Genomic DNA, 232,301 nt, shown 5'->3' with positions numbered 1-232,301 from the left:
TGGGATTTGTTTAGATGCAAGTGAACTGACCTTGAGTCCACTGTGAAGGCAGAGATAAATGAGGAGAAACTGTTAAATGAAAGGGGTGTAATTGTTTTTGTTTTTAATATTTTATTATTAATAAAGTTTTAGTGAAGGATGACCCCTTCTTTTGTTCTGTGATCCTGCTGATGCAACTGGATAATGTGTAAATTAAAGTTAAAAAACAAAAAAACAGTGTTGGCTTGTTCTTGCTTTGTGTAATCTGAGCAAAATTACCTCTGATTAAGGTAAAAAAAAAAAACTTTTTTTTTTTCTCTGTGCTTTCTCTGTGTCTTTGTATTAGTTGTTTTTCTCCACAGCCTGCACAATTCAAAGGAAACTCCTTTGTGTGATCTGAGAAAACTTTGTGGGAAAAAGTTTTGCCTGGATAAAACTTTTGAGGAGTTTGTTTTACTCTGAAATGGAGATGAGTCATTTTTTTATATTACACAAAAATTCTGCTTCATCACCTGGTTGGGAAAAAAAATCTAATTTCTTTGTTGCGCGTTCATTACATATTATAGGGTTGGTATAACATTTACTTTTCTGATTACAGGGGATCCAAACACCCGTGTATCGGACTGATCCTCTGGTTGGTCTTTTCATTTACTTTTATAAGCCTGCTGCCCTCGATGGTTTGTCCTTTGCACATTTTGGGAGATAATGGAGTCCTTAAAAGATTATAATCGAGATCTCCCTTCTCTGTCCTGTTATTCCTCCTCACTGTGGATCGATGCCTGTTTATAACACTTCCTATCACTGGATGGATATTTATTTTTAAGACTAGACAAGTGACATGTAAGATAAATACAAATGTGCTTTTAGGTGATCTCTGTGAAAATGGGACTTCTTTTTTGAAATCTTTATTTCGGCCAAAAAAAATAAGGTAAATAAGAAGACAGGATAAATATTTGCATGTTTTCAACGTCTCTGCAGTCAAAGTTTTGCTTCTTTTCTCAACTATTCGCAAATACAGTGTCTTAAACATGAAATGGGACAAATCATGAATGTGCAGCTGACAAATCTGTGTGATGCTATCATGTCGATATGGACCAAGATCTCTCAGGAATGTTTCCAGCACCTCCAATTTCACATGAATACAGTGTCTTAAACATGGGACTATAGAGAATTTATATTTATGTTATCATAATGTTTGTTTGTTTGTTTGTTTTTTCACTTAAATTTGAGTTAATTCGCAGAAGTATGATAGTGACTCTGACCACCAGCTTTCTTCAGTGAGTGAATGAGTGTGTGGTGCTGATGATCCACAGCCACACTCCAGGATGGGGGCCTCTCAGGAAACCTGGGAAAGACTCAAAGAGGCTCCAGCTCCAGCAACACTTGTAGTGTAAAGAACAGCTTTATCACTTGACCAAGTAATAATTAATACTTGGCACGACAAGTGTTGCTGGAGCTGGGCCTTTTCAGATTCTCCATTCACACTGGAAGCAGGTGAAGTGCTAAAAGCATCTTTAGTGACTCCACACAGACCATATATAAATATATTTGTTTGTTTGAATATTTGTGGGAATAACTAAGGGGGGTTATTATATCCCGTTCTGTATAAAACAAACGCTAGATTGTTTGGTTATAACAATAAGAACCCTTAGTTGTCGCCCTTATTTGAATCAGTGAAGTCACTTCATTGCTTTTGTGCACATTTACACAGTTGTGTCCATGTTTTCTGTATGTGTGACAGCTTTTTTCCAGTCTGTAAAGTGGGGCAAACATGCCCAGACAAGAAAAAACGCACCACATGAAATACACAACTCTGCGTGTTTTTCCTGCAAATGTTCGGAGGAACATCTCCTTTAGAGGCGCTGCCTCTTCTGTTATTTTTATGATGTCATATCTTACTGCCTGCAGATATGTTGTTACGAGGGGAAGAAAAGTACTTAGTTCTTCTATGTTTTCCCCTCTGCCTCTCTTCGTATATTGCTGCCCTCTGCCTCTCGCACTCCTTATATGGGAAAGGAATTAGTTGCGCGAACAAGGGCGGAAACGTGGCGCGGTGAGCGCTGGGTAAATTCAGCGACATACAGGAAGAAAGAGACGAAGCCCAGTCTGCTTACTGCACACTCCCACAGCAGCGACAACATAAAGGACCGAATCACTGCTCGACCAGTTTAGCAGGTAAGCAGCCGGTGTGCTGTCCTTTTTGGTATTTGCACTGCGGGGTTTGTGACTCGATTTACGGCTTTCTGCAGAAGCGGAAAATCAAATCTGAGACGAGAGAGAGAGCGCACAGCCGCTTCCTCCTTCACCGAGAATCATTCAGAAATTACATCTTGAGTTCGGTGTGATGCTAACGCAGCCGGCTAGCCGAGGTTAGCCGCAAAAGCTGACGGTGGTCTGACTTAAATCGTTAACATGTCTGCAGCCCTGTAGTCAGCCTTTACTTCGTCTTGCTGTGCTCTCTTATTAAAAGTGGAAACTTCTCTTTTTAGTTTTTTTTTCTCCCCTTTCCTCCTCTGCAGAGTAGTGCAGCATTAGCTGACACAGGGAGGGGTGTGTGTGTGTGTCTCAGAGGAGAGAGAGAGAGGAAAAAAATCCAGGAAATAGTCAAACTGACAGCAGACGCTCAACGGCAGGGAGGGGACGTATAAAAACACCACCCCAGCTTTTTTAAATATGTGTCGACTTTGAATAAGGTGGTGTAATAAAAAAAAAAAAGAGGTTTATCTGGGGTTACGTTAGCTAGCTCTGGTTGTCGGCGTTGGTGTTGTGGCACATTTTGTACCCCCTTTAAATAATTTCTAAGCGGTGTAACGGCTCTTCAGGACGGCTTAACGCTATTTCCTAATCTGTAACTCTTCAGGACACTATAACGTTACTTGAGAAAGGTGTTTCTTAACCTCAAGAGCCACGAGTACACAATAAAACTGTTTAACTGAGGTTTGAGTGGTGGGGCTAAAGTTGTAACGGCTAGCTTTAGCCGGTGATCGCATTATCAGCAGCGGCTTGAGCGCGATTTGTTTGAGCTTTGAGCCCACCGAAGTAGGTCTGGAAGGGCGCCCTGCTTTCCATGTCTGCCACGGTTACAAACAGTGTTTCCCTATGCAAATAGATTTGGAAGAAAAGCTAAGGTTGCAAATGCAGGAGTGGACGCTCGCTCCTTTATGTCTGGACGTCTTGCCCCCAGGCAGACACACAAACCCTCACACAGGCCTAACTAACCTACTTCACTGCCCCTGCGTGCTGATGGGAGCTCTGTGCACAACATTTCTTCCATATAGACAACAAATGAGGTCGATGAGATCAGTTTGATAGGGTTATAGGCAGATTTCAGATTTTTAGTTACAAAGGTATTATTCATTAGTACAATACACTAGAGGACTAATGAGAGACTGCCACTCCTCATCTAAAGACTACTTGGAATTTGTAGTCAGACGTTAAGATTTTGCATAGACTGGGGTCACTATTTGCAAGGAGACAGGTAGATTCATTTAATCTAATTTCCCATAGTGCACTGCGTGGAAATGTACAAAAAGCTAAAGTTGCTTAAGGCAGGCTTTTGGCCACACCTGCTCTTGTTTGTGCAGTGGTTTGTTCTGAAAAACCAGCCCAAAAGGGAATAAAAAGGGGAGTAAATGCACCTGTTGGTTGTTGATAGTACTAATGTGTTTGAGTTTTAATATTTGCATAAGTTGAGACAACAAAAAAAGAAATGCAATATGTAAACTACGTGAGGAAGACCATGCTGATTGAGCTTTATGATCACTTTACACCAAATGATTGAGATAAGAGCATGCAACAACTTTACAAAACTCCCAGTTTTATTGCAGCATCAGTCATTTGTTTGCACTGTTTGAAAGTGTGCCTTCATACTCCTGGTATGAACTACAAGCTTCTATAATTGTACATGCTACAGATTTAGCTTTAATCTAAGGAAAACAGAACTGAAGGAATGACTCCCTGGCTGCCGTCACATCTCTGGTTTTGTCTTCGTCTGTAGCGTTTCCTTGGTGGTCAGCACTTGGCCCGAGCCTACGCCGCCACTTTGCTTTGGTGCACATAAAAATAAGCATTTGAAGTGAAGTAACTGGGCATAAAGTAAACTCAAATGTGCTTTGCTCTGGGATTTGCAATTTGCTAGATATGGATAAAGTTTGTTAGTGTTGGTGTAAACAACAGTTAGCCATCTACAGGGCTGGGTTTGTGTTGTTGTTGTTTTTTTCCAGCTGTTACACCATTTAGGGGCCGCTCCCTCCCTGTGCTGCAGGTGAGTCATGTCTCATGAGACCAGGAAGTGCTGGACTCTGGTATATGCAGGTATAAATGCTCACTGCCGTGGTGCTAAACAGAATGTGGGTCAAGGGTAGAGAGGGCTTTTGTTTCCTTCTGTGATCTAATTCATCTCAGAGTCTGCTGCACAAATTAATGCGTAACTCTCTGTGAAAGACAGAGGAAAAGGGGAAGTTTAGGTATTGTGTGCTTCTTATTCAGTCTGCTGTAAAAGGAAGAAATAGTGCAGTCTTTTAAAAATAACTTCATGTAATGTCTTGCCACCTCACCTGCTGATAACTCTATTGAATGGATTCACCTAACAGCCTCAGGGTTGATATAATGCATAACTGCCTCTCCTATTTAATGATCAGAAATCAAGTCGAAAGGCTGATTTTTAGTGATGCAGTATTTTACCTTTATTTAACCAGGAAGTCTGACTGAGGTAGGAGTCATGCAGACTCAAAGCATTATTAAAACTGCAACAAATGCAACATAAAATATCAGATCCACACATGATACACACCCACATACACAATAAGTTGGTTCTTAAGGAAAAAGATCCATGCATCTTGTTCACCATGTTCCTTATGATGGTTTTAAACTTAAACAAGCTTTTGCATTTTTTTTTTTTTTTTAAGTTTAAGATGTGGGGTAAGAAAATGCTGTTGTCATCAGATCTGTCTAAAACCTCAGCAGATGAACAATCAGCTGTTTGGAAGGGAAAAAAGAAGTATACAAAGTTAAACTAAATGGCTGCTTGAGTGACCATAACTCAAATCTCAAAATAGTTACTGATTATTTTGCTGCTGATAAACCGATGAGTGACTGTGGCTAATTGGAACAGTATTGAACACCCATTGATATGACTTCAGAGCATCTTCAGAGTGCCGCTTCTCAACATGAAGGATTTTATAAGCTGGTCACAGCCAAAAATTTAACATCTCGGTCATTTGATATGTAAAGATTTCACTGAGGAGTGAAAGTGAGATGTTGGCTGCAGCATTATCTTGCTCATTAGTGAGAGTGGTCTGTGTGGATCCATTCAGCGACAGCCAGGTATAAGGACCCGAGACTGGAGGGGCTCTCAGTGGCCCAGGTAAGGGCAGTGTCAGCTTTCAGCTGCCTCATGTAATGTTAGCCTTTCTCTTCAGGTGTGCGTCTGGATCTGTGAGTACTCCTTTATGTGTTAGACTTGGATTGGAGTCAGTTACGGTAATCATGTCTTTTGAATAGTTAAATCAGGAGTGTGCATGTTTTTTTGCTTCAAAGGTGCTGCTGACCTTAAGTTGTTTTCTTGTGCGATGTACCTGGATGTTTAAAACTCATAGCTGGGATCTCTCTGTAGTAACTCGCAACGATCTACATAGCTTTACGCAGCAAGTTCTGGCCTGCTCTTCCTCTTTTGTTACTCAACCTCAACACTAATAGGTGGATTTTTCTGTGACTTCCTTAAAGCTTGCAAATGAGCATATTTACATCTTTTGGCTCAATTTATTCAAACAGTCGAGGGTTCTGTCCTTGTGGCCGATTCAGCACAAAACCTTCATTATGTCTGTGCAGACGGTTTGATTCCCAGCTGAAATTCACTCTGTGCTGTTTCTTAATGGGAGGATTTTATCATCTCATGACATCATTGTTAGTAAAGTAGTCATTACTGTTATACTCCAAAGGTGGAAATGTGGGTGTAGGGTTGTCCAGAAAAAATGTGCCAAAATCACATTTGATTGTGTGATGCCTAAGCATCAGGCAGTGTTTTGTTTTTTTTAATTAAATATTTAAATAGCGCTCCGTTTCGGAGGAAGTAAGACAAATTAAAACAGACAAAACTTAAGAGTTTACCTGAAGTTGTTGAGCTACATGTCATCACTAATGAAAGCGCCTAACCTTTCAGAGTCCTTTCTCGTTGCCAAAGAAAGAGGCGACAATGTAACCCTTGTCATAAAAATGCTGGACAATCGGAAGCTATCTGGTGGTTGCCAGGTAGTGACTGACTGGTCTTCAGACCTGACTGAAGCTTCAGTATATGTGCAGGTGATCTATGTGAGCCAAAAAAATTCAGGCTTTAGAGTACTCTAAATACTCAGTTTTTCCTAATATTGGCTCTTGGTGACATCATTGGCTTCATAGTGTAGTTAACACATTCACCTTACGCACAAATGGTCCTGGGTTTGACATCCAGATTTTAAAATCACAAATGGTTGTGATTTTAAAGTCACAACCATAAAAAAAGGAGAGGAATAAAATGTTAAAAGTTTAACAGTGTATAGGTGTTGCTTTAGCAGCTGGTGCATTTTGGAGCAGTGACTCCGTGGATGTCCCCACAGAGCCTTGGGCTCAGGACTGATGGAATTTACACCACATGAACGCAAGCAGACAGTCGTGTACTCATGGAAACTTTAACCTGTGGTTAAAGTAACCTAGGGGTTAAGAGTAGAGGCTAATCTCTTTATCTAGTACTCCTGTGAAGCTAGTACTGTCTGGTTTGTAGCAAGACAGAAAATTCATGATTACAATTTAAATCTGTTGTTGTGGTCATTGATTAATAGTGGTGTGGAGGGTACATTATATTGAGGATGAGGTCTAATTAACTTGAGGGATTTATTTATCAAATGAATAAATAAATGTCAGCACTATGTCAGATGGGGGAAGGATCCAACTGTTTGCCGTATGTGGTTGAAATGTTAGTTGTGACCTGTAGGAGGTTGTTATGCACACAAAATGTTGTTAAAGCTTTTAAAGTTTCTGCAAAAGCACCTGTTGGAGACCTGTTGGATTAAGCAATAAATGCTTTGTTTAGTTTTAGGAGAAAAAGAAAAGCTTCAAATGATCCGCCACTGATTTTATCCTATATTATAATTATTAATATTGATAATCAGAAACATCAGTTTTTTTGGACTGTTTTCCCCACACAGTTTCTGGACAATATTGCTATGAAGGAGTTTAAGAGCAGCAATAGAAGAGCCCTTCTATTCTATTGCTGATATTCTATTGCAACATGATCTAAACCTGAAATATGGGACTTGTTGAAGTAAATGCACACATGTAAACTTGTTTCTGGTACAAAAGACAAATATGGGCAGCATTCAGAGCACTGTTGCTGTTTTTAATTTTTTTTTAAAATTGCATTGTAGTTTTAACACAACAAAAACAGGTTCTGGGATCGCAATACTGAATAAAGTTGTTTTTTCGAATCGAAACTGATGAAGGATAAACTGAATGGCAGTTAGTGATTCAGTTTAATGTAGTTCTGCACTACAGAATTTCCCAGAGGAACCCACCCGAGGGATTAATAAAGTTCCATCTAATCTACTTCTCTAATGTAGGTTCAGATTGATGCAAGCACTTCTAAAGAAATGCATCCTCCTGTCTATGTTACTGTTGACTGTATATAAATAGGACGGATCAATGATCATTTTCTATCATGATTTCTTTCTTCTTGTGTTTTAGTCCCTGGGACTTCTCTCCCAATAGTGGTAGCCAGCGTGACACAGCTAACCTTTTTATCAAACACAAAAATGTCCTCTCTTTCTGACAGGTATGGCAGAGTTGGCGAGTCTGGTGCAGCGGTTGGAGGTGGCGGTGGGCCGCCTGGAGGCCATGTCAGGCCCTGGAGGCAGCGCTGGAGGTTCAGATGGAGGAGGTATTACTGTTAAAGAATACACTGAATAATATGTGTAGAGATCAGTGAGTGAAGTTTGCATTAATACATGAAAATGTATCACTGCGCTGAAGTCAGCTTCTGGCAGTGTGGACAGCGAAACCGGAGCCTTTTTGAAAACGATGACAGATTTTAGTCATGTGATGCAGTCATGTGACCAATTAAACTAAGATAGCGGAGGGCATTATATAGCTGTTGTTTTGTTTGCGCTCAATTTTGACAGCCCTATTAAAGATTAATATCAGTTTGTAAATGCTCCAGATAGCTTTTCTTCAAATTCTTTAATTCTCACTCACTTTTGCAACTTTGTACTTTTGTGTTACTCACAGCAACAACTCCACCTCATTGTTAGTCCATTTAAAAAACTGTGCTGAAGTCAGCTTCTGAGCTCACAAAAGCCACTAGATTATTTGACTGAGTGGGGTCATTTATCACTAAAATGTTCTGATGTTGATAATTATGGCTTTCAGTCAGTTACTGTTGGCGTTTGCAGCTAGGCTTCTGCAGCGGTAGATTTAGCTGCTCTTGGTGTGTTAGCCATGGTTCACTGCAATGTGTTGCTGTGCTGAGCGTTACTTGGGGAATTTCATGCAGATTAGACCCAAGTAGTTGTTAGTAAAGATATCAGTTCCACATTAATGTAATGTAAATGGTAAATGCACTATAGCGCTTTACTTAGTCCCTAAGGACCCCAAAGCTTTATACTACATTCATCCACCCATTCACACTGGGGATGGCAAGCTACATTGTAGCCACAGCTGCCCTGGGGCGCACTGACAGAGGCGAGGCTGCCGGACACTGGCGGCACCGGGCCCTCTGACCACCACCAGTAGGCAACGGGTGAAGTGTCTTGCCCAAGGACACAACAACCGAAACTGTCCAAGCCGGGGCTTTAATCTTTACATGTATTTCTTTTTAATCCCCGTGGTCTTCTTTATCTTTGCAGCTGTATCTGCGCACGTCGAGGGCTTCGATGAGATCATCAAGGGTCCTCTGGCGGAGTACCTCTCCCTCAGCCAGAAGATAGGGGGCGACGTCCAGAAACATGTAGGTCACAAGTTCAGACATTACACATTTACATGAGGCATTGGTCACCAGTCCTACTGGAGCTGAGTTTAATTCTTTCCTAGGAAAGATGATTCCTGAAAGGTTACTTTAACTGCAGCAGCCATTGTAGAAATATTTACTGTCTACAAGTAAACGTTTCTTCTTTCCTGATGAGCACATTGCAGTGTATCTTGGTTTTTTGCCTCCACCTGCAGATCAGAAGAGCAGGTGCAGCCTGTGGAAGGACTAACGCAGCCTTTTGTTTGTGCTTCATGCAAAACTCTGCAGGGAATCTCGTAATTGCAGTTGATGCTGCTGATTTAATCGCTTCTTTTATACAGCATTGTTTTACATTTACAGTGATATTCCTCATTTTCCAAGTCCATGATTTATTTTTTTTTTCCCCTGCTGGCAAGACTTGAATATTTCTAAATATGAAGCCCCTTGAAAGCAGTTTCTGTTAAGTGTTCGTGAAAGATGATTAAAAAATGGCACAATGATAAATTAATGTAACATTTCTTTCCCTCTTTTAGGCAGAAATGATGAAGCAGGGGTTCACCACTGAGAGACAGCTTCTCATCACAGCCTCCACTTCCCAGAAGCCCTCTGATGTGAGTTAAACACACTCCGTAAAACTTTAAGTTGAGCAAGCACCGCATTGATTGATCAATTTCAACTTTGTGCATTATTTATTGTGTTCGTCTGCAGTTTAAATGGACGAACCCTTCTTTCTTTTTCCCTCTCTGTACAGGTTCTGTGTTGTGATATTTCTGCCTCATTTTATTTCGATTTAAAAATCTGCTGTAAAGATTAAATATTCAAGCTCGGCTTAGTTGTGATGGAGAAAGCTTAGTGGGATTATTGGCCTTGTTAATTTGCTTCAGAAGTTGGAGAATTTGAAGAGGGTTTTTTTTCTTTCTTCTTCTTCCTTTTTCTTTTTTCCTCGAGTTGTGACTCAATTCTATACAAATTCTTAAGTTTCAGGTATCTGCTGATATCGAGTGCTAAACTTTTGTCCTTTTTCGACTCTTCAGGCAGTTTTGACGACTCTCCTGCAGCCCGTGTCCAGCGTGATCCAGCAGGTGCAGGCGTTTCGGGAGCAGAACCGCAGCTCGCCGTTGTTCAACCACCTCTCCGCTGTCAGCGAGAGTGTGCCTGCCCTTGGATGGGTTGCCATGGTGAGTCCAGGGGCTGAGAGAGGTTAACGGGTAGGAAAAGAGCCGTTTTGGCACCACTCTGTGTATGTGGATAAATGAGTGTATAATGGGCGGAAACAGGCCTCTCTTTGATTCTGTCAACAGTCTCTGATGAGCGACGGTTTCTTGGCTGATGTTAAAGCACCAACAACAGAGCTTTGCTGTTACAGTAAATGATTCATTCATTGTTTGCTGTTGTGTTTTTTGAGACTTATGAATAATGGATCAGATTTTCAGATACACATGATGAATGTCTTCATTCTCTGTCCGCCTACCTCTGTATCCTTAAACTTCTCATTTGCTTTGCAAAACATTTGTGACAGCAGTACATATTTCAGAAGAACAGTCATTCTTTTTTCTTTATTGCTAATGAGAGCTAGACAAGGAAGCTGATTAACTGATTAATACGTCTTTATCTTAGTTATTTATTTTTTTAGTCATGTTGAGACTGATTTTTTTTGACCTTTGGACAAAGCCTCTTTTTGCAAAGATTGTGGGTGTAGCTTTATAGCAGTAGGATGGATTAGTCTTTAATTAAAGGCTTCACTTGTGGGGAAGCAAAGATTTTAAGTTCTCAAAATGTTGAGCTTTAGTTTTATACTTCCCCTTTCTTTAAACATACCTGACTCCTCTGCATCCATTTAATCCGACTCTAAAAGACAGACAGGAAAAACCTGGCCCACAGAGTCCTAAAGGAAAACAAAACATTAAGGGGCAGGAGGCATGTCAAAGCAAATGACTGCAGTGATTCTCCACTGCTGTTTAAGTTGATTTTAATACTGTTTATTTCATCAAGTGACCTCTTTAGTGGTACATGTCAGGTAGGGATCTACCAGCAATCTAAATGCTGACATGGTGCTTGTGCTTTTAAATTGTTAGCTACAGGTTACAATTAAAATCTTACTAAGTTCAAACTTAGTTATCCAGTGTTTGGGGTTTTTGTTTGTTTGTTTTTTGTTTTAACGTTCTCTGTGGACATTTGGACTAAGTGGTTTCCCACCCATGATATACGAGATAAGACTGGCTCTATTTATCCCAAAATTTGGGGAAGTTCCTGTGTTACCGCAGCCAAGAACACTAAGTACAACCTAGATCAAAATGCTTAAACAAAGTGGACTGGACTGCTCAATATAATAAAAGCAATATGACAAAACAAACTGGCTCAGTTAGGCAAAAACTACACACAGGGTATGTTTTACGAAATGAATCTAAACCTTTTTACTTCGTGTCAGGCTCCCAAACCAGGCCCGTACGTTAAGGAGATGCAGGACGCCGCCACGTTCTACACCAACCGTGTGCTGAAGGACTACAAGGACAAGTCAGTAAAACCTCCACTATTAAAGCCTGTTTCCCTCATTGTCCGCAGCAGATGGGCCGTCCAAATTTAATTTGTATACAAAGCTGCTGGGATTTCTTCCAGTTTGTTCTTATCATTTTAAACTGTATCATATGTTTTTATTTTTTATGTTGAATCTAATAAACAAAAGGGTCAAAAGAACTTTTAAATGCAGCCAAACAGTTTGCTCGACCCATCTGTCTTCCATCCTTTCTTTTCCTTTTTCAAGTTATGGTGCCCCATGGTTTTACTGAGTCAGCACTGCCACATGATACACTGAAGCATGTCGGTGGCAGACTTCCTGGGTTTAAACTTGTAATAAAAGCCTGAAAGTGAGGCAGACTGTTTGTGCTCTCAGCTCGTGTTCACATGTCATACAGCAGGCAGGCAAATTGCACAATGAGAAAATCTGAAATAAAAAATAAAGTTGTGTTGAGTTCTAAGTAAAGGAAGAAAAACTGCTAGAGCTAAAAAACGATGCCATAAAATCATATGTCGTCTTCACAGGGACAAGGTGCATGTGGACTGGGTGAAAGCCTACATCTCCATCTGGACTGCGTTGCAGCATTACATCAAAGAGCAACACACCACCGGACTGACCTGGAGCAAGACTGTGAGTTTCCAAAGGAAGGAGGAGGAGGAGGAGGAGAGAAAAAAAATAAAAAAAGGAAATTACTGCAACTTGAAACATAAAAAGCAGCTCTCAAATGATCAAATGCAACCTGACTCATGAATTAACACATTTACCTTAGGGCCAGTTTTACTAATACTTTGTGCCAGAGCAAACTGGTCTTTGGCATTAGAGAAAATTGTACTGTCTGTACTTAGAGTTATAAGGTTGCATGATTTCTGCAGCTTGCCCTGTTGCATATGTATTTCTGGGACTTCCTTTCTTGTGGTGCACAATGAAGGAAAAGCAGGAGCTTTTAGGGTACAAAACAATCCTGAAACTGAACTTGAGCTCTGTTTTTGCTAAACTAAATTTAGCCCTTCAGAATAAACTTTATTTTTGTTTACACACAAAGTTGAGGCAAACACAGGGAGAAGTGGTGTAACTGCCCCTGATATGCAAACAGTCCTGTTTTAAATTATAGAGGGGAGAATTACTCCAGAGTTTGTCTCGTGAGTGTGCTCTCCTTTGTCTGCTTTAAAGGCTAAAAGTGTGTCCTTCATGACCTCATTCACCCTGTTAACCGTTTTCTTCTCTTCTTCCTCAGGGTGCAGTAGCTTCAGCCGGTGCTGCTCCACGCAGCGCTCCTGCTGGCGGTCCTCCCCCACCTCCCCCTGGACCCCCTCCTCCCGCTGACCTGAGCGGACCCACTGGCGGCGCTGGGGACGCCGGTGCTGATAATCGGAACGCCCTGTTCGCCTCCATCAACAAGGGGTCTGACATCACCCGGGGTGGGTAGCTACAGCTCCAACCAACAGTGATGAGAGGAGCTGATACATTTTTTTTTTTTTTTTTCTGGCCTCAATTTTGAGGATTTGAGTGCAGCAGTAGTCATGTAGCAGAGCTACATGAATCAATACAAAAAGGCTTTGTTGATGTAAATCATATAAAGGAGTCTCTGGTCCTTCGTTCCTTTTGTTAATCATTACTCTATGTGAGGAGTAGTAATCAGTATTGATGAACCTCTCTGGACAAATAAGTTGATGGGAGACAGTGTATTAAGACGGACCTTTTTATTTCAGTTATAATCTTTTATGCTCATTTACACTTACTAATATATGGGTTCCATTCCTTTTATTTATTTATTTTTGTTATCACATAAATTAGATGTGCTTTGGATTAAGTAACGCTCCCTCTCTCTCAGACTAACAGTGCATGTTTCATCTCTCCCTGACCCCTGCAGGACTAAAACATGTGTCCGATAACCAGAAGACCCACAAGAACCCCAACCTGAGGAGTCAGGGCGCTCCAGTGCGCTCTGGACCAAAACCCTTCGCTTCAAGCGCCGCCAGACCTGCTGCATCCGCCACACCAACCCGTACGCTCCCCCCTGTGCTGGAGCTGGAAGGAAAGAAGTGGAAAGTGGTACGTTGAAGGGGCCAAAATGACCAGAATAGATTTTTAAACTTGCTTCTGGCTCAGACAAACAGACCTTCTTTTTTTTTTTTCTTTCTTAATTCTTTTTCTCTGTTTTCTTAACTTGCTTTCTGCAGGAGAACCAGGAGGATGCTCAGAACCTGGTGATCAGCGACACTGAGCTGAAGCAAGTGGTTTATGCTTTCAAGTGTAACAAGAGCACCCTGCAGGTCAAGGGCAAAATCAACTCCATCACTTTAGGTAAGAAAGGAAACTCACTCCTCAGAAACACACACGTCGAGGGCTCTCGTATTGCCCCTGATATAATGCCCAAACATTTATTTATATTTGCCGACACAGCCGCCATAAGTGAATAAAAGGCAGAAGAATGAGCTCGGTGCTTAGAGTCTCTTAAATATACTTATTTATTTTTCTCTGACAGACAACTGTAAGAAAATGGGCCTGGTGTTTGATGATGTTGTGGGCATCGTGGAGATGATTAACTGCAAGGATGTCAAGATCCAGGTGTGATTATTTTATTTTATTTTATTTTTTTTTGTTCACTGTTTGTTGCATTTCATGAGATCACTGAATGATTTTTGCTGCCCCGTCATTCTTCGGCTCTTTGTAGTTTCTCTGCTGAGGATTTATACATTTTTCATGAGCTCTGTTTATTATTCATGTAGTTAAATATTGGAAACTACAAGCTGCTCAGTTTTTGGCAGCTTCACTGTCAGCTGGGTGCAGTGTTGGGCTTGAGGAGATTTGTAGAAGCTGATTGTAGATCGGCATTGTGTATCATCTACCTCATAAAGTTACTGGCTTTTAGCCAAAGGGTCTACTGTTTATTTTTTCCTTTTGTTTCCAGGTTATGGGGAAGGTCCCAACTATATCCATCAACAAGACAGATGGCTGCCACATTTATCTGAGCAAGGACTCTCTGAAGTGTGAGATCATCAGCGCCAAGAGCTCAGAGATGAACGTGCTGGTACCCAACAAAGATGGAGAGTTTGTGAGTATCTCTGATTTCATTTGTTTAGCAGAGGAAGTTTAACGTGACACAAACAGGACCTCACCTGACTGTGATAAGAAACCTTACTGCTTCTGTAAACCTTATGGGGTATTTTTGGCTTTGTAAATGCTGTCATCACTAAGTTTTCAGTGCTGCTGCTTTTATTTAATCCTTATTTCAACCAGAAAGTCAATTGAGATTAACATCTGTTTCTCAGGGAAGACCTGGACAAGTAGGCACATACCTCAAGTTAAAAATCAAATATACTATGAAAATAAAGTGAAAGAAGTCAATCGAATAATACAAATAGAAGGAGCAGTAAGTCTTTATGAGAGCTTTGAGCTCTCCTGGGTAGACAAACACGTTCAGCCTCGTTAGGTACTTGTTAGTGTCTGTGAGGCAAGCGTCACATCAATTATGATTTTCTCTATAAAAGGTCTTGGATAAAAGTCCAGCCTTGCAGAAGTTTGAAGTCAAAGTCGTTAACATGCAAACGGTCACATTGGTCCAGCGAGTAGTGTGCATTTGATCTTTTGAGCTGCTTTCAGCTTCGCATGCGCGGCATGTTTAATTAGACCATGAAGTGTTCCTTGAACTGTGCATCTTTGAGCAGGTTTGTGGTGTAGTTGTTTTTAGGATTTTTGTTAAATAATGAGAACATGAGGTTAAGAGCAAGGGGGCAAAGCTCTCCCATCCTCGTTTTAGTGCTGCTAGGAACCTTTGACCAGAACAGCCCGTTTATCGAGTCTTCATCCTGAGCCGAGCTGATCAGCTGCTGACTATAAACGACAAGAATTCAAAGCTGGTCTGAAAAAGCTTGTTGATCTGACAAAAAACCCCTGTGTGTCTCTCCCTTTCAGACGGAGATCCCTGTACCCGAGCAGTTCAAGACAGTCTGGGACGGCAGTAAGCTCGTCACCACAGCAACAGAGATCGCCGGATAAACTGGGGCAGCATATTAAAACGGCCGCCCCTCCTCAACGCCATCTCCACTCGTCTATTTTATTTTTTATTTTTTGCAGAGTCCTGTCTGACTGATCGACAACCCCACCAGCTAACTCTCACACTGTACACTGAGATTCAGACCTTTCCCCTTCTTCCTTATCAGCCAATCACAGTTTAAACTGTTCCTTCTGTAAGCCAATTAGAGGGCTGCTTGCCTTATCTGGAGCAGATCCTCCAGCCAATCAGCAGGGAGCAGCTTGTCATTCAAATTAGGGTTTCCCTGCAAGCACTTGAAAAGAGTTTTGCCAACAGCTGGGAAGCTCTGTATGCTTTTTTTTTTTTTTTAATTTATCTGGATGATGCTGAGCAAATTTTAGAATAGGCAATGTTGAGTCCTCTGCAGCCAATCAGGCTCATTTCTTTCCCTTCTTCCTGGTCAGCTGGGGGGCTGGCGTATTTAAGTTGTGGCCTCAAGGTTTCTCTTCCATTATATGCAATTCACTGGTGAAGCACTCGTCAAAAAGAGCCCTCTTTAAAGAGGATAAAGGCATCCATATCATCTCCACTGATGACTGCAACCATGAGACTCATAGTGGATAATGGTGTAAAACAAGTTCTCTGAGCACATAAAACCAGAGTAAAAGCAAGCTGTGCAAAAACATTCTCTCTTAAATCATTTTTAAAGCATAAATCCATCTAGGTGATGATGTTTGAACGGTTTAAAGTACGTTTTCACTTAAATCTACACAGGACATTCCTGAATGAAAGGAAAAAAAAAAACATTCCATGTTAGGAGGCATTTAAGAAAAGTGTGATAAAGAGCAAAGATGTTGGAAGTCGGTGGAAGTGAATTTTAAAAAGTAAAGGAAAGCAGACTGGAGTAAGTGATTGGAAACACCTGCTGTAATCACCTGTACAGCTATGAATAGTCTTTGACCATCAGCATCCTGCTCCTTCTCATGTCTGCAGCTCGCGTAGCTGTGGAGCTCTTCGCTGAATTTTCTTTTGTCTCTTGTTTTTGTTTACCACTTTAATTTCTCTTTTTTGGGGGGGTCCAAACTCAAATCTGCTCATTAGTACTGGAGACATCATTAAAAATGTTGCAATAAATCCAAGTATATGGGTGTCTTTATTTTGATGTTTTATTTGTACAGAAGCATTATTTCACAGTTAAAAGATCCAAATGAGGCAAAACGAAAGTGGCTTAAACCCCCCCCCCCGTAAAACCTGCCAACAATGATGAATAGTGTTTGACCTCATCAGTAGACTGCACCTGTGACTGCTAAAATTATGATGGCATCACAAGACACAGATTAAAAGCCAACACGCTGGAAATGATCAGTGCAAAAAGAGTAAATGATGCTTTCTGCTAAGCTTGAGCGTCCTGTTAAACTGGCGTTATATTGCTCTTGATTTCAACTGCAGCTACAGCAATCTGAGACTATCAGTATGGAGCTGCTTTAGTGTAAATAAGGCAGCAGGTTGGCTTTGAACCACTCTTCTTTGAACTGGAGGTGGTCGCCTTCGGTGGCCAGAAAAACCAGCTTCCCTGCTTTGTCCATCGCCGCCAGACCCAAACGATCCTACACACACACACACACACACACACACACACACACACACACACACACACACACACACACACACACACACACACACACACACGGGGTCTGTTTTACAACCGGCATGTGCAACAAAGTTTGATTAATAAACATTTGCTGATGGAAAACCGAACTAAGATATGTCCTACTACATGCAGAACCATCGTAAGGTGGTTAAGGCAAAAAAAAAAAAAGAAAGAAAAAAAAAAAGAATAGCTTCTGAATTTTTGGAAAGGCGAAATAAAAGCAGAGATCTATACTTATCAAGGTAATCCTAAGTGTTACAAAGGTGGTTCTTTTCCATTGCCATGGTAACTTGTGCTGCAGCTAACCTGCTCCAGGCCTTCCGTGTACTACAAACCAAGTTCACCAAACCCAGTTAGGCTCAGTGCTCACCTCAACTCGATAAGTCAACCCAAGGTCCATAATCTAGCTATAAGTACGTTCATAAAAAACATTTAGCTTTAGTTGTTGTTCTTGAGTTAATTGTAATTTTGCAGCATTTTAGTCACTATCTGTTGAGTTTCTACGAGTCATAAATAAATTGACTTGACAAACAGTCTGATACCAAATAATGAATAAAAACAGGGTTAGTCTGTGCGCAAACTTGCAGTATAAATATGTCCTGTTCTGGATTCTCACATTAATGCCTACAGGACAAAAGTGTAAAATTGCAACCAACGAGGGAAAAAAAAAATAAATAAAAAAAATAAAGTTGCTCCTTTAAAAAAAAAGAAAAAGAAAAAAAGTCTATATTGTTGTAAATGCACACATATCTTCCGTGTGTCTAATTGGCAGATGCTGCACACCAGCAAACAAATATACTCAAATACAGACTGAGACCACGTTTTGACAAATAAATCTGATTACCACCTTCTTGTGACTGCTTAGCCTTCACATTCACAGGAAACACTGGATAATAAAGTGTGTACTGCTCACACCGTCAGCTCTCTTCCCTCATCAGAGGACCTGCAGTGATTACCTCCTTGTAGAGAACGCTCTCCTGTAGAGTCTCGGTCTCTTTGGCTTGGCCAGTTTTCAGGAAGCCGAACCACTGCGAGAAGAATCGGGACAAGACTGTGACTGGTCTTTAATCAGCACCTTTTTTTTAATAAAAGTATTTTTTGAAACTGACTTGTGCAGAATTTTGCTAAAACTTTGGCCATCAGGGGACAGAATTTTACCAGTGTGTATGCTGGGATGATTTCAGTTAAGTGCTACTGCTCTTTCCTTACAAGGTGTTTCACCAGACCACTGGTATTGTACTTAATGGTAAAATAAAGGTTGCACTGACTCACTGCACCATCTTGTGGTGTAAACTGGTATTACATGAATGTACAGGCTGGCTCCAGTTCATTCAACTTAAACTTACATCTCTTCAACACATTACACAGACACTTTCAATAAGAAGTCGCTGAAGTTTTTTCTTCACATTGTGTTTTTAGTTCTGTTCATTTTTAAAATAACTACGTGCATTATGTTTGGTACCTCAGTATCGACAGGATCCACCACAGAGTCCTGCAGGAACTTGACCATGACGAACTTCTCTAGCTGCTGAAGATTCTTCTTGTAAGTCTCGTTCACCGCCTTTAGTAGAAAACAAAAACATTTTTCAACAAACAGAAAAAGAACTTTGCAGATGTGCACGAAGAGTTAAAAAAAAAAAAAAAAAAAAAATCAGATTCAGGAATTATATAAATACAATTAAATGTCTCCATGTGTCTTGTGTGGCTTTCTCTACCTCAAACAATCCCAGGCTGCTTCTTTAAAATGAATTAGCACCCTGCTCTAATAAAGAACCCTTAAAGAGTTTAAAGGACATAATTAATGTGAACAAATCATTCTCTTCTGCGTCGTAGCTCAGTATGAAGAGAACCAAATTGTGAAATAGCTCTTTGACTGGTTTTTATTAAGCGATTATTCAGAAGTTGATTGATTTATGGATCGGCAGAGATAACCCTGCAGGTCAGTTTGTAGCCACACAGTCTAATCCGATCCTGTCTATTAATGAAAGGTTAAGCTCTCGATCTAAACAGCAGTTTACGTCAGTGGGCAAACTTCAGTTTGATGGCACGACACAGACTTTCTTCTTTCTGGAAATGTTGACCCTGGAGCAGACTGTTAAGCACTAATAGGGTGTAATCTCATTGTCTTTTAATTAATACCTTTCACTGGACTTAAGTATCTTATACAGTAGCAGCAGCCATCTTCCTTCTGTGTTGCCTTCTGTTTTTTCACTTGTTTATAGTTTTAATGGAGAATAAAGAAATCTAAACGTGTATAAAGGTGTGTTGTACACCGAGAACATTGCATGGTTATAACTCATCTTTGAGACGACAATAAATCATTTATTAACGATTAACTAAACTCCTTAGGCACCAAAGTCCACTTCTATAGTTATTCATAGCTGCATCTCTTTGTCTCCGTCAGCAGATGGCAGAGACAGAGTAGATTCAGTCCTCCAGCTGCCGATAAACACCGAAATGCTGAAAAAAAACCCACAATCTCCCTTTTGTTTTCCTAACGCAGTCACTGTTTACACTTCTGCGACCTCGTTGTACTGACTACAGGGCTGTTCTGGCTCTACCGACCCGCTCTTGATTGATGTCGGCCAGGAAGCGGCTGTACTTCTTGTAGAGATCATCGTTCAAAGGGTCATGCCAGTACTGGGCCTGCACCAGGCTGATAACCACAAACACAGAAACGATTCGTCACAAGATGCTTGACATGACTTAACAGGAACAACAGGCTGATGCAAGACGGAAAACTTACTGCTTTTGAAACCAGCCCAAGTAAGCTTCCTTATTCAGAGCTTCACGAATCATGTCACAGATTTTAGAGCTCTCCCCAGGACACCTGGGCAGCCCGTACACACCTGAGGATTCGAAAAACACACGGGGTTAGGTGCCAGCTTGTTTGGAAGCTGTCAGGAATTAGTAGGCAGCATAGAAAACTGTCAGGAAATAACCTGGACCATTCACTCCCATAGCTCCCTGGTCTGGCTCACAGAGCACTTGAGGCTCTTAATAAGTCTCCAGTGGGAGACTGAGCTGTTTACATCTTTACATAGAGGCTTGAATGTGTTTAATCTGAGGAGAGGAGTTCTGTTTTCAAAGATCACCTGTGATGTGTAAATAGAGCAGAACAGAATAACAAGTCTGACGTCAAAGAGAAGGACCTACAGAGTCAGGTTAAACTTTTATGTGCAGCTGATTTAATGACAATAGACTGAGTTTTATTTTACAAGTTAACTACATCATAAAAGAGCTTTTAGTTTTGTTTTCAGTTTAACTTTCTTTGCAACTACTGAGTTCAGCTCTGAAAGCGAGGCCCTTCAGCCTCCTGGTAGATGCACTTATCGAATAAGTTTGAACATAGTAGGTAAGTTCCTTCGTTAGTTGATGTCCGACCTTGACATTTATATTAGGGTCACTGAGATTTAAAGCTGATACACCTGTGGTATCAATTTGAAAATCCTACGTCAACCTGTTCTCTAGTTATCATGTTCACGGCGCCAGCCCGCTTGGCAGGGTGATGGCAAAACCCCAGCCTTTTTTGGCTGAAGGGTAAAAAAAAAAAAAAAAAAAAAAAAAAAAAACCCTAAACACTACTTTTACATCAGAATATATCTGGTCAGCTCTGCTCACAGGGAAGTGAGCTAAAGTTATCATTATAGTATCACCTTGGTGCTGACCGCCAACAGAGATCAGGTTTTTCATTGGTGGAGAGGCACAGCGCTGAGCCACAGCCCTCCTGCGAACAGAGGAACCGGGTCAAAGAGTCAGAGCAAGCTTCCTCATTTCAGTCAGGAGACAAAAACTACGAGCGGGAAACATGCCGAGGCCCGAGAGTTGGTTTTTTTTCAAACACACAAAGCTTCCAATTTCTCTTGCATAACAAGTAAGAAAACCAGAGTCCAGAACAGGAGTTACATACAGAAATTGCGCCCCCTGGGAGAAGCCCATCGCATTGTATCCTCCCTTCAACTTGGGGTCCAGAGCCAGCTGATTGCACACCATGGACACCTGCTCATTCACATCTGAGAAAAACCCATTTTCTGTGTCCTGCAGGAGGAAAAACATGAAAAGTTCAAATCACAAGTGACAGATTAAAAGAAGAAAATGAGCAGAGAGATAACGTTACGGCGTCACCATGGATCAAAGCCGTACCCGTGCAGGTTTGGTATAAATATTAACACAGAGGAGTCACACAGTGAAGCTGCAAAGGAGCCATTTTTCTGATGTAACTTATGTCACTACTACTGCAAATACCACAGAATAGGAGCCATCACACATGTGGAAAGCTGCTGTGGGACTGTTAAAGAAAAAAAAAAGGCGTTCTTTATTAAACATGTCATATTCACTTTTACTGTGTGTTTCTGTGAGAAGACGAGTGGCCATGAGTCATCTTCTGAAGGTAGTGAAGCAATGCTACGTCTTAATAGGATGACAGCGATTTTTTTTAGCTGCGAAATAGCATTACAGGAAGTTTTATCTATGCGTCCAGTCTGTACAACAGCTTCAGCGTCTTAAAAAGGTACAGGAAGTATGTAATCTTTTGAAGTTTTTTAATTTAAAAAAAATAAAATAAAATAAAAATAAAAAATATAATAATAATAATAATAATAATAATAATAATAATAATAATAATAATAATAATAATCCATTATCATTCATTTAGAATGAATATCAAAAATACACAGGAGTGGGCGCTTGTTTGTGGAAGCTGCCGTGTTGCCTCACCTTGTAGAGACTGACATATAATACAGAGGGCGAGATGAACATCCGCCAATATTTCACAATTACTTATCGTCACCAGATTAAACATGTAACCCTCCCATTGCTGGACAAATGAGCCAGCTAAACAACAAGAGCTGGTTTTAAGCTAACGTTACGCCAGCTAACGTTAAGCTAGAATGTCCTTAAAAAATTTAATTGTTTTTTTAAAGTTATCGCATTTTCCCTCTGATAAAAAAAACTTGACATTGTCACATCATACGAGTGTCTGACACAATAAAAACATTAGATACATTTCAAAGAGTTTAACTAATGCCAGCTAATGGCAGCAAATGCCAGGTAACAGCACTTAACAAAGGCTAACAGCAGCTAATAGCAGCAAAAACAGCAGCACTTACTGACAGAAAAGTTCAGCATATCCTCAACAACTCATCTCGGTATCGCTGTCAGTGGACAGAAGTGGGCTTCACTGACTCGTTTCGGACTCCTTTTACTAATTTTTACAGAATCATCCAATAGTAAATCGTAAATACATATGGACATCCAGTATATTTCTAAGGTAAAGTAAAGACTAACAGCCTGCAGTCACTGTGAATCATGCACTTTAATAGGGAAGGTTAAGAAAGCTGAATTCTACAGTCTGCAATCTATTAAATCTAGTGGTGAGATTTCACACACTCTACCTTTAATGCCATTTAAATTTTTACTTTCATACTATTAATATTCCACTAATTACAGAGATGAGGGGAAAATTTTGCTTTTTAAAAATTGCACTTTTCAAAAAAGTGTGAGTCTTCATAACTTCTTAAGTACAGAGCAGAAAAACAGAAAACACATTCAAGCTCTGTTAAAATCTCTCTACCACTGCCACAATCTAAAGCTAAGTTATTGTTTGTTGTTTTTTTTCAATCAAAAAGAAATATTCTTTAATGAGCTCTGAGCATTAATATAATGAGAAATATCATTTTTTCAGGCACAAAGCTGCAAAATTTAATGTTTATGATGTAGAATTAAAAAAGCAACGATCGGTATTTCGTCTGTTTCCTGATGATTCACAGGAGAAAACTTCATGGGGTGTTTTTGGGTTGCATGCTCATATTAAATTAAAGCTTCCAACAATGAAATCAGATATTTCATTGTTTCTCTTCGTGACTCTGTAATACGGTCATCTCTGTCCAGAAACCTTCTGTTTATGAGGGGCAGCCAATCAGAAGAAAGTTGTCCTTATATAGGGAGGAGCTAAACTATCTTATTTCAAAGAGATGCATCGAGGTAAAAATAAGGATTATTTTGAACAGCGCAAACGTAGAGCCCAAAAATACAAATTCATACCTGAAAATTCCTTGAACTGTTCTAACATTACCATGTGACTAATGCAAAGACCATTTTATTCACAGAAAATATTTTCACTTTCATAAATGTCTTTACAGCGTGAGGTTACCTCCACTATGTTTTTCCCAATCATCACTGAGAACACGTAAACTCCTGGGATCTCCTGCTCAATCATTTTCTTTATATAGCCCATGCTCAAAGGGTTGCAACACGAGTCACCTGATGAAGAAAATACAAATAAACACAAGCCTTATCGTCCAACTTTATTGAAGGGAATCAGGCATATCCACAGTATTTTTATGGCTTATTTTAAATACATATAAATCAGGTAGAGGCTCAGTGCAGAGCACAGTCCTCTTTGGTTTAAGCTCTAAAATCTTCTGCACTCTGAGTTAGAGGTAGTGTCTTTTTTTGCCTGAGGAAGAAGAGAAAGTGTTTTTCTTTTCACTTCCTCAGGTGGGATTTCTCCATCTAGTATAGGATTTAATGAGCAGCCTATCAGTTTTAAGCACAATCCTCATCTCTCACATTACAGCTCAGGTTTTTATCTCACTGCAGTGTTGCTGTAAACATGTGGCTTTCACTTTCGTCAGCAGGAAGTGACGTGAATCGATGAATCACATGTTACCAAGGTAAGTTATTCAAATGTGTACTGAACAGTGGGGACAAAGGCATCACAGTTAACTTTTTTTGTACTATTCTAGATTATTTTGTGTAAAACACAACACAATCCCAATAACTACACATCTGTGGATGCATCTTTTAAAACAAACAAACAAACAAACAAACCAAAAAACAGGATTAATTACCACACATGAGATTTTAAAGATCCTTTTCATGGCAGGTTTACATAAAAACATGCAAATTATTCAGTTCTATTTACATATTGTGGAAAAATGACCTGAAGATTAAATGTGCATCTCAGTTTAAACATAATAGAGAAACTATGTACAGTTGGGTGAGTTTTTTCAATCTTAAAGCTTCTTAAGCCAAAATAAAAGAGGAACACCGGATGTTTCATGGTTTCATAAATCAATCTGGTTGTGATTTTGTCCACAATAAAATTAATTTTCGTTCATAGTTTTGATTAAACAACTTGCAGTACTTGAATTGAAAAACTGAATTAGAAAACAAATGACACAATTGCATGGGCCTCTACATATCAGACCTTTAACAGTCAGCAACCCCTTATATATGTCTCTGGAACTTAAAACACTCTGCATCAGCTCATAAGCTGGTGTACTGTGTTTTTATGGTTATTATGAATACTGGTTTGTAGTGTGGTTTCAGAAAGGTGGCTTATGCTTAATTTTTTTTTCTGTGAAGACTATAAAGGTGCCATTTTTAAGATTTTTTCCAATATATCCCTACAGTAACGGAGAACAGAGTCACTTACCCATCCCATGCCAGAGCACTAGTGGTACAGTCCCATTGTCGGAGTCATGAATTGGGCTGGAGGTAACAAGCAGCACTGGCGCAGCCAGGAGAAAACACAAAAGGACAGCTGCCATTCTGAGTCCTGACACATGGAAACAAAATGAACTAGTTTTTCCTATTTTATCAACATCCAAGAAATAACAGACCCCTGGAATCTCTCGGCAATATGAATTTATTAATGCTATCTCTATATAAGCAATATTTGCTGTTATTCAGTTAAATGCTGTATGCTTTTATTTATTACAAATCCCCTTTGTCATTTAACCTTTTTTCTAAACCCCTGTATGTCATGGTTGCTAATTGCACTGGTCCATGTTTGTCAAAAGATATCTGCTGTATGTTTGTATACAGTCAGTGGTCCTTGCATGTGAATGAATATCAAATAAATGGGAAAGTACAATAAAATGTTCGACAGGAAATCATCCCTGTGCTTCCTAGTATCCCCAGAGCTTCCAGTTTATTAGAGCTGGTCATCCCGGGTATATTTATATCTGCATTAGAAACTCAGCTCACTATAAGTGCGTCTATGAATTATCCTCATGTCACTTCGAACAAGCTAACTACAAACGAAAGAGCACATGATTTACATCAAACGCATACTTATTACGTACATTTTGGAATATGCAGTAGCGCATTGGTGCTGTACCAAAGGTTTAAATCTACGCAACGTATTCTTTAAAATATGTATGTAAATATAGTTAGATTAAATTAAATAAAAGATGTCCAAAATTCCCCCAAAACACTACTCACCGCTTCCGTATCCTTACTGTTTGTCTGTTGGACTGCTTGTCACATGATAATGTTTGGAGCGTGTAACCAATCACGTGAAAGGGGAGGGGTTAAAAGCTAAAGGGGGCGGAATCTCCAAGTTACGTTAAAGTTAGCCTTTTTTTTTGTCATTTCTTATCCATTTAGTTTGATTTAACCAACTTTACGCCTGTATTAGGATTGCTGAAGATTATGTCCACTTGTGTAGCAAGCTTCACATGGATACTCTAACATCTGGCCTCTTATTTTGAGACCTAAATACCGCACTCCAGCTACCTGCTAACGCTTAGCTTGCCATGCTAGCTCGTTGTGAAATTCCTGGACAACAGCATTCCTGCTCGGATTATTCAGCGAGTTTTCTGGAGGCTTGAGGCGGAATTGAAGAAGAACGAGCAAGTGAGATAATAAAGGACAGGATGAATATTCAGTACGAGGATACGACATTACCGGGGAGCTACGGCGTCGTGGGGTCGTTCCCCAAAAGTTTTGGTTATGGAGTGGAAGTGTCAGACCTTGAGGAGAGCCCGACATCAGCTGATAAACCCAGGATCCTGCTGATGGGGCTGCGGCGCAGCGGCAAGTCCTCTATACAGAAGGTATGGTCATTTATCTGTCCCCGAACACCATCCAGATCACCACAGGACAAGAAAATTCTGAGTTCATAGTAAACAAAAAGCGAACAAAGGAAACAGTTTGGTTACATGTACACCTAAAGGAGATATCACCGTGGGTCAACACACCTGAATGAAATGATTAGTTCATTACCAGGCTTCTGGAGAGCTTCAAGACATGTTGAGGAGGTAATTTAGCCATTTAAATCAGCTGTGCTGGATCAAGGACACATCTAAAACCTGCAGGATACCGGCCCTCGAGGCCCGGAGTTCGACACCTGTGATTTAAAAGATGGAGAATGAGACCTGCAATGCTGTATGATTTAGAGTGGCAGGCATGTGCAGAGGAGGGCTGGAAAAGGGTGTTGAAGGTGGAGCTGCCAGGCAGGAGGAAAGCTTCATGGATGTAGTGGAGGAGGACGCGTTGGTGTGACAGACGAGAAGGTTAGGGATAGGCTGAGATGGAGGCCGATGATCCACGGTGGCGACCCCAAAGTTAGCTTTGAGAGGTGGATAAACCTTTAGATCCAGGGTAGTGGTGAGAAATGACTCTTAATAAGTCACATGAAAATTTTGATTGTCAGCTTCATTTGTTATGGATTTAGTCAACTCAATTCAACAAGACATATGCAGAAGTTTAATGTTTTAAGTATTTCAGCTTCTTTCTGATCTCTAGGCAGTGTAAAGCTGCAACAAAAAAGGGAGCCTTTAACTCATGAAACTAAAGAGCATAATCAGCTGAGCCTTGTTGCCTTTGATCAAGAACAACACAGCCTGCTCTGGATCAGTCTAACAGAATCCATTATGTAATGGATTTGTATTATTATAGCGCTTTTCCAGTATTAGTGACCACTCAAAGTGCTTTAGACTACAAGTCACATTTTAACCATAGATACATATATCTGTTATAAGTCCAAACAGGCAAACTCGACACAGAAAGGCCCGAGCTGGGGTTCCAACCAACAACTTTATTGCTGTGAGGGGTCAGTGCTGACCACTCATAATAAGGATGTTGATAACTGATAATTCAGGATGTTGGAATGCTGTTCCACGTCATTCTTCCCACTTTAACCTTTCTCTGAACTCCATCTTCCTCCAGTTTCACAGTCATTAAAAGTTTCAGTCTTTGTTGTTGCTGCATTTCCGTTTATTTGTGAAAGATTTCATCACAGGCCTCAAAAATCAGCATAGCATGTGACTTTGTGGTGACTTGGAGTTTTTCACCCAGGATTTAGCGGACGACATGTTAGAAAAGTTTGTGACTTCTGAGAACTAAAGCCAGTCGAAATGTGGGAGTTTGTTTCAATATGACATATATATATATATATTTACAGTGAATAAAACAAGTATTGAACACATCATCAATTTTCTAAATATATAGATATTTCTAAATGCCATTATGTCAGTAACAACCCATCCAATTCAGACATGTAAAGACATGAAACCATAGATGTTCATCAATTATGTGTAATAATGAGAAATGACCCCAGAAAAGATTATTGAACACGCTTACTGAAAATGATTTAGTGTTTCGTACAAAAGCCTTTATCTGTGACAGTTTAGGCGCCTCCTGTGTGGAGAAACCAGTCACATGAATGAGCCAGAATCACGCCTGAGCAAACAGTCTTCAAATCCCGTGGGCCCCTTCTATGACCTCTGACCTTTAGTTTTTTCCATAGATTTTCACTTGGATTCAGGTCAGGTGTTAGGCTGGGCCATTCTAGCAGCTTTATTTTCTTTCTCTGAAACCACCTGAGAGTTTCCTTGCTGTGTGTTTGGGATCATCGCCTTGCTGAAACGTCCACCCTTGTTTCTTTTTTATCAAGAATGTCTCAGTACATTTTTCCAACTTTGATTATATGAAGCATGCCAGAACACCATGGTGTTTCCACCACCAAACTTTACTGTTGATATGGTGTATTTGGGGTGATATGCAGTGGCGTTTGACAAACATGGTGTGTATTATGGCATCCAGAGAGTTCAGTTTGCCTCTCATCTGAGCGGACTATATTCTCCCAGTATTTCATAGGCTTGTCTAAACGTTGTTCAGCAAACTTCAAACGCGCTTCAGCATGCTTTTTCTTCAGCTGTGTGGTGAGTGTGCGTACAGTTCATGGTGGTTGAGTGCATTACTTGTCGTTTCCCAAAAAGTTGAATCTGTTCATCTGAATGTAGCAAATTGGTGATGTTTAAATTTCTGAGAGTAACTGTAATCTTTGTGCATCACTACTCAGGTTGTTTTCCACAAGATGTCACCCAACGAGACTTTATTCCTCGAAAGCACCAACAAAATCTACAAAGATGACATCTCCGGCAGTTCCTTTGTCAACTTCCAGATCTGGGACTTCCCCGGCCAGGTGGATTTCTTCGACCCCACATTTGACAGTGAGATGATCTTCAAGGGAGCTGGTGCTTTGATCTTTGTCATCGACGCTCAGGTACGGTGACTTAAGTGTGACTTGGTGCTTTGGGTGGTGAATTAAATCATGTGTTAACTAAATCAGCACATCCTGTCTTCTGTTACCAGGATGACTACATGGAGGCTCTCAGCCGGTTACATCTAACTGTATCCAGAGCCTACAAAGTGAATCCAGACATCAACTTTGAGGTGTTCATCCACAAAGTAGACGGTCTGTCAGACGACCACAAAATCGAAACGCAGAGAGATATTCACCAGAGGGCCAACGATGACCTGACAGATGCCAGCCTGGAGAAGGTTCACCTCAGGTGAGAGTCTGACGTGTCTACACAGGTGAAATACTACAGAGCTTCTTGTCATGGTTAAGGTGTAGTTTAGCATTCATACTAGTAAGTCAGACACAGTCATTCCTAAAGTGTGGGTCCCCCTGGTGGATTGTAAAAGGTACTGCAGGTGGGCTGAAGTAATAACAGAAATTCAGTTTTAAAGTGCTCACATGTATGAACAGTTACATGTTTATATAAATGTGTTTATTTATATAAAAAATGAATTAAAAGTGGTAACAGGAGGTGGTTAGTTTGTAATATTATTCACTACTCTGACCTAAATTTACTGCTTTTGTATTTTATTAAAGTTTGTGTCCCAGTGACAGGTCGGTCACACATTGGCTGTAACACTTTACATATGACTGGGTAGCATTAGCTGTTTATGGCCAAAAGCTGGTGATCATGTTTCTGTTTTCTGTTTGTTGTTGTTGTTGTTGTTGTTTAAATAAAATTTTCAACTAAATGAATCACTTTCAGTTGTATTTTCAATAGAGTGAACATTTAAGATTGGACAAGTACAAATACAGATACAGTATTTGAGATTTCTCAAGTTATTAGTCAGAGCCATCGTGCAAATATTCAACTATTTTAGGGGTAGGTATTCAGTTTTCAATTTTGGGATTCTCTGTTGTTGAAAGTACAGCACAGCCAATCTTTTAACTGTGAGGTCTACCAAACCTGACCCTCATCTCAAACCTGACCCTAGTCCTTTCTTTCTAAATAGTTCTTTTGTAACCTGATTGCCCAGTCCTGGGAGAACATTTTAAAAAGAACAGATGTTATATATTCTGATGCTTAGAGTTAGAGTTACAGTCATCTGTGGTGATAATTAGGCCTCAAAGGTTTTAAGACACCCTTGGAAAGCAGACGTGCTCAGAAGCTAAAATTAAAGCTTCTATCTCAGTTTTGGTAACTGTCTCGTCGTCTTTATTTTGTGTCCTCAGCTTCTACCTGACCAGCATCTACGACCACTCCATATTCGAGGCCTTCAGTAAAGTCGTCCAGAAGCTTATTCCTCAGTTGCCAACACTGGAGAACCTTTTGAACATTTTCATATCTGTATGTTTCATTTATGTTATTTGAACCACAATAAGAAGCCTCATTGTATTTTCTTTTTCGTATAATAAACATCCCTCCTGCTTTGCAGCACTCCGGGATTGAAAAGGCCTTCCTATTCGATGTCAGTAGCAAGATTTACATAGCCACAGACAGCGCCCCCGTGGACATGCAGTCCTACGAACTCTGCTGCGACATGATCGACGTGGTCCTCGACATCTCCAGCATTTACGGGTGAGAAAAGCTATCAGATTTGTTTTGAGCTTTGGCGAAGAGCAGCGTTTAGAGGTGCTTTTGTCTTTGCCTGCCAGGCTGGAGGACGGCAGCGGCTCTGCCTATGATGAAGAGTCTTTGGCGATCATCAAGCTCAATAACACCACAGTGCTTTATTTGAAAGAGGTCACGAAGTTCCTCGCGCTCGTCTGCATCCTCAGAGAGGAGAGCTTTGAGAGGAAAGGTGTGTACTTTTATTTTTTGTAATTGCTAGTGTTGGCTTTATCAGGAAAATCTTCCTACGTAAATGTGTAAAAACCTGAAGAAATTCACATAATAAACACACAAACACTATACACAATTGTAAACATGCTCACTAATTTTCTTTGCAGGTTTGATAGAGTACAATTTTCACTGTTTCCGAAAAGCCATTCACGAAGTGTTTGAAGTCGGCAGTTCGAACGACGGTGCCGCCTGGAGACCAGCGAGCTCGTCCAGCAACAGCCAACCAAGCCTTAAATATGCTTCTCTGAATGGAAGTGATGTTTAGAGGGGCTGTAACTCTGCGGTTTACATGAAGTCCAGTGAGGCTGATGAACGATGACTCTTACGTTTCACAGAGTCTTATCTATACGTGGTTCCTCCATCAAACGCGAGAGTTTTTCTGTTGTACCAGCAAGATTGTGAAAAAACTACTCGGCTGAATGTCACGAAATTTGGTGGAGAGGCCGAACGTAGAGGATGTAGAGGATTTACTTTGAATCTGAATAATTTTCTGGAAAACTGTGAGAGAACGCATTGGCCATGATTGAGAATGCGCTCTGCCCAGTGCGGGAAATACTGTCGCGTACGAATCGTATTTTTTCTCTGCCATCCTGCAGAAATGTTCAAATTTTCAGTCAACTGTGTTTACCTTCTCGGCCAGTACTCTGGAACGTAGAAACACTTGTGGCCCAGTTTAAGTAGAAATGCTCTAAAGCCATCTGAATGTGTATTTCCTCCACATCCCGCAGGAGCACACACTCCTTCCTTGTTCCTCCTCGCTTTGCTGTGAAATCTTGAATTCTTTAAGTAATCCTTAAGTTTAGGGGGGGGGGATACTCCTGTGCCTGTGGAGCACCATGTTCATTCTTCTGTGTGTTTCCTTGATAATGACATGTAATGGATCTCCTCCAATCAAAACTGTGCCAGTTACACCATCGCAGCCTTGGGTGATTAACAGAGAGGGTGATGGTGTTTTGGTCTTAATGGAGTCTGGGACTAACTTACGATGGTTTCACTCGGACAGCCTGCCAAACCTTTGGACTTTTGTAGCTTGATGAGTGTGTAGGCCAAACTGTTTGTAGCAGATGTTGAGGTTTTCTGTGTGAGCGCTGAGTGGGACCTGAATGATGTTTCAGAAGCCATGCAGATGTGTTTTCATTACTGTACATAAATCTTTAATAAAATATGTTTTCATACTTTGCTCAGTCACTGTTATCTTTGTGTAAGAGATGCCACTTCACACAAGACATTTAATTATAATGGGGAAACTTAAGGTTTATTATTATAATGTAAACAGACTCATAACCTACTGGGCTGCACTTGTGTTTAATCCTCTACTAGCAGCTGCTTCCTTTAATGTCGCCACCACAGATCATCTCACTCTATCCCTACATCCTATTGCATGACCTCCTTCACTGTGTATCTCCTATACCTCCTCATCATGCATGTCCAAATCATCTCAGCCATGCCTCTCTGACATGCTACTCTGAGCACTCTCCACACTCCTCAGCCTAAGCTGCAGTTTTCCACCTCCTGTGTGCTAACATGCCTCACTGAGTGAGCCTTCCACTTAACTCTTGCTGTCTCCACCCAGCCTGCACTTTCTTCTTCACCTCTCTTGCTTTGGATGGTTGACTCCAGGTGTTTAAACTCCCCTACCTTCACTATCTCTGCTCTTCATAGCTTCACTTTTCCCACCTGTCTACTGACTGCTCTACAGAGCATACCTCCACCTCTCCAGGCTCTCTTTCACCTACTTTCTACTCTCACGACCGATCGAAATGTTATCTCTAAACATCATAATGCGCAGAGTCTCCTGCCTGACCTCATCTGTCAGCCTGTCGGCCTCCACTGCAGACAAGAAGGGACTCTGACCCGATCTGCATGAACCTGTCTGTCTGTCGGTCCTTTTGCATATCCTGCACAACCCTCACATACTTCTCTGCCACTCCTAATTTCCTCTCTTGGCACGCTGTCACGTGCCTTCCCTAGATCGACAAAGACTCGGGCAGCTCTTTCTGACTTTCGTTATACTTTTCCATCAACTCTCTCAAAGCAAACATCACATCTGTATTGCTCTTTTTTACCACAAACAATTCATCGTCACACTATAACATGACGTCCTATTCTTATGATGGCACATGTGGATGAAGGAGCTGGACTACAGGTACCATGTTGTGATACCAGTAGCAGCAGAAATAGGAAAAAAATCAAGCAGGAGCGGCAAGGAGAGAGCAATGGTCTGTGGACACCACCTGCAAAATCTACTTGGGGGCTTGTCTTGTTGCCTCTCTGGTATACCAAAGCAGGTGGTGGGGAAAAAAAACACACGAATTTAATTTATTTCTCATGTGTTTTTAATTTAAATGGCAGTATTACGCTTCCAGAGACTTGAAGTTAAGAAATATTAGGTGAAGACAGGTTTACAGGTATATTTTCCAGGCTTTTAACTTAATTTATTTTAAATTTAATGTCACTTCTCCTGAAATGCTGTAACTATGAAGCCTGAACAGCAGATGGCATCATATTTGCATCTAAGAGTTTCATCCTAATTTAGCTCGGTCAGTTCAAATTAAATGAATGATAAAAAGCCAAAATGTCTGAGGCACAGAAATCTATCAACAGGTCCAGTAAATAAGTAAAAGCTTTCATCATACCATGCTGTGTACATCCTGATGTAATGGGTAATGGCAGGATGGAGCCACAGCTGAACCCTCTAATCGTCCCCAGACCTCCTGCTCACCACTGTGGAAAGTGAAGGTCAATGAGAGGGAAAATGATATCATGCTGTCCAGGATTTTCCTCTGTCTTTTATTCCAGGACCCTGCAGTTTGCTTCTAACCACAAATTAAAAAAAATGCATCAAACCGAGAAAACTCAGAAGAAACCGAATACTGTAAGATAGCGCAGAGAGAAAGTGTGTGTGTGTGTGTGTGTGTGTGTGTGTGTGTGTGTGTGTGTGTGTGCAGGCTTTAAAGCTGATCTCAGCTCCTCATTTGTGTTTGATGGATGAAAAGTGTGCAGAGAGAGGACAGCTGTGGGGGTGATGCTCAGCTTGTCGGTAAGAGAAAATCACTTCCAGAGTTGAGATTAAGCCCCAACTCTGACTTTTACTGTGGTATTAAATCCAATAAAAGTCACAATAAAGCGTTCCTGCTGGAAAATTTATATTTAGATAGTATTTTATATGATCAGCAGGGCAAGGGAGTGTCCAAAGGCAGGCACAGGGTGGCACTGCCCCTTAGTGTATTATATTGATTTATTGATTTTAGATAGCAGTGTATAAAGAAATAAAACACCCCCAACTACGCTGAAGTGACAAATAAACACTAAGTAATGAATAATTATGATCCAAAGGAGTACTTTTACTTTGGGTCTTGTAATTAAAAGTTAAAGTTTTTTTATTATTAAACAGGACTGTAGTTTTTACGTAAGTCTAAACGCGTTTCGTCACTTTTTTATATACATAACCCTGAAACTCTTGTGCAGTATCACTTTTCATGTAGTAGACCTGTTTGAGGACACATGGGGCTGCTGCACATGAGCCTGAAAATCGTGCCCAGTTTTCTCCACAGTATTTATTTCCCCGCTTTTTGCCATCCCAAACAATCCCGGAAACGCCCCTGCACTAGCCCGAGGATCCCTTAAAGTCTACCATGTATTTAAAATATTCAGTTACGTCCAGAAAACACATGGAGTCTACCGTCTTTCAGCTCCCCGCAAAGTGAAATAAAGAGGGAGTGTAAGGACAGAGAGGTGGGTGGGGGAAAGGGGCGGGGTTTTGGAGGAATCGCTTTGGTTTTACGCACCAGAGACGGCGCAGATGCTTCTGTCAGTGGAAAGCCGTCAGCTTTCAGCTCGCTGGAGTCCACGGTGGATTTAACTATCTGTCATCTCAGCAGAGCAGAGCAGAGCGGCTGGCTGAGGCTGCAGGTCCTGTAGAGGCTGTAGAGTCTCCTGTGAGCATCTCCAAAAACTGCTGGTGCGCCGAGAGCGGTACGTGTACATTTACTGACAGCTTCACAGCATAAGGAGGGGGGTAAAGGAGCAGCTTTAGGTAGCTTTACTGTGTGAAAAATGAATGTTTTTGTGAGGTCTAGTTTTATCCGCGGAGGCATAAACACCTGTCTTCGCCTGCTGCAAAACTAGTTACTGACATGTTTTAGTCATCGTTAAATATCTGCGTGGATTGAGGCTTTAAAATGAAAGGTTCCACTCTTTATGAAGACTCTCTTCATGACCCACTCATGGCTTTACTAATAGTTAGTAATTGATCAATTAAATGAGAAGCTTGCAGGTTGCCAGGTTGTAATAACTCACTCTAGTAATTAGGTTTAAAAGTGAATAACTGCTTAGTTGAATTAAAATGTGATAATTCAATGTACTCTAAAGCTGCACTGTTATCTTTAAAATGTGCCTTATTAGAAAGTGGACTCTAAAGTTATGTGGGACCGATATAAACCAAATCTTTGAAGCCAAAGGAAGTTCTTTTAGTGTGAGGAAATAATGATGCTATTTGGGGGTTTGGGAGCCTGAACATGGTCCAAATGAGTAACTGATACTGTGAATAAGTGCTTTTGAAGTCAGATTTATGAGAAAAAGAACAAGGAGACCCTTGAGGAAACACTTCCCCCCTCAAGAGCTGAACTGGCTCAGATGCCGGAGGCACACAAAGTAATATCTGGCCAATAAAATCCCACACAAACAAACATGTTTTGCACTCTAGTCTGTTTCGTGTTAACGAGGCCCTTCGGTCCTGTTCTGTTGGAGTGATGTCATGTCTCCATCAGATTACAGATTTTGTTCTGGAGACTCAGCAAACAGCTGCCCCCCCTGCCTCCGGCACTCATAGTTTCCATCACCGCACACCATCCCCATGTTCCAATCCATTAGGTCAAATTAATACATTCATTGAAACAATCATCTCCGATTGCGCTCTCACCCTGAAGAAAAGTGTTTTTGTTTCCTGCTGAATGGAATTCCTGACCTTTGTCTTTTTTTTAGAAAACAGAGGGCAGAAGAAGAAAAATGCCTTTTTGTTTTCTTTTCTTTCCCCTTCCCTTCATGGTGGAACCACACAGTGTTGCCACGTTTTGACCACAGTCACATTCCTCTGAAATTCTTGTGTTGGGTGAAGGTTGGTTGGCTCCAGCTCAGTGGAGATAAACCCCAGACTTAGAAAATAAAGGGAAAACTGTCAGAGAGGAGATGATTTTTACGACTGTCTGCCACACGTTCAGACCGTCAGTGTCATCGTGAGTCAGTCTCACACACATGCCTGTCTTTTCCATTTCCTAGTCCTGTTGTGCAGCTTGTGATGAGTTTGTTGGAATTTCAGGAAATTCTTCTTGCATAGCTCTCCTAAAAAAAAGGTTAAGCCAAGAGGCAGCTATCACTGTCATAATAATAAAAAACATTTAAAGTGTTTCACATAGATACATTAAAGAAGTGGACAAATCTCTCCATAAAAAAACACATTTAAGTACATGTTCATACATAAATTCATAGAAACAAGAAAGTGTGTGAAGAAGAGCCAAAAGTAAATGGTCTGGTTCTTATATAGCGCTTTTCTACTCTATTTGAGAACTCAAAGCACTTTATATAACTAACTCATTCACACAAGCACTTTTTCTAATCTGTTAGTGCGTATCTAACATTCATACACATTCACACTCCGATTGATGCATCAGAGAGCAACATGGCCAAGGATAGTTGACATGCAGACTGGGGGGAAGCCAGAAATTGAACCACCAACCTTCCGATCAGTGGATGACCGCCTGAGCTCCAGCCACCCCAAGTAAAGCGTGAATTATTTGGAAAATATTTGGTTCACCTGGACGCAGCGTTTTCAGCAGGAGGAACATTTCCTCACCCATCCACGTGACTTTTTCAGTCTCATCTAACTGCAGGCTTCACCAAACATAACTAGATCAAAACCAGCACCGTCACATACAACGTGAGCGATGAGATCAGTTTCACATTTGCTGATCAATGGCCAAGAACTGGAGGATGGATTAGCTCAATCGTTCTAAGATGGTGAAAGATACACTTTCCCTTGGTTCACTCCCATTTCTATGGCTTCACTCACTGCTGAAACCAGTGTTTGTCCACGATGTGTACAACCCCATCACTGACAGAGTGGCCCCTTGGCTGTAGGTGTAAATAGATATCTGGGGAGTCCTGACACAATCAGGCATCTTTTCAGTGTTGTCCCATTTGTTTAGCACAGAGGTGTCAAACTCATACAGCCCACTTTCACCAGACCAGTGAAGCTCCCTTGACTGTCAATGTAAAAGAGTTTTTAACTTTTTCGTTAAGTTGCTGAAGAAGAGAAAGAAGTCCAGTTTTAACATTACGTCTCAATGTTGCTGTATTAAAGAAAGAAATCTGTGAGCACATCTCTTTTGGGCTTAAATTATAAGAAACCGTTGTGTACAGAGAAGGAGCCACAAAACCTGTGAGAAAGGAACTGGTGACAGTGAGAAGGAAGAACTGGCTTTTAACAGGAAGAGGCTTCAACCAGAACCAGGCTCAGAGAGGGGCTGCTGTCTGCTGCGACCTGTTGGGCAGTGAGAGGAGAGAGAAAAGAAGAAAGGAGGGTGGCAGCATTTCAATCAGGTTCAGGACTTTGACTGGAGCTTTGTAACTTCCTAATTCTTTTCATTTTCAGCCTTTCTGTTTTGTTCCTGCTTAGGATCATTGTGCAGTAGGACGATCAAATATGAGCCAAGCTTCAGCTGTCAGACAGATGACCTCACTGTTTGTTCAGTCTTTTTCTAATTGTTCTGTAACTTTAACCTTTAACATGCTAACTGAGGCCTGCAGAGTCTGAGATGTAGATCTGACCGGCTGCTACTTATCTTCTTAATTCCTGTGGAAACAGTGAAAGTATACTGAGTTTATACTGTCCTGGCTGTATTTAGTTAAGTGATGCGTATGACATGCACTTATGCATCAATGCTGCAAACAGCTAGCTTTGAGGCTGTGAGACAGAAAAAATACTTTTGACTATAACTGTCTCTACTTATTTACTCCGCAACACAAAGATGGAGCCCTGAACAAATAAATCCAATCCGTTTTCTTTTAACTGCTCATCCATCTCAGAGTTGCAGGCGTGGCTGGAGCTTATCCCAGCTGTCAGAGGGCACAAGGAAAAGCTAGACCGTGGACCGGCTGCCAGTCCATCGGGACAAATAAATCAAACAGTAAATATGAAATAGAGACAGCAGCTTCGGCACTCTGTCAGAAAACAGTTGTTACATTAACACCCAGGACTTGAACTCGATGTCCTCTGCTCGCTGACAGCTGATGGGAAAGTGTTTACTCGTGTATTTGTGTTGGATTATAGTCTTCTGTAGACTATTTAAGATCAAGCTTACTGTTTATTTTTTTTTCAGTCTTTTTCCAAGTTAAACAACCGCGTTGCCAAAACAAACCTAGTTTTAAGAGACTCCACAGGTCCACTTGATTGTAATCTTTGTTTTGAATCCTTCTTTCTACTTTCTTTCCTTTCATCTTTATTTCAGTGTAATATTTAAATGTTTTAAGTCGATTTTGGGCCGTACTGCTCAGCTCGGGGGGTTGCAGTTTCAGTACAGACACTGATGTTTCCTGAGGGATGAATTATAATGTCTCTTTGATGATCTCCTGACTGCTGTACAGTCAGTTTTAGTTAAATATCTCACAAACTGTTCAATTAATTGTCAAGACATTTGGTACAAACATTCATTTCCTCTCAGGATGAAGATTCCTCAGCTTTCTTCCAACTCATCATTCATTGTTTTAACCGTGTACTGAATATCAGAGGTTCACAGGTACTACATCAGGAACAGGTTTTGATACAGGTGAGACTGCAAGTCCTCAACAAAATGATGCGGCAATGGGAAAGGAATGTAAGCTGCACCTTTAGCAGGTGGTGCGCAGGTGGGTTGATGTAACTGGGATTGGTGAAGCCGTTTGTGGGCATTTGGTGGTGGATGAATGGGGCTGTTGAAACATCCATCCATCCATTCTCTTCTGCTTATCCTTGTCAGGGTCATGGGGAGGCTGGAGCCTATCCTAGACCCTGGACAGCTGCCAGCCTGTCACACGGCTAAACAACCATTTGCACTCAGTTTCACACCTATGGGCAATTTAGAATGACCAGTTAACCTAACCCCACTAACTGCATATCTTTGGACTGTGGGAAGAAGCCAGAGTACCTGGAGAGAATATGAAAACTCCACACAGAAAGGGCCCAGCCAGGTGGTGGAACTCAGGACCTTCTTGCTGTGAGGCAGCAGCGCTAATCACTGCACCACTGTGCTCCCCACACCATAAATGTACAGTTATTTAATCGCAGAGTCATTTAGTCCATGTGGATCCCCAGTGATCTGGAGCCTGTAGCCACTGGGTCATAAAAATAATTTGGAATAACTCATAAAAATTGTTTAATTTTATTAAATAGTGCAAAAGTCTTGCACCATCCCTAATTTCTTTATATTTTTCTTCCAATTACTTTCTTGTATTTTTGAAAGTGTTGTTGAGAAATATGTTTCTTTCTGAAGTCTTTAACACTTTTTCTTTAGACGCTGGCTGTTTTAAGTCCAGGCCGTGTATCTGACCGCTGATCCCTGACAGATGAATTATTCAAACAGAAAAAGGCACCTAACACAAGGGATGAACCAGTGTGTCTGCAGTTTTAAATGATATCTTTAGGCACTTTGTTAATAGCGGCCTGATGCAAAACAACAACAACACATGTTCCCATTTCTTTAGCTTCTGTAAAAACAAAAATGTCAAAGTTAACCCATTTAGACAGGAATGAAAGAGTAATTTTGGACAGCTTGACACGATTGTGACACATCACATCATTCTGTTGTCAAATCCTTCTCAGGGTGGAAAAAAGCTTTCTTGCTGTGTAGCAGTAAAGCTCTGAGTCAATCGACAGAGACGATGATGCTAACACTTAATTGGTGTTAAGCTTTTGAGGGGGACCTTATAAGGGATCCCTGGCCACAAAAACTTTGAGAACCCTTGATTTAGTCTGGCCAGCTGTAAAATCTCCAGAGACACCAGCAGAAGGCTAAAAACAAACTGATGAATTGAACTTAAACTGCATTTTTCCACTGTTCAGCAACATTTCCAGAGTCTTGTCAGTGGTTAAAGTTTGCTTGCGTGAACTTAAAGGAACGGAGTGGAAAATGTGGCTAATTTAATTTTTTGAGTAAAATTTAATCAACAGTGCTCATAAAATAAAGCACTTTAAAGGTTAAACTGGTTAAAATCATGCAATATTTAGCTAAATAATTACAAAAGGTTTGATACAAATATATGTAATATATATAAGTATGTGTATCAAACACCTCTTAAGGAGTGCAATCCCTGGAAGCACTCGTGTGGCCGTCACAGACCAAACAGAGTCACTAAAATCTGAAGAATTAAAGCAAAGAGAGGTAAAGTAATCTTTATGAACAAGTGATTTTATGTGACTGTGAATGGCAGCATAACACTGAGTGGGCTATGACAGAGTGGGAAATATAGAGCCAGAGCCTGCACCGTCCTGCGTACGTGGACAGGACCGCTCCTTTGTGTGTGAGTCCTTCAGGTCCGAGGGTGAAACACGTTTGCAGTAGTGACTCTTTCAATTGTTTGACTGTGAAATGTTTGTCAGCTGAGTCGACAGTAGCAGCTGCGGCCCACATTGTTTCCACAGATAAACAAACAGCCAGCTGGAGACTGAAAACTAAGCTACACACATCTTTAAAAGAACTTTATTTCCTCGTGTTTTTGGATTTAATGACGCAGGCTGGGTGGCATTAATATCCAGAGGTGTGGACTCGAGTCACATGACTTGGACTCGAGTCAGACTCGAGTCATTAATTTTATGACTTTAGACTTGACTTGAAAAAATGTTCTAAGACTTGTGACTTGACTTGGACTTTTACACCAATGACTTGTGACTTGACTTGGACTTTTACACCAATGACTTGGGACTTGAATTGGACTTGAACCGGTTTACTTGAAAAGACTTGATATTTTACCCCAAATACAAAATTTAACATGCATATTATATAGAGATTGAAAATGTGACGTCATTCACGGGTAGAACCGCAAAGGATTCTGGGAACTCGTGGCAAGCGGTACTAGCGCACGCAGGCTTTCAATTAAAATCAGTTATACAGCGATAAAAAGAAACACAAGAAGCCGTTGTATTATTAACTGCAATAGCCGGTCGCATGACAGCCACGGGAAGCCGACGGGTAAAGAGATCGGTTGTTATCGGATTACCTCGTTGAAGAGAAATTGTTCGAGCCATGTTTCCGAAGTAACAAAGAGGCGACGGGTGGCCTGGATTGCAGCCATTCAAAGGTCAAATATAACGTCCCAGAACCCTCCAGCTCACAGGTTAGTCTGCTCCAAGCATTTACACAAAGGTCAGTGTTTTTTAGTAGTTAATACGTCATTTTCATAACATAATTAGTGATATAGGTTACAAGCAAGTCTGGCGCTGAACAGAAATTGTCGCGCTATGCTCCTTTATTTATTGTGCATAAATAGTGAATTGTCCTGACACAATATTGCGTTTCGCCTCTGTTATTATGGTACATTGACAAAAACATATACTTTTATTCACAGGATAAAACAGGTTTTTTGTATCACTAATTGCCCAGTACGATTACAGCATACAGTATTATTGTCACTGCTACATTTCTGTGATGCTACCAGAAATTATTTCCACTACTAATTAATTACCGTTGAGCTCAAAGGTCCTATTAATAAACGGTTAAGGAATGTGTATTTATGACGACAATTTGTGAGACTGGTAAACTTATGATACGTACGATGGTCTTTACTTTCTACACGGTGCATTTCAAGGTCCTGTACCCATCCGTCGGTAAACTGTACCTGGGCTTGTTGCAGTGACCTGAAGTTACTAAACTTCATGAGTGTATGCACTCACTCCAAGAACCGTATGATTATAAATATGCATATAAATATGCTACGATGAGATAGCTGACTTCATCTAACTAGCAAATGTTGTCCAGGCTACGTTGGTGATACAGTTTTTTTTAATGTGTATGATATTTTTGTCATGCGATTTTAAAGCCGGTCCTACAACCGCATCCAAGAATAACATGCAGCTTATCTCAGAAATGTCGGTGAAAATTATTCTTGGAGCTAAGTTTAATTGAGCTGCATTTTAAAGAGGTGCAATTTCACAATTTGTGTATATTTTCTAAGTTCACTATTTTGTCATGTGTTGAGAAAAACACAGATTTTAAAATTACATGGTCTAACATTTACATTTAGCATAACTGCAACATTATTTTTTCGTTGTTTTTTTTTTTTAAAGACTCGAAAGGACTTGAAATTCAAAGTTTCAGACTTGTGACTTGACTCGGACTTTTACACCAGTGACTTGAGACTCGACTCTGACTTGCCTGACATTACTTGAGACTTGACTTGAGACTTGAGGATAAAGACTTGAGACTTACTTGAGACTTGCAAAACAATGACTTGGTCCCACCTCTGTTAATATCTAATGATGCCTAATTAAATCACAGGTTTGAATCAAACGAACCAGACAAAGTTTACCTCACAGGAAATGTAGCTCTTCAGAGTTTAGCTGGAACTAAATGTATGATCTGCAGAAAGACAGACATTTATCATCCATACCAATCGTGTCGTTTTAATGGAGTTTAACCGATTATCAAAGACACAGTCACAGTTTGTTTATAATCCCCTTGAGTCGCTGATATTGAATCTGACCTTTCAAGGATTTCACAACTGAAACTGCAGCTTTTTTCCCTTCTTCTTCTTCTTCTTCATCTTCTTTTTTTTCCATGTGCAAGTAACCAAAATACTGTAACCGATCTGCCAGCTCAGTGTCTCAAAATAACATCAGTGTTTACAGCAGCAAGAAGCAATTCATCCTGATGAGCTCTTTAATCAGAGCCAACACAAACGACAATGTGTGTTCATGTTGATTTGTGTGCCTGCAGCCGAAATTGGCCATGTGATCTGCAGGAAGCCACGCCACATTGAGCGTCTTTGTACTGGAGATGAAAGGAAGCAAAGTCATCTGACGGCCTTGAGAGACCGGCCTTGTTCTTTTTCATTTTACTTTCTATCGGGCTATAGTTGAAACCAAAAGGGTGTCGCTTTGTTTCCGTGCTGCAGGGCTCTATTGTGGGTGCTGTCAATATTCTCATTCACCTCAGACAAATCCAGGTTGTGTAATGCAGCAGTCGCACAATATGAGGACTGTTTGGAGCTTTGCAGGCCGTTAAAGCGCCCTAATCCATTTCGGGGGGGAATAAACACTGAAGTGGGGTGAGGTAATTGAAAACCAACTTTGTCACACACTTTCTTATAGTCTGTGGATTTTTAAAGGGTGTTACTATACAGAAGAAAGAGGCTATTGTATTGTTAAGTTTATAAGAGGAAAAAAGGCAAACCTGATATATTTAGTGAACTTTCTTTAGGATTATGAGACAGGACTATATACACTATATTCACATGGTTAGTTGCTGGTGAGACACAAGTGTTCACAGTTAAACCACTTGTGAAACTGATGAATGTGGGGTAGGAGATCACAAAGGCGGGAAAGAGAGAAAAGCAGGAAGTAAGACCCATGAGAAAACTAAAAGGAAGTAGCCAAAAGAAAAATAAGTAAATAACACCGAGTCATAAAGAGTACAAGTGTACTCACACTTGGGCTACCTGAGCGTGTTTAACCTCTAAAATCTAAATATGGTTAAATTATCTGTTCCGTTAGGATGGCTGTGGCTCAGGAGGTACAACGAATCATCCATATTGGAAGGTTGGTAGATGTATTCCCTGGCTACTACAGTCTGCATGTCAACGTACCCTTAGGCAAGACACTGAACCCCAAGTTCCCCCAGTGCATCCATGTGAGTGTTTCTGCGACTGACAGACAAAATGCTTGGGGATAGAAAAAAGGCTCGCATTAATGTGTGTGTGTGACTGAGTGAATGAGGCTTGTAGCTTTTGAGCGCTATGTAAGAATACCAGCCCATTTACCATTTACCACTCCATTGCCTGCTTCAATAACTGGACACGAGCATTGTTCAGCTGGACTTGGGCACAGTCTGCAGGACGTAGCATGATCGCTCCAACTCTTCCTCAACTCTGGCTGCCTCTAAAAAGTTTGTCCCCACTTATCCAATCAAGTGACAGCGTGCATAAAAGCATCATAGCATAATCTTTTATATTCAGCAAAACGACTTTTCAATGTTAAGATTCTGCGGTGAGCGGAAGTGTTTTTGGGTTGTTGCAGTGCAGCTGGGTGAGGCAGTCGAGTGTGAGTACAGCCTAGCACTAAACATTATAACTCAGATAGGAAAGAAAAGATACACAAATATAACAGGGACCATGGCAGGGTCAGTTTGTTGAATTGTCCAGCAGACAAACACTGTCACCCTAATGTTAAACCAAACTCAAAGGTCAACATTATTTTGGTGCTAGAGGAAAAGGCACCCGGGTCATACTCTTTAGCTTTTTTTAAAGACCTTTTGTCTGTTTGGCACAGCCTAAAGAGGTTTATGTATGAGCCTTGATTTGAAGGGAAATATTCTTCCAGTTTCTGAAACTGTGCTTGTTTAGTGTGCGACTAAAACAGAACCTAAACGCTGGCAAACTGTTGGCTATTAAAAGGTAAAAAATTTTATGCGCATTTTAGTCTGGAACAGTTTCTCGACCATCATCGTCATCTCTGGAGCCACTAATTTAAAAAAAAATTGCCTGTTTTCTTAGCTGCTTACCAGTTTGAACTGTTGAAAGAGGCTCTGTTTTCAAATGTGGAGAAAGCGGCGACTGTAATTTAAAATAAAACACATTAAAAACATCCTTCTTTAGACACACTGGAGGGTGTGCCGGTGAGTTTCAGGTGGCTGAGGGGAAAAATACCCAAAAAAGGCTCTGAGCCTCTTTTATATGGCATGACTTAATATTTTTGTGCCTGTGACAGATTTAACACGTTCCTCATATATGCTTTGCTTGATTTTATTGCATGTGACAGTGGTTTTCATCATGGAATAATCTGGTTTGAGAACCCCAGACATAAGTCTAAATTCCTCCGCAGGGAAAGTAAACACTAACAACCAGACGAGCAGATTTCCTGGCTCCTGTCGCAAGAAACCGTCACATTGCTGAGGAGTAAAACGACAGAAGCAAGCCATGAAGGGACTTTAGACAGGAGGCTGATCCTCTACAAAGTGCCGCGAGCCGCGAGCCCGGTAAATCTCTCTCCAGGGCAGACGGCGTATCAGCGAAAAATTCAACATGTGCAATCACCGAGGTGAATTGTGGGTTTAAATGGTTTAAGCAGATGTGCTACTTGAGTGTGAGTTAGAGTACTCAGACAGAATGGATGACTGTTTGGTTTAATGTGTCATGAAGAGAACAGCGTGACATGAATTCCCGGGTGTGGTTGCAGAGGACACCTGTAAATTGATTACCTCTTAAACAAGGTAATTACTACGAAGTCAGTTGGTGTTTCAGACAGCTGAGTGTGTCAGCCTGTCTGGATGGTATGCAGATAAAGTCATTCTTGTCTGATTGGTTATTGCTACATAAGCATGGCGTTTCTGGAGGCGTTCAGAGGAATCTTGTCTCACACCTCATTCAAAATGGTTTGACATCACTCCTTATGAGATATCTACCTGCTTTCATTTTATATAGTTAATTTGTCATTTTGTGTCAATTTTGTGTCAATTTTGTGTTCAGTAAACGAGGTAAAAAAAAAGAAAGAAAGATAAAGTATGTGTATATCTGTGCAAAGGCAAGAGACAAGTCTCTGCAGTTCACAAAAGAAGGGAAAGGTCTGCGCGCCCACAGCTTCCGTTTGATGACGTTGAATCCCTTTTTAAAAAGCCTTGTGAAGGCGGCATTCCAGTTCATGGGCTCTCCTTCAGGCATGGAAAATGTTATCTGTGTAAATCAAAATCCGCCTCTTAAGAAATCAAAAGTTACACAGAAAAAAAACCTTCCAGGTTTTACTTTGTGGGTTTACTTTTCTTTACTTGGCTTCTCGTTCTATTTATATATGACATATAAGGTGTACTTAATATACACTTATTTGCATTAGACTAGTGATTTGGTCACTTGGTATGTTGGTCAGCTCTGGTGCCTCATAGCAGGAAGGTCCAGGCTGGAGCCTTTCTGTGTGGCGTTATTGGAGACTGAAATTAAAGAAAATTAAACTTGGTGGTGTTGCTTTGCATTTATGCCTGATGCAAAATGCACTCGAACACTGAATTCAGTCTTGGTTTGCAGTTATAATCCTCTGCATTTTTCTTTGCTTTTGCTGAGATGATGGTACCAGCCATCTTTTGCATTTTGTAAAAACTTATTCCCATTATCTGCTGTTTTTATTTCACTGGTTTTTGCTTCTTTTCTGGACACATAAATATAATGGAGTGCATTTATATAGCGCTTTTCGGGGCCCTCATAGCGCTGTACAATTCCACTATTCATTCACTCTCACACACTGGTGGAGGCAGCTACAGTTGTAGCCACAGCTGCCCTGGGGCAGACTGACAGAAGCGAGGCTGCCATATCGCGCCATTGGCCCCTCTGGCCATCACCAGTAGGCGGTAGGTGAAGTGTCTTGCCCAAGGACACAACGACCGAGACTGTCCAAGCCAGGGCTTGAACCGGCAACCTTCCGATTACAAGACAAACTGCCAACTCTTTGAGCCACTATCACCCTAAATATGTATGCAGCCATGATGATGAGCATCTCCTGTAGTTGCTAAAAATCTTGCATTTCTATAGAAGTCTACACCCTCTGCCCCTTTGATCTGTGACCTCAGTGAACACCTTCATAATGACTTTACAGGCTCAGTTTCTAGTTTCAGGACACATTGCAAAATAAATTTTATATCTTATCATCATTAGAGTGGCTAACCATGTGACTGACAAGACTGTGAGTTTCCAGTCAGGTCTGCCTCTGGCTCATCACATCTGGCCTTATGATACCAAGGCGGCGATGGTGATGGTGAAAACATTCAGGTTGAGGCTTCACTGTGGGTCACTCCAGTCACTCCAAATTATTCTGTGCCACTCTCATGTTTGTGTGTGGATCTGGAACAGAAAGATAATACATTCACTAAAGAGACCGGTTGTGATGCCCCGGCAACCACTAGTTGCTAGGGAAAGATGAGTAGTTCCACACTGACCACGTAATGCATGAAAATGTGAATTTGAGTCACTTAGCAGTTACTGGACGTCTCTAAGCCTGTGTGAGTGAGGCTTTAAATATTGTGAAATGGAAGCAAGGCAAAACATGTTTGTCTCATTCTGTATTCATAGCTTGTTTAATCCACGTTTGATGGTGTTTGACATTTCTCTTAGTAAGGAGATATGCCCTAACAGGTTAGCTTTAGGCATGTTCTAAACTTTATTTGCACATGCTCCCACTAAGCTGAACTAATCCTGCTGGTCCCACGTGCATTCACAGCCTGTCTCACCCTGTTTTCTATTGTATAGATGACAATACAGCTTGAGAGTTGTACTGTCCTACAGGAGCCATGAAATCTTGTTTCAGCAGTGATGCATTTGAACACCGGTCCCATTAGAATTCCCGACTGGAAGCCTACAGGAGAATTTGATGAAAGACAACAGCTGGAGACTACAAATGTGTTCACAGATGTTGTGGTCCAGGAAGAGAAACATGAAGCGCTAAAATGCGGAGACTATGTCCGGAAGGAAAGCTATTGTTCTATCACTGCATTCAGCGCAGACACGAACGGACGAGAATAGAAACTAAAGCCTCTTTAGACGATTTAGGAGGGAAGTTGAGCTGATTTCTCCATCCAGACAGAAATGTGACAGAAGCCAGACGTTGGGATGTAATGGTTTTTTTTTTATCAGTTTGCTTTTCCTCCATGTTTTGTTGACCCGGCTTGGTGGCCTTTAAGAGGAAGCGGCGCTGTTATCTGCGAGGAGGGAGGGGGTCCTCCACGTTCCCCTCCTGGAGAAAATGTCCTGGAGGAGCGGGAGTTTCTGCTTCTGGCATCTTTGCCGACCATGACCGAGAGCAGACAGTGTTTATTCTTTTCATGTTTATCTGAAATTACTGCATCGCTGGTTATTTGAAACAAAATGTTTGATAGCGCTGGACACGAGGAATGTAAACTGCACTTCCACCATCACTCCTTAACAGACCAGATGCAAATACTTGGAGGTTACAGAGCGTGAAGCAAAAAGCTTCAGAACAACACTTAGTTCATGCCAGCCGAACACTAAAAACACTTGCGAGCGGCCTTCTTTAGTTCGCGTGAGCTCTGGGTCTTCTCATCGTTACGTCCGAGTCGGTGATGAAGAGAGGAAGAGGGGGGCTTGGCTCATTCCTTGATCCCTCGGGGAGATTTGAAAGTCTCTCAGCTGCACTGTGTTGAACCTTTCCGACTTTACAGAAACATGTCAAAGCCACTCTTCGCCCAAAATAGGTTAGGCCTCTTTAAGTGTTTTTTTTTTTTTACATGCAGTGATCCTGAACACGACCATATCCCCAAACTGGAGACCTTTTCTTATCTGTGATCCTCATTCACACCGCATATATCTTTTCAAGCCCACGTCTGTCCTGTCTTAAATGTTTTCAAGAGGATATTTAAGCCTCCCGCACTTCATTTCCTCACTCATTTCCTTTTGCTGCTGCAGAAAATAAGGGTCACATGCCCTCCTAATGCCTGTCTGTGTGCTCAGTAATGACAGCGGGATGTCTGTGTGCCCGGCCTTATTTCCACCTGTTCTTCCTCTGCACTACGACCTGCCACTCTAGTCATTTGTAGATTCAGCAAACGGTGAATGTAAGTTCATCATTTAGGGACTGATGCAGAGCTCAGAAAAGCCGGCTGAGCACAGCTTTAAAGTTGGAGTTGAAGTTAGAGGCTCATTCCACACAAAATCCATCTAATCTGAACAAAAATCCTGAACTGAGCCCTCCGAATAAGCCAGTTTTTTCAAAATTACAACAATTTTGGTCTATTAGATAAAGCCAGGTAGGACCTTACCTTCATACTGTGAGCATTTATCATGTTACAGACCCTCAAATTTAACTTTGGAAACTTTGAAAGCTTCATGCGGCTCCTGTGCTTATGAAGTTAGGAGGGCTCAAATGTAACACAAACTAAAAACGGTAAAATTTCAACCTCTTCAAAGGCTTGCAACTGAGGAATATTCACGCTGAATGCAAAGTTTTGCACGACTTTATTAAATATACTAAAGTTCTTGCTGATTTATAGAAGTGCCAGGTATATTTTTAACATGAGACGTGTCACATTTTCCAATGATGATTAAAGCTTGTAAAAAGATCAGATTTATTGCAGGAGTGCTGCAAACCCCACAGTTTTCATGGTTCACTAAAGAGCCAAACATAGAGCTTTGCAGTTTGCCAGTGTCTTGTCACTCATTCTTTTCTGCCTTGTGTGTATTTTCCTAGTTTCTTGCGATAGATGTTGCGTGTCCGAGTCTGCAGAAAAACAGTGTTCATGAGGAAGCTGTTGACAGAAGAAACAGACCGGACAAATGAGCTGTGTGGCCCTTGACACACAGTTCAAACGCAGATTAAAAAAAAAAGGGCTTGAGAGCCTTTGAAACTGAGAATGTCGTGTCAGTTCGCCTCCCAACAATTAATATTGTTTAGTCCCTCTTTTGTCAACGCCAAAAACGCCACAGGGGGTTTCATGCAGGAGCGAGTTGGGAGTGAGCTTTTACTCTCTGTGAGTAATGATGAAACGGGAGAAGCTTGTATATCATTACGGCAGTGAGTTACAGTATATCAACATTAACTGTGTGCTTATTCAGCCCATTCTGTGCTTATAGCAGCTGAAGCACGGAGAGGTTCCTGAGTAATGTTTAACCTCAGACTGCAGTCTAACATTTTTCAGTAGATTAGCTCTCTCCTGTTGGCCTTTATTTCCTCACTGTATATAAAAAAATGAAAACCTTCTTCCTGCTTTCTCTCTGTGGCTTCCTAATCTCACTTCTCCTCCTCCTTCCTGTGCTGCATTCTTGCTGATATTGAATCCTAAACTGCGTCTGTGAATCATCTGTTTTTTGTTTCGTTTTTTTGCAGGAGGTCGGCTTAAGGAAGAGGCATCATCATGAGTGATCGGTTCGACTGTAAAAACTGCAACGAGTCCTTGTATGGACGCAAGTACATCCTGGCGGAGGACAATCCCCACTGCATCCCCTGCTACGACCGCCTGTACGCCAACACCTGCCAGGAATGCAAAGAAATAATTGGACACAATGCAAAGGTGAGCTCGCATTATACACTGTTGAAAGATTTAAGTATATCTGCTCAACCTTGTACTGTTATTTTAACTGCAAGTTACCATCAGACATAATTTAGAAGGACTTTTATACTGCCTGACTTTACTTAGATGGAGCATTAGGCTTTTAAATGGAAAATATGAGAGTATTTTAAAAGGCAGAGCTGCAGCTAACTAAATGGATTGGTTATTTAGTCTGTTAAACTCCCATCACAGTTTCTTGGAGTCCTGGAGGAAGACTATCTGAAGAAAAAAGAAACAGGAGTTATAGCTGTGCATCTTTGTCCAAACTTTATTGGATCTATGTCACACGGTGTGGATTGGAAAGAATTTATAAGTCTGCTGAAATTGCAGAGTTTCAGGGTCTATGCACATACTCATAGAACCGAAGTTACATCCAGTAACAACTATGTTTCTTGCTGAGCTTTTGTTAGGTATATTTTCTTTTGTTAGGAATATTTTTTCCCCGTTACACTACTTCAGGTAGGCTGTGACATCATTTAAAGGCCAATGCCCATTCCATCTGATGGTTGCTTCCTGAAGTTCAAATCACCTGAAACTGATTCCATGAACATGAAAATGAATTTACCAGAGTTCACCAGATCTCAATCCAATAGAGCACCTTGGGGATGTGAACAAGAGATTCACATCAAAAGTTAAGAAAAGCAACTCAACCTGCTCTGTATGCTCCCAGTTTGGTCTATCCCTCCATCACTCCCTGCTGTTTCAACCCCCTCACCACCCCCACCATCCACCCCTAGGCTCCATCACTCATCACTCCCCAATTTACAGTGTAACATACTTGTGGGAAATGATAAGCAAACATCTCCCTGGAGCCGGCAGGCAGACGTTTGGGTGGTGGAGGAGTCATAACTCCTCAGTTTACTGTGCATCAGGTTTGTGGGAAGTGATGGAGTCTAGATGGTAAACTATAACGATGTAATGTCGCTCTAATAAATCAAGCATTTGATCTACTATTTTCAATCTGCTCTGTCATAATTAAGATGCACATAAAACCTGAATATGTACGTAAATAAAACAATTTATATATGTGAAAAAACTGTCATACTATCCAGTAAAAGTAGTTTTTACACTGTAGCGTTGCCGCTTTTACTTAAGCAAATGTTTCTTCGTCCAATAAAAATTGTGCAAGTCGGAGTCCTTTACAATAATTTTTCCAGCTGCTGTGCCTGGAAAACATAACTCTAGTTACAGACCACCAAATTGTCAGTAATCCCCTTTAAGTTGTCCAAAAGCTTTAGCTGAGTGAAAATTAAAAACACTGTCCTGAAGGAAACACCCACAGACGCCACCAGGCCACCAGTGTCCTGTGAGTTATGGACTCCCTGTGAGGGAGCGCAGTAAATTACAGTCCTGCTTGCTTTGGCTGCACAACACGTAACAGCACGCATCGCTCATCCCGTTCCCTGCTGTGAAACCCCATGCCTCAAAAATACGTTTTTCACCCACCGTTCAATGGAGCCATTTATCACAGAGCTCGCGTGAACTGCATGTGAACTGGAACACAAGCAGCTGTTACGGAGAGAAAATACAAAGTGAGTTATTCTGATTTTTAAGAAAATAATGATGAAGAAAGGGGGAACGCCTCTGTTAACTCTTCTGTTTGGAGACAGCGGGGCGCTGTGGGCACATGATCTCTTGTCTTTTTATAAGAAACAAAAACAAATCAAGTCTAAACTTGTAGCCTACATTGTTTTAGTTCCCTGCTTTTGAATCAAACAGTGAAGCGGGACTACTGTATGTCCAGACAGGCTCAAGAAGTACAATTATTTTCAACTTAGCTGCTGCTGCACACTTACATCTATAAAAGAGTGCAGAAATACACTGTGTCACTTGCATTAAACGGTAAATAGTTTAGCACAGATAGTTGTAACCAAGACAAAATGACTCATACCTCCATAAAAGTATGTTTTGAGCTCTCTTGGCTATAGTGAGGCATCTTTCATCTGTCCATCCACAGTTTAAAAGAATAATTACTCCTCAGCATTTAATCAAATATGCATGCAATGATAACATAATGCAGAGGTGTCAAACGTAAGGCCTGGGGACCAGAATCGGCTCGGCAAAGGCTCCAATCGGGCCTCACTTCACAGCTGTGGAAAACGTGAAGAAAAGAGCAAATTTGAGACTTTTAACAGTATTTTCATAAGTTTTAGAGCTTTACACATTTATTTCTTACAATTTAAGAGTCAGAGTGACAGATTTCTTTTGATAACTACCACAGCATTTTGTTATGGTGTAGAAACACTGAGATGTACTGTTAAAATTGAACTTCTTTTCCTTATACAGTGGAACCCTGGCTTACGAAGACCCCATTTAACGAAAAATTCAAGTTACGAAGGCACTTAACGGCAATATTTCTGCCCATGGTACGACAAAATGCCCGCGTAACGAAATAGATAAAATAGAAAATTAAAAAAAATTAAATTCCATAATGTTATGTACATATACACATACATATGTATGCATGCATACGTATGCTTTCTTCAACCTCCGCCACCTCCTCCTCCACCAAGAACTTTGTCTTCAGCCAGCATTGCCTCACTCAAAAGGCGATGGAAAAAGGTGCTTCGACTTACGAAAATTTTGACTTACAAATTAATTTCGGAACGAATTAATTTCGTAAGTCGGGGTTCCACTGTATTGACAAATATCAAGGATTAAATGTATAAATAACACTTCTGTACTCTGATAAAAGGGGAGTTTTGTTGGTCTTTCCAATTCAGGATCAAAGTGGGATGCATCTGGCCCATGACGTAAAGTTGTGATCGAGATCAAGTAACATTTTTAAGAATCATCCACCCCTGTCCACACGTACCTCACTGTAGATATCCAGACAAAAGTGTTGTTAAGAATCTCAAGTTGAAAAATCTCTTTTTTTCTTTCAAGACAGACCTGACCAGCAGGGCTGGACAGTAAATATAACACAATATAACACATTTACAGTATCATATGCAGTATTGTGTGCAGTAACAAGAGCAAGATCAAAAGCAGTCACATTAATGAAGAGAAGTGTTTTCTCACTCCTTGAAAATGGGCTCAAACTCCCTCGTCGAGGCCAGTTCTCACAGTTCCAGCTCCTTCTGTAGAATATTCCTGGGAGAAAAAGCGGAATATTTAAAAGTCTTTTTTCCTAATTCTGTTCTGACTCTGCAGACAAACATTTACAACATATTGCAAGACCGTAGGTAGTACTGGATGTGGTTTTTACACTTACAGGCACACAAATAAGCAGGAAACAACCCAAGCAGAGATTTAAATGCAAAAACCAACCAATAGGAAAGAGAGAACAGGGATGTTCATGGTTTTTACAGCCAGTAATAAAAGATAAAGCAACATGGTAAACAATATCCAGCCTCTATAGGGACTGGCCATGTTCATTCACAAAGAGCAGGTCCCTGTAATCCAATAAAGGTAAAAACACTGCAGACATGCTTCTCACAGCACCTAATTTGAGCTTTTGGGACATCCATGTGCCAGGAAATAAAAGTGGAAGCTCATTTCATGCCCAGATGCATTTCTTGCCACAATAAAAGCAACAATTTTCCCTTTGGAAGAATTCATACTGTTTATTGTGTGCAGTTCAACAAGCAAGTGAAGCTTTCTGCAGAAAGCTAAGGGCCATATCATGCATAAGAAATGATCACTGAAACTCTTTTTTTGGTATCCACTTATTTGAACTTTTCACCATCTTGTTTTAAGTAGAAATGTTCATCCATCCACCTCTGTTTATCCAACTCAGCCTATCCCAGCTACCATAGGGTGAGGCGAAGAGCAGGTTTAAACCCAGTTCATCATCTTCATCAGGTTTCATTTTAGCTTCTTATTGTGTGCCTTTTTAAGCAGATAACCAGCAGATGTGTGTGTGCCACAAGAGCAGAACAGAAGAGAACAAAACTGCATTTTCGATACCCCGAGCTTCTTTAACCAATGACACGCTTTAATCTGAAGCTTCACATCTCTCGTCTTCCCTCAGGAGCTCTTCTATGAGAACAGACATTACCACGAGCATTGCTTTCGCTGCTTCCGCTGCGACCGCTCTCTGGCAGACGAGCCCTTCACCAGCCAGGATGACGCTCTGGTGTGCAGCGACTGTTACCGCAATGAATTTTCCTCCAAGTGTGTGGCCTGCGACAAGACAGTCATGCCAGGTAGAGACAATGTAGACAGGCTGTATCACTTTTTTTCCTTTCCACTGAACCATGTTCATAAGCCGCCTCCTCTGCAACAAATCGCTCAAACTCGAACGTTCACTGCCTTTCAGAGCCGATACCGGAAAGTTCACACCCTCTCTTTGCAGTAGTTATCAGGGAGGGTGACAGCTTAGATGTGACAGCGTGATTGTTTCCTCGCTCTGCTGAAATCCTCCCAGCAGAGTTCCTGCCGCTGTGAAGAAAACACGCAAAGTATCGGTGTCAGATGACTGAAAATTACACGGGCTTGTGGGTTGTGGATGTTACACCAGTTCTCTTCTTTAGTTTCTGATCAGACTGGTGTGCCTGCCCTCTTACCCCATTTCTTACATGTGCAGCCAAGTTCATGTTCAAAACACCGTCATGCTTTTGGGCTGCCTTTCAGGTCCCAAAAGTTGTAAAACAAGCTCAGTGATTAAAGGATCTGATGTCCAGTTTCATAAGCATAAGCATGACTGGCTGCCAGCTTCTCTAAACCTCAGTGGTGAGTGATTCTGAACTAAAGGGCGCTTACAAAATGGGTAAAACTGTGCTAGAAGGCCGGGGACATGTACGCAGCGGCTACGTTACTGCTTATCACGCTGTTTTGATGCACTGGAGCTGCAGCAATTTACCAGTGCCAAAAGAGGTTCAGCCATCACACCGAATCACCACTTTTGGTTTTCACAGACTTCGTATGAATGTTATCAGATTTCATTCCAGTTTGTATTTACAGCAGAGATCAAAGAGGAGCCAAGAGTTACACATGGAAAAACAACAACAAACGATCAAAAGTTTTTTGCTTTCGGCGTTGATTTTTTTTTTTCTCTCTTACAGGATCGAGGATGCTGGAGTACGACGGCTCCACGTGGCACGAGGACTGTTTCGCGTGTCACGGCTGTGAGAAGCCCATCGGTACAGAGGCCTTCATCCCAGACAAAAACAACTACTACTGCGTGCCCTGCTACGAGGGCAGGTTTGCTCCTCAGTGCAGCCACTGCAAAAAGGTGCAAAAATAATCTTATCGTTAAAACTTTCCTTTGGAAAATACCAGAATACACCAAAATATATCACTACAGAGTCCAAAATTACATTTTTTTCTCTCTTCCTGACAATTTAAACTCCTAAAATGTATAATCTACCACAAAAAATCTAGATGATCCAGCTTCCTGAGTAATCAACGCTACACAACCACTACACAACGTGTTTACAGAGCACCTGATGTCAAAAGGTTATCTGGAATGAACCCAAAGAAGGTGGATCATACAAAATAAACAACATAAGGGAAAGCACGAGACAGCAGGAAGCACACAGTACAACACAACAAGTAAACACAGGCAGCCTTAAGCTACTTAATCACACACGGTAATGTGGGAAGTGGAGTCAGCTGGGACAAACTAACACAGGCGTAGGTGTTTGCAGAAACGAGATGAAGACGGGTAAAAGTAACACAAGGAAACAAACAAACGACCATCAAAATAAAGCAGGAAGTGAAACATGATAACGGAAACACAGACAGAAATGAACCTAATACAGGGGTACTGACAAATTAGGATGAAACTAAACTCTAAAACAGAGAATGAGACTGAAAAGGAAAAAATACACGAAGAAAACAAAAACTATAACCAGGAACTAAGAAAAAGGGAAAGTAAGACGCATAGTTTAAAAGGCTGTATGTAGCGCTGTACAGCAGATCTATCAATAGAGATCAGAGGTCAAATATATGATAGTTTAAATCTTTATGCAGTCCTTTCTATATTTTCACATTATACAGCACACTCGTAAGAATCACAGTTTCTATGCAATGCTTTTTTTGTTGACCAATAAATCATTAAGTTGACCTTGAAGACCTCAGTGAATGTCTGTCAGATTTTAATGGATTGTTAACAGGATCCCACTCTACACCTCTACAAAGTTTTATGAGAATTCATTCAAAGCTTTTTCTGCTATTGTGCTTATAGACAGAATGCATGCATGCAAACAAGGGAACATAAGAAAATATTCAAATAGACAAAACTAGAAAGTCATAACTCAAAAATACGTTGTCAGCAACACACGACGCAACCATGAAAGCGCAAAGAAGTGATTGCTTATCCTGAAAAATGTATGTAGTGTGAACAAGTTTGTTAAACAAGTTCGCTTAGATTGAATTGAACAGATAAATGCACATATGTGTACACAATACAGCTAATCTAAATCTAGCTTGTTACAGTGAAGTCAGTGGTTTACATCCACCCATCGTGGGCATGAATATCATGGTAATTTTGGGCTTTTGAATTATTTCTTTGAACTGATCTTTTTCCAGGATGGAATGATTGTACAGCTTTAATGACTTTAAAAAACAAGAATCGGTACACAAGTTTGATTTATTTTGGATTTTCTCTAAATGTTTCTCCAGGCCATACAGTTTCTCACAACTGTGTGGCCTGAGGGCCACAATCGGTCTGGCAAAGAGTCCAAACCCGGCCACTGGACGATTTTGCAGAGTATAAAAAGAAGGAAGCCAAAATTTTGGACTTTTTATTGTATTTTGCGTCACACAGCTGGAAGTTAAGAAGGAATAACATCTTGATCTGTTCTTAAGTGGTGGTCCAGACTCATTTGTTCCCAATCAGAGGTCTTAATTACGCTAAATTTTACAGCCCATTTACCGACAAAGACATTACCTCTGACGTGCCATAATACAACAGCACCCAGTGATGCACGCTGATGGGTTTCTTTCATTTACTGTAGAAGCATTTCTTTGTAATAACATTAAATGGGCTGAATGTGGAAAAACTGAGATGTATTGTTGAAATTCCACCTGTATGTAATCTTAAAAGAAGCATAAACCCAATTAAAAACAAAGCCCACAGAAAAAGTCCTGAGCTATGTGCCAAATGTGTGGCAGGATCAGGAGCTTTAGAAGCAGGATTTTAATGTGTTACATGTCTTACTGACCCAGTTTGTGTCTCTCAGGCTCTGACTAAAGGAGGGGTGACCTACAAGGACGAGGTGTGGCATAAAGAGTGCTTTTTGTGCACGGGCTGCAAAACGCCGCTAGCTGGCCAACCCTTCACCTCGCAGGGGGAGAGTCCGTACTGCGTCAAGTGTTTCAGTAACCTGTATGCTAAAAAGTGCGCCGGCTGCAACACGGCCATCACAGGTTAGTAATAAGTGCATTCCCCCAGAGCTTACACAACGAGTTGGGGACTTGCGAAACGATGTGCATGCAGTGCTCCTGGTTTCATTTCTTTCAGGTCGGAGATACCGTGCGCCTCTCCTTTATCTGTTTTTCGTGTGTCTTCATGGTCTTCTGTCAATAAAGGACTAAACAGTTATCTTTAGCAAACAGGTTTCAGCAGGTCTGGTGACTCAGGGCTTAAATTCTGAGCCTCTCTGTGTCCTCTGTGTGGATTCTCCCTGTTATTCAAACAAATTAATTCACAGTGAATGCTTTTAATGTCAGACAGCAGCAGAAAAAAAGTCCAGTTTCCATTAGAAATGATTTAAACACATTGGATATAGCTGTGGATTGGAGAGTGAACCTTCAGCAGAGATGCTGATCTAAGGCTGGATGCTCCACTGGAACGGGAATGCTGCCATTACGGAGTAAACTAAATGCTGTAAACACTTGTGATGGATATAAATGATAAAATTGTACTATAAACACCAGTAAAAACATGATTTTATTTACTTTAATCTTCAGAAACTGATTTTCTTGGCCAGTTCCACCAAGATTTGATCACATAGCATTCTTATGATGCTCATTTTGAGCTCCATGTGTTTATTCTTGGACTCTACTGGAGTAGCTTTGCATGATTGATCTTCTAAAGTAGTCCTCGTTTATTCTGTGCTGAGGCCTTTTGGCCTCTGTCTAGCAAAAGCTTTTTAACTCCTCTCCCTTTCATCCAGTGTGTAACCCGTGTGCCTAAAATCACCACATTAGTAGCATCCTCTCTCTGTGACATCATACAGAGCCAAGAGTAGATAAACTGTGCAAAACTTGGCGCTTAGAGCAGTCTGAAGCCTGAACGTTTGGCTCACAGGGATTACATTCACATAAACTGAGCCATAATCACTCAGGCCTAAAGAGCAGCCCGCTCTCAGCCACAGGTGACCATGGAAAACAGTGATTGGCAAGTAGTTGCTGGAAGTTGCTAGCAGGTGAAAGTGGACATAAAGAGAATGCTGCAACAAAAATTTCTTTGGGATTTCTTTGGTCACTGGAAATATGGAGCAATCATTTTCTTAGTAAAAGCTGCACCTTCTGACATGAATTGGTTTCACTTGTAAATCACACCAGTTAATGTGAAGGTGAAAAGCTTGCATCACACTCAGCGAGTACATGGCACATTCATTTTTCCTCTAGCAACAAGAGGTTGCCAGATGATCCCATTATTTGAAACTTTGACCATCTATAATATGGGCTTCCACCACTGGAACTGTATATAAAGAAGAAATAAAGAAAAGTGTCCAGACAGTTAGCAAACACTAAAGAGCATCACACACACATCTGATTTATTTTGTTTTCTCATGATTAATGTAAACAGTCATTTCCTTTAGCTCTGCTGTTGGCCACTACTAATTCATAAGGGAAATATTTCTCAGTTAATTGCAGCATTATGTTTTCTAGCTAGGCCAGCTCATGCTTTGCTCCATGTGTGCAGGAGTCTGTATATACTAAACACATGAATGCATATTTCTTCAAACACCATCTCCACCAATGATGCCAAAATTTTCCAGAATTCCTGTGCTGTCCGAGCACATTGGTTGAGATCAAAATGCAAAAAATTATGACACAAAATTTAATGAGTCTTTGAGTTGTCTATAAAATTATGGCCAGAAAGCAAAATATTAACTGAAACTTATCATAAAGCTTGGTAAATCTAATTAAAAAGCTGCAGATTTAGGTGCTAGTTCTCTGCAGTATGAGTCAACTCATTGACTGTATTTAAGAGATGTAGCAAAGCTGTTGTGACGTCACCCACTGGTTTGAGATGTGGTATTTTGAAGCCTTACATTAGTAAATGAAGCTGTATTCAAAAGGCCTCACATTGACCTAAAGGCTCGTTTGTGACCCCCTAGCAACCTTGGGTTGTTAGGGAAAATATATATTTCCCAACCTTTTTGTGAGTGGTTGGTTGCTAGGTTAAATCAATGAAAAGAGAGTGATGGAAAAACTGCCATCACCAGTAGCTTGCATGGTAGATGCTGACTTGTCTGCAGATACTTTCAAACTAAAATGGAAATGGAGACTTTCCACCTTCAAACTAAAAGTTGAAGATGAAAAGTCGCTAGGTTGTTGTGGTTGCTAAGGGAGGTCACTGACTGGTCTCTTGGCACAGGGGAGTCTGTGAGGACTGACTCACTTTAGGAGTCAGCCCCAAGTGGCCACTAGGGGAACTGCATGTTTTTTTGGCCTCGGCTTAATTTTTCCAGCTCGGGAGCTTGCCTCTTAATTTAACCTTGGTTATGGATAAAGTACACAAGCAATCCAAAAACAAGCGTGAAATGAAGCGTCTTCATTTTCTCAAAACACACATTTAAAAATAATTTTAGAAACAACCACAAAGCTAAAAAAAACAAAACAAAAGATCTACACATGGTGGAAACAAAGTACAAGAAGACTCATTATGAACTTTATCTTTTTCCATCATTAACTAAGATGCCAGAGATAAATGAGGATTTCAATTAAATGCTCTTGACCGCAGCTATGAGCTGCAATACTTGAGGGCACACAGAGCTGGCAGTGCTTTCCTTGTAGCTGCCAGCTGCTGATGTTATCACGAATTCACGAACGTTATTTCCGCAGTTTTACGAGGCTGTTATGAAAGCCTGCTTTCCACCCCGAATGAAAGAAAAAAAATCCTTTCATTGGTTGCTCATGTGCTGCGTGTTTGTATTTGCAGGGTTTGGAGATGGGAAGTACGTTTCTTTTGAGGAGCGGCAGTGGCACCAGCCGTGCTTCAAGTGCTCGCGTTGCTCCGTGTCGCTGGTGGGCTCTGGCTTTTTCCCAGACCGAGATCTGATTCTGTGCACAGACTGCAACAACGAAGACTGACCCTGCAAGGCCACGGCGAAATATCAAAGTCTGCAGCCGCCAGCAGAAGAAAACTTCTAACCCTCAGCTTTGCACATGCAGTTTCAACCATCACTCAGCCTAAAGCTGGACCAAAGCTCAGTTTTTACAACTGAAACCAGCTCTTAGCACACGGATGTGTATGTTTAGATGCAGAAAGTCTCGTGTATTACTTACTGTTTTTTTCTAAATGTTTCTGTTTTGCACATTAAAGAATTGAAAATATGCAAAAGATCTATGTAAACATCTAAATTAATGTCCCGTGCTTGGCAAAATTGTTCCTACTTTTTTACTGATTCTTTTTTAAGCAGTCAGTCTCTCACTATGTTAACACCTTTTCTTTTCAGCTTATAAAAAAGTTTTACTGCTGTACATGCAATAAGATGTCATTAAATAAACAGTGGATTGTAATTGGTCGAGTCATCTGCATGAATACACAGATAGCTTCAGACTGTATAAATGAAGGGCATCCTCATTCCTGCAGCTGTTTTATTCTGATCTGAACTGGCTAGTGGATAACAGGGGAAATTGTAGTAATATTTGTACTTTTCCAGGCAATTTTATTCATTTTAGGGTCCGTTGTTACAGTTTGTGTATTCTGCACGTCTGTGGTACTCTACTGCATTCCCAGAATATAAAGCATACCTATCTATGGTAAGGCATTTAGCTCTGACATGCAGCTGGTCGGTGGGTCAGACTGTAAATGAACCGTTCTGGAGTTTATTTTGAACCACACTGACACCACCTCCTCTAAAGGGTCTCAGTGCTGCTGTTTTAGACAGGAGGTGGCAGTGGCAGAGCTGAAGATGATGACATTTTCATTGGACGTCAGCAGAATAGTCAGGATGAGAAAAGAGTGTATCAGAGAGATGGGTCAGGCCAAGTTTGGATATCTGCAGAGGAGTAAAAATGGACATATTGGATAAAGGATGCTGAATATGGATCTGCATGGGCAGGAGGAAAAGATGAAGACCACAGAGAAGGTACATGGATGTAGTGACAGAGGACAAGCAGAGGGTTGGTGGTGACAGAGGAAGATGCCAGGGTGGGGTGAGATTGATGACTTGCTGTGGGAGCGGCTAAAAGAAGAACACCTGAGTTCAGTTATTATTCACATCTGCACAAACAAAGCAGTATTTTTCTATTAGTTTCCATGTTACAAGGAAAAGAAAGATTTGTCTTCATACTTAATGAAAACCATTACGTCATCCTAAAATGTCATGGCAACCCGTTTCTTAAAAAAGCACAAAACAATCACAGAATAATTTTCTTTTTGAAAACTCCACCCATTTCCCAAAGAAAGGTTCACGAGGGTCATCCCAGGAAGACTTTCCCTCACTATTACTTACATAATTTGGATAAATATTTACAGTTCTGAGCTCATCTGCTTTGATTGTGTTTATATGAATGCTATGCCAAGCTGGTGTTCATGGCAGGGGAAGCAAACACAAGACCTCCTCACCAAGCTGATTATTTCCTGCAAGGTTTTCTACCTCACCGAAACCCCTTTAACTAGAAATCTTCAGTTTTGACATTGAAAAGATAATGATCCAATTTAAAAACTCCAAAACTTAAAAATAAAAACGCAAAAAGACAAAATAAACATGTGAAGTCTGCCTTAAGAGGCAGTAATGTGAAAATCTGACTGCACTTGCCTCTCCACGCCTCTGATTTTTCTCCATAAACGGAGACATTTTAGCTGTCATCCAATGATAAATGTTCCTATCACTTCCTCCTTTTGATCATCGTTTTGTTGACTTGCTGCGTCAGATCACAAGATCAACTCCAGATGAAAATAAAAGGGCCATGCGTGCTGTTATTTGTTTCAGCTTTTCCCATGACTCTTCCTGAAATATGTTTGACCTTGTTTTCGGGGATGTAGGAGAGTCTTGTTTGGTCCCAGGAGGAGGAGGAAGGAGGCCGAAGGATGGGATTGAAGCTCCTCGGTGAATAGTCAAGATTTCACATCACCCTGCTCAGCCTCTGCTGGGACTCAGGCTCAGCTGGGATCTGCGAGCGGAGGCTGCTAAAGTAATTAAACGACGCTGCGCTGATGGATGGACCACAGAAGAAGAAAGCGGGCTACGCCTTGCGCATGATCCTAAAGTATTTTTACTGCCGACTTTTTCAAGTCATCTGAAGTCCTTGGATGACTGTTTGTGTCTACGGGGATTGATTTTTAAACGTTTGCCAGCTCAATACATTCTCTGTTTCCTCAGAATTTCCCCCGTTTGAATTGTGGGGACAATTTTAACCCTGTTGTGACATATCCAAATTAAAAATGGCTGTGGCGCCTTAACCATAAGGCATCCATAAATCTTTCTCAAAAGGAAACGTCCTCGAGTTTATTGTGAAATTATCTGAAACACAGTGGCTGAGGAATAATGTCAAATAACTATCTGTGGGTTTATAGATGTCATCCACATCAGTGCAGCAGTTGACTGACTGACTGCTGCTCGCTGAGGACGGCTCTCGACTTCACCTGCTGAATAAGCTGAGCTTGGGGGGCATCTTATGCCCTTTCAAGTCATGTGCCGAGGCAATCCTGCTCAGTGGGTCTGACTCATGAACCCTGACCGTATCACAGAGAGGGAAACTGGATGGAAACTACAACTGCATGCTTTGTCCCTTCTTAAATGCTTCCTGGAGGAGCAACACCGCCAGCATGCAGCTCAGCAGCCGCCTACAGAAGATCTCAATCGTCATCTGCGATCACTGTCTTGCTCTTCCTGGTCATGTGATGTGTCAAGAGGACATAGCTCCTGCTGTGGGAGCCAGACGCTAAGAGGAGGTGTGGTGTACCATCCCTGAGCCTCTAAAAAGACATCAAAGAGAGCTTAGGACTGCAGAATGAAGGGCTGCTGTCTGGCATGCTTAACAGAGATGTATGGAAGGATCTCATAGTCTCACCAGCTCTATAATGATTATATAGATATTGACATTTTGTGCCAGAACAATTAAATATATGATTAAACACACGCCTCTGATATGATAACAGTTATACGCAGAGTTTAAAATCATATAATCTGCAAATAATCAGCATCCGTGTAAACGTGAAAATCAGAATAAACAGTCACGGTTAGGTTGCTGTTTGTAAGATGTTTATCTCTCGTTATGCCTCGTTGACTCTAACATGTAGACGACATGACAGCTTCTAAAGAACCAAAGCCAAAATATCTTGAGCAACCCCCTGGTTGCTTCATGGGCCATGGGCTCCACCCTGTCTGTGTTAGGGGTTGGGACACGAGGCGCCTGGGATGGATGAGTGGTTAAGAAAATGGATGGACTGCAGTCTGTACTTTCAGCTATGAGATAACAAGAGTAACAGATGCTATTTTCATTTAACATGTTGAGCAGATTGACTCATGAGATTCATGAGAAGAAATATAATTTCAAAAAGTCTTTATCTTTGTTTTAAATCAAGCATAGTCTGTGAGTAGTTTTTGGTTCTGGCTGATTCATTGTAGTCAAAAACCAGTGCATGCACGTCTTCATCAGGGCCCAACTGACTGAAGCTGATCCAGGCTGGGATACTGACATGCTGGAAGCTGGCATCCATCTCTGAGCTGCTGGTGCTGGAGCCTTGCAACATCTCTGATCCCCATAGTGGAAATCTGTTCTTGTTCTCACACATTCTCCCAGCAGCATCCAACCTTGCTGTGTCAGCAGGACAGAGCCTCCCCAACACTGCCAGATTAGTGTAGACTTTTCGGGATCAGGAGTATAACCAGACACCTTTCTGGATAATATTTAGTCCCAGTATGTCTCATGTTGAACATGTCAGGGTCCTTGCAAGCATCTCCACAGCATGCTAACACAAAGCTAGCCAAGAGCCCAGAGTGATGTGTAAATGGAGTGAATGCCAACCCCAGCCCAGCGGCCAGAGCCTGAACTTCAACAGGAACAAAAGCAGTGATGAGCAGTCAGGCTACCTGTTTATGTTTGTACTCTAGAATCACTGCGGCGATCGCCTTGAAGTCTCTTCAGGCTGTTTTTCTTTCTTGCTTTATGCGTCAGCTTTGTGTTGATGCCTAAAAACTATTTCTGTCCTCATTAGGATAGGAATTTAAACTGTCAGCTGGTAATTATGTGATAATTACCAACTGCAACCGCTTCTTTCTTCTTTCACACTTGCAGGTTTTTTTCATCATTTCCAAGCATGCACTCTTCAGGCCCAGCTGGCATTCACCCAAGCACATACCTTTGTGCAGCTTTTCACATACGTGGTTATACAAAGGTTTAAATGTGATGTGTCGATAAGCCTGTGCAGTTTGAAACCTCCTCGCAATTCAACCTTCAGTTCTCAACAGACTGTATCTGCGATTACCTCATGGTTACATGAGTTTTACTTGGTGTATCAACCTTAAGAGAGCACTATTTTATTCATGGTTCTTTAAGTATGCATTCGTATCATCTAAAACTTTCTGAGTAATCCTGCAAACAAACAGAGATAAAGCAAAAATAAACAGATAAAGCGAACCACTTACATAACCTGGATGTCAGAGATAATTTTACTCCCTGTAATAATAACATACTTTATGTGGCTTTGCCTGTGAGATAACAATTTAACCCCAAAACGCAAGAAGATTTAGATGCATGTGAAGAAATGCCTAAAACTTTTAATTAAGTGTTTCACGAGTAGTTTGAACTAATGCTGTACTTTATCTGTGTCTTAACTGTGTCTGAGGCTAGTTTCCATATGGAGATGCAACCACAAGTCCATTGTTTTCACTAAGCTCTGACAGGCCGCCTTCAGGGAGCAGAAATGGAAAGACAGAAAACAACGCAGCAGATAAGAAAGGCTCGATTTCCAGCAGAGGTCAGCAAGGTTGAAATTAAGCTTCCAGCAATGCTTCACTTTCTGCTAAAGGAGATGTTATTTAACACTTGACACTTTGACAACTTGCTGGTTTATAACAGCACAACGAAATCATTCATTCAGATCTCGGAGCGGCCCAGGCAAGCCACAGTTATCCACATTTGGACACGAATAATCCCGTGTCGATCGTTTTTAGGTTCAGAGTTGTAAACCAAATCCATTTAAGCTCCAAACTGCACTCTCGTTGCTGTAAATCACTAATCTAAAAATCAAAAGTACAAGAGATTGCTGTAGAACAGCCAGGCCTGTTTTGTGTAGTAAGACCGTTATCTCTCACAATAAAAAACACCACACTGCTGAGTTTAACTTCAGGAATCCAGCTCGATCTCCAGCAGCTGAATTAATGCTTCGCCTTGGTCCGTATTTCCAAATCGTTTCCTGAAGTGACAGGAAATGAAGCTCAGATATGCTGTTAAGTGGCACAGCACACATTGCTCATTCATGCTTCATTATTCACACACACCCCAAGGTTGAACATGTGGAATGTATTCTGGTGCGAGCCTGAGTTTCCAGCCAGATCGCATTACGTACTCTGAAGTGTTTCTGGATGTGACTCTGGGCTGAGTCATGGGCTGACATGTAGCCCAGGGCCCAGACGCAGTCACTTTACTATCTATCTGTCAGACAGCTCATGTGGCTCATGAGGGAATAACACTGCTGGGAGAAACCTGCGCGCCATGTCTGCAAACTGGTGCAAAAGCATGTCATTCGTCATAAATCAGCAGCCCAGGTACGGACTGAAAAACAGGAAATGAAACACACGCCTGCAGGTATGAAGCACGGTTTATAGTAGCTGTCTAATGGTAGTGCTAAAAATAAGAGACATTCTCACTGCGTTCACTAAGAAAAGGTGAGTGAACGCAGGCACCACATTGGATGAGTGGGCGACCAATATGCCAAAGGTCAGTGTAGGGGCCACTCCAGACCCCTACCCCCACTCTCTCCCTGCCTTCCTGTACATTCACTTTAATGTTCTATGAAATAAGGGCAGAAATATCAAAAATAAATCTTCATTGTGCTGAAAAAAATGTGACTAAAGGGTTATTATATGGAAATGTCTGTTTTGTTGTCTCAGGCCTTCATAGAAATATTACACTTGAAATAAACTTTGTAGATTATAAGTATATCAGTTGTCGGGAGATTTGGAGTCAACAGTATCCATGACCCACAACGTAACGTTCGATAATGTGTCATGCGCAAAAGTAGCAGTTCTTGGAGACTGTTTGGGATATAATATATCACATGTAACCCTTCTGGAGGATATCCAACAATTTTGAAGCAGAAATATTGTTTCAGTGACAAGATATAGGCGGCAATCACTTTTTGGCAGGCTGAAAATGGCATATTATCAATGTTAATGTTCCTTTAAAAGTTATTCAGCAGTTCTTGGAGAGTGTTTGGGATATAATATGTCACATGTAACCCTTCTGGATAATATCCAAAAATTTTGAAGCAGAAACATTGTTTCAGTGACAAGATATAGGTGGCAATCACTTTTTGGCAGGCTGAAAATGGCATATTATCAATGTTAATGTTCCTTTAAAAGTTATTCAGCATTTCTTAGAGACTGTTTGGGATATGATGTGCCACATATCATCCTTTTGGATGATACCCAACAGGTTTGAAGCAGAAATATTGTTTCAGTGACAAGATATAGGCCACAATCACTTTTTGGCAGGTTGAAAATTGCATATTGTCAGTTTTATTGTTCCCTTAATGGTAATTTAGCAGTTCTGAGGGACTGTTTGAGATGTAATATTTGACATATGACCCTTCTGAATGACATCCACCAAGTTTGAAGCAGAAATAGTATCTCAGTGACAAGTTATAGTCCACAATCACTTTTTGGAAGGTCGAAAATGGCATATTATGGGTATTAATGGTCCTTTAATAGTTATTCAACAGTCCTTAGAGACTGTTTGAGATATAATGTGTCACATGTAACCCTTTTGGATGATATCCAACAATTTTGAAGCAGAAATATTGTTTCAGTGACAAGATATAGGCGGCAATCACTTTTTGGCAGGTTGGAAATTGCATATTATCAGTTTTATCGTTCCCTTAATGGTTATTCAGCAGTTCTAAGGGACTGTTTGGGATATAATGTGTCACATAGGACCCTTCAGAATGACATGCAGCAAGTTTGAAGCAGAAATAGTATTTCATTAACAAGATATAGGCCACAATCACTTTTTGGCAGGCTGAAAATGGCACATTATCAAAGTTAATGTTCCTTTACAGGTTATCCAGCAGTTCTAAGGGACTGTTTGAGATATAATGTGTCACATAGGACCCTTCAGAATGACATGCAGCAAGTTTGAAGCAGAAATATTGTTTCAGTGACAAGATATAGGCCACAATCACTTTTTGGCAGCTTGAAAATGGCATATTATCAGTGTTATTGTTCCTGTACAAGTTATTCAGCAGTTCTTGGAGAGGTTTTGGGATACAATATATCACATGTAACCCTTCTGGAATATATCCAACAAGTTTGAAGCAGAAATATTGTTTCAGTGACAGGTTATAGGCAGAGATGGGCAGTAACGCGTTACTTGTAACGCGTTACTGTAATCTGATTACTTTTTTCAAGTAACGAGTAAAGTAAGGGATTACTATTGCAAAATCGGTAATTAGATTACCGTTACTTTCCCGTAGGAACGCTGCGTTACTGCGTTACTAAAACCGTGATTTTTTTGCGAGAATGTCTCATGACAGTGACGTAAGCAAGTGCGACGTTGGTGACAGCAGCTGTGTGCAGATCAACAATGGATAATATATCGAGTGCGGGAGAGAGTATGAGCGTGCAGCGTTTAAAGTGTGGAAGTACTGACCTTACTTTGAGTTTGATTCCATAAAAAGTGACAAAAACATTAGCGTCCATCGTGCGTGGGAAGAAAACTTCTTTTTACAGCGAAAAAAACCCCTAAACTTCCGAGCAAGCACCCGAGTAGCTACGACGTGATGGGAAACTCACAGAGACACTCGCGCGGATTCTTCAACTGACCGCAGCACACCTGCACCAGGGTAACCCTCCGCCTACCCTGCTCCTGCTTTACAGGTGAAAATAGAGCAAAAGGACCGCTGAGTCTTTGACTTTATTTTCTGCTGTGTTTTACTTGCATCTGTTTGAAAGAGTGAGTGAAAACACAAAAAATATTTTATTTTATGTGCTGGAATGTGTAGAAAATAGGTTTAAATGTTAAACTAATTTATTCAAGTCAGAGAATGTTGCATATAATTAAATGTTTTGCTTGATGCATAAAGTTAAAAGATTAAAACTGATAAAACAAGTTTTAAAAAGAGACTTTTTCATTTGATTACATTTTGTATGATGGATTATGTAGAAAAAGTAGAATTGGGCTGAAAGATCTATCACTTTATCACCTCTTCAGGTTGTAAATCGTGTTTTTAAAAAGTAACTAAGTAACTAAGTAATTAATTACTTTTTAAAATAAGTAATCAGTAAAGTAACGGGATTACTTTTTTGGGGGAGTAATCAGTAATTAGTTACTGATTACTTTTTTCAAGTAACTTGACCAACACTGGTTATAGGCCACAATCATTTTTTGGTAGCGCTAAAATGCCATGTTCTCAGTCGTTATTCTGCACAAACAAGAAAGAGTCATGGTGATACTGGCACAATAGGTCTTTATTATTTTAACTACTATTCGACAGTCTTATAACAAATATGAACAACGAGAGTAGACATACTAAACCTGTAGGCATTAATTATTCCATCGTGATGCGTGTAGTCATTCGTGACTGCGCTACACACTGAAAGCAACCTTCTGATAGCGTCATAATTCGGTTACAAGAAACGTTAAAGCTCCATAAATGCATACCTTTGCCTAATAACAAAGGCATAAATGTGTTTGGGTTTTTCCCCCCACGTTATATCAGTTGCACGGAAGTAGCTGGCAACGCAAGTAATCCGGGCGCTGCAGCTTTAAGCAGCTGCGCGCGCTCCCGCGGACAGCAATCAGTTTCTGGCAGACAATCACTTTTTGGCACAACACCGGCTCCTCACTTAATTTCCTTTCGCTGCTCAGCTCTCACACAGTGGCACAGCTATGCTCCAGTTCCTCCATATTGTGGCCAATCACATGCGAGGATATATATCATTATGTGAAAAACAGAGAGGGTGAGAGACGCGACAGTCAAGTGGAGCGTGCGTCTGTCCTCTCAGTAAGTGAGACAGTAGACAGCAGTGAGGAGGGCTGTGCGAGTGCATCGCAAAAACACATAAATATGCCTGACACCTGTAAATGAAGCAGCATCTGGCTGCAGTTTAAAGACTTTTTTGTCTCGGTCTCGTCTCGACTTTGTTTTGGTCTTGACTCGGTCTGTCTTGGTCTGGTCTTGGTCTCGATACCCTCTGGTCTTGGTATTGTCTTGGTCTTGGTTTAGGCGGCCTTGACTACAAGTCTACATATACGTTCCAAGATGGTGAAGATTTTTGCTGGTGTTGCTCTGTGTGTGTGGAATTTTTTTTTTGACAAGATAACAATTCAAATAATACATAATGAGTTCAATAATTTGCGTTCAGTAATTTTTTTATATGTAAGAGTTAAGATATAAAGAATTACATAATTTTTACATTGCCAAATGTTCAGGTAGTGAGATTAGGGAGGAGATTCTTAGTGGGACTGAACAGGACTGACAAGATTAGAAATGAACAGATCAGAAGGACAGCTCAGGTTGAGTGGTTTGGAGACAAAGTTAAAGAGGCGAGGTTGAGATGGTTTGGAAGGATAGTGGATATATCAGACAAGGGATGTTGAATATAGAGCTCCCGGCCAGAGAGAAAAAGGAGAAGACCACAGAAACCTCTGAAAATGTGGGATTGTGCATAAAAATGGTTCTACTTCTTAAATAGTTCATGCAGGATTTTTGTAAACCTCCCTGAATCATACCGAAGGTCAATCAAGTCTTCAATCACATTTCGATTGTTCGATTTCTAATCCACTGTGGTGGTGTACAATGTTTGGACAAAAATTATGTCTTTGTGTCAAACATAATAGAGTTTCAGCATTTTCAGTCTGAAAACCCTAAATGTCCTTTATCGAAGTGGGACTTCCTTAAATAACAAGTCGTGGGTCATCATGACTTTTCCAGGATTTATCCTCTGAGAACAGAAAGGAGTAAAAAATAATGCCAATCCATCTGGTAGATGTTGAAGTATTTAAGTCATGAACTAAAACATTGGCTTGGCACAGACCCTGGTAAACACATTCATTTTCCATCTAGTTTTTGTTGACCAGAAAAGAAGTGTCAGCTTCACAACAGCACTGAAGAAAAAAGTCAGCCGCATAGTTTTCAGACTATACGAATGTCTCTGCAAAAAATATTGATATTCACCTAGCAGATGTTGAAATATTTCAATCTGGACCAAAATGGTGGAACGACTGGCCATCGATAGCCGGCATCCAGAGTCCAGCTAAAAAACTGCCCGTTACAGGAACGGAGCAGTAAAAACAGTCAGTGTGTCATTTCTACCAGATGAAATGTGACTGTGGGATGGAGCTGTGGTGGAAACCGAGGAATGTATTCCAGGAATCTTCCCAGTCGGTCTCTCCATCATATGTGTTTGTCAGCAGCTCTGTTTCCTCAGAACGCCGGACTCCATCTCTCCCGTGATGTTTCAGTAAAGCATGACTAATAACATTGTCACAGCAACACTCAGGTATCCAGCTTTTGAGTTACTCATGAGGTATTTAAATGTGTGTTTTTAATCGAAATATCCATATAGGGAAGAACTGAGTGGAGGCTCGCTAAAAGAGCCTCAAAGGACCAGTTTTGTTTGGTTTCTACAACAACAAAAATCCATGACGCTGAAGGTAAAGGAGCTCAGATTTGTGCAATTCACACAGTAAAATGTAACGAATGTGGTATTAAGCATGGACTAACTCCTTCAGAGGCCCAAAATAGTCTGTTAGGCTAAAATGTTTCAGTTTTTTACTTGGGAGCAAACAAATAACATCTCAGCATTTTTACCAGAAATGCTGAGATGTTATTTAAAAGTCATACGCACCGTTTCCTGTTACATTAAGATTCCCTTTGACTGGAAGTATTTTTATTGCATTCCACATGTTATTATCATGAAATCATAGACCTCAGTATGTCCCTGCAGTTTAATCCAATGATCATGTTCAACCAGAATCATGCTGATCCTGATGTTTTGCCTCGTCCTTAACCAAACACCTGTGAAGCACCCAAGGGGCTAAAAGATGACACCACTTAAGGGTCGTTCTAAAAGACAGTGAATCCCCTATGACTCCCATGATAAAATATATTTTCTGTAAATACCTTAGACGCTGTTAAATTGGCTCATGCCAATGAACTTCTATTTAAGCCTTCAGTCACACAGGCCTAGGACTGGTCAGCGATTCCCAGTTGCTGGGAAAACGTGTGCATTCCATGACCAGTTGCGGAGTGATTACTGAAGGTTGCTGGCAGTCACTAGTATCTAATTAGTCAATAAGAGGTATATGGGGCTGCACCCATACCTTCTTGTGATTGCTTTTGTTGCTTGCACGAAGTCGTGGTTATCAGTAGTTTGCATGGAAGACGCCAGCTTGTCTACAAACCTCTTTCCTGTCTGTAAAGGTGTGTACTTCAAAGGTGAAAATTCTCCATTGACTATTTGCATGCACTTCTTTAAGTTTCATTCCTCTTCAGAGAGTAAGTAGCGAGTGTTTGCAAGCAAGTCGGTATCTTCGATGCACACTGTGGGCGACTGCGACAGTCTGCTAGCAACCAAAGCAATCCCAGTGAGGCTTTTAATGCAGCATCCTCTTCACCTGGTGGTAACCAGGAGCCTGCATGGGAAACGCGCATTTTTCCTTAGCAACCAGAGGTCAGCAGGGAGGTCGGAGAGTAGTCTTTAGGCCTGCATGGCCTTCTGTGCATTTTGAATCTAATTATATTACAAATAATGTGGATGACACAGCCTGTATAAGTTTGTGCTTATGGATGGCCAGAATTCATATTCATAGACATAGACAGAGGAATTTGGGGACATTAACACAAACAAACATAAGAGGACGTGTGTGGAGTCTTCTAAAAAGACAACAGCATGTCGCTTTATAAAATGCTGATTAGTTGAACCGGAAAGAGAAGTGATCAATGTCAGATATTTGCATTCAGCCATCTCCCAGCAATGCATTGCTACAGCTTTAAAATATATAACAAGGTGACTTTACTTTACATTCATAAACTTAATTAGCATAACGTGAACTTGTCTGGTAAAAGTAGCAAGTGAAAGCTAATTAATGTTTAAATCCTGCCCTCAATTTCCAAAACTTTCTGACTGGTTCTGCACTGACCCCTGGATATGGAGTAATTGTACAGCATTTGCTCAGCCTGGTATGTTTATGTATAAAAGCCCAACCTTAACAGGGAAATAACCACGACAATGTCAAGTGTCACCCTCCTCCTGTCTTCTAGCACCACCCAGTGGAAAAAAGGGATGCTAGATGGTTCATCTTTCAAACATTTCACAAAATACCTTAAAAGTATTCAAGTATTTTATCAAGTAAAGCCATTCAAGTTTAGGACTAAGACAATCTGAACGACCATGTGCCCAACAACCACCAGACTGTGCTCTTGTGTACTTAAATAAACATTTTAAAACAAGCTGAGAACTGACAGACGAAAATGTGCCGGCTATTTTATGCACTAGTCACATAAACACTGTTGATATTTGCACTCATGTATGTGCTGTATGTGTGGGAATGTTAGGCTAAACGAAGCTTCCCGTCATGACATTTTAATAACAGTCGCATACCTCGATAGTTTTAAAAACCAAAACATATTCTTGAAGTATTTTATTTTTTTGTCAAACAAACAATGTCATAAAAGAATTTGGGGGATTTGAGGGTAATCCGACCATGTGATGCTTAACAAAAAAAGATTTTCTTACAATGGGAAACAAGAAAATTAGCTACACAATAAATACAGTCATTTTCTTTAAAAAACAAAAAAAGAAAACACTATACAAGATGATGTGTTACTGGCAGAGAGCGCCAGTAGGCGACAAGTAACAAGCAACACCGTATATCTACTGAAGGTAGATCAAAAAGTGAACCCCATCCAGTGGTAGGCGGTGAGGGGAATGTTTCAACTGATGTACACAGTACAGGCTGAAATATGACGACAACAACAACAACAACAACAAAAAGTGATTTAAAAAAAAAAAAAAAAAAGTCCAGAAATCTCATGTATCCTCATGTGTCCAGGTCCTCCAGGTGTTTTAAGTCGAGTAATCCTGCACATAAAAATAGGAGCCGAGTCACACTTAACAGTTATTCATCAATCAGTCGACTAAAGTAATTATTACTTAAATTAAAAGAAATACCTCTTTCAGTTATTTTTAGGGTAAGGAAGACAAAAACGTCATAGATGACAGGAATCTGGATTATTTAAGGTTTCAGGCTGTTGGTCAGATGATCGAAACTTCTGAATTTAAACGATCAGCTGCCATTTTATTAAAAGATAAAATGATTAACATCATTTTTTTTTTAAATACCCAAATTTGGAAAATTCATGTCGCAGCTGCCAAAACGATACAAACACAACCTGTAATGTCTAAAACATATTTTATTGACCTGAACTTTCTTATTTATGTATAAATAAATAAGAAATAAAAATACAGCAAGGCATCTAGCCTCTATAAAATGAAGAGCTCTATCCAAGAGATTCAATAAAGCAAAAGTAAAGCAAAACAGTCACTACAAGTAATAGAAGCAGCAAAGTAAATGTCAAAGACATTAAAGTGTCTCAGTGTAACAGAACAGTGAACTTACAGCTCTGGGTTTCTTGTTAACCTTCATGTCAAACCTGAAACAAGAACAAAGACAGCATTAGTCATCTTACATTAAAATCCTGCTTCTGATGGGAATTATGGAGAAAAGCAGTACCACTATTGTACTATGAAGAAGCCTAAAAATGAATAAATAAATAAATAAGCCTGGTAACAATAAAACTACATGACCGCATGATCGTTCTTGCTCATACAGAACCTCCTAACCAATCCGTCATCTAACGAGCAACCCAGCAAGCGGAGCTGAAGAAGCAAAACTGAAATGAATCTGTGGGAAAACCCATCAAGAAGCAAGAAAATTTACTGACGCTCAGAGTGCTGGATGCTGGCATGCATTTAAGAAAATATGTACATATCAAAGAATGAAGTGTTGGACATGCAGTGTGACTGAGTAATAAAATAACAAGCAGGCTTCAATTCAAACTAACCGTACAGAGGGAGAAGATTAATAATTAAAGTCAAATCATGCATAAAAAAGTGAAAACGTAAAAATAAAAAGTAAAAATTGAAATGAAAAATTAAAATTAAAAAGGTTCGAAGTTAAAATAAAGCTTAATTAAAACATGCAAAAATAAGTAAAAATCAGAAATTAAATTAAAACTTAAAATAAAATAGATGTAAAAATAAAGTAAACATATGCAAAAATTGAAGAATAAAAAATTATTCAAATCAAATAAAAGAAGAAAACTTAAAAAAATAAAATAAAATAAAAAGTTGAAATCAAAATTTAAAAAAGAAAAGCAAAGATTTAGAGAAGAATATACAAATAAAAATAGTAAGAGGACATAGAGGAGAGGAAAACAGTGGATACTTTGATGATGGGCTTAGTAGCAGGCAGGATGTAAACGTGACAGGAGCAGGAAGTAAAATTCAGACTTACTCAAAGTCATAATCAAACATGGCAGAAGGACTGAGGGAGCAGCATTAGGGGAGGGAAGAGAGCAGCAGCTGTTAGTTTACCAACCTGAGCCTAAAGCCCTACGAGTATATAAAACTGCAGTCCAAACTTTAGAGAGTGAGAGCACCACCCCATCACGCTGTGTTAGGAGGAGAACCTGCTGTGTTAATATGTAGGCATGAACAGTGAGGCCCGAGTCAACAAAAAACACGTCGACATGACACGTTAAACCTAATTTGTCTTAACAAACTTATCATTTATTGACCCTCTGATCACCCACTTTGAATAAGTCTAATTTTGGTCAAGCACAGTAAATTTCTTTAAGAAAAATAAACAGACTTTTGAGTAATGTTTACTAGTGAAACCATGTACACTCCCTGTTGGGGAAAGTAACACCAAGAAGCTAAACCCAATCCTTTTTATTTTAGAAGCTCAGAAGTAAAGAAAAAACAATAACCAGGTTATTCTGAGATTGTAAAGCTTGGTGATGTGGACCAGAAATCTCTCAACATATTTTAGGCTGAATACCAAAATAATACCCTCCATTCTCTCTGAAAGCAGAAGCTCAAATGTCACAAACACTTCAATTAACCTGTTGTAAGACATCTGTGCAGTTGTCACACTGCAGACGAAAGAAAAAAAAAAGAAAGAAGAAAAAGCAACTTTATCTCAGAAAACATGTTATTCATCTACTGTTGCCTCAACTGGTTAGTCTGTGCTATATCACGACTTTGGTTTTTTCTTTGCTTTATGATTGCTTTTGTCATGCATGAGAACGTCAGCACATCCAAAATGTCTTTTTTTTGGCTTGTTGTGCACTGACTAATTACGACCAACTCTCGTGTCTCCAGCACAGCTGTGTGTACTTGGGCTGGATACACAAGTGTACAAGCAGATCTGCAAGTGTCAGATAACAGAGGGAGATGCTGAAACAGGAGAAAAAAGTGATACGTTCAGTAAAAAAAAAACAAAAACAAACAAGCATTCATTTCCCTGCTATTACATTTTCCGTTTTTTGATTTTTTTGTTTTCCCCTCAACTGTGACATCTGTAATCGAGGAGAAGACTGGATTGCAAAGTGTGAATATTTCTTCACAGCTAAATCTGTCCAGGAGAATGCTCATTCATTCAACCGTGAGAAAATGTAATAGTCTACTGGAAGAGAAAATACTCCTTTTATACTGGCCTCCCCCCAAAATACCTTTAAATACCCCCCCACTGTGTACACACTCACACACCAAGGCAGCAAAAAAACAACACGGGAGCTTCTGGAATCCAAGTTGCAAACTTATTCTAGCCATACTAGATCACTTTTTGTGATCTCTCTGTGAACAACGCAATTCAATGAGCTCTTGCAGGTACAGGCAGTAAAATGAGAAATAGATTCCCTGGTGTCTCTGATTGAAGCCACAGGGGTTTCCTTACTAGTAGAAACTCTGATGTATACAGAAATTTTGCGCAAACATGTTCTGTAACCTGCTTGTCAAGAGCAGTCTACATGAACAGCTATGGATGTAGCTCTGTAATCCAAAAAACGCAAGGATATTTTAACAACATGCTGATCCCACCGTGTCTCATTCCTTTATTTAATACCTGTGTCTGTTTTTGTTCTTCCTCTTCTTGTGACTCCCGTGGTGGCTGCCTGAGGAGGAGGAGGAGGCAGCCTTCTGAGGCTTCAGGTCCTGCAGTGTTGAGTCCACATCCTCCGTGTCCTCCTGGCTGGGCTCGTTTTCTTGGTTCTGGAGATCTGGAGAGGTATCGCTTTCTGTGCCGCTGCCTGCCTCACCTGAAGAAATCAAAACAACAGCATAAATGACAAAAATTACTACCAGTCCACAAAATACAAACTTTTAATGCTGCTTAGCTCAAAAGCAAAACTCACGCTTTTCATTCATGTGATCTGGTATACCACCGAGTGCACACACGGCCTGTAAAAATGTCACCGATTGAACAGTTTAGTAAATGCTTTTTGTTATTATACAGCATACCTGTTAAATAATAAGCAAAAGACTTACTGCAACCGATGTAACAGATGACTTGCTGAATAAACGCTCTGCTTCTTTGAATTTCCTATTCCGTCTGTCAGTCTTACTATTGGAGTTCCTGTTAAATTAAAACAAGCAAACAGAAATGTAAAAAATTTAAACAATGGTTTGGTCCAAAAGTGGCTCCAAATGCCCACACTGGGCCTCAGAAAAAATGGCATATTTAAAATTATTTTAAGTTTTTCCTTACGAAAAGAGAAGAAAGTTCTTCAGACTTTTTTTTGCTTCAACATCAACTAGATGTAGTTTTTTTTTTCTTCGTAATTTTACTGGAACTTTATTTCAGCCATCGGCTGTACTCTTCCTCCTCCTGCTGGCTTGTATGTAATTAATATTAGTCAATGGCTCACTTTTCATTTAGTGTAAATGAATTTCCACAAAGCTGCTTACTTTTGGTTGGTGAGGTATCTGTCCCATCCTCTGATGATGTTGCCATACATCTGGGTGTCTTCTAGATAGCTGCCTTCAAATGCATATATTTGTCTTTCCAAGTTCACCAATGTCTCCTGTGACAGTGAAGAATGTGGAGGAAAAGAATAAAAGTTAGATATCTGAGTTTTAGTCATTACATTAATCAACCTGGCTGGTAAACTTTTAACAGACATTTATTTATATACACACAAATTAGAAGAATAAAATATGTCTCTTTTGAAGTGTTAATTATTCACTTGCATTTGCAGAAAGGATTCAGAGAGCGCGCAAAAGTGAAGATAGCGTTAGAGAGGTAAAAATATAGGAATCTGGCTGGATGTACACAATACACATGTGACACCAACTTCTCGCGAGAACTTGGCCAAGCAGGGCGGCTGCTAAAATTTAGCTACGCTAAGTTGTTAGAATATTTTGTCAAAAGCGCTGCTGTGAAGTCGGTATACGTAAAAACACTTAAAAGAAATATTCAGAGAGCTCGAACGGAGTCTTGTTACTACTAACACTACTCCTAATCAAACGTTGTCAGCCAAACAACGCTGTCGACCCGCTAACTAAGTTAGCTGCTACCGTTAGCTCTGGCTAACATTAGTTTAGCATGTAGCGAGGCCTCGGCTAGCAACGCGCACGAGAAATTTTCCCGCGGTGAAATATTAAATGCGACTTTTATTTTTAAGGAAACCACCTTAACGTCTACTTACGGCGAGTTCTTGTTTCCTCTTTACGAGCTCAGCGAGCTCCCGGCGAGTGTCCGGGATCTGCGGCGGAGTCGCCTTCGCATGCATCGCCATGACGGATGGCCGATTAATCTGGAAACAAACAGAAGAAACTCGGTACAATAAAGAAGCCCGCCTCCATTTCACCGACAGGTGGCGCTGGAGTCTCGCGATAGATCTGTTTTTACATCACCATAGCAACTGCTTTAAAATTCCAAGGAGCTCGAATAGCGTCAGATGGCTTCGAGTGAGTCCAAAGTGGAAATCCTTATAAATTCTTAAGCTGAAAACGTGACATAATGGTTTCTTTTATCTTGTAGCTAGTAAAGGTTTGTTAAATACAAGCTAAGTACCAAATAGCGATGACAACACATCAGGAAAAGAAGGGCTTTTCCACCCAGGCTAAGAGGTTTGCTTCTCAAATCAGTCTGGTAGGAAGTTTAACTCCATCAAAATTCAAAGCATTTTAAAAGAATAATAATAACAGTACCTCATAAATAACGTGTATGGTGTTTGTGTGTCAGAGTGAAAGTCCAGGACCGGGAACCTACGACTGCTTTACCAGCACTGAAGTCAACTGTCCTTCCTTCTCAAAGAGGGGCACCACCGGCTTTGTCCCATCCAAGGTCAGGAAGTCCACTAGGTATCATCTTGAAACGCCTTTGGGCATTTATTCTGAAGTCTTGTTGATTATTTATACTTTGTTTTGTTTTGTTAAATCATACTTCTTGCCCCAATGGGGCTTTAGAAAATCCTTACTTACCCAGTAAGTTATTTTTCTACAGCATCATTGCTAGTGGATTTTGTCTGTGTGCCTTTTTATGTATTGCCTGATCCAGGATGAATTTCTCCTATGGGAGACAATAAAGTTATCTTATCATTGTTAGATTGGCGTATACACCCTGCCATTCATCCTATGTTAACAGACTTAAGTTTCACTGCAACCCTAATTTGAATAATCTGGCAGGAGTTGGCAACATTTAATGTCAAAGGATCCTTTTCTGAGCAATTTGTGATCCAAAAAAAAGAAAAAAGTATGGAGCCACAAAACATATTTGAGCCTTATAATGAAGATGACACAGAAGAAATCTTAAAATCAGTGTTAGTTATGGCTCCAGTACTTAGTTTAGATTTACCTGATTGTTTTTAGTCTAATAAATTTTAATCCCCTGCTGCTTTTAAATGTCTTCATCACTTCATCCTCTTTCCCAGGTTGACAGAAGGCCACAGAGACCCACTCCAGGCCCAAATGCATACAACCTACAGAGTTCCTTCATAAATAAATATGACTTCAACACTGGAGCCTCCAGGGTCTTCAGGCTGCCCATAGCTGTGCAGATGGATGGTCCTAAACATATAACTCCAGCTCCAAATCAGTATGATGTATGTGTGCTGATTATAAAAGCTGATTCAGGGTGTAATCTCTGAGATCCTGTTGTGTATTTTTTTGTCATTTTTTTTCTTTCTATACAGGTCATTTGTGTGAGGAGAGTAAGCGTCTCCTCAGTGGTCGGTACATCGCCTTTCCTCTCAAGAACCACACGGGATTCATTTTACCCCCCCAAAAATGTGCCATCACCAGGTCTGCATTGAAGTTTTGTCTTTTTTAGCTTCTTATTAAATTTGCACTCAAATTTTTAATATTAAAAACTTCTCAAAGGCCACTACGAGGTGAACAGCAGCTTAATCCAGCATGGTTCAAAGGCGGTCTTGTCACCCTTCAGATCAAAAACTCAAAGAATCCTTCCTCCGGCCGACCACTGTGTGCCAGGCCCGGGGGCCTACAACCCCCATCAGGCACCCACCCCAGTGAAGAAGACAATCCTTCCGTAAGTAACCATACAATGTTTAGGTTTTGCTACTTTTTTTTTATTATTATCTAAAATTTACATCCTTTTATGTGTGTTTGAAGGAGAAGATATTTTTTGGCAATAGCAGCACCTCCTCAGACTGTACCTAAGGATCCTCCTTTGCCGGGTCCTGGGCACTATGACATAGGGCAGTATGACCGGCCATCAAAGCAGTCCATACCCACTGCTGCTTTTGCATCCAGAACTCAAAGAATACCCCAAAAACCGGTGGCTGATAAGATCCCAGGACCAGGTAATAAGATAAATGAGGCAGTTTTCTCACATGCATTTGATCTCTGATTTTCTGGGACTTAAATAACACTGGTGCGCATGACAATATAGATATCCAGTTTCTTCCTGTTAAAAGGAAGCTTTTCCTCTCCACTGTCACCAAATGCTTCCTCATAGGGGGCTTGTGTGATTTTTGGTCTTTCTTTCTAATACTGTAGGGTCTTTATGTTAATATATACGTCTTGAGGCAACTACTGTTGTGATTTGGTGTTGCATAATTAAAATGGAATTGACGGAATCTGATTGAAACAAGGCGTCATTAATAAATTGGTTGCATAGCAGTTTACACATTTGCCTACTAGCACAGATCCCTGCTTTGATCTCAGGAGGAGATACAAAAAAAGATCTGCCAAACCAAACATGTAGAGCAATCCCTTATGAATAAAGGAGCAGCTAAAGTAGTTGTTATTGCATTCATGAAAGCATTAAGTAAAACTTTCTCTCTCCTTCCAGGTTTCTATAACCCACAGCTCTTGTCAAAGCATTCCTTCTTTTACAACGACTCCAGAGTCTGGGTTCCTGTGTGAAGCTTCCAGCTCAGACTGCACTGTAGATACGTACACCTTCACTCAGATGAACTGTGATTGCTGCCATTCTTAGATCGGCACTTTTAGAGTGAATTGGATGAAAATTAAATGTTTGCGGCCTTGAGGCGACTTTTGTTGTGATTTGGCGCTATATAAATAAAATTGAATTGAATTGAATTGCACCAATTTAGTCTCTAGTTCCATGTTTATGTTGGCCAATCAGACCTAGGAATGTTTGGATGTTTTCGGAAATGAATCATAATCAGTATTTATCCACTGTGGTGGTGGTCAAATGCCAGAATTCTTGAAAAGCCATATGTTTTGTCCTTGTGGATTTCCTGATGCTCTAAAGTGATATAGAAGAAAGTGTTGGCACAGTCCCCAGCAGCTGCCGGTCCAGCCAATGGTACGCCACAGTAACAGCTGAGAGCTCGAGATGACACCACTCTGCCAACTGCCAGAGGGCAGGCGAAGGGGTGGAGTGACTGTGTATGTGAGCAATGTGACTGACTGGGCATGAGGCAGGGTGGTGTTTAACCCAAAAGACAAATGGACGCATCACTCAGTTCCTGTATCACGTTGCATTGGAGCTGACTCTCTCACAATGTTTAAAAAAAATCAAATATTATTATTATGTTATTAATGCACATATGATTGTAAATGTTCTTTTTGTAAGGCCTTGTGCAGCTCTGGTCCCAGATTCTCTTGTTACTTCAATTTTTTAATAAAATTTTCCAAAACAGAAAACACAACAAAGTTACACACGCCATCTTTTCCATGTTTTCCGTGGTTATTGTGATAAATGCCATTATAAACTTATGTGTCCACAATAATCATGGAGCGGGTCCTGAGCAGGAACAGCAGCTTTGTGGTTCAGATAAGTCGAGAAAACGAATGTAAAACCTTGTGTTTGATCTCTAAAGCTGCTGTAATCGGTATTTTGATAATAAAACTCTACCTAACAACTACCTGAAGCAATGTGATGCTTTGAAAGAAGGTAATTGTATGACACCAATATAGAAGAATTATCTTAATACCTCATATGTCGAGGTGATTTAAAAACTGTCTGACTAACCATTAATGATCTTGATCTCTGTTTGCTCATATAAGTGTTTAACTGTTGTTTTGTATGATTATGCTCACTTTTTTGTTACGTTGTTTAAAAATACAGTGTTTGTATTTGTTTGTAAACTTATTGGCTTACAAATTCCAAGCAATTTTAGGCTGCAGTCACAAAGCTAACCTAGCAAAGTAAAGACCTTCAAAATACTCCGTGATTTAAATGCCATTAAAACTCAGACTTTACATTAATGACGGTTCCCCTTGAAATAAATATGTGTCGGGCAGTTAAACGTCCAGATATTTCACGAAGCGTGGATTTGAATCAATGCACCAGGATGATTGGCTGGATGTGTTCGACCGCTATGGAGAAGATAATTGGCATTTTGGGTCAGGGGCAGGACATGCGTTGTACAATGGGCATCTTTTGTGTTGTTCAACCCTGACCTAGATTTCCACTCAGGATACTTTAACTGGTGAGTCTTTTCATTATAAACTTTCTGGTATAGCGGTGTTTTTGGAGATGGTAGAGGCTGTCAAATCAACTTATTTACAGACTGGTAAATGAAAAAAGTGTTTAGTACCTCTTTGGACTTTATTAAGGCTTGAAAGCTGGGGAGTGGCTGGTTTAACTGATATGACAAGAAAAAAACCTGCAGATAAACAGAATTAAACCAAAAGCAAAATAGCTGAAATATTTTTGCTTTAAAGTTAAGTCTTTAAAATCTTACAAAAACATGCGCATATTGTTCACAGGTGTTTGGGGGACTGCTGATTAAGTAGTGATAAAATGTTGGTATTTACTTTGACTATTTCAGGGGGTGGTTTCCAAATTGTCACACCCACTCCTACCAGCAACTTTGTCCATCCTCATAGGTGATGCTTCGTCCTTGTTCTGGATCCTTAACTCGGCATAAATATTGGAAACAATTTGAAAAGGCTTTAAAGAAATGAAGTGGCAATCAGAGATGTCTGTTTCCAGGTTTTCTGCTGAGCTAACTACATGTAGCTTCATTTTTGACATAAACATGAAGTGTTATTACTCATCTCATCTAACGCCCTGTGTTTTCCAAAGCATTCAGTCTGAGACATCCTTCCAAACTTTGACGTGGCATTTTGTGTTCAGCAGATGCAGCTGTTAATGTGAAAATTAATTTCATGGAGACAAATCTGCCCCCTGACTGACTTCGACGTGAAAAACATTTTGTCTCAGAGCTGTTATGGAAACCTCATGCTTATTTCCATCTGCACACTCAGAAGACGCGATCCACTTCAGACCTCAGTGTCATCTGCTCGCAAGGAAATCAGTTGGAGATTTTTTCCCCACCAACTGCAGACATGCTTGACACCCACATTGTGGCAGCTGTAGTTATATTCAGACTCTGACTTCAGCAGTGTGCTTTCCAAATATGTGCACTCGCCCTGTAAAACCAAAGCATTGTGTTCTTGTGGTTATACAAAGAGAAAAGCAATTTAAAACTCTGCTTTTGCTGACATGAAGGTTCTCTCCCACTCGGGTAAAATGCACAGGGAGTATCCAGACAAATGCTTAAAGTGTAACTGCAGGCACGAAGCTTGATTTGTAGCACTTTTGTGGTGTTGTCCCGGACGGGTCATTAACAACATGCCTTTGTGGGTGTATGGGACTCTCTTTGAACCTCGCCACTTCCCCATCAGGTGCAGGCGAGTGTGGACATGCATTCCCCCAAAGAAAGGCTCAGTGAGAAGGAGCATTGCTATAGAACAATGCTGCAGGCACACTGAATTTGAATTTGCTCACTGATCTTTTCTTTAGTTCATTAAGTGCACTTACCAGGTGTGTTACCTAGCAAAGCAAGCACATATATAAAGTACATTTCACCCAAAAAGCACGAGCTACCACAGAATGAGCAAAAAATCAGTAACAGACAAATGAAAACCAGTTATTAACTTAAAAAAGCAGCAAAAGAAGCAGAAATGAAATTACACAATGACTAAGATCAACAGGAGACCATTAAAAATGATGAAATCTCAGAATTAAAACCAATAGAAGAAGCAGAAATTGAATAAAATGCTAATGAAGGATCAGGAACTAGGCCACTAAAAGGCTCATCTAAACAGGAGTGTTTTTAGCTCCGTTTTAAATGCTGATTATGACGCAGCACACCTAATATGATTCAGAACAACGCTCCGGTGGCTTCAAATATTAAAGGTAAAGGTTAGATTTGGCTCTAGGAACAACGAGACAGGGTACAGCACTGCTTTCTGCACCAGAGTGAACAGCTAATTGTGTCATGTTGTGCTTATGTCTGCTGCTTGGCAGTACACCAGTGAATTGCAGGCACGTTTTGTTTTGCTGTAATTTCATGGGCCTGCGTAAAATGTTTAAAGGCACATGGTGTATTTATAGAGTTGTTCGGGATCATAACATGAGAAGACGACGGGCCTGTTAGTCCATTTTATTTAGATTTTTAGTCCCACTGGCGAGGCTTTAAGGACGACAGTTTGGGTCATTCACTCAGTCTTGTGCCACAAAATATATATATAGATATGTGTCTTTGTATATCTAAAAAAATATATATATATGAACACACAAATGCCTTAAAACTGCATTCTTCTTAAAATGGCCCCCAGGGGTTGATTCCTGAGGAAGTCTGCGGGACCTCACATGTACCATTTTGACCTTAGTTAAAAACTTTCCTGATGAATTTATAACCTCAGTCACTTATGCTGGGTCATACTGTAAAAAGTATGTACATGTTGGTTATTCCAGGAGTCACAAAAGTGTATTACCCATGGTATGATCCTTGTTTAATGACTTCTGCTGTCAAACCTGCCCCCTCTCTCTACACATCTGGTTTTAAAATGCCAAAATGGCGACAGTCAAAAATGCTCAAAACCCTGCAGCCAATATTTTATGTGTGGTTTTACTGTGACACACATGGAGTACAAACACTGAGCAGGAATGAGTGCCTAGGGTAAAAAAAAAAAGAGCCTTAAACATGAGTATAACTAAACCTTTTCTGTGATGGCCAACTCTGACAAGTTAGCCCCTCCCTGCACGCTGATGGGATTTCTTCCTTAGGTTTGTTATCAGGCTTTAAACACTAAAGTCTGATGTAGCCGTGCAGGAGTGGAGAGCTGACTCATGTCAAAACAACTCCCAAAATTGATTCATACTGCGTTGGATAGGTTGTGAGATCAGCTGACCTGTGTTGTCAGCTTATCACATACATCCAAGTGGAATTTGGAAAGTGATGCAAAAGAGCAACGTCAGCTTATGCATCCAAATTATTGACCAAACCAAACAGTGATCATGGAAACCACAACATGGGCTGAGATAGAGGATTCAGAATGAAAGTGTCAGGATTTTCTTTACGTGTGTGTTTGTCTGTTGATATTACTAAAGACAGACATTTGCAGTAGTTACACAGCGCTTTAGTAATAGTTAGTGTTGCGTTTGCAATGATCAAAGCAAATCTGAGCAGCTACAACACCTCATTAATATGCTTTACTTTGATAATAGGCGAGGTGCGCTGCAGGCTCTCAAACATAGTAAGACTGCACAGATGTTTGCGGTTACCTGCTGTCCACATATAAAATGCTCAAAGTGTCTTAGTTTTAATGTTTTTATGTCCAGTATTCTCACACAGCCTTTAAACAAAAACACAACGAAGATACTTCCAAAGAACATTACATTAACCAGATAACTTAGCACATCATTTACACATCCTATGTCATCTTCCTCTTCTGTCCTCACATTTGTCATATTTTCTAGTTTAACCTGATAACATAAGAAGATAACAAGATATAACAAGGTAACCTGACTAAATACAAAATGCAGTTTTTAAATTGTGTTTTTTAGGGAAAAAAGTTTAAAAAAAACATGTAAGTATGACAAGTATGCAAAAAACTAAGAAAGCACGAAAGAGCCAAATACTTTCCCCCAGACATAAAAAGCTACACAAACTTGAGTGAATGACCTGGATATTGAGTCTGTAGCTACATCAGCAGCATCAGTGTTTAGAGTCCTGAGTGTCTTCACCTAGCTAAGTGGGTCATGCATATTTTATCTCTCCGGTAATGCTCACATACATTTGACCCTTTAGTACGTCAGTATGTGCTCTGTCACCATGTTGGATAATGTGTCCAGCTCTGAAAAGAACCTCAGATGTGCATTAGGAGGATGTTTGTGTGTCTCTGTATTATATTTCCTATCACTTCCATCCATCATGAAGCGACATATAATGATGACCTCAATCTTAATTGTTAAGCAAAAAAAGCAAAAGGCTTTTTCTAATCAGACTTTTTAAAAAGCTCCTCTTTAAAAAATGTATGACGCTTATCTTTAGCCTCACATAAGCCAGACGGGTTCCTCTTCTGAGATGTGTTCATGTGAAAATTCCCCACATTTTCCAAACTTTTTTTTATTATACTGCTACTGCTATAATTTCGGGTTTGTTTTCTTTCTGTTTTCTTTTTTTCAGCCTGGATCACTGGCCTCCTGCAGTGACAGGGAGGTCACATTAATTGTTAATTAGCAGCAGATAAGTCCCTGTCATCTTTTAAACAGGGGAAATATGATTGAAACAGCGGGTGTGCAATATGTAGTGCTCTTCATGTTTGTAATATTTTGTATATTCATGTTTATTGGTAACTTTAAGATTACTTTGGTACTTTTTAAACCTGTTTTTAAGTGTAATCTCTATGGGATACTGTTTTCTTGCAGACATATATGCTTAAATAATACACGCTTATAAAGATATCACGATGTTTAAAGAAAATAAAGCTTTTCACTGTTACAAATGGTTAATTAACATGATGATAATTGCTGTAATTACACCGACAGTGTTGTTATGACAGCCCATCCCACAGCAAGCCGTTTTCAGCTGCTGAGGAGTCATCTGATGGGTCAAACCATTCAGCGGCTCCGACAGTTAAGGGGACACTAATGTCCTGCGTCTGCGGATAAAGCCAAAAACAAATTATTGTAAATGTGAAGTTTGACCTTCAGAAGACTTTCGTGAAGTATTGGCTCTTCTGTGGCGTATTTTTTACACTCGCTGTGTAGATGGTACAGTCCAGTTGTCCGGCATGCGGTTTTTCGCTGCCAACGAGGTTAAGCCAGAGCAATGCGAAGAGGAAATAACAGGAAATGACACAATCCTGCCTTCAAAATAACAATCTTTAAGCTTTTAGAGTTCGAAAGAGGAGATTAAATTAAATTGAAAAAAATAAATTAAACGAATTAGGACATTTTTAAAACGTCTGTTACAAACATAAATAAAAATTTAAGGGCTCAAAAAATAACTGTAGGTTTCAAAGTAATTGAAAGTGTACAACACTAATAACAATAATCGGAAAAAGAGGAATTTTAAAAATGTTTTTTAATCACTAGTTGTAAGATCCTCACTGGATTTGCCTTATTAATCATTACTTATTGTAATAATACCCTGGCTGGAAATTAAATCATAAAAATAACAACAAAAAACCCCAGTAAGAACCAAAAAAACAAAAACAAAAACAAATTAAAAATATGCAAAAGAAGCCCCGCACTAAATAATCAAAAAGTAAATAAACCCAATAACCTTTTACCTGCTGTAAGAAATGTATTTCCTGTGTTTTCATTATTGTATCTATTGTAACTAACTAACTCACTAACTAACTAACTAACTACCAACACATAACAACCCGCAGTTAGAAACACCCTCCAAATGTTTTTCTTACTCTGACTATAAAGAAGTACATAGATATTCTGAAAATGTTCTATGTATACTCATTAGACCAAAAAATAAAACGTGTTTTCTTTTTTCAGTGGCAGAAACAAGCTTCCATGGTCATCACATGTACATTACAGTTTATATAGCACTTCTCTACTTCTCTAACTTAAAGGTAATTTTACTGTAAACCTCATTCATCTACCCAGACAATCACACACATATAAAAGTGCTTGTTTCTATATCTAAGTATCTTGTCAAATATTTCAAATAGTTGCATCTGTATCTAATGTTTGCACACACACTGTAAAGGGGAATCTCGGGGTTCATTGTATAAGGATACTTCAACCTGCAGACTGGATTAGCCGGAGACCTAACCCTCTTTGATTGGTAGATGACTACTCTACCACCTAATGCGCATAATAATTAATTTTGGAAAACTGAAATGCCACTGAAGTAAAGCGTTGATCAAGGATGTTTTATTTTGAAAATCCTGACCGGAAATCTTTCCTTCTTATGTCTAACTTACCTACAGCTTTTTATTCTCACACTGTAGATTTTCCAGCAGAGACCCACAGGCTCTCCGGACGGAACCGAGTCTCTGCTTTTAAAACACACCCGGTAACATTTTATCACTTCAGAGACTCGGCGCTGTTTTTCCAGCCGGATCCGCTTTTATTTCCATAGATTTTTTTGGCCACTTTTCCCTTTTGCTCGGCTTGGATTTTACAAAGGGCGTGTTTGGGAGTTTCATCTCCTGTACTTGTGCGACTCTGAGGAATGACAGCAACTGGAAAGGGTCTGCGATCCGCCTGAATGGAAACAATGGATTATAAGGACCTCGGACATAATTTCGAGGAGAAGCTGACACTAACAGACAAGAGTGAGTATTTTACAGTCAGCATAAGGAAAATGGGGGTTAGAATAACGGGTGGCAGTAGGGTGGAATCTGATTATTCATTACATTAATGTTATGTAAATAAAAAAAATGTTATTATGATTATAATTATAACCCCTGTATATGAAGCGTGGTTTCCCGTCTAAAGACATGGTTGGATAAAATGTAAACTCAACAGCTGAAGCAGTGCAGCCTATCAGATGTCTCCCTCTGACATCTTAAAAGAGGAGATGTGTTTGTCCGGCCACGCCAACAGGCGGGTCCTCACCAGCAAAGATCCGGGAAATGCTGCACTGAGCTGTGGTCTTCATTACCAAACAAGTCAGTGGCGGTGTACTGGGTGAAAAATGCCCCACGCAGATATATAGCAAAAATGTATAGTGTAGACTCACAGGAGAGAGACGGTGCAGGTGAATGCATGCAGCTCAAACAGAAAATAAATAAATAATCGAACGGGAACTCAGTGTCATGCTCAAGAGCACCCCGGATACTGGATGCTGCAGAATTCCTCACACATCTGAGCTTTTTACTGGTATATGTTTATAACAAGCAGTTGGAATTAGTGACCCCAGCTGTGTCGTTTACTGTACATTCATATTGATGCCAGTTATCAATGAATGAATGCTTTTTTTGCTTAAAAATCCAGAAAAAAGGTATTTTAATTAGGCTTATCTCACCATGACTCTTTTGTGCTGTATTAAATGTGTTCTACACATTTTTTCAGTAGACTGAGAAGAGAGATTCAAGTTTTGGTTTTTTTTTTACTAATTTTTAGTGCAGTTTTGATTTATATATGCAACAACCCCACACACTATAAACACATGAATAATTCATCCAGCCTATGTGCTTTTAAGATATAAAAGCACTTAGGATGAGCATCATGCTGCACACCACTATCATACATATTTGCCATTGACCAGTGCTCACTGGCAGTAGGGGACTTTCTGTTCATTGGCAGCCCACCCCCATTTTCCACTCAACGTGGAGAGCTCTAGATGGATGGAGCGAAGGAACGTCTGCCGCAGCAGCTCTTTATCACTGCAAAAGGCATGGTGCTCGCTCCCTGGATGTGTGGGTGTCTGTTTGAAGAGGAATATGAGCGACTTATTGAGCAGACATGAAAGTGGTTGTTGATTTGTTATAGTTACACTCCTGAAATCCTGGGGCCACTGTGTGTGTGCGTGTGTGTGTGTGTTTGCCATGGTTGACAACTTTTAAGTAGCTGTTTGGTGCCTTTTCTTTTGGACAGCATACATGCGTTGTTTTGAACTATTGTTCTGGAGCAAATTCACCCATCAGTGCGTTATCTAAGATGGCAACACTAGATGGAAAACAAAGAGTGTTTTGGTTCCAGGCCCTTTGCAGAGACCGCCGCACGCAGCAGGGTTGACCGGCATGTGACGTTTATCAGGAATGTTAGACACCGAAAAAGGCAGGGGCGTTAGATAAACAGAAACATTCTTTCTCTCTGACTTCTATCTGAGAGATGGGAGTCTCATTCTTGCGCAAAGAAAGAGCCAAAAGAAAGGCCTGCCGGGGATTGTTTGTTTATGGCGGCCTGGTGCGCCTGCAGGGCTGGGAGAGGGGATTGTAATCCCTTATCAAAGTGGTTTATTCAGGTCTGAGGTTGGCAGACCTTTGGTTTAGCCCCTAATGCATGTTGACCATCCAAATCCCTAAAACACACCACCCTGCACAGCCCTCCTTACCCCTCCTGACCTCATCTGCTCGTCATTCCCCATCTACAGTAAAACCAGTCAGCCAGGGACATTACGCCATATATCAGAGCCTTGTTTCTGTGCCTGCTGGTGTTTCAGAGAAAATGCTAGTTTGGGGAAAATGAATCACAGCTACCAGACTCATTCGCTTACCCAGGGAGTGCTGGAATCAAGCTAAGCCTCTCCAAGACATGACATGTTCAAAGACTCTCTGTTTGTGGCTCACAATAGGAGTGGCACCAGTTTCCTGCAACGAGTCAATTCACTTTTTGTGCAATGTCTTTCTAAAGGAGTTCACACTGTACATGCTACAACTCCTTCCTACCTAGTTTTAAACCTCTTCTTTCCTGATATCTGCAGTGCCATCACGTTGACTTTTTCACCCCCTGTTTAACAGTAGTGAGCGTCTCTGTTTGGAGTTAAATGCTCCTCTGTGGAAGTAATCATGAGACGTGGACTCCCTGTGGCACTGTGAGCTTTCCCAGTCATGCTGACGTTATGTTCTTGGAACGCTTTCAAGATCGCAGGCAGCCTGGAAATGTAGATTTCAGCCTAGAAACCTTTCACTGCCGGCTTTAGATTTGCCTCTATCCTCCATAATTTAGCAAAGAAATAACCCCTGTGTTCAATTTCCAGGTTGAAAATAAAGTGTAATTGAATGAAATTTAAATTTAGTTTTATTTATAAAGTAACCATTCTTGTCTGAAAGAGGTTTAAATTGTGAGTAAAGACATTACTTTACTACACAATCAGAAAATGAGCAGGACCTAGGAACTATGGAGGAAGAACTCCCCTTTAACAGGAGAGACCTCTTAAATGAGAGACCTCCAGTCGAGACAGGCTCAGGTAGGGGCAGCCATCTGTCTTTACTGATAGAAAAAAAAACTTAGAGAGATCACAAACAACAATCAGAACAAAACACAAACTGCAAGAGAGAGAAGACAAGCGTTAATGATATGCAGTGGTGAAAAAGACTTTTATTAGTCCAAAAATAATAAAAAATTGTGTTTGTTTTCTCTGAGCAACAAGTCAAAAAACACATTTACTATAACTACAAAATCAATAAGCTACAGAAAATCAAGGTTTTTGCAATAACCCTTTAATCTAATCAAGACCATAAACAGCTGCTGCTGTGTGGAGTGGTAAACCTTTGTCACACAGCTAACATAAGCTACAAACATTAGCCTGTTTGGCTTCCTAGCTTGCTATGATTGCTACAGTGGAACTAGATCCTACAGTATCTGAATTTAGTTTTATATAATTACCAGTGCTGTCAGTGTTAATATCGTTAAAATGACGTTAAGGCCATAACCGCATTGGCGCGGCAAATCTCAGTTAGCGCAGATCGCCCTGTGCGTGGGTCTGCACAGCGCTAACACGTTAACGAGCTAACCATGCTAACACGTTATTGATTAATAATATTTTGGGGGTAAATCTGTTATCACTGTAAAGAGTATATGCTCCATAACAATGAAGGTTTACAGGAGTAGCAGTGCAACTACCCACTCAATTTTTTTATTTGGTCCGTGTCTATTCATTACAGTTTATCTTGTTTAATATCTACATTAATACAGAGCAAAGTTATTTCACCGGGAGTAGAAAAACAACCCCAGAGGACAAAGCTCCTCTCATCTCCGGCATCCAGACGGGGCTCAAGTTCTCACAGCTCTGCCAACTGTGTCTCATTTATGTCCCGGGGGCTTGAACGCTTGTAACTGCAGGTGGGAGGGATGCGTGTGGAGGGCAACGGCTAGGATGACTCTGGGAAACTGGATTGGGAGTGTTGTTGTGGCTTGATCGTCTCCTTGAAGAAGAACGGAAGGAAGGAAGGATGGAAGGAGGAGACTAACAGGAGCGCTAACCTCTGCTGTCCACGTCAGCATCCTAGTGACCAGATGCTATAAATCACAGCCGTCACTCGGGAAAGCAGAGGAAATGCTCCTTTCTGCTGCTGACTATGAAGAAGGAGAGGGAAGCAGGTTCCTGAGAGCTTATGCACAGATTAGTCATGTTTCCATCCATATCCGGCATTCAAAAAAGCCGAATCCATGAATGGATCATTGATATTAATAATCCGTTTTGCAGCATAATCCTTTTAGAGAACGTGTGAGGCAGGGTTAGTCATAAAGGAGGCTGTCATATCACATTTAGATTAGAGTCAACGAGGTAGCAACACCTACACTTCTGTACACATCTGAGACTATTTTAGAGATAATGTGGGAGGAAAAGAAAACATATGCTTAATTTATATGTTCTAACTTAATGTATGAGCAGTCAGATTTCTACCAGTAGTTGTTACAACTAAGAGAAATAACTGCCTAAGGCACAGCTTTGCTAGAGCAATATATAGTTAATGGCTGTGGCCAAAGTTGTATATATCTATGAGTAAACAACTGCTTTCAAACGTTTAACAGCCAACCTACCACCCATGTAGATAAATAAAACGTAAGAACCATCCCTTAGCTATGTTGCCATAGGCTCAGGCTGATGGGGGACTTCCCAAGTCTCTCTTTCCTGTCTCCCCGTGCTCTCTTTTCTCTTTGCCCTTATCCCAAAACTAGCAGCCCCGCCCTGATCCTGGAGGGGCTTGCTGTCTGATTCGAGATTCAGTTTTTTAAATATCATAGCAACAGTTGCTTAGATGAACTTCATATTGTAAGTAAAGACCTTACAATACTACAGAGAAAACCCAGCAATAAAATCAGATATTATGAGTAAGCACTTGGCAACAGTGGGAAGGAAAATCTCCGTTTTACATGAAGAAACCTCTAGCAGAACTAGGCTCAGGGAGGGGCGTCCATCTGCCCAGATACACTATGGAAGATAGTCAGAGTTTATTAATAACTAATGATAAAATGCAGAGTGGTTTATAAAAACATAGTGAGTGAAAAAGGTGAGTGAAGAAGAAATACTCCTGCATCATGGTAAGCCCCAAGCAGCCTAGGCCTATTACAGTGTAACTAAGGGTGGATTCAGGGTCACCTGACACAACCCTAACTATATGCTTTATCAAAAAAAATTAAGCCTAATCTTAAAAGTGTATGCTGCTTTCCAGATACCTCGGAACACAGATGTCAGAACGCCACTCCCCAGTTCAGAGAAAGCTATCAAAATCAGACCTTGTTTTGGTTTTTAGCAAAGTCAGAGCCATTCAGGTATCGCAGTACAGCATAATACTTATTTTTTGCACTTAAAAAGCACATCAATAGATATATACCTGATCAGTGCTATGCATATGGCTTGATTTTTGAGTAAAAAATACACAACAGTGGCAGTACTGATTAAAAGTTTACAGTCTTACTACTGTGTGCGTTCAGTGTCCATCATGGTTTGCTAACTCAGGGTATGTTCGTCTGCTCCAACTTTAGAGTGGGAAATCCAAGTTGAGGGGGCGTTTCACAAATAACTTCCAACTGGGAACTCATGACTTCCAACTTATTCAGGAATGCACCATCAGCATAGAAAACATAACTGCTTCTGTGAATGGGTATCCATCCATCCATCCATCCATCCATCCATCCATCCATCCATCCATCCATCCATCCATCTTCTTACACTTATCTGGGTCTGGGTTATGGTGGCAGCAGTCTAAGGCCAGACCTCCCTCTCCCAAAGTCAGCAGAGAGGTGTGATCTCTCAGCATTCCTGCGTCTCCTCCAGGGTGTTGTCCAGTAGGACATGCCTGAAACGCCTCAACTAGGAGGTGCCATTAGCAATCCTAGCAGACGTCTCAACCATCTCAATTGGCTCCTTGAGACTTTTTTGTCTTGTCAAACAACAAAACAACACAGTGATCTGCTACCCAAGTCCAATGGATTAACCCTATGAGCCCTAAGTTATCACAGTTGGAAATCCTAACACCAACTCCATATTTTGGAAAAGAGCATTCAGAATGATTATTGTTTTGTTCTTGGATTTCAAAGCTACTAAAAAACAGTTAATTAAAATAAAAAATACACATGCTGATTGCTTAGAGGCAGAGCTAGTGCTGGAGTTGGCACAAATCATGACTTAGACCTCAGGGAGTGACACAGGGATATTGTTTTCCAACTTAGCAACATAGGACAAGGCCACAAAGTGGGCTCGTGTGGCTGGATATATGTCTGAAAAGACTTATATTTATTTTTCTGTAGATTATTGATTGTTTGTTAAAAAAATTCATGAATTTTTCTTTACTCTGCAACTCAGAAAACAATCAAAAGAGCTAAGCCAGATAATTTCACTGAACTTTTCTCAGTTTTATCAAAACTATAACTTTTTAGAAACCTCTCTTTGATGAATAACAATTTCACACATTTTTTGCTTTTTTATTTGATTTTAAATGTTGTCCAAAGATACATGGAAAATAAATAACACAGGCAAAAAAAAAAACAGTCAAAATTATCATTAAAACATGGAAATGGCTTTCCAAAGAGTAGTAACTCCTTTTATATTTCTTGTTAATTTTCAAAATAAAACACTAAAGCAGTATTGAGCTTTGATACCTTACCCTAGTTTTAGTTGAAATTAGCCTTTCCTCTCAGCGCTGCTCTGCACTTCAATGTAGCCTAAATACTCTGAAGACTCCCTTTGATGTATGAGAAGGAGCCTACAGTATTGATTGTGTCCTCGGGGCCTTTTCAGTGAACTCAGAGGTTCCCAAGGCAGAAAAAAACTGCCTTGGGCACCGGGACTGTCTATTAACATTTAATAAATCTGTATTAATGGAGCCAGATTCATCTCTGATGCCAAAGAGTAGTTTTTTTTAAGGGGGGGGGAGGGGGGGTTATTTATATTTCGCTTCATGTGCTGCAAAGGAAACCTAATCTGCTCAATCCCTTCCTTCAAATAACATATGTCTTGTTTTTATTTTAGATAAAAATCTCATTCAGCTGTATCCTGTATTTTACCCATGCTGCTTTGCAACATATCCTGGATGCATTTGTGGATGTGCGATTTGGACCTCGGGGAAATCACTAGCAGATGCAGCTCCTCTCTTCTGCTTTGAAGTGTATGTGTGTGAGGAGATAACAGCCCTGTTGTAGCTCCGCTTCATACTCACTTTAGCAAACACGCACACACGCACATATAAACACACACGTGTCCATCACCGTGTAACGTCCCTGTGACAGGACCCACAGGCTCTAATATCAGAGTGCAGATGATGTGATGGCGCATGCTGTAAGACTGCAGATGATGATAATAAAAACACATGTATGTGGGCAGCCATCTTTGCTTTGCGATGGTCACCAGACAAAATCTTTCTTTTTGATTTTGTGAGAAGCCACGATCATGAGGTTTGTCAGATGCTTCCCTCTGTTTCTCGGGTTTTTCTGCTCTCCGCATGGTTATTTTGGAACTGCAGCGTTAAACCAGTCAAACTGCCGCTTTTTCCTGCTGCACCAGTCGATTGATTATCTCCGCAGCCTCCTACAGTTTCGTAACACCGCACCGCTTCTTCCGTTACCCACTGCGAGCCCTGGCACTCCAGCTAGGAGCTCATTGTGTTTTTCTGTTCACTGAAAAGATCCTTGAAAAGCCCTTCAGTTAAGTGGAAAAGGAAGAGCTGCAGAAGGCTGCAGAAAACGAATAGCGGACGGGTTTTCTTCTAACTTTCAACTTTGAGTTTCAGCATTTTGTTTGATGTGCCTGACGCTCAGAGCTGCAGTAAATCACGTAGAGGCTTTGTGGCCTCACTGAGGCATCTTTTGTCCTCAGGCTTGATTTTTCTCAGAAATCACTAAACAGCTGATGCTTTTGAAGCAAAACAGTAAAGCGTTGATGCTGCAGCACCAACTTCCTGATGATTTCATTCACTCATGTTCATGTCATTTATAAGATGAAGGATTCATTCAGTTAAGTATTGTTGGCTCATATATTACAGCAGTTGTTATGGAAGGGATGCAAAAAGTGCATTAAAAATTAAAAGATCCATGAATTATTTTTACAACCACATATGCATCCTGCTGTTTTAACTGGTTTCCATTTTTACTGATTTACAACCGTATATGTGTCAGTTTTTCATCGTTAGCTCGTCTAGCATCTTGTAGTGCAGGATTTTAAATACTCATTCATTCATTTATTATGGATTTAAAAAATGCTGAAATATACCAATTATCTTATCCCTGCAGCTCAAACCCCAAGCGTATGCAGTCTGGTTGTCTTTGAAGACTAAGAAATCCAGCTAATATTTACACTTTACACACCAGAATCACTCACACATCAGTACTCTTGCTCAAAAACTGCTGGAATTGTATTCAAACAGCTGCTTATTTAATTAAAGGGTCAATTTTAACCAATTTTAATACTTAAGGAGAAATGAAGCTCTTGTACAAATAGGTGTCCTTTGTTGACCTGCTTTTACCGGGCCAAACTCACACCAAAAGCGGACCTCAGCTGAGATTAAACTTGGTCTGTCATCACATTCGCTGTGCTGCCAGGCCAACATGAGTCAGCCAGTCAAAGTTATGCCCTACTTTATGAGTCCAAAACAAGAGCGTGGTGGTGGGGCAGCTGGGGTCTATATATGCTTGTGTTGGGTTGATGTTTCCAACAGAGGTTTCCACAACAAAATGATTTTCTCAGCTTTAACTTTAAACTACAAACTGCAAGAAAGTTCCCAGTGAGTAGCTGAAACTCTTAGAAGAGTGCAGAGTAGGAGTGTAGTGACAGGAAAAGCTAAATAAAGAAAACTCTATGTGATATACAGACATGATATCAGTGGCCGTGTGACTCGTCGTTGATCCTGATTTGTTTCCTTCTTACTTCTGCCTTGTTTCACTTGTCTCTGTCAGAAACGACTGATTGTCTGGGATTATCTTCACTTTGATTTGGGTGTATCCCAGATTCCTTTATAACCTGTTTACACTTGCACAAATGGAAGCAGTGTCCGCTTCCATGTAAATAAAACAACACAGTCAACACAAACAGTTCTGTAAAACCGCAAACAATACGACAACAACACGAAAACAACATTAGCAGCTCATAAGTGGTTAACATGCTCATCTTTAGTTGCTTGCTAGTTTTTGCATTAGCAGCGCTGTTTTTGCTTAGAGTTTGGTTTCCTCCAACTCTGGAGGTTAAAAAAAAGCTCTGTTCAGCTGCTAAATGCTCCACTGTGTTCACATCAAAGAACCATTTTATTAACCATTATTTTATTAAAACTAGTTTTAATAAAATAAATCTTTAAAGATGACCTGTTATGCTTCAGTATTTTTTTCTGGACTGCACCAGAGTCACTTTGCACAAGCCTTGAGCCAGCCCCTCAGTTCATCATTTGATTAAAAGCTTCCTGCTTTAAACCAATTTTCTTCTCATTGGCTGCACCTCACAAACAGAAGGTTTAAATAGCATGTGGGTGGGGCTACTCTGCTCCCAGCTAGGGTACAAGCCTGAGATGACCATATTAGGATATCCGCTCTCTTTTATATCATAAAGAGCGAGACTGAAGGCTGAGGTTTTGGCTCACAGGGATTACTTGTACACACACCAACCTCGTCATTTGAAACTTTATCAGTGATTAATACTGAGCATCCATCAGTTTAACAGTATATATATATATATATATATATATATATATATATATATATATATATATATATATATATATATATATACATATATATATATATATATATATATCTATATATTAGGGGTGCAACGATACACAAAATTCACGGTTCGGTTCGGTTCGATACTTTGGTGTCACGGTTCGATATTTTTTCGATACAAAAAAAATGTTCATGCCTTTTTAATTTGTCATTTATTAAAATTATAAATATATATTTTAACTCAAAAGTACAGTTTTTAAATTTAACCCTAACCCTTGTGCGCGTTTTTTATTTTGACAGCGAATACGCACCTGCGGACCACTTATGTGCAGCCCTGGTTATTTAGCTCGTCATATTGCAGCCACAGAAATTCTTTTGTCCATGAAACCATAAAGCTGCACTTTCTTTTTGCCTTATAGTCTGATTTGTCATAACTTCTCCGTTTTGTGGTAAGCTTTTCTTTGGCTGTCACTTCTTCACCCTGACCTGTCTTATTTGGCTCAGCAGAACTGAAATGCTTTTACACGCACTCACATAAGCTCAGCGATTCTCTGCGCGATCAACCTCTCACGTGTTTAAGCTGCGGGAGATTTCACTTGTCATGTTTGCATAGTAAGCTAACGATTAATAAGACGATGTCAGAGGAATTGGTGCACAAATTATCATCACTCACAGATCAGTGCTGTCGCTCTCTATACACAGTTCGCACGATTGCAAAGTGAAAGCAAAAAAACAAGCGCAAATTCAGACGCGACTTCAATATGTCACATATTGACAGTGGCTCACCGATGCCAATGACATAATTACCCAGCTACATTTCTGAAAGAATGCAAAAGCATTGACATATATTTTTCCTACAATAGCCCGACGGGCAGGGAAGAGATAGATTTTGGTAGCTCGACTGAAAAAATCGCTAGCTCCGGGACGTCGGGCTAGCGATATTGCAAGCCCTGTATCTGATTGAGGAATCACTCATCTTTGGAAAAGAGTGTTTATTACAGAGAAATGGCTCTTTCCAAAATAAAAGCTATACTATCCGCTTCTTCTGGGCTATATTCTCAGCAGCATAAGGAGAATCATGTGCTAACAGCTGTCTAAATGACTCGGCTAAAGTTAGTAGCATGCTTGCTTTTTTTTGTCTGCTTCCACTTGTCTTTGCACTAGGATGATGTCGGGGTAAATGTGCAGTCATATTCGTTGTGTTCCCACTAGTGCTTTCAGGTTAATCTCGTTGAAATGACCTTAACGCCACAACACGGCAAATCTCCGTTAACGAGCTACCGCCGATCGCTCCGTGCATGGGGCTAGACGACCAACACGTTAACGAGCTAACTGCGCTAACACACTAGTTCACACCAATGTAATTGAGCATTGCATGGCACATCCAACATACTGTTTTACTTTAGTCCATGACTCGCTTACCTTCAGGGTCATACGTCACATGAAAACCAAAATAATTCCAAACGCCAGATCTGAATGAGAGTGGGGGAGGTCCATGTTAAAAGGAGAGCTTAACTTCTGTCTCGCTAGCTTGCCCTGCGCTCTTCCTTCTGACTATGCTGTCTGTGTTGAGCGCTCAGTGGATCTGCGCTGGACAGTGCAGCCTAGGCGGAGTAGTGGAACGCAGATTCACTGAGCGCTCAACACAGACAGCATCGTCAGAAGGAAAATTGATAAAATAAATTACAAATGTTGTATTGTTCGATACATATGCGTACCGAACCGAAAGCACTGTATCGAACGGTTCAATATCGATACGAATATCGTTGCACCCCTAATATATATATATATATATATATATATATATATATATATATATATATATATATGTATATATATATATATATATATATATATATATATATATATATATATATATATATATATATATATATATATATGTGTGTGTGTGTGTGTGTGTGTGTGTGTATATATACATATATATATGACAGGAAATATGGAAACCTGTACTGTACTTTTTTTGCCTCTTGTCTTATTCCTGTCAAGACTTTTTGAACATGGACACTGTCGTAACACTACGACCGCCCCATGCTGCTCCTGCAGTCATTATTATTGCCTAATCTATATTTTTTACTGTCATTATTATTAAATTTTTGCCTTTTCATTAGCCCAAAAGCAGCCGTCACACTGCTGTTTGACCTTTCATGTCTTGAGTTTCTACATCATCACATGAAAAGTAAAAGAAGCATAGTTCAGCCACTTCAGTACACCATTGCCAAGTCTCAGTTTGACTAAGACAGAGTCTCTTTATTCATTTTCCTTCTGATTCTCTCCCCTGCTGTGTGGCTTAAAACGCTAAAGAAAAACATCTTGTGGTTGTTTACATCGTGAGCATTGCTCATCTTTGCGATGTCGTGGAAGTGATGTAATGATGAGGTCATTGCTGAGGAAGTGAAACTCCCTGACTAGAGCCTCAGGCATATCCTCTGACCGTCTCAAAGAAGAAAAAAAAAAGCTTCTCTCAGCATTAAAGGATTCAAATGTTCCTCTCCCACTTTATCCTTTTTCACTGTCTAACCTTTGACCTTCTTTTTACGTTGAACCTTGTGATGGTGAATAAAAATGCAGGGGAAAACTGAGTAATGGATGATTCATGTATGATTTATTCTTGGCTCTGTTTGAGGCTTTGTGACTGGGTAACGGACTTGTTGTGGTTAAAAGCATCTGGAGTTCGCACTGGTTTGCAGAGGACTGACATCCTGTTGCCTGCTCTCTTTAGCTCTCACACCAAAACATGTAATGGCTCTGTGGTTCTTAGTTTATACTTTTATTAGACAATTTTGCTTTGTTTTTTTCATGCACTGACTGGCAGGTAGGGTCCCAGACACTTACACTTGCTGTTAAAGTCTCTTGCGTCCCAATCAATTGCATTTTTTGTTTCTTTTGACCTACCCAGCAAACATTTCTGTGCTGTCTGGCGTCAGAGATCTAAGTTGACTGTCTGCTGGAAGCACTCAATCAATGCTTTCTGAATTTTTACCAAGAGAAGACTTGTGTTAAAAACAGTTTGCGCTTTTATTGAATAGAGGAAAATGAAACAAAACATTTGCGATTTAGAGATGGGCGAGAATGCCAAGACAAAAAAAAGCATAAACTAAGAGGCACTTGAACTCTAGTGTTGAAGCATCGTTTATATTGACATAAATAAAAAGATCCAGTAATGGTCGCAGAGCGGTGGTTGTGTTTCAGTCTGCTTTTGTTTCTATTGTGTTATTTCTTTCATGTGTTCAGTGTAGAAAAACAGATAAAGTAAAAACTGACACAATCATTTAAATTCTTTCTTGAAAAAATGTGAACAACTTGTCTTGGTTTGTAAGAGGTCCTCTGTCTGTCTGTCTGTCTGCATGTTCTGTTTTACCATCATACTGAGACAAGTTTTGCTAAGCTAACTTTCTAGATATTCGATGTCAGGGGTCAGGGAAAAAATCGCTACGTGATAGGATTGTGTGGTGATATCGTGTCGATACAGAGACACCAAATGCTGATATTTTGTTCAATAAATTAAAATACTCTAGTAGTACTACGATCCTTAGGGGTTATCTCATGCACCACCATCCAGAGATAATGTTAGCTGAACACTGGACACACAGAAATGTGAACAGATGTGCGATTTTTGGCATTTTGGCACAGATAACTGCTGTATTATCAGAAACAGATTGCATGTAATTGCTAACTGGACCCCATTCAGCTGCTGACTGACTCCGTCCCCGTCAACATTTGGCAGGTTTTAGTAACAAATTCATTTTGCAGTAAAGAAATAACTGAGATACATTTCTTCTATCTGTAAAAAAACGATATTGACAATTTGGCAGTTTAACTTTGGGGACATAATTTGGCGATCTTATAAATGACATGAAAAGGCGATAAATCAGAATATACATTACGGCAATACTCTTGCAAAAATCTTAAAAATTGCAATAATATCATGATGTGGGGTATCTGGTGATATTGAATATATTCTGCATAACTAGTATGAAAACAGGTTTAACTTTTTGTAAATATGTTTGTGAAAAAGCAAAATAATGGATTTCAGTTTGGGTGAATTACTGTTTTAATAGGTTAAAGAAGGTTAAACCATTCAAAGAATAGCGTCACCTTTACCAAACCCCAAAACACAAGAGCTCCTTGTGTTTGTAATTGCAGTCTGTAATTGAAGCCTTGCTTTAAGTTAGAGGTTTCTCCTCTTTGATCAGGGGAGGGGGGGAAGTGGCGTTTATCCACGTGTGACAGTGATTCATAGCGCTGCATTTTGTTGTCGCTTGTTGCTGCAACTTTGAACTGATTACAAGCACAGCTGTCGGTCCTCTGACCTCTCACGGCGTCGACGGGATAACCTGACGGGTTCAAAGGTTCGTGCAGTATTTGTTTGTGAGGCCTCAAGTTTTCCTGTGCTGTCAGAGCCAGTGGTACTGCTTTTTTTGTGCCACGAATATTTGATTTTAGGTCCAGTGACCTTTCACCTCACTTGGTCGTGTTGTCGGTTGTCATGAGATGAATCTAGGGAAGTGAATTTTTTAGTTTAGTGCAGTCGTTGAGAAGAAGCTCTCCTAACGCTCAGAGTGGTGATATGTTTGGAATGTGTTTCCTCTGCTTTCCCTGGGGGCACAGACCCTTGTTTTTCAAGAGTATTTCCGTTTTTTCCTTCCACAAAGGAAGAAGAGGTGGAGGCATCCGTCAAGGACTCGTGTTCTCTGTTTTTGGGTGAAATATTGAAAATTCCTAGAGTCAGTCAGTCTTGTCATGGAGGTAAATGCAGTGCGATATTATCATTGTTTCTTTGAATACACAGGGAATATTTAATCGAATCCCTCGTGGGCTTTGCAGATAATTTTATCCAGGTCCCTGCGAGCCCTCGGCACACGCAGGCCATGGAGACACATGCAGAAGACGCGCATCTGCTGTTTGGATACATGCAACGCAAATGTGAATGCCAGAGATTCCTGAGATCGGGCTGACCCAGATCTGACATGTCCCACTCATCACTAAGACACAAACACACACGCATATGTGTGTGTTCACATACTGGCTCTTTAGTTCACGTAACTAACAACAGAGTTGACCTGCTTCACACAACGCAGGGCTTTAACTTTTAAAAGAAATTTCAAATGCTTTATGTACAGTAAATGATTCTGCTATTATATAATAAAGGTTTTGCCAGAATATACACATGCATCAATGAATAATGAAAATAGAACCTTAATTCCATCCATCCATTCGCTTCCGCTTATCCTTTTCAGGGTCGCGGGGGGCGCTGGAGCCTATCCCAGCTGTCATAGGGCGAGAGGCAGGGTACACCCTGGACAGGTCGCCAGTCTGTCGCAGGGCTAACACACAAGGACAGACAACCATTCACACTCACATTCACTCGCACATTCACACCTAGTGGCAATTTGGATTATCCAATTAACCCATCCCCACAAGCTGCATGTCTTTGGACGGTGGGAGGAAGCCGGAGTACCCGGAGAGAACCCACGCAAACACGGGGAGAACATGCAAACTCCACACAGAAAGACCCCGGCCTGATGGTGGAATTGAACTCAGGACCTTCTTGCTGTGCGGCAACAGTGCTAACCACCGTGCCACCGTGCTGCCCTTAGAACCTTAATTATTACAGAAAACTCTATCTTTATACCACATCATGTGCTCTAGAATGAATTTTGGCTGTGCAAACTATTTTAATGTCTACCACATGTGTGGCTTTAGGTCATTAACTAACCTTATCGTTGGTCTTTGGCTGACTTGAGGCATCTGTATTTGCGCTGCAGTCGTGTTAAGCACAAAATTGGAAGCATTTGCTGTGTGAATGGTATTTACAAGTGAGAAACTGGTTATTACCAGGACTTTATTACCAACGCTTCAGAATGTGCAGCTGAACAGCAGCACCTAAAGCAAACAGGTTCACCCAACATCAATGCATCTGTCTGCAGTGCTTTGTTTTTGCTTGCCCAGTTTGCCAGCAGCCTCAGGTAAATAAGTAGGTGCTGCTCAGATTTTCAGCCAAATGCATTGTTTTGTTTCCCTGCTGGAGGCAGGCAGTCTTGCAGTGTGAGCTAATGGCTTTCACCCGAAGACTTTTTTTTCCACCTTTTGGACATTTTTCCAGCTAGGGCTCTCCAGTGTGGGGATATTGAACACAGAATATGTTACACATCTTAAGCCCCTTTGGTTAATCTCAATTACCCAGTAAGTCTTAAAATGCACACAGAGACCATCTTTCTTGATTTGGCCATTTTATTGTTTGTCTTTGTTATGAAAAAAAAGGTAAAATCTCCAAAGTTTATCAAAGCAAGTGTCCATGCTATGTTGGTGATGGCAGACTGAATGCTAACAGACATTAAAAATCTCTTTATTTACCTGTTTAATGCCGCTTTTAATTTCTTGTACTGTAATTCGTTTTTGTGTACAGGCCACCTGGGACCCAATTTAAAGGACATTTCTAAAATAAAATAAACATGGTTACCAAAATTCCCAGTACTCTGTAGCCAGTTGGCACTGGGGGTCATTGGTGTATTTCATTGGGGTTTCCTTATTCTCCCCCCTGTACACACTTCTCTGCTGGTATAAGCAGGTGTCTATGGGGGACATTGCCAGAGATGCTGGCCGCCGCAGTATTACTGGTAAATTTCAGCTGAAATTAAATTCGGCTCCCTGTTTGTCAGGTTACCAGCACTCATTTCCGTCTTCCTTGTTTTATTCTGTTTATTCCGTTTGGGTTTTACCAGCCAGCATGTCCCACACACAAACAGTTTCCTGTTGTGTCTCTGCAGTAAATCTGACATGCCAGTCTGTGGTCACTGTGAGAGAAGCCAGCCCCTTTTATGGGCGACACTCTCAATATGGTGCTTATTGCTATTTATAAACCCAGAGTCTGTCACAGTGGCACAGAAACCTGAGACGGCGGCGGAGGAACGACGAGCCGAGGGGGTAGCGGCGGGTGAACATCATGTTGAATTTGTGTTTCTGTGTTAAATGGAGCTGGTCACATGATCGATGATCACGTGGTTTCTACCAGCCAGCATGGGCTGCACGGCAGCTGTTTCTTCAGGTGAGAGAGGCGGAAAGAGCATGGCTCGTGTGCCAGGAGAGCAAGATATCAATCCACAGCAATTTGATGCTATCCATGGACACCACCCAGCTCTCTGCTCTCTAAAAAATTAATTCTAAAGTGACATGAAAAGTGGGTAAATCTAACCTCAGTATGATGAACTGAAACCAACGATCCCTGCTGAGTGACAAGGATGTAAAGGTTTATATAACCACATGAAAACCCCAATGAACCTATTTGTGTAAAGCCCGGAAGTTTTATTTCTGAATTTCACCTGCAATCACTATTAAATGTAGCAAATGTTTAAAAACCTTAAAAATCCTACAAATTAGAAACATAAGTGTCCATATGCATGGATTTCATCTTTCTCTTATTTACATTTGAAGGATAATCATCCTGCACCAGGCGTGTTTCCTGGAATTTTTCAGTGAGGTGGCACATGGCGGGTCCAAACAAGTTGAAATTTCAATGTGGTATAAGAAGAAGAAGTCATTTTCATGTGCACAGACCCCCATAAACTAGCATTAGGACACATAGCTGTCCCACTGAAACATATAATTTAACTACAAGAGTTAGGGGAGCACCTCGGGCCGTAGTTTTAGCCACACTCCTGTCCAATACCCCATGGAAATAACCTTCACTAAAATCAGTGACCTAGAAGCTTCTACGGCAGTTTTTAGCCTTCTTTTCTCTTTTTCCATGTATGCCAAATGGTCTTTTAGTGGTTACTGTTTGCGGTGTATCCATAGATGTTCAGGCAGCTATTGCAGTAAAATGTAATAATGAAGAAAACAATAAAATGTTATGATTTTTAGGCAACTTCTGAAACATTTAGAAGCATTTTCATTCTCAAACCTTTAAGCACACGTATGGTTGATGATGAGGATGAGGGATGAAGAGATCATTAGAAAGCATAAAGAAATATGATTTCCACCAATCTGCTACCATTGCTGACTACCTGACATTTACTGTATCTTTCCTTCACCCCGGTGTGGGCAGACAGCTCCATTTTATTTACCGTTTATCCAATTAAGGGTCATGGGAGGAGCTGGAGCCTGTCCCAGCTGTCACACGGTGGACACATTAGCTTGCATTTGATAAATGGTGATTCTGCAGAGCACAAAGCCTTTTCAGACACTTTGTTGAAGCTCAAATCATTTAATAATGACAAGTGAGTCATCTCTACTCTCTTTTGTCCACTGATTAAAGTCTTGTACAGATTTAGCTGGTGGCAGCTACACAAACCTTAACACTAATAAACATTGTCTAGTTTTGCAGGATTTATTACAAAAGAGGTATAAAAAAGTTTTAGAGTTAATTCTTCCCTGAGATTTCAGATGGTAGTCCCATCAGAAAGCAAAATCCAGCTCCTCTCCTTTCACTGCTGTCAGAGATATATAGAAACAGCCACACCCATGCTGCACTTAAAGTAATGAGTACTCTCAGTCAGATCTGCAGCAGAAGCCAGTCCTCTGCCATAGCTGCTCTTTGTTTTGCCATTTTTGCTGTGTAGCTTCTCGCCGTGGCACTCTGTGATAATCTACAGATGCAGTAAAATTTATTTAAGACTAGATTTTCCTCCAGAAAAAACTGGAAAATACTTTATCTGAGTTTTCCTGGAACTGTGTGTAAGAGCCCTAAAAGAAAGAGAAACAGGCATTTGATCATGAGATTAGAAAAATTGACACTCAGCTGTTTTTAGTGCTGTCCTGCATGGCTGGATTTAGTTTAGATCCTTTATAGACTTTTTAGGTAACCAGGCAATGAAAAGGATTCATGGTTGGGGTAATCCCTTGGTAACCCTGCACCAGTAGCAGTACACAATACTTTAAATAAAGATATCAGACTAATCTACTATGTGTTCTGTGCTATTTGAGTAATGTGTCCGAATAACACACATTTAGTCAGCCCAAGTTTGCAAGTGGCCCTTGCAGACGCCTCCATGTTTCATGCGTCATATAATAATAATGGATTGGATTTATATAGCGCTTTTCAAGGCACCCAAAGCGCTTTACAATACCACTATTCATTCACTCTCACATTCACACACTGGTGGAGGCAAGCTACGGTTGTAGCCACAGCTGCCCTGGGGCAGACTGACAGAAGCGAGGCTGCCATATCGCGCCATCGGCCCCTCTGGCCAACACCAGTAGGCGGTAGGGTAAAGTGTCTTGCTCAAGGACACAACGACCAGGACAGAGAACCCCGGGATCGAACCGGCGACCTTCCGGTTACAGATACGCTTCCCAACCCCCTGAGCCACGGTTGCCCTATCTTTGTATCTCTGTGCTGTTTTTCACACATCCTTTCACATTGGCGCTCTCTTTTGCCTTTTTCTTTGAGTCAGCGCTTCTTCTTCAGTCAGGAGGTGTTCGTTGATTTTTATGGATTTATTGATGAAAAGCGATTTTGAATTAGCAGTTTTTCACGACCTACCTGCACGTCCAACTCACTTCTGCAGTTATAGGTCCACAGAGCATTGCTCCTTGTTAGTTTGCTTCATAGTAGAGATGGTGACTTCCTTTTTTTTTTTCTTTTTTTTTTCTTCCAAAAAAAAAAAAAAAAAAAAAAAAAAAGAGATGGTGACTTCCTGTTGGCACACATGAATGAGCCTAAATAAAATAATCATTCAGCTTCCCTAGACTTTACAAGTTACTGGGACAGATGGAATAAATTCTGATCATAAAGAAAAGCTTATAACAGAAAGTAAACCATTCTCCTTTTTACAATCCTCTCCAATAACCACGTTAGGTCACACTGATACAGCAGTAGCTTACAAAGGTAACATCTAACTGTATTAAATAAGACTTAAGACTAGCAGTTGAAAAAATAGATTTACCAGGAATGTGTTTACTTGGAGTCATAGAGTGAGGAAGCAGTAGGGTTGTTTTACCCGAGACCTTTAAGTGTCTTAGGCCTCAGTCACACCGACCGGTTGTCAGTACTGAGTGTTTGAGTGGTTGCCGGAGGTAAAAGTCTTCTTGTGATTACTTTGGTGACTAAGAGATGTCTGTAGTTTACGTAGAAAATGCTGACTTCTGCAAAAACTTGCCATTTGCTTCCCTGAGTTCTGGCAAAACTTGAAAATCTGTGATGCAAAGCAGAAGAAGAGAACATTCACCTCAAGAGTAAAAGTTGTGTCTTACTGGGCTTGACGTAGAGCTGGGCGATATGAGATTTTTTTCATATCACGATATGTTTTTTTCATTTCAGGCGATAACGATATCTATCACGATATAAGCCAAATAACTATATTTGTAAGATTTAAATGTGCCGTTGCTCACAAGTAAAATGTGAAATAATTAGCAGCTTGTTTTTATTTAAATATTTATTTCCCATAATAAGTTCAACAGGGTAGATGTACTTAAGGAACATGAGACTTTTTCAGATAAATAAAGGCAAATATTGCAAACTACACAAAAGGCAGCCGCTAAAGCGTTTAAGTTTCAAAATAGAACAAACGAAACAGACTAAATTGTCAATTCCACTTAGAAACAAAATATTAATTCTAAAAATAAATCTTAGTTTGTTTTACAAAAGAACAGACAAAACTGACTAACTTTTGTCAATATCAAATAAACTGAGAACTAAAAGGAAATTCTCAATCTCTCCTTGTTGTATAGCTTAGCTTTTCAAACAGTTTTAACAGTTACTTTAGTCTGACAAAAGCCGAATGACGAATCAGCGCTTCCAGTCAGAGTCTGAGGCTACGTCCACACGTACACGGGTATTTTTGAAAACGGAGATTTTCCGTTTCCGTTTTAAAAAATAATCCCGTCCACACATAAAGGGAGAAATGAAGGAAAACGCTGCTATGAACATGCCAAAGCAGCAGGTGGCGCTAGATTCCTAACCGTGCAGAAATGTTGGCCAATCAGAAGTCTAGAAGCCTCGGTGGGAAAAAGTAAACAAAGCTGGGGCATAGAAGCAGAACAGAGTCGTATGTGTGGAGGGACAGTAACTGTGTGTATATGTAAGCATTTAAACACTGCAGAGAGTAGAATTAACAGTAACAGTATTGTAGAAATTCATTTCACCGAAACAATAACGTGGCGCACAGTGTGATGCATGCTCCAGTTTATTGTATTTCCAGACTTGCTTTCGGCACAATTTACAGTGCACGCTACTCTGTTTTTTGTCAGACTTGAAATAGCCGAAATACCTTCACACTACGGAACTTCTTTGGCTCTTCCGTTCGACAATCTCTCCGGCATTGGAACCATCATCTGTTTTCTCTTCGGTCACGCTCGGTTGATTTTTCTAGTCGGCACACTCATTTCCTCCATTACCCGCTGGCTGCTTCCCAAACAAACACACGTGCGGCTTGGCACTTGTGCTGTACACAAGCCACGCGACATGACGCTGCGGCTGTGATTGGTTCGGCTCTGCGCTACTTAATTTGGATTGGCTGACCTTTTTTTTTTTTTTTTTTTAAGAGGACAAGAGCGGCGAGGTCTATCACGATAGCTTAATTTCTCTATCAGTAAAAGTTATATCGCGATACATATCGTTATCGTTCTATCGCCCAGCTCTATCTTGACGTATATTCCAGTTGTAATATTTGCAGAAGCATCTACTGAAATGAGTCCCCAGCTGTCTGCAGAAACTGTGAATGACCCTAGACTTACAGTGCCGTTAATGCATACAGTTATATATGCAGTATCTTTTGAAGCTCCTAGCACCTGCAGTTTAGTGTTTTTCCCATCAATATTTTAAATTCCAGGAATCCTGGCTTCTTTTTTAGCTATATAAGGCTGTTAAACTCTTTCAGTTCAAGTCAGCCACACTTATAATCTCCTCGTGGAAGGAGGAGCACTGCAATCCTCTTTTTGCCAAATCCTAATCCTTTTTTTCAACATCGAGTAGTAGCATTGCTGCCCTGTTTCAACATGATCCTGCATCCTCTTTCTTACAGTTGCTTCCTTATCTAAACACACAGGGGGCTTAATTCACATCCCATTATTCCCCCATTAGTATTCTGTGCTGTACTGTGCATTAAGGCCTTTGTTGAATACTGTGGGGATAGCTGGAGACGAGCCCAGTGTTAATCTGTGATTTATGTGGTTCGGTGAGCGTTTGGACCGGCCTGATGAGAGCGTCATGCTCCATCTGCCCATTGTTGGCTGACTTGAGTGGAGAGCTGCCCTCAAGCCTCCAGCCTCTCATCTTCCTGCTTCACTCTGTCTCAGCTCCTGTCTCATTATTCCTCTTCTCCTCAAGTCCACCTCCATTGTGACAAAAACAGCCCACTGCACTGTTTCCCATTGTCCTCCAGCTCTCCTTTCTCTATAAATCTTTCTTCTCAATCTCCACATGTCCTTGTAGAAGAGCACAAAATGTACCTTCTTCCTGCACCGCCATGCGTCACTGCCGCTCTGTGCACAGTGTCACCGATTCCTCCAGCGTGACACACAGGGAAGGAGGGACAAGCAGCTACTGAGCAGATCACAGCGACAGCATCAGCAAGCCGCCCAGTGTGGACAGTCAGAGCAGGGATTTCAACAGGATGATGGGTCAGTTATGATCTTCATGACCCGACTGAGAATATTAGTCATTTTTAGAAACAACATAAAACACTGTTTGGTTGGGTTGTAACTAGAAATATTTCTGTTTGTTTTGTTTAAATTATTGATTTTACGGAGGTGTCTATCCAGAGAGGGAGGAACGGGGAGTACAGCAGAGCCTGTAAAGCCAGTGAAAACAGCTGTATAATCACTGAGGCGTCTGACTTTGCAGACATTTAACAGGCTACACTACAAAGTGTGACGTGGAGTTTGAGAGATGTTGGTGTTGAACGGTCTGTGAGGATCTTGTGCTGCTTCTACATGGGATTGATGAGAAAACAACTAAACAAAATACCTCTCTCAGTCCATCACAGAGTCATCCGAAGGATACTTTAAATCCTTTTCATGTTATCTGCATTCCCAACGAGGTGACACTTTACATTGTCAGGTATGGATCTTGCAATTAAGATTGAAACCCAAAGATTTAGTGCTCTGCTATAAGAAGTCACTTGGTGACAGTGGGGAAGAAAAACTCCGTTCTTACAGGAAGAGATCGGCAGAACCAGGCGCAGGGAGGGGAAACCATGAGCTCGGACTGGTGAAGAGACAAAAGAAAAGCCTAGAGAGATGACGAACATCAAACAGGACAAAACTACAGAGGGAGAGGACAGAGCAGTTAATGGCTCACAAATGCATCAGAGCTCAATCTGGGACGAAGATAAAAAGATTTTTTATATTTCAAAATTCTTCAAAACATGTTTGTTTGTTTTTCATTTTTCTTAATTTGACATAACACATTTTAAAAAAGAAAGAAAAACTACTAATTCTGATACTAGCAGCAGAAATAGCAAATGGGCTGGTTATTATACCGCTTTTCTGCTCTGCTCGATATACAACATATACAACATGCCTTATTTACACATTCATACAAACAGTTTTTCTATGTCTAAGTGCTTTCAGTCTTACAGTCACACTCTGATGAAGAGCAACTCAGGTTTCAGTGTGTTGTAGAATGATGCAGCCAGGGATCAAACCTTCCTATTAGTAGAGAGACAAGGATGTTATGGTCTGCGGTGGTTGGCTGGAATTTCCATAAGGCTCCTGAACCTACCTGGGATCCGCCCCTGGGCAGGGCCACCTCCTCCAGCTCCTACACACCTGGAGCCAATGGCAGTCAATCAAGCCAGGGGGATTTAAGCCACATGTTGCTGCGCATTCACCGCCAGTTCGTCATCAACCTATTTGCTGGATTCATCTTGGCTCACGCGCTACCTCCGGACTCAGGATACAAAAGCAATCGTTTTAAAAATCACTCTGTGCCTCAACTGCCTGCCCTCCTGCAATCACACTCCATCTGAAGAACCCGGATCTCAGGTCAGCCTTGCCACGCCACTCAGCTCCCTGGATTCTCGTCACTCCCCTCTCAACACTCTGTGTCCCCTACTGCAATGTGACCGTTGCCTGCTCAGCTCCACTCTGCATCTCAGGCCCCGTTCCCTCGCCCTAGCCACGTTTCCCAGGCCACGCCACGTCAGACTCTACGTCTTATTGTTTTTTGTCGTTGCTATGTTTCTAGCGCTTAAGCCTAGAAACGTAGCCTAATAAAATATTGTTAAACTATCTGCTCTCTCTCCTCTGGGTTTCTCTGGGTTTCTGCGCTCAGTTCAGTTCAGTACAGACCACTCGGTCCCGTGACAAAGGATGTGTTTCCACCTGGTTTCCTAGGTTTCCAGTCTAAATGCAAGTAACATTTAATTTCAGTGAAACAAAACCCAGAGCAGCTGTGGTTCGGGGGTAGAGCGGATCATCTGAAGGTCGGTGGTCTGCATGGTGAAGTATCCTTGCAAGAGATACTGCTACGTAAATCCAAGGACTTTTACTGCTTACTGTTGTGAAAAGCAGGGAAATAAAATGCACCTAAATTATCGCACAAACTCTTTGAACAGTAACATGTTTCTGTGTAAGCCCTGAAAGTGTATAGTTAGAAGTATTAGAGTCTCAGATGAAGTCGAGAAACTTGCCGAGCCCCAAACCGGAGTGAGATCATCGTTTTCTGTGGCTCCGTGGGGATGTTCAGCCTGATTTAGTATTAATTACTCCCGTGATTATAACTGTGCAAACATTTTCTTTATTTTAGGGAAGCAAGTTGAAGCAGACTTACACAACCATCTCTAATGTTTTCCTCTCTGTCTTAGCCTCCAAGCCTCATTATTAATGTGTGTGGTGGTGTCTTTAAAAGCTTTAATCTCCACGCTGTGGCTCACCTGCTGCTCCTGTGTTTATTAGTGTTGACAGGAGACTTTTTACCTCTTTTGCACTGAAGCCATCGGGGACTAAATGCAGGATTTTTTCTAATGAAGCTGAAGTGTTGCGTTAATGAAGCTGTCGAGGGCTTCACGGGTTCTCAGGAGCTAGATGGAAAGCTTTTACTGGAAGTCTCACCTCGGAGATTGCACAGTAATGATGACTGACATGACAGCAGGATATCACGTATTTGACAAAAAGCAGCAGTGACAGCATGAGGAGAATCATGTGCAGAGGTTTTTGGGATAATTACACGCTAATAAGCATCACAACTTTATGTTGTTTTTCTCCTTTGTGTGTTGCAGCTCTGCCCCTGCAGACAGACTCCCAGTCCATCCAGAATGGGGACAAATCTTTGGGGAAAGACCTCCTGACTCCAGAGGACTCAGCCGTCTCAGACCTTTCTCCCAAAACAGACTCCAGCTCCAAAACAGAGACCCCCGTTAAGACAGATGCCTCCTCCAAGACAGACGCTCGGCCATCCACGCCTGGCTCAAGCAGCAGCAGCCCTCAGCCCAAGAAAGGTAGACTGAGCTGTCTGGAGCCTTGTTTGTGGCAGCGAGGACAGAGAGTCAGTCTCAGTTTAGCAACTGAGGGGACTTTTATGTCTCTACACTGAAGATGTAAATGGAAAGGTCAAAGAGAGACGGGAATGATGTACAGCAAGGTGGCGGTTTTGTGGACTGTGTACAGAAAAATTTATTTTATACAAGACGACCTTCTAGTGTTACAGGCCCTGGTTTTAGTGGTTTTGGAGTATTTGAGTTCTTCTTAAGATTTTTGTAGGGGTTTGATTATATCTAGATTGAGGTTTTGTTTCTTCTTTTGATTTCATTTTCATCCTGGTAAGCTTGGCTACTATTACTCGTGCTATTTGACTATTTGAGCTGCAGTCTTTAGGAAGTATTTAGCAAGTTTTGCCTCTTTTTATTTTAATCTCTTCATTATTATAACAGTGAGTCTGATTTCTTGTATTACTGGGTTTTTTTTAAAGTTTTACTTACTTTTGGGTTTTCTGCTAATGAGTTTGTTTTGTGACCTGTGTTTTGGGTCATGTTTTCTTTATTATTTTAGTATCTCGAGTTTAGTTTATGGTTCCTGTCTAGTTTGCATAGTTTTGAAAACCTGTTATGATGGTTTATTGTTCTAGTGCTTGTGTTCTTGGTCTTTATTTAGCCAAAGACAAAGACGACAAGAGATGATAGCGACTTATGAGCCTGTTGTGAGCGGGTCCAGTGGTTTCCAGTGAGTGCTTTTTAGCCTAAAACCAATGATGTACAGATGATGTCTTTAAGTTACTTCAGAGTGGTATGAGCCCTCACAACTAACAAATATAGAAGAGCAGGCTGTAATTCTCCCTTCACAGTACATGGATAACACTTAAACTGTGAATTATCTTTAAAAAGAAGAGAGGAAGTGGTAAAAGCATATCTGTGGGGGTGATGGGATCACCACTGCTGACTACCCACTTCCTTCAAAGGAGTCAACTGAGGTGAAACACCAAAAACCACAGAAACAATTGTTTTTGGTGTGTAAACAGCTAAACAATAGTTCTAGACAGAGTCCAACAAACAAGGTAACAAAAGCCTTTTTGTATTTGTTCCAAAGTTGGATCAGACTGAAAGTTTTTCTCTTGATTAACTGTGACTTCATAAATGATGAGAGGTGGTTAAGGAAAAATTTAAGGAAAAATTGTCACTGCAAATGGGGAGGCTGCAGAGTTTGTCCTTCAGCTTCCTTAAAGTCAGAGTCTCCTGAGCTCCTGCCTCTGTGGACGTATCGTTGCTTGTTTGTTTTAGACATAAAGGGGAATTCCAGTGATTTTACACATCAAAGGCGGTTTTCGGGTCCTCTGAGAGCGCTGCTGCTCATGTGAAAAAAAGTTGTTTAAAGCGTTTTGTGTCTCCTGAGGGAGCTGCATGAAGTCTGCCTCTGAAGCTGGTGTTGTACAGGCACAAAGAAGGGAGACCTCTGTAGTCTGCTGCATTAGCTGCTTGTGGCATAAATCAAAGGCTGCCAGGTCTGTAAAGCTGTTGTCCCACGTGCACTTTGGCTCTTAATTTTTCAAGAACTTACCTGAAAGATGGTGAGAACAGAAATGTCCAATGGACTGAGATCGCACGTTATCTGGTCTTTAATCTGCTCTAACCAGATCCCTCACTCACAGTTAATCTATATGTCAGAATATTACAAAGTAAGAAGTGTTGACTTCTGTTTACTGCAAAACCACGCAGTATTTGAAGTACCGCAACCACCATTGAAGCAGACAGCTTCCTGCTAATTTGAGTTGTGAAAAATATATTTGCCTTTTCAAGAAATTGTGTGCATGTGCACACAATTGTGTGCTAAGGGGCAATCAAAAATAGCCCAGTACTTAGAGGCGATATCAAAAGAGCAACAGAGGACATTTCAGAGTGTTTATGTGTTCATGTAGAGTCAGTTTTGTAGGACTTGGATGTAAATAAATTCTTTCATTTTAAATATATGAGACATATATTATTGGAGATGCATGAATATCTACAATTTAGACTTTAAAATGAAAGTCTCATGCAGTCTGTCCATGCAGTGGACCTGCCAACCCTGCCTGACACATCTGACCCTGTTCATGTCGCATGGTGAGTAATGTACGACGAGATAATGTGTCTCGCTTTGCAGCCCACTGAGAGTCAGATGGTTTTGCGCCTTCTGTTTTTCACATGAAGATCGTTGCTGGAGTATTTTTAGCCCATCCCACACACGTTGAACAGTTAATGCGAGAACTATTGTGCTTCTTTACAAAGTACAACCGAGATCTGGGATTAACGCTCTTTTCTCCAGCCCTTTCCGTGTTTCCTTCTGTCTCGGTATAAAAAATAAGCTGTACCACTCCAGCTGCATATAAACAGTCACAGTAATACTCTGCTTCTGATTGCTGGTGAATTCAGGAGAATCCACAGTCTGTGGGAGAAACTCAGCTCACAGGCTTTCAGGACACAGCATCAAGCAAATAGGACATTATGACCATTTAGTACAGTTTATACTCGCTATGAAGCCTCTGCAGATCCACCTTTACCCCTCAAAGCACACTTGCACATGCTCCTTACACAGTTTCAAGGTGAATGTCATTGATCTGTGGAAAAACAGGCTGCATTTGGGGTGCTTATTATTACAGTCGAACCCCAATTTCAGGCAGTGCCATTTAAGTGCGAGGTCAGAACTGCTTTAATATAGTGTTAAAATGACAAATAAAAATGAGTTAGAGCTTCAGCATTAGCAGAACTGAACCCTTTTCTTCGCCTGCTGTGAGGCTTTTATTAGTTGTTAAAACAGGAGTCAGCATTTTCTCTCTGCGTCGGCTGTGGGGTTCATTTGTTTTCTGATCGAGACCGGCTCTTCGTGTTCATCATTCACTGCAGAGAGTGGACTATTCATGCTATCCGTTTTTCTCATGTGTGGACATTCACATGCTTTCTATTGTAATGGAAGTTTCACTCTGTTAGTGAGCCATTCCCACAGGACAGCTGGTCGTGGATGAAAGCCGAGTTGTTATTTGTTGTGGGGATGTGGAGTACAGTATGGGGTGGAGGTGGCGATGCATTAAGTGACGTCTCGGCGATACGAGACCTGCAGGCTCACTCTGGAGATTCGCTCTTCTCTGTTCTTATTACGCCTGCATACAGCTATGTAGGATGCTCTCTGCAAGGTAGTGTTGGGGGGGGGTTGCCATGGAGATGGGCTGAAGTGGTGCTAGGTCCTCTGTGATTGGTTTAGAAGACGTAGCATACATATTGCATAGCACAGAGAAGAACCACAAAAGGAGACGGGATCGGCGAGCACCCCAGGAGTCCCGTTTTTTTTCCAGCAGCTCTTCAGTCACGGCCTCTCGGAGTCAGAGAGAGCTACGCAAATCCTCACGTTACACCAAAGTGTATCAAGATTCAGGCTAATTACTGCTTCAGATGAGCGTGTCTGAACAGCAAATCACACACGGGAGTTTAAATGTTGACCTTGAAACTGAATCACCTCCTTTTTAGATGTTAAATATTCCCAACATTGTTCAGAATTCATTCTAAAAATCATTATACAGCACAAGATTGAGAGAAACTGCTCTTAAATCTGGTGTTACTGCAGGGGATAGTCATGGATCACTTGGCATACTGCAGCAGGTTGAAGACGCTGTATCTGGGGCAGTTATTGTTTTTGGGCTCTGTACAGAAACCTTATCTCATCTATTTCACTGACCCTCAGTAGATCTGTGTCCGGGATATTCTGGGCATATTCTTTTATAGAGATGCTATAAAAAGAGGAGCTGCGGCAGTCAAAGCATCCTGAGCTTAAATCTGTTCTGAAACAGCAAACTTGGAGGGAAATGCGTAACTTTTAGGGAAAAATAAGATTTTTAAAACCTAATTTCTGTCAGATTTGACTGGTTCAGCAGTTCAACAGGAGTGATTATGTCTGAGTGATCAATGAAATTAAAGTTAAATGAGATAATGCTTCATAAAAGCTTCCTAAATGCTTTTCAAGATCAGTGATGAGACTTGTTTTGGTTTGACTTTCAATTTTTCTGGTTACAATGCTTTCTAGAATAAATTTCAGATTTTCATAGATTTTCATAGTGGAGAAGTATGACACAACAACAATCAAGCTCTTTCCTTCTTTGACAGTAAGGCCTGAATTATGCTTCAGCTTTAAATCTATATTGTAACTAAGGGCAACACTGTAACCTTCCACTTAACCTGACCTGCACCTCCTGAGAAATGTAACCACATGTCAGGTCTGCACGACTTTAATAGCGTGGAAGGTTGTGGTGTAAGGTCAAGAGGGGTTTCCAGTTCTGTCATAAGTTTGGACAGAAAGTCTAAATTAAGCTTTACCGTAGGTTGTTCTCTGCTCTCCACACCAGAGGATTGTTGATTCACTCTCAGTATCAGCTCCTATCATTTGAAACTGGGCCACTGCTTGATTAATTGATCAACTGATTGGTTAATTTTTCTACATGTCTTGGGTGTACTGCGTGAACAGGAGTAGCCTGAGCACAAAATCCTGAGGGACTCCAGTGCTGAACATCGAGTGGAGGAAGCGTGACATCCAAACTATTTCTTTATCTTATAAATCTGTAACATAGTAAGAGAAAGCGCATTAAAATAAGTAAATACATGTTTCTTTTGGTGTTGTTTTAAAAATAAGTTGCGTTTTTTATATCACAATCATCATTACGACTCTCAGGATGGCTTTTTAGAAAACAGGTTTCTCATATACTCAAATAAAGTCCATGAGTTGCAAGAATTGTGCCATTTAGTGTGGGTCTGCTTGGGGTTAATAACTCATGACTTTCTTCACACAGTAGGCCAAATGCTGTTTTCTGGGATTCAGATTTTAGCCATTTCAAAGCTGAGACTCCGTAGCAGTAATCAGCTTTTTTCACTATAGCTCTGCCTCTGAAGCTGATGTATATATAGTACTGTAGTATTATACACACAAAATCATAGTAATACTACAATTTTTAGTATGTAGGAAACCAGAAATGTTTTCCTGCTCTCTTAAGTCTTGAGTCTACTTCTCACATACCAGAAAATGATCAATAACTCTGCAATCTTTTAGCTTATTGTTTATAAGTTTAGTGAAGATGAGATGATAAATACAACTTGATGTGAAAATATGCATGTGTTTGTGAAGTAATTCTTTTCTCCCTTACAGACTCAGTGAGCTCAGAGCAAAGACAGAAGCTTGCAAAGGAGCGGAGGGAGGAAAGAGCCAGATACATCGGTAAGAAATGAGAAAGCGGATATAAAACACGATGGACTCAGCTGTCAGCTCCAGAAACCACTGCTACTGGATGCATGAAGCAGGGATTTCTTGTAACCAACTTAATGTGTCGACATCTTTTATCTTTTGTATCCCTCTTTGTGAATCTGTCACTCTGCTCTGAAGTGACTGACGGTTATTGACGTCTCTTATTGTTTCTTCCTGCATGGCGCTCAGAACAGCAAACTCAGCTGCAAGGTAAGGGGCTTCACTAAAAGCTTTCGCAGCAGTCATGCCATGTGGGAGTAATCAGCATCATTATGTGGATCCTTTTTCCTTTCTGCCGTGCCCGTTCTTCTCCCCCCCATCACCGATCGCTTTGGTTATCTGTCGCCACTCGGTGGAAACTTTTGAACTCCGTGATCGGTCTGCAGCCTCATTTTTGGTTTAAATGTATCTGCTCCTATCATGTTTGAATCTATTTTGGCTTTTGTGTTTTGCATTCCCACCCAGCGTGCATGCTCCACACCTATAATTTGAGTTTTACTTTGTGGCTGCAGAATGAAACTTCTCCTTGTAAAAACACAGAGGCTGGTCCAAACACATGAGAAGCTGAGGACGTCTCCGAAGCGCAGGCGGCCAATCGGACCAGAGCTTAGTGGGCGTTTCCCAGCAGAGACGTCCCATAGAGCCCAAGGCAGTCGGCGTAAAAAATGAGCAGTCATTACCATAAACTGAGACCAGGCCTCGCAGACAGATTAGATTTAATTACTGCTTCCATTAGTATCAGTTATGTGGTCATGCTGCAGCAGTTAAAGTTAAACGTCGCTGCCTTTTTATCGAGAATATCCCAGGTTCAGATACTCGGAGCTAAGTTTCGTTTTCAGCCGTCTGCCCCTGCGCGTAATTATGTGGCAGTGTTAAGCTTTTCTTCAGTGTAGAGCCTGCAGTTTGTTGCACACAGTATGCAGGTGATGCCTTATATATGACAGCTTGTTATGTAACTGCAACTGTGCTCTAGATATTTCGTGCAGAGATGAGCATGTGAAAGCAAGTTCTGAAGCGTTAACCTGACACATATTTTTCAGTCCTGCTATGGATAATTAGATTTTTTCAGGAATGGGATTTAAGGAGGAGTGAAGACGTCTTTCTCGCTGTTGATGAAGTGCAGACGTGTGCGTGTCGTTGGCTCATTAGCGAAGATGAGCCGCAGAAAACCGAACTAAATATAAAACACGTATTTGTGTCAGACCATTGCTGCATCCTTGCATAGCTTAGTGCAGTTTTCCTGTTGCTGGTTAACTCATAAACAAAGACATTTCATGCCGTTCCTTCAGCTGGATCCAGCCTGTAACCCTCCCGCATCTTCACCCATACTTACCCGTCCATCTTTTTTTCATTCTTTTCATATAAAGTATGATATGGAAGCTGATTGAAGACGAGTAAATGCTGCGTAAGATGAAGGCTCTTAAATTGAGAAACGATTGATTGCAGTCTGATCGTTACCCGGAGAAATGAGCCACAGCAGTGTGTGTGTGCACAGAAAAACTGGCATATGCTGGAGGGTGCTGTAAAAGACAGCAGGGAACTTCAGCTTATTTACTGTTATCAGGATTAAAGTGTAATGAACACAGTGTCTTCCGTCTGTTTTACCCGTTTTGTTTGGGTGCTGCTGTTAGAGGCCTTTAAAGATCTTTAGCTGATTATATGCTATTACAAATAAAGAACTGACTTTCAATAACAGGCATAAATTACATTTTCTTTTCCAAAATAACATTTGAAATAATATATTAATGATACGCTGGCGTCTAATGCTTATGCTTTAGCCAGGCATGAGGCACAGCTCCAGGGATTTTGGTCCAGACTGAAATATTATGACAACAGATGGATGGATTGCCATGATATTATCTCCCAGAGAATACCTTTTATAATTGTGGTGATTCCCCTCTTCTCCCTCTTGCACCAAACGCAGACAAATCTTTCAGGTTACTGGTAAAACATCTCCACAGAGTTTGTATACAGAAATCTGTGGCTCCCGAAGGATGAGCTATTCCTCAGGATGAACTTTAATAACTTTATCAAGCTTTTTATCTGGCACCCTCATAGCTTCAGACGCCTGTAGAATTAATCAGTCTTAGCTCTATTTCATGTTAAGCACAAAGCAGTAAAAATTAGCATTCTAACCCACCAAATAACAAACATACGATAATCAATGGTAAAATGCATTATCCATAAATGTTCTGAAAGAGCTAAAATCACTGTAAACCCACAAAGCACCTTTTTAAAGTGGACTTCTTATGCTTTTCCTTATTTTCTGTCATATAAAGTTATACTGATGGAGTGTTGGATGCTCATATTAATCATGGCCGAAGATTCAAATAATGAGGTCAGCATATGTAGAAGGAGCCCAAAGCTCAAGCTTAAGACAGTTTTTCTAGTCTTGGCTGTGTTTGATGTCAGTGAGAGCACTTTTTCTTTAGCCCCACCCACATACTGTCCAAAACGTCAGCTTATGAGGGGCAGCCAATCAGAAGAAAGCTGGCTTAAAACTCGAGGAGCTAGCGCAGTTTGTTTCAGACAGATTATGAACAGAGGGTTTGAACCAAGACTCAAAAAATTATACATTTTGACTATTTTTAAACTGTAATTAATGCAGAACTACTTGAGTCCAAGAGTAAAAAAGATTAAGCCATAAAAGGTCATAGTAGCTCCCCTTTAAGGTGCCAAATAAGGAAAAGGGAGTCATTTGTTTATATAGCAGTAATTCACAGCATTGCAAAAGCAGCTAACACGTGAGACCTAAATAAACTGTTTCAAACTGATATTGTTTTTTGTAAACAATTCTCTTTCTTTCTGTGGTGACCCTGCAGCTGCAAAGAAGGCTCAGTGGCTGCAGAAGGAGGAGAAGGCCCGGCGTCTGAGGGAGAATCAGCTGGAGGAGCGCAGGAGGAAGCTGGAAGAGCAGCGGCTGAAGGCGGAGAAACGTCGAGCGCTGCTGGAGGAGAAACAGAGACAGAAGCTAGAAAAGAACAAGGTGAAAAAGTCAAGCTTCCCATTTATCTGTTTGGTTCTTAAAGTTGACATCTGAATCGTCCAAAACTAGACTCTGTAACAAACACTGCATATTTGAACCCTTTCATGTTATTTTATAGGTTGATTTTGATGATTATCACTCAGCTGTTGGAAGAAGCAACCAATACTCAAAAATAATATTTATGTCCAGTCACAGAATACATTTCTGCTCTGCTTAAATTGAGCGCTAAGTAGGGTAAGGGAGTGTTTATGTAACTAAAACACTCTGCTGTACACAGTTTTTAGTATTCGGTGATTTCCCCTGGGACTTCAGATTGATAAATTTTACTATCTGACTGTGGAAAAACTGCTTTGTTGGATAACAGCATCATACAGCAGTAACTAGTCGTGTTGCCATCACAGAGAGGATGCCAAGCATTCAGCAAACAAGCTGCACATAAGTGTTGGGTGGACAAATTAATTGCTGACATCATAAAAATATTCCCATTATGTAACTAATGAGCTTCAGGGCCTTTTTGCACTCGATCCAGTTAGGTTTGGCTTCACATTGCAATTATGCAAGTGCACTAAGGAACCCTACGTGACATCTAAGCCTCCTGTCTTCCTTGCATATGTTGGCTGCATCTCATTATACTTTTGTGACCTCATTTACCATGCTTTTGCATGCTGTCATTTTGAATAGATTAAAATAAATGAAGAGATTCACTTTTTACAGGTTTACACACTGCTGCTGTGATTTAGCCTCTTTCATTCTACCTGAAAATCCCTGTTAGGGGATCCTACTACACTCATTTAAAGCTCCTTATTACTTTCAGAGTGGCTTTGTGTGACTCAAAATTCAAAATGATCCTTATTTACTTTACACTGGCCCTAGTTGTAACTCCCAATTACATTCACTGTCTAAAACAAGCAGTTTAAGCTATATTTCCCCTGCCTTTAAACCAGGTTTATTTTGATTGGCTGCTGCTGCCAAATGGAAGGTTTTAACATCAGGTGGGTGGGGCTTCTGGGCTCACACTCAAAGTGCAAGAGATTATCATATTAAAGATATCTACTCTAACTGACGTCACATCGGGCCAAGAGTAGAAAGAAACAGTGATTAGCTCGTAGTTTTAACCTTTGGGCATGTTTTAAAAGACTGTGCAGCATTAGTATAGTATACAGACAAGTGACCAATAGCCACGTGACATTAACTTGTCCACTCTTTTGGACATGTGACAATCATGGTGACAATATAGGAGGATCAAGTGAATAAGACCCCAGCCTCACAGACATACAGACCAGTCAGTAACCCCATTGTACCCGCCTGCTGCTAGTGGAAAATTGTTGGCAAAAAACATTGTGATTAGCTTGGTTGTTAGCATTTTGCTGCAATCATAGCTTGAATTGAACTCATGGACTTGCTGAACTGAAAAGTGTGATACAAACTGGAAATGGAGACCGTTTGCCTTCAAAGTAAAAGTTTAAAACATGTTGGCCACAGGGGTGAGGCACAGCTTTTACTTTGAAGGAGAACCTTATCCACTTCCAGTTTCCTTTGCACTTTTCTCAAGTTGTACTTATGCTGGGCTAGTAATTACCTATTAATTCTTACCAGCAGCTGTCAGACTCTATAACACAGTTAAACATCCTTTTGGTTATCGAACACATCAGCTTGTTTGTTCACTGCACATTTTATACATGTCTCCGTACAATATTTCTATACATATTTCTGTACATTGTTACCTGTATATACGAACTTAGGTTGCTTATGTATATAGGACCACCTTGTGTCTTCCTTTTATATTTTATATTCCCCTTGCTATAAGAGCTGTGTAAAACCCAAATTTCTCATCTGTGGCATAATAAAGGTCTATTCTATTCTATTCTATTCTATTCTAATAATTAAGCTGTTAAGCTGTCATTTCCGGTGCATATTTACTATAAAGATGTCATAGTTTAACACTGACTGTGTGTTTCTTCATGTAGGAGAGATATGAGGCAGCTATCAAGAGATCGACCAAGAAGACTTGGGCCGAGATCCGCCAGCAGAGGTGGTCCTGGGCAGGCGGACTAAACCAGACCTCCCGCAGAGAGAGTGAGTTTCAGATGAACCTAAACTATAATTATAATGATAATAATAATAGTAATACAAGCACATATGTATGATTTTCTCTCTGTTAACTCAAGTCTTTGTGCTGCACAGACTTGTGACTCACTGCTTCAGCTGATGCAACTCAAGGAAATAGCTCATGAAGGGTTTGCTGTCACAAGGGTGGGGTACCAGAGGCAGATGACCTACTCAGTAATTTATGATTATACCACTCGTAATTCCTCACTGTTGTTTGGGCAAAAATCAGTCCTGAGCGTCACAGTTGTTCATTTAAACTCAGAAGGACGAGCTTGAAGGTAGCCGTCACGCTCACGTTTCATTAGATCAGAAGTGTGAAGTGTGTTTTTTCAGGGAGCTGTGAACTTATTTCCCCGTTTTCAAACTTCTGTTAATGCTGTGTGACGGGGTGGTGCTGAGGGCAGCACAGTTACCTCTCCTCCAAAGTGTGAAAGGCCCTGATTGTGTGTGGAAACGTGAGTGATATTTTAGTTTTGGTAGCAGGAAGAAAGCTCGAGGTATTTACTCTGAAATGTGACTTCTAACTACACCCCCCCCCCTCCCACGCTTTCCCCCAAATTTCCTCCCCATTTCCCTCCAAATCTGACTCCAGATTAGATGATAGTGAGTCTAATCTCAGAAAACGGTGAGTCCCTGTTCACAGCTGCATGTTCCAACCAAAGCAGCCCCGTCTCTTGTCAGCCCTCAGCTGGGGCCGCCGCCTGCACCCCGGCCGCCTTGTGAACAGTTGTTGTCTGTTGCGTTCTCTCCGGTGCAGGCAGATGCTCGGCCTCCACGGTCAACTTGCCGAGACAGGTGGACCCTGTCATTAACAACAGGCTGTCCAAGTCCTCTGCCACGCTCTGGAACTCCCCCAACAGAAGTAAGGACGACCCGACGTCAGTGTCCACCAGGCTTCCTCTTCCCTCTCCCTTTCCCTTCCAGTTCATCCCCCTCCTTTTCCACCTTCCCCTTCTCCTCTTACCCTAATCTGGTTTTGTTTTATTATAACTGTCGTCTCTGGTGGCCTGCCTGCCTGCCTGTGCTTGGTGACTGGTCATTTACCACCTACTCCCTCCTCTTAATCACGCTCTCGGTCTCGTGTGCATCGTGTTTTTGTTTTTTTTACTTTTTTCTTTAATTTCAGTTGGTGGCTTGTCATTGATTTGAGTCTCCTCTGCATTTTTGATCAGCCTCCCTTTCACCTTGACATCACTGAGCCATATTTTGTGGTATATTTTGGTGTTTCATAGGCTTATAAGTTCACATCTTGTCACCTCCTTTTTGGTTGTCCCCTCCACTGTACTGTTGGTGGTTGGCTGTGCTGGTGGTGGTGGTGATGGTGATGGTATAGGTGGAAGGTATAGTGTGATTGTTGCAAGTGAATCAAGTTTAGCAACTAAATGCAAATATATATTTTTATGCTGCCTTAAACTATACAATATTGGATTGTTTCCTTTGGTTTTACATGTTTATCGATGTAATGGCTCAGTCACACTAGAGTAAAAAAGGACAGAAACTTCATCGCGACTAAGAAACATCAGTAGTGGTCCAGGGAATCTGCAAGTAGTTTTGATCTCAAGGGTTTGACAGTAATAAACACAGACAGATTGCCAAAACATTGCAATCAATCTGTGCTGATGAGTGCTAATTAGCTGGGATGCATCTCTTTGAAATAGAGGGCGTTACTCAACTGGTTGTATTCTGATTATATGAGTGTAAACAAGCAAGGTTGCTGTGCACCCATGTCATTTAAATCGCCATCCAGCAGCAACAACTATTTGTAGAGGAACTTCTGTTTCAAGCCTGTAAGGTTATGGCTGGACTCTCACCATAAGTAGATACTTTGAATTTCTGTGTATGCTGACAGCAACAGCTTTGCAGCTAATGGCAACAGATTTGTTCATAATCACTGAATTGTTACAAATAGATTGCACATAACTGCTAGCTTGACTCTATTCAATCACAAGCTGGTAGGAGACTAATATCAGACTGACGCTGTTTTATTTGTTTTATCGCACCAAAAGCCACTTTAATGATGGCATCTGACTGCAAGACTAAAGCAAATGTTTCAAAGGCAACAAGCTCACAGGGTTAATAGTTTTGGTCATGCCACAGTCTCCGGCCATTATTTTCCCTGCACAATCTGATATCCCTGTGTTGGTGTTATTCTTTTATCATCATAATAATATTGATCCAGGATCAACATTGCCATGACCACTGATGATGTCTGAGCATTTAGTTTAGCATTAGCCAAAATTTTTGAATGACCAAAATGAACTAAAACCAAGCTGAACGTTTGTTTTAGAAGAGTTTTATATAGACAAATGCATTTTTCCCTTTTCCCCACATTGAAAAGCTATGACATCACCAATGTGATTAATCTGTTACAATTTTGATCCTGGACAGACGTTATTATAACGATGCAGCTACAACACCAGCACGCAGATATCAGATACAGTTTTTTGACTGTAGTATAAGACATTTTCTTACTTTTAGGTTTATGTAAAGATACTTTTCAAGTATATATTACATCATTCCTCTTGTTCAAACAGTGCATAAAATTAAGCAACAAGCCCTACAGTTAAAATAAGAAACTCATCATGAAACTGTGCGAGCTAGCTCTGTAAGGTTCAACAACAAGTTGAAAGTTTTTCCTCCAAGATCGTGTTTATGCTTAGAAGTGGATTTTCTAATTTCCTGAATTGTTGGTATAACTTAAATAGGCGTTAGCACGATTATTTCTACACCGTGTGTGGACTGTGCACATAAGTCAAGCTAAACAGCAACATCAGCATGCTAACATGCTCCCAATGCTAACACGCAGACTTTTAGCATATATAAAATTCCCTTAGTTTACTGTGTTAGCATGCTGGCATGTTTTTATTAGTACTTAACACAAGGTTTTGCTTCAGAGGGAAAATGATAAAATGGAGTACTTGGACGCATAGCCATCAACCTGAGTTAGTATGACAGTTTCACTGTAGCTCATCAGTAACATGAAAAAGCTACTCAAATATTTCTGTCATTGCTGTTAATTACATTGTTGTTGTCACGCACAACTTGACAGATCTAGGTTTGCTATATATATATTTATATAAAGCTCTTGCATATTGTCTCAGACTTATATCCGTTATATGTGTACTCAGCTGAGATTTCAGAGACCTTTTACTATAAACAAGCCACATTCACGCCGCCGCCAACCCCTCCAGCATCAAAATGCAAACTTTTTTCACTCTTTAAAAGCAAAAAATAATCATAGACACAAAGTAGTAAATTGAAACAAATTGCCACCAGAATTTGATGAAAATGCACAACAGATTTGGATTTTTCTTTTTTTGCTTTTATCCATTTGTTAAATTTGAAACATTGCTGTAGGTAATATTTTTTCATTCCATTAAAATAATATTTCAAATATCTGAAACTTTTGTTTGAGGTTGTAGAAAAGTATAAGATGATTTTAGCATGCCACGTAACAAATATATAAAAATATTTCACTAAAAATTCTTCTAAAAACTGGATTTTCAGGCCAATTGTAATTGTCTTTCGATTATTTAAGGAGTTAGTTAATAATAACAAGAAATGTTATTTTACAAGAACTGAATAATTTCAGGTAAATGCTGACAATTAGACATTTAATCATAATAATAAATAGAAGTAGTCGCTTTAAGATATTTTTCAGCTTGTAACAAACTGAGCAGTTGTCTTTTTGTCAGCAGTACAATAGTATGTCTAAATTGCTCTATCAGACTTCTTTTATCAATCTCCCAAGTTCCCACATACACACACTTAAGCGACACTGTCTTCATCTCATTTCGTCACGCCTCATGACGTGTTATTATTGATCGTATCACCCACGGTGCAATCACCAGCTCGGTTATCGGCTCGCTCGCGAACACAATACAGATTCAGATTTTGTGCTTGATCATCACTAATACAGACACTCCGATACTGCAGGCACATGAAAGGACGGTCGATAGCAGAGCTGCTGTCTCTGGGCCAGTTTGCAGAGGGTGGCGGGATGGTGACGTTTACAGATGCAGGTACCTCGAGGTGAACGGTCGATCAGCAGGCGGCAGCTCAGCCTCCCTTTGCCGCATTGGAGAAGGAAGAGGAGGAGGGAAAACACTGTTGCTTAGCAACAGGAGGTAGTCGGGTTATCAGTTTGTCATAAAACATGCTGTGAGAAGGATCTGTCCTGTGTGCAGCAGAGGTGACTGCCTTTACGGTGGAGGTTTAAGAGTGGCGGCATCTCGAATGAGTCGTAGCAGCTCTGATCACACTGACCCTTGTGTACATGTGGTGTTTGTCTGTAGGTGAGGTGTCTCACACTCTGGCTGGTGTGTGTCGTTAAAACAGAGGAATGAAAAGAATCTGAACTTCATCGTCACACATGGACGCTTCTATAAAAAGCATGTTGTTGGTTAAAATTACCGGACAACAGACAGGAAGTCGCCAAAAACCCGACCGGCTGTCATAAATTGACAGACGTCACAGTGAGACTCTGTCTGGCTGTGGGGTTTTGGACCAAACAGTGAAAGCAAGACTGTCAAACTCATTTTAGATCCTGGGTGTGATGTGCAGCCTAATTTCATCTCGAGTGGACCAAACCTAAAAGCGTTTGCTTAAATCTTTAATTTTTTCCCAGTTTTTGTAACAGTAGCCAAAAAAGCTTAAATTAAAGTTACCACTTTTTACATTTAAACAATTGACAACAGAAAGTATTTCACCCAGCTTTTCTCATTTAATAATGAACCACAACAACAACTTCTCTATATCTAAAAATACTTTTAACCTTTCAGACATTTCCACTGTTGAGTATTCGGGTTGGCATCACCACAAAAGGCTTACCATGTTTTTGTACTTTTGTTTTTTACCATTATTGAAAAGTAACAGTAACTAAGGGGTTTACTCCAGTTTTCACACTTAAATGATACAGTTTGCTGAGCTGTTTTTGGCCCCCGGTCTGCATGTTTGACACCAGTACGTGATGTTATTGAGACAATAACAATATCGAATTACCAAGTGATGCTGGTAGAAGTGAAAGTACGAGTTCTGCTTTCTTCTGTCATTTGTTAAATGTGGCATCATGTTTTTAAGGCTGTGGTTTTACTTCAGTTTCTTTTAGTTTAATAATACTATTCACAGAAAGTTCTCTGGAAAAACAGCTGAGTTTAAGCCAGGGAAAATACAGAGTATATTCATCTTTTATTTATTGTGGAAAAACTACTTAAAGCTTAGCTCCAGGAAAAACAGATACATTTACCACACTCGTGGCAAACGAGCACAAGCTTCATGCTTCGTCCTGCTTCTTTACATTTCTCACCTGACCCTGACGAGAGTCTAGTTTCCTCTCAGACCTCTTTAATTAGCAGCAGTATGCTGAAAAAATAAATGTTCTAGAGTTCTACATATTGTTACAGTGTAATAATATGTGTTAGTCATTTAGATAAATACTAAAAATACATTGTTTTTCTTACAATATGCTGCATGGATTAGAAAGAAAACCATCTAAGAAGCAAGGAGGGCTAAATGTTAAAATGTTAACATTAATAGTAGAAATTGTCATTATGTAACTGATTAGATATTTAGATTGTTGTTATTGGTGCTTTAACGCCACACTGTTTACTGCTTTAAATATTGTAAATCATCATTATCTATAATCTATAAATCATTAAAAATGTTGTATTCAATGTTTGCTGTTTTAGTTTCAGCATATACATACACCGCCCAGTTTTACTTTGTTCTGTATGTATTAAAATGCACACCCAGTTATCTGTCTTTATCGTCAAACCTTGACTCAAACCACGTGTACGTGCGCTCCTGTGAGTGCCATTTATTCTTTCTTTCTCCCACCCTTTATTACAATCTGTTGGATTATATCCTCCTGTTGTTGCACGCTGACCCTTTATCACATGAGACTCGCTAAAGAAGCACGCAGAGCCATGTTCAGGTCGGAGGAGTGCGTCTGTGCTTGCAGGACAAACAGCACAGAACCCAGAAAACTCTGAGGGCCCTTAGCAGTTAGTGTGGGGTCGTGTAAATGGCCAAAGTGGGTCTTACCTTTGTTTTTGAGTGGTAAGTCGTAAAAATGAACTGGGGACACTCCTCTGTGTGTGTGGGTTTTGTTTTTTTTAATATTTGATGTCTTTGTGCACAACATGTTCAGGCGTTCATCCTGTACGACTTCTCTTCAGTGTTGAGTCTCATCATGTCTGAAAGGCAGGCTGGAGTTTGACCAAACATTTCTCAGCAGCAGTAAGACTCACTGGATGAGTTAAACCTCAGCGGTCAGAGCTAAAGAAGCACTGAGCTCAGGAGTCTGGGGATTTCCTATTTTTCCTATTGTTCACAAATCCCATGAATAAACTGCTTTATGGGGCTCCATTGTTGCTCAAAATCTCCGTGACATGCAGTTTTTTTTTACCGTCAGAGTGCTGCCACAAACTATTCCCTCCAGAACACCAAATGAGTATTAATCCGCTGTTGAAAATAGTTCCTACAGTTGCTCTATTTCTTCCTGTTGAAGTTTTACCTTTAAATCATATATTAATTCTTAGGCCTCCAGTTTATCCATTATTATCTACTCTTTGGAGAACGTTCTCTGATTGGCTGCCTGTTGCAAACCAAAGGTTTGAACAGCAGGTGGGTGGGGCTTCTGCACTCGCTTATAGGTGTGTGTGCAGGTGATCGTGTAAATAATATGCCTGTTTGATATCATACAGAGCTTTTGACTCACAGGATGCTGGGAACCAAACCCCAACAAAAAGAACAGATTTTATTGTACAAAGCGATTTGGAATAAAGTATTTATAAATCAAATAAAAATTGAATTTTAATCATATTTAATTTCTTGGTTCCACCTGCTGATATTCGAATCAACCAGTGAGCGTTGATGCTTCCCAGAAATGTTTCCGTAGCTGAGCTTGCATTCAGGTGCAGGTGGAAACTCGTGTAAAATCCTGTGGACTAATCTGCATTTTATTCCTGTCTGAGAATTCAAACCCTGAAGACACAAACACATTGACGGTCTGAGGGTTTGTCTGGCTAAATAAACACACGATGAAGGTGTTTATTTACAGGTGTTTACATCATAACCAGGTAACATTTCCTCATCCGGCTTCATGTGTGTGTTTTCGTGAGGTTTTCAGCAGCACACGAATGCAGCATAAAAACTCCACTCTGCATCGGATGTAGAGAGGGTGTGTGAGTGTGCGTGAAAGTGTAAAGTGGGAGGTTTTTTAGTGTGTAAGAGGAGTATCTGCTGTAACACTAACTCGACACTGACAGCGCCCTCTTGTGTCAGCCCGCAGCCTGCGCCTCAGCCCGTGGGAGAGCCGGATCGTGGAGCGGCTCATGACGCCGACGCTGTCCTTCCTGGCCCGCAGCCGCAGCGCCGCCACCCTCCTCAACAACAGCGACTCTCGTGAGTGTAAGACACCTGCTATACCTTTCTACCCTTACTCTGCTTAACCTCTGCTCCTGTGCACACACGTCTTATTGTCTGTAGTGATTGTTTTCATTCCTTTCATAAAAGGGAAAGAGTTTGTTTGCTGTGAATCAAACAAAACGGAATAAGATCCTAATCTTCCCCCGTTCTTTTTATCCTTTGTGGAGCATGTGGTATGTTTGTCCTAAACTGTGCCTTGGTTTACTTTGTGGCACATTTATGCCGAGTTCTACACAATATCATCACAAAAACTTCTCAGTCTGAATGATACAGACAGAAAAATGAACGATGATGAGGTCGTAAATCCCTTCATGTCAACCAGTGCCAACAAAACACAAAGCTGTTAGATTGTTTTTAATCCTTGCCATAGCTTGGAGTGTGAGCTGCTCCTGCCGAAACATACAAATCCAAAAGTGGTAACATCTGTTGGAGGCCTTGTACTGTTGTCATGGATGTAAGCAGTCCATGACACATTTGGAATAACGGTGTGCTGGAGTGAACACAGCAAGCAACAAGATCACTGACAGTCTCTGGGACACATCGACAGGCAGAACTATTTTCCAGGCAACAATGTTACTTCAGACTTTTGAATAATATCAGCAGATTTTACAACAGAGATACTAGAGCACTATCTGATGAGCTTGCTCCCATCAGGGATGTATGGGAAAGATGTGTGCAGCTCATTTCACGGAAGGTCAACCCAGAGCCTGAGGTGACAGTGGGTGAAGATTTTGCCCCAAGGAAAATGCTCCTTATGGCGATACATGTCCAGCAATCCAAGCAAATACTACATAATCTGATTTGATATGAATACGAGCTATGCATGGAATTGAAAACATGGGTCAAGATTGACCCGTAACACCACAAATGTAACCATACAGTAGTTCATGATATTAAAGTAAAAAATAAATAGAACAAATTTATTTTAGAGAGCTCTATTCTGATACTTCTCAGTAAAAAGAAGTTAACATAACAACTTTTTATAGATCTTTTAGATAATTCCTGTGAGATTCCAATTACCATTTTGTTAGATTGAGAACGAGAGGTATGCTGTAAAGAAGGCAAAAGAAAAATACTAAAAGCAGCCTTTTCATGGATAAAAGACCCGTTAAAAATCAACCCATTAACATAAGAGATAGTAATAGTTTTGTAAGTAGGTACTTAAACAAAGTGAAGTAAAAAGCAAACTCGCCTCTCTTGCGATATTTTTTTGACTGCCAGTATCTGTCACTTGTTGCATAATTGTTTATTTAGTTTGTTTGTCCCTTTTTTTTCTGCCCAGTAACATGACATGAGAGCCAAGCTACGATTGGTTGGAGATCAACATTAATTTATGATGTAACATTCACCTAATCGGACACAGTGACAGAAAAGATATATTCTGTGATCTGAACCTGACATTTATTGTTTTCTTTCTGGAGCTTTTGGTCACACAGTTTGGTCCACAGGGTTTTGGACAGAGACAGTTTGTAATTTCCCCTCTGTACACCACCGAAGTCAAACAACCAGGATATGATCCTTCTATTTAAACATAAGTGAGTTTTTCTACGTACTTTTGAACCTCTGGAAATGAAGGACTACTTATAAAAATGGCAGTAATTGCTTGACAGTTAGTTTTATTAAATGTCTTTAATTAAAGCTGAAAGTCTGCACTTGGCTCACATCTGGGTTGGTTGATTTAAAGTCCACTGACTTGGTGTACAGATGCAAAACTACCAAACATGTGTCATTGTCCAAAACCTTCTGGAAGACATGAGCTTTAAGACATGGCCTCCATCATCTGTGCATTTCTATTACTTTTTCAGAATTTTGTTCTATTTTTAAGTAAAACTCATATTCAGTGTTGATGAGGCGAAATGTAGCTCGAGCTAGTGTTGTCTCATAAAGTGCAAAGATGCTTTAATTAAATATAAAGCTACAATGGAAAGCAATAAAATTTGATTGTGTTTTGAGTGTGATCAATCCGTCACCTTCAGCTCGGCTTCCGTCACTTTGTCGGTCAGCAGGGTCAGCATGTCGTGTTCGCCGTGTGGCCTCACCGTGGGGTTTTTACCACCCTGCATGGTGTGTGTTTGTATGTGTGTGTGACCTCGGCCCTGCTGCCGCTCTCTGCATGTTTGTTTGTCACTCAGACTCTCACCACTGCTCCCGTTCAGCCTCGGCCAGCCCGCTGAACGCCTGCTCCCATCATCACCCGCACCAGAACACCGCAGAGCGCTGGAGGGTCTCCTCGGCCAGCACGCCGGACATCACCCAGCGCCAACGCCGCAGAAACTCCACCCCGGTAGGAGAGCGTGATTAGGATTAAACAGTTTTTGAGTATATTATCATTTTCACTAAGTAGCCCTGATATCCTGCTATGGTAACAGAAATCTGCATCAGGATTAATCATATTCTAATCAATACTTCATATAAATAATTGTTGTGTGTTGTTCATCGTAACAAAACTGTCATAATGGACCAAAGTTTCAGATCAGGTCAGAGGTCACTAGTCATCATCTTCAGACAGAATTTTCCACTCTAGGATTCGAATGATGAGTGACAGGAGTGACAGCCCTATTATGGTCATCTCAGCCATAGAGGCCACACCCACCATCTGCTTAAACCTACTTGTGAGGGGCAGCCAGTCAGAAGGCAGTTGGCTTAAAGGGGGAGGAGCTAAAATAGCTTGTACAGAGTACACAGAGTAGTAAAAGTTTTAGTTAGTTTTCAGTGGAGTAAAATTAATTTTAACGCTCCAGTTAATGCCATAAAAACAACAGCTAACGAGACATTTTTTGTCCAGGAGGTGATTCGATGAACATGGATGGTAAATGAAGCCCAGAAATAACAAAACTTCCTTTTATAAAAACATCACTGGATGGTGTCAAACATTACATGCAGAGAAAACCTTGAATAACAAATCCAACTTAACAAATAACGAACAAACCCAAACAGGGGAAAGCAAATTGGAAAAAGGTGACTGAGTCTATTGTTGAGTCTTTCTACAGCACACAGCATGAATTACACACAAACCTTATGAAAAGTATTATATCTGATAACATTCAGAAGACTGCAGCTATAATGAACTGGGTTTCATTTTCCAGCTCCAGCAGGATTTAAATTACACGATTATATAATAAGGTAAAAACTGGTTATTTGTCTCATCTCTTCCTTCAAGGTGGATAAAAAGAAGAAAGAGAAGAAGGACAAAGAGCGAGAGAATGAAAAAGAGAAGAGCGCTCTCACAAAAGAGAAAGTGCAGAAGAAAAGACAGACGGCATCGCCTACGACCACGATCCAGAGATCCAGGCCAGAGACCAGGTATCGCAGCAGATTACCTGCTTTACATCAGATAAATATGTCCAAAAACTGTGGTTTATTAAGCAAACGGTTAATTAACTCTGTGTTAATTTAGGCGAGAAGCTGGGAGATAGACTGCTTTAGCCTTGGAGCAGATTAATGTGTGGCAGATGGTCGAAGGTGGAGTAACCTAACGTTTAAAAGAGACGCTGCTGGACTCTAGCAGCAGGTCTGTTAGAGTGAGACTTGCAGTTCTCAGACAGAATCGGGTTTTCCTCCTGAATGATCACAGGAGGAAATGACGGCTCTCTGCAGAGATTCATGACGGCTGAATGTGGGGTTTCACATTGAGTCACTCCCAACTTCCACATGACCTAGTTTTGTTTTTTTATGTAGAGCGCTGGGAACCTTTTTACCTTTTCCTGCACTGATCTGAAATGTCGTTTCTCCCCTCTCTCTCATCTCTGGTACTCGTTCTGCTCATATTTCACCTCCTGTCTGCTCCTCAGCACCCTGAGGCCCAAAAACAGACCTCCGTCACCTGCCGCCCCCAAAAGTCGCCCCCTGTCCCCACTGGTGCCAGCAACAGGTGCCGCGAAGACCGCCTCGGGCAAGAAAACGCCTCCTCCTCCTGGCATCAAGACCCGACCGAAACGGGCCCAGACGCCTGCCAGAGTGCAGCCCCAGGCGGTTTCTGCTGTCACCGTGGAAACGGGCCATGAACCCCAGCAGCCCGACACTTCAGAGGAGAAAAAGAGTGAGTGTGGGTATCACGCTGATGATGTCTGTGGCTTCAAGGTGACCTGGAGGTTTTGGCTGACATTCACCATGCAGTAATCTGTGTGTGTGTGTGTGTGTGTGTGTGTGTGTGTGTGTGTGTGTGTGTGTGTGTGTGTGTGTGTGTGTGTGTGTAAGCTCAGCTTACAGTGACCTGAATGCATCAGGAACTGAACTTGACGATTAATTTAGTGACAGTTTTGTGACTCTTCCGTGAAACGTGCAAAAATAAAACCACAATCCTCACCCTAGAGTGTTCACCGATGTCCTGTCGAAATCAAATGCTCAAGCCTGCATCCAGGAGGATGTTAATAAGAAGTTTTAACGTGCATTTCTGATTGAAGCATCCAAGTCATGCTCAATTTGTAGGCAAATCTATAATTCCTTCATTCCCGATTGCATCTATTCAGTGAAAACGATAAAGAAAACAGAAGCTGAAACATGCAGCCATCTTTAAATTCAGCTTTAGTTTTGTGATAGAACGTGATTCAGCTTTGTGGTGACAAATAAGATGTGTGTAAATCACAGAAACAACCATAGATCTAGAAAATGTCTGGAGAGGACTGTCAGTACGCCGTCATGTTGAAGCTGCTCTTTTGTTTAAAGAGGAGGAAAGTGGTGAGGCGTGATTGACGTACTCGCTCATGGTGTCTGACAAAATGTCTTTTCACGCTGTCGCTGTGATCTGCGCTGTGTGGCTTCCTTTATAACACTGGAAGCTTTAAAATTGATTAAATGCTAAATCAGACCTTACTGTTAAAACGTCTCTTTCTCGCCTCTCTATCAGCCCCGGGTAACGTTCCTGCCATCGTGGTGTCCTCCGCACCGGCCACTCCTCTTTCTCCCAGCCCGCCGGTCGTATCAGCAGCGTCTCCAACTGTACCGAGCGTAGAACCTGCGGCGACCACCGTCAGCAATCCCGCTCCTTCTCCTGCACCTGCTGCCGCCTCCACCCCGGCCGCACCGGCCAGCAGCAGGCCGTCGGCAGGCACTAACGACCCAGAGGAGGCCGCTCGCGTCCTCGCAGAGAAACGCAGACAAGCCCGAGAGCAACGGGAGAGAGAGGAGCAGGAGCGTCTGGAGCAGGAGCAAAAGAAGAAGTGAGACCTGCTGTCCACACAGACTGTGTGCCTCATAAAATATGATAACACAATGCATGACAGACCATGTTTTCCTGAGTTTGTAAGGCAGATTTTGGATAAACACTTAACATTGTGCTGTGATCTAAACCCAAATAGACACTCACTAGTAAACAAAACATTAAAGCAACACAGTTGCTTTAATGTCAGCAAACCTACAACATAATAAAATGCATCATCTCAGGCACACGTTCAAAAAAGATATTATTTAGGAGAGGGCGCCACAGACCGCTGATGCGAATGCAGCTTGTAACGCAGAACCTTCTCCTCAGGATCCTGCAGGAGGAGGCAAGGGCCCGGGAGGCAGAGGAGAGGAAGCGCAGGGAGGAGGAGGCTCGCTTCATGGCCGAGCAGCAGCGCCTGAGAGACGAAGCCAGGAGAGCTCAGGAGGAGAAGGAGGCGCAGGAGCGAGCGAAGGTCGAGCAGGAGGAGAACGAGAGGCTGCAGAGACAGGTGGGTGATGACAGGAGTTATTAAGATGCTGCAGATTATGTCATTCCAACTTGAATAAGACCAGTGCATACGTGAGTCCAGGAGGTAGGAACGCTGGGTTTAATGGTGGTTTAGTCCCGGGCTTTAAGCTAAGTCAGTAAAAAAATTAATAGATTCTGGTATAAATATGCTTCAGTACATTTCATTTAGTCCACACAAAGGCTTCAGGAGGGGAACAATGATTCGAGTTGCCTTCCATCACACCATGATAACCGTAATATGATAAAATGCACACATGGGCCAAAGTTTACCACTTCTCTTGAGGTCTCTTGTCTGCCTTCAGCATTGAGCTGTTTCTTCATACTTTGAAGGGTGCAAAGGATCCACTTGTGCATCCTCGATTATGGCTCCTCCTGCAAGCCTCCTCTCCCCTCTGTCCTCCACATACATTCAAGGATTTCAAGACATCCTTTCTGAGATTGATTTTCAGGTCACAGGCAGTAGGGCAAAGGAAATGAGAAGGTGCGACTTAATGAAAAAGGAAAAAGCCAGAGGACATGAGGAGAGAAGGCAGGGATGTGCGAGTTAGGTGCAGAACAAAGCTTTAACATGATGGGCAAAAAATAAAGTGTTAGGTGGGGTGTTCATGAGGAAATAAGCATCACAGTGCAAAAAGAGAAACTTAGAAGCTGATCAAAAAGCAATAAGGCAATAAATTAAAAAATCTCAGTGCTGTGCTGTCTGATTGAGAGCTCTTCTCTCCCTAAATTTAAATGCTCAGAGGCATAATTACTGAGAAAAGTCAAAGGGGAAAGTATGGAAGTCTACTGGATGTATGGAAGCTTGTTTCCAAAGGTTTCGGAGTAATAACTCAAAATTTCAAGTTATTGTGTCAGTTGAAATTTTGAGATCACTGGTTGAAACGAGCTTCCATGGACTTGGGCCATAATGTTCTGAAACATCAGAACATTTTTATAGTATACATCCAGAGTGACCCACAGAGCTACAATGGACACATTAGTGGGAAATACACTTCGTTGAAATAAACCAGGATTATCCTTTAACCCCTTCGGCGTGTTTGTGGTAATCCAGTGAGAATCAGACACCCGTTCCTGACAGATCATCAACTCCACTGTAAATACCCTTTGCTGTGAAACCCCACTTTAATTTTCCATTAACCACCATGAATCCCAGTGATCCCCACATGCAGTAAGCCCATTTACCATCTGGGCAGATTAATGTGCAGGAAACTGTGCTGCTGTGAGCCCAAACATCAGCCTCTGTGACTGTCTGGCATCTGGGCAGATTAAAGAGTATGAGTATGTGCTGCTGTCACTCATGAGCACTAACAGTCAGAGGGCCCTTGTCTGCTGTGGGCACATTCCAGCTGGTGACCTCCATAATGGCGATGAGGGAGCCATTGTGATGGTGGAGGGTAGCGACGGGCCTGTGCTGCCTCTGTCTCGGTCGCCCGGCTCTGGATAAGCAGCGTCAGTGCGCGCCATGCCTGAAGCACTCAGCTCGTCTCGACTCCCCTGCTCCTCTCAATCAGGCCATTGTTCCACCCTGACAGCGAGCTTGCTTCACAGTGGAGTGGCCTCATATTTTTTTAGAGGTCATTTCGCTCAAGTGTTCAGCTAAATGGTCTGAAAATGCGCAGGGCTTGGGGAAGATGCAGGCAAGATTTAAAAAACAGCTGGCTGCACCTCACGACACCTTGTGTTGTTTTCACTGCTGCATTTTAAACATATGTGTGTTTAAATATCCAGTCAAGTATGTAATGGGGGTTAAATAATATGAGGTCAGACCTGAAGGCTGCAGACCTGCAGACCACGCTGAGCAGGTGCTGCCCCCTGGTGGTCAGTTGGTTTCATTTGCATGTTTTTTAATGGTGTAAGGAGCCCCATCTCACTCAACATATGATTGCTGATTGCAGCACACATGACAAGTGTCAGATGGTTATAAGAAGTCAGTCTCATAAATATTTTTGAAGCAATTATTGACTCAAAACTGAAATATTTTAGCAAAATGTAAAGATGTGTGCAAGAAAGGGCCTCAAGCATTATCTGTCATGCTCGAAGAAGCTTTTTTCTTTCTTTTTTTAATTGTCTACATATGCAACAGGTGGCTGGTTTAATATTATTTGACAGCTCACAGCCTTTGCAGAGGGAGTTTCTTTCTTCTGGATGAAAGCCTCAAAGTGCCGAAGAGTCGGGTTAAAAAACAGCTTTGTTACAGCCACAATCACCCAGATAAACCGCAGCGTTTATAGCACAAATGAGCTTGTTTGTTTATTTAATTTGCTATTTTCATTATGTTGCATGGTGGCACGGTGTTGCCTCACAGCAAAAATGTCTGAGTTCAGGTCCACCATCAGGCTGGCGTGAGTTTTTGTGGAGTTTGTGTGGGTTCTCTCTGGGTACTCTGGCTTTTGCTTTGGCTTTGAAAATGTCCTTTCTCATGGCTGTCTTCAGAAAGTGGGGATCTTACTGGCCCAGTAGGCACTGCCAGTCCTCTCCGAGGCCCTCCCCAAACTGCAGCCGTATTATCACAGCTTATTCCAGCTGTAGTCACATCAAAAAGTCATAGTGCATTGTTTTGTAAATACAAGAAAATATGTTTCATATATAGCCTCTCTTTTATTTCTACCTGTATGTTACTTTATTAGGTACATTTAAACTAAAGTTTTCTTATTAAATCTACCTTTACACTACCTATAATATGTTGTACAGCTGTGTGGACAGTGTTAGGCTAATATCCCGTTCCCTTTTGAACCCTCGGTCACCTTTAACTTTTACTTGGTAAGATTTAGAGCAGGAGGGACGCTTATTCTTCTTTTTCTTTAGTTTTACTGTGAAAAACGTTTAAACTTGCTTCATATTTGTATCTTCTTTATTTCAGAGGGAGGAAGCTGAAGCAAAAGCCCGCGAGGAGGCCGAGCGTCAGCGCATAGAGAGGGAGAAGCACTTCCAGAAAGAAGAGCAGGAGCGCCTGGAGAGGAAGAAGGTGAGGCCAAAGAGAGAAAAATATCATCTGTAGAGAGTTCAGAAAGTCACAGACAGTTCACAGTCGAGCTGAAAAACAAGAGCACTGATCTCTCTGTCTGATCTGCACAGCGCCTCGAGGAGATCATGAAGAGGACTCGGAAGAGCGATGCGGGAGATAAGGTCGGTGTGATTCATTCGAAACAGGCTCCAGACTGAACACTTGCTCGCCTTTGTGGAATAACACGAGTCTTGTTCTGCTCTTTGCAATCACAGAGGGATGTCAAAGCGTCTCCTCAGGTCAACGGAAAGGACGCAGAGCTGAGTAAAGGTAACCGTCACCCCTCGTCAACCTTTAAATCAGTCATAAAAGAACACATGTACTCATTCACACGTTTCTACTTTGGCTTTTTCAAAGATTATATCCACCTTTGTGAGATTGTCACCTGGGGCTTTTCCAACCCAAAGGTCTATTACTAACCCAGGAAATATACTGTATATAATAAATGGGCATTCTTTCTTTGGCTTTGAGGTTCCACCAGACAATGGAGTGCTAATATAATGCTAGTGCATGCCACCACAGTAGGTTAGTGTGGTGAAACCTGAGATGACCTTATAAAAAGGCAGTTTATTCCTTCTGTTGTGACACGGGAGGGTGTGCTGTTGTTTCGGCTTGTCGTGTACCTCCTCTTTGTTGTAACCGGACACAAAACACAGACATTGGCAGATTTCCCTGCAGGAGATTCCTGCAGATATATACTTTGATAAAACCTCCGGTATCTGTTTCCTGCATCAGCTTCTTCCCTTCCTGTTCCAGGACTGGACTTTTGTCTAAGCTGCGACACCTTAGGCATGAGCAGAAATGTTTTGTGGGCGGTATGTCCACCAGTATGTCCAACCTAACTGGATCATTAGGGAAAACTACTTTTACTGACCCAAAGAAATCATAAAGAGCCAAAAGTAGAAAAAAACTCTCTAAACTTGACCTCTTAATGCAAAAGGAAGCATGAAGTTTTGTCTCAAAGCGATTAGCTGCACATACAATAATCTTGTTATTTGAGATTTTGGTAGATCTTGGCTATTTTAACAGTTTACATATGACAGAGACTAAAGAATATTAAAGAAAAGGCTGCATTTAATAAGTAGATGTGTCCAAATGTTAGACTGATTCTGTAAACATCTGAAAAGGTTGTTAATGTCCTTTACTTGTCCACGAATTTCTCTGCAGCTCCTGGAAACCTGCAGGCCCCCAGTGCATCGGTGCTCAACCCAGCACAAAACGTTCCTGTTGTTGTAAACGGCGTCCAGCCCTCCGTGCACCAAAACGGCGTCTCAGCCAACGGCACTGACTTCGAGGAGATCATTCAACTGAACAACAGTGGCGGCAGCGGTAACCCCAGCCAGCAGCAGAGCGGGCTGGTGAGTGAGCCGATCATGGCGTTCGAGGGAGGAGAGCCCTTCTTGATGAAAACAGGCCCCATGAAGCCTCAGCATGTCGCAGGTACAGAAACACAACATCAAACAGGAATGTGAGCAACAGGGTGGCTGCTTATCAGTCCTGCCCATCTACTCTAAGACATATGGTAAACATTAGCATGCTAATGTAACAAGGCTACAATTCTGTATCTGCCCAACAACACTGTGTTATTGTTGCAGGAGTAGGTTTACTTTTACAAATCAGCTGCACAAGAATGTTTCTCATGGTAACAGCAGCTCCATTATTAGCTAAACTTTACAAGAAAACACGCCACCCTCGGATAAGAATCGAGGACCAAACCAAGTGTGGCAGAAGTGAGACATAAAACCACTGCTAGCTTAAGAACATTAGAATATTAGAATATAGAAGGAGTTTAATATGAGGTACGGAATTCTCTGAACGTGATGCACATCATCTGCACAAGCGTCCGGATCTATTTTTGAGGAATTCCTGGATGACAGTCGCCTCTGATGAACATGTTGGGCCAGCATGTGCCAGAGGAAATTAAATTGAGGTTAAGTTAAAGAAGAGTAGAAAAGAAGACTGAGGTTGGGCAAGAGAAACATTCAAATGACATTAATAAATCATATTTACACATAAATCTAAGAAGCAGCTGCACAGAATTGTGTGTGAAGGGTGAGTTCACCTGTCGCAGAAAGAAGAATTATTGTTCAGTTATATGGAGAACAGGAGGAATGATTTCCTGAAGCAGTGTGGAGTGGAGTGGGTGTGTCTTAGTTAGCAGAGGTGTGGACTCGAGTCACATGACTTGGACTCGAGTCAGACTCCAGTCATTAATTTTATGACTTTAGACTTGACTTGAAAAAATGTTCTAAGACTTGTGACTTGACTTGGACTTTTACACCAATGACTTGGGACTTGAATTGGACTTGAACCGGTTTACTTGAAAAGACTTGATATTTTACCCCAAATATAAAATTTAACATGCATATTATATAGAGATTGAAAATGTGACGTCATTCACGGGTAGAACCGCAAAGGATTCTGGGAACTCGTGGCAAGCGGTACTAGCGCACGCAGGCTTTCAATTAAAATCAGTTATACAGCGATAAAAAGAAACACAAAAATGTCAAGAAGCTGTTGTATTATTAACTGCAATAGCCGGTCGCATGACAGCCACGGGAAGCCGACGGGTAAAGAGATCGGTTGTTATCGGATTACGTCGTTGAAGAGAAATTGTTCGAGCCATGTTTCCGAAGTAATAAAGAGGCGACTGGATTGCAGCCATTCAAAGACCAATTATAACGTCCCAGAACACTCCAGCTCACAGGTTAGTCTGCTCCAAGCATTTCCACACAGGTCAGTCTGCTGTTGTAGTTAATACGTCATTTTTCTTAACATAATTGGTGATATAGGTTACAAGCAAGTCTGGCGCTGAACAGAAATTGTCGCGCTATGCTCCTTTACTTATTGTGCATAAATAGTGAATTGTCCTGACACAATATTGCGTTTCGCTTCTGTTATTATGGTACATTGACAAAAACATATACTTTTATTCACAGGATAAAACTGTTGTTTTGTATCACTAATTGCCCAGTACGATTACAGCATACAGTATTATTGTCACTGCTACATTTCTGTGATGCTACCAGAAATTATTTCCACTGCTAATTAATTACCGTTGAGCTCAAAGGTCCTATTAATAAACGGTTAATGAATGTGTATTTATGACGACGATTTGTGAGACTGGTAAACTTATGATACATACGATGGTCTTTCGTTCTACACGGTGCATTTCAAGGTCCTGCACCCATCCGTCGGTAAACTGTACCTGGGCTTGTTGCAGTGACCGGAAGTTACTAAACTTCACGAGTGTATGCACTCACTCCAAGAACCGTATAATTATAAATATGCATATAAATATGCTAAGATGAGATAGCTGACTTCATCTAACTAGCAAATGTTGTCCAGGCTACGTTGGTGATACAGTTTTTTTTAATGTGTATGATATTTTTGTCATGCGATTTTAAAGCCGGTCCTACAACCGCATCCAAGAATAACATGCAGCTTATCTCAGAACTGTCGGTGAAAATTATTCTTGGAGCTAGGTTTAATTGAGCTGCATTTTAAAGAGGTGCAATTTCACAATTTGTGTATATTTTCTAAGTTCACTATTTTGTCATGTGTTGAGAAAAACACAGATTTTAAAATTACATGGTCTAATATTTACATTTAGCATAACTGCAACATTATTTTTTCGGTTTTTTTTTTTAAGACTCGAAAGGACTTGAAATTCAAAGTTTCAGACTTGTGACTTTACTTGGACTTTTACACCAGTGACTTGAGACTCGACTCTGACTTGCCTGACATTACTTGAGACTTGACTTGAGACTTGAGGATAAAGACTTGAGACTTACTTGAGACTTGCAAAGCAATGACTTGGTCCCACCTCTGTTAGTTAGGGTCCTTTAGGCAGCATCGTCCTGCTGAAACCTGCCACAGGGCCAGAGGTGCTGGGATAAGTGCAGGCTGGAGCACGTCATCTCAGCACCTCTGTTCAGCCAGGTTTCCACCAAGAACGATCAAGTCAGAGATGAGCGTGCAAGGCTGCAGCAATAGCTCAGTCTCAGGCGACTTCAGTGGCACTAATGAAGATTTCAATAAGCAGAGATCATTTGGAGGACTGACCATGATTTATTGAGATAGAGAAATTCATTAATTTGACGATTAAGCTCCTGTGATCGATCATGGCAGAACAGAATCCCAGGATTTAAGACCTAAAACCTATTTTTCAATCTTTGAAAACTTGTCCCCTCATCCGAAATCAATCTGGCACCCTTCAACAACGAGTCTCATTTTCATCGAACATATTAAACATAAAACGAACGATACTCACACTCAGGCTTCTGGTTTTGTTCTTTTCCTCCTCCGCAGAGGTCCTGTGAGTCGCCACACATCCACGAAGACGCGCCTTTCGTCTCTGCTTGAGCTATGAGATTCATGCCACACCACAGCGGCTTATAAAACAGCGTGCCAAACAAAACAACCAGCGTTCACCTGCGCTGATTCCACATCCACGGTATCCACAGCGGTGGGACAGCAAGGAGGAGCAGAACTGGCTGGAAAAAAACAAACAAACAAACTCATCTGAAACATTTAAAAAAAAAAACATAAAAAGCTTAAGTATTCTCTGTCTTCACCGCGTGTTCTGGTGCAGCATTTTTGTCAAGTTTTACCGAAACGTCACATGCAGATTTTATGGTGCACCTTAAAGATGACTGACTGTGTAACAAATTTTAGAAAATGCAGTATAAAATCCTGGAAATACATAATATTTGACAATGGTTGTTATTATTACCATCGCTATGATATTGTTATTGTTACCTTAAGTTGAGCATTGTGTGTGTGCGTGTGTGTTTTGCTGTTTTTTGTCTTGAATTACTGAGTTATTTAACACGGGGAGAATCGGTAAGGACTGGCCACAGTGTATGTAAATGAATAATGAGCCCGGCTGCCTCGGCCTCCTGTTACGGGGGATCTGTGAAATAAAGCTTTATGAAAGGGAGCGAGGTCTCCATGTGTTTGTGTGCGTCTGTCGGCGATACACAAACGCTCGTCTAACAGACATTTACAGCCCTCGCCACACTGGACTTGAACTTAACTTTTTTGTCTTTCTTTCTGGAGCAAGTGGAAGGGAAAACCTTTGCAATGACTTTATCATTTGTTTAAAAGTGCTGACTTATGGCAGAAACAACCCTTCATAGGTTTGGGTTTTACTATTTTTATGTTCTTTAAGTGACAGGACTAATACAATTTGTGAGAGCAAGATAGCATCCTTTCTAAGCTGACAACTAGGCAGTTAACACCCAGAGACTTGGACTGCAACTGCTATGGTAAAAGTTTAGAGTTTAGAGCTGAATGAAATTAGATTTGCTTACAGAGAGGCCAAAGAAAAACCTGCAGTGATGAGATGATCCTGGATCCTTTCAGTGAGACCTGTAAATATGGATGAAGAAATCTAAATTGTTCTCCCACAGTCCCACATGCATGTTCAATTAAGTGGTGTGAATGTTTGGCTCTTTTGAAATGTAGCTTTATTAGAAGCTGATAAGCCGGAGTCTGAAAGACCAACATTAACTGAAAGTTAGCAAGGAATCAGACTGCTAAGGAACTCTCCTTCGACCGCTGCTCCATCCTACAAGCACCTCCAGACCCATTTATTTGTTCCTTCAGGAGGTGATGGGAAGACAGGGGGGTGGTGGACACGTAGCTGATTCAGGCAATGAGCACTTTTTCTCCACCAGGCCAGGCTGCAGGGTGGGACTCCAGTGTTCCTGCTCCAGGTGAGATCACTTGGATCCAAGATTTCCTCTTGAACAGGATCATCTGAATCTGGCTCCTCACCCAGGACCTGTGACCAGAGGCAAATTGTCCGAGAAAACATAACTCCTGGGATCGCTAAGGCACAAACCCCCTCCACCATGGAGAGGACTAACATACTAAAAAACATGACACATTTCACTTCAAACTAAAACAGGAAATACTCAAAAGGCAAACAACCAACACAGATATGAAGTCTAAAAATGATAACACAGAAGGCAGGAGAAGAAATTAAAACAAAAGACTGAGTAAGAACTCAAATACAGCGCAGGGGTGATTACACAGCAAACGTCACTGTGACCCCAGTCACTGACTTAAAGGTGAAGAAGGTCTGAGCGAGGAATTTGAACCATCACACATTTGTTTAGTGCATTTTGGTAACATTTTATCCTCCAGTTTTCACCTTTTCAGCATCAGTTACTGGTAGAGATGTCTTCATATGGCACAAGATTCACGAATTTAGATAGAAGACGCAGCAGACTTGTGGTAAATACAGTTTGGTGGTGATTCACATTCAGCTCCAGATGGGGGCAGCATTGAGCCTGAACCACAACTGTGATGATTCTCTTATTATCATCATCATCATCAGAGGCTGATTTTCTGCTAAGTCTAAAATCCATTTCCGGGTTTGGCCTTGCCCTCAAAAGGAAAAAATCACCAGTATCATAGTAAAAAGGTTTGTTTTTTTTAATGTGAGGTGTTAATTATCTATGTTTTTCTCAAATGGCTAGATCTGGCTGCTTTTGTTAGTCAAGGAAAGACATCCGTGGGGACCAATTCTGGTTAAGTGTATTGTCACAGACTAATTCTTCTGAACACAAGCATTGACTCAGATGCACATCTTAAACTTGAGAAACTAGACTTACTGTATGCAGCTTCTCTGATACATCTGAGAAAATCTGAAAACTCACTACAGTAAAACCAGGCTCCAACTATCACTATCCCACTGTTTATTATATTTCTGTCCCAGCTCGGGAATCTGTCTCGATAAGATTAGATAATAATAATTGTCATTTTTCTCTGTATTTGATGCAGGCTGGGATTCAGGAAGTCAGTTAAGCCTTTATGAAACTGAACATAGAAAAATTTTAAAACAATTTCAACTCAAAAAATTTAATAAGCTAGAATATTTTAGTGAACACACGAGGACCCACACCAGATTCAGATTGTATTTTTTGTTGTTTATTATAGTGTATACAGTGGTTTTAATGTTCCTCAGCTCTCCAGCTCACTTCCCCCCATCACTAAAAGAAGGAAAAACCCTCATTAGAGTAAATATCTCCACCTGCTCCATCCACCTCCCGGGCACTGTGCCCCTTGAGTCCTCCGCACCACCCCTCCCCTGCAGTGGAGCCAAAGACAACACCCCTGCCACAATTCTCTTCATTTTTTGCAGGATAGAAAGAGCTAAAAGAGCTTTTGGACATAAAGTATTTCGTGTTTGTTATCTCCTCCTTCAGATAATAAAAACTCTGATATGGGATATGTCACGTGATCAGTCCGCAAAGCGCAATAAAGGTGCTGCACAGCTGGCAACTACAGAGAAACTACAGAGAAATATGTGATTCAGTCCTCTGTGTCAGGTGATGTTAAACCCAAACCAGTTAAAATACTTTTAAAATGATCAGAAAGTCCTTGGAAGATTTCCCCCCTGGCTGTAAAAAGTCAGACAACCCAAATAGAGGTAAAAGATAAAACTATGATGTCTGCGCCTGAAATATTTATCAGTCCTGAATTATTTTAGGATCCAAACAAATCCATGAATTCAAGGCTTTTTTTTTGGAGTAGCGTTTTACCCTTTGTGCTTTAATTTGATAGCCAGCAGACCTTTTTCAGTCAGGTTTCTGGGAAAACTGGATTTTCGAGTGGGTGTTCAGTAGCAGCTCATTTGTTTGGCTGTGGCTTGAGGTTGCACAGAAGGGAGAAGTGGCCGCAGACGTTTCTGAGGTGTAGACCAGCCACAGGATCAAAGCTGTTCACATGAGGCTTGCTGCCCACCTGCTATAATGCACTATAGCAACCAAATATTAGAGACCTTGTGGCTGGAGTTTAGGCAACTTTGTTCTCAAACAGCATCCTTATTCTTGCAGCAGTCGTACAGTTTGATCACAGTGCATCTGTCGATGTATCAAATGTCTAAGTAAACACACTGGACCTTGTTACGCTGTGACCACACTGCCATTTGGCTCAGAGATGTGAATCTGTACAGAGAATCAGGGCGAGGACACTCTGTCTCCTCTGGCCTGGTCATGATTTTATAATTAGAAGGATTACTCACCAGATAACACAGCCCTGCATACAAAAGACTGTGATTAACGGGACTCTGTTTAGTGCAACTCGTAGTTCTTTGTGTTTTACTGTCAGCCTCATTGGTGGATTAAGTTGTTTACTTATTGGTGGTGATGTCTGATGAAGCAGATTGAAGCTAGGATTTCTAAACATCTACTGAATGAATCTACTGCTGTTGAAAGTCTGTAACACAGAGATGATAAGCCTGAGCCACAGGGGAAATTTTAAATGTAATTCATTATATGCAAATGCCAGAAATAAGGTGGAAACAATCTGTGTCCTAATCACAAAACAGGAGATTCAGCATACAGTGTGTTCAGCACCAGGGATTGCTGCGCTACAGACTGGCTCATTCTTACTCCATGTTGTTTCAGAGCCATCATTTTTTGGGGGACAGTGGTGTAAAAAAGCAAAGCATCATCCCGCGATCTGTAGAGACAGCTGAGAAACATCCATCAGTCTGGAAAAGCATTTTCTAAAGCTTTGGGACTCCAGTGAACTATAGCGACAGTAAACTTTTACACAAAAGGAGAGGAGTGGTGAAAACTAACACAGGATTTCAGCAGAAAGACGTTTGCAGAGACAAAACCTACCTGTGTTTAACTTGAACTGTTCCCAGATCAGTGTAAAACCCCTGCCTTTCCTCTTTCCTCCTCTCCACTCCTGTTGTGTTTAAATGCCACCATTACACACCTTACATTTTTTTCTTCTCCTGTCCATGATCTGTTTATCCTCCATGTTCATTTCTCTCTTTTCTTTCCCCTGACCTCCCAACTGGTCATGGCCAATGTCTGCCCCTCCCTGAGCCTGCTTCTGCTGGAGGTCTCTTCCTGTTAAAAGAGAGTTCTTCCTCTCCACTTTCACCAGTATTTTAGGATCTTCCCTAACAATATAAATTACCTTCAGGCCACTGTTGTTGTGAATTGGTGATGTATAAATGAAACTGAACTGGTTTGAACTCAGTCAACACGAAGGTGAGGCGGGGGTATCCTCTTACACTTTGTCAAGGCGAGGACCCAAATAAAATGAAAGGGCATTCAACTAAAGGAGATCGAACTGCTAAGAAGACAAAGCAAAAGTCCAACCAACAGGTTTACTGATAAAACCAGTAGGAAACACGAGAGGCATGAATAGAAGTGGGAGAAAAAACAAAGTGTCAAAAAAGTTGTTTTCACTAATGCACTGCAGAGCCGACAGAGGTCTGTTTGAGAGCGTAAAGACCCAACACAGTCAGACTGGACACGTGTGCTTCCTCCTCTGCTCTCACCTTCTAATTTCTGTATATATAGATTTCCTGTTATTTGCTACATATGAATAAGGGGAACTGAGCAAAAAATACTGATGTATGAGTGAAAATGGCTTCAGACACTAACTGATCAGGGCAAAGCCAGAAAGTAAAATCACAGAAAGCCAGATGAAGATAAATAAACAAAGATAGGAATGAGGGACATAGAATAAAGTCACAAATACCAACATGAAGATAGACCAGTAGGTAAAAGCACAGGAAACTGTGAATACTGAGGGAAAAAAGGGGAGGAGAACAGAGTCAGCGACTTGGATCATCCCCTCACCTCGTAAACCTCCCAGCTACAACCTGGTAACAGGAGTAAGAGTAAAGAAAATGGCACAGTGTTTGACTAGAGTCGCAGATAAGGTGTGTCATCACTGCAGAAGCATGAGGAAGGAGTGATGCAAATGCTGATGTGGATAGTCAAAGCATGGCTAAAAAAAACCTGCCGCACACCCGGCTCTGGAGTTATTAAGAAGATCGACTCTGAGAAAAATGTTGCTTCTATTAAACTAAATAACTTTTTTATGCTAAAGTCTTAAACTAAAACTCCTGGCTTTGATATGGGATAGACTGGCATTTACAGAGCACCTTTTCGGTCTTACTGAACACTCAAAATGCTTCACACTACCAGCCACATTTTCTTTTTTACACATTTCAACTCAGAATTCTATTCTGTGCATTTATGTGCATAATTGATCCACACAGGGAGGCCCAAAGCGAGATATTTGAACCAAGAGACAAACATACTTTTGTCTATTTTAACCCTTTGAGATCACAGTCACAGCTGGTACACTAACATGACCGATACGCTGAAGAATGTAAATAGTTTTTGATCCGTATTAGTTAGAATTATTATTTTATTTGCTCCCTGATTGCCTTGGGATTCTCTGGGGGTCGCTACAGCATGCAGCCCTGCATTGAGAACAAATTAACAAAAGCAGTAAACTGCATATTCTGACTACCCAGGTTCAGCATTCGGCCTTTCTGGTATTTTCCGTATTTGTGAGTCGACTATGATCCGCTTGGTCCTGAGTGATGCAAATGTTGTAATCAGGTGGCGAGTGCGAGGGCCTGAGCAGATGTCTGTGTGTCTGCCGGTTTTTCAATCATCAGTGGAGACTCCATTATGGTCCATTTGTGCTCGCCACATTGGTCATTTTGTGTGTTAGGTGATGTCATCATCACACAGCCACATCAATTTATGCATTTTATGCCACTTTGTGTCCACAGCAGAGTTTCATCAAGGCTTTAGTGTTAGGATTGGGTCATCACTGATAATAATGGGATTTATACTTCTCAGATAAATCTATGTCACAGCTACACTGTAAGCCTTTGGTGCAGCTTGTGCCGTAACCTGATTTCGATGTAACCCCCACAGGTATAAATTCTGCAAACAGTGAACACGCAGCTAGAAATGGCTCACCAACAGGATCCAATCTAGCCTACTGGACGCTTTGGCAGATAGAAAAGGGATTTTTTGTTTTCAAAATAATTTAACAGGAAGTGTTGTGTAGCAATTGCTTATTTCACAACAGGAGATTATCATCTTTAACCTTCTCATTGAGAGAGACTGTTGTAGTCCGCCATAACACAGTGAAGTTCATCTTTGATTAAGGTGAGGATTTTCTCTGATTTATCAGAGTAGCGTTTAAATTTGAATAACAGCAGATTGGCTGGATGTGGAAAAGCTGATTTTCTGAAGAAATTTCAGGCTGTTTATCATAAATTTTGTCGGTGAATCATCTATTAAGTGTGAGTGTTTTCAGGAAGGAAATGGACACTCTTGTCTTAAACTGATAATGCACTTCATAGCTGCTAGACATGAGCATGCTAGCATTTATATCAAAGTGACTCAGTGCCTGAGTGCAGCCTCCCAGAGCTGCTGCCTTTCCGTGAACTCTTTCTCCTGTTAAAGCTCATTTTTGTCAAGATTTCCACCTTTAGGTAAATAAAGCGTCCATCAACGCCCTTCTCAGGAATATTTAAATATAGGATGTAACTCGGAGAATAGAGTCATAATAATAATGTGCAAATGCTTTTCCTCCTAATGCTCCAGGACAGTTTGATTTTTGCATAACCACTTGGCGACTGTGATATGAAAAGCATCACGGTCTGTCCAGGTTTGTGTGCTCGCTGTCAGTTTGTTATCTCCGGTGCCACACAGACCCATGTCTTTACGGCCCAAACACTCTGTGAGCTGAGATAAAAGACGGACGCTTCTATCTAAATACGGGGATAAAATACGACCACTAGCTGCTCCGTCATGAGGCAAAACCTTAAACACAAGTCATCTACTATCTGCAGCTCAGTGACTCACCCAACTTAGCTTTCACATGAAAAATAAAGTGATATCATTATCATGTTTATGTGATGATGACCATTTGATCCATAAGTGTGCTCACTGAAAACAACACATGCAATTACATTTGCCTTTTTTCAAGGTTTTAACACGCCATCAGGCTCCGCAGGAAGATTTAATGTGTGCCGGCAGAGGGTGAAAATCATCATAAGCTGCAGAAAACATTTTTGAAAACTCTTTCAGAGGATGAACTATTTATAATTCAGATGCGATTTCTCCAAGTGGCTGTCAGACGGTCACAGGTTGTTGGAGTCTGTGCACGTTTCACTGAGGTTTCTTCTTCAAGCAAGGATACACAGATGTCTCCCGCTTGTCTGTTTTAAGCAACTTTCACTCTTCGCTGCAAGGTGAGCCCTTTTTCTTTCTCCATCTTTATTTTTTCATGCCTGAATGAATTAAGATGTATTGAAGACCCGCTGCTGTTGTCTCTGGTTGATGCACAAAAACAAACTAACCCTCTTGTGAAGAAAAAGTAAGAAAATTCAAATGAGTGATTTCATGTGTGTTTTTAAGTTTTCCTGCTGCTTGAGTTCCTCTGTTTTGGAAAATGACACAAATGCTCCAGCGGGTAAACAAATCCCTATAATCTCACTGACTTTACATGAATTTCATGAGCTCACTGGTCAAAGGTGTCCTCTGTCCCTTGGAATTTAAACCTCGACCGACACCATAAACAGCTCGTAACAGACGGTGACAGACAAGGAGCGTCGTGTGGTCTCACATTGTGGCCGAAGCAGAGATTTGTCAGGTTTAAATTTAAGTCTGACACATATAAATGTCCAGCACCTGTGCTGCAAAGGAAAATGACAGTGATTAGGACGTGTTTGCATACCTTTGTGGAAGGTCAACGAGGGGTAAAGGGATCTCAGCGTGCCAAACTGAGCTGTAAAAATTCAAACCAGGTTCTTTGTGCATGTCGAAAGACACACAGTTGGCTTTGAGAATCAGAAGTTCATAAGACTTTGATAAGACCGCAGTTAGATCAGCGATATAATCCTTATTTAAATTGTGTTATCTGTGTTTAAACTTTGTTTGTTTACTGAATTGTTATTTTGTTTTTCCTTTTCTCCCCTCTCCGTATTTCCTTTCTTGGACTCTATTAGAGTAGCTTTGCATGATTCACAGTTCAACATAATCCTTGTCTAAAACAAGCTGTATTATTAACTCCTCTTCCTTTAAGTCACCTTTCTTCTCACTGGCTACCCTCACAAATTGATAATGTTGCAGGTGGGTGTGGCTTTTGTGTTCAGAGCCATATTAGTATATCTGCTCTTTTTGACATCATTCAGAGCCAAAAATAGGAAAACTGCCTGGAACTGAGTATTTAGAGCAGTCTGAAGCCTGAGCTCATAGAGATTATTGCCAGATGCACCAATTATGCACCTCATTATGTGAGTTTTTGGCCATATTTAATATGACCAGCCACCATTATAACAGATTATAAATGACAGAAAGGAAGGAAAAGCTTGAAATGGGCCATTTAGAGCCACGTGTTGCTTTTGAGAATGTGTGGAAGAATTCTTAAAGAACAGTTTTAAATAATTTAAATACAATAGATGGTAAACAGCAAGTGTCATCAGATAAAAGTGATGGTTTAACAGTCACAGCATTGACATCCACATCAGAATCAGCTCAAAGACCCAAACTTTGGATCAATACTGTTCATAGTTACAGAATAATTCAGCAAATGCTTTTTTTTATTCTGTTATGATGTACCTAATGTTGATGCAATTCAGTTATCCATTTGCAGAAATGCATTTTTAGGAAAAAGTAACAAAGATACAAAATATGCAAGAAAAAAAAGACAGAAATAAAAAAAATAAATGCAAAAATTCAATTATACACAATGACAAAATGAATACTGTCACAAATGTACAATAACACTGTATTTTGCCAGACCTATTACCATATTATATTCCTGATCCAATTGCTTTTTCAACCCATCCACCCATTCATCCATCAATTTTCTTAACTGATTATCCAGTTCAGAGCTGCACCATCTATCCCTAGTGCCAAAGATGGGCTACACCCTGGATAGGCTGCCAGTCTGTCACAGGGCTAACACAGAAAAACATTCACTCAAATGTTGTCTGAATCACTAATTAACCAAACATCCAGCATAACTTTGGACTGTGGGACCAACCCACGCTGTCTCAGGGAGAACATGCAAACTCCACACAGAAAGGCTGATGGCAGGTTTGAAAATAAGAGCCTTTGTGTTGTGAGGTGACAGTGCTCAGCACTGCCCCACTGTGCCACCTAAACCCATAAATAATAAATTAATGGACTTTTCTTGTTGTCACCACCTGATATTTCAAGTCCAGCAGGTCACAAATGGTCCAACAAGAACATCAGGATCAGCACTGCTCAGTCCACAAAATCAAATATGATTACTTTAGACACAGTTTTAACCAAAGAGCTTAAAACTGACCTCAGAATAGAAAATTGTTGTTCTTTAACAGAAAAGACTTTAAAAATCAGAAGTAAACTGTTATTCAATAAGTGCTAAAAACATCTTATTATCTCAGCAACTTTATATCTTTTTTTCATGGTGCTTTTGATTAGCTGTGACGCCGTGATATTTAACATGCACACTTCAAAGATATAAGAGCCATTTTTATTTGAAAATTATTACTATTATTGTCAATGCTTATATCCCATACAGTGATGTCATGCAGTATTCCTGCACTAGCAATGAGGTTTTGTTGTGTGTTTTCTCATGTTTGGATTTTGGTCTTGAGTTTATTATTCTAGCGTTCCTTCTCCCACTATCTCTCGGATTATTTCCTGTTTCACTGTGATAGTTAGTTGTCTCTGATGTTTTGACTCATTGCTCCAATTACCCCATTGTGTATAAATAGTCCTGTGTTTCCAGAATCTCTCTTGATCTTGTGCTTGCATTTTAAGCTTTGCTTGCACTTTACATCACCCGTGTCCTGTACTTGAGTCCTCCCTCCTGTACTCCACACACACAGGGACGCTGTTAGTGTTGCTTAAATTAAAGTTTCTCCAATTATTATTGATGCATGCAACGGATTCTTAAAGACACCTGAACACACTGCAGTTGTAAACATTACATGAACATTTCAAAATTTGTGAAATTAAGGTCAATAAGGTTCATCCATCCATCCACTTTCAGAAAATGGCAACTCCACTTTCTTCCATACTCCACTATCCCAGCTTGAGCTGACTGCAGTTCCAACTTCAGTACCATCAACCCAGACTTCCTGGTTTGGGACTTTCACATCCTTTCTGTCACTGGAGAAAAGACTTTCAACTAACCACCCCCACGTGGTTAGGTTATGCTCCTGCCTCTCTCCCTTCCTAAACCTTGTGTGCTGAGTCCCTTTTTTTATGTTCTCCATACCTAAAACTGTGTCCCTTCTATGCTATCAGTTACAGCATCGTCTACTGAGAAGAACCTTGGACCGAACGCCACCAAAACAAAATAACTCACAATACATTTATTAAGATCACAACCCAAAACACATCAATGTTTTTGGGCATGTTGCATATTATCAGTCCTGATCCACTAAGCTTACAGTGGTAGTTAAGAGGGCACAACAGAGACTCCACTTCATGAGGTTTCTCCAGAGAAGCTCATGGTGTCTTTATATTGCTGCTCCATTGAGCACGTTGTCAGACTGCATCTCTACGAGGTATGCCAGCAGCTCCGTGGCAGACAGGATAGCCCTTTAGAGGGTCATAAAACTCTGCCCAGAAAATCACTGGCTGCACACTGCTGTGTTTGGAGGAACCTTTCAGTTCTCACTGCCTCAACGGAGCTGCAAGAATCACAAAAGATCGTCCCAAACCCATGGTTCACTACCAACTCTGACATCTCCAGCAGAAAGGACACAAGAGAGAATCTAACTTTACTGAATGTATTTGTGGAAAGAGGCTAATGGTCCACCAGCAGCTGCTAGCTGTCTTTATGTGGCTCACTCTGATAAAAATAGAGCACAATCTGCAACCAGTGTTTACTTCACTGATATAAACATGAACCAGTGGAAATGCAAAACTGATTCATTTTCATCACCTCATTGTTTTTAATTCATCGTTTTGGTCGCTCAGTTGTCATCGTCTGAAATAAAGTTAATCAGATTTTCAGTCTTACTTTTTATTTTCATATTTGATGGTTTGATTATATTTTGTCATCATTTGTTTATTTACAGTCAGGAAGAATAGCTACTCCTACTCAGTATTAATCAGAACTTAGTCAAAGTTGCAAACAATTATTGTATTTTTAACAGCCAATTTCCCATTTTTAATGAAATTAGATTCATTTGTCCTGGATCTAATTATTTGTGAACCTCGATGACTACTTGGTGGATTTAAATGCTAATTTCTTTGTGCAGTGAAGCCAAATAGCGACAACAGAACTTCTCACTTACTGTACTATTACATCAGCGATGTTCGCTTTTTTAATGTTTATTTTCAATCTTGTTGTAAATCATGTTTGATGTTTGTTCTTCAGATCAGCTACAGTTTGTTGTTGCTGTTGCTTCCATGGTAGCACTCGTTTTGTGCAAGACTTCATGCTTCCACCAATTTAAAATGTTTAACCAATGTTTTAGTGCGTGTGAATTTTAACTTTATTGCATGTGGACTGTTAGTGTTAATTTACTTTAGTTTCCCCCGTATCCTCAATGTGCATAGAGTATATTTTATAAATGCAGTTTACAAGTTTAGGTGAGGTAAATGTGTAAAGGATTATGCTGCTAATAAATGTTTAATAAGGTTTTTATCTGAAGCACCAAATAAAATGATGCAGCGAGATCATGACTTTTGATTGAGTCCTTTATAAGGTCTTTATGTAGGGGGTTCATGAGCACTTTGGCCTTTGGTTCTTTGCACTTCTCTCTTGCCTGTCTTCTGGTAAGTGTCAGGCGTTTTGGTTACTGTGAAAGGTTTTACATATTTGAGTTTCATGAGATGCAATTTAAGATAAGATAACCTTTATTTCATGCTACATGTACAGGCAGGTAAACACAGTGGGCTCACACTCTGCTACAGAGAAGCAGACACATGGACTTAAACAGACACACAAATCTAGTAGACATGTTTTCCATCTATTTGTTTTCATTTTCATCTCTTTTTCCTTTGACCAAAGTTTTTTTTAATTAATTAATTCATTCATTCATATTTTTAGTGATTTTGCAACTTTCTGGTGGTTTTATGTGTCTTTGTAGTCCTCTTATGTAATTTTGTGTTAACTTCACATGTCTTTTGTGTTGCTTTGCATCTTAGTCATGTTTGTCTTTGTGTCTTCATGCAGTTGTTTTGCCTTTCATTTGCATGCAACTCACCAAGGCTGGTTTTGCTTTAAAGTTATTATGGATTTATCTCTTTTTCTGTTGTTTTTTCTTATTTTTTGGAAGCTACATTATTACTTTTGAAAGTGCAGCCTATATTTATAGTTTCTTGTTGCTTTCCCCCATCATTTTGTATTTCTTTTTAAACTGGGGACTGGAGACACTCCATTTAACCTGTTTTAAAGCATTATTTGGAACATGGTTATAATAAAAGTGTGTTCGTTAAATTTCCAGTAAAACAAGGAATACGTGCAGAACATGCAAGGAATGCTTTGTGACAAGAAAAAGAAAAACGTGTGAAACGTGAACTTATACAGGAGGTATAATTAACTGAGTGTCCAAATGATGCTTTACGTTTGCAACACATTTGTTTTGTTTTCTCATATTGTAGTTTATTTTATTGAGCTACATGCTATTCACCTTATTTAAGCTGTTATGAATTTTATTTATATATATATATATATATATATATATATATATATATATATATATATATATATATATATATATATATATATATATATATATATGTATGTATTTATTTTTCTTAATTAAATAATCTTATTCAATTTATTTTATTTTTTATTCTTTTGACGATGTCTTAATATATAAACAGACATCTACTGCTTTCCATGCCAAATAGTAGCGTAATACTTTTATAAATATTTTATTAAATTGTGTCTTTAATCTTTCTTCATATATTTGTGCATTTTGTGCACTTATTTAATTTTTATATATTTCATGTATTCACTGTATATATAATTTTTAGATATAGTACATTTGAATTTATTTTTTATATATATTTATATTTTATGTTCTACAGGTTTCTCTGCGTTTATGCATCGTCACAAAAAGTCTCGCGTGATCTGGACTCAGCGTTAGCGTTAGATAGCGTGAGGTCGAGCGTTAACTACCCGTGAATGTCGACAAAGCGCACTATTTAGCACAATTAACAGAGAGAGAGAGATGTCTCCGAGTAAATATGTTATGCAGTGTGAGCGTGTAGTCCGAGCGCCTTGCCTCTCGTAAAGGTACGGTGGGCCTGTTTTGTTCGCTAAGTTGGTTTCGGTGCCGCTGCTAACAGGCTAGGTGGCTAACACTCGGTCAGCGCACTAAACCAGGAAGGAGGGACCCGACGACCAGGCAGCCTGGCCTCAGAGGTTGGTCTACTTCTGCAGACATTTATTCTTAAAAAACGCTTCTCGTCCATTCGTGTGGAAACGCGAACAAGGTAAGCGAGTTTGATTTTGTGGTTGCGCTAATAGGTGGCGAAAAATGAGTAACGTGTTCATTAACGTTGTTGCCTGCAGGGGAAGTATCGATAGCTGCAATCGGTTTTTACTGGACTCCACGGTTGGGGTTGTACATTAAAACAAACCAATCGTTAACACATCGATGTTTAATGTCATTTTGTAAAGATTTTTCTTTCTTTTTTCCATCTCTGTGACACCTGCTCTCCTAACCTCAGGCAGTCTTCTTGCTTAAAAACGCATTCTTAAATGGTAATGGTTAACAAAATTAGTGAACCGATCGAACTCGAGGTTAAAGATGAGTGCTAGTATCCACGCTGACCACGCTTGTTCAAGCGCAAAATGAAATTTGGCTTTTTATGGAGTAGTTATAGGGCTTATTGGTGCATATTGTATAATGCAAAGAGTGACACAAATCCAACACTATTTAAAGGTAACTGAGCATAGACATATAAAATAAATGGCTATAGGCTACGCCTAAGGGTATTTTAGTGCAATCTTACCAACTTGCATTACTCCCACAAATCCAGCCATGTTGTGAAACCCCATTAATTCTCGCCCCTGAACAGCTAACAAGGTGAGGAGTTGACCCACAGTAACATATATTCAGGACTTACCATGAAGTCCTGTAATTTGGCTCATTTTCATGAAAGATGCCTCCCTTTTTTCCTTTCTCTATCTAAAAGCAAAGTTGAGCCACACACTGTAGCTCCTGCAACCTCAATGGTATTAATAAGCTTGTCCTCCATTTCTTACCCCAGCTTGTAGGTTTACACTATACATAATGAAATAGATGTTTTTTTACTGAAGTTCTAATATTTTAACCCACACTAAATGCGTATTCACCTCTATTGGAGTCAGCCGTCATGTGACACCAATACAAATGACTACCAAATTTGCCTCAGTTTACATTACTGCACATACATGCATTGCATGCAACTGCATTGTCTGCTAGTCTTTCAGTTGCTGCCTACATTGGATCTACATTGTTGATTTGACACAAGTTTTTACGCCAGATGTCCTCATTCGTCAGGGCTTGTCGAACCAGGTGTTTCATGTGTAAGTGTTAACTATTATAGGTTAAAAGACAAAAAAAAAACCCCACAGAAAACCGAGAACAGTCAGTTCGACAAAGTTTAAAATAGGGAATGCAAATATTGTACATGTCTTTAGGATGTATGTGAAACCATTAATCACATTTTGCATGTCACTGTGCATGCCAAATATCCTTGCACAACATACTAACTAGAGATGGCACGATACCACTTTTTTATGTCCGATACCGATATCATAAATTTGGATATCTGCCGATACCGATATGAATCCGATATAGTGTTTTTTAATCAACAAAACTGTTTTTTAAAATATCTTGCTGCATTTTGCAAGTCTGCAAGTTCATACTCAAGTTTAAAACAACAACTACACTAAAGCTATTCTGTTATACCTGTATACAAAAAAAATATTTCATAGTTCAGCAATACTGATCAATCTAATAAACTTAAACCTACACCATCCTCACTATTCTGGTATTTTAAAGAGTACTTAGCGTAAATATTAAGCAACCTAACTAATAGGGTTCCAACTCCCAGCAACAACAAAAATAAATAAATAAAAAATAGGGAACCACCCCTCACACTCCACCTCATGATGCTTAATCGACGTAATCAACCTTAATTTGATGAAGTGTGAAAAAAATGCACAGAAATCAATTATTTTTCAAGAAATATTAAATAGATTCAACATCTTTCTTCAACAAAATTGCAGACTGCACAGATGGTACCTTCCCAAAGGAAAAAGTACTATAGCTTACTAGGGTATATATATTAGACTTAATAGTTACTATATACAGTAATGGACTTCTATTCATTTTGCATCAAATTAAAACTTTGGGTGTCAGATAATTATTTATTAAAAGCTAGACATTTTAAATGAGAATAAGAAAGAAAAGTATGTCTTTGTGCCCCCTTTTTCCTGTTAATGCCCTATCGGCCCCCCTGGCTAAACTTTGCTAGATCCGCCCCTGCACAGTTACCAGCGTCAGCTACGTAGAAAAAGATCCTGGTGTAGAAAGTAATATTAAATAAATTCTAACAACAGCTTATCAAGCTTAAACGTGCTGCTGTTGTTCAGCCGCTGGTTTCCTCTTTCTGGTGCAAAGTGGGCCAAAAACAAACAAGAGAGACGGACTCGCGACAGAAAAGCCGATCAGCTGATCGTTAAGCAGTTTCACGATTGAAGTAGCAGCCGGAGAGCGAGAGGCAGTCGCTTGTTAAGCTTAACGCAGGAATGCTTTACAAACATTCAGAGATGGACTTACACACTTGCTTTACTTCTCTCGGGATAACTTTGTCGGAGATGAAATGCCGGGTTGCTAGCGAAACTCCACGTGCTATCCAGACCACCGACAGGTCCCGCATGCCACAGCCGCTCTATCACGTGATGCATACTGCTCCGACGTGCTAACGTTCTGAGGTGAGTTACGGCGTGTTGCAAGTTTTGTGAGGTGCTTTCGTGATATTTAATGGATCGGATTACATTTTTTATTTTTCTCCGATATCCGATCCAGTAATTTAGGTCAGTATCGGACCGATACCGATACGTAATATCGGATCGGTCCATCTCTAATACTAACCCCACGTTGCTTTTCGATGCGTCTGCTGGGGTATGAATGTGTGTGAATGTTAGCTAGAAAGCAGTTGGTAGGAAAAGGCATAGAACAAAGTGCTTCTATGAAGAAGTGAATGAGGCAAGTTGTGTAACACGCTTTGAGTGCTCAGGTAGAGTAGAAAAGCGCTGTGTAAGAACCAGTCTATTTACCATTTACTTTGTATTTAAAATTGCACAAAGTCAGAAAAGTTTACCGAGTGCGGTTAAATGGTTTATTATCCAAGTTTCTGTGCAGATGGTGATTATGCATCCCTTTGGTTGTGCGGTACCGTTGGATCAGTCTGACAGAGCCAAACCTTCTGATCTTTTTCTTTATCATAGTACAGCATAACAGTTGGCATGGCTGCTATCATTGCCAATGAGAGAGGGAGGGGCTTAACCTGTCTGGTGTTGCGTTTGGATTGTAATATGTGTGAACCAAAAGGTAACTGCTGTTTGCGAATTAATAAAATTAGAATCAGTTATTTAACAAGACTAGTGTTTCTTGTGTTGACTAGTAACACACACATCCCTAGTTTAAAGTAATGGTGAATAAAACATGAAGTTTATTTAGTTACTTTTTATTAGAGTCAGAAAATAGGATGGTATAAGATTTTCTCGTTGGTAAATATCCTGTCAATTACAAGTTGTTAGCCAATAGTAATGTCGTGTCTTCAGTTATACAGTCAGAGCAACCCCATGCACGTCCAGTGGCGTTCAACAGCGCCAGGCTTCCTTTGCTTTAGCTTGCTTGACCCCAGTTGGAGAGAAGAGGTATCACAATGGTTGTTATCAGTTTTCTTTCTGCTTCAGGCTCTGTACATGCTCACATAAAAAAGGGTGCTTTGCGGGTCATGTGACCCTTGTTCTGAGCAAAATGATCAATGTGAGTGTCACCGCCACCAGTCAGATATGTTATCAAACGGTTATTACCAATGAAATTCAACTCTGTTGCAAATAAGACAAAATTAATGCTGCTGAAAATTGTTAATCTTGAAATTTATCATATAGAGTGGTAAAATAAAGCTTTTGATTTAAGTATTTTTGTCACTGACTGCTCTCTCTGCTGCTGCTGTTGATTTCTAAGTGGTGGCTGCAACTTAGATCCCTGAAACTTAAAAAGTTGTGTTTTCTATGTTTTTTAGGAGCAGTAGCTGCAGCAGTGTTTAAAAGAAAAAGAAAAAAGACGTAGCAGCAAGTTAGAATCAAGTATAAAGGCATTTATTCATTTGCTCCTTCACCAATTTAACACCTTGTCACAGCAAGACGTCATTCAGTGGTTTTAGTGATGTATTGCTCAACACTGAAGCTCAGTACTGAAATACTTAAGAGTGAAGACGCCATTTTGAAATCACCTAATTTAACATGATTTGTTATTCTGGTTCTTCCAGTTTTCACCCATGGATATTTTCCCCTCGCAGCTTCAGTTAGTTTCATTCTTCGCTCATCGTGCTTATAACCGTCAAGCAGCACTTTTTGCTTTTCAGAGTAACCCCAAACCACTTCTACATTATTTATTGCACATTATCTGATAGTTGAGTCGGGGCACGAGAAACACTTTGACATTCAGAGATGGTGTGCGGTGAAAGAGCTGAAGTTATTTGTGCTTGTTTTCACTTCCTTTTTTTGGTCTGGGCCAGTGTGGGTGACGCTTCAGTAGCATACAGTAGGTAATGTTGTGAGAGTCACCTTGCTTTAATTATCATTCAAAACATACATAAAGTCTGCAAAGGGGGCAGACTCAGGGGTGCTGCTTCTGTGAATATAAACTCTTTATAAACTTGCAGCTTTTATAAGCTTAGATTTGCATAAACAGTTTCTTAATGAGAGACTCACTGCTTACACAGGAACCCTTTCATGCAAGGAGATTGTTTTCTTTCCTTGGTATTAGTCTGATTTTTTATTTTTTTTTTCACTGAAGGAATTTTTTGGCTGACCTGAATATTTATCTTTGTTCGAACCGTGGGGACCTCCCCTGTAGGATTTCCTTCATAGGTTTATTCAGGGGACAAAGAAGTATCTGATAATAGGTAGATTCTTCTGAGCAGCCTTGAAAACAAAGCATGCACCAATATCTGATTTGGATCGGATATTACTCAGATTAGGGCTGGGCGATATGACCCAAAATTCATATCTCAATATTTTTTAACTAGATGGTGATATACGGTATATATCTCGATATTTTTTTTAAAGCCATAAAGTAGGAACAAAAAGAGGGTTCATAGTCAAAGCTGTGTCCCAGATGTCACACAGGCACTTTTATTAACATACAGCATAGAAAAAACTACTCAAAAATAAATTGTGAGCATTTATTAAATAATAATCCTCCATAAATAAAAGAAAACTGCTGTTTTTGTGTATAACAAAGAGCTCACAATTGTGCAGTTAAAATGTAAACTAAAAGACGCTGAGCATAATAACATAGGCAGATTTCACAGCTGCTCTGTTCCCAACTTCTACTGCGTGACTGACAGCCTGGAGTTTGAAATCCGCTTCGTAACCATAACCATATAGTAACATAGACTATATCGATATAAAGGATATTGTCACATCTTATATCTCGTATAAAAATATCGATATTTTTAAAAGAACTCGATATATCGCCCAGCCCTAACTCAGATCCTGACTTGGAAAAGTAGATCAGACATCACTGTCAATATGCTGATCTTTTAATTTCCGTTCTGTGTTTACTGGCCACCAGCAGCAGGACATTGGTTACTTGTAGGAGAGCTCACAGCAGCAGTTTGGAGGTACTTTCTGCCTGCTACATGGACAGCTTTTCACATTTTTCCTAAATATGCTCATCTTTCTCTCCTCCACACTGTTTTCCACCAACAAAAACACTCCATGGGGAACGTTGAGGCGAGCGAGATGAACAAGCATTTGTTCAAGTACAGTAAAATTAAAAGCTCTGAATTAAAAGTCAAAACCAGCAGTCAGTTTTCTCTCACTTGACGATGATGATGATGATGGGTCAATCTAACCACTCCCACACACACAAATAATTTTCAAAGCAAGCAGAGGTCCAGGCATGAACCTGTATTGATTATATGTATTGGGTAGATTCAAATAGGAATTATGTTAAATTTAACACGTTAAAGAGAGGAAGTGACCACCTTGATTGATGAGCGATCTCCAGTCACTTTGATTATTTGGATCATCATACATCGCTGCAAGCTGTTGATTGACTAAACTGCCACAAGCAAAAACCCAGCAACCTCGTGGTAGCCAGGGGTGAAAAACAGGGCAAATGGAAGAGATGAAAAATGAAAGTCAGAAATGACTCATTGACTCAGTAAAGGCTTTATGGGCTTATTGCCATGGTTTAAGCCCTGAGAAATTTAACATGAGAAAAACAATCTATAGAGTGAATGAAGAGAGAAAACAAAGTAGTGAATCAGAGAAATAATGTGCCAATAAACTTCTCCTCCTTACAACCCTGCAGGAAATTGCTGCTTTTAACTGAGAAGCAGGCTTTGTTTCATCTGCTGTCTGTCCCACAGACAGAAAAAAAAGACTGAGACAGGCAGCCTTCAACCTGGTCACTACTTTTTACGATGGCCTGTGTAGATAAACAATAATCTTTGTTTCACAGACAAATGGAAAAATGGAAACGAAACAAATTGCAATTTGAAGGAACCCTGAAAAGGGAAAAGGCATGGGTTCTTTTGAAGTAAAATCAGCCATTGAGCATTCTCAAGTTTGGGGGGAAAAAAACAAGTGAGGACCTTTTGTGCCCTAGATTTGCACAAATGAAGAAAACTCAAGTGGTCTGCAGTGGTGGTCTAAAAACCTGCATGAAAAACCTTTGTTTAGCAGGTAGAAAGTGGCGTCTCTTCAAACCACAACATTCGGTTAACCCCCCCCCCCCCACAGTTGTCATTTCATTGCTGTCTCAAAGTGAGATCTTAAAGGCTTCAGACTTTAGAGATGACAGTTTGACGTCATTATCACCCAGGATGCTGCCTCTTAAACATCCTCCTTAGTTCCTGTTGCTGTAAACGAGTTCTCTGCGCTTTACTGCACAAAAGCAGCTCCGCCCGCTACATGCCTGCTGCTTTCTGAGAGTTTGAAAAACACTTGAAACACCCCTGCACCCAATTTAAAGTTAGTGGAGGGTAAAAATACTTGTTACTTTATCAGAAACTGGCTTGTAGATGAGTTAATTCACAATTCACAAAGTGTGGGCTGAGAGAGGTGGATTACAAAAATCTTTTATGTTGTTGATTAAATATTTACGTCTAAAAAAATACTAATGAAAAGTCATAAAACAAAAGCAAAGCTGTTGATTTTTTTTTTTTTAATTTACCAATAATAATCCTGCTTATTGATAGGAAAATGGAGAGGTGGCTATCAGCAAGCAAAAAGAGCCATAAACGGGGAAAAAAACTGAAAGAAATTCATCATAACATCACAATAAAACTGTGGCTTGTGATTAAAGTAAATTGGGACACGGCGTACTTAAGTTTAGGAATTGTTGCTGTAGATAAAGAAAGTCTCATCGTCTTATCCTGCAGTGTTGGGATAAAACACCATCTGCATCCCCCAAAGGCTTCTTTAATCCCTCACCTCCTCGGAGGTTTCTGTCAGCGTTGATTAATTAGTTATTTTTGGAGTTGAGGTTACTTAACAGGAGACGGCGTCTGTTTACTTCACTGCTGCTCTTTAACTGTCGCACAAAACAATGTTTAGTAGAAGTGGTAAGATTAAAAAAGAAAGAAAGAAGTAATTCAGCGATGAATAGTGTTGGACAAGCTGTCTTAAAGAAAAAATCTACTTGTTGAATTCAGAAGCATTAAAAACCCTTGTTATTATTGCAGTAACTATGGCAACAACCTTTAGGGGTGCATGATTAAACTACCAATCAGTTATTTTGGTGCAGTCTCGATTACTGAACATGATTTTTCATTAACTCAACAAAAGATTAATTTTCAAAGCGGATTTTCTTGAACTTCAGCTCTAACTCGAATAAAGAAGTACTGAAGTCACAGGTTCGCAACGCCACTCCCTCAAGAGCAACCGGTGCTCTCCTGGCCTGCAGCTGCTGCACGAAAATTTTAAGAGCAGGTGGTAATCATGAATTTCCCTCTGGCTTTCGTAACCCTTCTGATAGATCAGTCGTGTTTGAGATTAAAATCACCCAGCCCTATCATCACTGTGTGTTTAACTGTCAGTTAAGACAAACCTTTAAAGGGTTGTTATACATCTAGAAATTTGATCCTTTATTAGAAAAAGGCGATGAAGGAAAAAAAAAAAGAGCTTAAAGTTTGGAAGGTCTTAAAACATTTTAAATGTCACCTGTTATTTTTCAAAATTTGTAATTTGCAGTCTTAAATAGCAGCAATATTTATATTTGTAGCTAGTAATGATTAGCATGTTAGATTTTAAAAAGGACGAGAAACTTAAATAGTGATCAGTTGATGTTGATTTACTTTCTTTGTATAATTATTATTATATCGTTATAAAAAATAATTTTGAGTAATTTTTTAACCCATCCATATGTCCCTTTTCTGCTGCTTATGTGGATCCAGGTGACATGATATAAGAGGAGTACTTTGTTTTGCCCTTGTTGGTTTCCCATCATATTGAAGGTGAAAAGAGAATAAATTACCTTCACTCGATTTTAAAAGCATCTAACAGGTGAAACCCAGCAAGAACTCCTTTTTCTTTTGTGTATCTTAAGACACATGAAGCAAAGTTGTCACAGAAGCACAGTTCACCACAGAGCTGATTCTGTATTTCTCACTGGATTTACTTGATAAATTCGTTTTTAAAGAAACAACAAGCCTCTCACATTTGGACCATGTTGTTTGTATCTTGTTGCCATCTCGGTGGCTCGACTGTGGATGTTGAAGCGTGTCTGATGTTTAGCCAGCTTTCGCTCCTCTTCAGCAACAGCCTGAATATCTTTTGTGCACAGAAGCTCTTCTCCTCCTGTCTCATATTGCTGCCGGCTCTTGTGTATATGTTTACACCTTGATCCAGCTGTCTGCTGCGGTCTTTAAGCTGGCCCATTGGCCTTGGTTTGTTGCCACTGAGTTGGTTGTGATTTATTTTCATGACAGTTCAAGGTCATGGGGGGCCGCAGGGTCTTGGTGATGGGTAAGAAGGTGTTGCGCACATTATTCAGTGTCTATCTGTCAGCAGGTTTTGAAGTGTTTAGCTGTGTAGTCCTGATATATGTTTGTTTCATTTGATGTTTGCCCGACATAACAACCTTTGGTACTTGTTTCATTTGCTTAGTGACGCCTGGAAAGTACATTCTGTGTTCAAGCAGCTGTGTTCTGTGTTTTTGTTTTTTTTTTCCCCCCCAGGAAAGCAATACTTTTACTGGCCTGAGATCAAAGATGTCAAAGCCTCCAAATTCTCCTGCTCGGTCCCGCTCCAGATCCAGGTCTAGGTCCAGATCCAGGTCCTACTCCAGATCCCACTCTAGAAGCCGCTCAAGATCCAGAAAACGTCGTTACAGGTAAACATTTGACTGAACCTTTGGGTCACAAATATCAGTTTTTACATACTTTGACCTCATAATTAAATAAATAATTGATGGATGGATGGATATCAAAAACAAGGAAAGAATATATTAGGTTGAATATAAATAAATATTTCAGTATGGCTCAGCAGGGTGGCGTTTTTCTGATATGTGCTGCTTGTGCTGGATATTGACACTTATATGACTCCAAATTGACACATTAGGAGGTGCATATGCTTGCTGCCAGCTGAGTCAACTAGTAAGAGTATAATATATAAAGAGCATACTGTAAATGTAGGCTTGCCAAGAGGTCACACACATAAATTACGGTATATTAAAAAAAAAAAAAGTTGAAGTGAGATGAAATTAAAACTTATAAGATAAAAATATTAAAAATAAGACCACTCTTTCCATTCCGGCTGCCAGATAAGATCAGTTTTAAGTTATCAGAGGCTAAAGAAAATAAAAGAAGAGAGATCCAACAATGAAGAAGATAATAGAATTATTAAGATGAACAAAAACAAAATGGAGTAATTTTAACCCATGAGAATTTAACAATACCTGTCCACAGGAAATTCATATTTGTGTTAGTTAAAGGTGTCTGATTGTTACTAAGTAGCTTCTAAAGTCACACCAATATTTGTCAAAGAGGTGTGGTTTCGTTTTGATGTTAAACATAACTGATAAGCGTATAAGAGGAGCTTTCTTTCATTTAAAAAAAATTGGCCTGGTGGTGTGAACATTTTACAAGAACTCCTTAAATGGCCATGATTTGTTCAAAATTCAAGTGGTTTCAGAAAGAAGAGAAGATGAGCTTTAGGGGACATCATGGTAGCACGACGCATTCACAAGATACATTGTCATACTCAGACACTTGGTGAATAAACTCTCAAACGATGTGTGAATACGATCACTCGAGTGATCACTTGAGTCTTAAGATAGCTGGTATTCTCTTAACTTACTGGTTGTAAGTTAAGAGCTGGTTTTGTTTAGCTGGCTCTTCTCTGCTGTCGAGTAAGTCAACCAGTAAGATTGCGTGTACAGTAATTATTGTCGACAATATCGGGAATAAATAAATGTATTGTGTTAGAGCTCTGACTTAAAAGAGGAGGAAGAGGAAGAAGTGGAGTTGAGTAAGAAGAGAGCGCAATGAGGAAGAAATACATGATAAAATATACAAACGTTAAATGGTCGAATATAATTTAAAAGGGGTGATCTTTAAATTAAAAACGAACTCATAATTAACACTTTACAGCATTTTTTTAAAACTATATTTCGTGTAAAGTTCATCAGATCTCATTTATCCTTCATAATTCTCGGGTATCTGGACTATCCCATTAGAAATCCATTGTGGTGTAGAGGGTTAGATGATAGAAGGCTTAGAGGGGAGTGTCTGCCCATTTCTAAAGGAGGTCAAAGCATTCATTTCCAGTAATCTTGCCTAGTTTGACAAACTGGACCTTGTTTGTTTTGGAACATATGATGTTTGGCATATGATGCAAGTAATAGTTGCTGTCATAGATTTTGGCATTTACTATCTAAGGAAAATTCAGTCAAAAATGAGTGCAAGTGGAGTGTATTTGTGTACAAAGGTCTTTGTGGCTTTGGTGTTTACTGAGTACGAAGTAACAAGGAAATGCTTGGCTCGTGTTTCACTCACTATCTGATTCGGCTCATCTTTCAGTGAAGCACTCATGCAAAGGGCTGAGCGGTTTCAGTGAAGATCGTTTCTTCCTAAATTATCTCTCACAAATACAGATGTTTTGCAGCTGCATGTATTTGTGTAGTATGCAGCATTTGCTCAGGTTCACTCTGTGGGTCCTTCATCCTTGACTCAACGCAGCTCATTCTAGGTTTGATTTGCATGATTTGTTTTTAAGCAGTTTGCATCAGCGCACCTTCACTCTAAAAATCTACCGGCGTGCCTTTCTATTTCCAGTCTGCCTGTTTTTGGAGCCAATAAACACATTCAGAGACAGTTGTTAGATTGTTTTCTTTTTTCTTCTTGCCGTATTGAATATCAATGATTTTTCAAAGCAGGAAATAGAAGATAAGTCACCACTCTTGGCCTTGTTGTTATCTCCCTCCCTTTCTGATGCCTCCTCCCTCTGGGTCTACTCGTTTTTCCGACACATTCATTAAGGCCCTCGTGTGCGAACAAGTGTTGTTTTTTTTTTCCCGTCTTGTATTTGATGCAGCCGAGTCCACAACAGCTCTGTTTCAATGAAAAGGTCCAAGGGGTAAGCAGAGAAGATTTGTTTTCTTTTTCCAGGAGAGATAATCTGTGTTGCATGAGTAAAAGTTTGACTTTGATTTTATCTGGAATGTGTAGGTGAAGTTCCTTAAGTAATTTTGTTGTTAATGTAACCGTTTGCTGAAATGGAACTCTTTTAATCACGGAGATCTTTAATGTCTGTTTTAGTTTACATGTGAGCAACCTGCTGCTCCTTCCAATCAGGCCACAGTGCTCAGTAACTGAGCTCCTGTTGGAGTGTGCACCTACATTAGGGTCTGTGGACCACTATGGTCCGTTTTGTAGCCTCGGAGATCCACGAGTGAATAAAGGTTTTGTGTGACATCCGAGTCTCAAAGGTTACCAGAGCAAAAAGACCTGTTCTTGATTTGGGCTCCATCTGCTGGTCAGGCTGCTGAGGTGTTACTCCTGTATTATGAATCAGTATAAATTTAAGCATTTAACTTGGAGGGCTTCAACTTATTGCTTTCAATGTCTATTTTCTGAGTTGGTTGTTTTTGGCTTGTAAGATGATGATTGTTGCTTAATTTGTTCAGCAGCAGCCCAAACAAAATATAAAGTTTTAAAGCAGACCAGGAAATAATCACATTAAATAATAATTTGTGCAACGGTGACAGTTTTTCCTGTCTTAGAATGGGACTTTGGGAATGTCTATTTACTGTGTGTGTTGGGATGATTCAGTCCTCCTTTTTTATTCCCTATTTCTCAGACCTTTAGTTTTTATTAACTGGTGAAAGACCTAAACCTCTTTGGTGGATGCCATTTTTTTTTTTTTTTTTTTTTTTTTTTTTTTTTTTTACGTGCAGGAATAGATGTTTGTTTTCAAAGCTTTTTGTAGCACCCACAGACTACTAATGCACTAAGATTATAAACCTTTAGGTTTTCAGAAGTTTTCATTCAAATCTTGTATCCACATGTCAAGTAGACCCGGTTGAAATGTGTGATACTTTCCTAAGAAGACAACAGTTTGACAGTGATCTTTTTGTGTTTGGTGTTGTGTGAATTACCTGTACTGACTTGTTCTTAATGTTATGAACAGCTTTTCACATGTATCTCCTCTTCTCTCTCCCCCCTCCTTTTATTCAGTTCTAGGTCTCGTTCCCGTTCTCGCTCGCACTCTCCGTCCTATAGAAACTATCCTTCTCGGGACTATCAGAACAACAGAGGTGGCTTCAGAGGTTACAACAGAGGCTACCGTAGGCCGTACCACTACCGAGGTAGAGGCCGAGGCTATTACCAACGCGGCCATTACCAAAACAGAGGTGGAGGAGGTTATGGCTATAAGGGTAATTGGCAGGGTGGTGGTGGTGGTGGTGGTGGTGGTGGTGGAGGAGGAGGTGGCGGTGGTGGCGGGGGCGGCTGGCATGATCGGCATCATGACCAGGACCACCATTCTCACAGCCCCAGGAGGGGCCGCTCACGCTCCCGTACACCCAGGAAGCGCTCGGGCAGCCGGAGCCGCTCCCGCTACTCTGATCGTTCGTCTTCTGGACGATCCCGCCATTCTAGGCGCTCCAGCTACTCCTCTCGGTCCCGCTCCTCATCCCCACGCCACCGCAGCAGCAAGGGAAAGCCCAGCAACAAGGATGCTAAAGACAAGCCAGTTGAAAGTCAGGTTGAGAAGTCTACTCCGGAACCAGATGGCAGCGTCATCGAGAAGACTTCTGGAGGCAAATGGATTGACTACGACGCAAGCCCCAAACCAACCAGCCCAGAGACTAAGAAAGAGGACGCGCCTTCTGGTCCTGAGGTCAAAGGGCCCACCAGTGGTGGCACTATGTGGAAAACCATCAGCAGTGCATCACCTCCAGCAAAGAGCCCCACAAAGTCTGGACAAACGGCCTCGTTCAGCGGATTTGGATTCTTCTCAAAGGATGATGTCAAAACTACAGATAAGACTGTGATCTCTGCTGCCTTCAAAAAGTATGTCCAGTACTTTATTTTAGATATTGAAATGTAATTATATTATTTTCTCTTTTTATTTTTCCTAACAAATCATGAACGTTATTTGTCTTTCAAACATGTTTAGCTTTTTTCAAAGATCCTTGGAAGAATACAGTTTAAAAAGGAATGAAACATAAGACTCCTGATTTTAAGTGAATTGAAAATGTAGCCGGCTGTTTTCTGAGAGGAAGTTGTATGAAATCCCACTTACTTAAGACGATGGTGTTGACGTGAGTATATAACCATGAAAATGTGAGTCATGGTCTGTACTGTTTGCATTGGGGATGGGCTTTTTTTTTTTTTCCATAAGGTTGTTTAAGTCAAATGATGACAAGCATCCTGAAATTTGAATTGGCAGGTGATCTCCAAATTTGGTTGTAGTGCTTGTGTTTGTCTGCCTTCAGTCTCTTGAGGAAAGTGAAGGGTAGTTCAAGCTTTTATTTTTAAAAAAAAAAACACACTAACTGGGGAATTAAATTAGTGGTCCTGGTTCTTAAAAGCAAATGTAGAAGTGCCTTAAACCTGTTTTAAGGCACTATTTTTCTAAATGGCCAGCAAAGGGTGATGTTTAAGGTTGCAATAGACTTCTGGTTCTATAGAAATATGTGAGAAAACAGCCTCAGCCTCCGTTATTTTGTGGTGACTTTATGATCAACCCTCAGGCCATGCTGTTTAGAATATGAAGCCAATTTGTAAATTATAATAATTTTTGAGTTAGAAAGGACAATTGTTCAGGATTTGCATGTTGGCTCACGAGTAATTAGCCCCAGGTAATTAGCAAATGAGCATGCTGTCAGATCCACCCCTTCACAAACCAGTGGGAGATGCTGCTGTCTAAAACCCTTTAAGCCATTTTTCTTCAGAAAAAGCAAGGTCTGCTGATGGATATTTGAAAATGAAGTCATGAAATTCAGTAATTATAGAGCTCTGAAGGGGCTTAGTAAACAGCCTAACTGCTAAAGTTGATCTGAAATTAGGTGCTTTAGCTCCTGTCCCTTTAATCGAGGAATTACCTTTTCATATTCTGACCTCAATGACTTTAAACTTTGGCGATGTATATTTGAGCACTGACCATTGTAAAAACAAATGGAGACAAAAATAAGGCCGTACCGTACCAATATGCTTTTATATTGTAAGCTAAAGACCCTACAATAACAGACTCCACTTTGGTCATGTAAATGGAGAGTCTTTTTTTTTTTCACACATTAAGGTTAATTATGGACTTTGACCATTTATATTTACATTATATATTCTATAGATAGATAGATAGATACAGACAGAAAGAAGGCATACATTTTCATTGCTATGCAGATGACACCCAGCTTTATCTTTTCATGAACTCACACAAGTTAGCTGAACTACAGGAATGTATTAAAAACATTAAGTTTCTCTATGACCTCCAATTTCCTGCTTAGAAGCAGTACAATAACCTCTGATAACTGAGGTTTTTGTATGCGACTCTAAAAATCCCTAACCAGATAGTTACTCTGGGTGGCATTAGCTTGGTCCCCAGTAACACTGTGAGGGATGTTGGAGTCGTTTATTAGACAACTAAACAAATGTGTAGGACTATTATATAATTTGGGCAGTGTATCTAAAATGAGCAATATCCTGTCTCAAAGTGATACTGACAAACTAGCTCATACATTTATTACTTCTAGTCTATTTCTGCCTATAAATACACATTCAGATTCATGATTCTGTTTTATTAAGTGTCATTAAGCGATTTTTCTTTCAGAATAAAAGGTAGTTTCAAGATTATTTGTGATACACAAGTTTGACAGAAATGAAAATGAAAACATTAAGGAAGGACAGAAGGTTGGGTAACAGGAAAATGTCTAATGTTTCAGTAAATAATCTTTTTACAACCTGGTTTTAAGCATGCCCATCCCCAGTGTGTATTGTACCTTTCACTTTCAGCTTGTTAGAACATGTTGCACTTGTGTGGTCTTGTTTTCCCTCTTGCATTATTCATCCCAGTCTGAAATTATTAATTTAAATCGTATTATTGGTTCACTTGGAGGTGCGGGTGCTAAAGTTCACTTTGAATTTCTCTGTTTCAGGTTTATGGCTGAGAACAAAAACAAAAAGCAGGCAGCTGAAAAGGAGAACAGTCGTGAAAAGGAGCAGATCACTGTAGATAGAGAACAAGAGAAAAGTGGCAAAACTGGAGAGCTCTTCAACCTCTCGTCCTTTGGTGACATCAAGGGAGACAAGACTATGCCTTTCTTTGAGGCTGGAGAAGAAGAGTTCCTCAAATCACACGGGATGAAAGAGAGGGACATTGAGGAGGATGCTGAGGTAAAACCTGCCCTCGTAGCTCGGGACATGTTCGGGAAATGGGGGGACGAGTCAAGCTATTCAACATCTTACCCGTCCATTAAGGAGAAAGTCCGTGTAGACCCCGAAGACATAGACCCCATTGATGATGTGGAGGAGGAGTTGTACCGAAGCCGCAAACATAAGAAAGAGGAGAAGTCCAAGAAGAAGGAGAAGAAAGAAAAGGAGAAGGCCAGAAGGAGTTTGTCCCCACCAACCACTTCAAGAGAGAAAGACCGGCCACTGTTCCCTGGAGCTTTTCCTCCTCGTGAACAATCGCCCGCACCGCGTCTGTTTGCATCAAAAGAAGACTTTGAGCTCAGAATCGCTTCTTTAGATGAACTTCCCAGGTATGTGCAAATAAACTACAAATAAAATGCGACAGCAAACGCGCTCTAGTGTGAACCCTCATGCGCAAAAGAAGACGTCACACACAACGCGCTCTGTTTAGACGCAGAGCAAACAATATTGTTTGACTGATGGCCCTTAATATAAAGACTTCGGACTTTACGTTTCCCAATTTTTGCTTTAAGTTATTTTGTTATTTACATAATAATGTAAATAACCTAATAATTATCCTTATTGCTGTTTTAGAGGAGCGGCGCTTCAAAGGTTAGCTGCAGATTTCTGTCAGAATCTGCAGATTATACAGTACAAATAAAATGTTCACGTTGTCTTCCCAACAGTTTCACTGACATCTACTCTGGATGGCCAGGAAGCGTTCGCGATGTCTTCTCGGGCGCTTCTCCGGAGCTGATAATTGGCGTCTGTCTTGTGTCAGTGATGTAAAAGACGGATTAATGCGACCTGACTGTTCAAACAGCAGTCGCTTTCTAAAACATCAGATATGTATCGGATTCAGTACCACTTATGAAAGTGACCCAGATCGGATTTGAAAATATCGGATTTGTGCCGTTCACACTGTCACACCATGATCGGATATGGGTTGCATAGGGTCAAAAAAAAAATCAGATTTGATGCGCTTTCGCCTGCAGTGTGAACGTAGCCTAATGCTCACGGGCAGTAAAGGTGGCACCAGTAATCTTAAAGCTTAGCTGGACACTTTTCTATTTTTAAGATTTCAAACTACCAAACTAGCAAATCTCTCAATAAGGAAAGAAAGAGATGATTTTTATCGGTGTGACGTTTGCATTTTAAACTTCACAGCTTCTTTAAAAACAAAAAATAGCGTCTGTATTTAACACTGATCTCGAAATTTGGTGATTTTAAAAACACAATATTCCAATGCCATTTTTCTTTCTTTCAGACACTTGAAACATGAACAGACTTCCCTAACATTTGTTAGATGTAGTTATTTATTTACTGTTCAGGGAAGTAGTAGACTACCATCTGGTGGACACGCTGTGCATCGTAATTACATGGTTGAAGGGTGTTTCTCTCTTTTTTTTACTCTTGAGTTTTCATTTGTCAGCCATTATAAATGCAGATACCAAATAGCAAACATTTCATCATATATTTGTTCAGCATGTTTGCATTAATCTTTGCTCCTTCCTTCCTGTTTGCTCTTAGCTCCTCCCTCTCTAAAGATCGCCACCTGCCCCGGGAGCTGCTGAATACCACTAAGAAGGATCCAGAATTTCGCTCCATTTTCCAGCACATTCAGTCCACACAGCTCCGTCGCAGCCCGTCTGAGCTGTTCGCTCAGCACATAGTCTCTATTGTGCACTACATCAAAGGTACAGTGTGTTTGCAGTGTCACGTCCGCGCAAAGGTTTGGGCAAACTGATGAGCTCCGACGATTCATTACTTGCATATTAGCGAGTTATCAGCGTTAGTCTTGTGTGTATTTGGAATAATACCTTTCTGTGGTTTGTCTGCAGCTCAACACTTCCACTCCTCTGACATGACTCTAAGTGAGCGCTTTGCCATGTACCAAAGAAAAGCTGCAGAGGCAGAAATGATGAAGCCAAGGAAAAGCCCAGAAATCCACAGGTAGCCTCCAGAAACGACTATCTGATCATTTTTGATTAATTCATCCAAGAATCTCTGTTCTGAAAACTTCCTACAATCACTAATGAGGCTTTTCCCTCGTCTTTTAGGAGAATCGATGTTTCCCCCAGTGCTTTTAAGAGGCACTCTCACCTGTTTGAGGATTTGGAGGAGGCAAGCTACAAGGTGACGAGCCCTTTTGAAATTTGACGTATGTGGAACAAGCAAATCTGAGACAATCCAGAGCAGCAGTGGTTCAGCTTTGTGCTTTTCTTTCAAAGGATGCGTATTTCTAAATCAAAAGAGCCCAATTGTGTTTTATAAGTGCCAAGCAAGCCCCCCAGCCTATGAGATATGGTTATTGATTGGGTATGTACGAACCCAAGCAAAGGCTTAAAGGAAGTGAATTAAGATCCCGAGTCCAAGCCTCTCAAGGGACGATTATCAGTGCCTTTACCTTGTAAGTATTTTTCCTAAAAAGAAAAAAAATCAAGCCACAAAACTGTAAAATTCAGTTTATTTAAATAAGCTACATGCATGCTGCTGGTTTCCACAGATACTTCCACAAATAGCTGTAAGATATAAACATTTTGTTATCATAGTTTTTCTACATTTGTAACAGTTGCAGATTACGGTAACATGTTTCTTGACCACCTGAGGGAACGCAGTATTTGTATAAGTTGTATACAGTGTGGTGCTCTGTGCATTCATTCAAAAATTTCCCATCAGCCCTGTGAACGGCTGCTTTAACTGTTTGCTAAAATCGAATCTCTGCAGGACCCAAGTAAAAAGTTCAAAGGCGACGTGATGGACCTTCGCCTGGATATTGAAAGACGTAAGAGGTTTGCTGGGAAGGAGCGCGACTTCAAGCGTGAAGGGGCCAGGAGCCCGGGAGGCTCCCAGGGACTGAGTAGAGAGAGGTCCTCTGAGAAATCTGGGAAGCACCACAAGAAATCCAAGTTTGTTGTTATTTATTTGACACAGATTCATAACAGCAGTATCAGTATATCCACTGATTCATAACTTAGTTTTAATGACGCACGTCCTTTATTTTTTGTCACCTGCCTTACAGGAAGGGTAAGAAGAAGCGGGATCGCTCTCCTTCCTCTTCTTCCTCCTCATCCTCCCAGTCCCCTTATCCTCCGCCATTCCGAGGCAAAGAATACATGGGGGAAGGGATGGAGCACCCTGAGGAGGGCTTCAGCCACACACGCTATCCACCGCGGGACTACGCTGGCCCTGGTGACCGAGGCCCTCGAGATTATGAGGGCCATGGCATGGAGAGAGGCCGAGGCCGTGGATTTGTAAGTTCCCTTCATCTTTGAATGTCTCCTTGGCTGTTTTTGTTATTGACATGTCATCTTCTTGCGATTTCCTATCCTAATGGCAGTAGACAGTAGACTGCGCTTGTCTGCTCTGTTCCTTCCTCCTAATGCTACGGATCATAATGTGGATGATGACAATAAATGATGATGATGACAGTCTATCATACATATTCCATGCACTACATGGTTTTTATAAAGGTAACGTAGCGCCAGTCAGTGGAAAGTCAGCTCATCACTAAACTCTAGTGTGTGTGTGTGTGTGTGTGTGTGTGTGTGTGTGTGTGTGTGTGTTCTTGTCTCATTGTCACAGGACCTAGTTATAATCTTCTCCTCCATCTCGTTAGATATCAAAGAGTTTGTCTCAAGACTGCGAGTTTCAGTCCTGCCTGTTGTTTTTGCTTTCAGTTCCCCAGAGTCAGAGGAAGAGGTTGGAGCAGGGGAAATTACCCCGGCAACAACAGCAATGGAAACCCTGCCAACATAAATCCTCCAGTGCGGCCGCCTGACGAGGAGTGGGACCCTGAATACACCCCCAAGAGCAGGAAGTACTACCTGGTGAGTCTCTGCAGCTGCTAATTGATTTACTGGTGTATTTGAAATGGAGGACATGCAAAGCCGAAAAAGTAGTCCAGTGAACAACAGCTGTTCAGTCAGTGCAAGGCATAATCCAAAATATATACTCACTGCTTTATTAGGTACACCTTTCCAGTATTGAGCTGCACATTCTTTGGCCTTGAGAGCTGCTCTGCTGGATTGTGATTTGGTGACTGGGATCATTTGAGTACTTCTGCCGCTGCAGCCCATCTATGTCACGTGCATTCAGCGATGCTCGTTTGCACGTCTTGTGATTGCTTGAGTTATTGTTTTCTTCCTGTCAACTTAACTCACCAAGACCATTCTACTCTGGCATCAACATGACATTTTCATCCAGAGAACTGCAGCTCGCTGGATGTTTTCTGTTTTTCAGACCGTTCTCTGTAAAGAAAATAGTCTGTAGAGACAGTTGTGTGTAGCTTCTGAAATACTTGAACCACCAATAACCATTTAAATTAAAGTCACCTAAATCACTTTTATTCCTTATTCTGATGCTCAGTTTGACCTTCAACAGGTCGTTTTGACTATGTCTAAATGCCTAAGTGCATCGAGTTGCTGCAATGTGATTGGCTGACTAGATAAGAGGTTTGCCTAACAGAGTGAGTGCTATTCCTACAAAGTTGATTCTGTTGATCTGGATGTCTAATGTTTTTTATTTGTATTTCTTTTTAAGTTTCTGATTTCAGTTCAGTTTGAGTGAGTTTGCTCAATCCTGTTCAGCTTTTATTGTTTTCAGCGGTTCAGTTGGTTTATAAATATGATGTAGGAGTAATTTGCCAGAAATTCACTGGAGTTTGTCTGAAAATGTTTTAGCTCCTTCAGAAAAGATTTCAGGTGCTTTGGACTTCTTTGATGTTTAAGCGTGTGTGAATGTTGTGGGATAAATAAATCACATCTTTACACTTTCAGCACGATGATCGCGATGGAGAGAAAACCTGGGTTGATAACCGGGGCAGAGGCCGCGGCTCCTTCCCCACTCGCCGAGGCCGCTTCGTGTACCGGAAGGGAGGCAGCAGCCCGAAGTGGACCCACGACATGTATCAGGGAGGAGAGGAGGGGGAGCTGGCAGACGACAGCCTGGAAGTCGACCATAAAGAAGCCAAGGGCGCCGGGGATGCGCCGAGCCTGAAGCAGTAAAGCTCTCGCTCCATCACCTACATGTAGAAGTCCTATCAGAGCGGTTAGAGTGGTGATGAAGGGGTTAAATTTCTGTTTTTTCCATCTTGCTTCATCTCATGTTTTAACGGTTAACATGTTCAGTGAGTTCTCTGTGTAGAAGCGAAAAAAGGAGCGCAACTGTTACTGTGATTGTTTTTTTTGTTTTGTTTAGGTGTTAAATGGTGAGTTTTGATTTGTGTTTATCGCATCGGCAAAGATTCGAAAAGGTAAAAAATGTTTCCGCGGACACGGCAAAAAAGAAAAGAGATTGTGCCTTAGGAAATAATACGGTCACGTGTCCGTCTGATATGTTTGAAGGTGAAAGCGTGTAGGAGAAATCTGATTAATCTGTTTTGGGGTTGTTTTTTTTTTTTAAATGCATGAGACATTTGATTCATACGTTGCTCAACGGGACCAATCGGAGGCAGCTGCCCGGCTCGCTGATTCGCAGACGTGGCGGTCTCCCCGGGCGTTCGTCACTTCTGCTTTCTGAGCTTTTACACGCAGCTCATCAGCAGCTGCTGCATATTCTCGTTGGTTTGTGGATGTTTCCATAGTAAGACGGATGTGTTTTAGACAGAAAACGCGTGAACATTTTTCCGGCGCCGTCATATCTGTTTAGATAAGAGGCCATGTTTGTCTAGATTTTTAATTAAAATAAAATCAGTAGTGTTACATGACATAATCCATGTATAGAATTAGATCTGAAGCTTTGTAATCCTGCAGTTTTACTTGTGTAAAAAAAAAAAAAAACTAACTGAAGAGAAATGTGAAGATTTGTGGTGAAAAAAACCAAACATGATGTGATGATTTTAAATGGAATCGACCTGAACTAGCAGAACTAGTTTGGCCACATCTCGCCGCGCCCTTCTCGTCCACGTTCGACTGTACATACTGCATGAATCAAACAGGACTGATTTTGTTCGGTCTGATGCTGAAATCTTTTTTACTGTTCAAGAGCTTTGAACTACCCGTCTTTTAATTTTCAATAAATTTTTCTTTGATTCGGGGCATTTTTGTGAGTGTTTTTTCTTTAGAAAAAGAAATAAATGCAGTTTCAGGGGTATATGTTATTACATGTGGGTTACAGATCACATTGAATATACAAAAACACAAAATCTTCACATAAAGTGTATTATCCTAGAGTTATTTATCGACATCTAAAAACATGTTAAGATTTTTGCATATTTTCATGCCTCTGTGCTAATAAATTCTTGTAATTGCTGTGCATTTAATTTAAAAACTATAAGTATTATTCACACGCAGCTAACTCTAAAAGCAGTACAGTAATCAATCTAAAAGAGACATCAATAATTAAAAACTGCAAAAAGTCTCAAATGACATTATAAAGCTTCTCATTTTTCATGAACACTTTTAACCCGTCCCACCCCCGTCGTTATCGATGGTAACTAACAGCGCTTAAGACTTTAAATCTCATCTGATATATATATTTTTTGCGTAAATATGTTTATTATAATTTTAAAATTAGGATGCAAGATTTCTGAGCTCATTGAGTGCTGTTTATTTTTGCCTGGAAATTAGCACCACAGTATAATTTGCAGAGTAAATTGTTTTCAGCAACTAAACGAGAAGAATGAGGAGATGGAGCCATCTAGTGGTGACAGTGGGTCAGCTCCTGAAGAGTGAGGGTGAAAATACGGAACGCACCAAAGAGCAAATGTATTTTTTTGTGGTGACCCTTGTGACAAGGGAGCTCTCAGTGACAGATCTAGGACAGGACCAGAAGGAAAAGACCTGACAGTAGAAATCTTGTCTTAAAGATGTTTTTCAGTAAATGGAGACGAGGGCACAAAATACATCGATTTATAAGAGAGTTATGTGTACTAAAAAGAAAGTGACGTTTGTGGCTATGATTTGATACAAGTTTTGACAAAAAACAATAGTGTTGTGTTGCAGCTTTAACAGGTACTTTAGTAGGCTGTTTTTATAATATCTAATTAAACGGTTCCACCTTCTCTCTGCGCATCAGCCTCAGAGCAAGAAAATGTCTTTAAACTGCCATTAACACAAACATCCACAAAAAATTGCTTACTGTGTATTAGGATAAAAACCTGAAATGGATGGGAAATGCTCATAAAATCAGTAAAATACAATTACAATACAATACAATTTTATTTATATAGCACATTTAAAAACCCGAAGGCACACCAAAGTGCTTCACAGTAATATGGAGAGTCAACATAGGTCAATAACAGGGTACAAATCGGGCACAAGCACAGACAGGATAGAGGCACTAACAGACCAGGAGAGTTAGATAAATACAAAATATGCTAAGAAGACAAAAACAGCAGTAAAATTAATAAAAAATAATACATTTAATAAAAGATTTAAAAGTTTAAAATTTAAAAGATTTAAAAGGGTATTAACTGGTCGGGAAAGCAAAGTCAAATAGATATGCTTTTAATCTTGATTTAAAGGAGTGGATAGAATCCAAGGCTCGAATAAGGTTGGGTGCAGCTGAAGCAAAGGCACGATCGCCTCTGGTCTTCAGTCTAAACTTAGGTTGGGCCAGGAGTAATTGACCTGATGATCTTAATGCACGACAAGAAATGTACAATTGAGGAGGTCAGTGAGGTAGCTGGGCGCAATGTTATTCAGGATTTTAAAAGTGAGTAGCAAGATTTTAAACTCAATGCGATATTTGATTGGTAACCAGTGCAGATCAACAAGAGCCGGAGTAATAGGGTCAAATTTTCTAGTGCCAGTAAGAAGGCGAGCCGCAGCATTCTGAACGAGTTGCAGCCTTCGAAGAGAGAAGGCTTGGAGACCACAGTAGAGAGAATTACAATAACCTGGAGGTCACAAAAGCATGGATAAGTTTTTCCAGGTCCCTGTGTGCTATATAATGCTTAGCTTTAGAAATCTGGCGCAGTTGAAAAAAACCAGATTTAACTACAGATGATACTTGCTTATCGAGCTTAAAGGAGCTATCCAAATAGACACCCAGGTTACGCATAGAATCGGAGAGAGAGTTAGCAAGGGGCCCCAGCAGAGCAACAAGCTGGTCTCGAGGAATATGGCTGTCGAACACCATAACTTTAGTTTTTTTCTCATTTAAAACGAGATAATTTTCTGCCAGCCAATCTTTAACCTCTCTCAGGCAATCGTACAGGGAGTTCAGTGGTGCTGCCAAATCATCAGTCAGTTGACAATAGATTTGAATGTCATCAACGTAAAAGGATGAAGAAAAGACCTAAATGAGTGCCAGTTGCCAGCTTGTGGAAAGCAGTTTCCCCCCCCATCCTAAAACAATCTCCAGTTCAGGCAGTGCCACTTAAAACATGACAGCTGACAGACACGGGACACAAACTCCCCTGCTGTAGCATAATCGACCTTTTCATGGCGCACGAGAGAAATTCAGCCAGCAAAAAACGAACGGATCTCCTGGGAGTTTACTGGGATCCACTCTGAGACCATCTGCATTGGTAAAACCTACAGTATTTTTGAGCTAAATGGTTTTATTCATACCTCCAAACAGACACGTCTTTACCAGAGAGAAGGTGCTGTTGCTCAAACTGGGAGGCAGGGAAAATGGGCTCGAAAGGTTCCGAATGTCTAAAGACGAGTTCTTTAGAGGTGTGTGAGAAGCTACGTTTTTAGAAGTGACTTTTGGCTGATTTTACTTATAGTTCATTCTCATTAGAATTAACCCAAAAGGATTATCTTCTGATTCATCTTATATATATGTGCATCTTATCCTAAAACACCAGCTATCAGTTCCCTTTAATGCAGTCCCAGGCAGATCAGCCCCCATTTCAACCTTGACCCATCTGATCTCAACAACTCGCATGATGGTGACCCGTAACGACCCATATGATTACTAGTGGGTCAAAAACCCTTGGGACCGTCTCTAAGTCTCCAATAGTCTCAATCAGTTGCTTTACAAGTGAAGAAGCGTCTTAGACTAAACATAAAACATCTTCACAAACCAAGAAGTCCAGATACCTTTAGCTTAAGGATGTAGTCTAACATGACCTGGGATTACTAAGAGTCTGCATAGACTCATCCTATAGTCATGTAAGAATTCAGAAGGTACCACTAAATATATCTATATCTATATATATGTAGTTAATGGGTTCTCAAGACCAACCTGCAGTACCATCATTGCCCACTACAGGGGCCACAGCCTAGCATGAAGCAACCCCAGAGCTGAAAAGCCTGGTAGCCTCTGTGGATTTTCTCCTTTATAATAATCATGAATAGACTGGATTTAATTGTATTTTTCTTACAATCATCTGTCTAGATAACTGAGTTTAAATCAATAAACTATTCGATGTGTGTGTGCTGTTGGAGTGTTTTGGAGCATTTTAACAGCTTACTGTATGTGACTAATAGTGTGGATGCTGTGGGGTACTGACGATCCCAAAACTGATTGAAGCTTCATAATGTGTGGGAAAATCAGAGGCCTTCTTTTATACTGACTATGTTTTTTTAATCTCCCTTATTTCACATCATTGTGATATGGAAGCTTGTTTCTACCACATAAAGAAATGTTTTTTGCCATCATCATTTTGGGTTTTTATATCAGCTTTGACTTATTAACTTGAAATGTGCAGATAGAGCAAGATCAGCATATTCTTAACAATTTTTCTTCATTTATTCTTTCTTTCTTTTTAAAAATTGTTTATTCTTCATTTTGGAAAACAGTGACTATAAGACCATTTGTTTATTAAAAAGTGGTTTAGCTTTAATTATTCACATTCCAAAGATGAATACACATGAAGCCAACCTTCCCCCCAAAACAAACACTTGTGCATAAAATCTGTGATAGTCCACATTTATGGAGGCCCAAAGTGTCCGATTTTCCATAATAATAAATTAAAATAATGAAATAAAAAAATTTATATGAGGAGATACGCAACATGCAACCCCAAACCTCTAAAATAATTTGGTGTGCGTTTGTTTGTTTTTGTAATTTTTCATAATGCCACTACATCTTGACTGAGAAACACTTCAAGCATGAAAAAAAAAGCTGATTAAAAATAACTTTTATGAATTTTTAAATGGTTAGCTTGCATACATATTTTCTCTCTTATTATTCATATTTATTTTTGTAATACTGCAATTTATTTAGGGACTTTAAAAATACTAGTATTTTGTTTTGAGTAGAGTGGATTTTCTTCTAAATTTCATTTTACATGATAAAAGTTAAGTTATTGCAAACTCTTTAATCGGTAAATAATATATATATATTTTAATGTTGCGATTAGTTTGCGTCCATTTTTGTGCCTCCATACAAGGCACGTTTCTCTCCATTGGTTGTCCCTTACAGGTTTTTTAAAAGCTCAGTCCAAGTCTCTCTTAGTGGTAATGAACTCGTCCAATCGTCCCGGTCCCCGTAACCAGGATGTCCGGCTGCCCGTTCCTCCAGATCTCCCTGACGATTCGCTCCCTCTCCTCCAGCCGTCGAGCCTTCTCCAGCTCCTCGGCCGAGGTGAAAACGTTCAGGCTCCTCAGAGTGCCGTTAGACTGGCTGCTGCGGTCACTCAGAGGACCCACTGTCACTTTAGGGATCTCCGTATCCACCGCCCTCTCCTCTCCTACACTCTCCTCCTCTTCTTCCTCATCCTCCTCCTCTTCACTGGACTCCTTGAGCTGTCTCCTCGATGGAGACGGAGGTGGTTTTCTGTGGCGGCGAGCCCTGCAAGTGATGCCGGCCACCAGGAGGCACAGCGCCATGAAAAGCCCGAAGCAGACGCCCATCATGAAGTAGAGGGCAAAGCTCTCTGGATTGGCTGCACAAGAAGAGGGAAGAAAAACTAATTTACTGAAATAAAAGCATTAAAAAGTGGATTTATTAAGCTTTTCTTTATTTTCTGTCATCTCTATACTGTTAGAGTGGTGGATGCTCATATCAAAGACAGCGAAAGTTTCAAATACTCAGATCAGTGTATGTTAAAGTAAACCCTGTGAGCCAAAAACTCAGGTTTCAGACTCTAAACGCTTGATTTTCACCAGATTTTCTACTCTTGGCTCTTTGTGATGTCACTAAGAAGGGATATCCCTAATATGGCCGCCTCAGGCAGAGCGTTATTAAAGCAAACTATTATGGCTCTAGGTGTGAGCACAAAGGCCCCACCCACTGTTGTTAAACCCTTCTGTTTGCACGAGGCAGCCAATCAGAATGAAGTTTAAAGTATAAAGTTAAATAAAGATTTCTTTGAACTGTAACATGCAGAGTTACTCGTGTAGGAGCTTAGAAAGAAATATTCATGTACAACCTACGTAAAGTCATACAGTGTGGTGTAGCAAGCTGCCTGCGGTTTTATAGATTCATCTAATAACCCCTTGAGGTTGTCCCCAACTCCATGGTGGAAGCCACACTTAAAGCCCTGCTACGATTTTACCTTTGATGTGAGCGTAGGTCGCCATGCTGTTACTCAGCAGCTCCATATCTCTCTTAATTGGCTCCATCTTGGTTCACTGTGGGTTCAGACACGCACCATCTCCTTTTACACGTTTACCTCCTGGATAACCCGAGGCAGATCCTGTCAGAAAAACAAGAAAAACAAATGCTTTCAAAGTCATCTCAAAAGAAAAAAAAGTGTTTTAAGCCTAAAAAATGCATTGCTCCAAAGCACCACCCGTCATTCTTCTGATCTAAATGGGTGTCAGAGGTCAGGAGACATTGTCTTCCTCTGACGACACTCAAGCCAGGCAGAGAGGACGGCAGCGAGAGGTCTGCTGAGACCGATGGGGATGTTTATATTTATGAGAGGGGCGCCTTTCCGGCTACGCAGTTTTTATTTTTTTCCCACAGAAGAAGTGGCATGTCAGGTTTCACATGTTCACTCCAAGAAACTCACACTCGTGATGGGAGACCGGCAGGAAGTGAAAAGGTCGGGTTCACAGAAATGTAGCAGTGAATTTCTAATTTCTGCCTCTTCCCCAAAACAATGGAGCTGAGAGGAGTTGTGTTTGTTTTGCACACAAGGTTTCACAGCAAGTTATTTCATTATTTAATTGGTATTTATATAAAGTAGGAGCATTTCTCTATTGTTAGCTTGTGATAATCTTTTGGCAGGTGTTAGATTTTAGTAAGTCATTAAACTGGATGTAATATTCTTTTGTTTATTATCTGTCATATGCACTCACTGGCCACTTCTTTAAGTACACTTGTTCAATGCTCTATAACATAAATATCTATTATATATCTAAATGGTCAAGATGACCTGCTTAAGTTCAAACTGAGCATCAAAATGTGGAATAATGGTGATGTGAGTGACTTGGAATGTGTCATCATTGTTGGTGCCAGACTGGTCTGAGTTTCTCAGAAAGTGAAAAAGAGAAAGTATGCAGTGAGCAGCAGCTCTGTGGGCCAAGATGTCTTGTTGATGTCTGAGGTCAAAGGAGGCCAGATTGTTTTGAGCTGATAGGAAGGCCACAGTAACTCAAATAACCATTTGTTACACCAACGTATGCAGAAGAGCATCTCTGAATGTTAAAGCAGTTGGGCTACAACAGCAGAAGACACAGATCCACCTTGGCTTGTATCATGGTGCAATGGTGGGGTGGATGTTTCCTTGACGCCTTCCCTTAGTGACCACAATGCACTCATCTTCTCATCGCTGCTTCCAGCAAGACAATGCACCATGTCACAAAACTCATGTTCCCTGTACTTGAATGACCTCCACAGTCAGCAGACTGTGATCCAACACAGCACCTCTGAGATGTGGTGGAACAGGAGATTCTCATCGTGGATGTGCAACCAACAAATCTACAGCAGCTGCGTGATGCTGTCATGTCAGTATGGACCAAAATCTCTGAGAATGTTTCCAGCACCTTATTGAATCTGTGCCACAAAGAATTAATTAAAGTGTACCGTGAGAACACAGAGTACAAACGTGGCAAACACGCCGTTGTCCCTCTTTGCAATGCATTGAGGAAGTAAAGAAGCTGCTCACAGCTGCAAAAACTTAAAACTAATTGTTTTAATGGGGGTTAAACAGCCTCAGGGATGCCTACAAAAACATTAAGAAAAATGGCACCTAAATCTCCGGGAGAGACATTCTGTTTTTTGTTAGAGATGTTTAACAAGTATTTCACTGTTAGCAAATTTAATTATCATTCAAGAGAGTAATCACAGTTAAAAAAAAAAAAAAAAAAAAAAAAAAAAAATATATATATATATATATATATATATATATATATATATATATATAGATATATATATATATATATATATATATATAGATATATATATATATATATATATTATCCTGAGGACAGCCACGGATGTCAGCACAAAACGACCTGACATTTCCCATACAAAAAAAAGCTTCTCAGAGCGACTGCATCCTTCTGTTATTTGGGTGAATCGACCCTTTAAGAGAGCGAGGGGCTGCATTAGACCGCGGTAGATGGATTTGCTCCGGACCCGTCTCGCAGACGGTCCCACGGTTACAGTAAGGATTGACGTAAACATGATGACTGATACTTCCCACCCCCTCACATTCCCTGTCACTACAAAAACAATTTCCATGGGAGCCGAATGTTTTTCTTTCTCCTGCTCTCTCTCTGGGGAGGACCAAACCGTGCCCCGTTCCAGTTGCTGCTGCTGGGGGTTTGGGTCGCTCTCCCACCCTGATCTTTATCCCAGCGACTTTTGGCAGCCCCAGTGTGCTCTCAAAGGCTTTCTTTAATTTGCTTTTGGGCAAATTAAAGTTGTAGTTGCTTTGTGGCTGGCTCGGGGTCCATTTACTCATGGGAACTGGTGGTTCCCAACCAACACTGCCTTCTGTTTGGGATTTAATCAAAGAAGAAGCGTGACTACTTCTGCACCCTCAATTTGCTGCCCCCAGACCTTAACAACATAAGTGAGCAATTTAGTTTTCAGCTTAGCTCGATTCAAACGATTAAAGACTGACTTTACACCCTGTACTTTTACACAGTTTATCAAGACTGCAGCATTTATCACAGTGCACATATCACCTCATTCTTTCTAAGTTTTTTTTGTTTCCATCCTATAAGAAATAAGCTGGATGAGAAGATCAACACTCACGTGTCTGTGGGCAAAAATATCAAGCAAATCTTAGTTTAGGTTAACTTGAAGGCTGATTCGCGGGGTTAGTATAACTCCATCTGCACAGAGATTTAACATTGAGGTTACATTTTATTTATTTTTTAACTTAAATTTTAAATAAAAACGAGGAAACAGTTATAAAGTGTTATGCAACAGCAGGGAGCAATTTGTCCAGGGATTGGGGGAGGATTTCCTTCAGTGTCTGCTTAGTTATTTTTATTTTTCCGGTGGGGATAAAAGTTCTTTCCATAATCTGATTTTTATCATTGCATCTTGAAACAGTCCACAGCACAAACAACAATCCCAAACTGACTTTCACTATCAGCGCTGGGAAAGTGAGATGACACTGCAGGAGGCCGGATGATCCAGATCCACGCTGTTCCAACTTTTCATGACGCTGCCAAGCACCGCTTAGAACAACAACTAGAATGAACGTAAATTTTTTAAAAATGATCCTTTATTTTTTATCTATTTAAATTATTATTATTATATTATTTTTTATTTTGTTTACCTATTCTTTTAAACTACCATTAATGGAATAAAAACAGAGAAAATCAAAGACTCACAAAATTAAAAAAAATTTATTAAAAAACATCCCCAGGCCTTCCTGCTCAGTTCATGTTTCTACTTTCAGGTCATACAGAATAAAATAGTTAATTTTGTAAATTTGGGGATTTGTAGGTTCTCAGTTGTCCAGGTTGTGTGAGTCTTGAGCACAGGGAGGAGCGTCCCCATGGGGGTGGTCCTGAGGGTTGTTGATCATGTGAGCAAATTTGTGACAAAAGGCGTGGGTCATTACGATCAGACGTTTCAGCTCTTGAGACTAAATGTCTTCACAAACTTAAAAAAGTCCATCTGGTCATTCTAAGAGTCAGAGAGGAGGATTATCCAGGGTATGTACAACAGGCTGTCGATTACAGCTTGCATTCTATAAGCCAGCGAGCTTGAGGTTTCATAGTCAAATTCACAATATGCGGTCGTTTCACCAGTCTCTATGTTAACGACTGCAAAAACTTATAGGCTTTTTGTTAGGTCTATCTTTTGGAAGTAACCATGAGAAGACTAAAGGAAAGCTGCCAAAACTCACTTAATTATATATTGAATATGACCTGAAGTGAGTGATTGAGGCCATAAACTTAGTGTTTACAAAGGGCTGTTCTCTGATAGAACTAGAAGTCTTTTTCCAACCACACATTTCCCCCCTGGTGGTCATGAAAAAGAATGCAGTTTTAAGGCACTTTAGTGTTAGCATCACCTTTTAAACCTTCATAGTTTCAACTGTCTGTTTGCTAATCAACACACATCGCATTTGTTCACTTGGCTAGGGTTTTGCAATTTATGTATGAGGTTATTTTTAGGGCAGAGACCTTTTATCTAAACTTCACTTTAATTACAATTTTTTCTTTTTTTCAGTGCAGCATTCAGACTTTGTACGTTTTTTGGAAAAAAGTGCCCTCCATGAACTTTCTCATTTGTTTTAAGAAGGCGACGTTTTTAATACTTAATTATAAGGAGAAATGACACAAAGAGGCGCCTCTTTTTCTGTTTTCTCGATTACAGAATGAAATCGTGTATAAATATTTTTTTCTTCATGGCTCCAGGACTGGCAGTTTGTGGTGAGCTCGAAGCACCACACAAATACCAGAGGGAGGGACACATTTTGTGCAGCCGCAGTCTCGGGCAGACAGATTTAACACCTAACATTTCCAGACGAGTCCAACAACCTCCACGCAAGCATAGCCCGGCAGCTGTTTATGTGAAACCCTGTAAATGCACTCCCGCTCGGCCCTTCCTGCTTAGATAATCCTGTTTAAGTCCAATGAGGAAACTTGAAACTGCTGAAAAAAATCACTTTTTAACAGTAGTCAAAAAAATGAGAAATGAGGTGGAGCTGCTGTCAAAAACATTTAAAGAGAGTGAGATTAAGACTGATGGAAAATACATGTGACAGACTGGGTGACAACATACTCACTGTGCTATAATTTTGGGCATGTTGCAGCTCCTCAGCTTGTAAAAACCTTTAATTGTCTGTGGTGTTGTAAAAAAAAACAGGAGGCCATGCTAATAAACTACTGAGTTGCATGACAGTAGAGCTTTATATTTGTTAAGGGGTGTAATAAAATTTAAAAAATCTTTTTTCCCAGCAAAGATAAAGTTAAATAAAAGTCACTCACCTCAGTCATGCACAGGTTGACAGATTTAAAACTTCCGTATGCAAAACAAAGAATTCAGATCCACGTTTGGAGCCGGTCACTTAGATAAGACTCCCATCTTCTCTCGGGCAGAAAAGCAGCAGCGAGAGGTCGTGGGTCACTCGGCATACGTGACAGCTGAGCAGACGCTGCTGGACTGAAGAGCGAGCAGCTCTCCACTGTGATTCACTCCCTCTCATCCCTCAGAGGGAGGAGGACCAGCCAGTAGTGGTCCACACTTGTGTTTTGGAGGAGGTCTTTCCTTTTCCTGAGAGAAGTGAAAGCCATGCATGCTTCACTGCCATCGAACTCCAAAATAAAAATTCCACACTGCTCAAGTCTTTTATTTTAGCTATTCTATCCTCTCCAGGTATGACCCACACACTCCTGACCAGAGGGAGGTGATCTCTCTCCTGCTGGATGCCCAACACTGAGGTCTGTTCACAGTTAAGCCAGGAGGGTGGAACAGGAAATAGCTAGGTGGCAGCTGTGGGCATGGGGCCACGCTGCTGTGGGGGCTCCTGGATTAATTGAGCTCTTTGTGTTTTAATCTGAGCCTGGAGGGGAGTAAAAAGAGCTCAGAGTGAGGTTTGTGGAGCAGGAGAGGAGACCGATGAATAGATTGATACTTCATGGGGAAATCTGACTTGGACTTTACAAAGCTGGAAATTTCCACACGACACCAGGAGATACAAATTTTAAAACCTATCAAACAACCGAAACAGGAGGTGCTCATAGTTGATTTGAGCTACACTGCAGTGTCACACAGCCGACACATTGTTAATATAACTGATCAAAAGAGCAAAATAGTTCTTAAACCAGTCCATTTTGCACCTTTGAACTCAGTCCAGCAGTCTAGAACACCCAATCAACATTACATGCCAGGTTATTGTGCTTTAAGGAAACTATATGGTCACTAAGATTTTTGTAGGGCTGCACTTGAGTAATTGAATAACCATGGGACTGTGGTCGTCAATGTGTGTGTCAAAAATAATCTCCTCTGTCTTTTATTACATTTAAAAACTCATTTCACTTTCGCTGCTTGATTTGAGCAAAACCATACAGGCTTGGAGACCCTTGGAAACCACTGGTTGCTAGGGACAAATAAGGATTCCACAACTGGTTGGCAATTGATTGCCTACAGTTGTTAGGTCAAATGGAAATTCTCCTTGCGTCAGGTTGCTAGCAGTTTCATGGAAGACACCAACTCATCTGTAACCACTCACCAGCTACTTGCAGAGCAGCAGTGAAACTTGAAAAGGTGCGATGCAAACCAGAAATGGAGAACGTTAACCTTCAAAATAAAAGTAAAGCACTATTTTGCTCTGAAGGTCAAGTTTGTGTTGCACTTTTCCAAGTTTCATTACAACTCTGTGAATGTTTGCAGACAAATTGGCATCTTCCATACAAACTACAGGCAACCACAGCAATCTACAAGCAACAAAACGCAATCACAGGCAGGTCTTTGGTTCAGCACCCTGTTGGCAACCATTTTCAAATCAACTAATACTCAACCACTGGTCTGGGGAATACACACATTTCTTCTTAGCGACTGGAGACTGCAAGGGGGTTGCCAACTGGTCTATAGGCCTGTGTGACTGAGAGCTTTGTCAAAAGGCAAGGCAAGGCAAGGCAAGTTTATTTGTATAGCACAATTCAACAACAAGGTGATTCAAAGTGCTTTACAGAGACATTAGAAACAAGAACAAATAAAAAGCATGATTTAAAATTGAATAAAACAAGCAAATAAACTAACTAACTAATTAACAAACAAACAAACAAACAAACAACAGTATATAAAATCAAAACAGATAAATTCAGAACAGTAGATAAAATCAGTAGTTAAATGTAAGTTTTGAAATTTAAGCTTAAAGTGTGGATTTGGTGCTTTATTCAAATGCAGCTGAGAACAGGTGAGTCTTCAACCTGGATTTAAATAAACTGAGTGTTTCAGCTGATCTGAGGCTTTCTGGGAGTTTGTTCCAGATATAAGGAGCATAAAAGCTGAATGCAGCTTCTCCGTGTCTGGTTCTGACTCTGGGAACTGATAAAAGACCGGATCCAGATGACCTGAGGGATCTGGATGGTTCATACTGGGTCAGCAGGTCACTGATGTATTTTGGTCCTAAACCATTCAGAGCTTTATAGGCCAGCATCAGAACTTTAAAGTCTATCCTCTGACGGACAGGCAGCCAGTGTAAGGACCTCAGAGCTGGACTGATGTGGTCCACTTTTTTGGTCTTAGTGAGGACTTGAGCAGCAGAGTTCTGAATGAGCTGTAGTTGTCTGACTGATTTTTTAGGTAGACCTGTAAAGATGCTGTTACAGTAATCAAGCCTACTAAAAATGAATGCATGGACTAATATAGGTAAGTCTATATTTTTCCATTCAATTCAACTGAAGAAACTAAATTCATTTAAGTGAACTGAAGTGAACCTGACTCTGTGGCCTGCTGGGAGTGAATTTAAACCTCAGCCGAAGCCAAAATATGAATAATTCCACAGAACTGGATATGAGCGCATTCATCATTTTAACAGTATGTGCAACAGAAAATAACAAAAACCAACACAGCCCCCCTTTAATTTCTAAAAGTACGAGCATATAATTCTACAGACTGACTACAGCGATGAAAGCAGGGCTTGTCTTTCTTATTTATACTGGTGCTTTTTCCTGTAACACTAACCCAGACTCTTAAGTATTGCAAAAGACCTGTTTATGCGGTTGTAAAGTACTATTCTGAGTCTAGTGAGCGTTGATGTGGCACTCGCTGGTGTTTTTAGCACAGCAATAAGCGGTTATTATGTGGTTGCTGTCATTCAAACACTCAGGGTTGGTCAAGAGAAAAATATGTCCCTAAAATCACTCTGAGGCTAAAGCCCAAAACAATGATCCAACTGCTGAGGGACATTCCTGCGTGCATATTCCTCCTAATTTAATGCACTCAGTAACGGCTGGTGAACCTCCGCCCTTTTTGTCCACAGTGCGGGGTTTATCTGCTCCAGCTGCCTGTGTTATGTCAGGCCTGTCCTCTTCCTGATGCTGTGTAGGAATAACATAGCACTTTGCAAATTCCCCAGATTCCCGATCGCAACTGCGCACGGGTAGAACACCAAGCAAAACACTACCTTCCTTTCACCCGCCACGCTTGTCTCCACTGGCTAAAAAACAAGAGTGGATGTCACTGTTGTGACTGAGAGCGACTTGCTCGCTGATGCAGAGATGTTTGTGGAGCTGTGGAAACAGGTCAGCTTGTTTTTCCCCACCAGTGACTAATGTTTTCCTGCATACAGGCAGTGATTAACTTAGGGCTGTTTTTTTTTAACACACAGAAAGATGGGCTTTGTGATGCTCACCATTTACCAGTAAATACACTGGCCCTCACACCACAACCGCATTCAGTGTCAGCTGCAATATGAGCCATTCAATTCTCATAAAACTGAGCTGGAGCAGAGAGATTAACTTTGGGAATAATTTGGTAAGAAAAGACAAGTCCCTCAAAGTATTTTTACAACTAAATTAAAATGATAACGTACTGAAAGACAGACAAAAGAGATCTTTAATAATGCGATAGCACAAAAGTTAGGATAGTTAATTAAGTTGCTGGCTGGAGGGAGTTATTAGAGAGCAACACATCAAAAGGCCCAGAATGACAGTGAGGAGCTTAATAAGTTGAGTCATTTTGTTGTGGGGAGCAAACCACAACTGTGGGAGAAGTTAACTAATGCTTAAATCCCGCTAAAGGGAAACCTACTTAAAAAAAAGAAACATGGGCCAAAATAAACAAGCTGCAACCTCTGGCGGTGGAAAAATTGAGCCTGTAGTTGCTCCAAAAGCGAGTCAAATCTCATAAGACCCCCAAGTTTAAATTTCGTCCTTTATAACAACAGTGTGGAGGTGACTTTTGTTTTTAGCTGATCCGTCTGGTGAGTAAAAAGCATGGCTGCTTACATTGACAGGTGTACCTCACTGGTGTTATAATAGCAAAAAATGTAGGTGTCCAGATTCTGCAAATGAGGTGTAGAAAATACTATAAAAATTAGGAGAAATGCATGAAAAATGTATTTTTGCTATTTAGTACAAATATGAGGTGCAGCACCTCAAAAGGCACAAAAAGTGACTGCTTTAGGGTATTCTCTATGTTTAAGAGATAAGACTCTTCACTGTTTCTAAGTCAGCAAAATATGAGAGAAGCTGTGGCGTCGTTTAAGTTAAACCCTTTGTGCAAAAGAGGATCTATCATTTAGTTGTTATAATTATATTGAAAAAGATTTCACTTTATTCTCAGATGGATTTTTTTTTTTAGCATTTTCATCATATCTCATTTAAAAATCCCCCTAAATAGTTTGTCTTTTTTTTTTTTTATCTCAACCAAAGAGCTTCTTTGAGTTGATACAAGGAAGATGCATCAATTAATCCAAGAAATAATCCGCAATGTATTAAAAAGAATTGTTACAGTGTTTACATAGGGAAACAAATCAATCTGTGGAGTTTTATTTTTAAACATTTAAACAATTTACTGATATCAGCCTCCAAATACTCCAGCCTTTCGAGTTTGTGATCCTTACAAGAAATCAAACCCAGATTGTGGCCTTTCATCCCAGGTTCCAAGCTGTTCAGTTTTTATAGCACTAAAGACAGTTTCCAGTATTTTACAATGAAAAGGAGAACTGTAACTATATCTTACTGTACCTGAGATCTCTCTCCCTGTTCTTGACCCTGGAGTCACTTTGTGGGCCCTCAGGATGTAAACTACTGGTCTAGACTGGTGTTTGTCCTCTAATCTCTGAACCTTACACAAGCAGCGTCTTTTCCAAATGTAAAAAAAAAAAAAACTCATTTTGTTTTCTTGGCAAACTCTTTCCTGCCTCCGCCTTCACTGCCGAAGTTCCGGACGCGGTGAATCTTGGCCAGCTGGCTCTCTATGGTCTTCATTATGTCCATATGGTCGGGGATGTGGACATAGCGGATGTTCCTGCCAGTGATGAATAGGTCCTGCAGCTGTGTGAGCTGACCCAGCCGGTCCCGGTACAACACGTCCTCTAGCCGTACGTTCATGAAGGCATCTACGTTGACCACGCGTCCACGTGCCGTGCTCTCGTTCCTCAGGTCCACCGTGGTCACCTCTCCCTGAAGGCCCTGCAGGAGGATCACCATGCTGTTCTCTGTGATCGTTCGCTCCCGAATAGAGTTCACCACCTCAACCGGCCCCACGCCGGATGGCTGAGACTCAGCTCCCTTGGGCTCCATAGTAACCTGCAGAAAAGCAGAAGATTGATAACTCTGGATTAGAGTCTGTCATGCAGTGTTGGTACCTGAGACGTGTTTCTGTGGTTTACTGATTCTGACCTTGAAGCAATAAAGCAAAAATTAGCAAAACCTTGCACACTTTGTGGACAGAACATTAGAATCAGAAAATGAGAAAACACAGGAACATGTCAAATAGAAAATGTCCTGCACAGCTTAAATGCGATTGATCTCATCTGTCACAAACCAATCCTGCATTTAATAAACGTCAGACGACTAAGAGGCTGTGGTCAAATCGTTAAAAAAGATTTCCCTCCCTCCATCTTTTCTTAATCACTTTTCTGATTGAAAATAAGGTAAAGGAAGAAGAATTTCTGAGGACTTAGGAAAAGAGCACCATGCCCAGACAATGTGACTGCATCAACGTTAGATCCTCTTAGGCTGTTAATGGGGCTCTACTGAAACTGCAATGTAGGGACCAAAAAGGCTGTCTTAGATACTTTCTTACTGCGTTTTTTTAATGGAGCTCACAAAAAACACACATAAAAAGAATGAAGTGAATTAAATGTTTCCAGTCTTATTTTCTTTATCTGCTGGAGAGATGATCCAATGTAACTCTGGAAACTGTTACAAGTTCTGAGGAAAAAACAAAATAATTTTATTCCACTGTCACTTATTAAAAATCAGGGGATCAATACCAGCTGACTTGACGTAAAGTCAATTAATGGTAATCCTAATTGCCAAAACAACTACTTCTTCTCCTCCTTTTTTCAGCAGCTCACTGAAGGTTGCTAATCCGCCTTCATCTCATCCTAACCCTAACGTCCTCTGTCACCACCAACCATCTGCATGTCCTCCTTCACTACATGAATCCTTTGAGGTCTTCATATTCAGCATCCTTTCTGCACATATCCAAACCACGCCAGCCTCCTCCTGCCTCACTGTCACATCAGCTTCTCATTCAGACACACGTAGTCTGTTTTGCATCTCGTGACTATCATATCCCGTAACCGCATTTTCTTTATTGGTCCAAAAAACACTTTCATATTTGGCTTTCAAAGTAACCCCCGTATATGCACATTACAGCCGAATATAAATGGTAATACAGAAGATATAGTGTCATATACTGCAGTGTCATCTTAGCTTTAACTAAACCTACAGAAAACATAAAAACACGTTTAAAATGACACTCAAATTTGTATCTGAAAGCACAAAGTTAGTCTTCTCTGTTAGCTTTTCTTTTTTTAGCGTTTCCTTAGCTTTAGCAGCGACTAAATAAAGCTCCAAAATGCGTAAAACATGACTGTAAATCAAAGCTTCTCCCTCCGCTGATGTCTGTAACATTTACCTGAATTATTTAAACACAGGTTTCATGTAGAAGCGAAACACCGACCTGCTGAAACCTCTCAAAACATCTCAACACGTTCGTTTTCCCGCAGAAACCCGACAGAGGAGCAGCGACGTGATGACGTTTCACCGTCGTCTTTGCGTCAACCGTTTAAAAAAATAAAAACTTTATTCACAACCAGCTTTAATACAATACAATCCAGGACATAAATGAGGAACCCGAGAACAGGACGTCATCACAGCAACATTATTTTTCACATATATGCTGGATTTCAAAGCTGCAAAGTATATATTAAGATTAACAAATTTGCTCTCTGGAGTGTAAAATTTTATTAATTAAGCGAAAATTCTACTGACAGATTTAGAACATCATAAAACACCCAATATGAAACCACACAAAAGAAATACATTAAAAATGTTAATCTTATATGTGTTTAAATTGGTGTTTTTGTTTGTTTTGTTTTTGGATAAATTCAAGTTATACATAAAATCTTCTAAACTACTTAAAGGAAATAAACCAGAAAAATCATACGATATTCTAAACTGTTTTTCCCACCATTGCCATTGTATTGTATGCATGTATGACTCTTTTATTTAATAGTACACCTTGTTGAAAGGATGATGCTAAATGATCTTATGCCTACATGAACGTTTATACTCACTGCTCTGTTCCCTTTTGTACCTTATTGGATTCATACAGTACTAGTTGTCATATTTAAAATATAAGTATTAAAATTAATTAATTAATTGATTAAAAGCCGGATAAACAAAGAGCAAAGGCTCCGAATCAAAGAAACCTTCATGAGATTGTTCTTTTCTTACAAAGCGAAGACAACAGCACCCCCTACAGGTTGCTGCTGCAGAAACGAAATCGTCTCAATGAACATTTATTTTCATTATCCAAATATTAATTTATAGCTTATTTAAATTAGTACGTGTCCAATTAGATGTCGTATTTAAAAATATGATCAATCCTTTTCATTTAATTTCTTCCCTGCCTCACAGCAACATTTGCAACTCATTTTGTTTTACAGCATGTAAACACGAGCCAGCCTAATCATGTAAATATAAATAAATACTTTTATTTAACATTAAATTGTTAAAAAGAAAATGAAACCTCAAACACAGCAGGTGTTACCGTTTAACATCCAAGTCAGTTCAGCTGCAATTTAAACATAGAAAATAGTTTCTGTCTATTGTAACTGTGTTATAATGTTGAGTTCTTGCATCTGTTTCACTGAATACTGCATATTTCAGATTAAAGTTCACAGTGGAGATTAACCATCCGATCATCAAACAACCACAGACTGGATAAATGAGTCAGAGGTCGTCCATCATGGCCAGGAGCTCTTCTCCCTTGTTGTTGCTGGGTTTTTCGGGTTTCTCTTCTTCTTCTTCTTCTTCAAACTGTCCGGCGATGCGAGCCAACTCCGATGCCGCCTGCTCATCCTGAACCAAAAACTTGGATTAAGTTCATCACAGATGTTTTAAGAGAGACATGGCAGTCATAACAACAGTCCAGAGTGTAGCCAGACACTCACACTAACACACTTTTTTGCCAGATTTTCTGTTTATATTGTTAGGTTTGTTCACGTGCTCAGCAGTTGCCTTTTTTTTTTTAAGTCAAACTAAACTGTTTTCTTGATTGTGGTTTAGTTTTAGTTCACTGAAATACCCCAGAAGAGTCTGCATGATCATACCTGCATTGCTTGAATATTTATCACTCCATACAAGGACTCCTCAGCACTAGCTGATGCTCCTCTGTGAAACAAGATAAAAAGGCCTTGATGAGGAAATTTATGTTAATGTAACAACAGGGAATTAAAATAGAAAAGAAGAACACCCACGCTTCCGCCTCCTCTTTGTCTGTGTTGAACAGGTTGATTCGAAAACCTGATTCGTCTTTGGGCTTGTTCTCTGCCTTCATGCTGCCCATCAGACGAGCCAGCAGGTTCAGCTCCTCCTTCGCCAGCGGGTTGGGAGAGCCGTCTGCCTGCAGCACGATGGAGGTGCAGAGGCAGGTTATAACAGAGCTGTGAAAATAGTATTTGCCCCTTTTCTGATCTTTTTCTATTTATTATAGTTATATGTTTCAGGTCATCAAACAAATTCTAATAATAAAAGAAAGAGAACCAGACTAAATACAAGATGCAGTTTTTAAATTATATAATTTATTAATGGAAAAAAGTTCTCCAATGCTACCTGGCCCTCTGAAAACTCCCCCTAAACCCAATAACTGGTTGCACTGCTGTTGGCAGCAAGAACTACAATCAAGCGTTTGATTGAAAAAAACATCTTCCTTACAGAGATGTTTTTAATTCAGCCAAACTGGAGGGTTTTTAAGAAAGAACAGCCTGTTTAAGGTTCAGGGCAAGAAATGATAGCTGGAGATTCTCCTTCAGGTTTCTTTTAGTAGAAATCAGAATTCATGGTTCCACCAGTTTTTGCAAATCGTCCAGCAAACCTGCGTCAGACCATCAAGCTGCCACCACCATGTCTGACTGTTGGCATGATGTTCCTTTTAATAAAATGCTGTTAGTTTTACACCAGATGTAACGGCATGCAAAGCTTAAAAAAATTCCAGCTTCTTTCTCATTATCAAGATGTTTTTGGCAAATGTGAGATGAGCCTGCGTATTCTTTTTGGTCAGTGGTGTTTTTCTCTCATGGATGCCACTTTGGTCCACTCTGAAACAAGTGAGCCCTGCAGTTCTTTAGATGTTGTTCTGGAGTCTTTTGCAACTAATGCGCTCCTGGGAAGCTTCACAACTGTTCCAAGTTTTCTCTATTTGTGGATAATGGTTCAGGAAAGGGAGGGGTGCAGTGGCAGCACAAGAGTTACTACAAGTTTTCAAACATTATTAATGTTAATATTGACTAATTAAACATTACACTGTCTAACCAGCCGTTTAATGTTGATATGGTGATAATATAAGCAGACACAAACATTCACAGTTACTGAGAAACACTATTATTATTATTTTTGACACTTCATTAATCTGATTACCATCTTCTCTTTGTACAGCAGTAGCACTGGGGTGTGGTTTTCTGGCTCAGCTGTAGAAGCCAGGAAACCACAGTAGTGTGGTTTGGGCACACCTGTCTTACACACCCAATTAAGCTCTTCTCTTATAGAAGGTGTTAGGCTGTAGAGACACACACAATGATGAGCCTACACCAGTGAGATGTTTTGAACAGCGGGGCAAGTGAGGTGAGTTTAAGTGTATATGCAAAAAGTGTGTCAATAAAGAGCTGCGTGTGCAAACCACAGGGAACGGGCCACTGCCATAACAGCATTAACGGCTTTTACTATGCATCAATGTCCAGGCAAGCAGGAATTTCTGGGGCTAATATACAAAGCCAACACAGAAGTACAAAACAAACTAAAGTTCCTTGAGTGGCCACTTGAGGCAAGCTGCAAAAATGAGTGAATCCCCGCAGACCTCCATTACAAAATATCCAAATTTACAGCATTTAAATGCATGTTCACAGCCTGGTATAAAAAGTGATTTGGAGGCACATGGACAGTTTCCCACTCTATAACAAATGTATGTTGGGTTCCTTTGGCGTAAGAAATATCTAAAAATATGTTAATATATCAAGCATATGTCTGTTTTTTTGGGTTTATTGCTGCAGCTAGATAACCTTAGCTAACTCGGTGCCCTACCATCTGATTCAAAAATTGTCACTTCTGGCTCCAAACAAACTAGGAAGCATCAGGTTAGTGGAGTGAGTGTGAAAGTGGTGCAACATTTTGAGCCCCTTGGTGCCACCTGAGCATCCTTTAAACACCACTATCAAAGGTAAATATCACCTTGTAGGAAAAAAGCTCCATATGATATGATTTGCTATTATTGCTTAAACATAATTTCATGGTTTCACAACAGCAAGAGCTCAGGTGTAGTTCAGGACAATATTAAGTTATATATATATATATATATATATATCACCAACCATAACTGTAAAATGAAATCTGTGACCTCCCTGACATGTTATTACCTTTACAGAGGGAGCCCTGGACGTGTGTGTCTCCTCTGGATGATCCACAGTGTACCTTTAAGTCATGAAACGCAGCAGTGTCACCCACAGGTTCAGTGTGTGTGTTCACCATGTAGTGTCCAGCAGCATATTTACATACATGTTCATGCCGAGTCTGATCACTCTGTTTCCATGCAGCTCGAAAGACCCCTCTCTGATGGAGCTGGTGTAACTCCCTCCAGAGGGGAACTCCCTTCGTCTCACTTCTCTGCCGCGACAGTCAAATATCCTTTGAAAACAGGAAACAGATGGCGACACTCTGGATTGTGGACACATTTTTTTTAAAGAAAATTGAAAGTTGGGATTGGTCAGCCTTTTGGCGGTGACTTCAGAGTTGCATCAGACCACCAGGCCACAGAGTGGCCACATCTAGTGCCGTTAATGAAGTGGCAGATGTTAAACCAGGTTCAGTGTATAAACATTGACAGTAGAAATTAATTCTGCTTATAATGTCTAAACTTGAATTAGAAGCAAATATGTGATAAAGACACTGAGAATCTGACAAACAATGGCAGACTCATTAATGACAGACATTAATAAAGTACTCGCATGTGTATTAGTTTGCATGAATGATGCTTACAGCACATGCTTTTAATCAGCACTTATGTAAAAATATCACATTGTAGAAGTAAAGGGATACGTGGTACAGAGGCAGGAGGTGCTTTTCTGATTCAACAAAGACAAACAAAGGTTAAATTTTGGTCTTTTCTGTGCTTGTTTTTCATTGTAAACAAAATAATCCAAAGAAATTAGTGAAAGACTGATGAAATGACTGCTTTGAATTCTTTTGATATGGTCACTTTGGCACACTTAAGACACATATGGGCCAAAGCACAGATCTGATACCGTTGTGGATGTTGTGGATATATTTGAAACAGGCAGTATGTGCAAAAATCCCCCAGAAATCTTACAACTGAAGAATGCATGTATACAAAATGTATTTCTGCTTAAAGGGGGCACATCTGAGCGCTTACTATCAGGGGAAGGATAAATGCGCTGGCGCTGCTGCATAGCTGACCTTTATTACTTTGCATAAAATGCTCTATTACATTGACAGTGACAGATATGACTGAGGACATATTTTTGATTTACATTTATGGATTCCTTGAAATTCATTTCAAAACTATATGTAAACCATCTGCACACACTGTAACCTACATACCTAATAAGCCCAGGAACATCAGTCCCATGAGGCACTGGGCCTGACGTCGTCAGGGCGAACCGTCCGTTGGGATTTTGGATCTGATCTTTTAGGAAAAGTGATACCTTAAAAAAAGAGAGAGCATTAATTGAAAGCAGAAAAATGAAATGTTTAATTTGATATTAATATGTTTGAGGAGGATGGGATTTCAAGCAGGGGACTCACACGAACGTGCATGTCTTGGAAAAATGTGAGGAGAGTCTGTCTGAGAAGCTGGAGTTCACCCTCTGATAAAGACGAGTATGCCTACATCAAAGAGAGACAATGGCTGCAGAGGATGCTTGCACCTTATAAATACAAGGTTTATATAACTTCAGTTATCTGAGTCATACCTCAATGATTTTCCTGTGTGTCTCATCGACTTGGTTCACGGCCATGGGAGTGTCTTTCACGAATTCCCTGATGGTGTCCATGTGATTGTATGAGATGAGCAGCAGGTCTTTTGGCCGCAGACAAAGGAAGACTTGATATTTGAAAGCCATGACCATTAGCTCATAAAGCTACAAGAACAAAAACACAAATCTACACCTTAAAAAACTAACAGAGCTGTAAAATGTTTACATTTTTTGTCATGTTATGTATTAATAAGATACCAGAACAATCTGACAATCAATTATCAATCAATATCTGAGAGAAAGCAATTTGTGTAGGACTTTCCGTGAGGTTAATGCACTTCAAACTGCTTCACATGACTAATATGACAGAGAAAGATGCAATTAAAACAATAACATTAAAAGCTAATAATAATAACAAAGAAATTATAAGACAAATCAAGAAAGTAACAAGTAAAAAATCATCTGACCCTCAATAAAAATTAAGAACTATCAGAAACAAATAATACAATTATAAAATATATGTTGAGTTACAGTCCTGTGAGAAACTAACTACAACCCACAATTCATTTGCTCGTTGAACTACCTTTAGAAGTAATAAGTAGTAACTGCTTGACTTCATCAGTCTCTCACATCGTTGTGGAGAAGTTTCAGCCCACTCTACTTTACAGTGTTGCTTCAGCTCAGTAAGGATTGTGGGAATTTGCTTGTGCAGAGCAGTTCAGTCACCTGAGATTTAGACTTTGACTGGACCACTGCAACATTTTGATTCTTTTCTTTTGCAGATTTGCTGCTGTTCTTGGAATCATCGTTCTGTTTTATGACCAAATTTCAGCCAAGCTTTAGGTAATGGACAGATAGCTTCACATTTTACTCTAGAATACTTTGGTATACACAGAAGGTTGTGTTTGACTCGATGACTGCAAGCTGTCCAGGTCAAGCCCAAACGATTACCCGTCCACCACCGTGCTTAACAGTTGATGTCAGGTGTTTTGCTGGTATGCTGCGTTTGGCTTTCCCCAAAAGCCAAACGCAGTGGTGCTGTGGATTTTACCGAAACATCTCCACTTTGGCCTCATTCGTACACAGGACACTTTCCATCTTGTGGTTTATTCAGATACAGCTTTGCAAACCTGTGCTCTGCTGCCATGAATGATTTATAGAGAAGACGCTTTGTTTTGGCAACTCTTCTAAACAAACCACTTGTTCAGTCTTTTTCTAGTTGTGCTGTCATGAACTTTAAAATTTAACATGCCAATTGTTGGCTGTAAAGTCTGAGATGTAGCTCCTGGGTTTTCTGCACAGTCTGACTTCTGAGTGAATTTTCTAGGACATCTCATCCTGAGAAGATTGTGGCATTGTGTTAACACACACCTGAATGGTCCTGACCTGCAAAATGTTGTTTTCCAAATGCATTTTGTTAGACTTGACAAGTGGACATACTTGCTCACATTAAGTTTATGAAATGCATTTGATTAGCAGCACCTGGCTGCTACATACAGTATTCCCTATGGAAGCAGGAAGGTTTTACAGGACTGCTTTCTTTTTCACATGACTATAAGTCCCTAATGACTCGGGATGTGTATAAAATCATTGCTCCATTAAGTGAAGTAAATTTTATGGGTGCAGGTTTGACAGTCCTGCATTATAGGGAGAGGTAATGAGTAAACTGTGGAAGCTTATTTCTGAACTTCAAGGACTGAGTCATAGGTTTGAGATCAATGAATCGACTCTGTTTTTCCTGGCATTTTTTTCCAGTAAAGGGAAAAACTTTCACTGTGAACAAGGGGAAGATTTTTACTTTAAAAAGTTTTTCAGTTCACTTGCTGTTTATAATCTAGTGCTCCTGTTCCTGGTATTTGGTATTTACCCTGTCCATGCTGGCCGGGTTCAGTCTCATGATGGAGGCGTGCGCTAACCGAGTTAGCACCGTTTTCATTGTCCTGTGAGAATACAGCTGCTGAGGTTTGAGAAGTTCATCCATGAAGGCTTTACTGAACATGGTCCCAACGATGTCATTCATGACTGTGAAATGGAGAAGCAGCCAAACAGAAAGGTGGAGAATTTTGCTTTTGAATTGAAGCTACTTCTTTCTTAGTGCGGTCGATAAACACAGAGGTCATGAAAAAGGAAAAAAATGGTAATTTTTTTTTTTTTTAAATGGTTGTTTACCATTGTTTTATGCATTTTTTATTTATTTATACAACTCCAAATATATATGGGAGACAGTCTAAATAAACTCACTGGCCACTTTGTTAAGTACACCTATTCAAATGAAGCTTAAGTATAAGTTAAGGAAAATCTGTATTAATTCATCTGCCTGAATTCCTTGGTGTTTGGGCTGATTGTCTATTCTTTACATCACTTCCTCTTACCCAACCTGTCAAACTGGTGACATCATTGCTCTAGTCCAATCATTTTCTTGTCCACCTTCTGTGAGCAAATAGCCTCATATGTGTTTTAACTCTGAGTGCTCTTTTTTCAGACTCTCATTCATGAATGGCAAATGGGCAGTATTTTGTATAGCACTTTACTTAGTCCCTAAGGACCCCAAAGCGCTTTACACTACATTCAGTCATCCACCCATTCACACACCCATTCACACACTAGTGATGGCAAGCTACATTGTAGCCACAGCTGGCCTGGGGCGCACTGACGGAGGCGAGGCTGCCGGACACTGGTGCCACTGGGCCCTCTGACCACTACCAGTAGGCAACGGGTGAAGTGTCTTGCCCAAGGACACAATGACCGAGACTGACTTAGCTGGGGCTCGAACCGGCAACCTTCCGATGACAAGACGAACTGCCAACTTTTGAGTCATGATCGCCCCTTATGCGCATAGATTGATCCTTGTGTCTAAGGTTCAGGTATACCAATCTCTTTTTATGGCTGCTTCCAGCTTTGTGCCATGTCTCAAAGCTAAAATCATGCCATACTTCACTTACTCAAATAGCCTCCACAGTCACCAGATCTCAATCAGATAGGGCACCTTTGGGATGTGGTGCAATGGCAGAGTCATATCGTGGATGCACAGCTGACAACTCTGCAGCTACTGTGTGATGCTATCATGTCAATATGGATGAGAATCTCCGAGGAATGTTTCCAGCACTTTGCTGAACCTGTGCCACAAAGAATTAACACAGTTCTGAAGACCAGAGTGCAAAAGTGTACCAAATAAAGTGGCTGGTGCACTGTATATACAAATTTGTGGTAGGTGTCTAGCTACTTGTCTGGCTCTGTGTGACAATTTCACATGTGTTTTCAAGAAAATTATATATTTTCTGACTTGTTAAGAGAGCTCAGAGATGCTGGAGGAGCTGACTAAAGAACATTACGCTCAAGTAATACCTCTTTTCCTGTCATTTTCTGACCACACTCCTGCAGCCATGTTGGGTTTCCAACAAAAGAAGAAAGAAAAAGAAGGAAAGCAGATTTGTAATTTGGGTAGTTATGCATCTGACATAAGAAAAGCACTTTTTTTAAAGTTTATAAATTGGCATCAGACTGCTACAGCTTGACACAAACTGGGAAGACACATCTACAAAGATGTCAGCTGCCTCTACCTTTCTCTGAATTGTCCTCTGAGGTGTTGTGAGCTCGCAGGCGTTGGTCCAGTATGTAAAGCATCTCTCCACCCAGATTAATGAAAACCAGGGGGAGAGTTCTCATAGACATCTTGCAAAGTCAAAAGAAAAGGAGGATTAGCTCCTTAGCACAAAGCTGTCGCAGAGGTAGGCGTCAGAAGGAGAAAAATCCTTTGCAGCTGAAAAAAACTCTGCTCATTTCCACCCAGTTAACTGATTGTTCCTCTTGTGGATTGCCACTGTTAAGTGAAATGTTCATGCTAGGTCTTATCTGATCATTCTTCTGCTCACTAAGATGTAACAGGTGGCCAACAAGAGGATAAGGAGTGTACAGACAGAAGCTTATTGGACAGGATAAGGATGACGTTACAGCACATTACAACCAAACACAGAAGGTAAATGGGTATGCCATGTGCAAGATTAAACAGACTAACTAACTAACCCTTTATAAGCAGGTTACATTTAAAGGGCTATTCAGTGAACCAAAGTCCAAAAGTGCTAAAAGAACATATGTGTATGTGTAATTGTTAAATTTTATTCTACACTCTCCTGTGGAGACTTTCCACCACATCTTTTAACCTTCCAGCTTGGATTTGCTCCCATTCAACCAAGAGAATGAGTGCGGTTGGCAACTAATGTTGAGAGATGAGGCCTCTCTTCATTGCAAAGCTCTCAAAACCTCATGTAGACAAGTCTCCCCCAGCACCAAACATGGAAACAAAACATGTTTGTAAACAGTAATGATAAAGCTTTACCAGTCTTTAATTGTATCTTTTTACCTCATCATTTAGGTGTGTAGCATAGTCAGCTTAGCATGATAACTAGCCTTAGCTAGCTTAGCGTATTTGATCTGGGACATCTTGTACATTCCTTGTACAAAAATCTAGTTCCCCCCGTTATTTCTTTATATTTTACTTCAAGTGAGCCACAGTTTCTTGTAATTTTTTAAAGAAGTCTTGAGAAATAGTTCTCCTGACTTTCTGAAGCTTTTCTTTTGGACATTGGCTGTTTTTTTCACTCATTTTTATACCCACGGTGCACTTATGTGTATCTGCACTGACCACAAGCTGAAGTGGAAGATCAACACATAGGTTGTGTACAAAAAGGAGATGAGCAGGCTCTATTTCCACAGTATTCTGAGTTTTATTCACATTCTGAGGCAGATGATTCATCCACAAAAGCATCGTGCTCTATACTCCTCCTGCTGCTCATCACTAATAAAAGAGTAACACAAGAATTTCTCTCCTTCCCTCTCCTACACTACTCTAAATAAAAGATAAGAGAGCAGAAACATGCAAATCAAAGTTTATCTTCATGTTCACTTTACCAGCAGCTCACTTAAGTGCACACCATTGTCTATTGTTACAGTCATGTCTGCAGCTAACAGCTTTTTAAGTTTTTGTGAATTATTTCCCTGCTGAAACAATAATTTAAACACATTTTGGAAAGAAATTTGGAACTCAACTGACAAGCCTAAAACCTTATTATGGAGTTCTATCATTTCCTCTGGTTTTTCTCTATGTAAGTAAAACATAAAATTATAAATTGTGCTGTGTTTTTAATAGTTCAAACTAGTGTTACTTTTAAGACTAATTTGTTGTGATTGCAAAAACATATATAAATAGCAAATATTGCTAATATGCCTTAGTTTGGGGGGGAGGGGGGGGGGGGTTCTGAATGAAAAAGAATTAACAGAGTAAAAATGTCTTCCTCTCATCAGAATAACCTGCTCAAGTTCACAGTCAGCTTTCAATGAAAACCCAGTCCTGAGTCAAAGCTCTTATAACCGGGAGTGGATGAAGTCTATACCTGAAGAGACCCCACTATCTGCTATCGCTATCCCTGGAACACATGAAAGCTTAACATTGTACAAAGGACTATTTGCAAGTTATTTGCAAAGTCAAGTTTGGAATTTGAAAGACCAACTTAATGTAGGAGTACGATATTTTGACTTGCATTCTAGAAATTGGATTCCTAAAAAATCCATTTATGTTGGGGATAGTCACTGGTTGATTGGGAAAGAAATTCCCTTAGGTGAAGTTCTTAGAGATATTCTTGATTTTTTAGAAAACCACAGGAATGAGACTGTGATTCTAAAAGTGACATTCCATAAGTTAGTTTTTCATAATAACAAGGATGCTGAAGACTTGATGAAGACAATAATTGACAAGTTCCGAAGTAAAATATGGACAAATACACTAGCACCAAAAATGAAGGATGCAAGGGGTAAGATTGTTTTTCTCAAGACTGATGTGTTTCGAGCTGGAACAGAAAGCCATGACTCACATTTCTTTGAACATAATAGGCTCACAAATGTGGAAAAAAAAATAAAGAATATCAAGTCAAACCTCTGTGAACGTCACATTATGGTGACTGGCACGTCAGCATCAACTACTGAGAAACCAATAAAACTGGCTCAAAAAGTTAACGAACAGCTTTACAACTTTCTGAAGCAACACAATACCAGTTCAGAAAATCATGGTTGCTTAGGTGTCATAAGTATGGACTTCCCCAGTGCTGAAATTATTAAAATAATCACTGAGCTCAAACCATGTAAATGTGGACACGGAGATGGAACAGGACAGTCTGGAAAGAAGGGACCAGCACCTGTACCAACAACTAAACTGACAACGTCACCTGTAACCACAACTTCACCTGAACCAACAACTAGAATAACTAGAAAGTGCATTTTCTGAAGAAACTGCAGTGTGAATGCTTGAATCTGAATGTATGCACTGAAATGAATTAATTGCTGAATTTTGAGTTAAAAATATTGAATGAAATTAAAAAAAAAAAAACCAAAAAAAAAAACCAACCAAATTTAACTTGAAAACAAAGGTGCTGAACTGCTAAAAGCTGAAGGTTACACAGAAGCAGAAGTTGGAAAAAAGCTGAAAATGTTTTAAATGTAAATTAGAAAACCCTAAGAAATGAGAAAAGAACATTTAGAGTCAGAAAACATCTGAATGAATATTAAAAGGTCATATTCTTTGAATCACTGAATGACTCAAATGTGATCCCTCCACTTTGATCCACACAGTTTAAAAAGTTTAAATGCCTGAGCTTTGAAAGATACGGTGTTGGAAAGAGAACAATAATGGCGACAATTTGAGGGTAAAATGATGGCTTTAACACTGTGGACACAGCAGCAGTTGAAAGAGAAGTGCTTAAGATGAATCTTGGTACAGTGGCAGGCAGAGCTCGTTAAGCAGGCAGGTGTGAGCCTGGTTGCTATAGTGACCGCACCCAATGGCTCCATACACACGTACACAGACATGCACCTCACTTTTGCTGCTTAAAATGAACAGAAAAGTCAGGCCGAAACAAATCGTTCCCAAATGAAAAGTAAAAGTCGTATTGACAAAATTCTTTCACCGTGAGTGACAGCAGCTTCTAGTCTACTGAATTCTCAGTTTTCATGCCTGTGGAGTTTATTATATGGACGTGGTGACAGTGTAAAGACACCATGCTCTTCTGATTTTCAAACGAACCTTCTGAGCCATTTTAACATTAGAGTCTATGGAAGAGTTGGAGGGAGGAGGCTGTGCATTGGTGACATTTATGAAAGAACCATAACACCTAGTACAATAGTAAACACATTGGATGAAAGAGGACAGCCATGGCTACGTTTTGAGGGTAAAATCATACCTGTAGAGCAAACGCTGCGGACACAGCAGCAGTTTTAAAAAAGATTTTAAGATTAATTTTGTTGCTCCTCTCACTCTAGCAGTTGAGCTGCCTCACTCTAGCCCCAACATTCCGTCCCATACACACCCATTATAAACTCTGAAACGGGTGAAAAAACATCATGAAACTTAAACTGGAACTGAAGAAAAAGTATAATAGATATTGAAAAGATAAATACAAGTTGAATAGTTGAATGTCTTGTCTTCGTTTTAAAGTTTGAATGGTGGCTCTATGTCAATGTATGTGGAAGTAGATACAGTTTAAAGAGGAGGAAGTTGAATGAGAATTTGAAGGGTCTCCCCATTGAAATACATTATAAATTTTTGTTGAAAAAAGTTGAATAAAATTAAAAATATAAATGTTAAAAATGAGAAAAATAGAAGCAATGTTGTCCAAAAGAATAGGAATCTAACGGTGTTTGAATGGTTTTTCTAAGTTGAACGGTTTTGAAGGAGTAGGCTTTCAAAAAACGTACGGAATAGATAATAATAAAATAGAACTAGAAAGTGCATTTTCTGAAGAAACTGCAGTGTGAATGCTTGAATCTGAATGTATGCATTGAAATGAAATAATTACTGAATTTAAGTTAAAAATTTTGAATGAGATAAAAAAAAAACAACCCGAATTTAACCTGAAAACAAAAGTGCTGAACTGCTAAAAGCTGAAGGTTACACAGAAGAAGAAGTTGGAAAAAAGCTGAAAATGTTTTAATTGTAAATTAGAAAAACCTAAGAAACGAGAAAAGAACATTTAGAGTCAGAAAACATCTGAAAGAATATTAAAAGGTCATATTCTTTGAATCACTGAATGACTCAAATGTGATCCCTCCACTTGGACCCACACAGTTTAAAAAGTTTACATCTCTGAGCTTTGAAAGACAAGATGTTGGAAAAAGAACAACGATGGCGACGTTTTGAGGGTAAAATGATGGCTTTAACACTGTGGACACAGCAGCAGTTGAAAGAGAAGTGTTTAAGATTAATTTTGGCAGAGTGAGAGAGAGAGCTCGTTAAGCAGGCAGGTGTGAGCCTGGTTGCTATAGTGACCGCACCCAATGGCTCCATACACACGCACACAGACATGCACCTCACTTTTGCTGCTTAAAATGAACAGAAAAGTCAGGCCGAAACAAATCGTTCCCAAATGAAAAGTAAAAGTCGTATTGACAAAATTCTTTCACTGTGAGCGACAGCAATGTCTAGTCTACCTAATTCTCAGTTTTCATGTCTGTGGAGTTTATTATATGCACGTGGTGACAGTGGAAAGACACCATGCTCTTCTGATTTTCAAACGAACCTTCTGAGCCATTTTAACATTAGAGTCTATGGAAGAGTTTGAGGGAGGAGGCTGTGCATTGGTGACATTTATGAAAGAACCATAACACCTAGTACAATAGTAAACACATTGGATGAAAGAGGACAGCCATGGCTACGTTTTGAGGGTAAAATCATACCTGTAGAGCAAACGCTGCGGACACAGCAGCAGTTTTAAAAAAGATTTTAAGATTATTTTTTTTGCTCCTCTCACTCTAGCAGTTGAGCTGCCTCACTCTAGCCCCAACATTCCGTCCCATACACACCCATTATAAACTCTGAAACGGGTGAAAAAACATCATGAAACTTAAACTGGAACTGAAGAAAAAGTATAATAGATATTGAAAAGATAAATACAAGTTGAATAGTTGAATGTCTTGTCTTCGTTTTAAAGTTTGAATGGTGGCTCTATGTGAACGTATGTTGAAGTAGTAAGAGTTTAAAAATGAGTAAGTTGAATGAGAATTTGAAGGGTCTCCCCATTGAAATACATGGGAAATTTTTGTTGAATAAAGTTGAATAAAATTAAAAATATAAATGTTAAAAATGAGAAAAATACAAGCAACAGTGTCCAAAAGAATAGGAATCTAATGGTGTTTGAATGGTTTTTCTAAGTTGAACGGTTTTGAAGGAGTAGGCTTTCAAAAAACGTACGGAATAGATAATAATAAAATAGAATAATAAAGATTAGAAGAACAATACTGTGAATGCTTTTCAAGCATTCACACTAACTAGAAAGTGCATTTTCTGAAGAAACTGCAGTGTGAATGCTTGAATCTGAATGTATGCACTGAAATGAATTAATTGCTGAATTTTGAGTTAAAAATATTGAATGAGATTAAAAAAAAAAAAAAAAAAAACGAATTTAACCTGAAAACAAAGGTGCTGAACTGCTAAAAGCTGAAGGTTACACAGAAGAAGAAGTTGGAAAAAAGCTGAAAATGTTTTAATTGTAAATTAGAAAAACCTAAGAAATGAGAAAAGAACATTTAGAGTCAGAAAACATCTGAAAGAATATTAAAAAGTCATATTCTTTGAATCACTGAATGACTAAAATGTGATCCCTCCACTTGGACCCACACAGTTTAAAAAGTTGACATCTCTGAGCTTTGAAAGACAAGATGTTGGAAAAAGAACAACGATGGCGACGTTTTGAGGGTAAAATGATGGCTTTAACACTGTGGACACAGCAGCAGTTGAAAGAGAAGTGCTTAAGATGAATCTTGGCAGAGTGGCAGGCAGAGCTCGTTAAGCAGGCAGGTGTGAGCCTGGTTGCTATAGTGACCGCACCCAATGGCTCCATACACACGCACACAGACATGCACCTCACTTTTGCTGCTTAAAATGAACAGAAAAGTCAGGCCGAAACAAATCGCTCCCAAATGAAAAGTAAAAGTCGTATTGACAAAATTCTTTCACCGTGAGCGACAGCAATGTCTAGTCTACCTAATTCTCAGTTTTCATGCCTGTGGAGTTTATTATATGGACGTGGTGACAGTGGAAAGACACCATGCTCTTCTGATTTTCAAACGAACCTTCTGAGCCATTTTAACATTAGAGTCTATGGAAGAGTTGGAAGGAGGAGGCTGTGCATTGGTGACATTTATGAAAGAACCGTAACACCTAGGACAATAGTAAACACATTGGATGAAAGAGGACAGCCATGGCTACGTTTTGAGGGTAAAATCATACCTGTAGAGCAAACGCTGTGGACACAGCAGCAGTTTTAAAAAAGATTTTAAGATTAATTTTTTTGCTCCTCTCACTCTAGCAGTTGAGCTGCCTCACTCTAGCCCCAACATTCCGTCCCATACACACCCATTATAAACTCTGAAACGGGTGAAAAAACATCATGAAACTTAAACTGGAACTGAAGAAAAAGTATAATAGATATTGAAAAGATAAATACAAGTTGAATAGTTGAATGTCTTGTCTTCGTTTTAAAGTTTGAATGGTGGCTCTATGTCAATGTATGTGGAAGTAGTAAGAGTTTAAAAATGAGTAAGTTGAATGAGAATTTGAAGGGTCTCCCCATTGAAATACATTATAAATTTTTGTTGAATAAAGTTGAATAAAATTAAAAATATAAATGTTAAAAATAAGAAAAATAGAAGCAATGTTGTCCAAAAGAATAGGAATCTAACGATGTTTGAATGGTTTTTCTAAGTTGAACGGTTTTGAAGGAGTAGGCTTTCAAAAAACGTACGGAAAAATAATAAAATATAACTAGAAAGTGCATTTTCTGAAGAAACTGCAGTGTGAATGCTTGAATCTGAATGTATGCACTGAAATGAATTAATTGCTGAATTTTGAGTTAAAAATATTGAATGAGATTAAAAAAAAACAAAAAAAAAAAACGAATTTAACCTGAAAACAAAGGTGCTGAACTGCTAAAAGCTGAAGGTTACACAGAAGAAGGAGTTGGAAAAAAACTGAAAATGTTTTAAATGTAAATTAGAAAACCCTAAGAAATGAGAAAAGAACATTTAGAGTCAGAAAACATCTGAATGAATATTAAAAGGTCATATTCTTTGAATCACTGAATGACTCAAATGTGATCCCTCCACTTTGATCCACACAGTTTAAAAAGTTTAAATGCCTGAGCTTTGAAAGACACGGTGTTGGAAAGAGAACAATAATGGCGACAATTTGAGGGTAAAATGATGGCTGTAACACTGTGGACACAGCAGCAGTTGAAAGAGAAGTGCTTAAGATGAATCTTGGCACAGTGGCAGGCAGAGCTCGTTAAGCAGGCAGGTGTGAGCCTGGTTGCTATAGTGACTGCACCCAATGGCTCCATACACACGACACAGACATGCACCTCACTTTTGCTCCTTAAAATGAACAGAAAAGTCAGGCCGAAACAAATCGTTCCCAAATGAAAAGTAAAAGTCGTATTGACGAAATTCTTTCACCGTGAGCGACAGCAGCTTCTAGTCTACCAAATTCTCAGTTTTCATGTCTGTGGAGTTTATTATATGGACGTGGTGACAGTGGAAAGACACCATGCTCTTCTGATTTTCAAACGAACCTTCTGAGCCATTTTAACATTAGAGTCTATGGAAGAGTTGGAGGGAGGAGGCTGTGCATTGGTGACATTTATGAAAGAACCATAACACCTAGTACAATAGTAAACACATTGGATGAAAGAGGACAGCCATGGCTACGTTTTGAGGGTAAAATCATACCTGTAGAGCAAACGCTGTGGACACAGCAGCAGTTTTAAAAAAGATTTTAAGATTAATTTTTTTGCTCCTCTCACTCTAGCAGTTGAGCTGCCTCACTCTAGCCCCAACATTCCGTCCCATACACACCCATTATAAACTCTGAAACGGGTGAAAAAACATCATGAAACTTAAACTGGAACTGAAGAAAAAGTATAATAGATATTGAAAAGATAAATACAAGTTGAATAGTTGAATGTCTTGTCTTCGTTTTAAAGTTTGAATGGTGGCTCTATGTCAATGTATGTGGAAGTAGTAAGAGTTTAAAAATGAGTAAGTTGAATGAGGATTTGAAGGGTCTCCCCATTGAAATACATGGGAAATTTTTGTTGAATTTTTGTTGAATAAAGTTGAATAAAATTAAAAATATAAATGTTAAAAATATGAAAAATAGAAGCAGTGTTGTCCAAAAGAATAGGAATCTAACGATGTTTGAATGGTTTTTCTAAGTTGAACGGTTTTGAAGGAGTAGGCTTTCAAAAAACGTACGGAAAAATAATAAAATATAATAATAATAATAAAGATTAGAATAACAATACTGTGAATGCTTTTCAAGCATTCACACTAACTAGAAAGTGCATTTTCTGAAGAAACTGCAGTGTGAATGCTTGAATCTGAATGTATGCACTGAAATGAATTAATTGCTGAATGTTAAGTTAAAAATTCTGAATGAGCTGGAAAATACAGAAATTTTCACCTGAAAACAAAAGTGCAGAACTTTTGAAAGCTGATGTTCACACAGAAGAAGTTGGAAAAAAGCTAAACATGTTTAAAATGTAAATAATAAAAAGATGAGTAATGACAAAAGAAAATTTAGAGTCAGAAAACCTCTGAATGAATATTAAAAGTTCAAATTCTTCTAATTGAAATGAACTTAAAAGATGAACAAAAATTCTGGAGAAAATACAAACTTTAATATACAGCATAATGTTTTTCAGACATATACACATGTGTATATCATGTTTAATAGTATTACATACATCAATTTGTTTTGTATGTCATAGAAAATAACATAAAAATCTTAAGTCATATTTTACAGCTTCTTTCTGAAAAGGACTAGTAGAATAAATAAAAATAACTAAATTTAATAACTAAATAAAAAATAATAAGCAAGATATGAAATACATGAAAATTCAATTTTTAAAACCACAATCCTGAACCTTTAAATTGTGTTGGTTTCTTAGAACATGGCTGAACAGCTGTTTCTATCGGTCTACTTAATCTGTCTACACATCTTTTTATTACTCATTCTTCTTTATGTTTTAATGTAAACAGAGTCCACACAGTGGTAAAAGAGAACTGTATAGAGATTTTTGAGTAAAGTCAAATGAAAGCGTAAGGTGGTGACACAGTTTAACACATGCAAATAATCAAATAAACACATTAGTCCTTTTTGTGAACATGGATAAATAAGTATCAATACAGCATTGTTCAGCCATGCCACTAAATGCTTTTTTACACATTGTTTTAACCTGGGCTCAGACACAAAGTCCCAAAATTAGTTAGCCTTATTATACACAAGGCTTTATCTATCTGAACTCTAAGGACACAAATATGAAAAAAAAACCTATACTTACCAGCTGATACCCCACACTACACACTAGGTGTGCCATGTGACCTGAAACTTTGGTACAAAATCATCATAATCATTCTGTTAACACTGTTTTTTAACACTGTTTGTGTTGCTGTTCAGCAGTTTAAAATGTTTTAGATTGGATTACATGGAATGAATTTGAATTTTCTTGGGGGTTTTTGTATGTGTTTCGTTCTCAGCAGATTTTTTCTTCCATACTGTTGAATTCCAGTTACCACATTTCTGGTCATATGACATCCCAAGTGCCCACTTAAAAAAATCCCCACAGTTAATTCAACATTAAAACAAAATAAAAAAAATGTTAAATAAATAAAGGTTTGCTCTGTGATGAAATATTAAATAAGCATACATTGTACAGAGCACTAACAATGAAAACAATCCTTTAGCCTGTTGATCAGAGAGAGGCCGTCATTGTATCCATTTAAAACCTGTAATCACAGAGCACAATGTTTCTGTGAAACTATGAAGTCCCATATGATCCTCATCACGTCCAGTGACTTCAGAGTGGATCCTCCCTGTCATCCGGCCAGTGTTTGATGTGTGGCAAGCAGCACAGAAGCAGGATAGCTGTTCAGCAGTTTAAAATGTTTTAGATTGGATTACATGGAATGAATTTGAATTTTCTTGGGGGTTTTTGTATGTGTTTCGTTCTCAGCAGATTTTTTCTTCCATACTGTTGAATTCCAGTTACCACATTTCTGGTCATATGACATCCCGAGTGCCCACTTAAAAAAAATCCCCACAGTTAATTCAACATTAGAACAAAATAAAAATTTCCATCCATCCATCCATTCGCTTCCGCTTATCCTTTCCAGGGTCGCGGGGGGCGCTGGAGCCTATCCCAGCTGTCATAGGGCGAAAGGCGGGGTACACCCTGGACAGGTCGCCAGTCTGTCACAGGGCCAACACACAGGGACAGACAACCATTCACACTCACATTCACTCGCACATTCACACCTAGTGACAATTTGGATTAATCAATTAACCTATCCCCACAAATAAAAAAATAAAAATATGTTAAAGAAAAAAAGGTTTGCTCTGTGATGAAATACTAAATAAGCATACATTGTACAGAGCACTAACAATGAAAACAATCCTTTAGCCTGTTGATCAGAGAGAGGCAGTCATTATGTCCATTTAAAACCTGTAATCACAGAGCACATCGTTTCTGTGAAACTATAAAGTCCCATATGATCCTCATCATGTCCAGTGACTTCAGAGTGGATCCTCCCTGTCATCCGGCCAGTGTTTGATGTGTGGCAAGCAGCACAGAAGCAGGATAGCTGAGGACTTTAAAAGAAGAGCAGAAAACAGGAATATGTAGTTGTAAATGTAAATATCAGTGATACTTGTCTTGTCAAAGGGAATAAAATAATGAAAATGTTAACTTACACACTCATTTAGGGAGGATCTTGACACTGCACAGAGGAGGCACAGTCAGTCTGACAATGATGGTGATCTCCAGGGATGTTTTCCTGCAGCAACATTCCTGCCAACTGGCCATATGATCCAGAGTAGTGGGTTTGTAATGAACAGAAAGGTGTATATGTTAGGTAGTGTGCACTCAGAGCTGGTCCTAAGAAACAAACACATCCTGTAATAAACTGAATACCTGTAGTAGTGCTGCTGCAAATATGAAGCCCTTCTATCATGAGTGGTTTCAAAGAAGGTGTTTTGGAGGCTCAGTCACAGAAACTGTGCCGTCTGTTCAGTCCTGAGTGTCTCAGCTCTGAAGGGGATGGATCACAGAGGGAAACACCTGAGTACAGACATTACAATACACTCTAACACTCCTAAGGTCAAGTGAAAACACAATTTAAACACTTCACAAAGAATGAATACATGTTTTCATGGAAATTATGTCATTAACCCTTTTTGTTGTTAGTAAATCTCACCGACTGCTTGTGGGACAAGCTAGAAGGAGGACTTATCACAGAATCTCTCCTGTGCTCCAGATGTGAAGTCTCACGCTCTGATCGTATGGCGATGAAGATGGTGATGATGAAGTTTCTCTGATCTGTGGCATTACAGTTTCTGGCTGCTATGTGCTTCACATTGTTGGATTTTACATGTGAAGATTGGAGAAGACACAGGAGGACTGTGTCTCTCTTAAAAAGAAAAAAAAAGAAAAACAAAGGAAACCTAACAGGAAAGGAAACCCCCCCTCCCCCCCCCTCAACTCCCACCGTACCCTCCCCCCCTCCCACTCAACTCCCCAACCTCACACCATCAAATGTCTATACAAATGTAGGGTATCAGCTGGTAACAGAAAGCAAGTGTAACATATGCACTACATATGTAACACTGCTGAAACATTTCTGTCCAGAAATGTGCAGTTATCAACCCAGACCCACCCTGATGATTGCACTGGCCAGAAACATGATAAAAGCTCATAAAAATTTATGTTTCATAGAAAAATTTGTCCAAAAATATAATTGTGTACTTTTGAAAAAGTTTAAAGTTTATAACAAACCAAAATAATAATATTTTTGTAAATAGTATTTCAAAATAGAGGCACACATAAAGTGGCTTAACTGTCATTATTGCTGTAATTAGGTTTGTTTGTTTGTTTGTTTGTTTGTTTGTTTTTTTAAAAAGCAACCTTTAGTCATTATTGTTCTCTCAGAAACAATGAAGAAGCTGTTGAACATTTATGTGTTGTGTAGGCAATCCTCTGGTCCACCCTCCCTCCCTCCCAGCCACAGTGAGACTGGGGCAGCCTGGCAGGATGTTGAAGCCTGGCTGCAGAGAGGATATGCCTACACTGTTCGTTTCAAACTGCTATATTTGATTTTTCTGACATTTATAGGTTACTGTTAGTGAATTTTAGATTTTCTGTAATAAATAAAATTGTCATCTTTTACTGATATCATTACTTAATTCATGTAATTGTATTTTATGTAAACAATTCAACCATTATACTGCAATGCAGAGCGTCAACTTTTAAATATCGCTCTACTTTCTTAAGTCATTCAAAAATATAGAAATTACTTACTGTATTCAAAGATCTAGATCATGAATCATCACAGGACAATACACAGTATACTGGGTCATGGTAACTATGGTATGTCTTCATGACTCCAGAATGGAGACATCGATCTGACTGAGAAATGAAAATTAGGTCAAGCAGTGTGTTCTTCTCTGTGGTAGGGGCAGTGATGACCTGTGCGTATCCCCTAGACTCAAACAGCTCCAGGATTGGTTTGTTTGCACTGGATAAAACATTCTCATTAAAATCACCACAAACTATGATGGGATGACAGTCCATGATCTCCAATGAGTCTAATAGGCTTACCAGGTTTTTCAGGAATGGCCTCAGAGTGTAGTCTGGAGGTCTGTATACAACTGCAATCAGAGCACTGACTGGTGCTTCAACCTTTAAAGCCAGAAATTCAAGGTCAGTTACATTATGGATGTACTGTTTTTCATGCACTTGAATGTCACTTTTCACATAAACAGCAACTCCACCACCACTTCTGTTAGCCATCTGGGGAAAGTTTGTGTAGGACAGGTGTCTGTTGCGTTTGAACAAATTGTAATTTTCCAAGTGGAGACTCTCTGCGACAAAAGAGCCCCGCAGGTGTGTTTCTGTTAGGCACAAAACATCTGCTAGACACAATTCATGGTGACTTTTGATGTCATTAATGTGAGCTGGCAGTCCCTCTGTATTATGATGAACAATGGTGAAAACCTCTGACCTGCTGAGGGTTTGCCTCACGTGTAGAAGAGGCATCATGTCATCAAGGTTGGCTTGTCTCATGTTCTCAAGCGCTGCAGTGATTTCTGGGTTGGTGAATATTTTTTTCTCTTCCATATCAAGAAGATACAGTCCACTGAGAGACGTCACTCTACTGACAGCTACGTAGGCCATGCCGGGCTCAAAAATGCTCTTAAGAGAGACAACAGCTGATGTAGTTGTCATACCCTGTACCTTATGTATTGTACATGCAAAGGCCAGCTTCACTGGGAACTGTCTTCGTACCACTCCTTTCTGCTTCAGATTCTCCTCTGCTCTCTCAATGTACACCATGTCGTCTGCTGGTGTGCGGTTATTCTTTCCAGATGTCTCATTATCCATTTTAAGTCCAAGCTTGATGATGTGTTGGTCGTTTTCAGAGTGAACTACTCTAAGTAGTATTCCAAAAGCTCCATTAACCAAACCATTTTGTATGTCAATGTTTCTGGTGAGCATGACACGAGCTCCTTCTGCAACTTTCAGTGTGTCTGGTAACTCGTTTTTACCTCCTTTCAATGGTCTGTCTTGAAGTGCCATTCTGCCAGTTCTAGGATCTTTTCTATAATCATCTGCATGGATGTCAATGATATGAGTGTGGAGCAGAGCCAGTGTTGCAGAGTTGTGTGCATCCACTTCTTTATTAGTTGCAAAAATGTGCAACGCATCAGTTGGACAAAGGGCTGGTTCAGTTATGGCCTGTGACAACAAATTTCTATCTGCTTCGCAAAGCTCATCCAACTTTCCTTTCACACGAATTCTGTTCAGCATCTCTGCAAAGACAACATCATCTTTCTGACGCATAATCTCAGTCAGAGTGATCATCTGAAAATGCTCCCGCCACAGGTCGATCTCAGACGGGTCGTGCACACAGAGAGGTTTAGACTGTCGCACTGGGGGTAGCTGATAGAAGTCTCCGACAGCAATGACTGACATGCCTCCAAAGGGTCTCCGAGTCCCTTTGATCTGTTTGAGTCTTGCATCTACATATGCAAACAGATGTCTTGACACCATAGACACTTCGTCAATGACGATTATTTCAGCATTCAAAAGTTCTGATCTGACTTCATCCAGCTGATTGCCAAGTCCCTGAATGGGAGGTTTTAAGCTTCTAGGCAGCTTGAGAAGAGAATGCAGTGTTGTTCCAGAAATGTTAAAAGCTGCAGTCCCAGTGAAAGCAGTTAACAGGACAGTGGGTTTTGATATGTCAACGTCGTCTGCATATCTGGGCACTTTGCTCAGTATCTTAGATGCTTCTGAGTAGATGCATTTGATAAGATGTGATTTTCCTGTTCCAGCACCACCATTAATATAAAAGAAAAACTGCTCTGGATTTAGAGCACAGACTCTTTTAATGCACCAGTCTCTAACTGCATAAAATATGCAGGCTTGCTTCTTATTCAGATTTTGAAACATCTGACGTAACAATGTGGGATCAATAGCAGGGGGTTCCCTGATGGCTCTGACTTCTGTTGAAGCATCAGCCTGACGGCTGTAGTCGGGCACATCTTCCTGTTCATTTTCATTGTCTCGCTCTCTTTCTTGTTCAACAAGTGGCAACCTTACGAGATCTGATTCAGGTGCCAGATTACACCATTCGTCAGTCACACCTCTGTTCTGCTCATATTCCTCAACAGCGCTCTCGATCTCTTCACTGTTTTTCTCATATTTTTCTCTGTTTCTTTTGACAATGTGTTGCACGTACTCAAGACGATCAGTACCTGGTAGCTGTACACAGCCAGCACCATAGAAAGCCTGATAGGTTGGCAACGATGGTGTTTTCAGTTCGTGGTCTGAACGATGAGGAAGGTACAGTTTAAGCAGTCTTCCGTAATATTGCTCTGGATGTTTTTCTTGTGAGCAGCGGTGAAATCTGATGATAGCAGGCTTATCATTTTTGCGCCTTTGCACAAACCCCATCTCATTGAGAAGGGGCAAAACATCTTTACCTTTTTTCTGTTGGCCATAGACAATCCTGCAAGTAGCAGCAAAGTCTGCCATGCACATCTCCTCATACTCTGGTGTTTCAGGTCTGGCTTTGTATTTGTCATTCAAAGATGTCATCCAAACATTGGAAGACTCAGGTGTTGTGTTGTCCAGAACTGACAGGGGACGACTCATTTTCACAGGATTATCATCAGTTGGAATGAATATTACAGCACGTGAGCATTGCTTCATGTGAAGACCACATGCACGAGCAACACACTCCTGTGCACTGATCTCTCGCTTCTTTGAATATGCCTGCATGACGGCTCTCATTTCATCGCACTCATTTACACTGTCTTTATGGGAGTTCTCAATGACAGTTTTCAGGTACTCAGATAGCCCGCCCTCTTTTTTTGATATATATTTCATTAAATAATTTGCAGCACCAAAAGCATCTAAAACAAAGCTTATGTCGATATTACTGTTCCAGGCTTCAAGCAGATGTGGATTATAGCCGTTTATCCAAGAGTCTTTTGGATCACGCTTTAGTATGATCGTACTCCTCATGTTCATTTTATTCAGGTATCTCTCATATTCTGCATGTGTCAACTTGCATCTTTCCAAGAGCTGCTCTAAACTCATGGAAGCAGTTTCAGGTTCATTCAGCAGCTGGTTCAGTGGTCTGAGCTTGTTCTTTGCCGTTTCTACTTCCAGTGCATCATCCTCACTGGGTCTTGTGATCATTGTCTCATTGCAGGGTGGTTTGGGAAAACCAAAACGGCACCCGGAGCTTAAACTCCTAAAGCACGTCTTTGTGTGGTTCTTACTGTGTTTTTGCACTTCTGTTACTTTTTTGTACAGTTCAGGTTGTTTATGTGGATCAGGCAGCTGAGCTGTGATGTATTTGTTTATAAAATCAACAACAGTTTGCTCATCATCCTCCTCAAACACAGGAGCACCTTCTACCCACAGGAGGCAGTGTATGTGTGGGCTTCCTCTGTGCTGAAACTCAACTCTGTAAAAGTAGTCAATGACTTTGCCAAGTGGCTCTGCGGGAGATAAGAGTAAATCTCTGAATAATGCTTCAACTCTCTTGTCAAACATGCGCATTGTTGTGACAGGATTGCTTCTCAGGATGTCACACTTTGCTGACCAGTCGAGTCCTTCAAAATTCACTTGTTCACCTTGCTGCCTTGTTATTGCCTCGATCACTTCAGGCCAGCGCATTTCAGCAGCTGAAAATGTGCAAAAGAACGTGGGAGTTCCCAACTGTCTGATCATGGCAAAAAGATCTCTTGTTGTTTTCTCCCAATAGGCTGGGGTTCCTCTCAGAGGCTGCATGAATCTCACTGCATCTTTATTTCGCACCAGTTTCTCCACCTCATGTTTATCTTGTAACATGCCTGAGGTTATTTTTCTACCATCTCTGGTCAGAGGCTTTGCCTTCCTTAACTGTACTGTCATGCTGGATGTAGCCAAGTGTATTTCAGTCACAAACTGTGCAAAGAATAAATAGTTTGTGTCTTTGGCAAAACGATCATCAATGCAGAAAAGTCTTGATTTGAAATACCCACTGGGGGATACTTTGATCAGCCTTCTTTCATCAAGTGTGTTTTGGCCTGTAGGAAACTGCACAGGGAAGGCCATGGCCTCCAGTTTAGGTGTTTTGAAAAAACTTATTGGATTGTTTCTCTCTGCAGGAGCAACAGAGTAGATTCCTTCACTGAAACATAATATCTCCTCAGCCACATCAGGGGGCTGCAAACAGGACTCGAGTGCAAAACCACCATTAGTCAGTCCATCTGCTTGCTCTGAATCATCTCTCATCTGTTCATGCGATTGTTCACCATCACAGGGTAACATGTCAATGTCCTGTTCATTTATATTTTGTGCTTCACTCAGTGCATTTTTCTCACAGCTGTCAATTTCCATTAAATCAGCCTCATCATAATCGTCCTCATTCATGTTTTCATCATCATCATCCTCATCATCTTCATCAGGAAGAGTTGGATCACACAGCTCAGCATCATCTCTGATGCTCACATCCTTATACTGTGGATGAATCTGCTTGAGTTTATGCAGTGCTTGCACAAGTTTAGACCAGCTTACAGTCTGAAACAGCTGATGACCTTTATAAGACAAGCGTCTCTTCAATTTTACTCTCATGACCTGAGAATTAATTCTCAATCGAGGCAACGCTTCAACAGTTTCCTGTACCTCTGATGGGACACAGACCACATTTCCTCTAATTGCTCTTTGTCTGCCTTTGGGAAGAGGAATGATCTTGGCAAATGGTATGCACTTGGCTATGAGATGTCTCTCCAGTATGTTGAGATCAGACAGTTCAGGTGGAGTATCAGCAAGATCCAGTTTATTGGCAACAGCAAGTGCTGGCATGGATCCATTTTTAAGATGATTGTGGCAGGTGTGACAAATCCACTCTCTCTTTCTCTCATCGGGAACATTGCACTGCTCATTTCTGCAGTTTTCATCACAAACATGAACAAATCTTCCAGTCAAACATGTTGCAGCCACATGTGGGTTTTTGACATAATTTGACCTTGTGCAGGGTCGTACTTGGTTTGGAAATGAAGCCTTCAAACAGACAGTACATGGGTATGATGGTCCAGCTTTGATTTGTGATTTGAACACAGATATGGCCTCGTTGATCACACTGTTGTCACTCTCTTGGGTTTGTCTGTTCACCCATCTGTATTTCCTTTTTATTTTCATTGCACATCTCATGTTGTGCATAATCCTGAATGCAAGATTACTTTGATACCTGTCTCGCATTAGTTGTTTCATTAGTTGTCTGTGTCTTACTCTGAATGCATTGTCACGTGCATAACGCTGAGTCACTCGAGATCTCTGTCTCTCTCTGAATTCTGGGTTTTCTTGATACCTTTTAGTTATATAGTTTTTTTGTTTTTGTCTAAATTCAGCATTGTCACAGTAGCGTCTTTTAATATATTGTTGTTGTTTCTTTCTAACTGTAGCATTCTCAGAAAAACGTTTTTTAACATATTGTTTTTGTTTCTTTCTGAATTCATCATTTTCACAGTAACGTCTTTTCATATATTTCTGTCTGACTTCAGGATTGTTTTTATATGCCTCGCTTGTGCAAGACTTTTTCTTTTCTTTGTACTCTTTGTTTGAAGCATACTTTTGTCGTTCTTTCCTTTTTTGGTTTTCTTTTCTCTGATTTCTGGGTTTCTCTGATGCCATTAATCTTCTTCTCACTTTTTGCCTTTGTTGTTTATTAACTTTTTTCACTTTTTGTAAAACTATATCAGAAAGGTCACAGGCAGCAACATTTGTTATGGCAGCATTTGATTGACATGAAAAAGCATCACTTGATGGAAGGAAACTTAATTCACTGCATAGTTCTTCAGTTGGTATATTAGGAGGTTCATTCTGATCTTCATATGATGTGAACTGAGTCACGTGGACTTCTTTTTGTTTCACCGGTGGCGTACAAATGGACATTTGACAAAAGATGTTCTCAGTCAGATCAGTCGTTGTGTTTCTCCTTGGAGTAGAGGAGTTTGCTTCATCAACAGTTGTATCAGAGTGAGTAGATGCCACAGCAGTGGCAGCTGTTGGTCTGCAGACTGTGTCTGTGATAGTATCACTCAGGTTGACTGTGCTCATACTGTAGAACTGCACAGGCTTCAGTTCATAGTTACAAGAGGGTGATATCTCCATCATTTCATAAGAATCTTGGATCCTCTTAATCATGTCACTGAGGAGTGTGAATTTCAGCATCACTGCTGTACCACGATTACGTGACTGTAGTAGTAGAGGAAGACCACTGGGTGTTCTGGAGTGTGGATCAAAGAAACCATATTTGCCTGATGTGGATCTGAACACTGCGATACACAATCCACTCATAATCAATAAGGCATACTGCACATCTGACAACAGGCAGCTCAGTCCTGCTTCTAAGCTGAGAAAGGTATCTACTGCCTCCTCTGGAGGTTCTTCAAATGTCCCATACCGGGAAGGCTGTGTCATGTCGACATCATACATAGACCAGCGAGCATCAACTTTGTCTGGCAGCTCATCGGTTGCCAAATGAATATTTTTAGGAAATCTTTTCTTGGCCTCTTTGTACATCACATCACCTTTATCCAAGACCAGATTAAGGTCAGCTGTAGTCATGTTATCATTCTCATGAAGGAAAGCAAGAAATGTGAGTGAGTTACATGTGCACTGCTTGTTTCTGGAGTCTCCATATTTGGGATGAGCCTGGCTGTGAGATGCACAGATATGTGTAACAGAGGGCTGGTTTTCAAAGTTCACTCTTTCTGCATGAGATGGTCCTGCCACATCACTGTGACGGCCTCTTTTTACAATATCAGCATAACCCACCTGTGGGGCACTTGACACCTCAGGTTGGTCTCTATGGTTTACCTGATGATCATTAAATTCATGCTGCAATCCAATCTTTACAGCATCTGCATAGGATACCTGTTGTACATGTGCAGGAACATGTTGACCTGCCTGTTTGACACCATCAGCATTGGTCTTTGCAGACACAAAGTCTTCTGCAGAGCTCTGAGGAAAATCACACTCAGCTTGTTCACATGTTGGTACTTCATGAAACTCATGGAACTTCTTCCAGCGTTGTTTTGCAGCTTGTGACTTTTTCTGCTTCCTTGGCATTTTTACACAAGTGTTTCTCTTAGTCTTTAGAAAATATGTTTATAAAATAAGAGTGGCACAGAGCAGATGTTTTCTTTGTCTTTATATTTCAGTTTTTATTTCTCAGAAACAGATGTCTTTGTTTGTTTGACAGTTTGTCAGTCGAGAGAATAATATGCACTCTCTTTATTGGCTTGGCACAACTTAGCAGCAAGCGCAAAGTGAAAAACAGCTAGAGAGAAAATTTAGAAGAGAGAACAGACAGAGCAGGAGAAACACGGCTGGGAAATCACAATCAAACCGTGAATTAGAGTTTTCTTTATTTGTTCAGTTTGTTCTCAGGTAGAGGCAATATGCACTCTTTATTGCTTTAATGGCTTGGCATTTTTCAGCAGCAAGCCAAGAGTGAAAAACAGGTAGAGAGAAAATTTAGCAGAGAGAACAGACAGAGCAGGAGAGACACGGCTTTAAATCAAACCGCAGAGTTTTCTTTGTTTGTTCAGTTTGTTCTCAGGTTGAGGCAAAATATGCACTCTTTATAGTTTTATTGGCTTGTGCATTTTTCAGCAGCAAGCCAAAGAGTGAAAAACATGTAGAGAGAAAATTTAGCAGAGAGAACAGACAGAGTAGGAGAGACACGGCTTTAAATCAAACCGCAATAAGATTCTTGGTTTGGCAAAATTTCTCACAAACCACAGGGTGAAATACAGATGGAAAGAAGGCAGAGACAACAGGTGGAGTAGGACAGAAGATAGAGGGGTTGGGGGGTTGGGATGTGAGATAGAAGACTGGAGATCTGGTCCTTGTTCTTCTTCTGCACACTGTGAACAAAAAACAAGAAAAAAAAAAAATTTTAATAAAATTATATCACATGGTAATTGTATGAACTAATTGTGACTACTGAAAAAGGACAAAACAAATATTCAAGCTAAACTGTTGTCGGCTGCCATGTGCAAAAAGTTGCACAATTTGGCACTTTTTAAAAGAATAAATATTTAATTAAATTCAGCAATAATATTTTTAAATACAAATATGATTGAGTGAATTGTTAACTAATCACATGTAATGTGCAAAAATGTACGAAAAAAATATTTTAGCCCAATTGTTAAGCTGAACTTATGTGTATTTATTATAAAAATGTGTTTAAAAGGTCTAGCACAAAGTTTGAACCCATCACTTTAAAGCTTATATTAGTCAGACTCTTTTTTTAAAAATTTGGTGTACTTCTCTAACAGTATGTGCACACCTACCAGGCAAAGCACAGATGTGAGTCAAGTTCCTGAAAGTGTAAGACAAGAAATAACATGTTAGTTGTCTGTACAGTGTTATCAGACTAACAAAAAAACAAAGCCCACACGACATGATACACTGAACTTATAGTCAGCAGGGTAATTATAGAGCAATATAGCACACCAGCTGATACAGCAGCCATTTTATAATTCAAACTAATTAACTGAAGTATTTATTTAAGTACTTATATAAGGCTACTGTTAGACTGTTACTAGCCTTAGCATCGCTGCTAACGCTAGCATTCCTGCTAGCGTTAGCACTTCAGTTAGTGTTAGCACTGCTGGTAGAACTAGCACTCTTACTGTTAAAACTGAGGCACAATGGCAATAATAAAGCTCATTTGTTACTTTTGTCTCACTGACCGCCAATAAATATCACAGGAATATCACAGGAATATTCTTTTTGTCAGTTAAAAACTGCTAAGGCTAGTGTTGGCACTTTAGCTAGCGTTAGCATTGATGCTAGCATTAGCATCGAAGCTAGCATTAGCACTGCTACTAACAGCAAAAGTCATAAAGTACTCTTACTGTTAAAACTGAGGCACAATGGCAATAATAAATCTCATTTGTTACTTTTGTCTCACTGACCGCCAATAAATATCACAGGAATATCACAAGAATATTCTTTTTGTCAGTTAACAACTGCTAAGGCTAGTGTTAGCACTATAGCTAGCATTAGCATTGAAGCTAGCGTTAGCACTGCTGCTAACAGCAAAAGTCATAAACCTATATAAATGGTAGCAAAGGTTATTCTTTTTTTGCTTTCTTTATTCTTTGAACTCTGTTGAACTTTAAAAAGACTTGATATGTGAGTTTAAATGTCAAACATGTATTTTTACCATCATAAAATTAAAACCGTGCTGTACTGAGTGTATTGTACTTACCACAGCAGAGAGCAAAGCGGAATGACGGCAGTTGGTGCAGTGATTAGTTAAAGACTGATGAGGCGTTCAGGTGGTGCTTGGAAATTTGAGCATCAGTTTGAACATCAATAATGAGCATATATATTTCTCTGTCATAGAGAGACAGAGAAAAAAATACACAAGACTCACCAGCATACAAATTGGTACTTTTTCTCTTTATGTCACTCATTCGCTTATACTCAGGAAAGAGGGCAACTGGCATTAAATTAGCAAATAAAAAGTATGTCATCTTGAACTGTTTTATGGATTTTATTTTAAGACTACTTTGAGCGTATTCGTGGGGAGATAAACTATACAGACTAAAAACAGAGACATTAAATGAGATTCGATTATTTAAAATGTGGGAAAATACACTACAGACAGGTAGATGCTGTGAGCTTTAATTATCCAGTCAGAAAAGATTATTTTAAAGTCATCAACTGACTAAAACTGCCGAGGTATGAAAAACCTGTGTGGAGAAGACAAGTCCACCAATACACAATCAACTTGAATTTAACAGGGCAATAATTCAGGGCTCTATTCAGTTAGCCTATATTAACTACTGACATACTGTTAATCTGTGGCAAAAGCCTGTCAAACCTGTCTTATTGTACCTATTGAAAAAGTTAATCTTACTACAACTGCTTAGATGTAACACACATTTTTGATTTAATCTTGGCAGAGTGAGAGACAGAGCTCGTTAAGCAGGCAGGTGTGAGCCTGGTTGCTATAGTGACTGCACCCAAGGGCTCCATACACACGGACACAGACATGTGGACTGAAATGAATTAATTGCTGAATTTTGAGTTAAAAATTTTGAATGAGATAAAAAAACAAAAAAAACAACCTGAATTTAACCTGAAAACAACAGTGCTGAACTGCTAAAAGCTGAAGGTTACACAGAAGAAGAAGTTGGAAAAAAGCTGAAAATGTTTTAATTGTAAATTAGAAAAACCTAAGAAATGAGAAAAGAACATTTAGAGTCAGAAAACATCTGAAAGAATATTAAAAGGTCATATTCTTTGAATCACTGAATGACTCAAATGTGATCCCTCCACTTGGACCCACACAGTTTAAAAAGTTTACATCTCTGAGCTTTGAAAGACAAGATGTTGGAAAAAGAACAACGATGGCGACGTTTTGAGGGTAAAATGATGGCTTTAACACTGTGGACACAGCAGCAGTTGAAAGAGAAGTGCTTAAGATGAATCTTGGTACAGTGGCAGGCAGAGCTCGTTAAGCAGGCAGGTGTGAGCCTGGTTGCTATAGTGACCGCACCCAATGGCTCCATACACACGACACAGACATGCACCTCACTTTTGCTGCTTAAAATGAACAGAAAAGTCAGGCCGAAACAAATCGTTCCCAAATGAAAAGTAAAAGTCGTATTGACAAAATTCTTTCACTGTGAGCGACAGCAATGTCTAGTCTACCAAATTCTCAGTTTTCATGTCTGTGGAGTTTATTATATGGACATGGTGACAGTGGAAAGACACCATGCTCTTCTGATTTTCAAACGAACCTTCTGAGCCATTTTAACATTAGAGTCTATGGAAGAGTTGGAGGGAGGAGGCTGTGCATTGGTGACATTTATGAAAGAACCATAACACCTAGTACAATAGTAAACACATTGGATGAAAGAGGACAGCGATGGCTACGTTTTGAGGGTAAAATCATACCTGTAGAGCAAACGCTGCGGACACAGCAGCAGTTTTAAAAAAGATTTTAAGATTAATTTTTTTGCTCCTCTCACTCTAGCAGTTGAGCTGTCTCACTCTAGCCCCAACATTCCGTCCCATACACACCCATTATAAATTTTGAAACGGGTGAAAAAACATCATGAAACTTAAACTGGAACTGAAGAAAAAGTATAATAGATATTGAAAAGATAAATACAAGTTGAATAGTTGAATGTCTTGTCTTCGTTTTAAAGTTTGAATGGTGGCTCTATGTCAATGTATGTGGAAGTAGTAAGAGTTTAAAAATGAGTAAGTTGAATGAGAATTTGAAGGGTCTCCCCATTGAAATACATGGGAAATTTTTGTTGAATAAAGTTGAATAAAATTAAAAATATAAATGTTAAAAATGAGAAAAATAGAAGCAATGTTGTCCAAAAGAATAGGAATCTAACGATGTTTGAATGGTTTTTCTAAGTTGAACGGTTTTGAAGGAGTAGGCTTTCAAAAAACGTACGGAAAAATAAAATATAATAATAAAGATTAGAAGAACAATACTGTGAATGCTTTTCAAGCATTCACACTAATAATAATAATAAAGATTCGAATAACAATACTGTGAATGCTTTTCAAGCATTCACACTAATAATCATACCCAGACCTTCACCTGAACCAACACCAGGACCTACAATTTCACCTGAACCCACAGCTTCACCTGAACCATCAACTTCACCTGAAGCAACAGCTTCACCTGAACCAACAACTTCACCTGAACCCACAACTTCACCTGAACCATCAACTTCACCTGAACCCACAGCTTCACCTGAACCATCAACTTCACCTGAAGCAACAGCTTCACCTGAACCAACAGCTTCACCTGAACCATCAACTTCACCTGAAGCAACAGCTTCACCTGAACCAACAGCTTCACCTGAACCCACAACTTCACCTGAACCATCAACTTCACCTGAACCAACAGCTTCACCTGAACCATCAACTTCACCTGAACCAACAGCTTCACCTGAGCCAACAGCTTCACCTGAACCATCAACTTCACCTGAACCAACAGCTTCACCTGAACCATCAACTTCACCTGAACCAACAGCTTCACCTGAGCCAACAGCTTCACCTGAACCATCAACTTCACCTGAACCAACAGCTTCACCTGAGCCAACACCTTCACCTGAACCATCAACTTCACCTGAACCATCAACTTCACCTGAACCAACAGCTTCACCTGAGCCAACACCTTCACCTGAACCATCAACTTCACCTGAACCAACAGCTTCACCTGAACTAACAACTTCACCTGAACCAACAGCTTCACCGGAACCATCAACTTCACCTGAACCAACAGCTTCACCTGAACTAACAACTTCACCTGAGCCAACACCTTCACCTGAACCATCAACTTCACCTGAACCATCAACTTCACCTGAACCAACAGCTTCACCTGAGCCAACACCTTCACCTGAACCATCAACTTCACCTGAACCATCAACTTCACCTGAACCAACAGCTTCACCTGAGCCAACACCTTCACCTGAACCATCAACTTCACCTGAACCAACAGCTTCACCTGAACTAACAACTTCACCTGAGCCAACACCTTCACCTGAACCATCAACTTCACCTGAACCAACAGCTTCACCTGAACTAACAACTTCACCTGAACCATCAACTTCACCTGAACCATCAACTTCACCCGAACCAACAGTTTCACCTGAACTAACAACTTCACCTGAACCTACAGCTTCACCCGAACCAACAGCTTCACCTGAACTAACAGCTTCACCTGAACCTACAGCTTCACCTGAACCATCAACTTCATCTGAACCTACAGCTTCACCCGAACTAACAGCTTCACCCGAACCAACAGCTTCACCCGAACCAACAACTTCACCTGAACCAACAACTTCACCCGAACCAACAGCTTCACCTGAACCAACAACTTCACCTGAACCAACAGCCTCACCTGAACCAACAACTTCACTTGAACCAACAACTTCACCCGAACCAACAACTTCACCCGAACTAACAGCTTCACCCGAACCAACAGCTTCACCCGAACCAACAACTTCACCTGAACCAACAACTTCACCCGAACCAACAACTTCACCTGAACCAACAACTTCACCCGAACCAAGAGCTTCACCTGAACCAAGAGCGTCACATGAACCAACAACTTCACCTGAACCCACAACTTCACCCGAACCAAGAGCTTCACTTGAACCAAGAGCTTCACCTGAACCAACAGCTTCACCTGAACCCACAACTTCACCCGAACCAAGAGCTTCACATGAACCTACAACTTCAGCTGAATCAAAAAAAATGGGACCAACACATTATTCTGTGCTTCCTGAACCAGTAATTGATTCACATCCTGTTGTTCCCCCTGTCACACAGCGTAAGAAAGAGCACAAATTAGATACACACTGGAGAAGGCGCAAGTGCTTCAGAGGATAAGTGGAGTAATAAATGTAACAATAAAAGTAATACTTAAGTAATAATTATTTGTAATAAGTTACAGAAAAGGAATACAATTGTCTGTAAACAAATGTCTTAGAAATGGGAAAATGAAAATTCCGCATATTATAGTGTCAGTGATGAATTAAACTATCCTTGTTTACTTTACGGTACAGTAGACAGAATTTAAGAGAAAATTTAAACATTTTGTAAATAATCAGACATGTGGTCATATAATTACCACTGTACTTTAGATTTAAGGGTAGTTAAGTTGCTTTCACAGTTCAGGTGCATAATTTTTTCACAGTTACTTATGTTATCAACAGGACTCAGGATGTTCACAAGTGATCTTTAACATGGTAAAATATAAATTTGCTGTCATACTTGACCTTTCCTAGCAAGGCTAACAAGTGAGGTAATAGCTTTTAAAAGTTAGAAATATTATTAAATATTAACCCATAAAATATAGAAAAAATATACCATCCATATTTAATTACAGAATATTAAAGCCCAATTACAGCAAATGGAAACTTTACCACAAATCCATGTGAAATTTAACAAGAAGCTTTTGAGAGGCAAATAGACCAATTATTATTGGAGAATTTCACGTTTATTACCATCTATTTTTTTCTTCTTAGTAAGTAGTTAGTTTAATGATCAACATTTGATAATAAAACTCTTAAAATTTTCAAAATCTACTAGTTAAATAATCCTAAATATTAGGAATAGAAGCTTTACTCTGTTTTATGTCATTTTAACTAATATGGTGAGTATTAAATTCACCATTTAATGGATCTTAATATGAGGAATATAAGCTTTTCTATGTGTCTATATTTAATGCCAAACAGCATTAGAATAGTCTAATAATATCAATATAAGAAAATGTCTCAAATGTTAAACAGTCAGCAGGAGTGATGAAGCTTCAAAACATTTGCTTAAAAGAATGGAGCTAAACTCATTATATTATATTATT

The 232,301-nt window shown here is 40.2% G+C and overlaps 11 protein-coding genes and 2 long non-coding RNA genes across 41 annotated transcripts; 7 read left to right on the top strand and 6 right to left on the bottom strand.

The window, feature by feature from the left end:
• Nucleotides 1–2,014: 2,014 nt before the first annotated feature.
• Nucleotides 2,015–16,578, top strand: cap1 (CAP, adenylate cyclase-associated protein 1 (yeast)). Its single transcript, XM_026157237.2, has 13 exons — nucleotides 2,015–2,154; nucleotides 7,784–7,888; nucleotides 8,853–8,953; nucleotides 9,487–9,564; nucleotides 9,988–10,131; nucleotides 11,382–11,467; nucleotides 11,993–12,098; nucleotides 12,703–12,886; nucleotides 13,339–13,520; nucleotides 13,649–13,772; nucleotides 13,954–14,036; nucleotides 14,380–14,523; nucleotides 15,384–16,578. The coding sequence occupies exons 2-13, from the start codon at nucleotides 7,786–7,788 to the stop codon at nucleotides 15,465–15,467; spliced, it is 1,419 nt and encodes a 472-aa protein (XP_026013022.1). The 5' UTR covers nucleotides 2,015–2,154; nucleotides 7,784–7,785; the 3' UTR covers nucleotides 15,468–16,578.
• ppt1 (palmitoyl-protein thioesterase 1 (ceroid-lipofuscinosis, neuronal 1, infantile)) lies at nucleotides 16,579–25,995 on the bottom strand. 5 transcript variants are annotated; one of them, XM_026157239.2, is made up of 10 exons: nucleotides 25,855–25,995; nucleotides 24,534–24,656; nucleotides 23,247–23,356; nucleotides 21,006–21,133; nucleotides 20,752–20,822; nucleotides 19,842–19,944; nucleotides 19,661–19,751; nucleotides 18,558–18,656; nucleotides 18,052–18,123; nucleotides 16,579–17,051 (listed from the first exon to the last, which is right to left on the bottom strand). In XM_026157239.2, exons 1-10 carry the CDS (start codon nucleotides 25,871–25,873, stop codon nucleotides 16,929–16,931), a joined length of 939 nt encoding a protein of 312 aa, XP_026013024.1. In that variant the 5' UTR covers nucleotides 25,874–25,995; the 3' UTR covers nucleotides 16,579–16,928. The 5 variants fall into 5 exon arrangements, with proteins under 5 accessions (XP_026013024.1, XP_080152000.1, XP_080151999.1 ...); XM_080295874.1 differs by having other exon boundaries at nucleotides 24,534–24,608; nucleotides 25,855–25,994; XM_080295873.1 differs by having other exon boundaries at nucleotides 25,790–25,929.
• Nucleotides 25,733–31,432, top strand: rragcb (Ras-related GTP binding Cb). The gene is made up of 7 exons (XM_026157238.2): nucleotides 25,733–25,938; nucleotides 28,188–28,391; nucleotides 28,481–28,680; nucleotides 29,643–29,757; nucleotides 29,846–29,988; nucleotides 30,066–30,211; nucleotides 30,360–31,432. Exons 1-7 carry the CDS (start codon nucleotides 25,759–25,761, stop codon nucleotides 30,515–30,517), a joined length of 1,146 nt encoding a protein of 381 aa, XP_026013023.1. The 5' UTR covers nucleotides 25,733–25,758; the 3' UTR covers nucleotides 30,518–31,432.
• Nucleotides 31,433–33,904: 2,472 nt separating this feature from the next.
• On the top strand, nucleotides 33,905–60,179 carry fhl3b (four and a half LIM domains 3b). 4 transcript variants are annotated; one of them, XM_026157241.2, is made up of 6 exons: nucleotides 33,905–34,227; nucleotides 49,316–49,499; nucleotides 53,512–53,686; nucleotides 54,545–54,714; nucleotides 56,666–56,852; nucleotides 59,599–60,179. In XM_026157241.2, exons 2-6 carry the CDS (start codon nucleotides 49,344–49,346, stop codon nucleotides 59,748–59,750), a joined length of 840 nt encoding a protein of 279 aa, XP_026013026.2. In that variant the 5' UTR covers nucleotides 33,905–34,227; nucleotides 49,316–49,343; the 3' UTR covers nucleotides 59,751–60,179. The 4 variants fall into 4 exon arrangements, with proteins under 4 accessions (XP_026013026.2, XP_080152003.1, XP_080152004.1 ...); XM_080295877.1 differs by lacking the exon at nucleotides 33,905–34,227 and adding an exon at nucleotides 36,831–36,849; XM_080295878.1 differs by lacking the exon at nucleotides 33,905–34,227 and adding an exon at nucleotides 44,378–44,533.
• Nucleotides 60,180–72,458: 12,279 nt separating this feature from the next.
• Nucleotides 72,459–77,674, bottom strand: meaf6 (MYST/Esa1-associated factor 6). Of its 2 annotated transcripts, XM_026156719.2 has the most exons (8): nucleotides 77,542–77,674; nucleotides 76,802–76,917; nucleotides 76,382–76,469; nucleotides 76,249–76,294; nucleotides 75,960–76,152; nucleotides 74,349–74,378; nucleotides 73,452–73,485; nucleotides 72,459–72,913 (listed from the first exon to the last, which is right to left on the bottom strand). In XM_026156719.2, the coding sequence occupies exons 1-8, from the start codon at nucleotides 77,629–77,631 to the stop codon at nucleotides 72,899–72,901; spliced, it is 612 nt and encodes a 203-aa protein (XP_026012504.1). In that variant the 5' UTR covers nucleotides 77,632–77,674; the 3' UTR covers nucleotides 72,459–72,898. The 2 variants fall into 2 exon arrangements, with proteins under 2 accessions (XP_026012504.1, XP_026012505.1); XM_026156720.2 differs by lacking the exon at nucleotides 74,349–74,378.
• Nucleotides 77,663–80,334, top strand: stpg1 (sperm-tail PG-rich repeat containing 1). The gene is made up of 8 exons (XM_026156717.2): nucleotides 77,663–77,803; nucleotides 77,877–77,987; nucleotides 78,081–78,182; nucleotides 78,769–78,939; nucleotides 79,030–79,138; nucleotides 79,217–79,385; nucleotides 79,469–79,659; nucleotides 80,151–80,334. Exons 2-8 carry the CDS (start codon nucleotides 77,919–77,921, stop codon nucleotides 80,222–80,224), a joined length of 885 nt encoding a protein of 294 aa, XP_026012502.2. The 5' UTR covers nucleotides 77,663–77,803; nucleotides 77,877–77,918; the 3' UTR covers nucleotides 80,225–80,334.
• A 7,186-nt stretch (nucleotides 80,335–87,520) lies between these two features.
• Nucleotides 87,521–143,913, top strand: LOC113014550 (uncharacterized). 17 transcript variants are annotated; one of them, XM_026156162.2, is made up of 18 exons: nucleotides 87,521–87,862; nucleotides 112,304–112,522; nucleotides 117,678–117,746; nucleotides 117,963–117,983; nucleotides 120,596–120,759; nucleotides 122,727–122,835; nucleotides 123,626–123,730; nucleotides 130,153–130,272; nucleotides 132,453–132,580; nucleotides 133,457–133,599; nucleotides 134,088–134,341; nucleotides 135,143–135,455; nucleotides 135,767–135,947; nucleotides 138,828–138,932; nucleotides 139,043–139,093; nucleotides 139,187–139,241; nucleotides 140,139–140,411; nucleotides 143,283–143,913. In XM_026156162.2, the coding sequence occupies exons 1-18, from the start codon at nucleotides 87,796–87,798 to the stop codon at nucleotides 143,291–143,293; spliced, it is 2,388 nt and encodes a 795-aa protein (XP_026011947.2). In that variant the 5' UTR covers nucleotides 87,521–87,795; the 3' UTR covers nucleotides 143,294–143,913. The 17 variants fall into 17 exon arrangements, with proteins under 17 accessions (XP_026011947.2, XP_026011943.2, XP_026011942.2 ...); XM_026156158.2 differs by having other exon boundaries at nucleotides 132,429–132,580; nucleotides 134,088–134,335; XM_026156157.2 differs by having other exon boundaries at nucleotides 132,429–132,580.
• Nucleotides 101,503–102,309, top strand: LOC145423433 (uncharacterized). The gene is made up of 2 exons (XR_013904472.1): nucleotides 101,503–101,891; nucleotides 101,970–102,309. It is a non-coding gene; the product is annotated as an uncharacterized LOC145423433 (long non-coding RNA).
• Nucleotides 143,914–156,845: 12,932 nt separating the features above from the next.
• Nucleotides 156,846–178,905, top strand: thrap3b (thyroid hormone receptor associated protein 3b). 3 transcript variants are annotated; one of them, XM_026156153.2, is made up of 11 exons: nucleotides 156,846–157,142; nucleotides 166,193–166,347; nucleotides 169,691–170,527; nucleotides 172,612–173,217; nucleotides 174,398–174,564; nucleotides 174,709–174,820; nucleotides 174,928–175,003; nucleotides 175,595–175,776; nucleotides 175,890–176,121; nucleotides 176,548–176,697; nucleotides 177,646–178,905. In XM_026156153.2, exons 2-11 carry the CDS (start codon nucleotides 166,226–166,228, stop codon nucleotides 177,871–177,873), a joined length of 2,712 nt encoding a protein of 903 aa, XP_026011938.1. In that variant the 5' UTR covers nucleotides 156,846–157,142; nucleotides 166,193–166,225; the 3' UTR covers nucleotides 177,874–178,905. The 3 variants fall into 3 exon arrangements, with proteins under 3 accessions (XP_026011938.1, XP_026011937.1, XP_026011939.1); XM_026156152.2 differs by having other exon boundaries at nucleotides 156,846–157,213; XM_026156154.2 differs by lacking the exons at nucleotides 156,846–157,142; nucleotides 166,193–166,347 and adding an exon at nucleotides 168,489–168,590.
• A 3,671-nt stretch (nucleotides 178,906–182,576) lies between these two features.
• Nucleotides 182,577–189,540, bottom strand: eva1bb (eva-1 homolog Bb (C. elegans)). 2 transcript variants are annotated; one of them, XM_026157010.2, is made up of 4 exons: nucleotides 189,112–189,341; nucleotides 188,910–188,965; nucleotides 184,263–184,403; nucleotides 182,577–183,650 (listed from the first exon to the last, which is right to left on the bottom strand). In XM_026157010.2, the coding sequence occupies exons 3-4, from the start codon at nucleotides 184,327–184,329 to the stop codon at nucleotides 183,217–183,219; spliced, it is 501 nt and encodes a 166-aa protein (XP_026012795.1). In that variant the 5' UTR covers nucleotides 184,330–184,403; nucleotides 188,910–188,965; nucleotides 189,112–189,341; the 3' UTR covers nucleotides 182,577–183,216. The 2 variants fall into 2 exon arrangements, with proteins under 2 accessions (XP_026012795.1, XP_026012793.1); XM_026157008.2 differs by lacking the exon at nucleotides 188,910–188,965 and having other exon boundaries at nucleotides 189,112–189,540.
• A 3,998-nt stretch (nucleotides 189,541–193,538) lies between these two features.
• lsm10 (LSM10, U7 small nuclear RNA associated) lies at nucleotides 193,539–195,890 on the bottom strand. 2 transcript variants are annotated; one of them, XM_026156959.2, is made up of 2 exons: nucleotides 195,767–195,890; nucleotides 193,539–194,382 (listed from the first exon to the last, which is right to left on the bottom strand). In XM_026156959.2, exon 2 carries the CDS (start codon nucleotides 194,374–194,376, stop codon nucleotides 193,963–193,965), a length of 414 nt encoding a protein of 137 aa, XP_026012744.1. In that variant the 5' UTR covers nucleotides 194,377–194,382; nucleotides 195,767–195,890; the 3' UTR covers nucleotides 193,539–193,962. The 2 variants fall into 2 exon arrangements, with proteins under 2 accessions (XP_026012744.1, XP_026012743.1); XM_026156958.2 differs by having other exon boundaries at nucleotides 195,722–195,861.
• Nucleotides 195,891–196,782: 892 nt separating this feature from the next.
• oscp1a (organic solute carrier partner 1a) lies at nucleotides 196,783–205,114 on the bottom strand. Its single transcript, XM_026156957.2, has 11 exons — nucleotides 204,854–205,114; nucleotides 204,639–204,668; nucleotides 203,161–203,315; nucleotides 201,291–201,458; nucleotides 201,124–201,204; nucleotides 200,920–201,023; nucleotides 199,858–199,986; nucleotides 199,719–199,773; nucleotides 197,568–197,713; nucleotides 197,421–197,481; nucleotides 196,783–197,169 (listed from the first exon to the last, which is right to left on the bottom strand). The coding sequence occupies exons 1-11, from the start codon at nucleotides 204,963–204,965 to the stop codon at nucleotides 197,041–197,043; spliced, it is 1,170 nt and encodes a 389-aa protein (XP_026012742.2). The 5' UTR covers nucleotides 204,966–205,114; the 3' UTR covers nucleotides 196,783–197,040.
• Nucleotides 205,115–225,085: 19,971 nt separating this feature from the next.
• Nucleotides 225,086–228,468, bottom strand: LOC145423469 (uncharacterized). The gene is made up of 2 exons (XR_013904513.1): nucleotides 226,246–228,468; nucleotides 225,086–225,816 (listed from the first exon to the last, which is right to left on the bottom strand). It is a non-coding gene; the product is annotated as an uncharacterized LOC145423469 (long non-coding RNA).
• Between the last annotated feature and the right edge of the window lie 3,833 nt (nucleotides 228,469–232,301).

Source organism: Astatotilapia calliptera, chromosome 22 (assembly GCF_964374335.1).
Source record: "Astatotilapia calliptera chromosome 22, fAstCal68.1, whole genome shotgun sequence".
Lineage (NCBI taxonomy): Eukaryota > Metazoa > Chordata > Actinopteri > Cichliformes > Cichlidae > Astatotilapia > Astatotilapia calliptera.
Note: the sequence above shows the minus strand (reverse complement) of the source record. Positions and strands in the feature narration are given on the sequence as shown.

Coding starts and splice junctions, on each gene's coding strand:
- cap1 (XM_026157237.2), top strand. CDS start 7,786: ATGGCAGAGTTGGCGAGTCTGGTGCAGCGGTTGGAGGTGGCGGTGGGC. Junction 10,132..11,381: donor CCCTTGGATGGGTTGCCATG/GTGAGTCCAGGG, acceptor ACTTCGTGTCAG/GCTCCCAAACCAGGCCCGTA. Junction 13,521..13,648: donor AAGGAAAGAAGTGGAAAGTG/GTACGTTGAAGG, acceptor TGCTTTCTGCAG/GAGAACCAGGAGGATGCTCA.
- rragcb (XM_026157238.2), top strand. CDS start 25,759: ATGAATATTCAGTACGAGGATACGACATTACCGGGGAGCTACGGCGTC. Junction 28,392..28,480: donor TCTTTGTCATCGACGCTCAG/GTACGGTGACTT, acceptor TTCTGTTACCAG/GATGACTACATGGAGGCTCT. Junction 28,681..29,642: donor CTGGAGAAGGTTCACCTCAG/GTGAGAGTCTGA, acceptor TTGTGTCCTCAG/CTTCTACCTGACCAGCATCT.
- ppt1 (XM_026157239.2), bottom strand. Junction 23,357..24,533: donor AGTGCTCTGGCATGGGATGG/GTAAGTGACTCT, acceptor TTTCTTCATCAG/GTGACTCGTGTTGCAACCCT. Junction 19,945..20,751: donor TGTTGGCGGTCAGCACCAAG/GTGATACTATAA, acceptor TCGAATCCTCAG/GTGTGTACGGGCTGCCCAGG.
- fhl3b (XM_026157241.2), top strand. CDS start 49,344: ATGAGTGATCGGTTCGACTGTAAAAACTGCAACGAGTCCTTGTATGGA. Junction 49,500..53,511: donor TAATTGGACACAATGCAAAG/GTGAGCTCGCAT, acceptor GTCTTCCCTCAG/GAGCTCTTCTATGAGAACAG. Junction 54,715..56,665: donor AGTGCAGCCACTGCAAAAAG/GTGCAAAAATAA, acceptor TGTGTCTCTCAG/GCTCTGACTAAAGGAGGGGT.
- meaf6 (XM_026156719.2), bottom strand. CDS start 77,631: ATGGCGATGCATGCGAAGGCGACTCCGCCGCAGATCCCGGACACTCGC. Junction 76,918..77,541: donor AGAGGAAACAAGAACTCGCC/GTAAGTAGACGT, acceptor TCACTGTCACAG/GAGACATTGGTGAACTTGGA. Junction 73,486..74,348: donor ATGTTTGATTATGACTTTGA/GTAAGTCTGAAT, acceptor TTCTTGTTTCAG/GTTTGACATGAAGGTTAACA.
- stpg1 (XM_026156717.2), top strand. CDS start 77,919: ATGACAACACATCAGGAAAAGAAGGGCTTTTCCACCCAGGCTAAGAGG. Junction 79,139..79,216: donor CAAAAATGTGCCATCACCAG/GTCTGCATTGAA, acceptor AACTTCTCAAAG/GCCACTACGAGGTGAACAGC. Junction 79,386..79,468: donor GTGAAGAAGACAATCCTTCC/GTAAGTAACCAT, acceptor GTGTGTTTGAAG/GAGAAGATATTTTTTGGCAA.
- LOC113014550 (XM_026156155.2), top strand. CDS start 87,796: ATGGAAACAATGGATTATAAGGACCTCGGACATAATTTCGAGGAGAAG. Junction 122,836..123,625: donor CCAGACCTCCCGCAGAGAGA/GTGAGTTTCAGA, acceptor TCTCCGGTGCAG/GCAGATGCTCGGCCTCCACG. Junction 135,948..138,827: donor ACGAGAGGCTGCAGAGACAG/GTGGGTGATGAC, acceptor TCTTTATTTCAG/AGGGAGGAAGCTGAAGCAAA.
- thrap3b (XM_026156153.2), top strand. CDS start 166,226: ATGTCAAAGCCTCCAAATTCTCCTGCTCGGTCCCGCTCCAGATCCAGG. Junction 170,528..172,611: donor ATCTCTGCTGCCTTCAAAAA/GTATGTCCAGTA, acceptor TCTCTGTTTCAG/GTTTATGGCTGAGAACAAAA. Junction 175,004..175,594: donor TGGAGGAGGCAAGCTACAAG/GTGACGAGCCCT, acceptor GAATCTCTGCAG/GACCCAAGTAAAAAGTTCAA.
- eva1bb (XM_026157008.2), bottom strand. CDS start 184,329: ATGGAGCCAATTAAGAGAGATATGGAGCTGCTGAGTAACAGCATGGCG. Junction 183,651..184,262: donor GACCTACGCTCACATCAAAG/GTAAAATCGTAG, acceptor CTTCTTGTGCAG/CCAATCCAGAGAGCTTTGCC.
- lsm10 (XM_026156959.2), bottom strand. CDS start 194,376: ATGGAGCCCAAGGGAGCTGAGTCTCAGCCATCCGGCGTGGGGCCGGTT.
- oscp1a (XM_026156957.2), bottom strand. CDS start 204,965: ATGTCTATGAGAACTCTCCCCCTGGTTTTCATTAATCTGGGTGGAGAG. Junction 199,774..199,857: donor ATCAGACTCGGCATGAACAT/GTATGTAAATAT, acceptor CATGACTTAAAG/GTACACTGTGGATCATCCAG. Junction 197,170..197,420: donor TAAATATTCAAGCAATGCAG/GTATGATCATGC, acceptor TTTTTGGTTCAG/GATGAGCAGGCGGCATCGGA.